A 270,285-nucleotide genomic window follows, 5' to 3' on the forward strand; every position below is an offset into this window, starting at 1 on the left:
TATACAAGCACTGGGTACAGTCAGAAGCGCAGGAGGGTGAGAGAATTCACCAGAACCAGAGCGGGGAACAGAACAGGCAGACTGACGAAGTACACTGCTGAGGGGAGCAGCAGACGCGGCAGGAGAGGTCTGCCATGTGGGACCCTCACCAGCGGGCCGGGGATGGAACCGGCACTACAAAGGCTGCGGGCATCTTCGAAGCCCAGTGCTCAACTGCCTGCACCACCAGGGGAGGCCCTTGAAGCATATTTTTACTGCTATGAATACAGCCAACTCAGGGCAGCGTTTGTGTGATGCATTTTATGCCATCCTTTCATTTCCCCCATATGTCAATTATATCTCAAAAAGTTTATTGACTACTACCCTCCCGACCCTCACTGCTTATGGATTTACTTCCCACATGCACTACCCATTTGTATCTTCTGTTTAAAGTACATCATTTACAATGAACATTTAGTATATTCATTTATTTATCATTTAGTTAAGTTTTTATGTCTTTCAACAATATTTTACTTTTGATTAGAGTATTTAGCTTACATTAATCTTATTGACATGATTGAATTTAAGGCGATAGTCTTGAATTTTTTAATCTTTTTCTTGGGTTTTGTTCCCCTGTTGCTTCTTCTTATGGTATTGGGGGCGGGGGGGAGAGTGCTTTTCTTCATGTGCCATTTTATTTTGCCTATTATTTTCAACCATAAAAACTCTTCTTTTTATATAGATTTATAATAGCTCATTATTTTGTGGCCTTTATATTTTGCTATATGCTCATGAAACTTTCTTGGATCACCCAAAATTTAACTCTGTTTGCTCAATGTGGATGGTCTGCTTGGCTTTGGGGGAATTGCCCTGGAGATGCACCTTTGAGCCTTTCTCTAAGCCTTAAGCCTGAACACTCATATAGCTTGCCTTGTTTCCCTTCTCCAAGGGCCTACCATCCTGTGCTGTTATTGTCCAATATCTGACTACTATTGCTTCCTATCATTTGTCCAGTTTTTCAGTGATTTGAAGTGATGACTACCTCTGATCCCTGTTACTCCATCATGACTATAAGCAGAAGTTTATCAAACCAAGGAACTTATCATTTAAGACAAATGCTAATAAAGACTAAAGTTTTCATCAGTATTAAAGAAAGCATAGAACTGATTATGTGTTAATCTAACTAAAGGGAATTTGATTCATTTTGATGATTCAGAAAGCACTACAGTATTTTTTCTCAATGTTGCCTGATAAACAGTAATTATTATCATATTGTAGCTATGAGGAATATTATATTTATGGTAATATTAGGTAAAATTTAGCTTCAAATATTCTAACTGTTGCTCATCAATGATAACAAATTAGTACATTTGTGTTCTTACCATTACATCCTTAATCTAATTATACACTTGGCACTTAAAAGAATAATATCACAAGGATGTTAAATGGAGAGAAAAATCTGATGATCAGCAAGTTCAATTTCTACAAGCATGTCATCTACATAAAAGAGAAGAGACAGGGAGGAAACTAATTTTTACTGAGTGCATATCCATACCACCATACTCATAATGATTATATCATTCCATCTATTTTTCAAGCATCCATGAAGGGTAAATACATAGAAGTAAACTGAAATATATTATTTGCCCAAGACCACAGGACCAATAAAAGTAGGAATAGCTATTCTACCCTGATGATATTTAAGGAATATACATCTACCACTTTTCCATGCTGTCTGTTAAACTTATCTAGCTCATTTTTAACTTTGGTAGTAAGTATTGACACATTTGTAGAGGTATGACTCTTTACCCCCCTAAGCATGTACAGTGTTGTAAATCAATGCTACCTTGACAAACAGAATTAAATAAATACACATGGACCATTCCCACAGATGTGAGGTGGTATCTCATTGTGGTATTAAGTTAGAATTCCCTGATGGTAATTGATGTTGAACATCTTTTCATGTGGCTTGTTCCCCATCTGTATGTCTTCTTTGGAGAAGTGTCTGTTTGGTCCTTCTACACAATTTATTTTTTATTGGGCTGTTTTCTTTTTGACTTGCATTATTTCTTTGTATATCTTGGATATTAGTCTCTTGTTAGGTATATGACGTGCAATTATTTTCTTCTATTCAGTAGGATATTTCTTTTTAATCATAGTTTCTTTTGCTAAAAAAAAAAAACAAACCCTATGGACTCACTCATAGCAGGGATCTAGAAAACTTAAATAAGGGACCAGGAAAATGAATAACTATAAGAAAGTGAAACTCAAAATCAACAAAAACTATGAACCAGAGACACTTTTTGGGGGGTGGGGGGCGGGAGGGGAGGGATTGGGGTCAGAATGGGGGGATTGCAATTGTATGGGGAATATAAAAATAAAATTTATTAATTAAAAAAAAAAAATCAAAAGCTTCTTAGTGTGAGGTACTGCAGATTTTTTTGTTTCGTTTTGTTTGTTTTCATTTCCCTTGCTATGAGGAACAAAGCTGGGAGGGGACTCAGTGGTCTATGGTAGAAGATTCTGGGCTCCTGGGTGGTGGATGTGTTGTGTAAACATACATATAAAATGATATGAAACCTGTTCTCTTAAATCATATACATTGTTGTAAGCCAATACTACCTCAATAAAGAACATAAAAATAAATCCCCAATCTCTAAATTTCACCACTAAATAGATATTTTTAAAATATATCAGTCTAGTCCTTTGCAGCAGACTATCACCAATTTAAAATACAGAAATGTTCTCAGGAAAGACTATATAATAATCAATAAAATACTTAAATTTTAGTCTGTAATAATTGCTGAGCTCTTTGCAACATATGAAATAAAATAATAAATGATTATTTGGGTAACATAACAAATTCAAGAATATCAATTATTATTTACATTAGACACACATTCCTCATTATTTATATTCTCAGGTAAAGAAAATTCACTTTCTACATTCACCATCCATATCATTACTTTTCCCCACGGTAAGAGCAGTAACTTATGTAGACAGTGAATTTTGACGCTTAATATGCTCAATTTAGTCCTTTATACAGCTACAAAGTACCATTTAACTTTTTACCTTCCGATATAAATTATCTGATGATGTTTTCATACTGCCCTCTGATACACCAATGATTTCTATCTGACCATTCACTTAATAATGTTTATTGAGCACCCACTATAAGGGCCTTTCTAGTTCACAAACTAGATTTGTCTCAAGCATAAATAGAGGTTCAGCTGCCAAAACTAGATGACAATATCTGAACTGGTCCAGCAATCAAAATAAGTTGACTTCAAGTTCCATGATTATTGAATCAATAAAGATAATGATGATGTGAACAGACTGCATTTTGTGTGTTTTCCATGTCTCAGGCATTGTGATAACTACTTTATATATAATCCATCTCACTTAATACCTACTTCCAAAGGCCCTATAAGGTAGCTAGTATCATTTACCTCTATCCTACAGATGTATAACTGAGAGATGGAGAAATACTGAGATTTTAAACTTGGTTTCTTCCTGACAGAGGCAGGTTCTATAACCCATGTACTTGCCTGCCTTTTAAATCCCCATTGATTATATAACATGCTTCATCTCAGAGCTTAGAATAGGTCTAAATCCTCTTGATATTTTCAAGTGTCCTCAGGCTAAAGAATTGAATGTGGTCCAAAGAGAGGCATGCAGGTTTTAACCTCAGTGATCTACTCATAAAATGTTCAAAAAAATGGATTGAAAAGCTTGGTGCCATTATGCTTTCAAAGAATAAGAACCCTTTATTTCATTAGTGATGTTGGTTAAGTTAACATCCTTCCCTGGAATTGGTCCAAGCAATTTATATGAAACTAGAATAAAAATCCAACAAGAAACAGTACAAGTGCTTTCAACCTGTATATTAAATTTCTCAACATCTAAATTATTGGCCATGCTGTGATACTTAATCTACTGTGATTTTTACCATTTGTTCCATTAGGTTACACCAGCGAGTCTAAGTAATCTAGGGGAACTGTGCCCAGAAACCTTCCTCTACTTCAACATTAAGGTTGGCCTTAGAGTTTGTGAGTGGTTATCTATAAATTCTAGCTCGGGTGAATCATGAAACTTTACCACTGTTAGTTTGCCTTTTATTGGAAATAAGGGTAGAAAATCGTCAATAACATCACCTTCAAAACTTGTCCCTGATGATAATGATGACATTGTGGATTTTTTTCTGCCCTAATTCCATGTAGATGTTAGGGCATCCTGGGTCTTCCAGGAACAGGACCAATGGAATGCAAATAGTGATCTGTGGCACAACAATCCAATTCAAGCTCCTAAATATCTGAATTCAAAACCTGCCTACAGTGCTCATTCATATGGGACCAGATGAAATTTCCATAGATCAATTTCCCTCATATGAATATTATGAAAATTAAATGTAGTAACATTTGCAAAAAAAAAAAATGTTATAATCTCTCAAGAATTGTCACTGTTGAAACTTTATCATGTATAGGAATTCTTACTAACCATAAAATCACAGTCAATAAAAATATACTATAAATATTTACAAAACTGAGATAAAACAGAAGAAAGTGTACCCAAGGAATCTTCAAATAAGTCTGAAGGAAGAAGAGGGAGGGTCTTCTATATACTTTTAGAAGACAGTTTCTGAGACTACCTATGTGCAGCAAGAAATGCTGCTTTCCTACAATCTAGCATGCAATTATCATAGGAAGAATAAAAACTATACAAGCAGGACATTAATAAGTTTACACAAGTCATAAGTGTGGAGACATGGGGGTATAGCTCAGTGGTAGAGCATTTGACTACAGAAGTGTGGAGACATGGAGGAGATGATTTTACCCTAAACATCAGTAATTATAAGTATAAATGCCCTGACTAAAATCAGATTGATAAATTGGATAAAAATGTCACAAGACCTACATAAATGCTGTCTTCAACAAACATAGTTCAAACATAAACAAAGATTAAATAAAAATTTGTGGAAAAGACATACCGTACAAATACTAATCAATAGTCTAGATAGCTATATCAATATCAGAAAACTTATGTTTCAAAGCAAAGAGTATTATCAGGTAGAAAGAAGATGAAAAGGGCTCAATTCCACAAGAAGACCTAAAGATCTTAACACTTTAGCCACTTAATGAAATGGGCAATGTACAAAATACAAAATAAATAGAATTGCAAGAAATGGGCAAATCCACAACTGTAGATGAGTATTTCAATACTCTATCCTCAAAAATTGACTGGTGAAGTAGACAGAAAATCAAGCCTATAGAATCCTTTTAAAACACTATCAATCAACTTGACCTAACTGACAATTTAGAAAAGCTCACCCACAAATGCTTTGACTGAAATGTTAGCAGATCCCTTTCATTACTTAAAACTTCAATTTAGGGGGCTTCCCCGGTGGCGCAGCGGGTTGAGTGCAGTGCTGTGAAAATGTCCACAGCCTCTGCAGTGCGGGTTCAATTCCCGGCTAGCCAGGGAACAACCCACATGGCACAGCAGACCTCTCCTGTCTCACCCGCTACTCCCCTCAGCAGCATATTTCGTCAGTCTGCCTGTTCTGTATCCTACTCTGTCTCTGGTGGATCTTCTCACCCCCTGTACCTCTGGCCTGTACCCCAGTTCTTGTATAAACAAATAAATCTTTAAAAAAAAAACTTCAATTTATATACAACTTAAACATATTTAAGGAGCAAAACCTCCTATAATGCTTCCCCATCCGAAGCATTTGTGCCCATTACTGTGTAACTTGCATATACACGATTATCTGTCCTCCTGGAAAATGATTCCCACTTCTGCCTGAAACTAGCATGGAACTAGCACAGAGCATTTGCTCTACAGATACTTCTCTAAGCAAGAATAAGTGAATGAAAATGACCAAAACATTCACAACAGAAAGCAACTGATGAGAGTAAAGCATTGATTCAATTTCAAGTGACTAGACCTTTATTCCATGGCGGGCATTTCATAATCCACATTACTTAGGAAAAATATTATAACCACATATGCAGCTGTTTAAGGTATTTTCTATTATTGATGAGAAAACTCAGATTAAGAGAGCTAAGTTTGCTGAGCTAATAAAAATGATGGCCAGATGTTACTAAAAGGATATTTACCTGGATGAACTTGTCCAAGCACAAAGTAGGTGAACTCAGACAAGTCTTTTTCTTTATTTGAAAGTTAATTTTCCTTGTCTTCAAAATGAAAGGGCAAGAGAGCATGATGTACAACCTCTAGGACCTAGTCTGGAGTCTCAACTTGCAGGTTTTCCATCCCATCTGACTTAGTTTACGGAAGCCATGGTGACTTTGAATAACTTCATCCATTTTCAAAATCACCAACCCTGTGTCCTCCAGCACCCACAGGTTTTATTGCACTTTGTCTCCATAGCTAAAAGTCCCTTACGTCCTCCTGTACACACTTTGAGGCTTTGTGCAAACCCAGCTCCTAACATCTTGAAAAAGATCTTGAGCAAATGCAGGTGCCAAACTATGTACAGAGCAAAAATACTTTTTCCCAACTTTCAGTGTGACTGCAAGAAACACCTTAGGTATAATGCAGTGACAACAGCTGGCCCTGATTATATGTAAAGAAACACATACACACACTCTTCTCTCACTAGGTATATGTCAACAGGACCTTCTGCCTCAGGCCAGAAAGCAGAAACAACAAATAAGGTAGTATGTTGTAGAGCTTATGGGCTTGAATAAAAAGCATCATTGTATTATTTATAAAAGGTTCTTTTATTTTTTGTTACCTCAAGAGAAGAGGAAATGTCCCTAGTTCCTTTTCTTTTTGAAAGGCATTAGTACAATGACGGCTGAGGTGTTGGGGAACAAGGATATAGGAAGTCCGGGGTTCTAACTTGGACTAATGTTGTGGTTCTCAGAGCCTATTAGGATCCTATTTTCAAAAGTGTCTCTTGTAGCATTCGATGTTTGATTAATTGAATGGGAGTTCAATTATATCACATTTTCTTGATCCCTTTATCAGTTAATGGGCACTTAAGTCATTTCCATATTTTGGCTATTGTTTTGAAAAAGCTGCAATAGACACAGGAGTGGCACTATCTCTTTGAAATAATGGCTTTCATTTCCTTTGTATATATAAATACAGAAATGGAATTGCTGGATCATAGGTTAGTTTTAATTTTTTGAGGACCCTCCATACTGTTTTCCATAGTGTTAGGGAGAAATGATGTCCTGAGTTAATCCCATACAGGCTTTGTGGACCCCACCCCCACTCCAGACTAAAGCCATCAAGACTTTGGGAAAGACAAATCCCATCACCACCAAAGGGAGGGTGGCTGGGACCTGAGGGTGGAGTTGGGCAGCCAGGTTGGACATAAAAACCAAACACGTGGGCCTTAGGCTCTCTCTCACTGGCTCGCGATCGCTCGCCTCCTGGCTTCACTGCTCCTGGCTGGCGGCGAACTCTGAGAGCGCCATTTTGGGATTCCTGATCGGCGGATCGGGTAGGACTCATTTAAAACTTTGTCTCCCACTTTTCTCCCTGAGCTGTACATTTCCTCATCTCCCCTTCCCTTGTCAATAAACCTTTTATGAACCTTTCACGTGTGCCTGCAGTAGAGCATGGATAAGTCCTTTTAAGCGCGCAGGTGAGGACCCACAGTCAGGCACCCCGTTTTGTATCGGGGTTGCTCTACAACAATAGTACCCATTTCCATTCCATCAACAATGTGTAAGGGCTGTATACATCCTCACTAACATTTATTACCTCTTATTTTTCTGACAATAGCCATCCTAACAGGTGTGAAATATCTCATTGTGGCTTTGATTCACATTTCCATGATGATCGTTTTGTGCATTTTCTCATGTGTCTGTTGTCTATATAAATGCCTTCTTCAGGACAGTTGGAGGGCTTCTCCTATGCTGCAGCTGGTGGTGCATATATATTTGCTTACATGCACCAAATAGGAAGATATATTGAGCCTTCATGCCACAAAATAGGTGACAGTGTCTTAGTTTTTATGAAATCCAGAGCTGAAGAAACCCTCAAGGCATTGTACAGAAATGTGTGAACTGGAGAAAATGTGACCTTATTGTAGACTTGCTTGCAATGTCCAGAATGACAAATCAGTTAAGAAGTTCCCTGATATTAAAGAATCAGGCTCATTTCTCCCTGGATTTGCCTTACACAACCCTTATATAGGCTAAGGAAAGAAAGTGTCAGATATGAGAACACTTTTAGTTTAGAAAAAAAAGACAAAAAAAATCTTATTTGACTTTGATTTGCTCAAGTCGAAAATAACTAAACAAGCCTGGGGGTGTGGCCTGGTTCATTTCTGATTCAACCATGAATTTATGAACCGATTGATGGCGGATTAGAACAGAAAAACTGGAAAGGAGATACAAGGTCAAGAACCTAACTCACACAAGGAGGTAGGGGTAGAAGGCATTCGCATAATCCATTAACCCAGTTATTGAAACCAAGACCCTTAGGCATCTACGCCCAGATCAGGAGGCGCAACACCCAGAAACTGTCAGACTGCTATGTCAATGGCAGAGTGTCAATGGCAGAAACCATCCACCGGCAAAATGAGCCCCTCCCTCAAAATGATAAACCTAAGGCAGCCCTCACAACGGGGCAGCACTCCCACTGCCCACCTGTGACTATGCAGATGCCTCTTTTCACCAACTCTCTCTCTCTGCTGGGCAGCAGCTTTCTGCCTGCCCATGACCTGTACCTGCTGGGACTTCTCCTCACTGACCTCCCTCAGTGGAGGCCGCTCTCCTCAAGGCCGCCTGCCTGCAACCATGCAGGCCTCTCTCAGCAAAACCTGTCCCTTTCCCTAATAAACCTGCTCTTTAAATATAACTAACATCTCTGTCTCATGGAGACACTCGCCTGGGGAACTCACCGCATGCCGCCAAAACGGGAGCTCTGGGGACACCTTTCCCAGAGTGAACCCAAGGACCCAGCACGCTACAAAACTACATCACTGAACTTGACTAGTTATCAGCTTTTCAAAACAATCTATATATTTATTTGAAAAACTACTACGAAAATAACACCAAATCTCATGAGCTACGGTGACATTTGAATGAGACAGAGGACAAGTTCTTAGACCATCTGCAAAAGGTAATCACCTATTAAATAGTAAGGGTTTTTTCCCTACTTTTTTTTTTTTAATAGAGGCATGTTTATTTATTTATTTGTTTGTTTGTTTGTTTGTTTGTTTATACATGCACTGGGTACAGTCAGAAGCACGGGAGGGTGAGAGAATTCACCAGAGCCAGAGCGGGGAGCAGAGCAGGCAGAAGGACCGAAGGACACTGCTGAGGGGAGCAGCGGGTGGCAGGAGAGGTCTGCGCGCCATGTGGGACCCTCCTCCGGTGGCCGGGGAGCAGCCGGGGATCGAACCGGCGCCGCAGAGGCCAAGGGCAACTTCGCAACCCAGCGCTCAACCGCTGGGACACCAGGGAGGCCCCTTCCCTACTTTTGTATCAAAACAAGGTCCACATTCTTTATCAAGATTCTGAAGAAGCCTCATATGCAAATCACAATCCTTGTTAGAACAATGGTATTCCATAAACAGCAGAGTGTTCTCAGGTAGCTTTCAAAACAGTTGTGAAAATCATGAGGATCAATCACAGCAAAGACATAAGGAAACTTCCTTAAAGCCTCCAGCCTTGCACTTGGTTTTGCATTTCAAAGCATTTTCACACCAATTATCTAAAAGGATTTCCAGTAAATTAAAGTTAAGTTTCCCCCATTTTACTGATAACATGAGTAGAGAGAAAGCACAGATAAAGGGAGAAGGTTCAGAAATCTGAAAACTCAAAACAAATCACCAAATATCAATTATCAGTAAATTGTAGCAGTGGAGGTGAAAGGGAAATAAAGACCACGCTGAGATTTTTGTGTGAACTCACATACAAGTCCGGTTCCTTTTCCAGATGGGTCACTGAAGCTCAGGGAGCTTAGGCACAGTGATCTTGATGGAGGACAAGAATAGAAAGACTGGACAGGAGGTGCCCCAAGACCAGAACCTGACTCACAAGGAGATGGGGGTCGAGGGGAATAACAGGACCCTTAACCCAGCTGTAGAGGTTGTGACCCTCAGGCACCTGTGCCTGATCACAAGGCAGGAGACCCAAGCAGGATCAGATGCTACAGCAAGTGGAGCACAGGCCTGAGGGCAAAGATATGGAGATTGGGCCCACCCTGGAATCTCTGGCCCCTTCCTGGTTTTGCCTATTATCCCAAATCAGCAACACACGGGCCACTCCACGGAGGAGTGACCCCTCCCAAACAGATAAGAACTGTCTCTGGGCAGTCTCTGCACAGGCTCACAACAGTATTTTTCTGCCCACCTGTGACTATGCAGGTGCCTCTTCACCCACTCTCTCCCTCTGCTGGGCAGCAGCCTCTTGCTTGCCCATGACCTGCTGGGGCTTCTCCTCACTGACCTCCCTCAGTGGAGGCTGCTCTCCTCAAGACCGACTGCCTGCAACCATGCAGGCCTCTCTCAGCAAAACCTGTCCCATTCCCTTTCCCTAATAAACCTGTTCTTTAAATATGACTAACGTCGCCTGGGGAACTCACCGTGTGTCGCAGAAACAGGAGCTCTGGTGACACCTTTCCCTGGGTGAACCTGTAACAGGGTGGACCCCAGGAAAGGGGGAGGTTCCCTGCCCCACCCAAGGGAGGGTGGAGCTGAGCAGGAAGAGGAGAAGCTGCAGAAGGGACTGAGGAAGGAAGCAGGATGGAGCCAGGAGACCGGGAGGAGGCGCATGGAGCCTAGAGACACGTGAAGAAACTGCGCTTGTCTTTTGGTCGTGGATTGGGTGATACAGATGAGGGTGAGACCCGTGGGGAGGTGACAATGGCAGCTTTTATCTTGATGTTGATCTTGCTCTTTTCCTTCCGGGTTTGTCTGGTTGTTTCTGACCCTTTTCTGTGGGTCCCCACTGGAAGATGCTTTAGACTTGTGGCAGGCTTTGGGGCCTTGCTCTGGGCCAATCCCATATGGATGGACTTTTACCCACGAGGGGACGGGTAACTTTGGGTGCTTCATTTAGAAACTAGACTCTTTGCCTTACCTGTATTGTTTCCTAGTTTTATTAAAGTTCCTTCCCATTAAAGTCTCCTATGTTTTGTATTGATGCGGCGGATGGCAGAACCCATTTAAAATAGACAGGTTTGCGGGGTTTGGGCTGCCCCTCTCCCTGTCCTATAACAAACCCAAGGACCCCACAACTCCAAAACCCCATCAATCTGGCCTCTGGAGTCAGTTCTGCTTCCATACCCCAGATCATACGCTCACTGTGTGATCTGGGACATGAAATTTAAATTCATCTGCAAATTGGAAACAAAGTTAGCATTCTGCCCACTTACTCTAGAACAGTTCCTCATAAACATCTGCTGTTGCTGATGCTATTTTATCCAGTATCATGGAGGCTCTTCCCTGCAGGGCAGCGGGTCTCAACGAGCCATCTCCGCAGCACCAGTGTAACAGGGCAGGGAGAGGAGCACCCCAGACCCCGCAAACCTGCCTGCTCTAAATAGGTTCTGCCATCTGCCACATCAACACAAAACATATGAGACTTTAATACTATTAGATTAATACAATTAGGAAACAATACAGGAAAGGCAAAGAACATAGTTTCTAAATCAAGCACCCAAAGTGACCCGTCCCCTCATGGGTAAAAGTCCACTCAAGCAGGATTGGCCCAGACCACGGCCCCAAAGCCTGTCCCAAGTCTAAAGCACCTTCCAGTGGGGACCCACAGAGAAGGATCAGAAACAACCAGACAAGTCTGGAAGGAAAAGAGTAAATCAAAATCAAGATAAAAGCTGCCATTGTCACCTCCCCACGGGTCTTTCACCCACATCTGTGTCACCCAGTCCATGACCAAAAGGCAAACGCAGCTTCTTCACCTGTCTCTCACCTCTATATGCCTCCTCCAGGGATCCTTCTGGCTCCATCCTGCTTCCTTCCTCAGTTTCCTCTGCAGCTTCCTCTCTCCCAGCTCAGCTCCACCCTCCTTTTGGGTGGGGCAGGAAACCTGAAACCTCCCCCTTTCCTGGGGATCCCCCTGTTACACCAGCACCAGCACCAGCATCACTTGGAAACTTGCTAGAAAGTTAAAAGGCAAATCCTTAACCCCAAACCAGATCCATAGTATGAGAAATTCTAAAGCAAAAGTTTTCTGAATAGCAAAAGTTTTATTGGTGATAAAGTTTGAGAACTGCTCTGATAGAGGAAGTTGATGGAGGACAAAAATAGAAAAAAAAAAACAAAAACTGGACAGGAGGTGTGCCACAAGACCAGAAACCTGGCTCACACGAGGAGGTGGGGGTAGAAGAGATTAAAATAGCCCCTGACACTGACTGGTATCCTTAGGCGCAGATGCCTAGACTACAAAGCACAACATCCAAGCTGGTATCAGACTGCGGTCTAGAGCACAGGCCTAAGGGTAAAGATATGGAGATTGAGCCCTTTGTGGAATCTCAGGTCTCTTTCAAATTCTACATAGTTATCCAAAATTAGCAACCAACTGACAGCTCACAAGGAGTGAGCCCTCCCAAACAGAAGACTGTATCAGTTCAGTGTCTGCACTGGCTCAGGCAGCCATCCCACTGCCCACCTGTGCCTACGCAGGTGCCTCTTTCACCAACTCTCTCCCTCTGCAGGGCAGCAGCCTTCCTGCTTGCCTGTGACCTGCCAGGCCACCTGCCCGCAACCATGCAGGCCTCTCTTTGCAAACCTGTCCCTTCTGGGGCAGCTCTTCCCGCCTGCTTGTGTCCATGCAAGTGTACTTTACTTTCTGTCCCTTTTCCTAATAAACCTGCCCTTTAAATATAACTACGGTCTCTGTCTCATGGAGAAACTCGCCAGGAAACTCGCCGCATGCCACCGAAAGGAGAGCTCTGGTGACACCTTTCCAAGAGTAAACCCAAGGACCCCACACTCCAAACCCACAGACTCCCAAAACCACAATAGATGTGGCCTTCATTTTCCACCTGAGGCTGCAGGATGAGGCAGGTACACAATCTGCCTCAAGATGAGGATCCATGTGTGGGTTTAGAGTCTTCTATTGCAAGCCCAATTACTTTGAAAGATATTTAAAGAAAACTCCATTTCAGAATTCAAGACAGATTTGGCCAGTTTTGCCAACAAAAATCCAGGTGACTCTGAGCAAGTCAGCTGTCCAGTCCGTTCTCTGGAATCTCTGCCATAAAGACAGGAATTCTTACTTTGGCTCTCAGCTGTGCCCAACTTATAACGAACAGTGAGGTTATAAATGTGACAGCAAAATGGCATCAAGAAGCAGAATTTTATTTATCGATTCAGGAAATGAGATAAGAAGAAATATTTGAATTCAATAGAAACAATGTGGGACTTAAAGCCAAACTTGGGTTCAAATTCAAAATTCATCGTCCCTAAAATTCATATTGTCTTCTGAGCCTTTAACACTTACTTTTCATGGTATCACAACACCTATTTCTTGGAGCTGATATGACATATTATCTTATGACCTAGAACTGTGTGAGACCCAGTGTGGATACTTTCTGGAGATGAGGTATTATAGAAATGTGCTAAATAGAACATGGAAGGCAAGGGAAGCAAATGCTATGATCTAATTTGTAAGAACCTCATCATTCTGCTCCAAAGATTATGTCTTGTGGAGAGGAACATGAGCTGCTCATGTAAAGAAGAACTTTATTTCTTAATACTTAAAAATGCTCTCCTACTGGTGTGAAGCAGGTCTTTTCTCCCAGGAAAAGACCTAGGAAATTTGCAAAAAAAAGTCTAAGACACTGATCTTGGGGACATTTAATTAGATGACATTTGGACATGCTCTGTAGGCTCTTTGAGCCCCAGGTCCCCTCTGTTTCAGGGATTCCCTTTTCCCTGTTTGCCACAAATGTGAGGTCACATATAACCATATTTTTATGAGCTCTGTCTATGGTAGTGCAAATACTGATGTCATCAGGTAGTTATGGTGATGGTGCTTGCTGTTGTTTAAGAATTTTGTAAAGAAAGGCAGGACAAGATTCCAGCTATATTTATAAATTATTCAAAGAACCATAGCTGATCTCTGCAGGTTGTCTCTATAAGGAACCATAAATATTTTAGGTGCATGCAAAGCAGACTACATATTAATAGAAGAAAAATAAATAAAAGTCACAGCATGGCTTTTTAAATGAATAAGATCATTCTATAAGCCTGTTGAAATCCCACACTCTGTGGGATGGGATGGAAAAAAGAGTGTAACCAAGTACAATAACATAGGCAGCAATTTTCTCGTGGTATTTACTCTTTGCAATAAGTTTACAGCTTCTTTCTATTTCACCATGCCTTGAATCTCAATGGCCTTGTGACTTACTTTGCTCAATGAGATGCATTTAAAAATGTCAATTTGGGGGCCTCCCTAGTGGTGCAGGCAGTTGAGCACAGCACTGTGAAGCTGTCCACAGCCTCTGCAACACAGGTTTGATCCCCACTGGCTGCAGAGATACCCACATGGCACAGCAGACATTTCTTGTCTCACCCACTGCTCCCCTCAACAGTGTATTTCATCAGTCTGCCTGTTCTGCTCCCCACTCTGTCGCTGGTGAATCCTTTCACCCTTCCACACATCTGGCTTGTACCCCGGTTCTTGTATAAAAATAAATAAATCTTCTAAAATAATAATAATAATAACAAACCAAAAATATCAATTTTTGGATTAGTGAAATTGTCATCATGTGTTTCTTGTTCTCTTGGATCCATACTACCACATTATGAACAAGTTTTAGCTAGCCTGCACGTGTGAGAGACCGCATGGAAAAGCCATGTCCCAGCCTGTCCCATCCTAGCCAGACTACACCAGTCACTCCCAAGTATGTGGAAATGTCCAGCCAGATAAGCTGAATGCAGACCCGTGAGAAAGCAAGCAAGACGGAAAGAACCATCAGCTGTTCCATAGACAATGTGAGCAATAACATACACACATTGCTTTAAGTTTGTGTTTGAAATGGTTTGTTATACAGCAAGAGCTGACTGACACAGATGATTATAAAATCTAATGCAACTCCCTCAAGATATTGGATTCCCATCTACCATACACCTGTCAGATCCTTTTGGAAGTCAGGAGCAGAAGACCTCAAAGCACTTATTTTCCTCACATGTTGAATCTTGAAATACGCCAAGGGATAACCTAAGTGAATCAAACTTTTCTCTGTGTGCACAACTAACACTTAATATATTGTAACAACAAATAGATGACTATTTCTACTCCACCTGCCCAACGTCTCTGGTTTCACCCATTTTTCTTTAACCCCAATCCCTGCTAAGGAGAAGTCCATTCACTTTCAATTCTGTCATATGTTTTCATTTCAGAATAAACTAATCAGCTCCCCAGCATGACACAATGGGCATCTGAGTGCGTGGTGACAGCAGAGAGCGTGGCATTCAGCTCCACCCACTCCCCCACCCTCCCACTCTCCTAGTGACACCTCAGAATCTCTTCTCTTGCCGTCCCTGTCACTATGACCCTGTCTGACTGGTCTCTCACAATCTTGCCTTCTTCCTTTATAGCCTATTCTCCACTTTTCTAATAATTGGGTTTGCTTTGTGTGTTTTCCCTAAAGCATAATAAAAAGCTCAAGATTCATTCCTGATCTTAACAATCAGGGAAACTCAAAACTAGAATCTTCTTTGATAAAATGAGAAAAAAAAAAATGGACTTCCTTACATTACTCAAAATAGAAACTAGTAAAGAAGATAAAATATGTGAACAGAAACTCACCTTCTATACTATGATGGGACTTGCAGTTAGGATGACATCAACAGTGTAAGACATGAACTCTGACAGCTTATGAAAATAAGATTTATTTTTCACTCATGCACTAACCCAGTGGGTAATCTTTATAATGATCCAGGACCCTGGCTGCTTTCTTTTCAGCATCCCGGAGGGCCTTCTACTTCTTTTCTTTCTGTCAGCAAACAAGAAAGATGAATGACAGAGTCACCCATGGGTGGTCTCAAGGGGCAGGCTTGGATTTTATGGCTAGAACTCAGTCACATGTTCATAGTGACTGGAGGTTGGGAGATTTTGTCCAGCTATTTACATAGGTTGAGAAAGAAATGGACATCAGTGAACCTACAGCAAGCGCTTCCATTTCACGATGGTTCTGGAACTCTACTAGGAAAAAAGCGTACGAATATAAGGGAGTCGGTCATTGGGATGAATCAAACGTGAAAATGACTAGCCACAATTTAAGATAAATTAAATTTAAATATTAAGTTTTAGGTTCGAAGTGTCGGACTTACAATGTACCAGAACTCACTAGAGCTTACTAAGTGCCACAACTATTTCTGTGTACTTATTTATTTATCCAAATATCATTCTTATGCTAAAAGAGGAGAAACACTCAGAACAATTAAATTGTATTAGTCACCAAAGTTCAAATGACTGTATGCAATGGTGTACAGTCTCAACCCCCAAATGAAGGAAGGACTGGTTTTGCCTGAGGACTTGGGAAAAAGATGTTGGACAGAAGAAACATAGGAGAAGGGTCCTGGAAGAGAAGTATAGTGTGGCCTTCACACACTTTACAGTGGTGGAGATTTAAACAGTAATCCCGTACTTGTCACTTCCCTGCTTAAAAACCACAAATGGCTTCCGTCACCGTTAGATCTAAACTCCTTGCCTTGATTTGCAGAGTCTTGCATGTTATAATCAGATGCAATCTGTAGGACCTCACTCCAGCCCCTGACCTATTCCTCAGCTGTGCCAACACTCCCACAGGACCTTTGAAATAGTTACTTTCCTGCTTGGAATGTTCTTGCTTTTGACCTTCACGTGTCTCTGGAGAGGCTTTTCCTGACACTCCATTATTTTCTATCATCTAACCTTATTGCTATTCTTTCTCAACATCTATCATTCTCTCTCTCTCTCTCTCTCTCTCTCTCTCTCTCTCTCTCTCTGTCTCCCCCACACCCCGCTTCTTTCTTTTTTCATCCTTTCCATTGTGATGCAAGTTCCTTGAATACATGAACCTTTTCTGCCTTCTTCTCTGCCATAGTACATGGACTCAAGATTTACTTTTTGAATAAAGTAGTTCTATTTTGGCAGGTGCAGAATTAAGGAAATTAAGGTTGTGAGCCTGAAGGCAGATTCAAGGGACAAAGCAAATTATGTATCGGCACAGGGTTGTGTACTGTCATGCCTAGCATTTTTCTTTTAAATCTGAATAAATCACATCCTCCCATTTTATAACACCCAGGTGTCTGCTGCTGGAAGTCTGTGTGCACTTCTAGAATGTGTTCTTTCAGAAAGTCTTTGTGATGCTTTGGAGGTTCCTAGAAAGGGCAAGGGTGAGCAGGGGCCGCTGTGCAACTCCAGAAGAAGAACATCAGATTGTTTTTTGCCTTGAAATATTAGGATGAGAAGAGGTGGGAACAAAATGTGAAGAGATTTCAGGACAATAAACGCAACTATATTCACCAAATCAAGAACCCCATTTTTTAAAGTGTAAAAGGAGGCAACTTTAGGGTGAATAAAATACTATAACTCTTCATTATATTTACAAAATGCCTCTTTTTCTTTTCTTTTTTTCAAAAATTTCACATAACATCCGTATGGTGAGTATAATTATTCCTATTCTGTAAATTGAGGTTATTAAGACTCTGGGAGGAAATTTGCCTGAATTCCTTATGGGAAAGAATAATATCTGATTCATTATTTTAAAAGCTTTTAAAAATGAGATCAATAAATGTCTATAAAATTGAATTGGATAAAACCAGAATGAATCAGAACAGTCCTCCTAAGAATGCCTTGTGTCCATTTCTTTATGATTAATGGCGAAGAGATCATTCATTTTTATCAGCCCAAAGTCCAAAAGACTCTTAGCCCTGAACGATAATAAGCAGAATGAAAGCAGAAATTTAAATCGTATCCAGAAAGATGTTAACATGCATCGCTAACCGAACCCAGGGGAAAGTAGTCTCAGTAGGGAAAGAGATTGAGAGCTCCTTGTTTCCATTTCTTGACAAGATGATAGAATAACAATAGATTCTTTTCTTGCACATTAAGGCTCCTCTGCAACCTCTGGAACTTATTCTTCTTGAAGCTTGGCAGGGATGTGATCTTAAGGAACATGCTCAAAGTCACCACAACTATTTGAATATTGTGTAATCCCAGGAGAGTGGGGATACCACACAGATAGAAAAAGAAATAGGAGACACACGAGGAAGGTTTTACCATGAGTAGACTTTTTACAAAACATCCCTTTTATTTTTACAAACTGGGGAGCTTTTCCAAACTGAGCCAACTGGGGTTTCTAGTTCAATTGTTGGGGAAACCAACAGTTATGTCTTCTGTTTTGTGTTTCAGCACGTATCTTGTGCCAGTGATTCTCACCCTTCATTGTAAGTAAGAATACCTTGAGAAGTTTATCCTGAAAAACAAACACACACACAGGTTACATCTCCAGGGTTGCTCAGGCAAATAACCTGGAAATGGACTAGATGTCTACATTTTAACACTAGTCTTAGGTTTTCCAGAAATAGGGGGTTAAGTCTTCTCTCTGCAGGCAGAACCAAAGATTGGTCCATACCAATGCCAAGAGGATGGTAATTGGCACTCTAGTAATCCCAAGATGCTTAGAGACCTCCTCTGCAAGCTTGAGGGTTAAGAGGGAGATCTAAAATTCACATTGAGTTTTTCTAGATTTTCTTTATTTTAATCATTGCATTCCTTTCTGCTCAGAAATAAGAGAAGAAAAACAAAATAGATCTCTTTAGTCAATTTTACAATCATTTTTTTTTTTTTTTTGCAAGACCTGGCCTCTCTGTACCACCTCACCAGGAAACATTGCAACCGTAGTCTTGACAAAAGGATTTGAGGACACAGCTTTTTTTTAATTCCAAGCCAAATGTGCTATGCAACACTCTCTTCTTTGATCCCATAAAATGACAGGAAGAAACAATCAAGAACTAAAGAAATACAATGAAAATTACCTCCCTGTTATACTTTGGTGATGAAAAATGTTTCAAAGCACTTGGAGCACTCAGAAATGATAATTACCTTCTGGTTTCCTGGGGTAAGCTTAGGGATGCTGGGATTGTAATAGTCTCATCAGAGTCGTATAAACTGCAAAATAAGCGATAAAATTTCCTGAACATCTGGATTCTGTCTACCCTTTCAAAAGGTTGGTGAGCAGATCTCAGGATGCCTGATTCCAGGATTCATGGTGATGACAGCGGCCTCATGGTGAAATTATATCAAGTCTGAATATCTGGAAGTCGCCTTGCCTGTCATTGCCAAAACATCTCATGCCCAGAAACATATTCAAGTGAACTGTGTTCCTTCAGGAAAAACTAATTTCTGAATACCACGACCTTCCTTACTCTAGTCCTGAGATGCAGAGGATGAGAAAGAATGCCAATAAAAGAACATTTACCTGGGACCAAGGAGCGTGTGAAAACTTAACAAATGTCCATCATTCAATCCACCTGACAAGACCGTGGGGCTGCAATTATTATCTCTGTCTTAAAAAGGAGGAAACTGAAACTCACATTATGTGAGTTAGTATCAAACAGATAGTAAATGGTAACTTAACAATCCAGGTTGATCTAAGTCACACTTACATGGCAAACTTCCACTCAATCATGGGCCTGCAGGAAGTCTTTTGACCCTGCCACCCCAATCTGAGTAGATAGTCCTTCCTCCAGCCCTTTGTAGCCTGACTAACGGGGAACCACAGTTTGTAAGGTAACATAAATTGGGACTCATTTAATGGTTTCCACCAGCAGACTGTAACTTGGAGGGCAGGAACAACATTTGGTTATACGCATCTTGGCTTCAGACAAAGTGCAAATTCTGGCCTCAACATTTACTACCTATGCTTACCATTACCATAAGTTTTTGTTTGTTATTATTTTACATTTTTGAGCCACAGTTGTGTTATTTGTGAAATTGGTATAGTTATCCTGCCTATTAAGCCAGTTGAGTGATTAGAGTGAGAACATGCCAATGCATCTAGAATATACCTGCTACCTAGCACAAGTTCCCCAATTAGTTTCTTACCCATTTTTGCTACTGCCCCAGAGCTGGGTGCTTAGTAGGGATTCAGTAGGTGTTATTCACGGAGATCAAACACCATCCTGATTATTGTTAAGAAGATGACCCAGAAGGCCACCTGGTGTCTCAGGGGTTAAAGTTTCACCCCTATCAAGCTATTGCCAGCCACTGTGTCCTGAGCTTCTGTGTCCTGACTTCTATCCCTGGCCAGGAGGTGACCCTGTCTCGCCTGCTGCTCCCCTCAGCAGTGTATTTCAGGGGATCTACCTGTTCCGCTCCCCACTCTGTCTCTGGTGTATCCTCTCATCCCCCACACCTCTGGCCTACACCTCAGTTCTTCTATTAATAAATAAATAATAAATCTTAAGAAAAAAAGAAGCTGACTGGAGAATTCAGTTTATATGGTTGGAAAAGTGGGCTGCCTAAGACTGAACCCCAGGATTAGGAAGAAATGGAGAACCATGGGGCTGCTGGGGCTGAAGTTATAGCACAAGCCCTAGAAGCAGAAGCAAGGTACTGACTGCTTTGTGCCAAGTTCCTTTCCGAGTCCACCAAGCATCATCTGTCCCCTCTCCCCAGTGAATGTTCAGGAATGTTCAGGAAAATGCTTCCTCATGGGCACCAGGAGTACAGAGGAAGCCTCAGCCCAGCCTGAATGGCAGATGAGCCCCCACAGCTCCCAGGCCATCACCTGGGGCTCTCAGCGCCTTGACAGCATCCCTGGCCCCATCACCAATCCTCGTGCTTGGGAGAACTTCAGGACCTCTGAGGGCACTTGATCTATCCTTGGCCTTACTCTGACCTTGAGCTTCCATCTCTGGGCCTCACCCTTTATATGGGTCATTGCTTCCCCACCCCATGTTTGACTCTGAGTAACTGCGCCCCTGTACCCCATGCCCAAAAGGCTCTCCCACTCCTCTGTATTCCAGTCACCCCAAGATGGGACCGTGATCTCTGGTATGAAGACTTCTGGTGGCCACGTCCCTCCAACTCAGAGCTCTGAACACCAGAAGCTTCCAGGTAAAGAAAGTAAGGTCCAAGGAGTAGTGGGTTTTACCTAACGTGAGAGCTGTGTGGGGCTGGCACTCAGCTTCCTGACATCCCACTCAATGTTCTCTTGAATCAGCAATTGAGAAGTAAGTGGGGAAACCAAAAATTAAGGGAAACATCCCCAAATGTTTTTGTACTTTCTCAGAAGTAGATAGAATTCAAGTTTTTTTTTTTAACAGTTTTTCCTGAAGAAACATCGCATTATTTGAAAGCAAATTAAAAGCTGTTTCCCATTCCCCACCCCCACCCACCCAAGTTCCAACTGTCGCCTAAGGGATCTCAGAAAATTAAAAATAATGTGTGTTCCCATTGGATTATTTTTAATTTCTGGATGCAAATATTTGAAAGGAGAGGCTCAAGGCAAGAGCTAGTAAATTTGAGAAATACAGCAACAACCTGTAAGTCAAAATCTCTCTCCCAGCAGGATCTAGAAGAACAAGTAATGTTGATATCCTCTGATGGCTACTGTAGGACGGGTAGGTAGCTAGGTAGATTGAGAGATAAGTACATGCTACGTAGAGAGAGACAGACAGAGAGAGAGAGAAAGAGAGTTGGAGGGCACTCAAATTTTCCTTGGCCTTAATCTGACCTTCAGACTCTGTCCCCACCCCAAGTTTGTTTTTTTTTTTTTTTTTTTTTTTATAAATTTTATTGTTATATTCCCCATACAATTGCAGCCCCCCATTCTGATCCCAATCCCTCCCCTCCCGCCCCCGCCCCCCTAAAAGTGTCTCTGGTTCATAGTTTTTTGATGATTTTGATTTTCACTTTCTTATAGTTATTCATTTTCCTGGTCCCTTATTTAAGTTTTCTAGATTCCTGCTATGAGTGAGACCATCCGGTATTTTTCTTTTTCTTTTTGGCTTATTTCGCTGAGCATGATCCCTTCCAGCGCCATCCATGTTGCAGCAAATTGCATGTGTTTATCTTTTTTGAATGCTGAGTAATATTCCATGGTATATATGTACCACATCTTCTTGATCCAGTCATCTATTTTTGGGCATTTGGGTTGTTTCCAAAGCTTAGCTATTGTAAACAGTGCTGCTATAAACATAGTCCCACCCCAAGTTTGACTCTAAATAACTGCACCCCTGTTTAATTTCCCGTGCCTAAGGAGTAATGTCCTCATCTTTCTGATCACTCCTCCTATCCCTTTCCTCACCTCATGCAGCCCGAGCAAAGAACATGTGGAGCCAGAGGTTTGGAGAGGTAAAGAGCTGCAGAGCAGTGTTAGATGAAGAACTTTGGGAGGAAAGTGTTCTGGGTGCTTAGTAATTGAATTATTTGAAAGGATAACTTTGAAAACCTACCGTCCAATGATGACACACAGACACACAGAAGGAAGCTGGATTATGGCAAGAGGAAAACTAGAACTTTCCATTAATCAAGATAGAAGTAAAATACAGGGGAAGGTCAAGGTCAGAAGGCTCTTCTGTACCTGTCACTCCAAGGGAGGTACTGTGAGGTTGGCAACTCACAGGGGCTCGAGATCCCCTACGGCTGTTGCAGAGTCGAAAGGGACTTGGGTCTACATGGAGTTGCAGTGTTTAGCCAATGTGCTCTAAAATTTTAGCTCTGACCCATGGAGAAGCAAGAGACAGGGTGAACTTCGCCTTTCCTTGTGGTGTCGGCTGGCCCAGAGTCACTCAGCATGGCTAGAGGGAGCAGAGGACATGAGCCATGATGGAGGGCATGAACCCCAGGCAGCACAGACAGGTCAGACCCCCCCAACACCACCACCAAGATCTTCACTCTTTGTGTGTATATCAAAGGCTCACAGAGCGGGAGGAAGGGAGTTAGAAAAGAAAAGCAAAAACTAAGAACAAAAAGGTGATGTTCTTGGCACTCCCTGCAGCAATGGGTCTATTTTTACATCTGCCACATGGAACCAAGGGCTTCTGCTGTCATTTCAAACACTGCTTCATCTTGACCAAGGCGGCATTCTATGTGACAGCATGGAAATCAGAACATTTCTCCCAGCAGCGGAGCAAGAAGACTCCTAATTGCTCTGGGTATCCAGAGTTACAACAACCATCCCAGCTTGTCCCTGCTGCCTGGAAAGTGAGATCATTAATTCCCTAGACAGAAAACACTGCGATGTCAAAAATGTGAATAAATACCCTACAAAATAATGACCTCATCATGATATGGTTTATTCATGTCATAAAAAGACTCATGTTTGCCACTGCAGAACATAGAACAATCCAGATTTTTTATAGTAAGTATGAGTAGATATTTACTTACACAATTTTCATTTTCTTTAAATCATATTATGTTTTATTAAGATAACATTAGTCTACAATGATTCAGAGGTACAGGTTCAGACCTCTTCAGAGGCATTTTCCCACACCACTCCCATCACCAAAGCACCCACAGTGATCATAATTTTTTTAAAGTGTCAATAGAAACTAGGATCCAAGAGAGATGAAAATCAGTGTGTAAGACCAATATCCAGGGAGCAGAGAAAATGGATTCTGAAAATAACTCTTGCTGCTTTGTGAGCATTTCATTTATTCCAGAATCTCTAGTGTCTGGGTCCATGTCTCAGACATTACTAAGTGAGAGTAGGCCGAATGGGTTAATTAAATACAGCTGTTCAGTGTTAATCCCCTTCCTGAAATGCCCTCCCCAGTGTTCCTTGCACTGGAAAATTCCAACTCATATTTCATGTCAAAGCACAAATGATATCTTAAATATCATTTTTTGGGAGAAGTCTTCCGTCAGCTAAGAATGGGCGTGTCTACCATCTTCACCTTTAACCCAGCCCTGGTTGCACACCGTCTGACAGACCCGGGGCCCACACAGCCCAGACCAGGGCCAGCGAGATAAAGGCAATGAGCAGAGGATGGCGGACACTGAGGATGGAGGCTGAGGGGTCTGTGTGGTGAACAGAAACAGAGTAACTCGGGAGAACATTCTTGGGGCTGTCTGAGGAGAGACATCTTGCCCTTGTCCACCTCTGAACAACATGAAGATCGAAACCATTTCTTGCTCTGTCCCTCTAAGTTGCCTGGTCCATCTGGCACACAGTAGGTTCACAATAAAGATGGGCTGTTAAACTGCTGAAAGAGGCATGAGAGAGAACATGTCAGAGCTGCAAACTGATGGAATACAGGGCCAGAGGGGGCGAGGGTGGGTGATAAATATTCCCCAGACAGTCGTTGCTTCTGTCTTGTTACAGCATCATTTCTTTTCTTGACACCATGAGTGAGCTGCACGTTCCTTCCAGACCTGATAGGGCCTGCCAGCCATGGTTCCCACAGTCAGGCGAATAAAAGATAAAAACATGAGTGATGTTTTCAGCCTGCTAGTGGCCTAATTATTTTTCCCAATTGTTTCTACAATCCAGGTTTGTGTGTGGTCTCTTGGAGGAGACAGCTTCTCTGGAACCATGAGCTGGAAGAAATCTCCAAAACCTTCCCCAAAGGGAATCGTTCCAGGCAGCAGACCATGTCCTCTTCTGAGTTCTCTGTTCCCTCCTAAACTACCGTGTATTTTTTGAGGTTCATGTGCTATTAAATGACCCGTTTCTTTCCATACAGCAAGGAAGAGAACGAAGAGGTGGAATTTCTCAGCATTTTTCCAGAAGAAAAGTCAGTCACACAGGGTCTCTCTTTGTATATTCAAGGGAATGCCCCCCAACTATCAGCCCTCTGGAGCTTCTCATTACCTGTGAAACCCCACATGCCTAAACCCCAACTCCAAATCTGTGGCCCTGCAGAGCCGACTTCCCTGGGGAGCCGATCTCCTCAGAGGCGATGTCACGCTCCCTGGACCCTGGGTCAAAGCCAGAGTCCTCTTGTGGTCAGCACAGGAGCCTCTGAACGGACTTCCTTGCAACTCATCCCTGCCTATCACCTCCAGAATTATGATCCTGAAGCCCAAGTTTTTTACTATAAATTCCCAAGTCCTCAGTCAGGCTCTCAAGGCCTTACACTGATTCCTTGTTACCATCCCTGGCTCTCTCCTGAGACATCCCCAAGATCGTTCTACTGTGTTACTCTATTTCTTTTTTTTTTTTAAGATTTATTTATTTATACAAGAACTGGGGTACAGGCCAGAGGCACGAGAGTGTGAAAGGATTCACCAGAGACAGAGTGGGGAGCAGAACAGGCAGACGGACTGAAAACACCGCTGAGGGAACCGCAGGCGAGACAGGAGAGGTCTGCTGCACCATGTGGTTATCTTCCTGGCCGGCCTGGAATCCAACTGGTGCTGCAGAGGCTGCGGACAGCTTCACAGCGCTGCACTCAACCTGCTGCATCTCCGGGGAGGCCCTGAGTTACTCTATTTCTGCTCACCACACAGACCCCACCCCTCAGCCCCATCCTCTGCGTCCGCCATCCTCTGTTCACCGCCTTTATATCTCTGGCTCTTGTCTGGGCTGCATGGGACCTGGGTCTGTGGGTTCTGCAGGTTTAGTTTGATCCCAATTAGGACCGGGTTGCTGGTTGTCACTGGCACCTGACTGTGCACTCAGAAGCTCACAGGTACCCCATGGTTTCCATGGGCTCATTTCTAGCCTTCGGCCTGGTTCCCACCACCTAAAGCAAGATATTGTATGTGTTCAAGTCACTGTTCATCCAGAAAGCAAGTTCAGAAAATAACTGAGTAAAAAGCATCCAGGCATTAAATCTGAGGGTGAAAATAGGATCATAAAATGAAGGAAGAGAATCGTATCAAATAGGAAAAGATTTGAAAGAGATATTTTCAATGTAGCCTGCCATCTGGGAGAACTGACCAGGGATAAGGACAAAGGGTCTCTGACAGAAACTTAACTCAAACCAGCTTGAGCCATGAAAGGAAAGCCTTTGCTCTTGATGCTGACACTTCCGGGGGAATAGTTGGCATCGTGCTTGGTTGAATACACGTGCCTGGATAGTGCCCTTAGCATTATTCTGGGTTCTGCACATTCCATTCTAACATTCCATCCCACCAGCTTAGCAACCTCAGTAAAGTAAGAGCCCCTTCAGGATAGTTGCACCAAGTTTCAGGATGACAGCTCAGTCAGACAGTTTAGGGGCTATCCCTGTGCCTGAGTCAATCACTGTGGCCAGAGGGAAGAAATATACCAGTGGCAAATCAGGGCACTGTTAGGAGGGGAGTACTCGATGCTAGGTAGGTTTAAAACAGCCAGTATTCACCATGGTGGATAAGACAAGCTAGGTCGTTGAGAACAAGGTAGGTGCTGGAATCTCGAATCTTGAGGACTGTGGGTGCTTCTGATCACTTGTAAGTTCTCCACTTGGCCTCGCTCTTGTCCTGGACACATGGGAGAGCAGTCATGGGTGATGTGGGCCATCTCCCCATCTCGGCAATGTGGAGCAGACACCAACAGACATCTGCTTGTCAGCGGAACTTCCTCTTATTTACATCAATTATTCAGAGGAAAAACCATTGGTGGGGCAGATGTCTGGGGCTACCGATGAATACTCCATTCTTGTTTAGGAGAATGAGAGAGCTAGACACGGGGGTGCAGGAACAGCCCAAGTGAACAGCTAAAAGGCAAAAAGCTCCTCAACCTGGGCTATTGACAAGTGTTCGCTAATTTATCCCATGCCATCTGCTTACCTTTTAAATATGATAAATATTCCCTAGGGAATATTTCTCACGGTAGTGCCTTTCATCTGAATATGATTGCTACCCACCTTCCAAAGCCTTTCCTCATTCTGTCCAGGAATAAAGACACAAGAGTCTCTGTGATACTCTACCCCCCAAGATAGGGTCACCTTGCATGAGTACAGGTCTCAGACCCTGGTTTAGACCCTGGGTTAAACTCATTCAACTTATTTCTTTTTTTTTTTTTCATAGAGGCATGTTATTTGTTTATTTATTTGTTTGTTTGTTTATACAAGCACTGGGTACAGTCAGAAGTGCGGGAGGGTGAGAGAATTCACCAGAGCCAGAGCGGGGAGCAGAGCAGGCAGAAGGACCGAGGTACACTGCTGAGGGGAGCAGCGGGCGGCAGGAGAGGTCTGCACGCCATGTGGGACCCTCCTCTGGTGGCCGGGGAGCAGCCGGGGATTGAACCAGCGCCGCAGAGGCCGCGGGCAGCCTCGCAACCCAGCGCTCAACCGCTGCGCCACCGGGGAGGCCCCAATCAACTTATTTCTTTAAGACCCAGGTCAGATCACTCCTTCTCCTATAAACACTCCCAATACCCTCCTTTTAATTCAGTTTCTCCTTCCCCAAACAATAGTACATTGTTTATTCTCTTACGATAGCACTTATCACAGTCTGCTTTTGAATTAGAGTTATTTATATGTGTCTGTGTTTGCTGATAGACTGCGAGTTCTCGACAGGCCTGGAATAGCTCCTATTCATCTCCATATCCCCCACGGTGTCAAGCGCACCCTCTGTACCGAGCAGATAGTCAACAGATGTTTGCAAGATTCCTGAATTGGAGCATGTCAGTTCCTTGATGCTGTTTCTCAAAGGTCCCACGTTCACTACAGCACTGCTTCTAACTCTTCAAAACTTCATGCTCCTTTTAAGAAATAGAAATTTTGTGTCTTCAGTCGTGACTTTAGGTGTCTAATAACTGATCTTTTCTCTTTCCCACTTAGGTTCTGAACCAGTTAGAATACTAGACAAAGAGTAAGATGGAGAGTTAAAGCAGCTTTGTTACAGATGGGAACTGAAGTGACTAAGGTGGATGGCAAACCCTAAATGTCAGCCAGGGAGGCCCTGGGTATGGGCATGGCTTTTGAAATGTAGGGAACAGGGAGGAGGGACAGAGTCATTCATGTGCTTCATGGGCCAGTGGCTCCCAGGAGGGAGGCTGAGTTACTTATGGAAGCCCAGACTTCTCCTGTGTTCAACAAGCCACTTTTCCTCTGATGGGGAGGCATGAGACAAAGGTGAAGAGATGCTTCTAGTGTCCACATAGTGAAAAATCCCGTCACTTGTAAGAAAACATCTGGAATGGGGATATGCCTCCAACAAACACCTGCCTTCATTAGCATAGTCACTGAGTTACAAAATATATGACAACTCACCACCTACTTTGTCCCCAGGATCATGTTAACTTGGGGTACAGCAGTGAACAGTGCAAGCATCAGTCCAGCCTCCAGAGACCCTCCAGGCTAGAGCAGTGGACAGACATGAGATGCAATTGCAAGGGCAGCTTCCCCAGGGGGCTGGAAGCACTCCCTTGACAGTCATTGGTGTAATGTGGGAGGAAGGGAGGGCACTCAAGCTCCCCAGCTCACTGGCAGAGTCAAGTCATGGAGCAAAGAGCTCTGGTCTGGGGGCAAGAGACAGGGTCCCAGTCTCAAGTCTCCGGAGAATGGCTTCTCCACATCTCTACAACTTCAGTCATGCATTCTAGAAGAAAGGGAGGCGTACTGATTGAGTCCTTTCACATGAACTTCTTGGCTTGTTTGTGTGCTTCTTATGTTATGTTCCCAAACGTGTGTGATCCTGCAGCCAAAATCTGAAAGCAGACTGTGAACTTTTGGAAGTTGGTATTGTATACACATAGGAGGTGAATACAAAGTCTATAAATTCGTGTATGCAAGACATGTATTTTTTTTTATTTTGTGTAATTCAATTTAATCGAAGGAAGAGAGATGTTACTGACAACGGAAATGAAAAGCTGAATTTCTTGCTTGCTAAACAAGAAAGAGCTACACTTCACTTGCAGAGCAGTCTTTCCAAGCAAAGCAGGAAATGAAATTAAATAGGTGTTTGGGGACTGTATGGCTCTGGGATTGGCTGACCTTCAGCCATGACAGTTTGGATACAGGATCGAGGCTGTTGCCAATTGGCTGACTTTCACAAGTGTGGTTACTAGAACAAAATTGTCACAAACCAGTCAGGATCATTTAAAGCTGTTTTTGGTGATCAGTGTTACATAGATTGAAACTGTGGTCAATGCTCACCCTGTTTCTTCTTATCTTGTGTTGAAAGAATGGAAATTTTTATAGCCTTCCAGTTCTTTACTAAGGTCCATTCTGCTAGAAATTTGCTTTTGCGTAAATGAAGATTTCCATTGCTTATTTCCCAAATTCCACCATTAATTCTGGAAGTAGTGAGGCACATCTAGGTGGACATCACCTGGTACCTGATCCTCAGCATTAGCTTTCCAGTGTCTTCCACTGTGGCGCCTGTCATTCACTGGGCCCTGTCACTCATAGGCCCTGTGGCGCTGGCTCAGACATGTCATCCTCACTGACCACAACCCCCTTTCATATTTGTATTTTTTTAGGTACTCATGGGCCACTCATGGACACCTCAGAATACTGTAGCCCCATGGCAACTTCAGTCATGAGATGCTGTAAAGGCGACCATAGCATCAACTAATACTTCTACTGCTGCATCTTATCTGGGCCCTTACCCAGGATTAAAAAATATATATATATATGGCTGCTGGGTGCCTGGAACCCACTTTCTGGAGATACTAGAGTTTCTAATTGAACTGACTTGCTTTGGGGTCACACCATCTCTTTCCTTATTGTTGTTTTATGTTTTACTTTGTTCTAAAGTTTCTCTGGGAGGTCAAGTTTGCAAGCATGGTTGAGAGCCCTCCTCTTGGTCACCTCAAGGTGTTTTCAGAGCAATTCTTTGGTGTGACCACATGATCCATCAGCTCTGCTAAATTATTCTATGGGGTCAGACAAACCTGAGATGCATCCAGGATATGAGAACAATGGCTTATCCCTCTCTGACCTACAGCACCTGTTCATTCTGGGTCAACTGCTGCTCTGTTCTCACCTTCTTCATCCCAGACTCAGGCGGACAGAAGAGCATCTACTGGGACATTGCTGGCCTCCAGGAAGAGAGTATGTTTCCTTATGAAACTATCCATCATGGTTAGAGCAGACTCAACACTGAAGAATGTTCTACATGCTATCTATTGCTAGTGATCCAGTCGGCTTTCAGAAATATTATTATCAGAGGCAGTCTTAACAAATGACCTCTAAAGGTAGATTCCAAAGCCTAGACTTTTCTCCCTGTTGTACTATCTCCTAAGTCCCATTTTTCTCCCTTCTCTTATCACCATGGCTATGAACATGAGGGAGTGCATTCCACAGAAAAACGACACATTAAAAAAAAAATCTCACACTCATGTTTTTTCTCCAACTTCCAATTTTCCCAAATATTTCAAAATTACAGACAGAGGCCCAAGATTTATTTAGCAGTGAACTTTCATCTGCTTCCTTCACTCTGCTTCATACTCAAATAAAAAGCTATTGCCAAGGTACCAGGTGCTATGGAGATTGGAAATATAAATGGGATTAAAGTGAGTGACATGTAGTGACTCCAAGATAGAGAGCATGGCTGACAGTGGAAGCAAAGAGAGAAAGCGTAAAACCATGAGGGCTGGAGGGAAAAGGTCAGTCCTAAACCATTCTTCGGAGAAAAAGATGATTTAAATTTATGGATGTACTTCTTAAAACTAGTTAAATTTAAAAAAATCACATGGAAGTGTTTTAATTCTTTCTCTGGAAAAAAAAAAAGTCTATATTATTGGAAACTTAATTATCAGGAATAGGTAAACATGAGGCGCCAGGGAACCCCAGGGACACTCTTCCATGTTTAAAGTCACCAGCAACAGCTAAGCTAGCCCTACTAGTAGTGATTGATCGGCTCCACATATATCATGGCAGTGTGAGAACCGAATTCCCCAAAACTGTCAATAATACATGGATAACAATAATGAAATTCACAGGCAATTGATCAAGATGAAATTTCATTTGCAAACATGAGTCCCTCCCCCCAGTATTCTCCCATTAACACCACAGTATCTCACAGCTAGAAGAGACCCCGCAGACTCTCTGCTCTCCTGTCATTGCACATCTGAGACAGATGCTCAGACTCAGGGATAGTCTTGATCCTCCAGGTCCTGCAGAAACTCAGCTGCAGGGCTCGATTTAACATCCAGACTCCTCCTTGTTTAATGTTTTTATACTCATTGAATTGCAGTCAATGCCTTGAAACTAGTGTAGAAGCAGATGAGACCTGAAGACAAACATGATAGTTGCATCATGGATTAAAACTATATTTGATGATGAGTAATCAAATGAGCTAAAATGTGCCAGACAGATATTAGTTCAATTAACTCCAAGGCCATCCTGTACCTAAAACTGAAAAATGTATTCTCTATTCTACCAGATTGTCTCCACTCCCATAATCCAGGAGAGCTCATTAGCAGTTCTGCAGTGAGATCAAATGTCAACCTAAATGAATCTCCACTCCACAATTCTGAAAATAAAGAGACTTCCCCACTGTCACACTCTCAGGAAGAAGTCAATGTTCAAAGACCGAAGGCCTCTGCGTGTTAAAATCCAAAGGAATTCATTCCCAAAACAAAGTACTTGGCATTTTAAGATAAAGTTCAAAGTCCAAAGATGTTTAAGTAAAAACCCAAATAAATAGAAATACTTCCTATTTTTTGATTCTTCGTAATATCTCCTAGGATTCTTGGTGCGTGAGAAAGTAGGGACTCCCTGGTCTCTGTAATGAATGTATTTCTGTCTGGGCCTTAAAACCTCTGTGAAATCCAATTCCAAATCACTCAGAAGCTCCCCATTTCAAATAATCCAAATATTTAAAAAAGATAAAAACATTATGTTGGCACCTACAACATAGCCACAAAATTTACAAAGCATGCATTTTCAAGACCTGTATCAATTACCCCAGGTAAAATTTTATTCCAGTTGCCACAGGGGACAGCAGTATCTGAGAAACAGAGTTATCAGGTTCACAAGGACGCAGTCAATTTATATTGTGCAGAGTCTACGACCTTGAAACTTGTTTAGGAGAAATTTTCCATCAAGTGCTAACATCATATTTTCCATGCATAGGGGTGGAATCCCTCTCATCTAAACTATCTACCTTCCCGAACAGTGGCATTTATGAAACTCTGCCTTCCAGAGTTTATCGGAATACCCACTAGTGGGTACCCCTTGACTCAAGTCTCTTAATTCCCTTGATCACGTTGTGCTCAATATTCTTGGCACCCCAAACAAGATTGGTGTCATGGCCACTATGTGATCTTTGTAAGCAGCCGTTTTCATTTCAGAGATGGTGAATGTTGCTTCTCACTACGGGATTCCTTAGGTGTCTAGAAATCTGCCTCCCAGATTTCTCCTCATCCAACCACGCTTTGCATTTAAAGAGTAGTCCTCAGCAGGTTGCAAGCGAGGTTGCTGTTGAGGTTTCAGAAATGTTATTTCAGGGACCCATTTGGTCATGCATCTCTCACGATACCCTCATCTCTCACTTTAAGGGACCCTGGTCTTCAAAGGCATTTTTTCCACCACGTCCTTTTCTATAGTAGCAGCTGATAGCTTGTATGTTTTTTATTTTTATTTTTTTTTTGTTCTGCTACACACAGGATACTCAACTGCATTTCAAACTATTTAATTTACTTCATAGCCCGGACCCTTTTTTTTCCTAACAAATACAGGCATTCTACTACTTCCTGGAATTATTTTTTTTTCCTTCGAATGTTTTTCTTTGCTTTTTAGCCAAGATAGTTATTCATCCAACACCATCCTTTAAAATTATTCCATATAGTCTCCCACAATAAGAGATAAGAAATTCATAATTTCTGAGTCTGCCTAATGCCTCTATCATTCCAATAAATTTTGTCCGTTATTATTTCCCAAGCTGAATCATCTCATCCAGAAGATAGTCTCCCAGCAGGTATCTGTAACCTCAGCTGGACTTAATCTATCATTATTTGGCTTAGATACCAGTTAATATGTGTTGTGGCAAGTAGACTCCAAAAATAGTGCCCAAGACATCCCATCCTGATCCCTGGGACTTCAAACACGATGCACACCAGTGATTATGTCGCATTACATGGTAAAAGGGATTCCGAAGCTATAATTAATGTTACTCATCAGTTGACATTGAGTTAATCATAAGGAAGATTTTCTGCATTATCAAGTGATTAATCACTTAAATGCAGAGAGTTATCACAGGATGGTGGCCTTAGAACCCTAAATCTGAAGCATGTTTCCTAAAGGCTGAGACAGTAGCTACAAGCCCACCTGTAACAGCCATGTCACCATGAAATTGATCCAGAAGTTCTCTTGAGTCTGTTCTATCGATCTCTCATGTCTGTCCAAATTTCTAAATGACCTCCCTGACGCATGCCATTATAGGGGGTGTCTCCTGGTGTAGGTTCTCTCTGCAGTCACTCTTCCCTGCCACCTAGCAACCTGGCACATTCTTCCCAATCTGCCTTCTGAGACATTATCTCTTTGCCTCTGTTATATTTCTTTGTACACCTGTCATATTTTCTGCTCTAATAACAACTAAAATGTCTTCTTTCCTAGTATCCTGTTTTAGAACAATTACACAGAGGGACAGCTACTTTTGCTTTTTATATCTGTTTATCATCGCCCTTAGTATTTCATTTTCCTTTCACATCTGCCTGGTTGTTCCTCTGAGATGCCAACATTGTTCTTAAAAGGATGCCTTTCTGCTGGAATGCTATCTTCCTCTGTTTGACTTTCAGTCTTCTGCTACTCTCGGTAGATAGTAAGACTACCTCATGCAAGTCAAACTATTCTCTTTCTTCTTTAATTTTCTAAATAAAATGATTCCTAAATGCTAAATATTCCAGGCACAGACCATCATGTTCATTGCCTTCTGTTCTTAAGGATTGAATTTTTAATAGTTCCCTGCAAGAAAATAGCTTATTCTTTACCATCAGGTCACTACACGTGATGATGGGCAGAGATGACATATGTAAAGTGGATGTAAATGTTAGGCATTATAATTGTAATTATTATTATGCATTTATTATTAACAGATTATGGAATTAAGGCAGTTTAGCATGGATATTTTAGAATAAAATGAGGCCAAGTTGAGCCCTGGGATATTTGAGACACTGTCTCTTATGACCGAAAAAAGGTGGGGGTGAGGTGGTAGAATAAGACTTGCTAGCCATCTATTTCCTTGGCACTGTTTGAAGTCCCCATTGCAAATTCACAACTAAGTAACACTGTGATTAGTGTGATTCCTGCTATGCAAATAAGACAGGTTGAATCTGTGCAAAGGAGCATGGTGAGCGGAGGAGTGAGGACAGAGGTGAAGTGATAGGCTCTGTTCTCGGCATCACACCACCTGTCAGCATCCACCACACAGCTGAGAGAGCAGGTCCAGGAGACCCATCACGAGCCAGGATGGAACTTGAACCTGCAGGGCTGGTTTCTACCACGGGCAAAGAGCAAAAGGCGGGACCATGGGCGCTGGAATCAAGTTCTTTGAGTCTGCATCTGTGCTGTGCCTCTTTGTAGCCACAGGGATAGAAACAAAGATCATTACTCTGTCTGCATCTGCGTCTCCTTGCCCTCATTTGGAAAATGGGATTACTGGCAGGCCTGCTCTGGCAGGTCATATGTGAGAACACAGGAGATCGTGTGTGTAGGGTGTTTGAAACCACATGGCCTAAATGCAACTATTCCTACAGAACCGTTTGTCAGAGGAAATAAAAGACACAGACTTATTCACAGCTACAAAACTGGAAGAGAGATGGGACCAGGTGACATTCAAGTTCTCTCCCAACCCTCAGCTCCTAAGTATACTCTTCTTTTTCCTACCCTGTGTCTATGACCAGGCAAAGGCCTCCTGCAAGTCTCCTAGAACTCAGTCAAGTGCCTGTTCCACACTGATTTCGATCACAGCAAAGGGAATTTGAAAAATAACATCAAAGCGCTAGGTACAAAAACTGGTTTTTAAAGCCAGCTGCATTAAAGCCAGTTCTGAGAATTTGCTGGCATAGTTCATGTGCTTAGGGATTATTCGATTTCTTTTAAATTGGTCAAACAGTTATCACATTGTCTAAAAGGGGGTGGATTCCAGGAAGCCCATAACATAAAGTATTAGTCAGACAGCAAGCTAAGCCATCTTGATGCTGGAGATGAAAGCTCTCTCGGGTGTGAGGAGGGGGTACGCCCTGATGGGGAGTTCTCACCGAGGGCTGAGAGTAGGGGAGCAGCATCCACATAAGTCCCATGGAGGTCTGCGATGTAAAGGAAAAAGTCAACGTTTCCCTACATCCCTAGTGACTCAATGATAACATGGCTTTCCCTTCATTTGGGGCAACTTCCACTTTAAGATGGCAACGATTTTTTGTCTTGTTTTTAGAACGATAGTCATAGCAACAGAGAGAGCCAGTGTAATCACTCTTACAGAATATTGATGAGAATATAAGGCAGGCTTTGTGGAAAGTAATATGGTAATGTATATATAGCCCCCTAATGTATTTTTACCCCCAAATCCCATTTCTAAAGAAATCATTAAGCACACGAAGAAGTATCAATATGTACAATCAATACACCATTTTAGGTGTCAGCCAAATAAACAATGGGAAAAGAAATGCTCAGAACTGCTAGGCCAGTTAAATAAATCATGGCGTATTAACAAGACGGAATGCAGTAGCTGCTAACCTGGTGGTTTGGGGAGAAGCATTGATAGGGAAACTATCACCTGTTAAGTAGATTAGCAGCACTAAAGAGTGTGATTCTTATCATGGGAACTGTGCGCACTCATTTACAGAGGAAAAAAATACAAGCCCAGAGGGATGGGGGTGGGATTCAGATCATTTTTATGTCCTTTTCATGCCTTTACGTCTATCTAAATTATTTCAAATAAATGTCACAGTATCATTTCACAGTTAAAAAAAAATCAGTAAGCAATTTTTATAAAGGATGATTTATTACTGCTTCTTATAGGCAAAGATAGATAGCAGTCCTGAAGAGCTGACTGGTGTAGGGGCAGGACGACCACAGTGCAGGTTTTCTGATCCCATGCAGACCGGGTAAAGGAGGAGTCAGAGTCCTCAGTGGCTTTTGCAGGTCTTTTATTGGGGTTACCAGGTACATGGCAGGCTGGCAGGCCTCCCAGCACCCAGCAAGTCTTCACTCTATCTGGGCTCTCTGGCATTCCCTCTGCTTCTTTGCTCTTCGGTTCGTTCTGCTGCCTCTCGGCTTCTCTTTCGGCTTCCTCTGCTCTTCTCAGCTTCTGCTGGAGTCCCCGTGACGCCGTCCTTAAAAGCCCAGTCTCAGTCCAGGTGAATCCCATCTACCTATGCCCACACCCTACTCCAGGTGCCGCCATCAGGCCTGCATTCAGGACCGCAAGGATCTATCATCTATCCTGATGGCGGGAGGGCAGAAAAGCCCGACATTTTTCCTTACCCTACAGTCCACCCCCTCAGGGTTTTCTGCCATATAGTCTTCATATATACAATTTTCTTAGCAAACAAACAATGCAGCCATGGCCCACAAAAGCAAATACATCACAATATAACAACAAAATACAACAGAACACAAATAAGTTCAGGAAGGGGACCAACCTAGTGGCAAAACACAATTATTGGTACCAGCAGATGAGCCACCAAATCTGCTGCCGAAGGCACTGCTCATACGAGGGAGGGGAACCACTCACGGCATCTACTGTAACACACCAGGAGCCGTCAGGCTTCCTGGCCTTCCCTGGCTGTAGTCTCAGCTACAAGCCACACACAGCATCCACCCCCAGGATGCACTAGCTCTGGGATTGGCGATTCTATTCTGTTGGGGGTAATCGCCAACCCTCAGGGTTTCTGTCTGCAGTCGCTCCAACACTCGGCCTTCACAGCCACCCATGCGACTCGCAGACCCCTGCACTCAGGCCAACCCACTACACAAGCACATGGGTTGGGGATCCAAACTCTATATTCGGCTTGGGCTCCATCCCAAGCCACATTCCCCACCCGTCCCCCAAGGACGGGTTCCTCAGCTCCTCACCCTCACTCAACAACAAGCAGGGCATCCTCCACAGGTGATTTTATGAGACTCACTGGCCTTCAGCATACTCAGGCTGCTTAACAGCCACTCAGGGCTTCCCAAACTTAGCATCAGCACCAGCTTTTGCCTTCTCAGTTGGCTTTTCTCCTCTGACTAGCTGCTGGGCATACACAGGCTGCTTTTGGCCATCCCAGTGGCCACCACCAGATTCCCAAAAGACATAACCTGCCAAGGTCCTCTGCCTTCTGGCAGGATTGTCAGTCCAAGTCCATCAGCCCAAGTCCATTAGACCTCTCCCTGCCATCAGCACCGGCGAGCTCTGAATCGTGGTCCTCTCTTCCCGACGATTCTTGCTGCCTCAGGGGTCATTGGCTTGTCCTCTCGGGGGTCATTGGCTGGTCCTCTAGGGCGTCTTCTCCATGCAAGATCTCGTCCCATAGCTCCTGGATCTTGTCCATCTCCTGTGCCCCCATGATGCCTCCAGCGTTGTCACAGGCAAACAGTCTGTTACTCCTTAGTCCCTCCAGGTCTTCGGAGGACTCCATACCCATCTGCATGGATCATCCTGCTGACTACACCAATTGTAGGGGCAGGACGCCCACAGAGCAGGCTTTCTGATCCTATGCAGACCGGGTAAAGGAGGAGTCAGAATCCTCAGTGGCTTTTGCAGGTCTTTTTATTGGGATTACCAGGTACATGGCAGGCAGGGGTTCTGGGGGGCCGGGAGGCTGGCAGGCCTCCCAGCCCCCAGCAAGTCTTCACTCTATCTGGGCTCTCTGGCATTCCCTCTGCTTCTCTGCTCTCTGGGTTCATTCTACTGCTTCTCAGCTTCTCTTTTGGATTCCTCTGCTTTTCTCAGCTTCTGCTGGCATCCCCGCAATGCTGCCCTTAAAAGCCCAGTCTTAGCCCAGGTGAATCCCATCTACCTATGTCCACACCCTACTCCAGGTGCCCGCCATCAGGCATGCATTCAGGACCGCAGGGATCCATCATCTATCCTGATGGTGGGAGGGCAGAAAAGCCTGACATTTTTTTCCTTACCCTTCACTGGGTTATCCACATTCCTTAGCTCTATCTTTAGTGCTTCTGAAACAGGAGGAGGCAGAGTTTTGTAACTGGAGGTAATAAAACCAGAAGCCCAAAATCACCTTTGCCACTTATTACACACAACCTTTGTCTCCAGCAGCTTTAATGTCCTCATTTGTAAAATGAAAATGCACAGTTGAAAGCTTTGCTGTGAGGAAGGATCAAGAAGAGAACTTTAAAATATCATATGGAGCCCGCTCAGAGCTGGACCCCGGCAACACTAGGGGTTTGGTTTCATTCATCCATTTAAAAAATGGGTGGGTGGCATAGGGGTTAAAGACACAGTGCTATCAAGCTATCGCCAGCCACTGCGGCATAAGTTTGATCCCTGGCCAGGGAGCTGACACATATGGCACAGGGAAAGTGTTGGGGTAGTGGATTGACACTTCATGGCTCAAACGCACTTTAGCATTTGAGGAAGAAACAAGAAATGACCTGTGGGCCATTCGTTAGAATAGTCTGTTCTTTTTTTCTCATCTTTTTGTCCAGGTAGATACAGGAGAGAGATGGGAGGAGCTAGAAAGAGCACAAGAATTAGGCGTGGCTGACTTATAATGGACTACATCCAATTTCTGTGGCCACTGAAATCCCTATGGAGGTGGCCTGGAAAAGCTCAAAGGGCAAATTTAAAAGAATGATAATGAGACTGAGTTGAACAACCTGACTGAGTGAGAAACAAAGAGAGGAGACATGTGCCCAGGACACAGGCTGCCTGCTCTTTAAGTCTCTTCCCTAAATGGTGCCAATTCTTATTGTCTGAAGATCTCACAGTCTTGCAGGCCAGACCCCAACTGCAACCTTTCACCAGGCCCAAATCAGCCACTGAACTGTCATAAACAGTTCCCCAGGCTCGTCTTTTGCTGAGCGGTCAGTTACAGGGCAAAGCATGCCTTTCAGGCCCCCTCTGAGACAGAACACCTCTTCACACACCTCTCCCTCAGGATGAGCAGACTCAGGGTCCAATGAGTGATCCAGCACACAGACACTTCTCGGAGGCCACTGCTCTTCATGAGAATGGTTTATGTTTCCTAACAATCCATGCTCCTCCAACCTTAGCACCCTAAGCTCCATGGTAAAAAATAATCAAAAGCCCTCAAATATGGTTTAGAAGCCAATAGCATTTACTCAGGATTCTCTAGGTGGCCACTGGCTGTTCTCTTGAAATAGATCAGTGGGATTTTAGAACAGAAAAGAACCTTGGAAATTATTCCAGCCCAGCTTTTCTCAAGGTGTGTTTACTAAACACTTCAACTGCAAGGTGTTATTAAGTGAGAAAGGAGAGAGAAAACTAATGCAGAGAATGCTATCTTTCACAAAGTTTAACAGGTTTCTTTGGCAAAGGACTTCCAGAATCTGCAGGGTGCATTGAGAGTCTTCAAGTAGAGAAAATTATACATTTCCTCTTCTCACCCATTATCCATGGGACCTTTTGGCAAGGAATATCTTACAAGATTAAGTCTATGGCTCCTGATTTGGAAAATGCCAGTCTACTTGTACCTTACACGAGAAAGACATTACGATCAGGGAATAGTTTTATGTGTCTGGTGCACAATATTTTCTAGAGATTCCTTTCTTGAAATGTTATGGAAGACTAAATTAGGAGAGAAATAACTGAAATCAAGATCATTTGGTAGAAAGCACATGGATTAGCATCCTCAGCCATTAGATGTGTGGTTTGGGAGGGATAAGAAGACACAGGTCAACCCTGGGGAGGAAGATGAGCAGCAGCATACAAGACCATCCAGCAAGGCTAGTGTTGTCTACAAACACCTGCCATCACATTTCCAGGTATTCATTCTCCTGGCCAAGCATCCATAAACATATGATGATTTTCTGGAAAACCCCCACATTCTTCTTCATGTCAGATGGACCACAACTGTGGGCATTGATTCACTCAACATTTATTGAGAACCTACTAAGCACAAGCACAGTGATGAAAACCTGCAATGCAAACACAACCAGACTAGATAGGCTTACAGTCACTATTCTGGACTCTGACAATCATAACTTATCCAGAATCTTATCCCTGATTCTACCCGTACCTTCAACCTGCCTTCTTAGGGAAAATGCACCTGTCATGCCCATGATTCCTTCAGAACTTTATTCTAACAATATTCTCTCTAGCCATCACAACACGCACCCGGCAGGTGCACCAACCATGCCAGCAGTTCCAGAAGGCATTGAGAGCACCTGATGAACAAGATAAGGACCCTGCCTTCAAGCAGCTCATCCCTGAGCAAAGAGGCAACCTAACCTTCAGTGGAGAACAGAGGCATGCAAGATAACCTGAAAGTTTGAAAGTTAGACACCCTACCCTGTCATTTACCAGTGGGCACCTATATACCTGCTCCAGAATGTTCTACCTGATCCTTCTCCCCAGGCTTTAATTAAACAAAGAGCATTTACACAACATTTAACAGTATGAAATGCTTTTAAAATACACACTTTCTATTTTCACAGTCACACATTGATATCAGCATTTTTATCAATATTCTGACTATAGTGGTGGCAGTTGTGATGGCATTTGTATTGGCATTGGAATCACAGGTGGCATCTTCATACAGTCACTCAAAGTGTTCCCTTCCCAGTTCAAAAGCATCTAGGTTTGGATGATACACATTATTGGTCCTGATCCAACCAGAGCCGAGATAGGCGAGGAGAGACTCCAGGACCACAGCCCACACGGCGGGAAGTGGACCGGCTCTGGAAGGCAAGCACGCTGTCACCATCACAAGCAGGACCCGTCACACTGAGAAAGATAAAGTCAACAATTAGGAAGGTGCTGGGTCCACTGTCAGATGGTCTGTGTTGTTTGGGGATGTTCCATTATCAATCATCTCTCCCTCGTTGGTCCTTTCCGAGACCCAGCATCAGGAGGAGCCAGTAGAGCCAGCCCAGAGCAGGCAGAGAAGCCACAACCTCTCTGACCAGGAAGGAAGAAAGCTCTTTCACACACCAGCAAAGAAAATCCCTTCAACAAAAAAACCTGTGAAACTTGGCGAGTGAGTGACAGTGTGTGCCACAGAGAAGAAGAAACAAGGAAGAAGATGAGCCTGTTCCTGGGGAGAAGCACAATACCTCTGTTCAAGAAATGCAGTGGGATGTGGTGTCTGGCGTGAGCAAACATGGCTTTGACCCAAAGAGGGAGAAAACCCCAGCCAAGAATAACCACTGGCTCACAGGCACAGAGGTGCCTCTGCAGCATTGGAGGCGACAGGGACAAATGCCAGGCTGAACGGGGACCTGTCCCAGCCAGGACAAGAAGGAGAGCCACCAATGACCGTCCCCACTGGGCCTCCGCAGACATCACCAGGCTCTGGCTATTACTGTCAGTGAAATGGAGAGTCACATAGGGCTTTGACAAGTGCCCTGGTCTGACTTGAAATTTTCAAGGGTCACGTTGGCATCTCTGCTGTGTGGAGATGAACACGAAGAAGTGGGGAGACTTGTGCAGTGGTGATTGCCACAGCTGAGGTCAGGGCCTGGATGGCTTCAGCCATAAGGAAGGCAAGGGGAGGTCGTAAAAATGTCAGGTTCTCGTGTATGGATCGAAGTTGGCTACTAGGCTTTCTCAAGGGGGGTGTGAAAGGAAGAAAGTAGTCAGTGGTGACTCCGCCCTTTGGACCTGAGCAACCAGAGTGGTCACCAGCTGATGAAGGTAGGAGCATGTGCAGAACAGCTGTGTGCCTGTGGGGGTGAGGGGCTTAGTGGGTGGGATCAAAAGTACAGTTTTAGACATATTTAGAGATTAACCTTTAAAAAATGGAATTCTGAACAAGAGAATTAATACATAAAAGGGAGTTGAACATTTTTTTAAATAAATAGGCTAAAGCAAATTTAAAAATCCTAGAAGTTCAAGTAGGATTATCAAATGGTCAGTTATTTATGAGCCTGGAAGTTTCTAGGATGGATATGGCTTTACCATGTGATGGTATCCCTCCTTACAACCTTTCCAGGTAGGTAATATTACCTCTTGTTGTTTCAAAGTGACTGTGACTTACCCATGATCACATAATTAAGAAGGGATAAGGTGGAATTTTAAATTCATGTCTGCCCTCTCAAAACCCATACCTTTTGACAAGAGACAGCAGATCCCTTTCTCTCTCCTTTTGTTCTTTTAGATTGTTCTTTTAGATTTGTTCTGTGACCCAGTTTGTGTAAGTTCAATGTGGACACACAGGGATAAGCTTAGAAAGAGCTGCACAAACCATGCCTTCCTTTTAAGAACTTGGTTCAAACTGGAAGACCATCAAGAGATGCTTGAAGGTAATAAAACCAAAATGGGGAGTTAGAAAGAGAAAGGAAATCAAAGACAACGTGGGAGAGCTGACAGAGCAGAACACAGGGGGCCATGAGAACAGGGCCAGAGATGCACCACTGGAGCAGCGCTGGGCCCTCTGGGATCCACAGTCCAATCTACTGCAAGTGAATTTAAAGACACATGGTCTTGATGAGTGTGTCCCGATGATGCACTAGGGAGTCCATGCACATTTTTATCTCTTGCTGGAATCTAAGCTTCTTAAGATCTAATACCTTCTGTGTCTGATTCACCTCTATAACTCCAGCATCCTGTCTAATACACAACTTGAAGCGGGATGGACACTTGGGTAAATGGATGACTGAAATGCTACATATGCCATAATTTGGTCCTAGAGTTTTCTCAGGGGACATTCTGGAAAGAAGAAAAATCGTCTGAATGAAAATTAAGCGTCTTGTTATTCTACTTCAACATGAAGGGTAGCAGATTTCTGTGGACATATATTTGCATATCTTTTTCTTAAATAGGCAGGCCAATTTACATATATTTGTATGTTCCATTCAAAGACTCTTGTTTCGGTATGTAAATTACTCAGCACATTGAGTTCTCCTTTCTTCTTTCCATTTTTTTCTCATTTTTCTGTTTCCTAGTCACACTTAAGTATGTATATTTTATGCAAATTTCTTCCATATTCCAATGGTGCCTTTTAATGGCACATATTAGTTTAAGTGTATTAAATATAATTAAGCATGCGTTATCTGTTGATGTCCATTATAACATATATCATGAAGTTTTTATTCATCAAAGAAGCCACATTCTTAGGATTTCATATAATTTTTTCTGTATCTACCTCACTCCTAAGTACAAAATTTTATATATTACCTGAGAATCCTCAGTCAAGTTTTCATGGCCCAGTTCTGCCACTAACCAGCTGTTCCAGTGGGAAGAAGGCCTCACACCTCTGTGAATCGCTATTTCTTCTTCAATAAAGTGAAAAGGCTAGGGTGCTGAGGTTATGCCCAGGTTATAGATTTATCTACAACTGCTTCTTGCACATCTTCCAGCTGGTGTCAACCTCTGGGCCACACACATTTGCTCAGGGACACAATGGAATAGGAAGAGGAAAGAGGAAGAGGAAAATAAGAGGAAGTTGGGCTGGTTGGACATATGGGAAGAGAAGTCATTCTCTGAGCAGAATAAAAGAAGTAACTGAAGAAACACCCAGGCCAGATCTCTAAGAATTGGAGAAATCAAGGTCCCCTGGAACAGATATTCCCAGAGAACACTGCGAATGCTTTGCTTGTTCTGTTTTATCCCCCTCAGGGGGATATTGACCCCTCAGGGGTTATTAATGTCAAGCAGCAACGCTTTTCTTAGGGGATTCATACTGAGCAAACAAGAAACTGTTTCATCTCCCCAAAAAGACCACCTGCAAGAAGTCTTCTTGGTGTCGAATTTGCCTAATTTCCAGGGATCAGAATATTGCATAAATTGTCCCCGATCTCAGAAGTCAATGGTTGTAGAGTTTGACATCTAATTAAAGAGATGTCATTCAAACAACACACTTTATACTAATATTGAGGGCAGGTCATATATTTACCCATGCATTGGGTCCCCCAATATTCACTGAGCGCCTGTTGTGTGCCAGTCCTAGTCATAGGAACACTAAAAATCTGAGATGTGTCTACTGGAGTAGCCCTCAGTCTTATGGGATCCACCACTTCCGTTATCACACATTAATGACTCCTTCATTGTCTGAAATGCAGTCCATGAATAACATAGCCTACTCATGAACAGAATTGTTAAATTCAGTATAGTTCTCTGAGCACAGTGCAAAAGACAACTGCGCTAAGATGTAAGCAAGTAGTTAGGTCCTTACCCCTCCTCACCATGAAAATATGAGGATTTAAAAGCAGCAAGACAACTTTGAGCTGATTTTTATGCACATGTTCCCTTTGCTGGACATTTTAAAAGAAGAGCTATTTGAAATCTAGGTCATGACAGGTGATAGCAATATCCTACCTTTGGAATCTGTGACTATTTTATGGAAATTGGAAGGTGGAGGACAGCTACAGATGGCATTAAGGATGCTAATCACCTGTCCTTGAGGCAGGGAGAGCATCTTATTCAGGTGGACCCAAGGTCATCACAAAGGTCCTCTTAAGTAGAAGAGAGTGAAGGTCAGAGCAAAGACTCAGCTGATTTGCTGGTTGTGAGGATGGAAGAGGGCCACCAGCCAAGGAATACAAGCAGTCTCTGTAAGCTGAACTGTTGAGGAAATGCACACTTCCCTCAAGTCCCCAGAAGGAATGCAGTCCTGCCCACATCTGGATGTTTGCCCTCTGTGACACGTCTTTCCGATATCTGACCTCCAGAACTATAAAATAATAAATCTATGTCTTCTAAGTCCACCAAACTCACCAACTGGGAGAGCCATTACCATCCACTGCCTGAGTGGCCAGGGAAGGCAGCTGCCACCAGGACCCAGAGGCAGGAGCTGGGGCTGAAGACAGCTGCAGAAAAAAAAATAAAATGCTGTAATCATTGTTTAGAAAAAAGCGGCATCCCAAGCCCTGGCAGGAAGGACCCAGGAAATAAGTCTAACAGCCAGTCTCCTCTGCGCTTCCTGCCAATGTCATCCATGAATCCAACTGAACCAGAAGCTGGAAGGAAAGAGCAACATGGATACAAGCCACAGAAGTCAGCCTCCTGGGCACAGAGGAGAGTTCTAGAGGAAAATGGGCCATATCCAGAGTCAGATGGAGGGTGGCCTCTGGTTAACTGCCAGCAAGAAGCTGAGGTCCTCAATGCCACGTCCACAGCCAGATGAGCGGGGAAGCAGAGCCCTCCCCTGCTGAACCTCAGATAGAAAATGTAGTCCTGGCTGACACCTTGAGGGTCTGAGACCCGACACATACAAGTGTTATTTTCTCTCTCCCATTGTAGGAGCTCAGCAGTGGTTTTCTTGCAGACAGCAAATTAGAACAAGCCTGTGGGCCTGACCCACAGAAACTGTGAGATAACCATTGTATGTTTAGTCAGTATATTTGGAGAAATTTGGTTCATCATAAAAAAAACAAATACACTCCCCCAGCCCACACACACAGCATCATCATCATCATCATCTGAAGTGGCCCTTCCAATTTGGTCTGTGCCCCATCTCTCAACCCTCCTGAGCTGTGCTTCTTCTGATTTGCTGTCTCCAGGAAAACCGCTGCAGAGCGCCAACAAGAGATGGGGAAAAGAAAATAACACTTGTGTCAGGAACTGCGAGCACAGGGGTTAATAAGATAGGATCCAACACTTAGAGCCCGTAACTGGCCAATCTAAACGACTGTTTCAGACTCCACACTGGGGGTTGGGGGTCACAGCAGCAAACGTGACAGATGTGAGCCCTGCCCGTGTCCAGCCTAGAACATCACGGGAGCAGCCAGGGACGAGGCAGTGATGACACAGGCTGATAAGGGACTCTGCAGACCAGTAGCCAGGCACTGTGTGAGCACAATCACATAGAAAAAAGTGTTGCTGTCCCATTATCCACAGGAAGCCACAGACTTGGAGAAATGGCACATTCCCAAGGGCTAGACCAGCAAGAGCCAAAATTATTTCCTTTTTAAAAAAAGATTTTATTTAGTTATTTTTGCATAGAACTGGGGTGCAGGCCAAAGGCGCGTGAGGTGTGGGGGTGAGAGGATTCACCAGAGACAGAGTGGGGAACAGAACAGGCAGATGAACTGAAATACACTGCTGAGGGGAGCAGCGGGCGGCAGGAGAGGTCTGCCGCGCCATCTAGGTCACCTCCCTGGCTGGGATTGAACTCAGGCATTTGTGGTGGTAGTGCTGAGACTTAACCCCTAGGCCACCAGGGAGGCCCAAGAGCTAAAATTATTTCCAAACCTAACTACTTCAGCACCAAAGACCATGGTTCTTTCCACATTCTGCCGTCTGGCCATCCCAGACAGGCACTCATCAAGTTCTCGGAGCTAAGGAGTGAAGCCGGGGAGCGGGGTGCACAACTTAGATTGAAGGTTTGTTCAATGAACCCAGCAGACTCCGCCAGGTACCAGCCCTGGTCTCTCAGAGAACGCAGCACTTGCTTCTCCCCATCACCTGACCTTCATTCTGAGGGTCTCAGGCAGGACAGAGGTGGAATCCAAGTCATGTTCCAACGCTGTTGTGTGGAGAAAGTTTGGGGGAGAAGCATGAGCGGGTGGGGAGGCCACCCAGGTAGCCACTGTGGGGATCCAGGCTGGAGACAACGGCCAGGGAACCTTCCCCTGGGACTCTGAAGGGTGATCATTATCACTTCTTAAAAAACAATTAAGGGATGGAGGCTTCGAAGTTAAGAATAGATCCAAGAATCCAACTAGGACAAAGACTCCAAAGCAGGTATCTGCCTCCCAGACTCAGGATTTTTCCTTCTCTCCCCCTGGAGCTTTAAAAATTCATTAAAAATTTGCGCAAGATTCAATATGCCCATTTTCTTGAAAAGAAACAAAAGCCCGGAGAAGGAATGAAGCCCAGTGCCCGGAGCAGGTCACAATATAAACAAAAAGCCACCTGGTCAGGGATCCCCTCCGGAGCCAGGTCCTCCCACTGCCCGGGGAAACACAGGGCAGAAAGTCACCGACCGAGGAGACCATCACGGCTATTGAGGGCTTCCTGGAGAGCAGGGGGCGGGGGGCAGTGGCCAGAATTAGCATCATCAGATGTAAAATTACCTGAGTTAGGCTGAGGGTCCATTTGGCTTTTGTTTCCAGGACGCCGCCTTTTGGACACAGAGCAGGGGGCGCGGAGTAAACGTGTTATGGAGCAGCCCAGATATTGAACGGGTTCCTGGCTGTGGGTCCTCACCCGCGTGCTTACAAGGGACTTATGAACACTCCACTGCAGGCACACACAAAAGGTTAATAAAAGGTTTGTTTACAAGGGAAAAGGAAATAAGGAAAATGTACAACTCAGGGGGAAAATAGGGAAATAAAGTCTTTAATGCGTCCTACCCGATCCGCCGACCTGGAAACCCAAAGTCACTCTCAGAGCTGGACGGACGCTGCGAGCTGGCGGGGAGCCAAAATGGGGGACCCCTCCAAAGCCCACGTGTCTGGCTTTATACCAGCCTGGCTGCTGAACCCCACCCTCAGGTCCCAGCCACCTTCCCTTGGGTGGGGATGGGATTTGGAGTTCCCAGTGTCTTTGGCTTTGGCCTGGGGTGGGGGTGGAGTCCACAAAGCCTGTGTGGAATTAGCTTTAGGACAGCCTTTTCCCCCTAACAATTGTAGCACTGGCCTCTCTGGTGCTGGACATCGTCATCACTTAGTTTCTCAGTCAAGAGAAACTTATGCTCCGTGAGCGATCTATGAGTCAGTCTATGTTAAATTCTTTGAATGGTTTTGAAACGTTCTGTGACATTCTAAGTGTCCTTCAGAACCAGAGTGTCAGCTTGGGGTGATGTCGGAGAGGTCACATGTCATCCCCAACCTGCAGTTACCCGATCCGTGTAGGAGGGACGTTTGCTGTCTTACCCTGCAGGCTGCAGTGAGAATCAGTGTGAAAATATACGTACACTAGGGCGGGGCATTTAGAAGGTATTCGCGCACTGTCATTTATATCCCCGAGTTTTTAAAGTCTTGTGCTTTGTTAAACCTGTTCTATGAAAAAATTTGCCTGCATTGAGTACAGAAACACGCTCCGAATCATCTCAATATATTATCTTCTCAGTGGGCTATTACAAATAGTACTACCAGCTGCTGGTTCCAAACTCCCCTGTTTCTTGCTCTCTCCTCTTCTTCTTTTATAGCTTCTGAAACTGAGAACGGCAACTTGATTTTATTGCATTCCAGCCATGCAGAACGTGCGGGGTTCAAGGTGGATGGAGAGACGTTCATCCTTGTCACAGGGAGCGGAGAAATTAGGGGCAAAAAGGTTTGACTCTTTCTAGCCCTTTTCCTTTCAAAGGAGCTTGTCCCAGTGCTGCCATCCATCAGGACTGGCAGTTAAGGGCATGAGATGGGAGCCACTGCCCAGCTGTATGTCTCCCGGTACAGAGGCCCCGATCCTAGGGGCTGCCATATATCTGCAAATTGGGGGTGATGGGAGCTACCCCAGAGTGTGTGATGAGGATTAATGTGGGGATGCTTAGGGTGCTTTGGACAGCAGCACAATGAGCTTGGGACTGTCAGCGGTGATGCTGAGGAGGAGCTCTGCCTGGAGTCTATAACCACCGAGCAAGGGGTTCTTTTACCCTCTGGGCATCTTCACAAGCCCTTTCTGCAGTTCTGCCATTTTAAAAACCTTCATGCTGGGGTGTAAAGTCTGACTCCTACTGAAAAGTGAGAAAATCCCTCATTATGAGCTTCACAAGCTGAAGTTAAAAATAACCTTGCCAGTCAGGCGCAGGAAAGGTTCTACAGAGAATCTTACACCCTCTACCCCCACCCCAAACACAAACTCCATGCAAGGGGCAGGTTCGGTGCCCGGCCAGCTGTCACACAGGCTGCAGAGTGGCTCGATGAGGTTCCTAGCACGGCTAAACCACAAACTGGGAGGCTTAAAAGAACAGATGTTTAATTTCTCATGACTGTACATCAGAAGTCCAAAACTCCGGGGTTTGCAGGATGGCACTTCCTCTAAGGTTCTGGCTGCTGGTGGTTGCCAACCACCCTGGAATTCTCTGCCTTGTCAATGCTTCACCCCAATATCTGCTTCCATGTTTACATGGCTTCTCCCTGTGAATACCCCGTATCTGTTTTTACGATGACATACAAGTGGTGTCAGATTGAGGATCCACCCTAATCCTGTATGATCTCATCTTAGGTAATATCTGTAAATCCCAAATAAGGTCACCTGCTGAGGGTCCATGTCTTTATTAATTTTATTTCGTTGTGATAAGAACATTTAATGTGTCAGATCTACCCCATAAGCAAAGTTTTTAAGTACAAATGTTATTCATTGCTGGTCCAATATGGTCTAGTAGATCTCTAGAGCTTGTTTATTTTGTTCAACTAAAATTTATGTCCATTGCATAAGAGTTGTCCATTTTATTCTCTTCACATCCCTGCAACAATCTTTCCCCTTTTTAATTCTATGAGGCCTGAGGTACTTAACTATTTTAAATACCTCTTATAACAGAATCACGCAGTAATTATCTTTCAGTAACTGACATATTTCACTTAATAGAATGTACTTAGACGTCATCCTATTTATCACATGTTGCTGAATTTTTCTCTTGCTTAAGGCTGAACTGTGTTCTCTTGCATGTGTATGTTATGCTCTCCTTATCCATCCTGGACATTTTGATTGTTTCCAGGGAAGTTCCATGAACTTGGACAAGATACTACTCAACCCAGTGTCAGCTCATCGTCCTACTCCAGAGTCAGACAGAATCCTATCCTCGCTGCACCCCACTCTCCAGCTCAAAAACGTAGCCTCAGTGTCTATGGGGGGTGAGGGAATAACATACCAGTGGTGCCCTCTGAATTGTAGTGAGGATTAAGTGATAGCAACAAAATCAACACCGATGAGTAATCCCATCAAGTTGTCCTGATCGCTTTACGAGTGTTAATTCATTATGCCTGCAGTAGCTCTGGGAGGGAGCCTCATTTCCAGGCTGGGCAAGCGGAGATCTGACAGTTACATGATTTTCACAAAGTCCCACTTTTGAAAATTTAAATTCAGGAGTTTTGCTTTCTGGGGCAGGGGTTGGGGTGGGGGGAACCCTAGCGTCACACCTAGCGTCTAGAAACTGTTCGGTTAGTGCATGTGAGGTCCTGTTATTACTGGAGCAGGAGTGCATTTCTCCATCTTATTTCCCTCCCAGTAAAGACGCTTTTGACATAGGCCCAATTATATCAATAATTACAATCAACAGAAGTTAACCAAACCCACCCATGAGAGGAACAGTGGGGACAGCCTCTGAACAGTGGGTGGCGCTCACAGCCAGAAGGCTGAGCTTTCTGGATGCCACCCCTTGATGTCTTGGGGGTTTGATGGGAAAAAGGGGTCTGGCTGGCATTTTAGATTTGAACAATAGAAATATAATAGAACAATAGAAATATACGCATTTACTATAAACAATAGAAATATACTCATTTACTCCCCACACCCCAAAATGGAATATGCGAAATAAAATGCAGGTGATGTTAAAAGTGATGTAAAGAAAACGTGCATACTCTATTTAGTCCAAATGTTCCTCACCCTTCGCACTGCTGACATTTGAGGCCAGGCAGCCTTTATTGTAAGCGGCTGTCCTAATAGGAAGCTCTGCAAATTCCCTGGGCTCTACCAGCAGATGCAAGAAGCTTCCGCTGTCCCTGTTTTGAAATTGGAAATGTCTCCAGTGTTAAACATCCCTGGAGAGGAGGCAAAGTTATTCCCACTTGAGAACCACTGGTCTAAAATAAGTTATTTAACTACTCATTAAAACGAGTTATTGAATTTCATCATTGGTAAGAGGCCATCAATGAGAAGATCTTTTCTCTAAGTAGATTATGAGGGTTTGATGAATTCACACATTAGAAAAATGTAGAAAAGTTCTTGCCTGAGAATAAGTGTTAAGTACATCTAAGAAACTGAAATTTAGTCAGTTGTAATGGTAGAAGCAATAGTGGTATAAGGTAGTAGGAGTGTCCTCTAACAGGGCCTACACTTTGGGCTTAGATCCACAGCAGTGAATTGCCTTTTCCAAACAGGGGACAATGTATCTTTTCTTCAATAGATACTCAATGCATTCTCAAGCTATGTCAAGGACTGAACTAGACTCTGGGAATAAAATAACAAATATGTGCAATAAGATTATAAAAAGTGAGAAAATAAAGGCAACAGAGAAAAAAATACAAGCATGAGTGTTTGGTGAAACGCTGAAAATAATAGAAGGACAGCTGAATACAAAAAGATAAGGAGAGATAGGTAGACAGACAGACCAACAGACAAAAGGAAGAGAGGAAAACAAACAAGAGTCACAACTAACATCACGCATGGAGCAGGCGTGCGAGCTGTGCGGAGAATATCAAACAGCCTAAAGCACCGCAACTGTTTCAAAATGCCTAAAAATGCTGGAGAAAAGGTACAAAAACATTCCTTTAAATGTATAGTTGAGTTTTCAAGAAAGCCAAGAAGGGGATTTCTAAACTAGTAAAACCTCCACTAAGGTTTGACATTTGTGCTTAGACAGATTCTAGGGCTTTGAGCTGCAAAGGTGAAAAGTTCAGACTGAGGCACCAGCAAAGTCAAGATCTTTGAAAGATTACACCCCAAATAAAGGTGTAAGCTAAAAAAAAAAACTACCCTTTCACTCAGGTAGCCATACACTATCCAGCACCACACGCACACACACACATCACACATGGTCCTGGACCGAGAGGAGTTTTTTAGGGGCTGTTGGCTGGGTGGGCAGCTGGGGTGAAGGTGTGTAATATCCTTAGAGTCTAAGAGCAAGTGTCAGGGTATTGAGCTTAATGTCATATTATCCAGCCTAGATTGTACTGCTGTAAGACAATCCAAAAATCCCTGTGACTTCACGTGATGAACATTTATCTCTCACACCTGCAGAGCCCTTCTGGATTTAGGAAAGTCTCGGGGTTCTGGAATCTCAACGTGACCCTCTGTTGCATCAGGCAACACCACACTGTCAAAGAAACAGGAGCCATGGAGCAAGCTGTTCTGGCAGGATGCTGCCGAGAAGGCAATCATTCATGATTGAATGATTTTACAGAGTCAATTACTTGGGGCAGGAGAACAAAGAGAAAAAAAGTTAGAAGGAAGCGAATGTCTGCTTAGGCTATCTAGGTTCTTGGGGGGAGAAGAGTCTGTGGATCCGGATTAGTTTTATGGCCTGTGTTTGAAGTTCAAAATTAAGCTTCTGACCCCCACTCGAATTTCCGTTCTTATTAAGGACACAATCCACTGATCAGTCTCTGGGACACAAGTTACATATCAGTCAACAGGTCCCCAGGTGTCATGGTCGTGCCTCCTGACATGTATTCATTGTCCCAGGGGATTAAGCATCCTGCTCTTGTTTAACTTGAGAGGAACCTTTGCAGGTAGGTGTTTGCATTCTTTAAGCATTGGTAATTGATTGACTGGGCCAAATGGACTTTGAACTGGCGAAGGCCGAACTGCATAGCTAGAATGGCGGCTTCAGCAGCTGTTTGAGCCTACAAGACCCACAACCCTCTTCCATGAATCCCACTATAGGAGACAGGTAAGACTAACCTGAGAACTGTGCAGAAATTCTCACACTCTCAACCTTGAAGCCACGCAAGACTCTTCCCTTCTCATTTCGTTGGTCAGAACTTGTCATGTGACCTTGTCCAACAGCAAGGAAAGCCTCTGCTCCCCCAAATTCAGGAAGAAAAGAAAACTGAATATTGGCAGACACTGATAATGTGTCCCTCATCAATTGATAGGTGCCCTACTTTTCATGCCAGGCTAAAATAGGCGAAAGTGCTTCATATTATATAAATAAATTTAGAACCCTTTATCCACATCACTGTATTTTTCCCCAGTTCAAAAAATTTAGATGATTACTCCAGATGAGACTAATCCTATATAGTGTATTTGACAGTTTACAAGACACTGTGATATACTATGTTACTCAATACTTGGTATTTGTTCATGTAGCATTGATTTGGTGCAAAATATCATAGATAAGGTAGGAATTACTGCTTCCATTTTGAATCTAAGTTATTGGAGATTCATACATGTTAAGGAATTTACTGAAGATCCCCATTTCCTTTTTACCCAAAAAGGGTAAAATAAATACTTCAATATTAGTTTTCAACTTGAAGCTCAGGACTTCATATACCATATTTTCATTCTCATAGTTCTAATGTGAACTGTCCATGCAGCTAAATACTTATGCAAACAAATGTATCCATTTGTTAAAGGCCATTCTCTAATTTGGACCCCTGGATTTTATTTGTGTGTTCCTTTTTGTTTTGGCTTTCTATACCTGACTATTTCTTCCCAATTTTAATTAAACTTTACAGCCAGACTTAGAATGTTTGCCTCTGACCCTGGAAAACTCCCAGTGTCCTTTGTATGCCTAATTTAATGACCACATTTGATGCAGCGCCCTAGAGTCTAGAAACGAGCAAACTGTCTCCTCTATCCAGCGATCCTCTCCCACTTTTTTGGAGTGGGGAGAATTGATCATCCTCCTCCTGCTCCAACTTAAAACCTGAGGTTCTACTGGGGACTCCTGAGACATCAAATATTGGCTATTATGGTTGCCTATATAACCCAAACTGTTCTGATCAATCATAGGCATTTTCCAGAATTTTTCAAACTACAACAGAAAGAGATAAATGTTGGGGTGGGGGCAGGAGAGAGAGGCTTCTTTGTAGTCACAGAATAGTAAAGAAGAAATCAAAAGAAATGAGAAGTAGACATGCAAGAAGAAACAAGCAAAGTGAGGGAGAGAGGCCTGTTGATAATCTCTGGTTCAAGTTCAGTTTTTCTCTTCTTTAGGGAACTTAACAAATTCCATAAGCCCATTCAAAGTGGGTTTCTACATGGATGTCAAAAGGGGCAAACTTGTAGTTATCAAACAAATAAATCATGGGGATGTCATTAAAGCATGGTGAGTATAGTTAATAATATTTGAAAGTTGCTAAGAGAGTAAATCTTAAAGGTTCTCATCACAAGAAGAAAGATTTTTTAACTGTGTCTGGAGATGGATATTAGCTAGAATTTTTATGGTGATCACTTTGCAAGCTATAAAAACATCAAATCATTATATTATATACACCTGAAATTAATATGTCAGTTATACCTCGATTTAAAATAAAAATTCAAAAGATTATAAACATTTAAGAAAAAAATACTCATTCTCACTACTTACCAAAGAAATTCAAGCTTAAGCTATTGTGAGATATTTTTTTTCTCCTTTTAGTGTTGGCCTGAGTGTGAGGAAACAAACACCCTCATCTACTGTTGGCAGAAATATAAGTTGGAATGCAACTAGAGTGTAATTTGGCATACATTTTAAGAGAATTTCATCCAGAAATTCCAAATTGTAGAGTTTTTATTGTAAGTAATTTATCCTTATAAAAATAATTGTGCTGGTTATGAATGTATAGGTACAAGAATGTTCATGGAGTATAATTTATTATGGAGACAGGAACAACCATCGATTGTATATCAAGGGTGTAGTCAATTGTATGTACATCATTTGGTTTAAATGCTTTCCATTACAAGTGACAGAATTTGAGTACAAACTCACGTAGGCAGAATAAATAATTTATTGTTTATGTAACTCCAAAATTTCAGGAATAGATCTGGCTTCAGGCAACCATGAATATGGACTCAAATAATTAATTCAACAAGGATTCGTTGTATACCTATGACATAGAGGGTACTGAATAGGTTCTTGAAACACTTTCATGAACATGGAATGAAGTGGACTAAGACCCCAAAGAACTTGTATTTTATAGTGGGTGATGGAGGGAAGCCAGTAGACCATGAACAATAAAGATGCTAATAAAGTAAATTATGCAGAATGACAGGGTAAGTGCTATTGGAGAAAAAAAAGATCAAGTAGAACATGTAAATAGGATGATGAGCTCTACATAAGTTTCAGTTTTTAAAAAAATGGGCTGATGAATGGATGCTTCTTAGAGAAGATGAGCTTAAGCAAAGACTTAAAGGAGGTAAAGGAATTAGTCAAGGGACTACTTGGGAAAACACCATTCCTGGTCAAGCCAACAGCTTGGAGTTAAGGTTCCTGGGAAGTGAAGGGACCCACTCTAACTTACATTGTCCCCAGTCTCATGAAGCAAACACTCTGCTTCCAGTCCCTTTGCAAACAGCACCTGTTGGGTTCACCTCTCAAGGTCACACAAGATCCATGGACTTGCTTGAGGCAGATGAAATCATTCTGATTTTGTACTTCATGCCATGTGTATACCTGGGGTGGTCCTTACTTTGGCCTCTGCAAACGGAGTAAAACAGGACACGTGGACAAAGAGGCAAAGTCAATGTTTGAGAAGCAGGATCCTGGATGACTGAGAGGAATGGATATTTGTGGCCATCTCAGGAATTTCTTTTTCCCCCAAAATTGGAGTCAGAGATGCCAAGAGTTATAAGAGGCCATTTTTTTTTAGACTTGTCTCTATCTTTTGCAAATCCATGACTTTGTGTGAATCCTATGACTTTTTAATGATTTTATAACTTATTTATTTATTTGTTGTATCTTTGTATTAAGGAAATATTGATTTGCAACACTATATATCATTGAGAAATATAGATTAACATCTCTCCGGACGTATGTTGCCACACCACACCAAATCACCAACCACCAATATGACCCAGCAATTCCACTCTTCGGTATCTACCCAAAGAATACAATATCACTATTTCAAAGAGATATATGCACTCCAGTGTTCCTTGCAGCACTATAGCCAAGTTATGGAAGCAACCTAATTGCCCAAGGACAGATGAGTGGATAAGGAAGATGTGGCTGTACACGAGGGAATACTACTCAGGGCCAGCCTTGTGAAAAAGGACAGCTAGAACAAAACACCTTCTAAAACTTGTTTCCTGCCCACAGTGTTCTGGGTATTATTTCTGGAGCAGGCCATTCAATTCTTCCACGTTCCTTAGAGCCTCTGGCTGGATGTAGTCCTGGAGGTCAGGGTGCCTGCCTAGAAGGGCCACCTTGTCATATGGCACCCAGAAAGGACAAGACTGAGCCTAGAACCCCAGTCAGACAGCACCTAAAACCTCATGAAATCCTTTCATCCCATCCCTAGGATCATCTTATAGGGTGGTGAGTGCTAGTATGTTCCTCCTTTTAGGCTGTCTGACCCATCCATCAATCTTTTCAATCTCTTCGAAGTTAATCTCTGAGAAACATGGCTGTTGCCTCTGTGTTGCCCTTTCCTCTGCCTCCACGAGCAGTTCTCTGCCATTTGACTTCCTGTCCCCTAGGACTGCACGATTTTTTCCCCACTAGACAGCAATATTCTCACTTGCCAATAACTGGAAGGAACAGAACATTAACAAACGTGAACAAGTAATTCCCCTTTCTGTGCCTCGTGTCCTCACCTGCAAAGTGGATAGTGGATGGCGTGAGATAACTGCCAGGATCCCTGCCAGCATCACACTGTGAGCTTCGAGATCTTTCAGCAGACTCCCCATGTAATCAAGACTTTTGTTTTTCTACCATCTGGTGTCTGAGGTTGGTTCACACATTGCCATTCCTCTCCATACTCCCTTACTAGATTGAAAAATACCAAATAATAATAATAATAATAATAACTACTATTGATTTGGGGCTGCTTATGAATGCACCTTGAACTGTCCAAAGTACAGTAACACACTAACTCTGATCTTTGCAGCACCCTGCATTTTGCATTGTACTAACCCAGTTCCATGGATGATGATGTCAGGAGGGGAGAGGTTCAATGACACTCCCAAAGCCACCAGGCTATGAGTGTTGGCATCATGCTTTAAATCCAGGTCCACTGACTTCTGTACTTACCCCCTGTCAAGAGCTCTTTCTCAAAGATACATTAAGGCTACTTGCATGTTAGTAACTCCTGGTCGTATGATAGCTCCTGGACAAAATAAGGGTAAAATAAATATTTAATTAAAAATCATAGTTTTGTGCCCCCAAAAATTTACCAAGAGAACTGAATCCCTGAGCATGCCCCTCCCCCTTGCTCCATTGCTTCTTAGAGGACAGCTCCCAAGGCTCAGGCCCGGGGCCACCTCCACCAGTGACACAGCCTGGTGGCTGTTGAGATCATACTGTTCATCCAACACACATTTAACATATTCACCACAGGCAGAGTTTATCCCAGTGTCTGGGAAAAAGTGTCCACCAGGGAAGTGTGAAATCTGGCTCAAGCACAGCTTATGTACCCCCAGCCCCCGGCAGCCTGGACTTGAGCAGCCACTAGACTCTCAGACCTGGTTCTCCCTCTGTAGAACAGGAATCACAAATGCGCTCGTCCCTCACGAGAATGTTGGAAGGTCAACATCAAATGGGGATAAACTGCATCTGACAGTTAGCCCAAAGTGCCTGACATGGAACAGGCCCTTGACAGCTTAGTTGGCTTGATGCTGTAGCTGTTTTTTGAAAGCAATGTGCAAATTTAAGTACTGGTACTAATATCGTCATAATGTTTGTGCCCCCACAAAATACACAGCAAGCCCTGAGAATGCAGGGACACTGACCTCTTTCTTTTACCATAATTCTCTTTCAGGCAGTCATCATCTTTCCTCTATATAACTAGAATAGTTGCTTATATTTTTTTTTATTATTGACTTCTTTTCTGCAACCTAGCTTCTGCAATCAATCAAATGAATCTATGAACATTCCTAAAAAATGCCACCCAGTATCTCCATTGCATATGGCATGAAGGACAAAGACTTTGGCACGCCAGTTAAGGTCCTCCATCACACCTCCCAGCCTGATGTCCTGTCACCAACCACAGCTCACAGTGTATTGTCCAACCCTTAACTTGAGAGCTCACCCCATATGATGCCCCATGAATATGGGGCTCTAGTCTAGCTCTCTAGCCTGATCTTGTTTTCTATACCAGAAACCCGAGTTGTCTGCCAACCCCAAGCCTACAGGGAGGTCTGAGTTCTCCTTTCCCCTCAAATTCTCTTTCATGAAAAGGCTGACCTCTCTTCAAGACCCCCCTCTAGTGTCACTTTCTCAGGAGTGTACCTTCTTATTCTCCGTGGAATAATAAATTGAGCACTGGCTGTTCCATCAATATTTGGAGCATTTGTCACATTATGGGGTTGAAGTTTGATGCTCTATTCTATGAGTCCCTAGTTCATCTACACGTTGGCATCTCCTGACTCATTGAAAACATCATAAAGCTCAGAGGTAGAGAGGGCAAAGGGTAGAGTCAGAGGCCTCTCCCTACAAGTACACGTACAGAACCTTCTGTTTGAATGTATTAGTGTTACCATTAAAATTCATCAAGAGACCTTGGACTCCCTCCACCTTTGTTCCTCACCCACTTTCTCCCCTTCTAGTAGCCTCAATTCTGCAGTCATATTCTAGGACTTCTTTTGATTTAATTTGGTCTGTTCTTGTCTTTTGTTCTCTACACCAGTGGACTATGGCACAGACCCTAAGTGCTTTGGTGGTGGCTGCGATGTGGTGGCATACATAGGAGGAGGTGGGAACCAATGCCCGTGAATCATACACAGTATTGCAGACCAGTATTACCTCAATTAAAAAAAAAATCAATAAATAAAAATTTTAAAATATACACATATGTGAAACAATAGCCAATGAATGAAATAAATTATGGTCCATTCTTAAGATGCAGTCAATACAAAAAATGAAGTTAAATTTTAAAAAATTATTAGTAAATAACAGTGAAAAATGAAGCAGGCTGGAATAAGGATGAGAATAATGTGGGAATGGTTAAGAACAGTAGTGACTGTGCATGAAATTGTCAATGAATATGATTGGCTCTATAAATTAGAAACTAATCATAAAGAGATTTGTGAGAGTAATTTGGGAAACAGTCTAAGAGGAACTTAGGATGTGGGAAATAGAATTTGTCACCTTTTGTTTTTCAGAATGAGGCTCTTTGAACATGACAGGGGTGCTAAAAGGCCTCCTGTGGCAAACAGGTTCAACATGGCATTGCCTGAGAGACAGTCATTCCAAGCACTTGACCTACAAATTGGTGTTTACTTTATATTAATGCATGAGAATAAACTCCTTGACCAAGTTAAAATTAGAAATATTCCAAAAATCACTGTGAAAAAAGTAATTCTGAAATACCTAATAAAAGTGAATTATCAGAGGGAAATTGTGGGCATGAAATGAAGGAGCAGAGAATCATACAATGAACATGATCCTTAGACGTTCAAGTCCCAGCTCTGTTCTCCCCTGGATGTGTGATGCTCGAAATTCTACTGCTCCTCTCTAAATCATAGTGTTGTGCCCCTTTCAAATGAACAGAACAACTCCTTTCTCATCAGGTTGTTATTAAAATAGCTAAAATAATAGGTTGGCTCTTTGTTTTTTTCTTTTAAAAGTTGATTATATTGGTTCAAAGTGTAAAAGTTGGTTGTTTGCTTTAATTCCATCAGTGTACTGAGATGTCCTGTAGTTCACCTGGAATATGACCAGAGAATATAGTGGAATTGGGAAAATTCATGGAACACTCACCTTAGTGCCCAAAGTCCTACCAATCAGGGACTCATTTGAGTACAAGCCACACTTGCATTAGTGTGTCTTATGAGTATTAGCTGTCTTATAAGGTAGTTACCTAAAGTTGCAAAACTCTTGGCTTAATCTGTAAAAGGGGCATAATTGAATCTGCCCTATGTCCCTGGTTTTAGAAGGTTCAGAAATGTGACCAAACTGTACTTTGTGTCATGCAAATGTGTAAGCAGAGACTAATTTGACTGATTGAGGATAAATGCTTAGAAGCTTTTGAAAGTTTGGGGCAATAAAGAACAGGAGAGCCAGGCTAAATTTCTCAAAGGGGAGGGGGGATTCACAGACCCAAGGTGGGGGTTGGTGAAGCCACCCACGTTGCCAGGGGGAGGCAGGCTTTTATAGGGTGAGGAGAGATAGGTGGGAGACAGGGTTTGCAGGGCGAGAAAAGATTCTAGGGTGGGGAGGGGTTCATTGTCTGAATTTTCTAGGCAGGCTTCTTCATTCCTGCCCCCAGGTGGGTTTCCTGGTGGGCTTTTGCATTCTGGCCTCTTGCATCGAACTTTCAGCTTTGTTTTTGGTCTAGAAGCTTTGTTTTTGATCAAATGGATAGGTCCACTTTTAAGACTTCAGATATGCTCTCACTCTCAGGCTTGAGAAAAGTATATGAGATATGAAAATGTTCCTCTTTCTCCCAAACCAATGCCAAATTATGTTAAATATTTCAACAATGAGCTTGTTGTATGATTTTGTCAAGTGCAATTGATAAAAAAGACTGTGTCGGTACTGAAGTGTCAGCTCACTTGAATAATGGCCTTATTATCAGGGTTAGATAGTGTAGTCACCATCATAGGATAGATTGATTAGATCTAGCACAGTTTGCCCTTAGCAAGTAAGAGATAAGTCTGTGTTATCCTATGTCCAATGTGCCAACAAATGTCAAGATTTAAACTGCTATAGTCAAAATGCCTTAGACCACCCACCACGCTGATTCAGATTAGTTCATCAGAATCTTATTGAAATGGACTTATAGGGAGTTTGTACTGGAAGGAAGAGCTGTCTAGGCCACTTTGCATCATGAGGCTTTTAAAAATGTCACTTAACTTCTCTGAGACCCCAGAGGGTCAGACAAGGTCATTTCTCAGTCTCTCCAGGCTCTGACAATTTCTGAATCTATAGTTTGAGGTTGAATTACTCTCATAAGAACACTAAATTCTAGGTCATATATTTCTACATTCAAGTAACCCAATTGACTGTTTGAAACGGGTATACCAAAGGTTACTTTTCAGGATCTTTGCCATAGTCACTCTTTTATATATTATTTATTCTCAAATAATTTTCAGTAAATAATAATATATGTTTGCGGTAAAAATAGTTAGGTAAAATCAGGACTTAAAACAAGAGTCGAATAAGGCAATAGAAAGAAAAATGACTAAAGGTAACCACTACAGTACAATGTTCAACTTAACTGTGAGCTTCCTAATAGGCAAGTTAGAAAGGGCAAAGCAATCAGCCTCAATAGATATAAATCTCAAAATCTCACCAATAGAAGCAAAACTGTTCACTGGGAAAAACCACTACTGATTTTGGTTCCCTTGCATTTGACATTTACAAAAATCTTTGTTACATCACTGGATTTTCTCTCTCAATCTCTCTCTCTCTCTCTCTCTCTCACACACACACACACACACACACAAATATCAAATATTTCAAGGTTCAGGACATCCCTTAGACATCTCTGATTTTACTTGACTACCTAAAATCTCTATGTGGCAGCACCACCATTAAAAACCCCTCAGTCAGTGCCCCTGTTGGAGTTAACTATCTCTCCTGTACTGTCTGACACACAGCCATTAGTCATGTGTGCCCTTTAGGAACTTGCAAGTTGACCAACTCAAACTAAAATACGTTCCTGTGTCCAAACACTGGATCTCAAAGACTAAGTAAGAAAAAAGTAAAATATTTAGTTAATAATTTGCATATAAATCAGATGTTGAAATGATAATATTTGACCATTGGATTAAGTTAAATATATTAAATTATTAAAATGAATTTTGACATTTTGTTTTTAATTTTTGAAATGTGGCTAGGAAGCTCTGGGAGGAGTTTAGGATATGTGTGGTTTGACCAGATTCATATTTCTAAAAGACCATACTGACAATAGAGAAGAGAATTAACAAAACAGAGGTATACACAAACAATAACCAACAGCATCTCAATGGAAGAGTTTGCACGGCAAGTCATCTTTTATTTTTAATTAAATGATTTATTTTCTGGGCCTCCCTGGTGGTGCAAGGGGATAAGACACAGCCTATGAAGCTCTCCCCAGCCACTGCAGCATGAGTTCAATCCCCAGCCAGGGAGCTGACCCACATGGCACAGCAGACCTCTCCTGACTCTCCTGCTGCTCCCCTCAGCAGTGTATTTCAGTCAGTCTGCCTGTTCTGTTCCCTGCTCTGTCTTTGGTGAATTCTCTCACCCCTCACACCTCTGGCCTATACCCCAGTTCTTGTATGTATAAATTAAAATTTTTTTAAAAATAAATAAGTTATTTATTTTCTTACATTGTTGTTAATTTTTGGACAGTATTTGATTTCTCCCCTTAGGTGTAGTCCCCGTAGCTCTCCCACCAACACAGCCCGCCGTGATCCATCATCACCATCCTTGTGCTCTTCCCTCCCCTGTTTTGACCCCTCTCCCCCCACACACTGCTGTATGCCTCAGATCTCTAGTCAGTTTGCAAGTTTTGTCTTTTTCCTGACCTTTGTTCTGACCCACCAAGTGAAACCATCCAATTTTTATCTTTTTCCTGCTGACTTATTTCACTTAGCATAATCCCTTCCAGCTCCATCCACAAGTCACAAATGGCATGAGTTTATCTTTTTTGATCACTGAGTAGTATTCCACAGTATAAGTGGACCATGTCTTCCTGATCCAGTCATCTGTTTTGGGACATTTGTGTTGTTTCCATATTTAGCTATTGTAAGTAGTGCTGCAATAAACATAGGGGTACAGGTTTCCTTTCAAATTAGTGTTTCCTAAGGAACTTTGCCTGGGTCTGCAAAACACAGGAGTCAGCTGAGATGGTGTCCAGAGTTTGCGTGAGTGTAGGTAAGACTCAAACTCATTATATCCTTGACCTCGTCCTCACAAAGACAGAAAGCAATTTGCCAACTTCCCCAGGTTGTTATGTAAGCCAGTGAGTTTTCTTTGTAAACAAACTGTAAATCACTTTTAACAAGGATCATTCTTATTATCACAATAGGAAATTGTACAAGAACTAATGAGTGTGGGCACCGCAGTGTAGGATTTTACTGCAACAGGAAACCCAGTACTATTATCTAGAGCAGTAATGATGCTGGTAGAGAAAACCTTGTTAAATTATGTTAAATAATTATAAGAAATGATAAAATAGAAAGTAATGTGGGAAATATTAATATCTTTTTAAATATCTTATTTGGTGGAATATCCAAATAAAATCCCATCAAAATTCTAACAGGCAGCTTGAATTGTTTTCTGATAATAACTTTTATTTTATAGTGAATTGTTTGTTTGAATTTGCCACGCTCAATTTCTGATTGATACTTTTTAATGAGACTTTTTTCAAAGTTTGAATAGTTAGCACCACTAAAGCTGTACCAGTAGGTGATCATAGCATGTAAAACTACTTTCCCAGATCATACCCTTCAAAATTTGCAAAATCTGCAATCATTCAAAATTTGCAATAGTCGAAATTAAATTTACAAAATCTGAAAGATCTTCCTCTTCTTTCATTGACAGAAGTGTCAGCAGTGTGGAGACATTTCTTGTGGCAATATGAATAGATTTCAAGTACAATCAAACATTTTCATATCATTTCAAAGCAATGAAGAAGTTCTCGTTTGAGAACGTTGTTGAATTATCAAGACTGTATCCTCTACACCAAGTTGGGACTGAAAGACATAAACCAACAATCGCGTATGCCACGTGTCAACAGCAACCAGAGCAGAAGCATCAGGAATTTGTGGAAACAGACTCTGAAATGGCCCCTGGGATTGTGGCTTCCAGACCCTGCAGAAGCCCTGCCCCCAGCTGTGGCCGCTCCTACCTGCAGGTCTGCAGAGACACCTAAGACTTAAACTCTTTCAACTCTGTAAGTATCTGGTCCACAAAAGGCAGAAAAGTGCTGGGGATTGAGACATAGTGGCCATATTGCATTTTCAATAGAACAGGAAGAAACAGACTTTGTTGCTTACTCTTAATAGTTGCTTCCTGCCATAGGTAACCAGCTTCCTCTCCAGCTGTTATTTTTTCCCCCAAATACAGTTACATCCCTCTCCCTTCATCCCCTCGGGAAGCAATTAAAACTGTAAAGGTCAACAAAACTCTACTGAAAACAGAAATAAGAGAAGTTACACTCAGAACAAGAACACTGGCTCAGGGCAGTGTGGGACTTGTGGATAAACGAGTGAGCTCTGGGGCCCCTGGAATCCATGACCTCTCCTTTCTCAAATGTGCAGCAATGTTCTTTGGACCAAGCTTTCCGTCATCAAGTGTTGATCTTCAACCCCAGTTCCCCCGAAGGAAATAATTCCCTTCCTGTGTCAGGCCAGAATAGTCTTGCAAAGATTTAACCTGACTTTATCACACAGAGCTACACTTCACCTGCCGACCTCTCCACGCCAGAGTAAGTCGGAATGAGCTTTAACTTGGCCGACAAAGAAATCCTTTGCAAGTCTCTCTTTCCTTATTAAGAGAGAGGGAGGGACAGAGAAAGGAAGACAGAGAAGAGAGAGGGTCAGAGAAAGAAAAAAAAAGAAAAAAGGGAGGGAGAAAGGGAAGATGAAAGGAGGCAATGGACAGAGGGAGGCTTAACCCTCCCCCCAAAATGAAATCATCGGTCAAGAAGCCACGCGCAGTTTCCAGTACAAAAAGGATGCTCACCTGTGCCAGGGCGTCCCATGCTCCAGCGGTGCCTCCCAGGTAGCTTTAGGGAAAAATATCATTGAATTGCTGTTCCCAACTTGCAGATGAGGACACTGAGAGAAGGGAAAGTTAAGTTACATGGCGAAAGCCACAGAACTTCCATTTGAAGCAGGATCGACTTCCGTCTTGTGAGCCTCACACTCACACCTGGACACAGGCCCTGGGCCTGGGGAACCCCCTTGACTTGTCTGCACCTGTGCGGTGAAGGATGTGAGTGTCTATGCTCCCTCCTGCTATCGGTCGATGGCTCACTGTAGGGCAAGTGATTATCAGGCTTTTCTGCCCTCCCGCTATTAGCTTTAATAACGGATCCCTGCGGACCTGCACGCACGCCTGATGGCGGGCACCTGGAGTAGGGTGTGGGCACGTGTAAGTGTGCCTGGGTACAGCTGGGCTGAGACTGGCTTACAAGGGCAGCGTCCCGGGTATGCCAGGAGAGAGGAAGAGTAGCAGAACGAGAGAGCAGAGCGAGAACGAGAAGAACCCAGAAAGAGTGAAGATTCACCCCGCCTGCCTTGTACCTGGTAAAAGCTCAATAAAATCCTGAAAAGCCACCGAGGGCTCTGGGACTCTCCTTTACTCGTCTGCTCAGATCATAGAAAACGTGCCCCATGCCTTCCGGCCGCCACACTTACTGATCACCCCAGCGTACCACACTTTTTAGGATGCTGGACACTTGTAGTGGCCGGAATGGCCACAGTGCAGGTTTTCTAATATCCAGCAGACCGGGTAAAGGAGGAGTCAGAGTCCTCAATAACTTTTGCAGGTTTTTTATTTAGATTTCCAGGTACACGGCAGGCAGGGGCTCTGGGGGGCTGGTAGGCTGGCAGGCCTCCCAGCCCCCAGCAGGTCTTCGCTCTGGGCTCTCTGGCCTTCTCCTGGCTTCTGCTTCTCTTGCTTCTCTCTCGGCTTCTGCTGGTGTCCCTGTGACACCGCCCTTAAAAGCCTAGTCTCAGCCCAGGTGAATCCCATCTACCTATGCCCACACCCTACTCCAGGTGCCCGCCATCAGGCATGCATTCAGGACCTCAGGGTTCCCTCATCTATCCTGATGGCGGGAGGGCAGAAAAGCCTAATACCTTTTGCCTTACCCTACAACACTGTTCACTGTAAGACTGTCCATCCTTGCACTCATCCCTAAGAGAAAATAATGCTAATCGAACCACCGAGAAACATGTTCTAGCAGCTCGGACTTTAACTTTAGACTTAGTGCGGAGCATTTTTATGCAGAGCTCAGTATTGCTTTTAATAGATAATCACACTTGAATATACGTAAAAAGAAAATGTAAGTGACATAAACTGGGGCATCCGTCCTGAAGCACTCAAGGGGGTACTCTTCTGGAAAACTTTTCTTTTTTTTTTTTTAATTTCTTAATTTGTATTTATTTATTTATGTTTACATCGTTGTTAATTTTTGTACAATATTTGATTTCTCATCTCAGGTTGTCCCCATAAAATTACCATCACCAAGAAACCCGTGAACAAACCATCACCATAGACTTTTGTGCTCTTCCTCCTGTTTTGATCCCATTCCACGCACCCCATGAATGTTTCAAATTTATAATATGAATGTTTCCAATTTATAGTGTATATATATATACACACATACATATATATGTGTGTGCATATATATATGTGTATATATATATATACATGTACCATATATATATATATATATATATATATATATATATATATATATATATAAATACACGTACCATATCTTCTTGATCCAGTCATCTGTTGGGGACACTTAGGTTGTTTCCATATTTTAGCTATTGTAAATAATGCCACAATGAACATAGGAGAGCAAGTGTCTTTTTGAAGTAATGTTTTTGTGTTCTCTGGGTAAATTCCTAGGAGTGGAATTACTAGGTTATATGGTAGATCCATTTTTAGTAATTTGAGGGCCCTCCACAAGGCTTTCCATAGTGGTTAGAGCAGTTTGCTTCCCTACCTCCATGTCCACGCCAACATTTGTTGTTAGTTTTTTTTAATGAGGGCCATTCTTACTGGTGTGAGGTGATATCTTATTGTTTATCTTATTGTTATCTTATTGATATCTTATTGCATTTCCCTGATTATAAGCAATAGTGAGCATTTTTTCAAGTGGCTGTTGGCCATCTGTATTTCCTCTTTGGAGAAGTGTCTTCTTAGCAATTCTGCCCACTTTTTGACTGGATTCTTTTTTTTTTTTTTTTATAAATTTTATTGTTATATTCCCCATACAATTGCAGCCCCCCATTCTGACCCCAATCCCTCCCCTCCCGCCCCCGCCCCCCTAAAAGTGTCTCTGGTTCATAGTTTTTTGTTGATTTTGATTTTCACTTTCTTATAGTTATTCATTTTCCTGGTCCCTTATTTAAGTTTTCTAGATTCCTGCTATGAGTGAGACCATCCGGTATTTTTCTTTTTCTTTTTGGCTTATTTCGCTGAGCATGATCCCTTCCAGCGCCATCCATGTTGCAGCAAATTGCATGTGTTTATCTTTTTTGAATGCTGAGTAATATTCCATGGTATATATGTACCACATCTTCTTGATCCAGTCATCTATTTTTGGGCATTTGGGTTGTTTCCAAAGCTTAGCTATTGTAAACAGTGCTGCTATAAACATAGGGGTGCAGGTGTTCTTTGGAATTGATGTTTCTGTGTCCTTTGGGTAAATACCTAGGAGTGGAATTGCTGGATCATATGGAAGCTCTATGTTTAGTAGGTCCAGAAATCTCCACACAGCTTTCCACAGTGGTTGGACCAGTTTGCACTCCCACCAACAGTGCAGAAGAGTTCCTTTTTCTCCACACCCTCGCCAACATTTGTTGTTGCTAGTTTTTTTAATATGTGCCATTCTCACTGGTGTAAGATGGTATCTCATGGTAGTTTTGATTTGCATTTCCCTGATGACAAGTGATGTTGAACATTTTTTCATATGCCTGTTGGCCATTTGCATTTCCTCTTCAGAGAAGTTTCTTTTAAGCTCTTCTGCCCATTTTTTGACTGGATTATTTTCTTTGTTGTTGTTGAGTCTCATCAGCTCTTTGCAGATTTTTGTGATCAGTCCTTTATCATTAGTGTTGGGTGCAAAAATGTTCTCCCAGTTGGTGGGGTTTCTCTTTGTTTTTGTTATTGTCTCTTTTGCTGTGCAAAAGCTCTTTAATTTGATGTAGTCCCAGCTGTTTATCTTTGCCTTCACTATCACTGCTTTGGGTGATGTGTCTGTAAAGATGTCTTTGATGTGCAAATCACGTAGTGTTTCGCCTATGTTTCCTTCTATATATTTTATGGTTTCAGGTCTTATGTCTAGTTCTTTAATCCATTTTGAGTTGATTTTTGTGTATGGTGTGAGGTGGTGGTCAAGCTTCATTCTTTTGCATGTAGCGACCCAGTTTCTTCTGGAAAACTTTTCAATGATGCCTTCAAGAGCATCTGTGAGGCGTGACTTCATTTCTGAGAAGAAATGTTACCTGGTACCTCCCAGCTCACCCTCCTCCAATGTTGAATTCAGACCCTGCCTGGATACCACCAGCGGTGGCAAGAGAAGTTTGCGTAGGCTACCTGGAGGAGAGGTGTAAAGTCAAGACAGGACACAGTGCAGGTTTTCTGATCCCATGCAGACCGGGTAAAGGAGGAGTCAGAGTCCTCAGTAGTTTTGCAGGTTTTTTATTGGGGTTCACCAGGCATATGGCAGGCAGGGGTGCTGGCTTGGGGGCTGGGAGGCCTGCCAGCCTCAGGGGTTGCTGCTGGTAAACAGCCTCCCAGCCCCCAGCAAGTCTTCACTCTATCTGAGCTCTCTGGAGTTCGTTCTGCTGCTTCTCGGCTTCTCTTTCGGCTTTGGCTTCGGCTTCTACTGCTGCTGCTGGCGTCCCCGTGACGCCGCCCTTAAAAGCACAGTCTTAGCTCAGCTGAATCCCATCTACCTAGGCCCACACCCTATTCCAGGTGCCCGCCATCAGGCATGCATTCAGGACAAGGATCCGTCATCTATCCTGATGGCGGAAGGGCAGAAAAGCCTGACATTTTCTTTACCCTACAAGAGGGAATGTCAAATGGGGGTTGTGTCGAATTAGGGCCAGGGATGAATGAACCTCCCATGTCTCTAACCCCACTCAGCTCCACAGCCCCCCTCCAGGTCCTCTCAGATAAACTGAGTGGGGTCTTAGGCTCCAGGCACATGGAGAATCGTGCCCAAATCCTGCCCTGGAGCCAGGCCGCAAATGAAGCCAAAGAAGGAAGCTTTACGGGTGGTGGCTTCCTTCTGGGTCCCCGAGCCACATGTCTAGACTGTTTACCAGCAGCAACCCCTGAGGTTGGAAGTCTAATTAATCCATCTGACTAATAGTGTGCCCGAGCGTTAAAGAGTAACCACGGCTTTAATGAAGACAAAGGGCAGCGATGTCCCCTCTCTTGTAACTCAGGCTGTTCGGTCTCTCCCTCCCTGCTCCTTCCTCACCTGGCCTGTCTCCAACCCGTCCCCACTCGTTCTGAATCATACCTCCAGTGACTTAATATCAAGTAAGTGAAAATTAAAGCCCCTGCTAATGCAGGTCCCATTTTTTTTTATTTTTTATTTATTTTTATACAAGAGCTGGGGTACAGGCCAGAGGTGCAGGAGGGTGAGAGGATTCACCAGAGACAGAGTGGGGAGCAGAACAGGCAGACTGACGAAATACACTGCTGAGGGGAGCAGTGGGCAAGATAGGAGAGGTCTGCCGCGCCATGTGGGTATCTCCCCAGCCCGCCGGGATCAAACCTGTGTTGCAGAGGCTGCGGACAGCTTCATAGCACTGCGCTCAACCCGCTGCGCCACCGGGGAGGCCCACAGGTCCCATTCTTGAGTCAGCTAAACTGTTGTGTGAGCTTGAGGAGCCTCAGTCTCCTTGTCCGCACAATGGGCGCCATGTGTCTGCCTGTGCATAGTCAAGCAAGTCAAGAGCCACTTCTCAATGAGTGAGCTTGGGGCACCCTCTTCGCATTCTCTTGCCGCTCTCAGTCTCTCTTCTATCCGCCCTCTCTTCACTCCTTTTATTTGTTCTTTTCAAAAACTTTCTAGCCCTTTCCTCCTGCCTCATGCACTCCCTCCCTCCTCTCTACCTCCCCCCCTCCTCTTTATTTCCATTCCCAATCTTTGCTCCTTTCTCAAAGCTCTTTTTCTCACCCCCTCCCTCTACCACCTGAAGGCTTCACAACACAGAAGATCTGAGACTTATCTGGATGTCTGGCAAGGCTGGCAAATTTGTAAACGACTAAAACAGGAGAATAGCACTTGAAGTAGCAAAGTGGATAAAGGTGTTAGTTGCTTGTTATTGGATTAAGACTATATATCTCACACCTTCTTGGCTGGTGAGGGGCACACAATGAAACAGGAAATTGAAGCAGCCAGGAGGGGTGGAAAGGAGCAGCTTCGCCCATTGGATCTCTCCTATTTCATCCTTTGTTGTATCACCACAGAGAAATAGATTGGCTGTGATACTTGGAGAGTTTCAAATAGTTGAGCACTCAATCGGTGTCAGGGTCATACATGATCTGGAGTGAACTGTAAGTAATCTGGAGGGCCTCTCAGCGTTTTTGTTTTTTTTTTTTGGTTTGGATTTTTTTTTTTTAAGATTTATTTATCTATTTTTTATTTATTTATACAAGCACTGGGTACAGTCAGAAGCATGGGAGGGTGAGAGGATTCACCAGAGCCAGAGCGGGGAGAAGAACAGGTAGAAGGACCAAAATACACTGCTGAGGGGAGCAGCGGGCTGCAGGAGAGGTCTGTGCGCCATGTGGGACCCTCCTCCGGTGGCCGGGGAGCAGCCAGGGATCGAACCAGCGCTGCAAGAGGCTGTGGGAAGCTTTGCAACCCAGCGCTCAACTGCTGCACCACCGGGGAGGCCCTGGTTTAGATTTTTGATTGCTTATGTTTTAATCTACTTTAACTGTTACCTGGGAATCAGTCACTTCTCTCTGAATGACTCATAACCTCGAGTCGTTTTCTCTTATCACAGCAATGGGGTCTGAAGGGTGAACCAGACATGCCAATCTGTTTTTCATGCCACCACCTCCCGACAATTTTACAGTCATGTTATCCAGTTGTGGCCAATGGCATCCAAGTGAAGTCTACTAAAGAGTGGTGGTTTGGGGGAGGAAGCTTTTGCTTTTCTTATCAGGAAAAAAAAAAAAAAGATACATGAACGAGTCTGGCAGGCATAGCTCTACCCTCATACTTTTCTTCTAATTTTGAATGCAGATGTGATGACTGGACCTACAGCAGCCCACCGATGACTATGAGTGAGAGGAGAATTTCTACCCCAACATCTTTGAGATTCTGACTTAATGCTTACAATTACCCATCTGAGAAAAAGACTTTCCTGGTCCCTAATCCACATCTTTAGAGACTGTTTATATAATATTCTAGTTATGCTGTATAGTTCCATATTGAATTCACTCAGTTGTGCCCCCCCCCCTCCAAATTCATATGTTGAAGCCCTCCCCAGCACTTGGTGCTGAGGCCAGTGGAGGGCAGAGTTAGAGGAGGTCATGAGGGTGGGGTTCTCATGGTGGGGTTAGTGGCTTTATAAGAAGGGAGCGGTTCACACACAGCAGCCTGGGAAGTTGGTCACCACCAGGAGTCGAATCGATCAGTACCTTGATCTTGGACTCCCCAGTTTCCAGAACTGTGAGAAATGAATATAGGTTATTTGTTTTCAAGTCACCCATTCTATGGTATTTTGTTATGGAAACCTAGCATACTAATACAGATATACTTATAGCTAAAAATATTGCTAATCAATACCTCTCTGGCTTTCAGAAATAGTCCTATAGTTTCGATGTGAGTAGGGAAGATATTTTCGATGTATGAAAATGCATTCAGAGCACCTAGCCTGGTACATACTAGGTAATGCAAACATTTAGTCTCTTTTTCCTTGGGAGAGGTAACTCAGTGAAGAAGTGTCCCTATTAGAACCCAACCAAATATTCCACAGGTTCTCTTACCAGTTGTTCTGCTCTAGCACATGAGACGTGTGGGTTATCTCCTAGCTTAGCTAATTTTGATTCTGATTCCTCTATATCAGAGTCACTGGCCAGATGTTACCAAAGCTGGGTCACTATTTACTCTTTTATTCAAAAACTGTTGGCTGAGCTCATACTATAAGCTGGGGAGAAGGTCCTGAATAATTCCTGCCCTCAAAGAACTTACATTCTACTCAGAGAAGGCAGAAAACAGTAAACAAACACCTATGATTATTGTAGATGGTAGATGTCCTGTATAGGAAATTAACAGATGTTTTTGGATGGGAAATTCTGGAGACCAGTACCTTAAGTAGGATGGTCAGGGTCACACCTCTGAGGAGGTAGCATCTGAATGAGATTAGAATGAAGCAGGCAAGCAATGATCTGGAAAAGCACTCTACACAAAGGGAACTCTGAGCTCTAGTGAAGACCAGCTAGTCCTCTTTACCTTTCTTTCTTAGCTAATAATTGAGCTTCAGTGTTAATTTGCCTTTCAAGGGCTGGTGCAGACGCTTTCTCCTGGTACCTCCACAGCATACACCCATTTGTCTATCAATTAACTAAGAAATTAATTTCAGGAAGTGTGAAATATTCCTAAACATAACAAGAAGCTAGAAAAGAACTATAAACAAGGAAGCGATATTATCTCATTTACATCCCAAATCACTCATGGCTGATATTAAAATAAAAATTACCACTGCAACCACATAAGATTTCCCTTTTGCATGTCTTATGATTTAAACATGAAGAAACACTTTTCTGCCTCTCCAACTAGTGTGGTGTTAAAAGTTCTGGTTGTTGTTATTATTGCACTATTTGTGCTTTGTTTTAAGAAATGTAGTTGACTGAGTCAGTCAGGTAATGTATCAGTTCTCTATTGCTGCATAACAAATAGCTCCAAAGCTTATGAGCTTGAAACAATAAATACTTATTATCTTACCATGTATGCAAGTCAAAATTCAAGAGTAACTTAGTTGGTGAACTGAAACTAACTTTGGGGAACTGAAATGAAATTGAAAATTGAATGCCACTGTAAGACTGAGAGCAAGATGGTTAGCAGAAAGAGACGGCATTGAAGAGAGAAGTAACAATCATCTTGGAAAGATCTGTCTTAGATTTTAAGGCAAAGCAGAATTATTGAAATATTTTAAGCCAATGAATTAATGGACTGGCTTCAGAGAAGAGTGATGAGGAGGTTTCTTTGGTAAGTGTGAAGCTTCATTCATGTAAGCTGGGGTTGAGGATATTTTGCACAACAGTGGACATATGGCTGAAAATATTGTACTACAAACTTGGAAATTGCTGGGAGGGTGAATTTTATGTTATGTGTTCTTTTTTTCTTCGGTAAAAAGAGTCACATGATCATATTTTTAATTTGGAGTGATCACAACAGCTGGAGAGTGAGACGGCAGGCCATGACGAGAGAGACAAGTTCAGTCTAGTGAAATCTGCTGGGTGAGAGAGGATGATAGTGAGAAATAAGAGAACAGCAGCAGAGGTGGAGGATAGAAGCTGTGATCTGCTTTGTCGGTAGTTAACAGGTCTTGTTTATTGACTAAGTAAGGTAGATAGGTTCTCATAGGCTGAGAATTAGCAATGTGTGATGCTCTGTACCAGGTGCTGTACATGAATTACCTTTAGTCATCACAAAACCTGGCAAAGTTGCCATTTGCCCCCATATTGTGAAAGTTCTAAGGTGTTAAGTAATTCGATCAAAGTCACAGAGCTAGCATTTTGCAAATTCAGAACTCAAAAATAAGTCTTCCTGAATACAAAATCAACAGATTTCATTAAACCATGGCTTCAAGTAAACATAATATTTAATAATTTAAAGACCTAATTGGGAGGAAAAGGAAACCCACACATTTTGCATATATGGAACATATTTTGAGGTATTAATTTACGGACTTTTTGTGTACTGCATTTTCTTTCCTTCATTTGAGCTTTCTACACATCATTTCCAGAAAGGAGAAACAGAAAACAAAGGCAAGGAGCTAACCTACATGGCTCAGCAGACCTCTCCTGGCTTGGATACTGCTCCCCTTAGAGGTGTGTTTCAGTAAATCTGGCTCTTCTGCTCCCCACTCTGTCTCTGGTGAATCCTCTTGCCCCCCTGTACCTGTGGCCTACACCCCAGTGCTACACAAAAATAAATTAATAAAATCTTAAAAAACAAATTCTCTCAAAGCAGTTGATGCCTTCGATATTTCCTAAGAGCAGCACTTTCAGGCAAATGAACAGGCCCTTTTCCTCCCAGATTACTCGAGAAATAATTGGCCATAAAAACTACCTATATTTAAGGTGTACAGCTTGATGTCTTGCTATACACATTAACTCAGCACCACAATCAAACTAATCGATATAGCTACCGCTCATGTAATTACATCTCTTTCTTCTTTTTTTTTTTTTTTATTTTGTCGTGCAAGCATTTAAGATCTTGCCTCTAAGCCAATTTCCTCTCCTTTTCCTTTAAGGATTTCCAGCCTTGGAAGTTGCTTGTCACCTACACCCTCCTTCCCAGCAGAAACAGGAGCTCTCTAGTTTCAAGTCCCCTTCTGGAGTGAGTCCATCTTTTTTCTTTTACATGTGAATATTTTATATGTTGTTCAGTGTCAGAGTTTCTATGGGCATTTTGCAAAGGACACAGTTCTTATAAAATTGAAGCTCAGATGTTAAGATAGTTAACCTAGGAAGTCAAGGATGCATCAAAGGAAAACAAGATGTCCTTTTCTTAAACATATCTACTCTAAATGTGGCCAAAGGTCTGTAGGAACATTAAACTTGAAACAAATATGCTGTTTTCCAAGAGGGCAGAGGATGTTTCCCCTCTGCCACCACCACCCTAATGAAATAAAGTAGACCAGGGCCTCCCCTGGTGGCGCAGCAGTTGAGCACTGGGCTGCGATGCTGCCTGCAGCCTCTGCAGCTCCAGTTTGATCTCCGGCCACCGGCAAGGGTCCCACAAGGCGCACAGATCTCCCCTGCCATGCCCGCTGCTCCCCTCAGCAGTATATTTCGTCAGTCTGCCTGTTCTGTTCCCCGCTCTGGCTCTGGTGAATTCTCTCACCCTCCCGCGCTTCTGCTTGTACCCAGTGCTTGTATAAATAAATAAATAAATCTTTAAAAAAAAAAAAGGAAATAAAGTAGACCAAATCAATTAATTAAATTCCATATGTGAAAATCTGTTTTTATCAAAAACTGCAGTGTCTATGGCTTAAACTGAGCGAAAACTAACATACCTTCTATCCAACTGAGGATGAAGTCCACTGCCCTCATATGTCACTCAGAGTCATCCTACCAGATTTCTCAGAGGTTAATGATCTCAGAAGTCTCTTACTTAATTTGTATTTTGAAAGCCAAAATGTATCTGACATTTTCATTTCCATCAGTCCTATTTAATATAGGTCAACATTTTGGACAGTTTGTCACATTTTTTAAGCTTTTGGATGCCAGCTTTATACAACTCAAATTTGGTTGCTGGAATTTTGCTTTTAACCCTGAGATCCTGGGTAAGTTGGTAAGCCACATGAAGCCTCAGCATCCTTGCCAGTAAAATGGGATTAATAAAAAAAATAGAGAAGGTTCTAGCTCAGAGAGTTGCTGGGATGGTTAAGTGAGATGTTGGTGATGGTCTTCAGGGAAGCACATTTGATAAATCACTGCAGTGTTTCTTATTCTCTCTGTGTTCATTCTAGAGGCTAGAAACTGGGGTCTGGGCACAAGGAAAATCCATTCTTCCCTTCAAGGAATCAGTGCTTTGTAGAGAGAGGTGAGAGCTAGCTGAGCAAGCAAATGGGCCCTAGCCTGTCCCTGAAGTAAGGGCCATAGTAGAAATACCCAGAAGACTGTTGGACCAAAGAAAACAGAGTCATTAATTCACATGGGGAACATCACGCCATGCACAGGCCACATTGCTCAGGCTTTGAAGGAAGGGGTGAGCTGTGTATTGAGGGAGGATTATGGAGGAAACACCAAGAAGAGGGGACTTGTACAAAAAGACACTGCCTTGGCAAAATACTGCCCCAGGATTGCAGCAGAGACCCAGCCACTAAAGTGTGCTGGGAATTAATGAGAGCTTAAGGAGTGGCTCACCACAGCCTCAAAGCAGCACGCAGACTTCTGTTCTAAGTGAAAACCCTTGATGCTTTGCATATTCCCAAAAGTTTCTCCATATTTGTGCTGGACCAGTGCTGTCACTCTAAAAGCAATGCTGCTTTTGGTGGCATGACACTGTGTCTTCCCCAGGAAAATGCCATTTGAATCTAGTGTCATTCATTCCTTTATGACATTCATTCATTCAACCTGTCCCATCCTCTTCCAGCAAAGAGCAGTTCGCAAGAGTCAGGCCACCAGATGCCATGGTTTCTCCCTGATGCATTAGTTTCGAACTTGAAGTTCATAGAATTCTTTGAGTTTCTTTCTGTAGCAAGCTATGATCATTCATCAGGCTGAGTCATGTTATCTGATTGGGTCCAATCTCCCCCTCCTTGGCACGCCTCCTTTAGCTGCTGAATAACTCATCTTGGTATGTCCAGGAGGAAGATTTTCATAGGAAAGTTCCATCTGCATTCAACCCCCATTTATTCAGGATGAGTTCTCAGGCTCCCAAAGAGCAAGAATTGAGAAAATAAAGAGGTGTCTTCCACTGCCAAGTTTACTAATATGGTCATTAGCACAGATGACTTCGGGCTACGACTGCAGGGAGAGGACACAGCTCCCCAACCTTCCTGGCAGAAGGCTCCCTCCCCCACCTCTGCCCTGTTTGGGGTCCCTCCTGGAGCCAAGATACTTGCTATCCACCCCAGGGATTCTGGAGAGAGGCAGCTGGCTAGGCAGATGAGTCCAAGGAATCTAGGAAAGGAGAAGCAAGAAGCAAATCTTTCTCAGGGTTGTAATTCCTGAAATTATTTCTTTAAAGTCTAGCTAACTGCAAAACTGAGCTTTTATAGTGTGCTTCATCCTTAACTTCTAACCCCATGGGATAAAACAGCTGCTCTGGGAGATCTTTATGGATGCCAAATTAATTCATCTACAAATTGGGTTAAAAATAGAATGGGCCTTTTTTTCTATTTAAAAGTGAGTGTTGAATTTGGTTGCCTTTCTTGAGGGATGGCAGAAAACATCTCCAAAGGACTGGGCTTAAAAGACTCATTTCAAGGGTGGGTATCACAGTCCACAAATCGACTAGTTCGGGGTCCCAGAAGATGTTAGAGGCATCTCCCCTCTTCCAGGAGTCAAAGCATTCGACCGGTTCTGGGCTTAAATCAAAACCCAAGCGCGAAGGAAAGAAAGAATTGAAAAGGAAATAATGAAGTCGCTGTTTCTGGGGCACACAGCGGACCCTGCCTTGGAGAGGGTGTGCGTGGCTGGGCAGCGGACGCCGCAAGCTGTCCTAACGCAGGGCAGGCAAAGGCAGGCAGCCTCTCCTCGGGAGAGCAAGGGACATCGCCTGCTCCGGGGCTGCTGAGGTGCAGCAGCCGAGGGTTCGGGCTTGCACGGGACGCCACCCGGGGCCGCGCGAGCGCCCGGGGCCTGACGTCATTGGCCATCAGCTGACAGCTCGGGCCGGCCCCGCGGGCTGCGGGCGCCCTCGCTGCGGCGGAAGGGGCCGCCCCGCGCTCGGCGGCCGCATCGCCCCGCGGACCCGCGCCCAGAGTCTCCAGCTCCGCCCCGCGGGGGCGCGGACCGCACGCGCAGCCCCGCTGCGCCTCCGCGCGCCCAGGGCGCAGCCAGGGGCTTTGTCCGCGGCCGCTCGGCGCTGCCCGGCGGGCGGGAAATCCGGCTCCAGCAGCGGCGGGAGTGCCCTCCTCGGTCCTCCTGCCGACCCCAACTCTAAACAGGGGAAGCTTGGTGTGCGAGTAGGCGGGGGCGCCCCCCTCCTAACCCACCCGCCTCGGGGTTGGGGTAGTGGAAAGACAGGTGTAGGAATCAGCCCGCTTCTGTAACTGCGGCTTTTTTGCTTTTAGACCTTAAGTTGGCTTTGCCAGAAGACGCCCCGGTGGGGAGGGCTGGAGGAGACCCTCCGGGCGCCGCGCTGGGCTCTCCGAGTCCGCGGGCCAAGCGGCCTACGGGTGCTAGTTTGGCACCTGCCAGGGCTAGGGCCAGAGCGCGGGGGAGGCCCGCGCGGTGGCTGGGGCGCTGGCCACTCGCGCCGGGGAAGGACCCGGTTCCCGCCGCGGCCCGCAGCCGCCCTCTGCACGCCGGCCTCCGCGCTCCGCCGCCTTCGCGATCTGGGGCGCCCTGGCCGGGGCTGCGCGCCGAGTCCCGGCCCCCGGCTCCGCCCCACCCCCTCCCCGGGGCGGGGCTTGGCAGGAAGGCGGGCTCGAGTCGTCGCGGGTGTCTGACCCATCTGACAGGTCCCCAATTCCTCCCGACCGCCTGGCGCCCGCCGCGCGCCTCGGAGCGCCCGGGTGGCGCGCGGCGGTTCCCAGGATCCGAAGGCGTCTCGGTCTCCACCAGCCCGCGGCCTCCCTTTTCACCCAGACCTTACCCCGCCGCACCCCCGAGCTTCGGTCCGTAGCCCGGGGATTCGCTCGGCGGCGTCTCTTCGTTCTCAGAGCTGCGGGCTTTGGCGCCCTCCCCACTTTTCCTGCTCCCGCCCCCCGCGCCTCGCAGCCGCAGGCCGAGAGGACTCCAAAGAGCAAAGTGAAAGGCTGACAATCGCGGGCTGCGCCCCCCGCCGAGCCGCAGCCGGACGCGTGGACCTCGCCTTAGAGCCGCGATGGGACCCTGAGACTCTGCCTTCCCCGGGGGCCGCGTCGGGGGCCCTCGCAGCGCCCGCGCTGCGCCCCGGTCCTCGCCCCGGGAGCGGCGGCTGCCCCGAAGGAGCCGAGGGGCAGCCTGAGCGCACCCCCCTCCAAATTAACTGTTTGGTGACTTGCTGGCGCCGAGACTGCCACCTCTCCACGCCTCCCGCGGGGCGCGCGCCAGCTCACCGGCCCCCACGCCTCCCCCTTCGCTGCCCCCGCCCCCAGCTCCGCCCCGGCTCCCCATCCCGGCGCAATGGAGTTCTCCGGAGGGCTGCGCTCCAGCCGCCGCGGCTAACTTCGCAGCCCTCCCCGCCGCGGGCCAGCCCGGCCGGGCCCTGCAGCCGCCGAGCCGTGGGCGTCCCGAGCCCCGCGCCGCAGCCCGGACCCGCCCGGCGCGCAGCGGGAGCAGCGGGAGCAGCGCGCCCCGGCGCCGGGCGCCTCTTGGAGAGCAGAGGCAGCGCCGAGACGCTGAGCGGAGCCGCTGCCCAGAAGCCGAGCCGGGAAGGGGCTGCGTGGCCCGGAGCGCCGCGGCTGCTGCGGACACCGCCGCGCGGGGCGGCGGGCGGGCGGGGGCGCGCCGGGGCGCCGGGGTCTGCGGCGACCTCGCGGGCGCCCTTTGCCCCGGGGCGCACCATGACCTGACGGGCCGGGGCCTCCTGCCCTGGGCTCCCGCCGGCGGGCGGCGGGGCAGCGCGGGGCTCGCGGCCGCGCGGCGACCAGGCCGCCCGCGGGTCTCCGGAGCCCCCTCCCCGCGCCGCCTCCCTCCCCGGGCCGCGCGCCTCCCCGCCTGCGGCCCGGCGCCATGGAGCTCTCCGAGGTGCGCTGCCTGAGCGGCGGCGAGGAACTCTACACCATCCACCCGACGCCCCCGGCGGGCGCCGGCGGGCGCGGCTCGCGGCCCCAGCGGCTGCTCTGGCAGACCGCCGTGCGCCACATCACCGAGCAGCGCTTCTTGCACGGGCCCCGGGGCGGCGGCGGCGCGGGCGGCGGCGCGGGCAAAGCCTCGGAGCCCGCGGGCGGCGGCCCCAACCACCCCGCGCCGCGCTTGTCGGGCGACCCGGCGCTGCCCCTGTACGCGCTGGGCCCCGCGGAGCGGGCGCACGCCGCCGGCGGCACCAAAGTCTTCCCGGAGCGCAGCGGCAGCGGCAGCGCGGGCGGGGGCGACCTGGGCTTCCTGCACCTCGACTGCGCCCCCAGCAACTCGGATTTCTTCCTCAGCGGGGGCTACAGCTACCGAGGGGTCATCTTCCCCACGCTGCGCAACTCCTTCAAGTCCCGGGACCTGGAGCGCCTCTACCAGCGCTATTTCCTGGGCCAGAGGCGCAAATCCGAGGTGGTGATGAACGTGCTGGATGTGCTGACCAAACTCACCCTCCTGGTTCTGCACCTGAGCCTGGCCTCCGCCCCGATGGACCCGCTCAAGGGCATCCTGCTGGGCTTCTTCACCGGCATCGAGGTGGTGATCTGCGCCCTGGTGGTGGTCAGGAAGGACACCACCTCGCACACGTACCTGCAGTACAGTGGCGTGGTCACCTGGGTGGCCATGACCACCCAGATCTTGGCAGCGGGCCTCGGCTACGGCCTCCTGGGCGACGGCATCGGCATCGGCTACGTGCTCTTCACGCTCTTCGCCACCTACAGCATGCTGCCCCTGCCGCTCACCTGGGCCATCCTGGCTGGCCTGGGCACCTCGCTGCTGCAGGTGGTCCTCCAAGTGCTCATCCCCCGCTTGGCGGTCATTTCCATCAACCAGGTGAGTCTTCCCTGCTTTACTTCGCCCACCCTGACTCCCCTGGGTTATGGAAAAGTAGCTTTTTGAGGGCCAGGGTTGCCCCACTCACTTTGCGTCCCCTCTCCCAGCTGGGGTAGGAGGTCCTGGGTGTAGGGGGTGTTGGTAGCTCTCGCCTCTCAGAGGAACTGGAACTCAGTGACCTCTGAAGTTCCATTAACTCTGATTCTACTTTGATTCCCTGAGTAATTCTCTGGTATCAGCTAAGAAACAGTCTTCTTTCTGCTTCTCCACCTGCCCCCTCCCCGATCTTTAATCCCTGAAACAGGAGACAGAAGGGGAGAAGTTCCCTGGTTTAGAAGGTGACTGGTTACTTGACAGCTCTGCTCATAAAAGTCACAGCAGGGTGCAGTCAGGGACCAGGGACGCTGGGATTCTGAGTTGGGTGTCTGTATTGCTCTGTGCCACACATCCTAATTCTCAAATGCTTTGATATCGGCTTGGCACATACTAATCACCAGTGCTAGGCAGCCCACATGTGTTATCTAAGCCAATCCCATAAATAATCCTATGCCACATGTTGTATTTGGGAATCTTCATTGCCTTGGGCAGCTAAGATGATATATATATATATATATATGATGATTTTTTTTTATTAAGGGATCTAAAGAAACTTAGGGCTTGGATACATCAACAGGAATTGGGGCTGCTGGTGGGATGTCATTGCCAAAGAATGCAAGTTTTGCTTAATTGAAAGGCCGTGTAGATAGTTTGAAATATTTAGGTGGAACCTGACTCTCTAGGTCTCTTTCTCCCCCTTTCTTTCTATCTCTACCCATTAAATATGGATGTGTTATGTGAACAAAGTCGCCATTGTTTGTGAATGAGAAGGTAGACACCGACTCGATTGTTTAGATCCGTTAAAATTAAGAGGTAATGAATGGTCTGGCACTTTCTCTGTCATATGTCTAGTGGGTAACAGTAGGGTGAATTTGGGAGCTTCTCAATAAAATGAGGGAAATGTGACAGCTGAAGTGGTTGCAAAGAGAAGGCTGACGAGAGGGCTGCTTTGTGGGTGCTGTTCTGCTCCAGGCTCTGAACCATTTTTGCTGTAGTGGAAGCTGAAAAACTCTTCTCCCTTGTGGTCAGGTTGGCGAGAAGATTCTTAGAATTAACAGGTACAAAAATTGCTCATGAGTTTTCAAGCGCCAGCACTGTTAGGGCGCTTCCTCATCATTGACCTTCTGGGTTACCAGTTGATTTGGGATTCTCTCTCTTTGATGGTTTTATATCATGCGCTCAGGTTACTTATCTGGTTGGCTGCTTTTACGGTGCTTTTTGAAGTCTCCCTGGGCAGAGCAAAGGGCAAATAAAGCACACGGCTGTGATCATGAGGCATGAAATGAGGAGATGAGAGCCGCCGAGTAAGGAATGACCAGCTGCACTTTTCCTTAATAGAGATAATGATTAATATTTTCTCAAACTCGTAATGAACCTTTAATACCCACCTATGATAAATATGATATCCGGAGTTGTATATAATTATATTTAGTTGTGTTTCTCAATTCTCTTTACGTGTGGCTCTGAACCCCAATGTGGTCTAAATCTCTCCCTTTCTCTCGAGCGATCCCGTTTTTTTTTTTCTTGCATTCTCTTGTGCACCTCAATCTCTTACCTTCTTGTTCCTCTTCCTCTTCCTCTCCCCCGCCTCATCCTCTTCTTATCCCTTCACCTCCAGCTTTCCCTTTCTTGTTTCTCGCAACCAATTGTTTTCCCAGTATCTCCCAGCTATTCGATGATTTGTATATAATTTCATTTATTACAACCTGCTGCTTTTCATGCACCATCTTCATACACATTACTAAAAGATTTCATCAAGTAAGTTTGGGATAGTATTTAGAATAACACATCCTAAGTGGCAAATGATGACTATTTTCAAAATTCTAAGTATAGAGACACTTTTCTTGCCAAATGAAGCCAGAAAGTAAATCTTGGCTCCATATTTGTTTTATACTCTACTCAAATACTACCAGATGGGAGAAGATTAAAAATAACCCCAAAATGTCTTCCCACCCCCACCCCATCATAAACAACCCTTCCCTGTAAAATATCACAGTCCTGGTATATACAAGCCAAGCTCATTCAGCCTTCGGTTCGGGTAGGAGCTGCAGGTGAGGCGTTTTCCTGACTCCACACCTTTTCCTGGCGGAGGGACCAACGGGAGCGCTCTCCCCTCCTGCAGGTGCTGAAAGGGCCTTTGTGGGTTGGCGGCTAAACGTTTTCCTTTGGCGCCCTCTAGAGGTTCGAGTTTCTTTCCTAGGCCTTGCAGAGGGAGGAGATGAATTAATCCCTTTTTTTTTTTTGAATCTGTGATTTTTGAGGTAGATACTGTTCAGTTTTCCCTGTCTGGTAGTAGACAAGGTATGCTTACAACCTGCTAAAGGTCCCTCATCACAACTATGATAAAAGTCTGAGTCCTTCCCACTGGCTACTCCATCCTTTATATGCTGTTTCCCTCATTATATGTCCCCTTTTCTCCTCAGGCTTCAGATACGCTCCCCATTTTTCTATCTCTCATATTTCCCAAGATTTTTCCCACCGTCTAGAATTTACACTCTCTACCTAGACCAATTTCTCCCAGGTCTTCGCATGACTGACATATTCTCATTACTCCAGACCTGGCTCAAATGCCATTTCTGTGCAGGATGCCCCTTACTCCCTCCAGAGCTCATGCACTGCCTGAAACCACCCTATTTGTTTATATTTACTGTGCTTCCCCTGCCCACACACCCTCGAAAGAATGTAAATGCCACATAGGGGCAAAAATGTCCATAGCAGTTATCACTCAGCACCTCGAAAATACCAGGCACACAGTCACTCAACAGAGAGACACTGAATGAATGAACAAGACTATGAATTCCATCAGCAATTTTATAAATGATCCAAGACCCCTGATGTTGTGTTGCTAAAGGCTACACTTACACACACGCACACACACACACACACATCCACATCATGTATGTGTAAGGCAGCCTTTTGCAAGTAAACATCTTTTGGAAAATGAAAGTGTAGTAATAATCCTTGACATCTGTATAATGTTTTACATGTAACTCAGCACCTATGCATAGAATATATACACATGTATTCTCATACCTAACAATGACTGACATGGGGATCATGCTTCATGTTCATTTCAGAGAACTGACAGATTCTTAGGAACTTTAAAGGAATCTTCCAGTAATGATGAGCCTGAGAAGTGGTGAGAGCAGGACCCAAACCCTCTGCTAAGGCCAGTCCTTCTTGGGAAGCTGCTTAGGGGTTATCCTTCTAAACACATAAGCATGTGGAATGGTTCCAGATCAAGGAGCACCTGCTTCACTACTAAAGAGAACAATATCCCCTATAATACAGGAATTAACATTTAATGAAAAAGCGAAAGTGAAATCAAGAGAGAAAAATGACCCAATTACCATAAATCAACTCTTTGTCACTAGCTCATGATCTTGCACAGCAGGTTACAAATTTGTCAACCGAAGGCCATAAGCACTGGAATATCATCTTCTCTACATTAATCCCAGTTCTCGTTAAGAGGATGGCTCCCATTTAATGTAACATTTTCAAGAAGCAGGTGGCTGGAATGAGAGCCTTGCAGCCACACACCTCTGCAGCTGTCTCACTTCATGGAAATGCCATTCTCAAAAGGAACAAATGAGTCCTTGATCGCCTTCCCTTAGTTCACACGACAAGTCTGTTTCTACTCCTCCCCTCCTGAAGGAAATGAGGCCTGTGGCTTGACAGGACAGGACCAGAGCAGCACCTCCCTGCACACACCCTGCCTGAAGAGAAGAAGCCCTTGTTTCAATCATCCTGTGTTTGCTTCTGTGCCAGCAAGATGGAGCCCAAACGCGCCGCCTGTGAGACCCCTGCCGTCAGCAGAGAGACAGTTTGTGTTTGCTGCACACAGAGAATAGTTACACTAAAGTCATGGACTTCCCAGCCCAATGCAGAAGAGGTGGCTGCCCAGGGCAGAGGAGGCTTCTCTCATATTTTATAGGTTTAAAGTGGCATTGGTGATGCCGAGAAACCTCCAGAAGTGTCAAAGACCCCTCCAAGGGGCACCCTGACAAAGCTCAGCTGCAGGTACACTAGGGCTATAGTTACCTGCTGTGGGGGATGCCTCACCCAATTCAAATTAAATCAACTTCACGTATGGGGTTCAAACCAAACACAGTCACACTCTTGGCTGTATCCTCTCTGCAACAGATTTCCCCCACATCTTAACCAAATTGTTTACGCTGCTAGTTAATGTATCTGTCTGAAAATTCATTCCAAAAGACATTATAGGTATAAATAAAATATGAATGATAAGGTGATATTTGCTAGGGCCTCTTACAGGGCAGAGAAATTGTAAGCACTGAAGCACTGTTGCTGTGATTGGCATTTTACTCTATTTTAATTGCAGGTGACAATGATTTGAGCTCCCTTACATTTGAAACTCCTTATTCTTCAGCTCATTAGTGAGAAGTTCATGAAAATCATTTAGTTACTGGAAAACTGAGAGGCAGCAATATTTAACCAGAAAGACTGCTGCATTATGCTTCCCTCTTGGGGATTCTAAAATATTATGGCTAGTGGCTAATTAGTCTTCTCTACCACTTGGGGAGGTAGCTAAGCAAAAGTGTGGAAGTGGAGATGATTTCTCCAATATAACTCTACCAGCAACAGTAGCCAGGAATGCAAATCCAGCTTAGTTAGTGTTCAAGGTTGCACTGTCAGACTTGAATTTCCCATGCAACGTTTCTTCCCCGTTTTATACACCTTCCATCAAATAGTAGAGACCAGAGCCAGACAATAATTATATCACGATCATTCAACTTGACTGATAATGAGGGTCTTTTACTATTTGGCCTTTAAAAAACCCTTTGGTGGCTGGAGGTCGGGGGCAAGAGGAAAGCACTGTTGTGCTTGGTAGAGATGGTGCTGGATAGTATGAGCAGGAGGGGGTCAGGAGAGAGGCTTAGTGTGTGGCTGGAATATGCATTTCTGATCATTTAAACGAAGGATAAAGTTCATAGTAAAGATAAAGTGAATATAATGGAATTGCCAACATCTCTCCCCCGTCTGTCAAATTCAAGCGTAAGTGCAAGACAGTATATGTTCTTTGTCTAAGTCTGCTCACCCCAATGGAAGGGAATTGTATGACGAGTTAATGTACAGCAAATGGCCTGTCATTTAAAGCGCTCCGATTTGGTCGTTGATATCAAGACGCTCACTTCAAAACACACAAATATCCATTACCTGAGTGTGCCTGGCTCCCATCTAATGCACCTCACTGGGATGATGTGTGACTTTTAAACCCCGCCCCCTCCATTTCTGTACATTTTCCTTTAGTAAATTCATACAGCGTTAAAAATATTATTGCAGCGTCCCTGCACGTCTGAGAAAATGACTTTCAGAAACAGGTTTGAGTGATAATGTTCCCAAGAGGGTCTTCTGAATGCCAGGAAATGGAAATATTATTCTCTTATGCCCAAAAGACTTTCCTTTTTGGACATTCCTCCCTTGCTGTCTCCCTGCCTCTCTACTTTGTATGATTTTCTTTTTTGTGTAATGAAATGTAAGCTTTTACAAAGACTATTTTTAATGACTACTGTAATAACCAATCAAATCCATCAGCTCTGGCCTGTAGACACCTTTGTCCTGGAGTTACAAGTGGACTTGGTTTCTGTGTATTTAGAGAGGGTTATAAAACAGTTGTGTGGTGTGTGCTTGGAAAGGTTGAATTCTGAATTTGTTTTCCTCCATATCCGGTCTTGTCACCTGACTGGTGTCCCTGGTCAGAGGAAAATTATATCAGGGCTGGAAAGACTGGGAGGACCTTGCTTTGCAGCTGCTGTCACATCAAGCTAAGTAGGATGCATGCTTTAGGCATACCTACACCTTGATGATAGATGGCATTTAAGAGCGCATCAAACATGAAGTGAAACCAAGCATAAAAAGGAGAGATTAAAAAAAAGTTTACCCCCAATTCAGTGCTGCCAGCCACGTGTAATCAAAGGACACTACTACAGGCATGCTGATGTGACATTTCACTGTTGTATAAATATTTCTTAAGATGCTAATTTATGCATTTCACAAGTGTCTGAGTTGATCCTACATGTGGTTATTTTCAGATCCTAGGAGACACTGGCAACACTCATTTCAAACCTTTCCTCTTGCCAGCAAATGGGCACGATATTGATTCTCTGAGACACGAGCAGGTCCAGAAGATACAATTGGATAGCTTATCAGCTCACTTGACATATTGCCTTTGAAGCGTGCTCTTTGCTTTCTCGGGACTGGAATTCGAGGTAACAGATACTGAAGGTTGCCGAATTCCTGTGATTGACAGATAGATCTGAACGCCAGTGAGCAGGAGCATGGGTTCTGTAAATAGACTCTTCCGAGCAAGCGTTCTCTGGGAGGCTGAGTAGAGGAATGCTGCTTCCCCCAGGCAGCCACAGCAGAGCAATGGAACCTGCCCTGTGCTTCCCCAGGAAATGTAATTGGATTTACACACTCAAATTATATCATGTTTTGTTTATGAAGGACTATTTTAAGAAGTCAGGTCACTTAAGCAGCACTTGGGAAGCCAGCTTTTCTCACTGCAAGATTTTTCACAGTCAGCCCTGCCGGGTGCGGGGAAAATGCAGAGAAGATTAATTAACTGTTGAGGCGCCAGCCATTTCAAGGGGGTCAGGCCACATCTTAGCAGGAATAAAACGTATTCTGCCAATGAATGTGACCACGTCCTCCACTAGTGACAAGGGCTGACAACGCAATGTGTTGTCAGATGAATCTGCAATTCCTTGCTTCTGTGATATCGGCACTGGACTCTGATTGGGCATGTATGTGATTTGATATTGAATTTCATTTAACAAGATCATTTTAGACAGGCTATTTTCATATATGCAATGCTTTGCACATTCATTAGTTACTAGAGCTGATTAGAGTTACTAGAGTGGTTTTTCTAACCCTTTTACCCCACGTCCTGCCCTGGATGCTTAAAGTCAGGTGCTACTAATTGCCAAATATCTTTGAAGCACAAAACTCTCCTGAATCAGGAAGTGGTAAAATTACTCAAATGGAAAGCCTGGGCTAGAAGTGAATTAAATCTAATATATTAATGGTTTGAAATTTTTTTCCATTGACTAAATTTTTTAAATTGCCATATCTCTATAAATTTCACACCAATAGAAAATGTTCACAGGAAGCCAGAGCTCTAACCACTTCATTTTGTAAACAACACATTCCAGGCCTGTGTCAGCCCCCTTACCAGTTGAGTGTAGTTAAACCATTGCAGAACCTTTCCTTCTTTCTTGGTGATAATCTGCTGAATATACATGATTGCTTATAAAATAGAGATGACTAAGGATTAAGGAATGCATAATCAAAAATATGTCATTTCTTTAACTCAGAATAAGAAATGCAGCATAAAAAATTAACATATCAGGACAAAAAAAATAAGAACATGGAGAGGTCTGGGGAGAGAAGGGATGGAGCAGAGATTTGGTGAGTGTCCTCAACATTTGGGGTGCAGCCATAATGAGGTAGGGTGGGGCAAAATAAAGATGGATGAATGTCACTAGTGCAAGAGAGATTGTGGTTCACCTAAAGGCAAAGCTTTGTAACGGACAGACCCATCCAGAGGGCTGCTCTTTGGAGTGAAGAGCCCCCTGCTAGGGTTACTTGAAGGAAAAACTGGAGTGTCATCTACTAGGGATGTCTTAAGGAGATTCCCCTATGGAGAGGCTTTTGTCCTCAAGGTCAGCTGAAAGCCATGGCTGCCTATTCAAGCCATTATCACGTCCACTTTGCAGACAGGAAAAAAGATAAGGGCAAAGGACAAGAAGGCACAAGTGCATTTGCCGAATGAGCTGGCTGCCGTTTCAGGAGCTCTTCTCAGATCCCTGCCCAGTGACATCTGCTTATATTTCAGGGACCAGAATTCTGCTCTGCCACTCCATCAGCAAAAGAGATGACAAACATAGATTAAACTCTACTGTCCCTCAAAAAGTCGGGATTGCATTAGGAAGAAGTGCAGAGTGAGGACTGACTACGTAGGTCAGCAAATATTTGCTGACCCCTGTGGGCTGTGGTTCTAGGCTCTGGGTACAGCTGTCTGCTCAGCAGGCAAGACTGTTGTTATAATGAGGCTGACACTGGTATGGATTTGGGGTGGAGGGGAAGCTGTGACTCCAGCGCAGGGGTCGGGGAGCTTGGTACCTGGCTCTTAGAACTCTTCTCAAACACAGCATTCAGTAAATAGTTGACACAAATGCAAGCTTGACTACAGACGTTGAAAGCATGAAAATCAAAGCTGTGGTGGGTTTCTTTTAGGAGTTGCATGAAAGGAAAGGTCAGACTCTAGAAGAAATTATAGATGAGTATGGATCGTCCTTCCTGGACAAGAGAGTGAAGGGACCCTGGGGATGGGCTAAGAGGTCAATTATTTAGCCGTCACATTATCACAAACTGAGTGCAGCCCGCTCCTGGTGACTGGAAGACAAGGCACGAGGGAGTGTCCGCCTCGTGTTGGAAAAGGTCAAGCTGGTCTACCTGGCGAGGGCCTCCAAATGCCCTGTGTCCGCACGGCCCCAGCTAAACACTGAACAGCTGCCTTGGCCTCCAGGTGTCGCAGCTCCAGACAAAGGTGGGTAGATCCAGCTCAGGCAAGGCTTGATCCCTCCCTTGGTGTCCTGCTGCCTCTCGCAGGCTCCCCTATCAGAGCAAGGTCACACTGTTCCTGTGTGTCCAGCAGAATGGGACCCCTTGTGGTTAAGGGTTGTGTTCCCATGTCTCCTGTCCCCCTGATCACTCATACATGGCTGTTCTGAATACCACACTATCAAATGAATGAATGAATGAATATTGCATGACCATCTTCAACCTCCTGACCACTCCCAACATATACAGGGTCACGCAGGGTTCTCCACAGGAAGGGGAAACCATAAGAGAAGTCAGCTTCTCTGGTCCAGGCAAAAATACACCAAAAGTTAGCCCAGGAAGTCTTGGGGGGAGAAGCCCCAAGCTGAGTATTTGCTCCCATGTGGTAAAGATGGTACAGTTGATAACATGAGGGGGAAAAAAGCAAGCAGATATACAGATCATTTAAGCCCACAAAAAAAGAGATAAAGTAAAAAAATGTTAATGACCTAAATTTCCTTTAGGTGTTTGTTCATTATTCCTGAAGATTTTAAAACAGATAGGGCCCATGTACACAAATCTAGTTGTGGGGTCCCCCTGGTTGGCTTCCCTCTTGGTTCTTCAGCATCCTGGCTCTGGATACTGACCCCACCATAGCTCAGGCCTGCTGTGCCAGGAATCATCTCTTCGGCCGCTCAGTGGTATTCTGCTGGTCACCAGTGGCTGTTCACCCTCTGACTTTACTCAGGTGCAAATGCAGGCAAGAGGTGCTCTCACCTGCGCCCAAACTCCTGCCCTCCCCACCAGCGGGGCTGTCTGCTCACTTCTAAGAGGACATTGGACAATGACATTGCTGAGCACAGTAACTGGGTAGATCCTGAGGCCAGTGTCTCTCACAGTCAAGACCTATCATGTAAAGCTTCCTCTGTTCCGTAACTAGACCAGCTTATCTGTACACTGCCTAAAAAAAACAAAAGAAGCCTGATTTTAGATAGTAAAACCAATGCCGTTAACTCTAAGTCTTCATGAAATCCAAAAAGTTTTACGTCTTCTGTTTCAGTTCTGGGAAGCGCTATCCCGATGGTTCAATTTTACTTATTTATTTATTTATTTATACATACATACATACATACATACATACATACATACATACAAGCACTGGGTACAGTCAGAAACGCGGGAGGGTGAGAGGATTTCACCAGAGCCAGCATGGGGAGCAAAACAGGCAGAGTGATGAAATCCACTGCTGAGGGGAGCAGCGGGCAGCAGGAGAGGTCTGCGCGCCATGCGGGACCCTCCTCCAGTGGCCGGGGAGCAGCCGGGGATCAAGCCGGCGCTGCTGAGGCTGCGGGCAGCTTCACAACCCAGCGCTCAACCGCTGCGCCACCGGGGAGGCCCTGGATGGTTCAATTTTATACTGGCAATTAGTTCAAGAAACAAAATCAGAATCAGTCAGAGCAAGCTCGTTTTCTTCCAAGGTCAGAGTCTGCTCAGCCGTTACTTGGGGGAGCCTTCCTAGCCTTCCTGGATGGGACACAGAATGGGCTCTGAACAGACCTTCTTTATGAGATAGGACTTTTGTCTCCAACAAATAATGACATCATAAACAGCACTTGGGGGCCTGCCCAAGCCTTTCAGCCAGAGAGGAACTGTGGATTATGCCAGTGGACACTTAAAGATATTTTTGAAGCCGTGTAAGTACATTTCCTTAAAAATATAGAAGCCACAAATTCTCATCCTATTTTTGCCATAATTTTTTTTCCAGTAACTTTGGCCAAATGGCTTTGGCTTCTTCAGATGTGAGTATCTTTATGTCTAGGAGGGTTTGTGAGTAGTGAAAACAGCCCAGGGTGGGATTTCCCCGCATCCCAGACTGAGTGGGTGCCTCTCTCACGCACAGCCTGCACTGCCCAGCCTCCCTGCTGCAGGGCCGTGAACCCCCCAAAGGCAGGGTTGCCACTGAGTCACGGTTGTGTTCTGTGACATAGACCCTGGCTGGCAACATTCTCTTCCTTCTCAAATGTCTTCAGGGCCTGCCCTTCAGTTTCACCTTCAATGTTAGGGCTCCTTGGTGTCCACCCCCCACACACTCCCTCTGCACCCCGCCCAGGCTGATGATGACACGTCTGCGTGCCACTCACGCCTGCATCTGTCCCTCCAGCCCAGTTTGTTCTGCTGAGCACAAGACCGGACTATCTAGTGGTCTTCTGGGGACCCCCACTTGGGCACCCTAAGGGCAGCTCAATCTCACAAGTCAGAGTTTACCTCCCTCGCCCCAGTGTCTGTAAGGAAGCCCGGTGGTTGTGGCCCTCATTCCTGGGCTCTGCCCAGAGTTCACCTTCTGTTCCTGGGCGGGCCCCTGGATTTCTTAGCTTCCCTTCCTTGTGCTCCTCCAGCACCTCCCCACACATCCCTGCCACACAGAGCCAAGGTATTCCCACCGCCTCTTCCACAGGGGATGAATCACCGAACCCCATCCCCAGTTTCCTGGACGCTTGTGCGTTTTCTGAGACTCTTCCTCCTTTCACTGGCCAGTGCTGTCCACCGAGATGGCCCCGGCTCCTGGAAACTGCTCTGTGCCCCTTCTTCAAGACCCGTGCCAGCTTAGCAACAAATGGCATGCACGTAATTGAGGACTCTTATTTGTTTGATTAAAGAATTTGAGCTTGGATTAGGTGTTTAAGGTGCACGGAGGAGGCAGATTTTACAAAATTTGACAAAAAGACAAGTGGTCTTTCAAGGCGGACTCTTTGCATGGGGAGCACGTGCACTGAGTACATGTCACCCAGGAAAGCCCTGCCACAGCTATCAGGGTGCAGAATGGGGAGCCCCTGGACTGCTCCTTGTGGGGAGTAGCCCCCCGATGTCGACTCTTGGGTGGAGCTGCCATTGGTTGATTTCATGGCACCAGTAAGGGTCTTCATCTGTCTGTACCCCACAGTCACCGCCAGCAGAGAAGAGAAGCAACAATACATGCGGACTGTTGAGCTCTGGGCCTGGCACCCAGGACACACATTCTAGTTTTATTGTACCCTAATTTTCGTTGCTGTTGCCTTTCTCCCTGGAATCCTCTGGCCTGAGCGGTCCTTTCCCCGGCTTCACCTGGTAGAGCCTCATGTCGTGTGGACCACCGCCCACAAACATCAACGTGTGTCAGAATCACCTGACGGTCCCAAGAAAACCTTTGAATTTGGGGACCCAAGAAGCTGCATTTCTAGCAAGTGCTCAGGCACCAGCCTTTGCCTGTCTGTGAAGGACTTTGCCAAAGCCTTCAGGGAGAAGGCTTGGATTTTTATTTACTTGTTTATTTTCTTACATTGTTGTTAATTTTGGGAGAAAGCCTGGAAGTTCAGCACGGACCCCCCTCCCCCCCGTGGAGGCTCCCTGACATTCTACCGGGTGGACGGAGCTTCCTGTGCCCTCCTAACTCCTCTTACATCCCTTCACCATTCATTGATACATCCTTTCATTTAGTCCTTCATAGAACAAATATTTTTGGATTCCCACTGTGTGCTGGTGCAAGCAGTAGGGAGACTATGGTGAGGAAGAAAATCCAGGATCCTCTCATTAAAGGGATGATCATCTAGAGGAAGAAACAGGCATCAATGAGTTAATGCCCTAAAGGTGTAAATAATTTCCAATGGAGAAAAGTACCTTTAAGCCAGGTGACATGGCTTGGTGCTGGTAAGACATGCAGGGTGCAGAGTTTAAAGAGGCACAAGCTCTCAGGTGCTGACCCTGCCCTCGAGGTCCCGGAAGGAATTGCTTTCTGAAACTGGCTTCCCCACCCTCATTCTCCTGGTTTCTATTTATTTATTTATTTATTTATTTTTATTTTATAGAGGCATGTTTATTTATTTGTTTGTTTGTTTTGTTTACACATGCACTGGGTACAGCCAGAAGCACGGGAGGGTGAGAGAATTCACCAGAGCCAGAGCAGGGAGCAGAGCAGGCAGAAGGACCGAAGTACACTGCTGAGGGGAGCAGCGGGCGGCAGGAGAGGTCTGGTGGCCGGGGAGCAGCCGGGGATCGAACCAGCGCTGCAGAGGCTGCGGGCAGCTTCGCAACCCAGCGCTTAACCGCTGTGCCACTGGGGAGGCCCTCCTGGTTTCTATTTAAAAGGAAAAGCCTGACTTGAGCTGAGATGAGAACATTCTTCCTCATTAACTGAGACTTGAAGGAGGCACAGAGGTTGGCAGGTATTATTGGAATTATGACTTTTTTTTTTGTTTCCACTACTAACCCCGGTGCCCCTTGAGAACAGGCTGTACATCCTGGAGTAGACATTGGCACATCACAAGAGACACTCCTAGCTGAGGCTTGTTGAGTCAATGCTTGAACAACCTCTTGGCATCATTATTGCTGCCTCCCTTGGCATAGCTGAGGACACCACGCTCAGAGCAGTCACTTCATCTTCTTTTGGTTAATAAGGTCATCTAAACCACATCTCATTTCCAAACTGCATCTTGATTTGATGCAACAACAATTTCTGTTGTTTTCAGAGGCAATGAGCTAAAAGTTAAAAAAGGGTGGGAAAAATTGAAATCTGCCTTTCCAATGGTAGCAAAGCCTATAGGGACGTCACTGCTCTGTGGAACCAGGAGCCCAAGGCACTGGCTCCCAACATGGCGCCTGAAGAGCCACTGACGTGCTCCCCTTAGGATTTACCTCCAAGATGGTGCCACTGTGATGGCACTCTCACTTAGCTGGAATTCCTCACAACTCAAAAAAAAATCCTACCACTGTGGAACAGTTTTTTTGCGGTTCCACGAAGCTCTAAAATGTGTCTTCTGTGAGTTATAATGAAGGTGAATGTGCCTGTTGTATCTGCCGTGCTGTGCTTGGCTCCAAGATCAGATAGTGACAATTCTGACAGAAAACGTAGCTTGCTGGGGTCTGAGGCCTCCGAGAAATGAGAGAAATGGGACTAATGATTCGGCAAACACTGACAGAATTATTCATTAGATGGTGTCTAATATTTAATTTCTGCAAGTGGTTTAATTACGATGCCACCATTTTACTCTTCGATTTGTTTCAAAGGGAGCAGTGACTGAGATCCCTAATTGATGACAGTTGCTTATTTTGAATATTTAATCAGTGACTTTGTGGCCCTCCTCAGAACTGCCTTTCTGGCTTTTTCAAAATGTGGGCTTCAGCTGTGATCAACAAGCCATTGCTGTGTCCATGTGACCCAGGAGTGGTTGAGCTGAGCATTTACACAGGCTGAGCCTCCACAACTGAGAGTCTGTTTTCTGTGGATGCTGCTTCTTTGTCTGCGGACCCCAGGAAACAGACCCAGGGTCCTGAGGAACTCACTTAGTCCTGCTTCAGTGACTCCATCCCAAACAAGATGCTACAGCGTGCTTGCTGTCAAACTTCACCATTTACACATATGAAAGCAGTTGATGAATATGGAATAGTTTTTGAATCAATAAATAATACAGCAAACCAGAGCTAGGTGGTATTATTTCTGTAAGCAAAGGAGTCTGCTGTGATCATTCAGTAAGTGTCCTTGCTCTGCCAGACAAGACAACACCTCACAGGTGGTTCATCTGAATGGTGGGTGAAGTGGAGGGTCTGCCATTTCCAGCGATAACAATCATTAATAATTAAATATAATCATAAGAATGCACACTAGAAGCAAGAGCCTCCGAATGAGAGGCTGTCCACTGTATTTCAAGTTACACATGACATTAGTGTTCCTTTCATGTGCAAAAATACCAGTCATTAGTAATTCCCCCTTTACCATGTTTGTAGAATATTCTTACAAGGAAGAAAAACCATGACATGCTGCTAGGTCAGCATGTACATATCATCACGTAAACTCTTTCCTTATAGAGCATCCTTAATTTTGTGAAGGTGGAAACAAATTTTACCTTGACATCTTGCAAAAAGGACCTTGGATCAAGGTGATTTGGATGCAGAAAAATCATCTTTAGAGATCATCTTAAAATCTAGTTATAAAATTTACTTTCTTAGATGAATCTCATGCATATAGACACAATCCAAACCCATCTCAAAATTAAACATTTAAATGGTTGCAAAACTATTCTGCTGTGAATAAAATTAGTAGGAAAACTCAAAGTATGGTAAATATCAAGTTCCTTCCAATAACTGGATAAATAAATGGAAATCTGAGACTAGCAGATACTCCTTTTCCAAACTCAAGCAGGCACTAAAGCATAAAACTCGTGAGCATGGTACTGCCATTTGAAAAAAACAGAGGGGGGCCCGCCCTGCCTCTCACGCTGCCATTCTTTTGTCCAGTCAGCCAAGGCCCTGCCAGGCTACCACTGACCCCTGTTTGTGAACCACACCTCAGAAGATCCCTTTCAGACCTTTGCCCTTTGTAAAAACTATATTTAGATGTCCCTAAAGGGAAAGCCAGGTATCATCTGGCACTCTTGCACTTGGCATTACCTTGTTGGCCTCTGTGTTGCATGGCTTACACACTTCCTATCCACTCCATACATCATTTCTGCCCCGTGGTTGTGCAATCTCCATTTTGGAAATGAAGAAATTGAGGAGCGGCCATCAATTAGGCTGAAGACACTCAGATTGTGTGTGGCTCACTGAAGACTGGAACTCAAGTCTGTTTGGCTCCAAAAATACTTGGGTTTTTGCTGGGTTCCACCACTAGTTCCATTAAAGTAAATTTACATGCTCATTTAAGACTGTGTTCCTTTCATCTGTTAGTTGTCTACCATGTGCTGAAATTGAGGATACAAATTCCAATAAGACATGTGTCCTATCTGCAAGTCATATGTATCACCAGATCAAGAAGACAGGAAAGACAAGTGTATCTGTTGATCTCTGGACCGCCCTATGATGGCTCTGTGAAGAGTGGCTTTCATAAATTGATGCCGTAGAGATCTGAGAAACTCTGTGCTCCTTTACCTTCTATGCAGGCTGCCGCGCCTAGAGTTGAACTAATATTTGGGAACAAACTGCAACTTAGAAAAATTTAACATCCTAATGACTTCACAACTCATCATCTTTCTCCAAAACGAGCTTAGTGAGCCTACCAGAAGGAAAAGAATCGTGTAATTTATTGAAATATATGCAGACCAAGCCCTATTTATACCCAAATCCCAAGTTGCAAAAATGAAATCCTTTCTTTCCTACTTGTGTTCCTGAAAATAATCCAAACCATATTGCCCATATGAGTCTCAGTTACCCTAAATTGCTTCAGATGCTTTAAAATAATATGTCATCTATGGACATGCTTGTCTAGCTAGGTCAGCTTTCTGCACACAGGCTGTGTTTCAACTGGTTGGCTGCCAATATGCACTCCTGTTTCTCTTTATATACAGAGGCCCCCCAAGAGCCAAAATTTTATCTTGGGAGGTAATGTTTCCAGCTAGAGAGATAGCTAGATCATACATACATACATACATACATACATACATACATACATGTATACATGCATGAATAGTTACATTGGGTGTGCATATGTATGTACATACCTCCAGTGTAATTAGGGGTGCCCAGTAAGATTTAAACTGTACTCACCACTGGAGGGTTTTGGATGCTTTGAAAAGCTGCTGACTCAGCAGGGAGGTCTGCCTTTTTGCACACAGCACCCCCTTTAGTCATCTTTTAGCCTTTGGGTGGTGTCATGGCACTTCCATCAGTCACATGGAGCCATCTGGACATGGGAACCATAAGGAGACCTTGAGGATGGATGTCACACAGCAGCATAGAGGACCACAAAGAAAATAATCTTAGGACTCTGATGACACTGTGAGGTCACAAACTGGTCCTAGACTGTCCATCCCTAGAGGATATTTTTTTTCATGATGTAAAATAGACTCCAAGTTCGCTTCATCCTCTGTTATTTTAGTTTTCCACTATCAACATCCAAATGCAACTTCTAATCAATACTGGCCATAAAATCTATTCATGGTGTATCACCCAATAAGTTAATATTGACTTCCGCCTCAGATGACCTCGCAACTCTGCTTAGGCTTGATGCTCTGAACATCTAAGACAAACAGACCTGTTTTCATTTTGTAATTTTTTTTTTTTGCTCCAAGCTTAAGATTTGTGGAACAAAAAGACCCAGATCAGATGTTGTGTCATCTGATATATAATTTATAACACTAAATGCCAGGCAATAATTATGGCTGGAGAAGACTTGTGGGACTATTTCCCAAGGGACAAAACTGATGCCTTCCTATTTATAACTCTTTGAAATTGCACCAGGCTTTGTGAGATTAAAAAGTCCTCCCTGGAGGTGTTCCCCAGAAGCCAGATGTCCATTACCAGGGATTTGGGGCAAAGGGAAAGGGGTTGAACTTAATGGTTTCTAAGTCTCCTAATTTGAAGCTATGACTCCGTGACTTTTGAAGTATAAATAGTTAGTTAGATGTGAATAATTGGTTTCTAAAAAGTCCAGGAAATCTCCTGAATTCCAGAAAGGATATTGACATCAAGCAGTTCCCTTAACCTTGTTCCCTCTCTGAGTCTAAATCTCAGTGAGTCCAGGGATCTCTGGTTCATCCTTGCAGGTGCCCAAGCCACAAAGCCCAGCATCCCTGTCATTTGCTTTCTTCGTCCCCATGGTCCACCTGTTGCAGCTTCCAGACAACTCTGCCTCCAATGCCCTCCATTCCACCCACTTTCTATGTATTCCTTCCACTTCAGTTCAGGGGTCGCTGCTCCTTTCCCGCATCACAGTAGATTTTCTGCTTCTCCTTTTGACTCTCTCATCTACTGTCCACGGTGTCACCAGAGCTTTTCTTATGATGAGGACTAGAGTTCTGGAGTAAATGTTAAGGGCTTCCCATCACTCTCAAGACAAAGACAGAGCTCCCTCTTGGGACCCACCTTTGAGAAGTGGCCCTTCTCTCCCCGCCCTTACTCTTCCTCTTGCTCTCTCTTCAATCGCAGTTGCCTTCATTCAGGTCCTCAAAATCCATGCCTTCTGCCTCTGAGCTGTCTGAGATTCTTTTCCCACTTTGCCTGAAAGGCAGGTAAAGTCTCCAAATAGCCCCAGCTACGTGGTGTTTTCCAAAGGCGGCTCATAGCAGAAGCTTCCCTATTTTATGGCCCGATCTCCAGCCCCCAGAACAGCCCCTCACAATGAATGGGTGCTCCCTAAATAATTAATGCATCAACTGAACCACTGGGGAGACCAGCATGACCAGAATGAAAAAGTGGGTATTAAGTCCTGGCCAAAGCACTAGTCGATAGCCTGACGAATGAAAACGCAGCCTTTGATATTTTTAACAGAACTTTCCAAATCATTTGACTGAAAGCTGAACAAATACACGTAATACCAACATTGCTTCTCCAAGATGGTGTATTGTCCTAATGGAAAAAAAAAGTGAAGGAACTACCTCCTTTCTATGAGTATTCTCTTTGACTTTTAAAAAATAATACTAGCAAGAGGAGGTAGTATTAGAGCTACGTTGACTCACTATTTTGATTAATGTTGAAGGAGAACATGTATTTTGAAGCTCACTCTTTTCCTGAACCAACATTTACTCCTAATGATCTGCTCAGCACCCTTGATCCAAAAAATATACCATTACTTGGATTTTGCAGTTTTCTGATACTGAGCGTACTGGATGACGTCGTCACAGAGGCCACACCCCAGCCCTGCTGCTTATCAGCAGAGGACGAGCTGGTCCAAGAGGACGCTTCCACCCAGTGTTGCAAAGACCACAAGTCTGGACTATTCATGTCTGAGTTTATCTCCCAGTAGGTACTCTCCTCTTGCAGGGGCAGCTTCCCTGCCCCATTCCTAACAAAGTGAGGGGCAAAGAAATTAACTGCAATCGCTGTGGTTGGGAATTGCCTACAGGGATTGCCCCTCAAAGGCAGTTCGATGAGATCCACTGAGAGAGTCACAGAGAGAGCAGTGATCTCCAGTGACCTGTCAGGCACCCAGAGAGGGGCCGTTCTTCCAGCACCCAGTACCTGCAGCTCCCTGGCTTCTAGGCCTTTCGCATCCCATTCCATAAGAAGCAGAGGTGCAGACAAATTCCTTGTTTAGAATGTCCAAAGCCAAGGCAACTGTTCGTGATGGACTTGGGGGCAAGGAGTCGCAATCTGAGTGCTCCCAGTTGCCTAGCTGGGGCTCCTGCCTGCTTTGCCTATAGCCTCAGGGGCCACCCACTGGGAGGAGATGCTCCATCCTTCAGGTTCCTCCTAATCAAAGCAGAAGTCCAGTCCGCTCTCCACTGGGGGGCAGGATTGTGACTCTCCTTTAGCCGCGTTCAGGAGGCCCCCTGCTTGCCATTTTGTCAGTTCCCACAGAAGAGCCAGTGACGTTTCAGGGCAGAACTCCCAAGCTGAGTAGATGGGCAAGCCAGGTTCCTCTTCTGCCCTAAACCTAGCACAGCTCCCCACTCTGTGCGGAGGTCAGCCCAAGTCCCTCATTGGCCCCCCGCACCCACCTCTGGTTCTCCAGCTCCAGTGCTGTCTCCTCTTCTCTCATCCTGCTCGGTCTGCTCCAGCTTCACTCTTAGAAATCCTCTGAGCAGACCCTCCTTGCCTTTCCACTGGCTATTGCTCCATCCCAAATGTCCTTCACCCTGAGATCCCCATGAGTCACTTGTTCCCCTTCCCCAAGTCTTGGCTCCAAATCAACCTTCTCATACAATATTCAACTTACTCTGATTTATTTCACTTCACAGTATACCCTCCAGGCCCATCCATGTTGTTGAAAATGGCAAAATTCCATCTTTTTTATAGCTGACTAATATTCTAGGGGAACTTGGGGGGTGGGCAAAGTGGTGGTGGATTGAAACTAGACTTTTTTAAAAAAAAAAGATTTATTTAGTTATTTATACAAGCACTGTGTACAGTCAGAGGTGCAGGACAGTGAGAGAATTCACCAGAGCCAGAGCGGAGAGTAGAACAGGCAGAGTGACGAAGTACACTGCTGAGGGGAGCAGCGGGCGGCAGGAGAGGTCTGCGCGCCATGTGGGACCCTCACCCGGCAGCTGGGGATCGAACCGGCACTGCAGAGACTGCGGGCAACTTCGCAACCCAGCGCTCAGCCGCTGTGCCGCTGGGGAGGCCCGAAACTAGACTTTTGATGATGGTCATGATATGGTCTAATACTGATGTCAAAATATAGTGCATACACTTGAAACATATGACACATAGGACTTTAAAACCAAACAAAATTGTTTATGTAAAGCAATTTTTAAAGCCACCCTTTCAGTGACAGCATCTACCCTGACGTATGTATTTGAATGTGAAACCGCTCTACCTACTATATATTTTTTTTAAATCATTTTACCTTTCTACCACTCCACATGATGTGCTTAGTTACATTATTTGCCTCTGCCGGGAAGGTAGATGCAAAGATAGAAATGGTGCCTGACACATTGGGAGGATGTTTGTTGAACAGGTGACTGTACCCCTAATAACTACATAGGCCTTGATGTCTGCTGTGCATCTCAGATGGACACGGGCTTCTTACTAGGCGTTAGGACCAAGAGCTGGAGGGTCTGGCGTTTGCACTCAGCAGACCTGGACCCCACTTCATGTCCAGCCTCCCCACCCCCTGACCTCGCCAACAGCCTCACATGTTTATTCACCTCTGAGCCTCAGGTTTCTCACCTGAAAAGTCGGTGTGATCACCCCCATACTGACCTGCTACTATACGGAATAAGATATTTTCATAAAGTACCAGGCATTAGGAGAAACTTAGTAGATCAAGCCATTCTGTTTATGATTGTAATTTTTATAATGGCTAAATCTCTTACGAATTGTTTAAAAATCAAATAACAAAAATTATAGGGAAGCCAATAAGCATATCTAACATGAGTTTTTAGAGCCTCTGGAAAATCAAAAGGTTTATGGCTTACCTCTTTTACCTTTTTGGCTTATCAGGATAATTACGATGAATAGTTGTTGATAGTGGACTATGGACCTCGCGTCACTCCTTCGGATACCTGCTTGGTTTGACACCTTGTTTAGGTCTCAGCTCAAATATAATCTAGTCAAAGGTACTTTTCCTGACCAGATATAAAATAGGAATTCCCTTCTTCTGTCATTCCTTTCTCCACGCAATCAGCTTTATTTCACTCTCCCCATCACTTTTCACCAATGTACAGGAAACGTGCATCTCTTTGCTTATTGTCTGTGTCCCTGAAGGACAGGAGAGGGATGTAATCTATTCTGTTGGCCACATCCACAGAACCTAGAGCCGTGCCCAGGATTACTGAGTCAAGTGGCTGTTCTTGAAGCAATTGCTCAGGAATAGAGATTGAAGACAGTTGGCATCCGCCTCGCCAGCGGGACGTGCCAAGGGGAAGATGTCCCGACATCCTGGTGTGTCCAGAACACTCCAGATCCTGTCTATTTCCTTTCACTCTCAAAAGTGTCCCAGTTTGCAAAACAAATGACATTGCCACAATAGTTATGCGATCCAAGATAATTAAGTGGGACACATAATCCCTCATTAAAGGGACAGGCAGTTTAGATGAGAAAGGGCAAGAGTTACTGTTGAGATAAGAGTTAACAGGCATTGCACGCTCAGCCTCTACCTATAGGTCATTACCTTCCTCCATCACGGCCCCCCATGAAATGGGCACAGTGGTTATACCCACTTTACCTATGGGGAGCAGGGGACTTAGAGAGGTCGGAGAGTAAATGTTTCATCTTCCCACATCTAGTAAAAGGCAGGATTCAAAGCCCAGAATCAGACCTCAGTACTCCCAGGTGACCCTGCTGGGGCCTTTCCATGTGACCTCCTTTTATTCTTTGGCAATCCTGGAAGTTTAATTATGCCTCTTTCTTAAATTGGTCAAATAGGCTGAGCTGTAAGAGGCAGAATGAGGATTCAAATGTAGAAGAGAATATATTTGGGGGAAAAAAATTGCAAACAGGATGGTGTTAGGTATGAGTCACCCAGGCTGAAGATATTTTATCTTCCTGGCTTCCTTTATATTTTTACTACCTAATGTGTGTCAAGGTATATAGCTCAGCATTATAGGCCCAAACACGTTGTACTTACACATAACTGCCTCATAGTTAAGTTTTGGAAGAACATTTTATTTGATTCAAACATTAAATGAGTAAGTTTTAAAAAGCAAAGATTGCTAAACCCTTGTTCATGGATTTGCTAATGGTTGTCCCCTATGGCAGATGGTGACCTATGTCTGGCCTTTGATGGTCATTTTAAACCACTGTATTCATCACAGAAAAGGCATACCAGGGGACCACTTTGTCCCCCCACCCTATAAAATGGTACAGCTGAGACACTGTGCAAAGCTATTCCATGAAAAGTCACCTCTGTAAATTGAACTGCTCACTTCGAACCAAACAGATTATTTTTTCATTGTAGATCAACGTGATATTTCTCTGTAAAATAAAGACCCTTTTTTTTCCTCGTAAAGTAAAGCAGAAGATAACATGGGCTCCTTTGACGAAGTCAAATCAAGACGTAGGTGACTTAGGAAAATGCCCCAGTTTCTGGTGCAAACTGTACCTTTTCAACCCTGAACAACAGATGCGATTTAAGGGAAAACAAGGCACTGGGAAGGCACTATTTTAAGCTCTGTAGCTAATGATGAATCAAAATGTTTCTTCAAACCCAATTACCCAATAAAAATTGCCATAGTAACCATCACATTACGAGACACATTCCTTCATGCTCACACCAAGAACTTCCCTTGGAACTACTGCCACCACCTCCTTGACACCACCATCTGCTGTGTCGCCAGAAGGAGGAGGTGGTGGGGAAGCTGGCGAGGAAAAGGTAATTCTGGTTTGTGCAAATCCCTGAAAGGAAGGAGCCTGGGGCCAGAGATATATTGGTAAAAAAAAAAAAAAAAAAGAAAAAGTGTTTAATTTGGAACTCTGTAGTGGTTTTTGCTAAGAACCTCAGGCTGCAAGAAGGTTAGGACTTAAACAAGGGCTCTCTTTCCGTTTCCCTTCCCTCCTCCCTATCACTGTGGGGTCACCGCCTCCGCTTTTCTTCTTCCTTCAATAATTATTGCCCTGCTCCCTTTTATTTTTTAATTTTTTTACTGACTCTTCATTATTCAGGCTTAGTTTAAATATTTTGACCCCAGAGAGGTCTGAACTTCTTCATCTAAATTAAGATTCCCCACCTAGGGAAGATACCTTAACTGTCTCATTTGCCAGTAGAATATGAAAGCACCTGGGTCATACTAGGTCATACTTAGGCTCAGTAGATAATTACAAGTAGACTAGAAAAAGGGGGCCTCCCTGGTGGTGCAAGGGGTTAAACGCCACACTATGAAGCAATCTGCAGCCTCTGCAGCATGAGTTCCATCCCGGCCGGCCAGGGAGCAACCCACATGGCACAGCAGACCTCTCCTCTCTTGCCCGCTGCTCCCCTCAGCAGTGTATTTCAGTCAGTCTGACTGTTATGCTCCCCACTCTGTCTCTGGTGGATCCTCTCACCCCCCACATCTCTGGCCTGTACCCCAACTTTTGAATGCATAAATAAATAAAAAATCTTAAAAAAAATATAGACTAGAAAAAGGACACCACCTGTGTAATAGTCATCATCATCATCTCTCTCTCTCTCTCTCTCTCTCTATATATATATATATATATATATATAAATGACCTGCATGAATTAATGAATCAAATTGTTAATTCAGCAAATTTATTCATTCAACAAATATTGGAGGCTGACTACATTAGTAAGGGTAATAAACAATGTCTGCTTGATAGAGGCTCAGTCTTCTAAGAATCAGACTCTCAGAGGCAGATCAGTGTGTAAGGAGTTTATTGGGGAAGGTGATTTTGAAATCAGCTCCCATGGAATGGAAGAGACAAAAGCAGACATAGCAAGGAACAAGTTGAGTAATGATACAGTTTCAATGAGACTTAAGTCCCCTGGGGAGCTCTGAAGCTGGGATGGTCTTTCTGAAGTTGAAGTTACCAGCATTTACACGTCTGTGATTATCAGTTTGGGGCCATGAGCTTGGGTGAGCAGGCCGTCTTTAGCAAGGATATCCTCAAAGAAGGCCAAAAGCTGAGGCCTGTGGTCTGACAGCCACCCGAAGATTGTTCTCTATATGTCATCCCAAAGTGAGATCTAGTGGCTCATCACTTTCTCCACTACAGTCCACCCCTTGAGCCCACTAGAACTTATTTCACATGAGTTTTGAGTAGTTCTTCTATGATCCCAGTGGTCTACTCTTCTTTGTGGAAGCTTAGAATGAGACAGTTAATAACAAATTATAGCTCCCATTGCTGCAGCTGGTCTTGGTCCCCCACTGATACACATGTTCTCCTCCTACAGCTCTAAAGAATTCTAAATTCCCCTCACCCTCAGCCTGCACTTGTCTTAGTCTTAGTGTCTGACCAGATGGTATGACAGGATTCTTCAGAGGCCCTAGCTTCTGGTGGCCATGCATTTCTCAGGCCAGGGGCATAAGCCTGGCCAGATGGTGACTCTTCTTTTCTACTGGTCTCTTGGCATGAAGAGACACTCATGTGAAAACCCTATTTTACAGTTTCAGCAGGGCACTTGCTGTGTCACCTGGTGAAAGTATTCAGCCCTTGAATAGCTAGAACTCTACCACTGCAGAGCCCAGGGCTTCTGGTTCTCCTGGGCTACCAGGAGTGATGATAAGTAGGGTCACTCCTACATCCACCCCTGGTTTGCCACTCTCATGCATTCTACAACTGGGCACTGTACCCCACAGAGGCCTGGATTAAAATTGTCCACTATAGCCCCAAGGGTGGCATGCCATCCTTGGAGAGTATTGATTATAGGATGCCTCCAGGATGCCTTCTCATTCTCTGGTAGTATCAGCTTCCAGGAATAAGGAAATGCCCACTGCCACTGGATGCTGCAGTCTCATGCCCAGCCTACTCTTCCTCTGTTGTAAAGGATGTCCTTGGTCCACCAGGAAGCTGCTGGAGATAGCTGCAGCTTCTCCCCAGCCAACCTTTCCTGCACACCCCAATCCCAAAACTAGGGTAGGACTACCCCCAACTCCTTTGGTCATGTCTATTTTTTTAAAGATTTATTTATTTATGCAATACAAGAGCTGGGGTACAGGCCAGGATGCAGGGGGGTGAGAGGATTCACCAGAGACAAAGCAGGGAACAGAACAGGCAGACTGAAATACACTGTTGAGGGGAGCAGCAGGTGAGACAGGAGAGGTCTGCTGCGCCATGTGGGTTTCTCTCTGGCCAGCCGGGGATCGAACTCATGCTTCAGAGGCTGTGGATTTCTTCATAGTGTGGTTCTTAACCCCTTGAGCCACCAGGGAGACCCTGGTCACCTCTATTTTTATATTAGTAAAGCTAACCCTGGAAGAAGAAGGTAGCTAAGGCTGACTCCCTGCTCTTGCAGGCCCTGTGTGTCAGGAACTGAGACTTTGGCAAAAAAACGACTGTTTCATCAGTGACCTGCCAGTGACCTGGCCAGGAGGGTTTGTCCAGCAGGGGAAAGACTGACTTCAGTCTCACAGGCCCCATCAGACCCTTTGCCTCCCTCTAGCCTCCTCCATAAACTACTTTAGATGCAATGGCTGACAGGCTCTAGATAAAGAGGGAAGAGAATTGAATTAGTGTCCACTTTGGTTTTCCAAACATATCTCATTTGCCCGCCTGTGAATATTTATAGGTTTTATTTCCAATGCAGTGTTGCAGAATGCCCCATGCCCACACGAAGAGCCTTTTTTCATTCATTCATTTCTTTATCTAGTAAACATTTATTATGCATCTACTATTACGAATTCCGTTGGCTGGGATGGTGAGCATCGAATGGGTTTTCCAGTGCCTGTTTCCTGGGCGCACGTCTCCATTTTCTGTTACACAGCTCGGAATAGCACGTGTGGCTACTTACACTGCGGTTAGGTTCTAAAGCTCCAACTGAATCAAAAATCATGTTATAAAAACAAATCCCTTAAATATCAAAAGAAGTCAGCTCGTGAATATATCATATTTCAAGAATACAGCACAGCTGGGGTTTCCTCCAGTATGGTGGCAGAGGGATGAATTGGCTTGTGTGGCAGGACCAGGTTGTAGGAAAAAGACTTATCTTTAATCCTAGTGGCACACTCAGTACTGCTGGAGGCCATGGGCCTGGGACAGGCAGCAGATTCCAATCTTCATTCCGGCTCCTGAACATCCTGAGTGAACAGCATTGTTCAGATAATTGGGTGCTTATCTCTTCTTCCTTCATGCCTTTTCTTCTTCCCCTCCTTTGTCACGTGGTCCTCTCTCTCTCCCCATCTTTCTCGCCCCCAACTGTAATTAAAATATATACAAACAAAATGCATACATAGGAAGATGTCACTGTGTTATAATTTGCACCTTGTAGAACTCGGCATCAGAGAACCTTCCCGCAATTTGGAAGGTTTACACGTTTGACATGCTTCCCTGACCCACCTCTTGGATTTCCTTGCAAAGTCACAGTTGAGTTGACATGTGTGGCCAAATACCTGGAAGAAACATCTCCTCCTAAAATGAAACTCACTAACCTGGATGCTAATAAGAATTCCTTGAGAAGCTCTCCTGAAAAAAAAAGAAGGGAATGGAGGCATCAGACGCCCAGACTTCAAACTATACTACAAAGCCATAATCATCAAAACTGCATGGTATTAGAACAAGAACAGACATACAGACCAATGGAATCGAATAGAAAATCCAGAAATAAACCCACAGATTTATGGTCAACTAATCTTTGACAAAGGAGCAAAGAATATGCATTGGAGCAAAGAAAGTTTGTTCAATAAATGGTGCTGGGAAAACTGGGTCGCTACATGCAAAAGAATGAAGCTTGACCACCACCTCACACCATTCACAAAAATCAACTCAAAATGGATTAAAGAACTAGACATAAGACCTGAAACCATAAAATATATAGAAGGAAATATAGGCGAAACACTACGTGATTTGCACATCAAAGACATCTTTACAGACACATCACCCAAAGCAGTGATAGTGAAGGCAAAGATAAACAGCTGGGACTACATCAAATTAAAGAGCTTTTGCACAGCAAAAGAGACAATAACAAAAACAAAGAGAAACCCCACCAACTGGGAGAACATTTTTGCACCCAACACTAATGATAAAGGACTGATCACAAAAATCTGCAAAGAGCTGATGAGACTCAACAACAACAAAGAAAATAATCCAGTCAAAAAATGGGCAGAAGAGCTTAAAAGAAACTTCTCTGAAGAGGAAATGCAAATGGCCAACAGGCATATGAAAAAATGTTCAACATCACTTGTCATCAGGGAAATGCAAATCAAAACTACCATGAGATACCATCTTACACCAGTGAGAATGGCACATATTAAAAAAACTAGCAACAACAAATGTTGGCGAGGGTGTGGAGAAAAAGGAACTCTGCTGCACTGTTGGTGGGAGTGCAAACTGGTCCAACCACTGTGGAAAGCTGTGTGGAGATTTCTGGACCTACTAAACATAGAGCTTCCATATGATCCAGCAATTCCACTCCTAGGTATTTACCCAAAGGACACAGAAACATCAATTCCAAAGAACACCTGCACCCCTATGTTTATAGCAGCACTGTTTACAATAGCTAAGCTTTGGAAACAACCCAAATGCCCAAAAATAGATGACTGGATCAAGAAGATGTGGTACATATATACCATGGAATATTACTCAGCATTCAAAAAAGATAAACACATGCCATTTGCAGCAACATGGATGGCGCTGGAAGGGATCATGCTCAGCGAAATAAGCCAAAAAGAAAAAGAAAAATACCGGATGGTCTCACTCATAGCAGGAATCTAGAAAACTTAAATAAGGGACCAGGAAAATGAATAACTATAAGATAGTGAAAATCAAAATCAACAAAAAACTATGAACCAGAGACACTTTTAGGGGGGCGGGAGGGGAGGGATTGGGGTCAGAATGGGGGGGCTGCAATTGTATGGGGAATATAACAATAAAATTTATTTAAAAAAAAAATAAAATAAAATAAAATAATACTGGAACTAAAAAAAAAAAAAAAATATGAAAGAACTCTGAGTCCAAATGTTTTAAAAATTACCTAGGAAACTTTCAAAGATGAATTTATGTAAAACAGAAGGATTAAATCAGACAAATAAACTGTTAATTGTTTGGGTTAGGGATTGGGATGTTGGTAGGGAAAGGCATAGAAATTATCATGTGTTGTTTCTATAAATCAAACTGTAACTATAAAAGGAAGAAAAGAGGCATAAAAGTATTTAAAAAAAAAAAAAAAAAGAATTCCTTGAGAATGCCACCTGTATGTGGAGTGTTGAAGGGGGTGTTTGTGAGTCTTAAAATAAGGAGATCCAAATATTCTGCAGTTAAGGATCAAATGCAGTGATGTGGAATGGATTTTGATATCAAACATATTCTCAGATTTAAGGACAAATTAGGGGAGTGAAGACTGTTTAATTGTTCATATAAAATGGCCAAAATCTTACTTTGCATGACTGACATGAGGGTTTAGTGAGATAATGGCACCTTTTTAATTTTAAAGATTTATTTATTTATTTATACAAGCACTGGGTACAGTCAGAAGCGCGGGAGGGTGAGAGAATTCACCAGAGTCAGAGCGGAGAGCAGAGCAGGCAGACTAATGAAGTACACTGCTGAGGAGAGCAGCGGGCGGCAGGAGAGGTCTGCGCGCCTTGTGGGACCCTCGCTGGGTGGCCAGGAATCAAACAGGCGCTGCAGAGGCTGTGGGCAGCTTCACAACCCAGCGCTCAACCGCTGCGCCACCGGGGAGGCCCAATAATGGCACTTTTATGTGACACACTTTGCATGTAGCAAACGTCTTCCTCTCCACACCCATATCTGGCCACTCCAGCCTTTACCATCCCACTTTCCAGCAATGCTGGGCATTTTACAGTTTACCAAATGTTCCTGCTTTCTCTTGCCTCCGGTCCCCTGCATGTACTGTGCCTCTAACCCCTTTCCTCATTTCTTTTCTTGTCTGCTGCTATTACTCAATCTTTGGTTTAATGTCACCTCCTCGAAGAAGCCATCCCAAACCCCCTCCTTTTAATTAGACCCTACTGCAATGGACTGTCTTTATACCATGGAGTTGTTAATTCTTCCAGAGGTGGCCTTCCAGCATGGCTAGCTGGATTCCATGCCTGGCCCTGCATCATACCAAGGGTTGACCTGAATAGACAAAGTATTTGACCTTCCTTGCCTCAGTTTCCTGTCTTGTACAGTGAGGATCAGAGCAACCACAGATCTTTGCTTTCCTGGAGCAATTGGGGCTCATGCTTCTGGTCTTAGAAGAATTATTGAGAGATCTATGTCACCATCAAAACGTTGTTTGAATAATAAAATAAATAGTCACCTTAATAATAATAACAGTAGGACCTCCCCGGTGGCGCAGCGGTTGAGCGCTGGGTTGTGAAGCTGCCCGCAGCCTCTGCAGCGCCAGTTCGATCCCCGGCTGCTCCCCGGCCACCGGAGGAGGGTCCCGCATGGCGCGCAGACCTCTCCTGCCGCCCGCTGCTCCCCTCAGCAGTGTACTTCGGTCCTTCTGCCTGCTCTGCTCCCCGCTCTGGGTCTGGTGAATTCTCTCACCCTCCCACGCTTCTGACTGTACCCAGTGCTTGTATAAATAAATAAATAAATCTTTAAAAAATAATAATAATAATAATAACAGTAGCACCCAGTTCATTGGCTTATTGTGAAAATTAATGGGTTGATGTAGATATAACATATAAAGCAATACCTATGACACAGCAGGTGCTCAATGCTGTTAATTAATTAGCAAGGTTAGCTGTTTGCAAGACAGGCATCAATTGTGTCATATCCTAACTCAAGTCACCTGAAGATCGCATGTCTAATTGTGTCTCTGAGCCCCACGCCTGAGCTCCATGATAGTCTTTGTACCCCCAGCGAGCTGCTCAGTGGATAGCTGTCAAGTCATATTTCACTCAAGGAAACATGTCTATATATCAAGGTTAGAAATATCTGAAAAAGAATTGCTAGAGTTTGCAACCTTTGTAAGTTTTTAAAAGTGAAGCTACCCTCTTTCATTTACCTAGCAGCAACTCACAGCATCTTCTAGGTGCTGGAGACTGTTCAACGCCAGGAGAGGGTTTCTCAGCCTCAGTAGTTCTCTATGGGGGGAGGGAGGCTGCCCCAGGCGCGGTGGAATGATAGGCGACATCACTGGTCTCTTGCAAAATGCCAGAAGCGTCCCCTCCATATGTGACAACAGTGTCTCCAGACATTGCCAAATGTCTCTTAAGGAGCAAAAGCTCCCCCAAAGAGAACCACGTCTTTTAGGAATAGTGTTGAGGGGCTGGAACATCTAGAACTTGTGGGTTTTTATGCTCAAACCATGGATGTGACCCTGACTCAGTGTAGACAAGCCTCTGACTCCCTCTCTGAATCATTAATATTCATGACAAGTTAATTCAGTAATATGCATTCTTTGTAGAAAAAGAATTAAGTCAAACAATTGATTCAATGATGATATTTATGCATGAAATAGCTCGTGTTTTTCTCCTCTAGTCATTCTCTATTGTGTGCCTACTGTTTGCAGAAGTCTCTTTATGTTTGTTCTTATCTGTATTGGATGTGATACCTTTTTCCTAATCACCTAGGAATCTTATATACCTGCTCTAAGAAGTCATGAATGATTTTAAAACCACAGTATCGGGCCTCCCTGGTGGCGCAGGCGGTTGAGTACAGCGCTGTGAAGCTGTCCGCAGCCTTTGCAGTGCTGGTTCGATCCCCGCTAGCCTCGGAGTAACCCACATGGTGAGCAGACCTCTCCTGTCTCGCCCGCTGCTCCCCTCAGAAGTGTATTTCATCAGTCTGCCTGTTCTGTTCCCCACGCTGTCTCTGGTGAATCCTCTCACCCTCCCATGCATCTGGCCTGTACCCCGGTTCTTATATAAATAAAATAAATCTTTAAAAAAAAAAACCCACAGTATCATCAGAAAGATAAAAATCTTCTATTTGAACATAACACCTGTGAGATGGTTGCCACCTGCCCTTGTTATCACCCAGCTCTCTGGGGACGTTATCACAGATCCTCTGGAAGAGAGTTCTGACATTTCTCATGGAGCTCTGAACAGGATTGGTGAGAGAACAGTAGTCTCTGTGTTTTCTGAAGCTCCTTCCCTTTTTTGCAGTTTTGGCCACCATTTCCAACCCACCCCTCCCCCAAATGGTCTGTTCACTAAGCCACCAGTAATTATAAACATATGAAAACTGGAACTTCCCAAGACTTTGGGTTCCATGCACAGATGGGAAAAGCTGCACTCTGAAATCCTGCCATGGTTTGGTTTTTTCCTTATGGAGATAACATTGGGGTTTACACTGTTGTTTGCTCTTGAGAGGTGTAGGGTCCCCTCCTTTGGGTGTTGTTACTACACCACACCCACCACCAAAGCACCCGTAATCCTCCATCAGAGTCCACTATGCTCCCTCCCAGCGTTATTCTTCTCCCTCCCTCTCCTCCTGTCCCTCTCTCCTCTTCCCCTCTACTAATGTCAGTTCTACTGTCAGATTTCTAGGGTTTGTTGTTAGTTTGGCTTTCTCTGATCCTCTGTTTTGTCCCTCTATGTTCCACATGGAAGTTACACTGCTCAGTATTTGTCTTTCTCCTACTGACATTCCGCTTAGCATCATCTAGTCCAGGTCCATCCATGTTGTACAAATAGCAAAAATTACTCTTTTGACAACCAAGTAGTATTCCATTTTGCTCATCTATATCTCCATCTTCCTAATCCACTCCTCTCTTTGGGGCACTTAGGTGGTTTCTATAGGTTGGCTGTTGTCAATAGTACTGCGATGTCCATAGGAGTGCAAATTTTCTTTAGATTTAGGGTTTTGTATTCTTTGGGAGATAACTTAATGGAATTTCTAAGCGATAAGGTAGATCCATTTTTAACTTTTTGAGAAAATTCTATAATGTTTTCATGAGGGGCTGGGCCAGGCTGTGTTCCCACCGACCGTGTAAGAGATCCTTGCCCTCCACATCCTCACCAGCACTTGTTGTATCTGGATTTTTTTTTTTTGTTATGAGCCATTGTCCCAGTCATGAATTGCTATCTTCTTATGGTTTTGATTTGGATTTCCCTAATAAGTGGTGGTGAGCATTTTTTTTTACGTACCTGTTGGAAATTTATATATATCTTCTTTGGAGAAGTGCCTATTTCACTCATCTGCCATTTTTTGAGTAATTTGTTTTCTTTTTGTTGAGTTGTAGTTCTTTGTAGATCTTGGATATCAACCCCTGGCCTGAAATAGCAGGGGTGTGTGTGCAAAGGCCAAAGCACAGCATCCAGCACACAAAGAAGTGTGAGCAGACATTCTCCTTAGAGAGGCTGAAGGAGATTCTAAGCAGTAGAGTTATCTCAGGCTGGAAAATACTCTTGGAACAACTGTGGCTGCTTATTTTCTCTGTCTCTCTGAATACAGAGGACTAGCCATTATAAATATGCTAATGCCAACCTGCTTTGAATGAGCACACTATGTCTTTAAAACTTTGTCTTTTATATTTCTCATATTTAAAAAATTTTTTAACTTTGTTTTTTTTTACCTAGTCTATTTTTAAAGGTTTAATCACGTCTTTTCTTTTTCTTCACCTCCAGTCCTTCCTATTTTTAGCCTTTAACATTTTCACTTCCTCCTTAATGTCAGCATTTTTTAAATCCATTTTTAAAAATATTATGTCCCTGTTCTCTTACTCTTTAAATACTATTTCTCAGAATTCTCATTTTGCCCCTTGTTATGTTGATATGCAGAATATCAGTCCCTGAACTCAGGTTTCTTCTGCAAGTTTTTCATCATTCAGTTTTCCTTTTGATTGGATGCCAGCTGAGTTCAGGACGCCTGGCTGTTTACCTTGTCCTTAGATGTACACTTAGGTTTACTCCTTTATTGTTGTGACTTTATAAGCTTCACTGTGTACTATTTATATTTTCTTTTTCCAATTTGCTCTGTGCTATTTATAAAGGGCAGGCAGGAAGCGTGGTCAGAGCCAGCAGCTGTGAGGAGCCGTGACCCGGCCAGAGAATGTGGGTGGGATCATTTTGTTGCTCCATTTGGCTTCACCACGCCTATGGACCCTCTTCATCACTTTCATCCATCCTCATCTTCACTGAATCCTTCATCCTAGGGGGTGACATTCCTCAATCCATACCACACACGATCTTTTAAAACATGAGCCTGTCCACGTGGCTCACTTGTTTACTCTTGTGACATGAGAGATAAAAGCAATAATGATGACCATAACCATGACCACCATCTGTATACACTGAGTGATGGTGTGTGACACGCCTTCCACTAATTGCTTCATCAGGTACCCAACAGCGTGCTGAGGAAGCTGTTCCCATTTTTCAGACAAGGAAAGTTGAGGGCCAGAAAAATTAGCAACCTGGAATAAGTTCCTATAACAACCTAGTGGCATTACTGGGCACCTAGGTCCTTACCCGCTGGGCTGCACTGCTGAGCTCTACCTGGAACAGCTTACCAAGCTGAGGTGTCTGAGGTGTCTGCACCTCAGTGTCTGCCCAGTCACCCGTGGGGAAATGGTGGAGCCGGGATGTAAGGTCCACTCAGTCCGATTCCAGAGTTATCTCCCTAATCCCTACTTCACTACCATTCTTGCATAGTAAACAGTGCACATAAACATTCTTCGTAAGGTGGCATAAATGAAGGACTTTAATACTTCATGGACCTCTGGGATATTATTAACCTGGAAGAAGAACGTGCCTAATGCGCCATTTATTCAGAAATTTAAAAATATTATCATACCAGAGATTAGATATGGCGGCGGGGGGTGGGGGGTAGGAAGATAGTCTCCTATTTAAATCTATATCCAAAATTAATTGGACTTCTTTAACCGGTCGGCACATTCTTATATGTACATTTAAATTTATAATTGTGTGTGTGTGTGTGTGTATTCCAATTTATATCACATGAGGCAAGTTTGTTGTCAGTTTCCAGACGAGAAAGTTGAGGTTCAAAGAGGCAGAAGCAACCTGCCTTAGCTTGTGGTCCCAGTGAGTGATGAACTGAGGGACGCAGACCCAGCTCCAGTTACAGCATCAAGCAGCTGCAAGGGCCCCTGGTGGGCGGCTGCCCCCCTCACTTGTCAGGACCGGAAACTGAGCAACCCCAGGGAGTTGCTGAAATTATCGTATTCTCCTATCATGTCCTCCTCCCTTAAGTCCGTGCCCCTGCCTCTGAGCCCCTGCCCTGCCCAGTGTCCAGGCACCAGCGCCAGGAGGACAGGAGTAAGTTCCAAAGCAGAGAGGCCTAAATGCAGGCACATTCCTCCACTGCAAGAAAGACTGATGAAAACCCACCCCAGCTTGCAAAGCACACAGGCTTGGGTGGAAGAGTATTAATCATGGTTCCAGATTCTTCTAAATTATTTATTTGGGGGCACCTTTTTCCTTGGGCCTTGGTTTTACCACATATAGGCAGAGACACTCACATTCCCCCCAAGGGTCTTGCCCCTCAGCCAGCCCGAGTCCCAGAGGCTGTCATGCTTGTGTCCTGTCTGCGTTTATTGACCGAGTGCACACTCATTGTGTTAGTAACAGAGGGCGTAGGGCAGAAGTCGGAGGCCATAATAGTTCTGAGTTCAGGTTCTGGCTCCAATAACCAGGGTTTAAATCCTTGCTCGACCATTGATTCCATTTTTTTAATTGTATTATTTTTATTGAGGTAACATTGGTTTACAACATTGTACATGTTTTAGGGTAGCAGACTTAGATCCCTTTAGATGTATGTTACTACGCCGCAGATACCACAAAACACCCTAATCCTCCACCATAGGTCTGTTGGGGTCCTTCTCCCCTTTTCTCTTACCTTCTACCCTCCCCCTCTGGAAGCGGCAATTCTAACTCCTTTATTTATTTATTTATTTATTTATTTGAATTTATTTATTTATTTATTATTTATACAAGCATTGGGTACAGTCAGAAGCGCGGGAGGGTGAGAGAATTCACCAGAGCGGGGAGCAGAACAGGCAGAAGGACCAAAGTACACTGCTGAGGGGAGCAGCGGGCGGCAGGAGAGGTCTGCGCGCCATGTGGGACCCTCCTCTGGTGGCCGGGGAGCAGCCGGGGATCGAACTGGCGCTGCAGAGGCTGTGGGCAGCTTCGCAACCCAGCGCTCAACCGCTGCACCACCGGGGAGGCCCCTCTAACTCCTTTTTTTAATCTCAAACTAATGACTGAACTCTGAGCTCAACCCCCTCATCTATACAATGTCCATCTTAATAGTACCTACTTATTGGGCTATTGTGAATTAATACATTACCGTATAATAATTTGTATTAGTACAACGTATAATATTGTGAATTAATATAATAAGTGAATTCCTGGTACATACTAAGTGCTCAATAAATGCTAGCCATCTATTAGAGTATGACACAAGGCCTACTCAGGCTGTGCTCATTCCCCTGAAAATACAAGGTCTTTACCCACATCTTTCATATACACCCAACCTGCCTCATACCTTGTCTAGTACTTATTTACTAAATTGTGTCTTTGTCTCCTCATTGGGTTCCACTTCTTCTGAATATGAAAGATCTCTGGGCCTCCCTGGTGGCGCAGGTGGTTGAGCACCGCACTGTGAAGCTGTCCACAGCCTCTGCAGTGCGGGTTCCATCCCGGCCAGCCAGCCGGCAAGAATCCCACATGGCGCAGCAGACTTCTCCTGCAGTGCCCGCTGCTCCCCTCAGCAGTGTATTTCGTCAGTGTACCTGTTCTGTCTCTGGTGAATCCTCTCACCCTCCTGCGCATCTGGCCTGTACCCCAGTTCTTGTATCAGTAAATCTTTTTTTTTTTTTTTTAAAGATCTCTGCCAGGTCCTGGCCAGCTCTTGCTTGGATTCTCCCAAGTCAAACTTCCTGTGTATAAATCCCTGCCCTATAACTGGGAGGGCTGGTTAACCTTCAGCAAGTTACTTAACCTCTCTGAACATCAGCTTCCTCATATGAATAATAATTCCTCCTCCACTGAGATTATGTTAGAACATTTAGGAAAATCACCTAGGAAGATACCCCGCACTTAATATGAATTTAAAAAAGTAAGTTACACACTCTGATTTAGTGTCCCACTTTAAGTCTGTGCTTCGTCCATACTTCATGATGAAACACTGGTTCTGAAGACAAATCAGAGCTGTGGCTTTTATCTCCACCAGATAGGAAGGTTCTGGAGAGTTGTGGGCATTCAGGAGACAAGACTCACCTTCATGGTTTAGGGTCATGTTTGCTGCTTGTGTTTTAATTGTCCCTACAAAGAAAGAAGCCCCCAATGCTAGACTCAGCTATTTGGGGTACTTCCTCTAGATCTTGACTTTTTATCATGATTTTTTACTGTCTTCACAAATGGGTTTGTCTAAAGAATTTACTTCTTTTGTCTCAATGTACACATATATACACTTATACATATGCATGCACATATACATACAAATAAATGTGTTTGTTTCCTTTTATATGTATACACACGTGCTCCTTTTTATTTTAAACATTAAGATGACATTGAATTTATAGGTTTGTGTTATAATACAGTTTTAAGTATTACATCTTAATATAACATATAAATTTGCTCATTATCAACTGTTTTAATCCAATTTCATGTTCCCTTGTACATGCCCACCACAGTTTAATGATTTCTCCTACTGTTAAAAACACTCAGCTACCATTTATTTATTTTCATAAGTAAAGCTTCAGTGAATATTCCTTAATTGAAATTCCAGATACTGTTTCTGATAATTTCCCTAAGATCAACAGAAGAAATGAGTGAAATTCTGCAACATGTTGGCCAATTTACTGTCCAGAAATATAGTTAAGGATCTCTATAACACCAACATTTCACATAAAAACCCAGTTATCTTTGAGGCTTTGTTTACACTTCTGCTTATTTTTGTTTACACTTCTGCAATATTCACTTTCATTTTCTTTTCCCTTTTTGTACTTTTGCTTTCCACATTCAATTCTTTAATCCAGTGGCATTTATCTCAGCTTTAAGTATCAGGTGATCACCCACCATTTCTTTTCCCATAGTTGACCAGTTATTCTCTTACTGACAATTATTTTCCCACTGAATTATTGAGCTGTTTATATCACCTATAAACTCGTGATGTTTTCCATTGTCTGTTGCTAGAAGGTATACTCAGAGTTATTCCATGCATTTGTGAGTTTTCTCTACCCTTGCAGAATTTTAGTTATTGTACCATGCTGGTACCTATTAACTTCTGCCTGGGAAAAGTGCCCCTCTTAGTGCTTTAGTAAAAATTTCTTTGACATACTAACTCATAAATCCTTTCAGATACACCTTTAAATCATCTTTCTAAATTCCCCTTGAGATCTTGACTGTAATAATATTAAAGCTGTAAAGCAATCTGGGTCATATTTACATAGTTAACAGAAGGCAGCACACCTTTACAGGAAATGTTTCCTTCTTTTATCCTTTGTAAAGTCATGTGCTTTAGTTTTCCCCCAGCTTTCACACATTTGTTATCATTATTTTCCACCATCTTCACTGGTGTTTTATGCTGTCATTGCTATTGTGAGTAAGCTCAGAGCATCACTAGGTCTTGTAAATGGTGATCTGAGCTGCATAGAAAAGTTATTGGTCCATTCATTTATCTTTGCATCAAATACCTAGCGCTCAGGCCTCTTAACAACCAAGTAAGCAAATAAATGTGTAAGTGTAACTTGTGATAAATGGATGCATGCAGGGAAAAGGAATGCAGGGAAGCCTGCCCAGCCCTTCAAAGGCCAGAACTCCAGCCAGCAAAGAGAAGAGATGTGAGTAGAAATGAGGAGTGAGGTAGAATGAGAAGCCCCCACCTTACTTCAGGCTTCCAGTTCAGGTTCAAAACCAAATGTGGGATGGAAGAAGTTTTCAGTTGGTTGAGTTAAAGGGATGACATTTGATCTAAGTTATAAATGAAGGCCAGGTTCTGTTCACTGCAACCCAGCATTTGGATTGCTGCTGTAAGATTTGCCTTGGGAATATTTATTTATTCTTTCCTCTTTGCCTCCAACCTGAACAGGCTGTTTGCTCTTGTTTTAGGTTGTGGCCCAGGCCGTGTTGTTCATGTGTATGAACACAGCTGGGATCTTCATCAGCTACCTGTCCGACCGGGCCCAGCGCCAAGCCTTCCTGGAGACGCGGAGGTGCGTGGAGGCCAGGCTGAGACTAGAGACGGAAAACCAAAGACAGGTACTGCTGGGAGGGGCTGTGTGTCCTGCTGATCGCCTGCAGTCTCCAAGTGAGATGGGCTTTTGTTTTCTCCCCAAACACATCCTCACTTGCAAGTATTCTCTCAAAGTTTGTGTCCTTGGAGTTGAGAGTCTAAAGTAGTCATGTCAGGCTTGCAGGTCAAAGCAGGTCGGTCTTATTCTTCATACTTCATGACTTGTTCCCCACAGAAATAAAATTATTCTAGCCGCAAAGGGATTTTCAGTCACCTCTGATTGACAGCTCTTTGTAATCAAGGCCTTGAACCTGAAAACCATGAGCATTCTCATCTTTGACCTCCCTGTTTTGAAGCTATACATTTGTATTTCAAATAATTGGTCATTACATTGCAATTCAAATTGCAGTAAATGCTTAGAAAACTCTCATACATGTGTAGTTCCTAATTCTGCATCCTGCTTTCAGAAGAGATGATTGAACACAATATGTTTTCTGGAATATGACACTTTTTTTTTTTTTTACTCAAAGATCCTTTTTTTTTTTTGAAATTACATAATCATGAAATTTATTTCTTAATTCAGTCTTTTTTAAAAAATATTTTATATAATTCTTACATCATTTTTCATTTTTGCACAATGTATGCATTTTCATTTTGGTTATATTCCCCATACAATTGCATTCCCCCATTATTTTGACTCTAGTCCTTCCTTTCCCTGCTCCCTCCCACCCCTCCAATATGATACTAAACCCAGGATAGGAGACACAGGAGGAAAAGCAGGTTGGATCAGCCTGGGGGCTGGGGGAGCCTGATTCTTATTTGAAGAGTTTAAAATAAGTGAGTTTCTGTACATTCTGGTTGGGTGGATGTTATAAGGATATAAAAAAAGCTTTGGTCTCAAATGATGTGTTTCCCCAAAATGAAATTAGCTTTCAAAGAATAATTTCCCCAATTAAAAATTATTCATATATTCAAAATTCATGCATACCTTTGCCTCTGAAAGCAATTTTCAAAAAGAAATAATAGTAATGTTTGAAACTTGCTTATAGAAACAAAATACAATCTCCTAAACTAATGTAAGAATTCTTGCTCTTGGGAGTTCTATGCTCAGTAGATATACGAGTCTACCATACTAGGTTCTTTTTTGTAAGTTATGTCTGTGTGCACACTTTTTGTGTTGAACTTCATGCAGTAACAGTCTGGGAAATTACAAAGTAGCTGCGAAAAACATTTTTCTTCATCTTAACTTGATCAAATCATCAGGAAAACATGAAGCTTTGAAGAGAGCGAAGGTGGGTCTGTGAGATCATGGATGAGGTGGACAGGTAGTCTACAAGTTGCCAAAACTCCATTCCTACTGTGGTAGGTCATTGGCAGGGGCATAGAAGAAACTATTGAATTTTCCAAATGAGGATGTCAAGAGATTCTGAATTAGGGCATTTCTAACTTGATGTGTAGAACAACTATGGAACCTAATAATAGATTCATAGTAATTGCCTTGAATATCCCTATAAAGTAATTTATAAAAATAACATTTAGAATGAAATCACCTTATACAATAAACATGAGTGTCTCCCAGTACCATGTATTGTGTTCCTTTGCAAAATACAGCATTTGCCTTACTGCCATGTCACTGTTTCCATGGATCTGCGCCAATTCAGAGAAAGCATCTCTATTAATAATTTATTCAACTGTGCGTGATGCCCTCTCACAACCAGAACTGCAATTGTTGATTAGTTGTTTGGGAAGCTCAGTCATTTTATCTAATGTTTACAATAAACTGGAAACACTGAAAATGATTGCCTATCAAACCGCTAAGTCTCCTATCTCCATTCTTTGAGTGTGTTGGAGCCACTGAGGATAACAATCTAAAATGGTGGAGGGATCTTCCAGGATCTCCTCTAATCTTTATTTTTTAAGGTAGTGGGAGGGGGAAGAAAATAATAATCTACAGAGGGGGAAACAAATGACCATTATGTTCTTCCTCTTTCCAACCACTTAAAAATAAAAAGATTAGAGAGGATGGAGGAAGATCCTTCCACCAGGTTGGGTTACTACATCACAGTGACTCCACAACATATGCAATGCCAAGTTCTCTAGGATTCTTTCTATATCACTCTTACCTTCTATGGGCCTCTAAGCCTTCTAAGCCACCAAACTCTCAGCGCTAGGTTCCTCATCTATACATGGGTTGATATCTTTCTTTCAGCATCATGCTTGTTTTTAATGAAAAAATGTGATACAAATATAAAGCAATATAAAATATGTCAGTCACTCTCATTCTGCTCATGGATGAAGTACAAAAAAAGACTGTCTTTTGGTGGAGGAGTCTTTGTTCTGAGATTTAAGTAGGTCTATTGTAACCTATATTGCTCTGTGTTCACAATTATGATAGCGTGTTTTTGATATATCGACCATCCCCTTGGCCAGAACTACCTAACTCCCTTTCAATGCTAAAGTGATTTCCATTGACATTAGATCTGTGCTTCAGATTTCCATCATCTCAGAGAACTTCCTCAGTGATAGATGGACAAAGAAAGTCTAGGCTTTCAATTAAGACCATCTAGGATTAAAATTTTGGCTTAGTTACTTACTATTTCAGTGCACTAGAGCAAGTGCAAAGTCTTAGTTTCTCCATAGGTAGCATGGGAATACTAACACCCTTTCTGCAGAGTTCCCTTAATGATTAGAAATATTACACATGGTGCTTTTACTGAAGAATACCTTTAGCATGATTGTACATAACAATCTATAAGAGTCAGTCAACATGGCTCAGTCCCAAGCGGACTCATTTGAGAACAATTTATGGATTGGTTTGTTGCAGTTGAAATTCCATTGAAACTTAACCCTGGTTATGGGAACTTAGGCAATTGATTCTCTTCTAGACACTTTGATTTTGGGGGTAAAGAAGATGAGCATAATATGTAAGATGAACATAATGATTATACCTTCCACCAAGGTTTGTGGTAAGGATTAAAGACCAGCAGTTCCTAGCCGAAGGCAAAGGGTTTGCTGTAGATGCCATGATGATAATGACATTGATGTCCCTCTACTCTGTAGGAAAACCTTTCATGGCCACATTCCCTTCAAGATAAAATCCAAACTCTCAAATGTGACCCCACAGGCCTCCAAGTTCCAGCCCCTGACCTCTCTCCCCAGATTCTTCTTCACCCCCAAACCACTCACATGTTAGCAAGTGACTGTCTGCTACTGGAATTGCTATCTTACTACCCTGTGCCTTGTAATATTTTCAACCTGGAAAGACCACCTTCCTCTTAACTATGTTCAGAGTAGTGTCTCTTCCCTAAAATCTCTACTCCAGTATCCCTTTCTCCATGAGGTTTGCTATACCTTCCCAAGTTGAACTAAAATGCTTTTGTAATCCCAGCATGCTTTCAAGTTAACTCTATTATAGAATCCATCATGCTTGATGAGATTTCCTAGTCTGCATTTTTCTCTTTTCATGACCAATAAGAACTATTTAATGGCAGTTACTCTATTTTTCCAGCAAAGCACTGAAATATAAGATCTTCTGATTAATACTTATTTAACTGAGTTATATTGAATTCAAACTCTGGTTCCTGTTTCACATCTATCCATAGGAGGGTCATGTTGTAATGATTATCCTGTGTAAAAGTAAAGAGAGTTGTGCCCACTGAAGACTCTGATTCAATTCAGGAGAGACTGGGGCAGGCTAAGCACCTGTCTTAGACAGACCTGCTAGAGGAAGTTTCCATCTGCAAGCCACATCTTAGAAGATCTCTCTTTGGGGAGTGATTCTAATGATTGTAGCTTTTATAATCCCACTTCCCTCCCAAATGATCCAAGTGGCCCATATTTATTTTAATAATTAAAATGAACTAAGAGTTTTTCTTTCAGCTTTGAGAATTGCTGAAACCTACTTATGGTAATTGTGGCATTTCGAGGTGTTTCAGATGCTCTGGGGGCACTGGAATAAATTTTCTGATGATACCATATGTTGCAGCAGCAGGAAGATTATTATAAAATGCAGCAGATGTTTTAGCGTATTAAAGCAATTCTGTTTAACTTAAACATCTTTGTTAGACAATATTGGTATAAGCTTGTGGTTCGGACAAGACTGGGTGAGGAAGTTGGGGCTTCTATTGACATCTGAGTTGGTTGATTTGACATATGTTGCTGTCCTGTAGCCTTGAGTGTATGGTTTTTAATGGTACAGACCACTGTTAATCAGTAAGGCAGAAACTTGTCATTCATTGGTTCATTCATTCATGGAAGAATCAAAGTTGACCTAAAAGTAGAAGAATCTCAGGATATTTGTTTTTCCTGCTTGAACTAGATGAGTCTTTTCTTTATACTTCAAAAAATCCTTTTGAGGGCCTCCCTGGTGGCGCAAGGGGTTAAGCACAGCACTATGAAGCAATCCGCAGCCTCTATAGCACGAGTTCGATCCCCAGCCAGCCAGGGAGCAACCCACATGGCGCAGCCGACCTCTCCAGTCTTGCCCGCTGCTCCGCTCAGCAATGTATTTCAGTCAGCCTGCCTGTTCTGTTCCCTGCTCTGTCTCTGGTGAATCCTCTCACCCCCCGCACATCTGGCCCCAGTTCTTGTATAAATAAATCTTAAAAAAAAATCCTCTTGAGCCTTGCACCATCAAGCCATTGTTCTACCCTTCTGCATTTCTTACATTTGATATCACTCATGTGCTATCTGTCATGTTTATCCTTATCTGTTATTAATTCATATTAATCTTTATCTAATTTATAGGAGAATTAATCCCACTTGGTCATGGTTTATAAATGTGCTTCTAGTACTTTGCTCAATAGTTTTTGCCTCAATATTCATCAAGGATATTGATTACAGTTTTATTGTGCTGTCGTGATCTGGGTTTGCTTATCAGGGTAACATTAGCCTGACAGAGTGAATTTAGAAGTGTTTGTTCCCCTTCAAATTTTTGGGAAAAGTTTAAGGAGGCTTTGTATGAATTTTGTTTTAAATATTGGTAGAATTCACCAGTGAAGTCATCTGGTTCTGGGCTTTTCTTTCTTAGATTTTTGATTACTGATTTGACCTTCTTAATAGTTATAGTTCTGTTCATATATTTGATTTCTTCATCACTCAGTCTTGGTAGGTTGTGTTCTAAGACATTATTCATTTCCTCTAGATGATCAAACCTGTTGGCATACAATTGCTCTTGCAATCATTTTATTTCTGTAAGATCGATTGCAATGGCCCCTCTTTCATTTCCAATTTAGTTATTTGAGTCGTCTTTCTTTTTTTCTTAGTTATTTTATTCAGAGGATTGTCGATCTCTTCAAAAAAGAATAGCTCTGGGTTGTATTGATTTTTCTCTTGCTTTTCGATTCTGTTTATCTCTGTTCTAATCTTTATAATTCCCTTTCTGCAACTAGCTTTGTGTTTGGTTTGTTCTTCTTTTTCTAGTTCCTTAAGTTGTAAAGGCAGGTTGCTGATTTAAAATCTTTCTTTTGTAACATAAATATTAACACTTTCACATTTTCCTCTGAACACTGCTTTCACTACTTCCCACAGTTTAATATACTGTGTTTATCTCTTCATTTGTCTCAAGATTTTTTCTAACTGCCCTTGTGATTCTTTCTTAGACTTGTTAAAGAGCATCTTGCTTGGCTCACTGTTATCTCGCTTGTTTGTGAACTCCCCAGTTTTCCTCTGCTATTGATTTCAGGCTTCTTCCTCTATGATCAGAAAAGATACTTTGCATGATTTCAATCTTATTAAATTTATTAAGACTTGATTTGTGGTATTCTTGCCGGGAAATACCAGATTCTTTGCTGCCTGTGACAAATGCCAATACCAGAATACAAAGGACAGGGATTGAATCTTTAATATCTGCTTTTATTATGAGATTAGCCAGCAAATCTCAGACCGGCTGCGCATCAACCTCCAAAAAAACCGTTTTAACACCTCATGTCTAACTGGCTGTTTTATAGTGAGATAAACAAAGACAGTTAATTATCAGTGAGCTGGTTTTTACTCCAGGTGGTTAACAACTTCTGGGAGTTTTATGGTGCTCTGTCTCTCCAGCAGCTCCTCCTCCTCTGGCATCTGGATTTATTTTATTTTTTTTAAATAAATTTTATTTTTATATTCCCCATACAATTGCAACCCCCTTATTTTGACCCCAATCCCTCCCCTCCCGCCCCCTACCCCCATAGAGTGTCTCTGGTTCATAGTTGTTTGTTGATTTTGATTTTCACTTTCTTATAGTTATTCATTCTCCTGGTCCCTTATTTAAGTTTTCTAGATTCCTGCTATGAGTGAGACCATCCGGTATTTTTCTTTTTCTTTCTGGCTTATTTTGCTGAGCATGATCCCTTCCAGCGCCATCCATGTTGCTGCAAATGGCATGTGTTTATCTTTTTTGAATGCTGAGTAATATTCCATGGTATATATGTACCACATCTTCTTGATCCAGTCATCTATTTTTGGGCATTTGGGTTGTTTCCAAAGCTTAGCTATTGTCAACAGTGCTGCTATAAACATAGGGGTGCAGGTGCTCTTTGGAATTGATGTTTCTGTGTCCTTTGGGTAAATACCTAGGAGTGGAATTGCTGGATCCTATGGAAGCTCTATGTTTAGTAGGTCCAGAAATCTCCACACAGCTCTCCATAGTGGTTGGACCAGTTTGCACTCCCACCAACAGTGCAGGAGAGTTCCTTTTTCTCTACATCCTCATCTGGCATGTGGATTTAGATGCCTTCTCTTCCTTCACTCCTTCTGGGATAGCTCAGTCTCTGACAAAAATGGGGTGAATTACTGTTCAGGTGCCTCCTGGACTGGGAAGTTAACTCAGAGCAAATAGGTCATAGGTCAGACAGTTGTGGGTACCTGCAGATTCCTAAACCATGCATGGCCCCCTTCTTGTGCCCCTCCGAGTCCCTATCACTACAGTTCATACTAGAGAATGTGGTATTCATGTTGAGAAGAATGTGCGTGTTGTCATTAGAATGTTCTGTACATGTCTGTTACATTTAACCGGTGTAGGATATCTTGTTCAAGTCCTCTGATTTCTTACTGGTTTGCTTTCAGGTGCTTTGTTATTGTTTAATTGTGAAGTTTACTTCTGTACAGTTTGTGTCACCTTCTTCCATAATTCTCTCATCACTTCTAATTAAATTCACTTTTTTTCTGGGGGATGAAAGGAAAGGGATTATCTTTGCACAGCATGTTAGAGACATAGAAAATGACTGGACTGTAGAGTGGCAAGACCAGGGTCTTCTTCCAAAGCATTTTCAGTGGCTGACTTGGGCATTCACCATCTGGCTGAAGTTAGAGGGCAGGCGCCTGAAATTCCAATCACTTTTTACATATTGATGACCTGCTGATGATACACTGAAGTGAAAATACTTGGGGTACAGTTGATTAAGCAAAATATACTACTGGCATGACCTCCAACTGTTTCATTTTACCTTTTTGATATGGCAGTAGGAATTTTTTAATTCCCGATAAGGCTCCCTTTCTATTTCCACTGGACAGCGCTGACCTGGATACTTGTTCCATTTCACTTTCCAACTTACCGGTGTTACTCTGAGGACCTTATCAAACCACTTTGTGTATGAATTCCTTCACCTCTCAATTGGAAATGATGATTCCTGCCCTAACCCATGGGGGTGTTTGAGAGACGATTAACAGAATGCTTGATAAAGTGTTATTTCAACTGTAGAGAGTTGAATTGCCCTACAAATATCCCTACAATTGTTAGGGCAATTTCTATAAAAATCTCACCACCACAAACCAAAGCTCATGCATTGAGGAAGCCTCCCCTACAGTTTCCAGGATGAGCTAATTCTTTTTTCTTGGCACTTAGAAATTTTTAGTTAATTTTGCCTTTCTACATTCTGCCCAGTTAGGTGGTTGGCATCACAATCCCCTCTAAGTTGCTACTGAGGTTCTGAACAGTGAGTGGAAACTGGATTTGGGAACCTCTGACTCCCCTGTGACAGTTACCTTCACACAAAAGATTATGTTTACCCCATGAGAAGGGTGGAGCAGCAACTCTCTGCTTACCATCTGGCTGCCTGCTTCTTTGCATTTGTTCTAGCACATTATTTGCATTTCCTGGCATAGTGGAAGGAGTGAAAATTTTGAAGCTCAACCCTGGATTTGCTTGCTAGCTCTAACTCTGCCTCTGGGTGACCATGGGCACATCACTTAAATTCTCTGAACTTTGGATCCTTCATGAGTCAAAAATGAGAACTCCTGTATCTCAAGGTTGCTGTGAAGAAATCAAGCAATAGATCAAAAAGTTAAGTTCCTGCCCCACTGACTGGTAAAGTAGGGTCTTGGGAGATGAGATTTGATCTTTGAACTATTGGGTCCCTTGGGTCATGCCTGAGTTTTACCACTGATTCTAGTAACTGCAGTTTTTCTTCTAGCTATTTGTTCTTACTGATTTGGTATCCCTGGGAAGTACTAATTGTAAATACTCTCTCTGATTCACAGAGAGGTCAGCACCCTGCACTCATTTGCACACAATTAACATTTCCAGAGGCAGTTCAGATAGAAGACATCAATCACCACTACCCCCCTCAACACCTTTGATCCAGTCCAGAGAAATGGCGAGCAGCAGAAGAGCCACCAGCGGCTTTTTATCTCATAAATCTGCCCAGGGAACTTTGACTAAAAGAACTGGAAACCTAACACAGCCCAAGTATAAAATGCTGAAAGAAGGTCATGCTGTGTTGCCTTGAGACAGTTGAAGCCGTATGTTAAAAGTAATAGAAAAATAGAGCAGAGGAAAAATAAAATACATATTTTTTAAATGATCCATGCCTAACATAGCTTATTTCAGCTGGATTTAAGTATGGTCCACTGATGCAAGTTCTACATCCTCTATTTTGCATAAATCACATTCAAAATGGATTGACCTTAAAGAGGACAAATAATTTAAAGGTGTTTTTAGAGCATCTGGAGTACGGAGCCATTCTAGAATTTCTGTTTGTTTCTGATCTTTTATAAATGTGTTGCCCATACCTAATTGGAAAGCAATTTTTGGACACTGTGAACATTTTCAAAGAACTTAATTTATTTCTCATAGAAACAAGAGCTTTCCTTTTACCTTCTTTTGTTAACCCTGTATTCAATTAAATCTAGTTATAGCAACAAGAAATACAACTAACAAAAATGAATTTGGAAACAAGAACTACTATCTCTTGGTAAAGTTATGACACAACCAATGGAGCAGAAATGCAGGGGTGGACTGTATGGGGGCCAAACAGCTCTGAATATTTAGCCTGTGTCGAACCTTATCAGTTGGATAAGCTGGCTCAGTTAGGTAGAGGGCTCCTGTGATGCCATGTCTATTGTAAGTAGAGGATAACTGCAAATTATCTGTGAGAATATTTAAAAATCCAAATTAATCTTTTAAAAATGTTGAAACTACTAAGTTGAAACAGAATTCTGCTCTCAAGAAGAAATTTGATATGGGGTGAAATCATCATTTCAACCCCTATTCACTCAACAAATTGATCCTTCTTCAAGACTTTTGTCTCCCCAATACTTGCTTTCTCAGAAAATGGCACTGCTGGTTCAGCAGTTCTCCAAGCCCACACCAGCCCCTCCTCCCACCTTCCCTATTACCTGCCATCATCATGAGCAGCTGGGTCTTCTTCCTGGTCATACCCACTCTGCAGTGCTCTGGAAGGTCCCTACAACAGTGATTTAACCCTCTGTAGCGTAAGTGAAAAATCATCAGGCTTTCCCGCCCTCCCACCATTAGCGTTAATGATGGATCACCGCGATCCTACTTGCATGCCTGATGGTGGACACCTGGAGTAGGGTGTGGGCATGCATAGGTGGGCACACCTGGGCTGAGACTGGGCTTATAAGTGCAGGAATGCCAGAAGAACAAGCAGAAGGAACGAGAGAACAAGAGAGAATGAGAGAAGGACAAGAAGGCCAGAGAGCCCAGAAAGAGTGAAGACTTGCTGGGGGCTGGAAGGCCTGCCAGCCTCCTGGACCCCTAGCACCCCTGCCTGCCGTGTACCTGGTAAAAGCTAAATAAAAGCCTGAAAAACCACCGAGGGATCCAGGACTCTCCTATACTCGTCTGCTCAGATCATAGAAAACCTGCTCTGTGCCTCCCTGCCACTACAAAAGTTAAGATAAATTCATTCTGGATTAAGATGGGCTTTACAAGGTGACCTTGTAAGGAAAGGAGGGAACATTCAGCAACACAAGACAGGGAGAAGCGCACAGAACCCACGCCACGTGAAGATGGAGGCAGAGGTGGGAGCAAAGTACCTGCCAGCCCAGGATCATGGAGCGGCTGGCAGAGCCTAGGGGAGGGGTGTAAGGGCAGGACTAGACACGGTGCAGGTTTTCTAGGATCCAGCAGACCGGGTAAAGGAGGAGTCAGAGTACTCAGTGGTTTTTTGCAGGTCTTTTATTGGGATTACCAGGTACACGGCAGGCAGGGGTGCTAGGGGGGCGGGAGGCTGGCAGGCCTCCCAGCCTCCAGCAGGTCTTCACTCTATCTGGGCTCTCTGGCCTTCTCTGCTTCTCTCTCGGCTTCTGTTCATTCTCGGCTTCTGCTGGCATCCCTGTGACACCGACCTTAAAAGCCCAGTCTCAGCCCAGGTGAATCCCATCTACCTATGCCCACACCCTACTCCAGGTACCCGCCATCAGGCATGCATTCTGGTCCCAAGGATCCATCATCTATCCTGATGGCGGGAGGGCAGAAAAGCCTGACATTTTTCCTTACCCTACAAGGGTCATGGAGCAATCCCTCCCTAAGAGCACCCCAAAATATCAACATGCCTAGACCTTGATTCAGGTTTCTGACCTCCAAAACGGAGAGAATAATTTTCTGCAAAGTAACCCAGTTTTGTGGTAACTGTTACAGTGTTCCTAGGAAACTAACCCAAATTCCCATTGTCTTTAGGATAAAAGCCCATCCAATTCTTCTCTCCACCTTAAACATTACCCGGATAAAATTAACAATCTTTAGCCCTCATGCAGCACTTTTCACATGCTAATAATGTATGCATTTTAAATACATTATTAAAACCTTGAGAAACTCTATGAGGTACATGGTATTTTTACCTCCTTTTTATAGATGAGGAAACTAATAAAAGGAGGTTAAGTCACAGTAAGTTGCAGAGCTGGTGGAGCTTTGCAGGGACTAGACTCTCTTGCTCCAGAATCCATCTACCAGCTACCGTAACGTGGATTCAGGAAGCCTCCTCAACATACCAGGCCAGTCACCGTCCCTGTGTCCTCACACTCTCCTCCCACTCTGATCCTCTCTTCTGCACTGGACACTTTTTTGTCTCCAATGACAGGGAAAGCAATTCACATTGGTTTTGACAATAAGAACACATCGCCTCATGTTACTGAATATCTAGGGGTATGTACATAATTGTCATTACAGCACGGTGAGCTGATTGATGGTTCTATGTAGAGACATGGGAAATCAGACATGTTTTCTCAAGCAGGGAAAAGATACAGTGAAGCTACCCAGAGAAGGAGGCCCTGCAGCAATGGAGGTGCCAACTTCCACTGCCTCCACAGAGGCTCCTACTATCAGTGATACAGTACGTGGCTGAGCCAAGGAGAGTGAAGTTTCTCCGGAATCTTTCTTTGCATTTCTTACATGGGGTCTTATATATTTTCATCTCCTCTCCATTATTCTAAGGGCTGACCTTTGCATCTTTCTGCCCACTAAATGCAGTTAACAACTCCCAAACGTAATTTTCCAAGGTATATACTCCTCAGCATCACACCATTTTAGACCCATCTGAGTTCTATTCCTAACAGCTTCAGGCACAGTCTGATCCAGGAGATACCCATTATATTGATTGCACTTATCTAAGACTCAGATAAGTCATCACATTCAAAGAGAATTCCTCATTAGTTGGCTTTTGCTTGAGCCCTCGGTCAGAGCTTTCATAATAGTTACAGATGCATTACCACTACCCAATCACATTAGTGCATTGTAGGCCAATAAAATGAGTTTTTAGATGAAATTCTTTGTAGTCAAGTGGTGTGGCACCGGGTAAGCTTGGCACTTTCCAGGTTATGATTATATGTGGCACATCTTAACTCTTTTCTCTAGCTTGCAAGTTTCTTGATGGACATATGGATGTATTCTCTTCATAATACCTAACCTAGTGTTAGCCATAGTATGAAATGAATAAAACAATTATTGAATGAAGGAGCATTCCCCAGGGTTCCTGTAGGGTAAAGTAAAAGGTATCAGGCTTTTCTGCCCTCCTGCCATCAGGATAGATGAGGGAACCCTGTGATCCTGAATGCATGCCTGATGGTGGGCACCTGAAGTGGGTACACCTGCGCTAAGACTGTGCTTTTTAAGGGTGGTGTCATGGGGACACCAGTAGTAGAAGCCAAGAACGAACAGAAGTCGAGAGCAGAGAAGCCGAGAGAAGGCCGGAGAGCCCACAGAGTGAAGGCCTGCTGGGGGCTGGGAGGCCTGCCAGCCTCCCGGCCCCCCAGCACCCCTGCCTGCCATATGCCTGGTGAACCCCAATAAAAGACCTGCAAAAAACCCACTGAAGACTCTGACTCCTCCTTTACCCGGTCTGCATGGGATCAGAAAATCTGCACTGTGGTCATTTCCTGCCCTTACAGTTCCCTTCTCCAAATATGAGTGTTATTGACAAATATTGAAGAACATTTTCCCATCCCTCCATGGCCAGTAGGAGGTTAGATTTTACAGAGGCTGTCATGTCTACCAGGGGGTGTTCTGTTGCATTCTGTACTCCATTGCTGCTCTGTCTCCATTCCCATTATGCAGAGTGTTTGTGGATTAGCTCTATGGGAACCCCTCTTTTGTATATTAATCACCAGGATGTAAATATTTCATCCTGCCTCTCCAACAGCTCAAAGCATTTCATTTTCCACATCTGTTATGTTGGTATCTCTTTGGAACATGCTGGAGACAGGTGTTGCCTTGTGCTGACTCCTGTAATATCGCCATTAATATTTTATTCACAGCCATTTTTATTCTCTAAACCAACTGCAAGCCTGGTGAAGGCAGAGGGAAGCTTCTCCACCAGCCTGCTGAGTGCAGAGCCCAGCACCTCACTAACTCATTCCTTAGCATGAATCTGTTAAACAGCAGCTTAGTAGTTTGCTAAACAACAAGGATGGCAGCAGATGCTATTCTGCAATAGATCATGCAAACGTGAAAACCACTGTGACATCAGAGTCAGCCCCAAGCAATCCACTGCCCCCTAGAAAAGGATGGACCCTTGTAGGGGCAGGACAGGACGAGGAACAGGTTTTCTGTGATCCCATGCAGACCGGGGTAAAGGAGGAGAGAGTCCTGGAGCCCTCAGTGGCTTTTGCAGGTTTTTTATTTAGATTTACCAGGCACACAGCAGGCAGGGGTGCTGGGGGGCCAGGAGGTTGGCAGGCCTCCCAGCCCCCAGCAAGTCCCACTGTATCTGGGCTCTCTGACCTTCTCTTGTGTTCTCTCTGCTTCTCTGCTCTCCTGCTTCCGTTCGTTCTTGGCTTTTGCTGGCATCCCGGTGATGCCGCCCTTACAAACTCAGTCTCTCAGCCCAGGTGTACCCACTGCAGGTGCCGCCATCAGGCATGCATTCAGGACCGCAGGGTTCCATCATCTATCCTAATGGCGGGAGGGCAGAAAAGCCTGATACTTTTACCTTACCCTACAACCCTTAATCAGGCTCCCTAGCACAGAGCCTGGCACAGAGAACTCACTCAGTAATGGATCCAGATGCTGGGTTCACTCTCAAGCGCTGCCCCTTACTCATTCACGCCCTTGGAACAACTGCTTCTAACTACTCCATGGCTCAGCAATCACATTCATGAACCATCAGTAATAAGTGCAACTACCTTCGTTGTGGTGAGGATGAAATGAGATGGTTCACCTGCAGGGCTTGATACCTATAAGTGCCCAGTAAGGGCTGTTGTTGGGAGTGAGCCTGTCAATCTAATTGTTGCTCTTTCTTAAGCTTTTGCCTAATCGTGAGCTAATACGTCCACAGAAAACAGATGCCTTAGGCTCCCAGAGGCTACATTGATTTTCAATAAGTACAGGGAGAAACACACGGAGATTTCTGGAGTACGTAAAGGTGGGGAAATCAAAGGCAATTGAATGAGACACTGTGTTGTAAGTGTAGCTCGAGTGGGTCAATTGAAATAATAAAAGAGCGCGCTAAGGGGTCGAATGGGCGTTGCAGGTGTTCATCAGGGAGCCCCACAATGCGGATGTTTTCTGCTTTTCAAATATAAATGAAAAGCGTGGGATCATTATTCCTCTCAGGAGCAGAAGAGGAAACACCAGGGTGAAGAGTGCTGATTCAGCTCATTAGCAGGTTGGCTTTTTAGGCTCCGGTGGGGGCGGCGAGACCACCCGCGGTTTCTCCCTTTGTGGCAGGGGAGCTGCTGAGGCCTTTACTGTGGCTGCCAACCTCTGGCTTTGCTTCTGTTCTAGAGCGCTGGCTATGGCAGCCTTGCTTCTCTGAGCTGCAGCAGAAGCAGGAAGTGTGGTTTGGCATCCGGCATTTATAGGCTGACCGGAACGAATTACTTCTTGGACCCTTGGCTTCTTCACCTGTAAAATCATTCCACTAATTCCTTCTTGACAGGATCCTCCTGACCAGTAGATGGGCCTACACACATCTGTGAGCAGAGTAGAGCTGTAATTTTTTTTTGAATTTTTATTATTTTTTAAAGTATTGCATATGGGGAGGACATGCAATCTCCTAGTGTAACAGGGTGGTCCGATATGGTGGCATAAAAATTAAAAGGGGGGATTGTAACAGGGTGGTCCCCAGGAAAGGGGGAGGTTCCCTGCCCCACCCAAGGGAGGGTGGAGCTGAGCAGGAAGAGGAGAAGCTGCAGAAGAGACTGAGGAAGGAAGCAGGATGGAGCCAGGAGACCTGGAGGAGGCGCATGGAGCCTAGAGACACGTGAAGAAACTGCGCTTGTCTTTTGGTCGTAGACTGGGTGACACAGATGTGGGTGAGACCCGTGGGGAGGTGACCATGGCAGTTTTCATCTTGATGTTGATTTTGCTCTTTTCCTTCCGGGCTTGTCTGGTTGTTTCTGACCCTTTGCTGTGGGTCCCCACTGGAAGATGCTTTAGACTTGTGGCAGGCTTTGGGGCCTTGCTCTGGGCCATTCCCATATGGATGGACTTTTACCCACGAGGGGACGGGTAACTTTGGGTGCTTCACTTAGAAACTAGACTCTTTGCCTTACCTGTATTGTTTCCTAGTTTTATTAAAGTTCCTTCCCATTAAAGTCTCCTATGTTTTGTGTTGATGCGGCGGATGGCAGAACCCATTTAGAATAGGCAGGTTTGCGGGGTTTGGGCTGCCCCTCTCCCTGTCCTATAACAGATTTGGCGCCCAACGGAACCCATTAAGAATAGGCAGGTTTGCGGGGTTTGGGCTGCCCCTCTCCCTGTCCTATAACAGATTTGGCGCCCAACGGAACCCATTAAGAATAGGCAGGTTTGCGGGGTTTGGGCTGCCCCTCTCCCTGTCCTATAACACTAGTAAGGCTGCCAGCCAGGGGACCCTTCTTGGAGTGTAGTCTTTCACGTCCAAATTACAGCTCCTAGAATTGCCTTTGAAGTATGATCTTAAATAAATGTGAAAACGCTGCTCCATCTCAGGACAAAACACGAATTCAATATTTTTAAATTTCGGTGAGTGCAGAGCACACCACCTCACAAGTTTGTTTGGCAAACTCGTGCTAAGGAATGAGTTCGTGTGAGGTGCCGTGCTCTGCACTCAGCAGGTGTAAAAGGGATTTGCAAATTAATTCTTTTAAGTTGCCAGAGTGGTAGCAATTGAATTAGAAACTGCACATTCGCTGTGATGGTACACTGGTGGCCTCCCGGCCCTGGCACGGTGGCAGGATTGTAATCGGGTAGCTATGGAAACAGCTGCATATTCGTACTCAAGGTAGGTAAGCTTATCTGTCCACCTGCAGCCATAGGTTAGGTGGTTGTAGGGACACAGTGCAGGTTTTCTGATCCAGCAGACCGGGTAAAGGAGGAGTCAGAGCCCTCAGTGGCTCTTTGCAGGCTTTTATTGGAGTTTACCAGGTACACAGCAGGCAGGAGTACTGGGGGGACCCGGAGGCTGGCAGGTCTCCCAGCCTTCAGCAGGTCTTCACTCTGGGCTCTCCGGCCTTCTCTCAGCTTCTGCTTCTCTTGTTTCTCTCTTGGCTTCTCTTTTAGCTTCATGCTGCTGCTGGCGTCCCCGTGACGCCGCCCTTGAAAGTCCAGTCTCTCAGCCCAGGTGTACCCACTTCAGGTGCCCGCCATCAGGCATGCATTCAGGACCGCAGGGTTCCCTCATCTATCCTAATGGCGGGAGGGCAGAAAACCCTGATGCCTTTTACTTAGCCTACAGTGGTGCTCCAGTATGTTGGCATTTCCAGTGTTTCTTAACAGTGAGACAGTTTTCCTGCTGGGAAGTGGACTTGTGGTGAAGCCAGGGTGGTGTAAGCTTCGGGGTGCCTTGCTTGCAAGGCTGGTCTGCTGCCCTCTGAAGGGGCCTGAGCAAGTTGTAGTTATGATTCATCATGTTATTCTTGAAAAGGGGTCCATGCAAATATATTTAAGTCTCAGGACCCACAAGCCACATTCTCCCAATCTCTGTTCAACTGACACTTAATCCTGGTGTTAGGGGGTCCTATTTGGCAGCACTTTTGTAACTGGGTTCCACATTTCCACTTCTAAACAACGTCAACAAGAGCAGCGCCAAGTACAGAGGGCATAGCTACTCTTCAGTGGGTACCAGCACCACGCAATAATTAACTTGACAATGGTCACCTGTTAGCACAGCAAGAAGCAAGAGATATTCAGTCAGCCTCTTGGGCTCCTTCTGTATGCCAGACTTGAGCTCTACCTCAAGATGTCTTAGATTCATTAGATTTATCTTCTAGGAGTATACTGTAATGATATCAGCAGTTAATTGTTATTAAATCCCTTCTCTATGCCTTCTCTATACCTCTTTATATGAATCATCTAGAACACCTCTCTTCACCTCACCTCTCACACCCAACCTGCCACACCAAATCCAACACAGATCTAAAATGCTATCCACCCCTCTCCAAGCAACAGCCACCTCTCGTGGACAGTCATTATCCTGGCTTGCTTCCTATTTCTGTCCTGGCTTTCCTATGTGTCATCTCAGGCCAGAAGTGAGAGTAACCTAACAAACAAGAAACATCTTAATGGTTAAAGCCCTCCTGCATCAGCTCCCCATGGGTTATCCATTCTCACTGGCAGCACCAAGCCACGACATCAGGACAAGACACCTGGGTAGGTCCTGGAAGGCTTGGGAGGGTTGGCTTGAAGGAGTGTGCCTCTCTGAGTCCGAGTCTATGTAGAACTTCACAAAGATGTCACTGCCCCTCCAGTGAAGGTCCTATCGTTATAATTTAGCAACGAATATAAGTAAAGTCAATGAGAAAATACTAGAATACAAAAACTAGGAAGAAAAGATACCATATCATGAGGTGAGGGTCAGAAGAGCATTAGCCATGCCCCCCAACAGCTTGATTGGTGGGTCTGGCTGAAACAGAGCCTCACAAGAGAATGACCCTGTTAAAACCAGGGCCCCGTCACCCCCTTGTTGTGTGACCTTGATCCAGTTTCTAAACCTCTCTGAGCCTCCACCTCCTCATCTGCTCCCTGTTAGGAGACTTGGGGATGATGCATGGAGGCGATGATTTCTAGTTGCACACATCATTAGGAAACATTGTTATTTGCCTGAGAGCAACCAGAAGATGTCAGCCATGGGCAGAGGTGTCTGTCCTGGGGACCCTGGCAGCCCCGAGTCTCATCACAACTGTCACCCGTTTGTAACGTGTCTCTGTGGACAGTTCTGGTCAACCCCAGACAGCTGTGCACCATCAGAACTGCTGTCGCAGCTCATGATGAAGCTTACAATAAATACAGCAACACTGAATACCAGACTAGGTCCAAATTTATAAACTTATTTTAATTAAAGACTTAAAAATTTGACTGCATCCCTCCAGTGCAAAAGAACAAGTTCCTTCTAGTTCAGAAAGTCTGTAGCTGTCAGTAAGGAGAAAGCAATACAGAATCTGAGTTAAATAAGCAGTAGAGACTTGCCCAAGAAGAGAGAGGAGAGCGAGTGTTTGGGTGAAAGCTTCCTGAGGGCGAGGAGCCTGGCAGGCTACTTAGCTTGAGCGGGAAGAAAGGGACTTGCTCATTCTCCAGAAGCAACAGCCTATAAGATGAATCGGGAATGAGGAAGGTTCAAGTATATGCGGTGGAAACGAGGCTTTGTAGAGGAGCGGTGCTTGGGGAGGCCATGGGCTGTGATGGGAAGGAAGTGTGGCTCAAGTGCAGGTGGGATTCCAACTTATGTGCAGAGTCTGGGAGAAAAAGCTGCGATCAGGGAAGTGGTATTTATGGAGCCCCTCTATTTTTAGGTATTGTGTAGCTCATTTGAATTATTCAACACTCCCCAAGATAGGTGTTCTCAGCCCAATGTTACAAATTAAGAGAGATGGCTGTGCAACCACAGGTCTCGTAAAAGAGGTGTGAGCAATACGAGGCCTTTCCACCCCCATGCCCCCGGTCCCCCCACCCCTTAGATGCCAGTACTTTTTTGTTTTTAAAGATTTGTTTATGCATATAAGAACCGGGGTACAGGCCAGAGGTGTTGTGGGGTGACAGGATTCACCAGAGACAGAGTGGGGAACAGAACAGGCAGATGGACTGAAATACACTGCTGAGGGGAGCAGCAGAGAATCAGGAAAGTCTGCCGTGCCATGTGGGTAGCTCCCTGACCCAGGATTGAGCTTGTGCTGCAGAGGATGCAGCTAGCTTCATAGGTTGTTCCTTAACCCCTTGCGCCACCAGGGAGACCCTCGATGCTGGTTCTTAAACACAGCTGTGGGGCCTGTCTGTGCATTGAGTATTGGCTGAGTGGAAGCTGAAGGGAAAGGCAGAGAACTCAGAGCTGGTCTTGCCCAGGTCAGAAAAAGCTGCCTCTGTCAACAGCTGCTTTCCTTACCCCCATCCTTGCCACGGCCCATGTGGGACATTTGAAGACCAGAAGTAGCTGTGAGCCGAGCGCTTTCCCTTTGGTCGTGTTACTTAAGAGACAGCTGGTGCTTTGCATGCTCTGGGGTAGTTGAAATTCTGAGTGATTTTCCTCTGCGGAACTTGTCTGTATTATCCTTTGAGCCCTGGCAGCAGGTGAGTAGCCGCTCCTAGCGCTGGACTTTATTCCCAGTGTGGTTGGCAGAGATTTTATATCTCAGGCCCTGCTGTATTGTCACGGGGCGTCCATCCACATTTCTGGGCCCCAGTACAATGACACAGTAAAAGAGGGAAGACAGGGCACTGGCAGTTTCCTAGGCCTATGTGTGTGTGGGCGGAGAGAGAGAGAGAGAGAGAGAGAGAGAGAGAGAGATCTGTAGGTAGCGAGATCGGCAGACAGATTGGTAGCGAGAATCTAGATGGATGGATGGATGATAGATTGGTGGATAGATTACAGATAGATTGATACATGCATACATGAATAGATACATAAATAGATGATAGACAGAGACACCATTTTTCATGTTTTATGCTTGTACACTCCTTGCAATGCTCAAAATTTTTTGGTAACATTTCCAGCCCATCTGCAGTAACAGTGTGTGCCCTTCCCCTGCATTGGCCACGTTCAGATCTGCTTGTTTGTTTGAGTCATAGCAACGACCTCCTAACCAGTCGCCCTGTTTTCTATCCATCCCTTCTCCTCGTAACCCATTCTGCGCAGTTGTACTCAAGTAATGGCATCTCTCTCCTCTATCCTCTGCTTCAAAAATCACTTAATAGCTCCTTACTTCCTGTAGGGCAAAGGGCCTAATTCCTAGTCATCAGTCAAGGGCCTTTCACGCCATTTCCAGTGGAATTCTTGAGTCTTAAATCTGACCAATATTCCTTCCCAAAGCAGCATCAGTCACCCTGGAAGCATCCACAGATTTGCCATCTGCTGGCCCTTTGAGGCGTCTTTGTTGCCTAAGTTTCTGCCCTGACTGTCTGACAAACTCCTATTTTGCTAAACACACCCTACTATCTAGCTGGACTGTCCCTTCTGCAAAGTGACAGGCAGGTTGAATGGCCCAGACTCAGATGCGTTGGTAACTTGCCCGAGATCAAACAGTTAAGTGCATGCCAAAAAATTCTCAAATTTAGCTCTCCCTGTTGTTTTCCAACCTATATATCAGTGTCTTTTTATTGAAAATGACACAATGCTCGGTCATGTTTACCGGGTCTGAGAACAGTCAAAAACCTGTGTGAAAGAGCCTTTTAACACTCTCTACAAAGACTTTGAGAACCTCAAGCCATAAGAAGCACTTAAAAGAAAGAATTTCTCGAGAGGGGCTGCAGCAGCAGATGCGATGCCTGGTGTCATCAGGGCTGAGCCGATGTGCCCTTTATTCCTCACATTTGAATTCCTTTCAGGAGGACTCAGCGTCTTGCATGAGTGGCTGATTGCCTTTTGTTTATCGTTTTATTACCAAAGAATAAATGCCTTCCTTTTAACTTCATCATGTGAGTTAAGCCCTCCAGTCAAGGTTACCAAAGGTGTGTGCTCCCACCCTGAGGCTCACCCCACCCAGGCAGCTGGCATTTGGCAACAGGGCAATGCTAGAAGCACAGTCTCCCCTAAGCACGTGACTAGGAGTGGAGTATTTTATCACTGACACTGTTTAAAGCTGCCAATGAATTAAAAGCAGAAAAACTTTTAGTTCTTTTGGTATTATTTTAATCTCTCTGCAGACAAGGCCTCCATCCCCCATTCCCTGGTGCAGAATATCCCCACGCCCAGGGTGGTCATCGCTGTTCAATGTGTTGAAAAATCATAGGGCTCTGAGTCCTGACCATAGTCCCCAAAAGGAGCGTTTCTTGTCATTTTCCAGATGAGGAAAGTGAGGTTTGGATGAAGGCAAGTAATTTGCCTGGTCACACAGCCAAGTTCCAGGATCTGAGGCGAGTTCTGGGATGACATGACCCTGGTTGACCTTGTGCCCTGGGGGCCTCCTGGCACACAACAGGCATTCAGCAATGATTGAGCAAAGGAAAGAATCAGGAAAGAGCTTTGTCTCGAGGTTGCCAATTTACTGTCTCTGGGATCTACTCAATGAAGCAATCGGAGAACATCTTAGCTCCTTGAAAAGAAGAAAAATGTCCCTGAATTTTGTGACTCATTCTTTTAATGGCCTCCAAATCACAGGTGCTTAAAGGCACCTAAAGAGCTGGGGCCCACGGTTTGGCCAACAGGGTGGCTAGCCTATCCCAGTACTTCCTGCCCCTGTGTCAGAAGCATCTCCTTTAGCTTTCTAGAGGACAGGTTCCTTCTGTCCTTCCGATCCCAGCTTAAGTCTTAAATCTGACCAATATTCCTTCCCAAAGCAGCATCAGTCACCCTGGAAGCATCCTTCATGGACCATCCAGCAGAAACAGCCACCAGCCCACTTAGATTCCACCGTGGTCCATTGACTACCTCTAGAACATTAGCTCTACGGAGGCATGTAGCTGTCCGTTTCTGTTGTCTGCTGATTCTCTGTGCCCAGCGCTGCAGCTGTCACATAGTCCTGACTTGCTGGCATGATAAATACATGAATACGTGAAGATATTAGGATCCAAGTTTCAGAGAAAAAAGAACATGGGTCTTCACTGTGTGCTTACCAAGTGCATGGTGTTAGACTGACTGACTTAACCTAAACCTTTTGGATCTCAGTATCCTCATATCTGTGAAGGAGATGAAAATTGTAACTTACTATACAAAGTACTTGCCAGGCTACATCACAGTGATCAATAAAAATCAGATACTATATAGATCCCCCAAAATAAGTCACCAGCGCCTGCAGTGAATGCTGCTTTGCCTGCAGTAGACAGAGAATAATGAGCCAGCTCTCAGTTTGCAAGAGCCTGAGAGTAGGAGTTCTTCCTCACTCCATTCAGAGGCAATGATGTGTGTAAGCCCAGGAGCACTGCCTGCATCCCAGGACGGCCCTGCTCCCTTCTCCCCCTTACTACAAACATTTGCATAAAATAAAGATCCTGAATCCCTAGCTATTTTCACCTTGACTTCCCAGCAGGGGTACTGTAGCCGTGAATGCCATGAAACCATTCTGATGACATGAATAGAGAGTGTTATGTGAGATGAGAGGGAAGTGCATGCAGGAGCCACTGATGCACTTTGAATCAACCCAAGGTCCCTTTTCATGCAAATGGGGAAAACAGAGAAAAAAGGATGTGCAGAATGGAAGCACAAAGGCCACCCTGGACTAGTCTGGCTCCCAGAGCAGTCCTTGTCCTTGTGATCCCCAAAGCCGATCATCATATATTGCGCCTCAGCAGGAGCTGGGAATTGCATTAAGGGGCAAACTTTCCCGTTCTCTTTCAGATTGTTTTCAGGGAATTTGAATGATGTTTCTCAAGCAGTGAACAAATCTGAGGGAAACAAAAGTGTTGAAAATGGGCTTTTATAAGCAGACTCCAGGCAAACTCTCACCGTCCTGCAGAAAATGTGTCTTGGAGAGAGGAGCTGGGTAATTGCCAGCAGTGGGACTGGCTGGAGGTTGGCAAGTTAGGGTGCCAGAGAACTCTGCCATTACGTTTTTATTGTAAAAGTCTCCCAGAGAAGCATTGATGCTGTTAATGTGCAACTGCGGGGCACCACGGGACCCCAGATTGTTAAGGGGTGTACATTCGGAAAGATATCCTGCCATCTGCTGTACAAAGACAAAGGAAGCAGATTGTTAGTGTGATAGATCTTTAACAGAGTTGGTATGGAGAGAGAGAGAGAGAGAGAGAGAGAGAGAGAGAGAGAAGAAAGGAATTTCCTAACAGTCATTTTCCAACATAACTCTCAAAATTACCCATTCCCTACAGGGCAAATGCCCAGCCAAACAGGGTTGGCCTGAAGTGGGGCCATAAAAGACTGAACGCTTGCCACAAGGCTGGGTACCCTCTGGTGGGGAATAATAAGAAAGGGATAAGGCAGGTCTGGGACTAAAGGAGCAAAAGGAAACGCAAAATCAAGAGAACAGCTGCCATCGTTTCTGCCAACGGCAAACTTCCCAAATGTCTCTCACCCACATATCTCTCTTGCACATGTCTCCTTCCAAGACCCCCCAAGTCTCTGGGTGCAAGTCAAAGCCAGAGAAACAAGAGCCCCTAGATCCCAGTGGCTCCCCCACTCTGGAAGTCCAGTTCATGGCATCCTGGGACCTAAAGTCCCAGTGGATGCATGTGGAACCGGGGAGAGTGACACCTCCCCCTTGTGGAGGTGCAATAATGTCTTACGTGAGGACTGATAACACGTTGCCACTGAAAGACTCTATTTAACAAATAATTGCTGAACATCCTGTATCGGGGCCTTGTCAGCCACTGTAGGGGACGGATGCAGCCATTCCCTCACCTAGTTTCTGTGGTCACACGCTGGTTTAGGAACTGTATGTTTAGCACAGACTATTTTCAGGCACTGAATTCCATGCAAAGTTGTGATGACAGCATAATCCCAGCAGCCATTTCCCCTCTCGCCTGGACCACCGCAGGAGCTTCCCTGACCATCTCCCTGCCTCCACCCTGCCCCCCTCCCCACAATTCATTCTTCATACTACAACCAGGAGGATCTGTTAAAATGTAAACCAGTTTATGTCTCCTCAGCTTAGCATCACTTAGTGGCTTCCAGCTGTAGTTGGTATTAAGTGCTAACATCTCGTGCAGACCCACAAGAGCTACCTGCACTTCCAACCACACCCCTCTGTCACCAGCCTGCTGCTACACCATTGCTCTTTATTTTTCCCTCAGGACCTTGGCACTTGCTCTTTCCAATTCCTGGAGCTCTCTTCTCCTTGCATGACACAGGTTGGCTCATTTCAAATTTTCAGGCATTAGTTTAAATATCAGCTCCTTGGAATGATTCAAATTATTCTTCAGCTCCAATTTGAATCATGCCATCCACCATCATACTCCCTGATCACGGCCTGTTCTTGCATGGCACTTGTCACACTTCGTAAATGTGGATGGTATATTTAGATCTGTGAGAGTTAATGTCTACATGCCCTACTAGAATGTAAGGTCCACAGTGGTAGGATCCCTTCTATTTGGTTCACCACTGAACACCCAGTGCCCAGCACAGTGCCTGACAAATAACAAGTACTCAGTAGAAACTAGTCATGTTCAGAGAATGGAATGAGATTAACAGTTTCTCAAGAAGTTTAACCAAGGGGTCTCCCTGGTGGCACAGGGGTTGAAGACACAGCGCTATCAAGCTAGCACCAGCCACTGCAGCACGAGTTCAATCCCCAGCCAGAGAGCTGACCCACACAGCTCAGCAGACCTCTCCTGCCTCACCCTCTGTTCCCGTCAGCAGTCTATTTCAGTAGATCTACCTGTTCTGCTCCCCACTCTGTCTCTGGTGGATCCGCTCAACCCCTGCACCTCTGGCCTACACCCCACATCTTGTATCAATAAATAAATAAACCTTTAAAAAAAGTTCAATCAATAGCCCATGATTTCCACCCTTCCACCCCACATCTCAACGATTAGACTAACAACACTTCCCTCTTCATTGCTTGGTTCCAGGAGCGCCTTGTGCTGTCTGTGCTCCCCCGTTTCGTCGTCCTGGAAATGATCAATGACATGACCAATGTGGAAGATGAGCACCTGCAGCACCAGTTCCATCGGATCTACATCCACCGCTATGAGAATGTCAGGTGAGAATGCCACCCCGCTACTCTGGGATCTGTGTGTGCCAGGTGCTTCTCATCCCACGGCCATGGCTTCTGGCTGCCCAAATGTCAGTGCCTTTCCTCATTCGGTTGATTAATTCATTAGGTAGTGATTATTCCACAGAGAGTTCGACATTTCCAAATTGAGACTCAAGAAGGATGTCAGAAAAATGCAATCAGAAGGAGCATGTTGAATTATTGCCTGGCTCCTCTGCACTGGCTTGTCTGCCTCTATATTTCAAGTAGGAAAAGCAAAAGCCTGTTACACTATCATTGGCAAAATCATTACAGATTGCAACCTGGCAGACTTGGGTAATCACATAGCTTTTCTTATGCTCCTCATAAATTTTCTTTAAAACATTACTGCAAAAATCTCCAGCTCCTTTTTCCTTTGAAACCATATTTTTGGTCACTAACCCATCTATCCCTCCACAGCCCCATCTATCCACTCATCTACCCATCTATCCACCCTTTCATTCAGTGACTGACATACCCACCCACACATCCATCAACCCATCATCCATCCATCCTCCATCCATCCATCCATCCATCCATCCTCCATCCATCCATCCTCCATCCATCCATCCATCCATCCATCCTCCATCATCCATCCTCCATCATCCATCCTCCATCCATCCTCCATCCATCCATCCTCCATCATCCATCCATCCTCCATCCATCCATCCATCCATCCATCCATCATCCATCCATCCTCCATCATCCATTCTCCATCCATCCTCCATCCATCCATCCATCCATCCATCCATCCATCCATCCATCCTTCATCCATCATCCATCCCTCCATCCATCATCCATCATCCATCATCCATCATCCATCATCCATCCATCCATCCATCCATCCATCCATCCATCATCCTCCATCCATCCATCATCTATCCATCCATCCTCCATCCATCATCCATGCATCCATCCATCCATCCATCCATATGTGTATCTGCCATTCACTCTTCCACCCATTAGCACCCTCTCTGAGCTCAGCACTGCACTAGACAAGGTGTGTAATGGAAATCAGAGGATGGCTTCTTAGTGAGGCAGATCAGCTTTATAATTCCAGTTTTACCTTTTTCTTGCGTGTGACCTTAGGTAATTTGCTTACCTGAATCTTATAGTTCTTCTAAAATGGGCATTTTAATAACCACCTTGCAGGGTTTTGTGTAGATTATGTGTTTTATAGAGAGAACACGGGACAGAAATGACCATATAGTAGAGTTGTTTCAAACATGTTCCTAGTGGCTAGGCAAAAAAGAACCCAGTCCTTAATGATTTAAAGGAGATGGATTTAAAAGGTTACATGGTAGTTCACAGAGTAAGTAGGAAAGGAAAGACCAGCAGGCTCAGGAAATGGGCCAGAACAAAGCCAAAGTCACAGCAGAGCCAAAGCCAGAGGGGACACTGCTTCCACTGTGTCTGTAGAATCCATTGCTGTGCTGCCAGCTGCCACCTGGGCAGCTCCTGCTACAGCCCCAGGACCTGAAAGTGTCTGCTTTGCCTTGCCCTGCCCCCCCTTAGCTTCCCCCCTGCTGCTTTGCATCTCCAGTTAAAGCCCAGACAGATGTGTCTAATTGGCAAAGCCTAGTCATCCACCAGAAGTGATTAGAAAGCAAATATCTAACATTTTCAGCTTGTACAATAGAATCTTATCTCCCTCCCACCAAATATCATAGAATGGAAAATTCCCAAAGTATGGAGCAAATCTGTACACTGAGCAGCTCTAAAAGTGACCAACTTGCTCTCTTAGTTCTTCTTGTCTTCACTTTGGTAGGAGGGAAGAACAACTTTTCCCTCTGGCCGACATCTCTGGGTGTCTGTTTGGCTTGCCACTAGGAACGTGTTTGAAAGCGTGTCTAGCAGAGACCGCGATTCTCACACAAGGGTTGTTTCAACCGCTGTTTCAGTTTCAGTGTATTCGTGTTCAGGGTCTCCTCCAAGACTTGAACTACACTGGTTAGGATGCTTGGGTTCGCAAAGTAGCCCTTTGTCAAACAGCAATTCCCATAAAAGATGCCCTCCAGACCTAGGATGATAGGCGGTCCTCCCTGCCAACTTGAGAACAACAGGTGCTTCATGCTGATACGGAGAGAGAGAGAGATGCAGATCATCATGAAATTGCCTGTCACTATAGGAAAGAGAGGGGGTGGGAATCAATCTTAATAAAGAAAATACCACACCTGCCAACTTAGCCCCATATTTAGTAGGAGCCTTACATTTGATAAACAACATGTTTGGCTTCCTTTCTGCGCTAACTGATCTTCAGTGCCCCCCTTAGTCTAGAACAACTAGCATTCCTTCTGCCTCTTCCATCACGCCCATCTATTTTTTTTTTAAACATTTATTTATGAATACAAGAGCGGGGATACAGGCCAGAGGTGTGGGGGTGAGAGGATTCACCAGAGACAGAATGGGGAGCAGAACAGGGGGATCTTCTGAAATACACTGCTGAGAGGAGCAACGGGCGAGTCGGGAGAGGTCTGCTGCGCCATGTGGTAGCTCCCTGGCTAGGGATTGAACTTGTGCTGCAGTGGCTGTGGATAGCCTCATAGGTTGTGTCTTAACCCCTTGCGCCACTAGGGAGGCCCACGCCTATCTATTTTTTTTTTTTTTAAAAGATTTATTTATTTATACAAGCACTGGGTACAGCCAGAAGCGCGGGAGGGTGAGAGAATTCACCAGAGCCAGAGCGGGGAGCAGAGCAGGCAGAAGGACCGAAGGACACTGCTGAGGGGAGCAGCGGGCGGCAGAGGAGGTCTGCGCGCCATGTGGGACCCTCCTCCGGTGGCCGGGGAGCAGCCGGGGATTGAACCGGCGCTGCAGAGGCTGCGGGCAGCTTTGCAACCCAGCACTTAACCGCTGCGCTACCGGGGAGGCCCCCACGCCTATCTATTTTAAAGCATCCAGCTGAGTTCTGCTTGAGACCCTTTTTCAGAGGCTCACACCACACTAAATTAAAATTGAGTTTGCTGCCCTACATTTCTCAGTGTCCTCAGCTGGCGGCAATGCCAGCCGTTTCTAATGGGAGAAGAATCTACAGAGAAACCGCTGTGCACAGGCCTCCCCCTATTCACTGAGGCAGCCATGGCGAGATGCCCACTGCTCCCGCTGGCACTGGTAAGATGAGCTCTACCAGGGGCAGGAGGGGGCCTCTCCAGCCCACTGCGAGGCTGCGGCTGCTAAAATAAGACCTGAGATGCCAAGCGCAGCGGAGGATGATCCTGAGCCATGTCTGAGAACAAAGCCAGACCGGCTGCTGTGCCCACAGCCCTGGCCCCCAGAGCACACCACTGCTATGGAGGGGGCATTTCTGAAATCATTTCCAATCCTGTCTCTCTTTAAGGCAGTCCACACTGTTTATCCTTTCTTCTCTGCTGCATGTTGCTGTTGGTCTTGCTTTGTGAGCCTTCCCCCAAAACAACCTGCTACAGACTTCTAATTATAACTCCCACAGTTTACTGGCTCCAGTCAATACAGGGTGGGGTAAGGGCACCCAGCTTGGGGGTATTAGTGTCTCAGCCCATCAGTGTTCTCATCCCAGACCACTTTTCCCCCCAAATTATGTTTATTGAAATAAAATGGCTTCACATTTTTGTATCTGTTCTGGGGTTATAGGTTCTAACCTCTACAAAAGTCTGCTTTCACACTCTGTCTACCACCAGTGCCCCAACAATCTTCTTGCCACCTTCCCCTTCTGGTTACTCCCGTTTTGCAGTCAGGTGTTAGAAGTTTATTGTTGGATTGGTTTTGATTGACCCTTTGTTGTTTTTCTCCATATTCCACATGTGAGACCATCCTGCATTTATCTTTCTCCTTCTGACTTATTTTACTCAGCATTATCCTTCACAGTTCTATCCATGTTGTTGCAAATGGCAGGACTTCATCCTTTTTTATAGCTGCGTAATATTCCATCACACACACACACACACACACACACACACTCCACATGTTTCCGATCTACTTCTCTGTCCTTGGGCAATTAAGCTCTTTCTATAACTTAGTGTAAGTGTATATCCCTTTGAACTAATATTCGTGTATTCTTCGGGTAGCTTCCTAGGAGTCGAATTGCTGGATCATAAGGTAGACTTATTTTTCATATTTTGAGAAAACGCCATTCCAAACCACTTTCTAAGAGCCACTACCCTTCTGATACTTTGAATCTGTTCATCTTTCTGGGTCTCTGTTTCCACTTCTGAGCTGTTTGGAATGGACAAAAACCTTTGGACTTGCATTGCTTTGGCTGTGCACATCTGAGCTGGCTCCACATTTATTCTGGAGATCATAATAGTCCCTATCTGATAGACCATTGTGAGGAATGACTACTTGAATACATGGCCAACTCTTAGGACAGTGTCAAATCCACAGTAGATACCAAATGTTATTGCTTCTAGTGTATCAGGCTTGTGCCAGTAGTTAGGAATGTTTTTAGGAACAATTAACATGTAAATCAATTGATGGTGATACTTCTTTCCACTGCCCCTAATGAGTTCATGAATGGGTTTGGGGGAAGGTCCAAACTCCCTGAAGTGAGCTGCAAAGTTTTGAATACTTGTACATTTTTTCAGAATGGGAAAAACATTACCTACATCAGATTCTTAAAGGGTGTGTAGTGGAGACAATGTTAAGGACCAGAGAATGCCAGGGATGCCTAACATCAGCCAACATGCATTCCAGTAGCTACTAGCCAGTTAACCAATTCAGTTCAAAAATGGATTCCATTTCATCACAACTAAGTTACACAGAAAGTAAGATTCACTAAGAAAAATAACCAAAACCTTTGCTAGCCATTTTAGAGATGATAAGACCTGAAAATCAAGGGAATACGGTACGGTTCTTTGGGACCCATCCTTCCTTGCAGAGGCGCCCCTCTCTTGCCTCTGCCCCCGAGATGGTGTTAAGATGGGCTGGAGCAGTGCCCTGCCTAATGCAGTGCTCACAGGACAATCCCAACTCTGCCAACTGTTCTGGACAATTCACATACCTGCTGTGGAACACTGGCCAAGGCCCCGAGCCTCTCTGAGTCTCTGTTTGCTCCTCCCCACAGTGGAGAGCTAAGTACCTCCCCATCGGGTGGTACTGGTGAGAAAGCACTTGTGGACACCTGACTTTACAAGGCCTTTGAGCATTGGCGCTGCCTTTATTTTCTTCTCTCCTTATGCCAAGCCATTTGCGCAGAATAAGGCTCATCTAACTGAAAACCTTAGTAATGTGAGCTATTAGGCGATCAATTATTCTGAGCTCTCCCAGCTCTGCTACTAGTCCCTTGAATTTTGAAAACTGCCTAAATCTATTTGCCGGCCCTTCCGGGTGGAGCACGTGTCTCTGGGCCTCGAGAGGTGCTGTGTTCTCCCCTCCGCCCCCAACTCTGTGGTGCTCTGTGTTCATGGCATGTGCATTGCTGTTCATGGTGCAAATACAGCGATAATTCATAAAACTTCATTTTGCATCCCACTGCAAACTGCCGTGCGCCTACCGACCAATTCCCATTTAGGGTTGGCATGCCCACACGCCGCAGCCTGGCACAGGAAGAAGGGCTTTCTGTCGCCCCCCCCTTGTCCTTCCTGAACCTCCTGGGTGGATTCACTCTGCTGAGATGTTTGTTAGATATTGAGACATCCCGCGGGGCTCCAGGGCAAGGCGAGCTGCCATCTCAGACCACGGCTGATCTATTTGGATGGTGTTGCTGTGTCTCCCGGATTAAAATATTAATACAATATAATTATAATACAATTATAAAATATTAATATTTTAATATTAATTAAAATATTAATTAAAATGTTAATTTCTCCCTACCCCCCCTTTCCTTGTTGTCTAGTATTCTTTTTGCAGATGTGAAAGGCTTTACCAACCTCTCCACGACCTTGTCTGCTCAGGAGCTGGTCAGGATGCTCAACGAGCTCTTTGCCAGATTTGATCGACTGGCCCATGTGAGTTGAATTTAATTCGCTCCTCGTCTTCTGCAGAGTGAGGGACCGCATATGGAATGAGGGGAGAGAAGGACTCGGTCGCCATCACTGATGCTGTTATCTTTCTGAAGCCTGTTCCCGAGTGTGCACCCCTGGCCCCAACACATTCTGGGGACCAGTGTTAGTGATTTCCAGGTCTCTGGTGGATGGTTTTTCAGCTCCATCTCCCCACTTGAGAGCCAGCTGGTGGAGAGACAATTAACCCAAAGGCCTTTTACTTGCGCCCCTCCCCCATCACCACTCACCCGGCCTGTGGCCACGTGCCATCCCACAGCAGCCTCGCTGTGGGTTCCTGCAGCCTTGGCTCCCTGCAGTTTCCCAGCCAACCCCGAGCAGCCAGAATGAATCAGACTGTTTCAAGAACAAGGAAACTTCCAGCCTGTCCCACCACCCCTTAGTATGACCTAACTTAAGAACTTTGCTTTTAGCCAACAAGACACTACCTTTATTTTTCAGCTGACTTGGTCAGAGCTGAAACAGCACAGGATAAGGGAGATGGACATTCACTCTCAAAAGATAGATTCCCAGTCCTGAAGTCCCTCCTGTTGTGGAGAATGTCACTGCCAGCCCAGGCCACTGTGTGTCCCGCTACAGGGACTTCATGGGCATGTATGAGAAACGCAGGTGAAGGAAGCCTATTCATCCCTGGAACAAGGAAAGCCACTTTTCAAAGTTTTCACCCCAGTCTTAGGTGTGTCACTTAAGCAATTGGGTCACAGACTCTGCCTCTGTATTAAAGGGGGTTGCCTTTTTGGAAAATTTTGGCCTTAAAATTCAGGATTTTATAGTGATCTCTGCCTGCCCTGCCATGATTCTTTGCTTTAGATTTTCATTGTGTTGCCCACAGGAGGGAGCCGCCTCTCCTGTCAATAGCACATGCCATGTCTGTCTCCACACCGCTTTATTCAGATGCAGGAAAAAACTTCAAAGCCTCCTGTTAATGTTCCTCTTAGAGACTGAACCCCCAGCACCGTTGTGTTCAGGCTACTCAGAGTAGAGTATCTGGGGCCCTGGCAAACCTCAGTAACTTTCTGGTCCTGGGCCTTTCAAGTGGCCTCTGCCTCGCCTCCCGACCCAGATAGGAGTGCTGTGCATTCCCTGTCGTGGAGACTCTAAAACTGCAAGATGAAGAACATATTCATTGTTATACACGCCACCACATAACTTAAACCTTGTTTTCTGTTGCTGGAACTTTGGAAGTAACCTAAATTATGGTTATGAGGAGTACATCCAACTCCATGTAAAGCTAATCAACAAATTAAAGAGAATGCAGTTATTTCTGTGCTGGCATAGAATGTCATGACACCTTGTTACACAAGGAAAGCATGTCTCAGATCAATAACTTTTATGATAAACGTGTGGCTCACAGGCATGAGAAGGTACTAAATAATGTACTAAACACTAAAATAGACATGCACCTGTGACTTCACAGCAATCTCTGGGGGCCCCGGGGTGTCCTCTCCAAGGAGCAGGGCCACCTACAGTGCCCTGACCTCATCAGCAGCTCCGTGTATACGATCTGTATGCTATCCTATTGTTATAATTAGGTAAAAATACTCTAAAAATTGGCATGATTTCTAATATCACTTTTCTGAAGTAGATTAAGGGCCCTGAAGATTTTTGTTCTGAAGGTCTTCATTTTTATTGATTTTTTTCTGATGACAAAGCAGCATGTATTCATTATATGAAATTCAAACATGAAAGACAGAGAATTCGGAAACTATTCATCTCTAATCTTACACTCTCCAGTTGTAAAACTATCTGTGAAAATTTAGTGCTTCTATCTCCTAATTTTTATCTATGATCTACATATAGTTTTATAAATTCTCTGGATTTTCCCAAACTTTTTATACCAAACCCACCAGAATGGGAGAAAGAGTGATTTTCAGACTGACAATAAAATTTGCAAGAAAATTCTCACCCTACTTTATTTTTCTTTGTCAATATCTTTTTTTTAAGGAAACCCTGTTTCTTTAAGTAGAACTTTAAAAAAATCTTCTATGAGTTGCCATTGCTTGACACCCTTATCAATATTTTGACAAGAAAGGACTTATCCCCTCAGGTGTGGTCACCATACTTCTCCCACCATCAAGGCACCCCCACAGTTCTCCACCATAAGTTGAGCTTTGCAAAGCAGTTTCTGGCAAAAACAAAAAGTAGTTTGCATATTACTGTCAAGTGATCTGACATCTCATAGGAATTGACCAGAAAAATGTGTCTGCAAATTGACAGAATTTGACAGATAAGAAGACAGTTCTTCCATATATACAGATATAGATATACATTCATATTTCAGATGGATGATAGATAGATAGATAGATAGATAGATAGATAGATAGATAGATAGATAGACAGATAGACAGACAGATAGATACCACTTACTTAGAGCCCACCATTTTTCAAGTTTGGTGCGGTTTCTTGGCTCGTGATCTCAGCCCTTTTGCTGAAACAGCCTTGAGTTCTCTTTCTTCTAAGACCTGCGGTGTCTGCCTCAGGCCACACAAAAGTGTGCACTGTGTCCTTGGGGCTTGTTCCTCTATGAAACATGGTAAAGACCATGTCCACAGATTGTGGACAACCGACTGCAACCTGTTTCTCACCTGTGAAGTGAGGAGGAAAACTGTCCCGACCACCTAAGTTTGTTGTGAAGGTGAGTCTGGAAACACGTGGATGTACAGGGGTCATTGGGACATGTGGGGAGTCAGGGACAGTGTCAGCCTTATCAGAGGTGCACAACTGAGTTTGTTTTCAAAGAACAAGTATATGAATGAATCAATGAATAGGAGGATCTATAAGACCTACTCAGTCTGCCTGCTTGGGAAGGGACTTAAGATGGGTTTGAAATAGTACGAAGACCTAAATGATTTATATTCTGAAGTGTTTGTTGTTGAACTAAGGACTGATAAAAATGGTTAATTCAGAGGCATGTCCTAGGAGAGAGACATCTATGGGGAAGGACCTGCATGTCCAATGTGGGCCTGGCTGGAAGGTCTATCCACGTGGTAGATATTCAGATCAGAGAGTTAGCTGTGGCCGAGCCAGGACCTCCTTTGTCTGTCCAGCTCAAAATCCCCAGTTTGTGCAGGACCCCGCACCACCCTGGAGCCCTTCAAGCTGCCCTCCTAGTGTTCTAGGAAGACAATAGAAGCACCTTATCAGAACTAATTGCTCCTGACCCCACAGTGCTGAGCACCTAGCCCCGGTCCCCTCTTTTCCAAGGCTTTCAGAAGCACTTTGCCAGGTGACTTGGTTCTTACCTTCCCATTGCCCCCCACTTCCTTTCCAGGAGCATCACTGCCTTCGCATTAAAATCCTGGGGGACTGCTACTACTGCGTGTCTGGGCTTCCCGAGCCCCGCCAGGACCATGCCCACTGCTGCGTAGAAATGGGCCTCAGCATGATCAAAACCATCAGGTAACTGGGGAGATGGACAGGGATGCAAGACAAAAATATTGATCAAATAGGATGGCTGCAGCACCCACTAATCAGAATAATACAGGGCAGCCAATTAGAATGGCTTCCGGCCTTAGATAACCCATACAGCTCTGTGGTGCATCCTGGCTAATTGAATCTCTGGAAGTAGGTTCCTACTTTACCAATGAGGAACTGTAGCTTCCAGTGTTTGTGTAATTACACCAAATCATGTAACTAGTCAATGTCAGAAAGAGCGTGCCCATTTGGAATCATCTGGCTCCAAAGATATTAGCCTTAACCATTGTGGTATCCTGCCTTCCACTCCAGATTTCTACAGTTGCTTTGATGCCCGAAATCAGCCATTAATACTCAAAAGAGCAACATATAGCTTGGGAAATCTTCTATACACGCCTAATAAATTCATAGATCTGATGTTGGAGGTGGGGATGAGTCAGTAAATATCCAATAACACGGTAACAAGCCTTAATCAAGACAACCTCATCATAGATTCATTCCATCAAAACTATCTGATTTTAGAAACATGAGATTAGCTAAATGAATGGCAAAATAAAAATGATTGAATGTAACTTATTTCTAATGAAGTATTTAATACCACCTCATGCAAGTCTGTTCATAAAATTAAATTAATTAAACTAGGCCTAGATAATAGTTTCATTAACTAGATTGAAAAGGGCTCCAGGTGGCCCCTCTTTACATGCTCTGGGTCTATTTTGGGGAGTCTTGATAGCTGAGAAGATGCCAGAGTAATGGTGGACTCCGTTCTATGCGGTATCTTTTAATTATCTACTAAAGGTTTCCTTGATGAATCTTAATGAAAATTGCAGAGCCTGGTCTTTCAGTGTACTTACTAAAAAGTCACAGGATGGCACCAGAATGCCAAGTAGGAACTGGCCTGTCCCCAGCTGTTAAGTGGAGCAAAGGTCTTAATCCTTGTGACCCTGTGGCCTAGCCAAGATATGGCAGGACAAGGAGTAAGAAACTCGAGTCACTTAACTTCTCTCCTGGGCCCAAGACCCCTGCAGCCCTCCTGGACACCTTTCCTTGTTCATTCTCTTCCTCCTTCCCCAACTTCTTTGCTTCCTTTCTTATTTCTTCCTCCTCCTCTTCTCCTACTTCTCTCTGTTCTCTCTTTCTGTCTCTCTTTCTCTTTCGCCCAACCAACCTCCCTTATCTTTCTCCCATTGATCATAATTGCCACTAACTGCCTATCAGGCCTCAGCTATAAGCTTGCCTGGTTCTTGATGGTGGCAAACCAGAATACACGTCCCAAAGCTCATATGTGGGGCTGGAAACAACACTTTGTAATAGCATCAGGAGATGCACAGGAGATACACAGGTAGCAGCAGTGGCAGCAACCAGCAGCGCAGGCCCCCTGAACCCCGGCCACAGCAGTGGCCCTGTGTCCCGAAAGTGACTAGCAAGTCCCCCTGCCTGGAAACCTCTTTTAGCTTTTATATGATTTATAGACGAAGTCAGCACAGACCCAAGTTTAAGTCTAGTTTATAGAAATATGTGTTCATGCGTGCAAACTATACATCAAGGTTACATATTATTTGCTGCTTTCCGCACGTAAGGACCACATCTCTGGGCTATGTGCTATCTATTAGGCCACCTGTGCTAGAAGGTCACAGCAAAAAACAGTGTTGAAACTCTGAGAAAATTCTGTTTTCCTATGGGCCCTACACTCTACCATCCCTAAGGCCACAGCACTCTCACAGATGAGTCTTCGGTACATGAACTAGGATTTTTTTTATTGATTACATGGTCACCATGTGCTGGGCACGATATTAAATAATCTTGCTGACTTATCTCACCTAATGCAACCCCATAAGGAATGTATTCTTCTTTCCCCACTTTAAGGGGAGGGAACTGCATCTCTGATAGGATAACTTGTGCCAAAGCCATGAACTTGGCACTGGCAGAGCAAAGCCCCTGAGGCAGACTCAGCTGACTCTGAATGCCCAGGGGTGGGGAAATACACAAGTGTTGGCACTCAGCAAAGTAGGAAGATGGGTCGCCATTGAACTTCATGGTTTTCACTCATATTCAATAATATAGGAAAATTCTAATGAGCTTAAAGAAGTGTGCATCACAGAGCACACACATACACACACATCATTTAGGGCAACCTCCTGTAAAAATCTTTATAGGAAGAGAGCAGGGCATGACACTTTGTGATGCAAAATGGGTGCTTTTTTTTTTTTAAAGATTTATTTATTTTAACATACAAGAGCTGGGGTACAGGCCAGAGGTGTTGGGGGTGAGAGGATTCACCAGAGACAGAGTGGGGAGCAGAACAGGCAGACCTACTGAAATACGCTGCTGAGGGGAGCAACGGGCAAGTCAGGAGGGGTCTGCTGCACCATGTGGGTAGCTCCCTGGCTGGGGATCGAACTCATGCTGCAGTGGCTGCAGATAGCTATATAGGTTGCGTCTTAACCCCTTGTGCCACCAGGGAGGCCCCAGCAAAATGGGTGCTTTTAATTCTCATATTTGTTTCTGTGTTTTCACAATTTCATAAATAATTGGGTATCCCTGATATAACTAGAAAAAGGAAATGTTATTTCAAAGGAGAAAAGAAGCTTTTGTAGGAGGAGAGAGGCAGGGAGGTATTGTCTTAAGAGTCCTCCAGAAAAACAGACCCAGCAGGGTATCTATAGTCACACACAGAGATAAATCAGTTTTTAAGGAATTGGTTCCACAAAGGTAGAGGCTAAGGAGTCTGAGATCTTCATGGGGGCTAGAGACACCAGTGTTGGGGCTCAGCCTCTGCGACAGTTGGCTCTACCTCCAGGGAAGTTTTCTTCTAACCCCTTCAAGTGACTGATTGACAAACACCATATTGTGGGGAGAAATCTGCCTCACTCAAAGTCTACTGATTTAAATGCTCATTTCCTCTGAAGATATCTTCAAACAGCGTGTCGGCTGGGGCTTGACCACATGTGTGGAAGCCAGGCCTAACCAGGTCAACACATCAAATCAGACACCACAGAGTTCTACCTCCCCTCGGGCAAAAACACCTGCAAAAGAGGACTTAGAACTCGTGGAGATGGGCTGGGGCAGCAGTCAGGAAGGAGTGAAGGCACTTTCACTGCATGGGCTCAGGGTCTGGGGTTTTCGAGAGCTGTGGAGAGAAATCTAGCGAGACTAGAACCATCCTCCCCTCTCCGATGCAGGGCCCCACAGCCCATGGAGCCATATTACCTGAGCGTCCTTGAATTAGTACTTTCACCCCAAAGGTAAGCTGTTCCTGCTTGGGAGAGACAGCCATTAAACTGGCAGGAGATTCACAAGTCAGTTGACATCAGCCTTTCACGAGTACATTACCACAGACATTGGCAACGATCACAAATCAGGATCTTTTTCAGTAGAAATAGTAGTTAAATGCTGGGCAGCACAGGACAGGGGCAGCCCTCAAGCTGGGCACCCAGCCCTCCAGAGTGGAAGAGATTCCACATCCACACTCGGAGGGAACCCTCCATCAAGAAATTCTGTTGGCAGTTACCATCACGTTCTCGCTTTCTCTGTCTCTGAGGCCACAGCGAGCCTCGACGCCATCATGATGGCAGGGGTGTGTGTGTGTGTGCACCTGTGTGCGGGAGATGAGTCAAATAACTTTGGCACACATCTTTGGCCAGATCTTCCCCTACTCCTCCTGAGAACCAGGGGCTTTTGCGTTTATGCATCGTTTTAGAAACCAAGGGCAAGGGAAGTGTTAGGATGAGGTCATCCTTCCAGTTTGCACTTAAGGTACTCCCTGGTCCCACGATTTTGTTTGTCCAGGGAAATCTCTTCCTGGATCATCTCATGGGACTTGCGTTTGGTGGAATATGCTTGATGACATGCACTTTTTGTAACATCAGACTGGAAATGGTCTGATGGGAGAGTTTGATTCTGGTTCATTACAATAGTGACCTACAGACTTTTTCTCCACACGCCCTATGATAATTTTGAAAGGTAAGCCCTTTACACAGTTCTAAGTTCACATCTAAATCTCATAAAAGTATGCTTATTTTTCTTTATAGGAAACAAAATTTATTAAATAATTTATAAATAAATTAAGTTGGGAATGCTCTGTGACTATAAAAATATATTGGATAATACGATTTTTTATAATAGGCTTGACTACTTTATTTAATAAAGCACACTGCTATGGACTGAATCACTTCCCTCCAAAATTCATGCTAAAGCCCTAACCCCCAATATAATGATATTTGTAGATGGGCTCTTTGGGAGGTATTAGATCTAGATGAGGCCATGAGAGTGGGGCTCTCCTGTGCACCCATGAGAAGAGATACAGAGGACACGGAGACAATTTGAAGGCAAATTCAGGCTCCGTGGCCACACAGTTGGTAGTCCCCTGCCTGCCGTGCTCTCTCTCTCAAACACACTGTCAGTGACCCCTGAGACACCCTTAGTGACCTTTGCAATCTACAAGAAGGAGCTTAGGGGCTACATGTTTTGGAAATTAATAGGCAGAGACTGTGTCATCCACCTCTTGGGCTGAGCCAGATCAGTCCTCAATGGTGCATGCATCCTGGCATGGATTCATGACCATGTTGGGCAATTGAAATGGATCATTGGATTTAGGCTAACACACCTGGGGTGACATTCCAGCTCTTCCACCTAGAGCTGTGTGACCTAATGAAAGAAACTTCCTGGGTTTCAGTTTTGTCATCTGTAAAATGGTGATGGCAATGAATGACACACAGAGTTGGTATAGAGATTTGTGACACACCAAACACCCCACGCAGGGGCTACAGCTGACCTCGTTGTCTTCCCTTTTCTCCAGCATGTTCAAAGAGCTTCTTTCTGGCAGGTGAGGATCACTTAATTGTTACTGCATTGTAAACTAGCCCGTCCTTCTTGAACCAATCTATGCCTAAAAACTTCCCAGTGGCGGAAGGGATCCTGCTCAGCGAAATAAGCCAGAAAGAAAAAGAAAAATACCGGATGGTCTCACTCATAGCAGGAATCTAGAAAACTCAAATAAGGGACCAGGAAAATGAATAACTATAAGAAAGTGAAAATCAAAATCAACAAAAAGCTATGAACCAGAGACACTCTATGGGGGGTGGGGAGCGGGAAGGGAAGGGATTGGGGTCAAAATAAGGGGGTAGCAATTGTATGGGGAATATAAAAATAAAATTTATTATTAAAAAAAAAAACTTCCCAGTGGCTATATTAAATGGAATGGCTGAAGGTAGAGGTAAACAGGGTGAATACAGGTAGTAGCAGGTCAGGGAAGAGTGATCAATTCATAATTTTTTGGTCTGACTCCACCTGTGTAATTATTATATAATTATAAATTGTTGTTACTAACAAAAAATCAGTAGTAGCTACTATTTTTTGTGTTCGAATTGTACCAGGTTAAGTGCTTTATACCCATGATTTTATGAAGCCATCCTAACAACTGCAAAGGACTGTAAGTTCTTTTTCTCACTGCACCTGAGAAAACTAAAATCCGATGACTATGCAATTAGCCTGAGGCTCACAGTGGAGAAACCTGACTTCATCTCAGGTCTTCTTTAATGCAAACTCCATACCCCTTGGAGGTGTTGAGAGAAGTTTGCATTGAGAAGCAGATATTACAGCAGGGGGATAGGGGGAATGGGCAATGCATAGATCATTTGTTCCACAGCCTGTAAGTGGTAGATGCAGCACTGGGACTCCAGTCTGTGACCCCAAAACTGAGGGAGTGGATGTTATTCACCCCACAGTATCAAACTGCTATTCATTGATTTGTTTGGCGGTGAAGAAAGGCCAGTCTACAGATCAACGACAGCTACTATATTATGCTCTGACATTCCTCCAGCCACATCTGTAGATGATTCATTGGGTTTTTTTTTTTTATAAAAAAAAGAATGACTTGAAGCTTTAAAACTGAAAGAAAAATGCTAACATCTTTTAGCCATCTAACTGTAGCATTCCTCTTTAGTAGTTCAATTAAAAGAAATAACATCTTTACTCTTTTGCTGGTTAATTATTAGATTACTGGCTCCCAGCTTGATATAGAGCTACAAAAAAATAATGATAATTAAGAGGACTCTTTATTAAGAAAGAAATCTTAAATGGAAGCCACCATGAGAAACAAATGAGAGAAGAGCTATTCTATTTTCAGGGGAAAGACGTCATGGATCATCCTACCTCCCCAGCTGGTAGGTCCAAAGGCCCCTATGGTTCCCCTGAGAGTTTTGGGTGCATCTTAGGATGGCACAGGATTATAAAGAACAGAGTTTCTCAGCTTTCTCCATTAATTTCTAAGTATTTTGAGCACCGAGCTCAGCACTGTGCTGTGTGCTGGGCATGTGGGATGAGCGGTAATCCCCTGCCCTCCAGGAGGTTGGAGATTAAGGAGAAGAAAGAGAAAGTGCACCTGCTTATAGTGGGTGTGCTCTGTAGTCACTTCTCTTTATTTGCAACTGAGGAGGCTCAAGAAAGCATCCCTAGTCCTTGCTTTGCCAGAATTGGGCAGGTCTTGTAGCTCTGAGCAGAATTCCCTCCATTTTAGCTTCAAGTATGATCAAAGGTCTTTCATTTAAGAGCCCATCTTGAAACACCCTGTGTGTGTGTGTGGGTCTGTGCAACCACTGAGTAGCCTTTCTAAAGAGGATCAATGCCTGTCAATGAATCATTATTTTACATTGCTTTATTACCATCTTCTATTTAAGTCAAATCTTGGACATAACAAAAAGAAAAAATGCAGTATATATTTTTGTCTTCTTACTATGATTTTTGTTCTGTGGGGAAAAAAATTGAAAATCTAAATGTCTTTTCATTAAGATGTTCCAGTGCATTCCCTGTGTAATGTTAACAACCTAATGGCATTAGCATGTTGTGCTGTTTAATCGTCCCTCACAATTAATTGGCAAAGCACTTGAACATCCATTATCTCCTTTGGGGCTCAGGATGGCTCTGTAAGTGTAGCAATCAGCTCAAGCTTTATTGTAAAACCATCAACACTCAGGGTCAGATTAAGCAATTTGCCCAGGATCACAAACCAGGCTCCAAAGTTATGTTGCAAAAGGAGTGTGAGGTTTAGTCTAAGAATCCTGCCTACTAGTTGTGGCCACCAGAAAATCCTCTTATGTTCCTGGACTTCAGTTCCTTCATGTATCATCAACAACCGCGTATTATTTAGTATTTGCTGAACACTAATCTCAACTCTCTACATTTGTTGATTGATTTAATTCTGACATTATTATTATTCCCACTTCATCAGTGAAGAAATTGAGGCATAGCGAAGTTAAGTAACTTGTTCATGAAATGAATTTAGAACAACTTCCTCTTGTCCTATTGAATTTGTTCAAATGACCTCAGTTGTTTTCCTGACCAGTGGGTAAAGGGTACTATATAGTCTTTAAATTAAAAGTGAAAATTAAAACAAGTGCTTGGAAACTAGAATCTTCATTAGAAACAAAAATTGTCCCATACTTTCCTACAAGCAATCGTTCCAATATCCATAACAGTTTTCCTAATATTTTATTTCAATGTTTTTATATTCTCAACCCACTACAACTTGATTTTGTTTTAATGACTTGTACATGGAATCACTCATTCATTTATTTATTCAGAAAGAGGAGGGTCATATTTTTAAGTCTTACTGCAGGTGAGGCATGGATGCTGCAGTCTGTGAAAGATATGAATTACTTATTATTACTCTTTAAAATTCTTCATTAAAGAGCTTAGCTTTGTAGAAACATGAACGGTGAGAATGGACACCCATTCATCCAATGATCATCAATTCAATAAACATTTGTTGATCATTGACAAAGTTTCAGACTCAATATAGTGTTAAGATGGGCATCTGACAGTGAGCTATGCAAAATCCCTCACCTCCATGAGTTTAGAATCCATTAGGGGAGACTGATGATGAGAATACAGCGCCCAGTTTTTTCTCCATATGCTAAAGGAACACCAAGAAAGAAAGACATGTAACCTAGACTGGGAGAGCTTCCCAGCATGCATTATACCCAAACTTCACCCTTAAAAATGAGTAGGCGATCTTAACAGGGAAGGAATAGACATTCCACACAGAGGAGGAACACAGGGTTCAGACAATCCTTGTGGTTTTGTTGGCTGGAGTCAAATGTGTGCATGAGAAATGATAGTCATAATTGTGGGTTTTGAATATTTCTATGCTTCATTTTTATCAAAGATTCACTATGCATTTAATTTGTCTATTTTATTAATTATATTCACATATTTGTAAGCTGTACTATACAGTATATATATATATATATATATGGCATGTGGACTTTAAAGATTAGCAGTGAATGAAATAATGTTTAAAAATTTTAATTTAATTACAGTAAAAAAAATCTTTCTGTTATCATCTTATCTTAGCAAGAGCAGTGGGTTTGAATATAATGGAGTCTTTCTTTCAAATCTTTGTAGTTTAGTACAGCAATGTGAACTTCAGGTTTCAGGTTCATTTCTTTTGCTACTTGGTTGTACTAACTATCAAAACTAAATCTCTACTTATAAAGAGAGGCAGATCCTGGGAGCACATTTGCTTGCTACCGTGTCTTCTAAATTTTGCGTAAGTTCTGTACAGTCCGGTCAGAGATTTTCTTCTCTGATTATTCTTACAAGCCCTCATTGGAGGGCAACCACTTTTTTATATTTTTAACAAATTGTTTCAAACCCCACCCAAGTTCTTCCCTTGAAAGATTTTAAAACAGATTCACAAATGTGTGGCTCTGAGAATTTTGATAGATGATACAACTTGTTTGACAACCATTTCCCTGAAGAAATGGAAACATTTCCAAAGCCTCATTTTCAGATTCCTCACTTCAGGGCATGAATTTCTCATGAAAAGCAGTTATTTTCTCACTCCTTACACCATCCATTTCAGCTTGGATAAACCAATTAAGCAAGTTTGTTTTTGCCAGAGGGAATATTAACAGCGACCTGTTACCACAGAAAATCAGAGAATTTGGAACACTTACCTTTTTTGTCAAAGAAAAATAGATTAATCATCTTTAGATTTGTTAACTCCTTTAGACATTTTAAAGTAAGGTAACCACTGAACATCTATGTGGCAGCAAAGATTTTTCTAATTATGCATTTTCAAAGTATTCCACCCTTTGAATTTCTTTCTATATGAATGGCATCATTTAGTTCATAAATTAAAATTGTTTGAAATACTCTAGAAGTAAAGAAGGGATGTGTGGGCCCTGGGGAAATCCTCCAATGGGAGAGTCCTCCTCATCTCTCAAGAGGCTTCCTCCCTGCTCACATTCAGAGGGTGCACCCACTGGACCCTGTAAGGTCACTAAGGTCAACTCACATATCAAATTTTGGTAAAAATTTTTCAAGGTAACAAATAAAAGCTATGGATGGAAGTTAAAACAAAACTCAGCTCAGCCTGGGATGGTAACTCCTTACTTCAGAGACCACTGCTCTTAGGAGGAAAGAGTCTAAAAGGGGAATAAGAGGGTGACAAGGTCACATTTGTGCTAGTGGTAGCGATGCAGGAGGTCAGGCTGAGGTGGTGACCACAGGCTGAAGCGTGATGGTGGCCTATGTTGGTGGGAAGAATGGAAAGAAGAAAACAGAATAAAAATGCAAATATAAGGCTGGAAGTGGAGCATGCAATGAGATTCAAGATGTATTGTCTACCCCAGGTCTATGTACTAATGTGAAGAGAAAGATGCTCTTGCCATTCTCTGAGACAAGGGTCACAGGAAGAGCAAGTTTGGGAAGAAGCATGATGAAGGCCCTTAAAAGTTTGGCTAGAAGGCTATGGGAGTTGGAAGGAAGAAAAGAACATTCCAGTTATCAGAGAATCCATGCAGGCTTCTTGGAAGAAGTGGCATTTGCGTGGGCAAGAGCTGAATTTATGGAATGGGCAAGACTGGGCAGCTGCCAGGGCCCAAGGATATCAATTTTGGCCTTGTGGTCTGTTGTCGCCTCACAGGGCAGCAGTGTTGGGAGTTGTGAGGGACGGAGGAAAGACAACTCAAACTCCAAGTAGTGAGAGAGAGAGACCTAGTGGGGCTCACACGTATGGAGATGCAGCACCTTCCCCCTGGCCAGTCTCACATTTATTGGGGGTCAGATTCAGGGAAGGTGGGCAACTCTGTGGAGGAATGTATGGAGGGAATGTGTACTCAGGGTGCATAATAGTCTGGCACAAGCTGGGGGTAGTGAGTAGGGGCTGTTGCCTGTGGGACTCCATTGTTGCTGCTGATCAAAACATCCTCTCCCTAGTCCCTGTTTACACTTGCCTTCCTATCAAGGTGGTTTAGCTGGTTATGCTAATCTGGCCATAAAGTCTGCCTGCTGTTTTCAGCAGATATCCTCATACCAAGACTTTTGTCCTGGTGAGAGGCCCCCTGACTGACGACATTTTAGCTTGACCAGCAGCAACTTTGGGCACCAAGCAAAATCCCGAGAACAAGGCGGGGCAGGGGAATCCCCAGTCTGTGACTGGATGGTGGATCAATAATATGGAACACCTGTGTCTCCCTTTCATCTGTATCAATAGGTATGTGCGGTCAAGGACAAAGCATGATGTTGACATGCGGATCGGCATCCACTCGGGCTCAGTGCTGTGTGGCGTGTTGGGCTTGCGGAAGTGGCAGTTTGATGTCTGGTCTTGGGACGTGGACATTGCAAACAAACTGGAATCTGGAGGAATCCCTGGGTAAGTAAAAGCAAAGTCTTCTTCTTGCTTAGCCCCGTCATTTGTTCGCCTTGTGGGGCTAGATGTCCCCTGTGCAGAGGTCAGAGGTACAGGTCCATGAGCAAGTTAGTAGAAGATAGAATATTAAACTATCCTGCAAATATTGGTCCCAAAAGTGTAGTGAAATTTATCATAAACACCAAAGCTGGTGGGACAACACTCAGGTGTTCAGGTCCCAACCCTGCAAAGCACTGGTTCTTATACTTGACGTCTTACTGGAATCAGCGGAGGAGATTTAAGAGATGCTAGTGTCCAAACTCCATGCTGATTCACATAAAGCAGAATCTATCTTATAGTTCTTAAAGCAATTCTCATGAGCAACCACGGTTAAGCTTACTGACCTTCTGTATGCCCTTAGTCTTCCTTAAATTCTTATCTTTTTTTTTTTTTAAAAGATTTATTTATTTATTTATACAAGCACTGGGTACAGTCAGAAGCGCGGGAGGGTGAGAGAATTCACCAGAGCCAGAGCGGGGAGCAGAGCAGGCAGAAGGACCGAAGTACACTGCTGAGGGGAGCAGCAGGCGGCAGGAGAGGTCTGCGCGCCATGTGGGACCCTCGCCTGGCGGCTGGGGATCGAACCGGCGCTGCAGAGGCTGCAGACAGCTTCGCAACCCAGTGCTCAACCGCTGCGCCATCCAGGGAGGCCCTAAATTCTTATCTTAACTCTCTAAATTTGACTGGCAAGGCCAGTGGGTATAAAATATCCAAATTTACTAGTGGCCTGGAAAGCTTTGTTGAACCTTGAAATGAAGGTTCGGCTTATACAAACTGGGCTGAAGAAGATTTTGGATATATGTGAATCATTGACCTGTACCAACTTTCTGTAGTAGGTAGGTAGGTAGGTAGATAGATAGATAGATAGATAGATAGATAGATAGATAGATATGATCGATAGATAAAAGAATAGATGATGGATGGATGGATGGATGGATGGATGGATGGATGGATGGATGGATGGATGGATGGAAAAGTAAGATTAAAGCACTTGAATATATTCCTTTCCCCATCCCCCAACCCTGCTTTTAGTGTCACATTTCCATGGTTTCTGCCATACTTCCTTGCTAATTATATTTAATATAAGGTAACATAATATTATGGGAAATAGACTACAGAAGATGGAATCAGAGAAATGAGGATTTCCACTCTGCCCTGTAGTAAGCTCTGTCATCTTCAGCAAGTTAGATAGAGCATGTACAGCCCTTGGCATGTGATTTCAGTGCCAACATAACTGTCATCTCTGTATCTGCATCTCACCCAGTATTGCACTCCTCCAAGCCCTGAGTTTCTCACTACAACAGGAAAGATGGTAATATGCATGACATGACACACTGGGAATTTATGTTCCTCCTGCATGAGTTTGTCTTCTCGTCTGCTCAGTGGGCACTGTCCACCACAGATAATCTTCCAAGGACACTCCAGAGCCAGGAGTATAAGCACTTTTTGCCGTGATATCCACATGTCAGTCACACATCTGTCGTCACGAGTTTGCCATGCAGGCTGAAAACTACGGCAAACCTGACATGCCACTGCTGGGTCTCTTAAATCCCTACATTCTTGGAATTTTCCTTCAAGTAACTATCTGGTGACTTGAAACAATCCAATTGGCTAATCCATCTAAGTGTCCAGGCCTCTGTCTTGAAAGCATAGCCAAATGAGAAATGGCCATCTACTCAGTAGACTCCCTTTGCAAACTTAGGACATAACGTGGGTGGTGTGGAAGATATTGCTCCAATGTCTGGAAGCAAGTTTAGCCAATGTTCTCGATCACACTAAGGAACACAAGTTTGAAACATGGTTTTTCCATTTACCAGTTATGAAAGTTGGAGCAAATACCTGAATCTCACTCCCTATTTCTGCACTATGAAGTTGGTTTGAAAACACTGAACCTCAAAAAAGCCGGTTTCAAGGAGAAGGGGCACATAAAGCACTCGGTCTTCTAGACAGCATGCCGCACCACGTAGGCAGACGGTGGTCCCACCTGCAGCAACGACACAATACAGACCCTGTCTCAGAACCCTCGATGGTCTGAGATTGTTTGAGTTTATATTTTTCAGCTTTTTAAAATCTGGTATTTCCCTTTCCCACCAATCAACAATTCACATAGGTATAAACTGGGCTTTCCCTTTCAATGAGAGAGGAAGCTGTAAATTTCAATGTGTATGGAGTACGTAACATGCACTAAAGTTGGATAAATACCTTGAATACAAAACATTGTTTGATCTTAGAGCTTCTCATATAGTCAATTTTGGTTTCCTTTTCTAATGAAGTCACTGAGGCTCAAATAAATTAAACCTGGCAATAATAAACACAGCTATTAAGCGCTCACTGCACATTATCACCTCCATTGTCAAACTGTCAGTTCAGTTTGCTTGGGATTGTCCTTTCATTGTAAATCTCCAGGCCCTTGCTCTGTCCCCAGAACGTAGCAGGATGCATAGAACACCTGGCGGAGGGAAGGAAGGAAGGGCATCGTGGTTGGGGGTCCACACTCCAGAGACATACAAAATTGGATTAAAATCCTTTCCTTGCTAAGGACAGCAGCTGTGGGGGCTAAGTCAGTTTCTTGAATCTCTCTGAACCTTGAATTCCTAGAGAGTGATTCTCAAATTTCAGCCTATATCTGAGTCACCTCGAGGGCTTGTTCAACCATAGATGGCTGGGCCTACACTCAGGTTTGTGATGGTTATGTCTGGGGTAAAACCCAAGACTGCCCCTCAAGAAGTTCCCAAGTGATACTAATGTGACTGGCCTTGGTACCACACTTTGAGGACCACTGTTCGGGGGCTTTTGTTGACTAAGATTAAGCATGTGAAGCCCTTTGCCCGTGCTCAGTGGATATTCATTGTGGTGATTGCACCAAGTGATTCAGCTGCAGGGTCTTGGAAAGACCCTGGAAGTAAAGTCCTGTCTTAATCCACACTGCCACCTACCGCCAATATGACTTTAAACTACCTACTTGCTCATTGGCCCCAGGCCAGTTTCACCATCTGCAATATGAGGAGGAAAATTATCTCTCACCCAGAGTTGTTGGAAAAATGGAAAGTATAAGAGAAAATCCATGAAGCCAATCATTTCCTGATGCCTTTGGCTACAATATAACAGTTATGCAAAGTAGGTGTTACAGCTGCAGGGTCTAACCCAATTGTTAGATCTTATTTATTAACATGACTGTTACTATCAATAGTATAGCATGGCATTTAAAATTACAGAAAATGTCAGATTTACCTGACATTCAATATGTAACAATATTGACTGAGAACTGACTCATTTCCTTGGAGGGAAATGTAATCACAAGAAGCCCATCCACAAATGCCTTCCTCCAAAGCTCGAAGTAGTAGCCAGGTTGAAAAGGGATATTGAAAACCTAGTTTCTGTCAAAACATTCATTAGAACCTCAGCAGAAGAATCAGTAATAAGTGAAAGTAAAGATGTCTTTCACTGCAGAAAACATAGTATTGATTTAGTATGTGCAAATATTAGTCCCCTGAGCACTAACAGCAGAATAATAAAATGCAGAATCCAGAGAAAATACTTAATGGGTTGGTATTTAACTTAATTATTTTAGAAGAAATTCAGTTACCAAACCTTTCCAGGAGTTTTTGTTTTGACTGAGAGAAGGCAGATTTCTGACACCTAACTCTGGGTTCTATGTAAAAAGAAGACAGGGCACCCACGTCATGAGAGGCCAAAGAATGTTTCTGTTCTAGATCAACACTACTGAGTCCCCGTGTATCAATGGAATTCATCATGATGATATTTTGAACTTATTCATCACATTTCTTGAGAGACATCTTTGATATGCTTTTCTTGTTAATGGCTTACCCTTGAAATCAATGACTACATATAGGGATACTTATTTGGAAAGCACGTACAATGTGCCTTAATCAGAAAAGCACTGTTTTTAGTTTCTGTTTCTTTACATGTCTTTTGCAGCCAATTATTCTCTCTGTAAGCAGGAATTTAACAAGATGGGTTAGAAGGATGGCAGGGAGAAGTAGAGATAGTAGTAAAAGTAGCATGCATTTGGAAATGCCACTCTAAAACATTGTTTCCTTGCATGTATTGTTTCTGGAATCACTACATGTTAAGTATTAAATCATTTACCTTGTTCATTCACCCAAGGGAACACTAGGGCCTAGTGACATGACTTCTGAGCTGAATTGGGGGATAGGAAATTGTCATGTAGACATGGGCTTGGCATTCTAGGCAGAGAGGATGGCTTGTTCAGAGTTTAGTAGGCATGAATAGCCCCTCTCATTTGAAGAAATCCCAATTTCTTGACCAGCTGGAGATTGCTTAGGGTTCTACAGCAGAGAAGTGTCAAAAATGAGCTTGGACATGACACAGTCCAGAGCAGAGAGACCTTAGTGGTCTTGTTCATAACTTAGGTTGTGCCTGCATGCCTTAAGTAAACATGTAATAAGCAAGTGATGTGAACACAAGGGTATTTTTGAGACTATTCCTAATAATGTACTTTTAATGTGCTTTTGTAGTGTGTAAATGTATCATGCACTCTAACTGCTTTATACAAATCAACCCTAAGATAGTCACAATGACCGTAAGAGATGGGTTCTATAAATTTTCTTATTTTTATGGGTGAGAAAACAGACTCATAGAAAAGTAAAGCAACTTGCAAATTGTCAAGCTATGGTTTCAATCCAAAAAGTCTGGCCAAAGAGCCCATGTTGATAAGCACCAGGATAGTGTACTCAAATCTCAGTATAGCATAATAAGGAATCTGATTGAGTAGGACAGTTTTGAGGACAGAAAGATTCTTTCTTGGAAAAACTTAATTGTGAATTTCAACTCTGATCATTAAGGCCCTGGATATCATCTGTTATTTTGCTAACAAAAGAACCTGGAATCATGAGCTATAGTGGCAGTGTTGGTGCAGGAATGAGTGGCTTGCATTGTGAGTGAGTCTAGCCAGCTGCCAGCCTTTGTGTGTGTTCATAGTTTTGTTCTCTGTTCTCTTGACATATGCAGATTAGAGGGAAATTGCATATGACAGTGGCTTTCCAAAATGACCTTCCATGTAGCCCTGGGGACTTTATATAACTGCCTTTCTCTTAAAAAATATATAGAGACAAAGATTGAAGACACAGGCACAAATATGTCAATTGAAATGATAGGATAAGTTCTGTGACACTAAGAGAACTGTTATTTCATGGTGATTTGAACAAGAATTGTCATTGGGTTAGAAACATTGGTGGAACTTGTTTTTCCAATATAATCAACATTATTGAAAAACTGATTCCTAAAGGTTGCTGGGATTAAGAAAAATCAAAATAATTTCTAAAGTGTGGCTCCATAAGGCTGTATTTATCAGAGACTGCAGTGTCTATTGGGATGAAGTCAGTGCTACACTGCTTATTGGCTGATGCTTCTGTTTTCTTCTATTCTTCCCACTTTTTTATGGGAACAATATTGTTCTTGAGAACATGCCATGACAGTATCATGTGCAGTCCTGATGTTGGCTTTGCACAGGACAAAACACAGGACTGGCCAGGACAGGAATATATAATGACCTATGCTTTGTGCACACAGGAGAATTCACATTTCTAAAGCTACACTGGACTGCCTCAATGGTGACTATAATGTGGAAGAAGGTCATGGTAAAGAGAGGAACGAATTCTTGAGGAAGCATAATATAGAGACCTACTTAATTAAGCAGCCTGAGGAGAGTCTGCTGTCCTTGCCTGAAGACATTGTCAAGGAGTCTGTGAGCTCTTCTGACAGGAGAAACAGTGGGGCCACATTCACAGAAGGATCCTGGAGTCCTGAACTGCCATTCGATAACATCGTGGGGAAACAGAATGTAAGTGCTAGCTTCCTTCTTCTGGGTAGCCACAAATGCGTGCTCCCATACATCTCCAACCCAGGCGCCTCAGAGAAAATCAATCCATTTTTAACTTTTTCTCCACTGAGCACCATCATTTTGAATAATTAAACATATCACCTCAGGACATGATTAACCTATGTATGCAATTTTCTAGGAACTGCCAGAAATACCAGCAGGTTCTCAACACCCTCTCCTTTTCTTTAACTTAGCTAAAAATAAATGTCATGCAAAGCTGAATTACAATTTTGCTAAAAAAGAAATTACTCATGTTGTGAAAGATAAACCTGGTGTTTTTAAACTAGCAAAAAAGGTGAAGGTCAGGTCCTTGAGAATGCTGATTTTCAGATAGTTGGCTGGACAGGAGTTCTGTGTTGTCTTATGAAATTTAGAATCAGGAGGATACTGTGATTTTGGAATATAAATTCAACACCAGCAATGTTGAATTTATGTCCAAGGTAAAGGTTAGAGCATTTAGGAATAGCTTGTAGTTTCAAAGCTGCCCACATACTTCTATTCTTTCATAGTGTGGTTTTGCATCTTATTGGAGGGATAGTTGTACAAAGGGAGTACATAAATCACCAGTAACAAAATTACTGTTTTAATACTGGAGTCAGACTAATCCCAGTGAGATCTAAGACTCCAACGGGCACTAGAAAACTGAGGTTGGTCCTTACAGAGGACCAGGGTGGATTCAGAGATGTGCTCCTCACAGGACAGGCAAAATCACCAGCCCTGATAAAGGTTTTCCCTTTAGCCATGTAGGCACATAGGATTGAACTCATGTAAGTCAAATGGCATCTTCTTCATACTTTTTTTTAAAGAAACACACACGCACACAAAATACACATAAAACTTACAGTTTCTGACACTAAGCAAAAATTGAGAGCACAATGAATTAACCAAACTAATGATATCTGGGGTTTTGTGGAAATATATCTGGCTTAATCATTTTAATCCATGGAACTGAGTATTTCTCATTAACTTGTAGATAAGAAAATCTGTTTAAATACATTTAAAAATGGAAAAGGTTAACATACCCCCAAAGTCTTCCCTCTTTCTTCCACTTTTGAAAGATTAATGGGTCACTCTGAGGCCAGGTTCACTTCAACTTCCTCCCAGTTCTCTGTGAAGGAGCTGTGGAGCAATGCCTGGGTGGGACAATACAAGATCTTAGCAGGGAAAGCTGCAGGTTGAACCTCACCTGCATGCCTTCAAGAGTCTGTCCTTCACTATTCTTTAGTGAGTGTTTAATTTCACCCAAATTTTTGTGCCTGAATAACTTGTCGAATTTCAATGCCTGTTTTTTTCCATTCCTCAATTGGTGCATATGGTAGAATTTGCTATTATTAAAAAATAATGATCTATTATACTTCCAGGAGTAGATGCATGACCAGCTGATAGTACCCTGTCTGTTTGCTCTGCCTATTATTAACGTAAGCCTGAATGTTGGTTATTTAGAGAGCCAAAGGTGCATGCCTCACCCTGAATATCTCAGTAACTGCCTACATTTCTTGCGCCTGGGTTTTTTGTTCTCCTTTTGTGTTTGGTCTTTCCACTGATGGTGATTGTGGAAATAGGAGTAATTCTTAATTGTTCTAATCTCAATTGTACCTAACCTTGCTACTCATAATTGAGAACCAAGAAGGGGCGGGGGAGATGCTTCGTTTTATCCCATGATTGATTGAGCTGGTAAAATTGTATAAGAATTAGCTTTGCTGATTTCCTAAAGTATCTGCTAATGTCATCAAATAGTTATTATAACAGATGTTGGTATTAGTCAAAGTTTACCATTCTTGGTGTTTAAACACCATGTATTTCCTACAATGCCTGAGATTCAACTGGGTACAACCCATTTCATCATGCGTCATCTTTAACATGAGCAATCTCAATTTATTTTGGTGTCTTCATACTTAAAAGCCAGCAAATATATGCTGATATTCATAAAGCACAAAGAAACACTAATAACATTTCAGAAATGACTGAGTTGATTAAAATGGTCATAAGCACTTGGAGTTTGCACTTTCACTTAACTCTAGAGTCAGCCCGCCCAATGTGTAATTCAGATACATAATGTGTGCTTGGAATAGATCAAAATTGGTCAAGCTGGGCCTGTGCTCTGCCAGACACCATATCAGTCCTGTGGGAAGTACAGACCATCTGACTATTTGCATAACACAAATAAAATGCACTAATGCTAAATTAGACAGATGTTGTGGCTTCTAGTGACTCATAATGTATGCTGAGAAATATTTTATTTTTTTTGTTATTGTTGATTTTTAATGGCATCAGTATGCTGTGCCATAATCTGTGCCATAAAGACAGTAGATGTTCAGATAGCTACATTCTCATGTATTCATTCAGCCAATAAAGATTAATTGAGCATCTATCATATGCCAACTATTGCTAGTATTAAAAAAAGAAGGGGTGGAGGAAAGAAACACTGTAGGGATGAGGTCAGCTAGAAGTTCATATGCTTCATGAAGACAGGAATTATACTTTCTTCATTTACCATTGGCTGATCCGCAAGTAGAGCAATACTTGGTAAGTAACAAGATTCAATGCAGTTTCTTGAATGAAGAATGAATGAATGAATGAATGAATGAATGAATGAATGAATGAAATGATAGATATGGGTTGAAAGGGAGAAGAACTAGTCAAGTTTGGCTTTTAGGATCTTTGACTGGGTGGCTGGATGTGTGGTAGAACTACTCCCTAAAATAAGGAATGCTGGAGTGGAAGGAGATTGGATAGGGAAGGCTAGGAATTCAGTTGGGACAATGTTTTGAGGTGCCTGGGAGAAATCTAGGAAGAGATATCCAAAAGGCTGTTAAATACACACTTCTGAAACTCAGGCATAAAAGACCCTTACAAGGGATTTGAATCTGGGTGCTAGTTGAAGCTATGAGAGTAGAGGAGATCACCATCAGGGATATATATATATTAAAAAATAAGGAGGCACATGACACAACCAGAAGAGCACCACATGGGAGCTGAAAGAGAGTGAGGATCCCATGAGAAACAGTGTAAGTAGTCAACATGGTCAGAAGAGAATTATGAAATGTGGTGTCATGGAAACCTACAGAGAATTTTGAGAAGGAGCGGATGATCATAAACATCAGGTGTAACCAAGACATCCAATATGAAGACTGAGAACTGCCAATGGGAATTGGATTGGAAAACTACATTAGGAAGAATCAAAACTGAATGATGTGGTGAAGCTGAAAGCCAGATTGTCAGTTGATAAGAGAGAGCTCTGGGTCCAAAAAGCCCCAAACTCCTCTGTTCCCTGTCCCTACCCATTTCAGGAGTCTGCCAATGGTTTCCAAGAGTAAGAGAAGGCAGGATTCTGCTCCCTATGTGAGTTTTCCAGTTCCTGTCTAAGCCTGAAGACAATCTCTTGGTTTTGATGTTATGCATCTTCCCTGCCCCTTACATTTATGTCCATTGAGTGAAAAATGCTGGTTCAACTCACTCTGGGTTCTGATGTCCAGGTTGCTCTCAGATACCCTCAGCACCCAGAGTTTGCATCCCTGGCTTCTAACATGTGTAGTTCTTCTGCCCATGGATTTGACATCTTGGCTCCCTGAGTCTGAAACCCGTTACCAGTGAGGTTCCCTGTGCTCTGAGACTCTGTGTGGAATAAAAGTTAGAAAAACATAAGGCAAGCAATTTATAATCAAAATTAAGTTTACCAAAGTAGAAGTAGATAGGTGAAGTAGACCAGAAGTGAAAATGGAACTTTCCAGAAAGCTTAGGTATCAGTTGTGGATGAGTCATCACTATGGTCCTTGAATTTCATAAAGACAAAATTTGGGATGAAAACAAAGACTTAAGAAAAATGCCCTGATAGTAATCATATTTTCTCCTCTGGCTTTATGCTATAAGCTGAAATCTATTTGCGGACTTCAGCTCTTGCTCATACAATTATTTCACAGACACTCATTCTAGATGCTGGGGATCTAGTAATGAGAAGACAGACTTGGTCCCTGCCTCCAGGTTATCTTTTAAGGGGAATTCAGACAATTAACCAAAACCTGTAAGTGCTGTGAAAGAGAGGCATGACCAGGAAGCAGACAGAATTGCTGCAGATGGGATCTTCGGACTCTGAAAACTGGATTTGAAGGCTGACAGGACCCTACATGCAAATAACCAGGAGAAGAGCATTGAGGACAGGAGATGGGTGAAGAGGAGAGCATTGTAGACGGAGGAACCAGCGAATACGAAGGTCCTGAGCTGGAAAAAAAGGTTGGTGTGTTACAAGGATAAACAGAACCAAGTGGCCAGCGCATTCTGAGCTTGGGAGAAGCGGGTAGGAGATGAAGGAATGGTGATGGGAGCTTTGAGCCTCTAGGTCTGGCTGATTTGGGATGTTGGGGGAGTGATAGAAAGGTTTAAAACAGGGCAGTGACATGATCTGATTTAGATGTTTAAAGGCTCACTTTGGCTGCCTTTTGGAGAATGGATAATAGGGGCCAGAAATGGACTTGTCAGACAAACTGCATCTTAGACTTATGATTTATAAGAGGCTCCTCAAGGGTGAAGGCTTTATGTTGCTCTAAAATGTGTTGTATGAGGAATCAATCATTTTAACTTAATTTTTGTGACAAGAGAGATGCCAAGAGCTACCCTTTCAGAAGCAAAGCCCCTTCAAGGGCCTGGGATCCACCCCTCGTGCATTGTGAAGTCTTCCCTGTCCCGGCCACCGTTCACATTGATGATGGCATCAGAATCCAGGCATCGTCTATTACTCCTTCCATCCTCTAACAAGAGTTACCTGGAGAGATGCACACATGTGTTATGTCCATTGTGTCTCTCTCACCTCTACCCAAGATCCTGACTCTGGCCTTTATTACGAGAGCGAAGTTAATCTATGCACCATGAAGACTGGACTCATACATAGAATACCTAGATGCCAAGCAAGAAAACTAAAAGTGAATGTGCTGTCACCTGGAATACACTGTCCACGGCTTCCCCAAGGCTGACAGAGTAGAGAGTTTGGGGCCAGGGACCATGTCGGGAGCACCAATCACTTCCTTTCTATTTTATTCTCACACTGATCTTACATGGTAAGTGTTAAGTGCCTGTTTTGTAAATGAGAAAATTTTGATGGAGAGAGACTGATTCATTCCCTGAAGGACAGGCAGCAGCAGGAAACAGGGCTGACCTTGGAACCCAGTGGTGACTTTCTCCAAAGACCCTTAGGCTGTGCCGCCTCCCCTTTGTAGCCTGAAGATATATGCTGGGTTTTCACCTTCTACCTTGTTTCCAGGTTAGTTGGTCTTAATAGATTGTGTGTGTGTGCGTGTGTGTGCACACACGCACGCGCATTCACCCTATGAAGATGTATGACTTGCTTACCAGGGATATTTAGAAATTTCTTGTAAAAGCTCCAAGAAGTGATCAGATTCTCCTCCAGCCAATTCTTTGCTACCAGGTAGAATCTCATCCCTGAATATCCTGATGTGACCATGGTTTGCATGAGTTGGCCCATCTCCTATGTCTACCTGGTGAAAAAACAAGCTCTCGGCCATTTGACTGAGTCCCACTTGGCTGGAGAATGTTGAGACAAGAAGAGGACGGTGGATGGGAGTGCAGCTGGCCAGGCTGCAAAGCGGGATTTAAGAATATATTTAGGTTCCTCTACTTTCACCATCCCGCTGGGTTCTTAGATCCTGTTTTCATGGAAAGAAAAGAGAATTCTCATGGGATCCACTTGCTGATTAAAACCCTCAAGTTGATCCAAAGCTGAGGACCCCAGTAAATCAGTTAGTCCTATAAGCTGTGAGTCTTGTGATCTTGAGGCAAATCTCTGCAGGACCAAAATTTGTCCGTAGGGTAGTGGGGAGAGCTCAGGAGAACCGAAGGATAGCCCTGATGTCTGCATAACCAGTACCAGGCCATGGGCGGCCCCCTCACCCCTCTGGGCCTCAGTGTTCTCATCTGGACAAAAGCAGCACTGACCTGGACGGATGGTCCCGCCACTTCCTTTCAGCTCAGCATTGCCCCCATTCCGCTCCTCGGCCTTGGTGCATGCTGGGAGTCTGGGGCTGCACTGATGTGGCCCCTGCACCAGGTGACTGACCATCCAAAGTCAGGAGCAAATAATTCCCCAGGAATAAAGCTTCCTGAGAGCCTGGAGTGTTCAACATAACCGTTACGCTAGTGAACTGTCTTAACATGTTATTATCAACTTCAGAATAAGATTTAAAACAAAAAAAACAAACAACAACAACAACAAAAGGATGGATGGAATGGGGCCGCCTTCCCCTCGGCAGTCTAGACAACTGAGTTTTGATTATGTGGAGATAAACACCCAAGCCTGGTTAGAAACATCAGCACCCTCTGCTTCTCGCAGGTCTGTTTTCAACACGATCATGTGGTTCTCTTGAGTAACATCGATTCCTGATGTTTCTGCTTCTGCTCCCCAGAACGAGACTCAAGCTAAGGGGCACAGCCGTTTTTTGCACATACAAATGCCCGGGTGTTTTGTTTTTTAAAAGAATCCTCTAAGTTCAAATTCATTTTCCCGCATCCAATTTGGACACCGTCCACCGAAGATGTTCATTTGGTCCCTCATTCATTCAGCTGCTCATTTGCCAACTCCTCACTGAGTTACTTCAATTTGCCAGGCTCTGTGCTAGCTGCTAGGGATGGAGCTAGAGAAGAGAGTTGATGGAGCCAAGGAGCTCCCACTGTCGGTATGACAAGCAGGTCAACAGCCCAGCTTGCACCTTGCTGTCTTGCTTGCTGGACAGTGCTGTGGGGGATGGACACGTGATGGAAGTGATCTGCCGAAGGATGTGACTGTCCAGGTCCACAGACAAACAGATTAGCCTAAGGATGAGGGAACAGAGCCCCGGGTCGAGGGGAATGGCAAGTCCACCATCCCAACCTGGGTTTGCACCGCTCACAGCAGAGGCTTCTCTTTCCCCACTGAGAACTCTGGCCTGAAATTCTCAGCCCTAAAAATGTCTGAAATTCCGGGTATTCACCAGGAAGAGAGAGGCGTATTCTCAGAGTTTACTGCTGCTCCATAAACTGCCGTTATCTAATTGTCCATGATCAGTCTTATTAGGCAGAAATCACAGGCCAATTTTTCTGCATAGTTCATTTATTTTAACTATTTAACATCTGATTAAGGTTTGAAGTTCATTGATGGGATATTTGCAGGCTTTGGGGTGGAAAACATAGAGAGTTTTGGTTACTCCCCTGTAATAAATCTTTGCTCTTACGGTGACATAGTTTTTCCTAACAAGACCCCCCCCCCCCCCCCGGGCTGTCCTTAGCCCTGATGCTGAAGATAGCAGCTGAGTTCAACCAGGGAGTGTCATTGGAGGATCTGGTTTTTCACTCTCTTCAGAAAGACAAGTGGATTTGAAGCCTTCCAGGGAGCGTTGAGTGGATTAAGTAGACAATCTGATGCATTAACGTTGACTAATCATCCTTCCTCTCTCTGAAGTTCTTGGGTAGACGGAGGTGGGGGAGCTCAATCAGAGATGAGTGTGTGACTCTGACTCGTGTGGAACCGCAGATCTGGAATGAGCATTTCCTTTGGCAAGTGCACAGTGTGCAGCTGTGAGTCTGTGACTGATAACTGGCTGAAACTTTGCAAAACAAACTAGGTGGGCTCTGCTTTCCTGAGGGACTGAGCAGTTGTTCAGGGACTCACAGAACGATGGCCTGAGGAACTGGAACTAACAAATGCCTGGTATTTGAAATGTGTGAGGATTGGAAGCAAAAGAGCCAAAATAATGTGGATTTTTTTCCTGACTTTATTTTCTCCTTTTGAAAACAAAGTACTAAGATTTAATTTTTTTGCAAATTTGATGCCAATTTTGCCAATGATTTGGCTCACAACCTTTTTTTTGTCAATTTCTGCTTTGGTTACAAGATTCCCCGCTCTATTCTCCACCAAGGATTGCCTTTACTGCTTTGACATGGTGCAATTCACAGGTATGAAGGTTTTTCATTGAAAACAATATTGCATTTGGTGTGAATGAATGTGGACCCCCATTTTTTTAAAGTGATTGTGTACATGCGCCACACCCACCACCACTGCACAAGGCCATGAGGACTGTGGCTTTCAGGACTCATTCCAGCCCAGAGCACAGGCACAACACTTCTGTGGCCTGCACAGCCTCATCTTGGCTATTTGCGTGCGTGCTTGTTTTTACTTCACCTCAGATCAAAGAGTATTTCCACTGGTCATATCTTGGGTATAGATGCAACTTTTTGAAAGTTCTCTTACATCTCTCGGATCCTTAAACTGCTATTGTGAATTCCAGGTCATGAACCACTAAATTCAGCTGTGTCTTTTCCTCTCGATGACTTTTCTGTCCCCTTCAGTTTCCTAAAGGATCTTTTCACACCATAAGAAGATCGTGTATGGTGGCAGCCCCAGGGTTCTATGACTTGGGAAGACTGAAACACAGGAGAGCTCATACGGGGATAAACTCAGAGACAGGAACTTGGAATAATAACAGCCCAGAAAAGTTAAGTTAATTAGACACTTCCAATAGAAAAGTGTGTGGTTGAGAAGTTAGATTAAGAGAAAGCAGAAGCCACAAATTCCCAGAGACATCACATTTTTGACTCTAATCTCAGCACTTTCTTCTTTTCCCCACCTGGTAAAAAGGAGGAAAGGTTAGATCTTGACAGGCAGTCACGTGGTGCTCCATTGCAACCAAATTAAGGAAAGCATCTATAACTGAATTTAATTAGTAAGTAGTTTAGTAGGTATCCGAGAAAACTCGGCCAACAGGCTTAAAACACGAAACACAAGCAATGTATCAGCAACTCACAATACCTCGTTCATATTCCTAAATGAAAAATTGTTTCAGAACCTGAAAGAGCTAAAAGTTTAGATAGTGCTTATATTCAGTATTCCCCAAATTTTGGCTAAGGAAACAGAGAAAGAGAAACACACTTACATATAAACACACACACACTTTCATTTTCTCAGTAATATTGACATTTATGAAAAATCTACCTCTTTGATGTTCACCAAAAAACTGAGTAACGGATGTCCTGATAAATGTTTGTTTACTCATTTCCTGAACTGAAATTCCCCAGACAACCTACCCAAGGCCATTTGGTCCATGGACTGTGGTCTCCTCTCTTCTGACATTTCAGCACAAAGCACTTTGACTCACTACACTATCCTGCAGCCCCCAAACCTTTAACGTGCCTGCGTCTCTCTGCCCAACTCCTGGATGAGGTCTTGAGTAGCCTCCACCCTGGCTTGCCCCTCCCTCCTACTCACCCCCCCCCTTAGCCTGAGATGAGGTCAGTGCTGGATTTATATCTGTCCTACATATTACTGTGGATGTGATATTTTGAAAGCTGAACATTCAGTTGGCTGCTTGCCTCAAATCCAGTGGCTTCACAGCGACCACATCTAAGTGGATATGCCAAGTCGTATTCCAGCTAATTTTGCAGAAGTCTAACAATTCTTTTTGATGAAAAATGACTCAAGTGTGTAATGACTGGGCACAATTATATTCCCAACTGAGACGGGCATCTTTGTGAGGAACTCAAGGGATAATATCAGGGTAAGGAATCCCATATGAGCTCCTAGAGGCTAGGTTAGACAGAGTCAGACAAGAATTAGAGTCAGACACCACTTGTCCTGAGTTAACCTGAAAGTTAACCTGGAAAAAAGGTTCGGGTTCATTCTATCTGGGCTCCAAGGCCCCCTACTAAGAGCTCTCTTCTGTCACCTAGACTTATGGTTGGCCATTCATTCATACCTCATCCAAACAAAACAAAACAAGAGTGTGTGATCCTGGAGTGACAGTGGGGTGACCCAGGAGGGCTTGAGGAAGCCACAGGCCCCAACCACTTCTGAGTGCAGACTCCAGCCTGAGGTTGGAAACCAGAAGCATCTTGGAAAGTTGAGCCATCTCAGCAGAGGAGGCTGAGGCCACAGCCAGACCCTGAGCCCACTCTGTGAGGTCTCTCTAGATCTTTTCCAAATAATCAACAAGCTTGCCCACACAGTGAACCTCAATGACAGCCAGATCTCAAGATTGCCATGTGTGCCACCCGGAGGACCTAAAAGATCAGGCCTTGCATCAAAGACTTCATCAACCTTTGGCCTCAAGGTGGCCAGAGGGAAGCTCTCAAGCAGACAATAACCAAGATGTTGGTCCCACCAGAGATGCTAGTTCTGGCTCTCTGGTCTGGGACGTCTGGTGCCCTGGAGGCAGCACTGGGAGACTGTACTGGGGGCAGCATTGGCTATGTCTCAAGCCCCTGAAGACCTCTTACTGACAAGCATCATACTCTTGCCCTTGGCTGGGATTACAGTCAACTATCGTGGTCTTGCCTTTTATCTCCTGCTCATCAAAAACCAAGTATTTGATTGAATGGTATAAATATAAGCTACTTTTATATAAGAAATGCAATTTGGTAAACAGAATCTTCCCAAATTTGTAATCCATTTGGGGAGGAATAGGAAAAAAATAAAGGAAGTTTTGTTAGCAAGAGATTGTAAATAATGCCCTCGGCATAAACTCCTTATGAAGTCATTAAACCTTTCATTCATGCATGCATGCATTCCACATATAATTATTAAGAACCTACAAAATATGCCAGGTGCTGGAGGTTTAGGTTTGGATAAAATATAATGTATGACCCTCAAGGGGATCAGAGCCTATAAGGATAGGCAAACACACAATTAGTCAATTATAAAAATATACCCTGTACCAGCTGTGCTGAGGATAAGTGTGAACTCAGAGTGGACTTCCTGAAAGAAGCTGTGGCTGAATTGGCTTTTAATGGGCAGTGAGACATGCAGACTTGAGGCTATTGTTCCAAAACAGGACAGGAGGGAGGCATTATTCATGTTGTGCCATGTGTCTGGGCTCTAGCTCAAGGTCAGATGTCATTTGCATTGGGTCTTATTCTGTGCAGTAGTCCACTGCAGGTGTAGACAGTGTAGACAGCATCGTATCAAATGTAGAAATTATGTCACCTGTGGAGTTATGTATGGGACGTCAAAGCCATTAACAGTGGGAGAAAGCCCAGAACAGTAGAAGGTGGCTATGATGAGAGAGAATTAGATCTTGTTCAGAGACCAGAATCAGGGGTACTTGGTAGAAGTGGCCGACCAAAGCAGTGATTAGAGAATTGTTTTCCAAGTGGTATGTTACAAAACATGAATGAGGTAATTTGAGCAAAGACAGTGAATTGTACCACTCTGATAGGAGGAGACAGGATTTTTTTTTCCATTCAAAAAATGGGTACTAAATGGCTACTCAGTCGCAGGCATTGTTGTAAGCACTTGACAAATTAATGAAAGAGACAAAGTTCCTTGTCTCAACAAGAGACAATCCTGAACTGATTGGTCTGCAGTACCATTTTATCAAGACTCATCCCTTCATTCTCTGTTCTTCAGAACATATTTCATGGGGAAGGACTAAATAGGATCATTTGTGATGAGGAATGGTATATTCCCCTGAACTCCAAGGCTGAAACTATGTAAGCTGATTCACAGTGTCTATAGGAATGCTTCAGAGAGAGTGAGATTAGAATATTTGTTCCACACAAGATAAAGTGTTTTTGACTCAGCAAAACTGGATTTTTCTAGAGAGTATAACCCTTCAGCCTGAAATCTCCTTGGGAAGAATTTATTTGCTGAAACAAGCTGACTAAGGAATACCAAATTCAGGGTATCCAGGAAGTGATAGGACCTGTAAGAAAAGCAGGTTTTCAGTTTGGACAAAGAGAAAAGATGATTCCCAAAGAAAAAACTTCTGGTCAAAAACCAAATGATGAACTGAAGAGGATTTATGACTTCCCCCACCCCCACTCAAATGCAATTTACAGGAGGATGCCAGGAACCCCATGTGATATTTCACCAGAACCCCTAGAGTCTTTGACAAGATCCTATGATCAGAAACTTGGCTTCAGAAGGGACTCTTGTTCTCGTTTGAGCTTCAATCTGTCTGAAGCACCTGTGGAGAAGGAAGTGATTTCTCAGATGCCTGAGGGAGGCATGGATCCTAATTAGGAAACATATCTGGGTTGCAATGTCTTTCTGTGAAGAGACTCAGACAAGAAGGACCAGCAATAGCTCCTGACACTGTTGCTGCAGTTGGACTTCCTGAAAATCAAATAGCTGAAAATACCAGTTAGAGTAAATGTAAAACTGCACATAATATATTAGTATATAGAAATATAATATACATTTATATAAACCTATTCAAGAATATGTATTCAATTATATATGTATATCATATATATACTATATGCAATTACTCTCATGACATTTCCATTTCCTCCATTTCATCCTTTGTTTTCCTGTTCTCTAGCCAAGTAAGTTGTCTATGGAAAGGAACAAGCTCAACATTCTGGAGATCAATTTAAGGCTGGAGTCTTATTTGAAAGTTTATGCTGTTTTTAACATGATCCCAATCTCACTCACATTGGTGCTATAAGTTAAAAAAGGGAAGCTGTTATTCTATGTAAAGTAACTTGTTTGAGTATAACTAGAAATCAGCACGCAAGACTTGTTACACATTTCCCTTATACTGCTTACACATGAACCACCAAAGCTGTTGGCATGGATTTGGGGTTTGGTAGCGTTGCTTTGTTTACAGTAAACATGTGGTCAAATCTCTGCAGCTGTTACTAATGAAGGGAAGGGCTATCAGAGACTATTGCAAAGTGGTTTTGTTGCACCAAAGTCATTCAAGCTTCACAGCAGTGCATTGTGGGGTAAGTGAAAGCAGGGCTCTGCCTTCCTAATTCCAACTTGCTGAAGTTCTCGATTTGATGTTGGTCTTTCCTTGAGCACCTATGTCCTGAAGGTATTAGGCACTAGCGTGATTGCTGGCCAAACAACAGGTATAATTGTCTTCTGTAATGACAAGGCAAATGATGAGAAAAGGCCTCACTGAACATGGGCTACCTGCACAAAATATTAGGAGTATATTACAAGGAATAAAAAGAATTACTTAGACAAGAAAAGAATTCTACACCTCAGCATCATCGATATTTTGAAGCAAAAGTCTTCCAAGCTCTAAATCAAAACCTGATGGCACCAATGAAAGAGAGGGCTTCCAAATTTCTCTCTCATTTGAAACAGGCACACCAAAGAACAATAGAATTTTGTGAGGGGTAAGGAAGCTCTGAGAGGAGATTTATTAGTCTTTTCCTTACAACAATGGTCAATGGCATAGGCATACAGGAAGCAACATCAATTTCTAATTTTCCCTGATGACATTTTCACCAATTACCATCAAGATGAGTAAAATGAGAACAAAGCAGAGAGGTATTCCTTGAATTAAATGTATTCAATGTAAAATAGCTTTTGTTCTGAAATTATATCATTCTTGTTGGGAAGAAAAATGTCTTTTATGAACTAGAGAGCTATAGTTGAGGTTATTTGCTGCTACCATTGCTGCTGTGACTTATATAAATCAGGACCCCAAATATTTTTGAAGCTTCCCTTCCCCTGAAATCCAAAGGTTTAAGAGCTTCTGACAGCAGGAGGGGGCTGATTGAGCAGGTAGGGTTAATTTAGTTCAAGGAAAGAAAAACTCCGATTACAGAGTGCTAGAAATGTTAACTATGAATGTACCTAGATACTCGTAGAGATACTCATGAGGTCCAGCCCCACTCCCTAGTCAGGGAGCATGTTGGGCTCTCTAAGGCAGAATATATGGCCAGACAAGGACAGCTTGAGCCTCCCTTGCCACCTCCTTTTCCAGAACAGCGAACTCCACCTTGTCACTTTCCAAATTCATTTTCCAAGAGAATTTCCACCCAAGAAGTCAACAGGAGTGACACTGTGCAACCTCCTCTGCCTTCTGGGATGCTGCTGTCAAAGCATACCATCCCCAAGGCTCCAGCCCTGTGCCCTGCATGGGTTCTGTCCTTCAATTTTCTGGAACATTGGTCCCTGCTTCCTTTTCTCTTTTCCAACCCATCTTTCCACCACTCATCCTGCCAAACCTCCCCCTAACATCTGTCTCTTTCTCTGTGGCAGCATCCTTGGTCCTCAGAGCTGAAATGAACCACTTTGGCACCGTGAGAGCACCTACTTGGCTTTCTCCTGTGGCACATGCAACTCCCTCCCTTATCCTGGGACTGGAGAAGAGGGTTTCAGTCATTTCTACCCATGCTAAAGCCCTGCTATAGAATTCTTTAGAAGAATTTAGGTTGCATTGATTATCTCCATGAAGGGTCCAACTGGACCAGAGAAAGAGCCCTTCTAGAGTGGGCTAGAAGGCTCCACAAGGTCAAAGCCCGCGACCCTACCTCTGAAGTCAGAGGACTTGCCCCAGCTGTAGAGAAGCTGGTGGCTCCTGAGCACATCTCTCTGAGGCTCATGGAGAGAAGGGTTCTGGTGGAGGCTCCAAGACCCTGTCCACACCCACAGGCTGCCACTGGACGGCTCCTCCCTCTCATCTCCTGGGCTCTTAGCATGGCCACACTGGGAGACTGACGGAGAGATGTGGACACAGTATATATGCACAGGGCAAGGGGCTTCGATTCCCCACTCCACAGGTGCACTGCAGCCTGTGTCTCTCCCCATGGAAATCTCTTGTGGTATGAGATGAGCATTCCTGTCCTGACAGCCCTTCTGCTCCAATTTGCCCTTTTTGGCCAGAGAAATTGTCTGAAATTGGAGCAAGCATTGCATTTGGCCAGATCCAGCCAGTTGACCTTGTCAGTTGCAGCTGAATTGCCAAGAGGTGACTCCCGGCCTATCCGGTGTGTCTCCATAAGCAATGCCATTTCCAGCTGTTCCCAGTGACCACTGAGGCCGACTGCTCCTTCCCCACCTTGTGCTGTTTAACTGTGTGAAATGGTGAGAGACTGCAGCTGCTTGCATTTTTGGCCTAAAGGAAATGAAACACATATATCTATATGGTCATATAGATATATAGTGGTCTATGGGGAAAAACATATTGGTGGAGTGTAAAAATCTAGCAATCTTTACGAAGCCTACGTTGCAATCTGTCCATGATAATGCAAAAACGAATAAATAAATAAAAGCAAGCCATGGACCCCAAGTCTCTCCACCACCACTAAGGAAGACCCCACTAAAATGTGGGATCTGGAGGTGGAAGTATCTGTGGACTTTCAGGCATATTTTACTTTTTGTCATCTGTCTGAGTTCTCTTCCTCTGCTACCAGGGTTGTGCCTGGTGAGAGAAAGATCCTAGATGACCATTTCCAAGCTGACAGCTCTCCAAATACCTGCACCAAAGGAATTCAGTGCACCTACATAGAGGAAAAGAAAGCGTCCCTTTCGATGTGGTCTTTTGCCAGGTTGTGTTTCTCTAAACCAAATGTTACCTGATCAACTGCTGTAGGTTTCACTGAATACAACTGCATGGAACGCTGTGACCGTTTGCAATGCAACCTGATCTAAAAACATTGCATTTTTCTTTTTAATCCAAAGGGGACTAGCAGGTTTATTGTGTTTGCATGTGCTTTCCCCCTAGACTCTGGCTGCCCTAACAAGAAATTCAATAAATCTACTTCCAAACCATCTTGCACAAGCTTTGCATGTCCAGTCTGGGCCTGAGGAAATTAACAAGAGAATAGAACATACCATCGACTTGCGGAGTGGCGATAAATTGAGAAGAGAGCATATCAAGCCTTTCTCACTGATGTTTAAAGACTCCAGCCTGGAGCACAAGGTAGAGCTGGGTCACTGCAGCGGCTCTTTTTCTGAAGTAAACGGTGGTAAATGTTGGTGGGACGAGAGCGAGCAGGGGCTGTGTTACCTGTTGGTTGGTTGGTTTTGCTGTTTGTTTGTGTATTTGTTTGGTTTGGTTTGGTCCTGTCTTGTCTTTTTGAAAATCATGAGCAGACTGAAGGCCATGAAAGGAAATGCTGGTTAGATAAAGAGCCTCAGCTCTGCGCTTTCAGGAAAAGACACAAAAAACAAAGAGCCCTTCACTGGCAGCATCCAAGGAGTCCCTTCCAGTTGGAGATTATTCACCCAGGATACATTAGCACCCACCTACCTTTGCTCTTAGGAATTCACAACAGTTGCAACCCTTGTACATAATGCATGGGGACACCCAATAGCTTGATGGAAGCATTAGCGATAACCTCGTCTTTCTCAGATTGCAGACACCTGTCCTCCCATTTTGCCAATTGTCCGCTGCCCCAGAGTCCCCCCCAATCTAGGCCTAATAGCTGGAAGATGGGATGTGGAATGAGAGTTGGGTTGAAATTCCACCTCTGCCTCTTCCTTGCTGTGTGACCTTCAGAAAGGGAAGCAGCCTCTCTGAGCAATGTACTGAGTTCCTCTCTATACATTGAGGAGAATGGGCATGCCTCCCTCGGAGGTGATGATGAAAGGCTCCAGGTGATGCTTTGATTAGGTTAAGTGTTTGAGAATGGCTGCCATGGCCATAGTGAGGATAATGTTTTTCCCGTGCCCCTCTCTATCACAGCTCCAAATTGTAAAGGGTTGTGGGAAGCTCCAAACTGTAAAGGCAGGTGCCATCCATGCTTAACAGGGCTGCTCCTTTGCCCTGATGGAAACTAACAGACTTTCCCTGACTGAACACAGGAGGCGCTTGGCTGCAGGAGCCTCAGGCATGAACAGCAGGGAATTTGCAAACACACTTCAGGAGTTTGATCTGATACTCTGCAAAGCTTCAGTGAGCAATTTTTTGTGAGTTTGCTCAGCTGCCTGGCAGAGTCTGCTGTCCTTGGTTTAGGGAGTTCACACTTCTATGCACATGCACATTCCCTGTGAGTATCTTTGCTAGCGACCTAAAGGTTACAAATCCAAAATTAAAACCTTCACCTGCAGTTCACAATTTGACATGCTTTGTGTCCTTGTACTAACAAGATGAAGAAAATCTTTGCCTCACTCTACTGCCACTCCCCACCAATAACAGGTGGACTTTTCATATACATAATATAATTAAGGACTAAAGTCCAAATTAAATGCATTTTCTTTCCTGGTTACACTGAAGGAGCTAGGAAGAACAGGGTGGTCTTGCAAAGAACCTTCTCAATTAGCCTGTGTAAATAGCTGTGTCCAAACCTACACAAAACCCTTCCATTCATTGTTAGAGATACACTTGCTTTGCTAATGACCTGATTCCTGCAGATTTAGATATTTTCTAATTTTTATAAAATCATGTTTTATTTAATCATGTCTGCATCTCATCTGCAGACATCTGGTGCTGGAGCAGGAATGGTAGGGGAGACAGTGTTTGAGGTTTATTTCTGTGGCCAAGGGAGGTGCTTTTAGGAGGAGCAAAGAGCAGCATCCTGAAGACATGGGGCATCGCCCCTGGGCAGCCCAGCCTTGCCCCTTCTGGCGTGTGCTCTACCTGCGTGGCCCCGGGAGTGGAGGCAGGGGCACACCATTTCCCTGGCGTCAGGAAGACGTTCCTCCTTGGCGTCTCCTCTGCGATCCTCTCTGGAGGCTGGGATATTGCTGAGCAGAGGCTATGCCCTGAGGAACTGTCACTGGCTGGTTATCAAAAACCAGGCCCTCTTCTAAGCTGTTCCCATAAAAATGACAAGTATAGAATAGATGTGATTTATTATGAGTGTCATTTTACATTGATGAAATAGAAACAATGAGAAATGATTATGTAGCTTGGTCAAACTCTGTCATTTGAGGGGGTGGGATCCATGCCTGCAACACTGCTTCTCCCTGGAGCCCCTCAGACTAGCGCTGATAGATCCTTGGGTGAAGAAGACAATCTCTACTATCTTCATCACCTCTTTGAACCTTGGATGTGGTCGGGGCACAAGGGAAGTGTTATGGAAAGAGATTATATAGGAAAATATCTCAGAGCCTGAGGATCTTCAAACCCGTAAAAGAGCACCTAGTATCAGTGTGCGTCTACTTTGTGCCTGTGTCTATAGGTTTATTGTATCCCAGTGAAACATTACTGCGCTGCAGACAAAAGAGAAACAGCCCCTGTAGAGGTCAAACAGAGGTCATTCATCTCTAGTCCAGGGGCCATGTTGGCTTAACGTTAAGGTACCATCGACTGAGAGATTCTCCATTTTTTTATGCAGCTCTAACGAAAAAAAAAAAAAAAACAATATTGGGAAACACATACCCCACCCCCCTAAAGTGGACTTACACCCTCAGAGTAAGGACGTAGAAAAATAAAAACCCATCCAGCCATCCAGGAGAGTGAAGAATCCTACAAGCCTACACCCTAGTATTGGGTTAGATGGGAAAAAAAAGAAAAGGGAATAAAAACTAAATCTGCATAACTTTGCTGCCTGAATTCACTTTCTGAATGTGGTCTTTAAAAAAACTTCAGAGAATGCAATCTGAAGGGGCCCCAGCTGATATTGCCCCCTGGTTGCCAGAAGAAGCAATCGCTAGGAGTGCCAACACAAGGCTTTAGGACTCGCTGGGGAGTCAAATGCATTCTGATTTCAGGGACATTAAAATGTGAGGGGGTAAAAGCCAGGCAGCTTCGAATTGTTGAAATATATATAGTATGTGAAACTAAGACCTTTTCTCTTACCACTGCCCTCCCGTACTTCTCAGGAGCAAGTTTGGCCCATTCAAGCGTGCTTTCTGAAAGAGAAAGTAGAAAAGGAAGTGATTTTTCCCTTGGAGATGTAGGGAAGAAAGGGCTTTGTGGTGCTTAAGCAATACAAAGAGGTATGACTACGTAAATCTGTTCTCTTGTCCACCTTTAAGAGTGAATTAGAGAACACAAAATTCATTCAGACATTGCCTGGTTACATTTGCTTATAAAAATTAGCATAGCTGCCTGAGCAGTGTATGGTGAAGCCTACTTTTCTATGCCTCATGGAGTTGAAAAAATATTTACTGAATGAAGACCCCAGTTAAGGAGAATGTTGGAGACTGGCTCTCCCCTGTAGCTGACCTCGTGATACTGTTCAGAATTCTAAGAATCAAAAAAAGTGGATCTGTTCAGACAGCAGTGGTTTCAGGGGAGAACACCATAAATTCCACCCCTTTCTCTGCCAAGTCCTGTCAAGGGAGCTCGCGTGCGCACACACACATCTCTTCAGTTGAGCTTCAGAAAAGTGTGTTTATGAGTTGTGAGGGTTAACCATGTTGGGGCAGCAGATGCCCGGTTTCTGGTCCTTGGCTTTGTGACATGGAGAGATGGACATCAGCTCCCGGTCATGTAGCAGTAGGAATGAGGATCTGAACTCCCCAGGGCCATCATGATTCTATCTCCTGATTGGCCTAAAACAAGCTTTACACCTGTTTTCTCAATAGAATTATTAATAGCCCCACCTTTTACTCTCAAAAACCAACAGTGTAGGTGGAAAGTCATGGAATCCAAGGTTTGCATCTCCATCGGCGGGAATGATCGTGCTCAACCCCTTCACTTCCCATCACCCCCACGGGGGTAGGGGAGGCACTCCGGCTAGTCACCAAAGGCCTCCTCCAGGTCCTCCCCAATTTCTATCCTTTATTTTGGCCCTCTGGGGCTAAAATTTCTAAGGGAGTTTACGGATCTCAGAGGCAAACAGAAATCAGAATTACAGTGAAGAGTCATGGTGCTTATGACATATGTCAGATATTGGTGATCATATGGGACTTTTTTCCTTTTATGTGACTGTTTTTCTTACTTAAAAAAAAAAGAATGAGTTTTCACTAAAGAAAGCTCTTGCCAAGCATATAAGACAGGAGAAAGAAAGAGAGAGAGAGAGAGAGAGAGAGACATTCTGGGATCTTACAACCCAGGTAAACCTCTCTGAATATTTGGCTTCCATCATGCTGGTCTTTCATGAATGTGAGTCTGTGTACTTATTACACAGTTTTTCATCAAAAGGGCCTTTTTGTGCATACTGCTTTGTAGTGTGAAGCTTTCTTTGCTGGGGCCTTTTCCCATACCAGGAGATATTCAGTTACAAAATAATTTTTTTTAACTGCATCCAATTCCATTGCATATTCTGTTGCATTTTTGGTTCTTTTCTCAGTTTTTCACTGCCATGAACTATAAAACTACATTGCAGCGACCATTGGCAGTGTTAAGTCATGCATCTGTGCTTAATTACTTCTCTAAGATAAGAATTCCAAACATGAGCATCAAGTACTTGATAAGCATTTGGAAATTGCCCTGAAGAATTGTGGACAACTATACTTTAAGCATTTGATAAATTGATTAGGGCTTGATAGCATCTCCTTGCCGTTTTTATCTCTGTAGTTATTGTTGAGGTTGAATGTTTCTATGTTTTTATGTTTGCATCCTTGTATTTCTCCTTTTGTAATTTGCACAATTGTCTTGCTTGTGTCATCTGTGTATTTATCTTGTTTGTGCTATTTGCACATTTGTCTTAGTTGCCTACTTTGACAATCGAACTCACCTCTGTCTTACTGATTTGTGAGTATTCTTTACATAGTGAAGGACTTAACTCAAAACCACTTACAAGATGACATTTTTCAGCACATGGTCCTCATTTCTCTCTGAGGATAAGCCTCTCAATGAAGCTTAGGATGGGAAGGCAATTAGTTACAATTGCGTAGGGATGTTTCCAGGCCAAAGAAACCCATCCAAAACCATTAGTAGTTTAAGAGGATTTAATCACATGGAAACACTTATTTGGAGTGACTATTAAACTTGCAGTTCCCAAATAATGTCACCACTCAGACTGAAGCAGTTCTGCATCCTGAGTAAGATGAGAATATGTTTAATATAGGCTTCAAAACTGATTGGCAACATATGCTTTTATATGGACATTTCAGTAGTTAAAATGAAGCCTTATCAATAACGATGAGATTTCTTTCCTTTTATCAATTTTGCTAGTCTTTCTGCTTCATTCTGACATTGTTTTCTTTGAGAAAAGGCCTCCTCCTTTTGTCATTGTGATGAATCTGACTCACCTTTTCCCCAAAATTCAGCCTACTTCTGCTCCACTTTGCAAAGTCCTCTTGTTTTATAGTCCTCTTTCCATACAGTTTGTGTTGAGGATGGGCCTGGTGGGTGCTTAAAAGGAAGTATACAGCTGTGCAGAAAGCAAATAACTTGGAGGCAAAAAAGAAAAAGAAGGAAGAGAAAAATTAAAACCATGAAAGTTTCTTTTATCCTCTATTTGCCTCACGTAAACATACATGCACAGGTGCACACACCTGCAGCTAGGTAGGCACCACATATACACAGCCCATCACGGGCTCCTGGCAATACCCAGAACCCTGATGCAGGTAAACTGAAACGAGGGCAACATCATCACCCTAGATGTCCATATACATGTAAAAATCAAGTGCATAAGCAAACACATAAAATACCTCCTCTTAGGGAAGTGGAGAGAGGTATGGTAAGTCCTTGAATTATCCTTGGCCCATATGTCCAAAAAGGAGACTGGTTGGTATAAGCAGTCAAGGAATTATTTGTGTTATCACAAGGCTGGAGAGAGCAGGCAAAATTGGAAATCATGTCCTAAGAAATCCAATAATAAATTAAACGACACTGCGAGAGCTTCAATTTTTACACACACACATCAGTGATCAGATTTTGCCCACCTTTTCTGTGATAATAATAATTCTGATAGTTTGTCCTAATCATAATAGCCATCTTATCTGGTCCTTGCTCTGAATCAGTTGAGTGCTGAGTATTTTCAAAACATTCGTTTAATGTTACTTTTTTCTGTCGCAGCTGTATAAAAACCAGAATTTGTCTCACAAGCGAACCTTTAGGTAATCCTTTGGCTGAGTACAGTTGGTTTTTATTTATGTCTAGAATTTCTCAGATTTCTCTATTCTTTCTAAAGAAAATTGAAGTTATATGGAAACTGAAAAGATTTCAGTGAAAACGCAGCCCAACCTTTGAAATCTTTCTTCTTATGAGCTGTTGGAGTTAAAATGAGTGGGATAAGATAATTAAGGAGGAATTTGGCAAAGCAAATTGTTAGGCAAGTGAATAAATTTTCTGATTGCTTAAATGTTGGACTGTGGTGTTAGATAGCGAGAAAAAGTATATTTCTTTCTTAGAGACATTCCAAATTTGTTGAATGTCTCCATGTGTCATTCAGATGCAGGGAATGACATGGTCTCAGATGTTCTCACTCATTTTCTGAATCAGACACATCTTGATGATCAGGCAGACTGACAAAACACACTGCTGAGGGGAGCAGCGGGCATGGCAGGAGAGGTCTGCGCGCCATGTGGGACCCTCGTCTGTGGCGGGGATCAAACTGGCGCTGCAGAGGCTGCGGGCAGCTTCACAGCCCAGCGCTCAACCACTGCACCACCAGGGGAGGCCCACCTGTTCATTCTTGATATCACTTGTAAAATACTGCTATTTCTACCTCTAGGTAGTCAAATGATATCAAGTACCATATCACTTGTATTTTTGTACCGGACCAATTAGCTACCTCCAGTCCCATAAAGCCTGCATTTTCAGAGTCAAAAGTACAAATTTCACCTATTCTGTGTAGAATGACAGAATTCTGACAATGTCAAGTCAATAGTTATTTTCCCACGCCTTGAAAGTCCTGTGCTTCATGAGTGAACATCACCGTCACCTACTGCCAATGACTTCCAGGCAAGGAACACAGAAATAGCTATCAAAATATGGCCTCACCATGGCTTGGGGTGCTGGGCCAGTCAAGAAAGGAAGGGTCTCTTCTCCCAAAGATGGGTAGATTTGGGGGAAGGTGAAGAAGAATATGGGTTGGAAGTTTTATGAAACTCTGCTTGGAATTCTCATGTCAGCCAAGCCCTGCCAGCAAGGAAGAGCATAATGTAAGAAAATGTAGTACCGTTGAGGGGGTATCTTACCAGCCTCACTCATCTGAAGCTGTCCACCTTAGGCATGTGTTTGCAAGGTTCCTGATGAGGCACCTAAACATAAAGCAATCCACCTTTTGTTCAAAAGTTACATTATTTGGAGGGAAGTAGGCCAGTGAGAAATCCCTGTCACTCATTAAAATCACTCCTGATAATGATTTGATCAGATAGTAGACACCAAGATAGGGAAATGGTATATTTCAAAATAAGAAATTATTGGAAATTAACCCTTTGCTCTTTTTTTTTTTTTTTTGCAATTATGCCTTTTACCCATATGATCCATTGAAGGATGCACTAGCCATTGCCATGCTACACAGTATATGAACTTAGCAGTAGGACAGAGGTTAAATTCCTCCTGCAAAATGAGCAGATTACCCCTGTTGAGAGTCTTCTTTAATTTAACTAACATTAATATTAATGAGGATCTGCTAGGAAATTATCTTTCTTCAACTAGATTCATCCAAAGATGAAATGAGCTCTCAAATGAGGGTTTGATTTCCCACATCACTGAAAATATCCAGGGTAGGAGTTAATGGCTCTTTTCTCAACGATTTTACTGAATGAAATCAGCGTTTATAAGGATTGGGCCAAGGAGACAAATCTATCCAATTCACCTATAAAATTGTATAATAAAAGTATAGAGTAGGATTTTAGTTTGAACAATGAACTGCGTAATTGCCTTGATTAGAAGCATCCCCTCCATCTTTGCAGAGGTGTCAGCACCTTTTAGTGAAGAATGTAGGAGAGAACAGTGATTTTTCTTCCACACACCTAGGAAGACTTCTCAGGGCTGTCTCGAGCACAGAGGTGTAGAGAAGTAGAAACTCTATCACCTCTGCAAAATAACATACCCAGTCACCTTCTGTGGATGAAGCATCAAGAATGAACTTTTCCTTCATGAACTCAGACTTGGGTTCCAGGATTTCTTTTAACAGATTTAAGAACCATAGGTCTTTGTGGTTTTGATTTCATTTCTGAAGATGCCTTTCAAGAGAATGCAGAGCTAACTCCCCAGTCATGGACAATGGAGCATCACTTCTACCTGCCCCAATTCTTTAGAAGGGACTTAATCTAACCAAGTAGGGAATTTTTCCTTTCAAAAATTTTTTTTAATGGTGCAAAGATTGTGGTCTCTTTTCTTCTGATGCACTTAAAGAGAATCCACTGGTTTTTTTGGTTGACCTTTCCAAGCCTAAGAAAAGGGCTCTTTGCATTGTTTTGTGCTGGATCCATATCCACCGATCATGAAAAGGCAGCTGTGTCCATTTATTAAATTAATTCACAGAGAGTTTTAAGGGCCAACATTTGCCCAGCTCATACTTCACTTTCATTCTAACCAAGATTTACATAGACTTGAATTTTTCACACACCCCTTTTCTGGTCGTATAAGTCACATTGCTGACACACTGTGAAGAAGAAGAAGAAGACCTGAGTGAAAATAGCAAAGTAGCATCAGGTAATAGAGCCGTAGATTCTCTGAGTTGGCCACTCATGGGCAACGGTGACTTATTTGCTCTCTGCAAGCTACAGCAGAGCATTCCTCGACTGCCTATGGAGTATAGCTCATATCACAAGGCAGACCCAGGGACGCCCAGGCCACTTTTGACCTGATTACGTGACTGTCTCTGTGGTGGTCTCGGGATAACTCTGCCTGTGATAACATCAAATACTTTGCTGACTCAAATGTTTCTTGACACATGGTCACGATGTCCCTGTAGAGGCAGGAACGGGCACAGTGCAGGTTTTCTGATCCCATGCAGACCTGGTAAAGGAGGAGTCAGAGTCCTCAATGGTTTTTTGCAGGTCTTTTATTGGGGTTCACCAGGCATATGGCAGGCAGGAGTGCTGGGGGGCCGGGAGACTGGCAGGCCTCCCAGCCCCCAGCAAGTCCTCACTCTCTCTGGGCTCCCTGGCGTTCTCTGCTTCTGCTTCTTTGCTTCTCTCATCGGCTTCTTTCTCAGCTTCTCTTGTTGTCCCCGTGACGCCATCCTTAAAAGCCCAGTCTCAGCCCAGGTGAATCCCATCTACCTAGGCCCACACCCTACTCCAGGTGCCCACCATCAGGCATGCATTCAGGACCCCAAGGATCCATCATCTATCCTGATGGCAGGAGGGCAGAAAAGCCTGACATTTTTCCTTACCCTACAGTCCCCTTCCCTGTCCCTCATAAAACCTTGTCCCCCATTCTTCTTCTACCCTCCGGACCCTATTCCTCATACCATTGTCACATGATCAGCCTTTACTAGCCCATGTGCTTTCAATAAATGGCACAAGAATTTGTACTCAAGTAGCAGAGTCTTGCCTTGCAAACCTGCTCCACGACTGTTGTGTCCCTCATCGTGTTCCCGTAGCAGAGCAGCAACAAAGTTCCTGTCCCAACATAGAGCCAATAATAGTTTGAACTTAGGGATCAAACTTCTTGAGTTTTCTAGTCATTGACATTCTGGTTGAATTTCTCAATTATTGATGAGTAGGATTTTCCTCAAAGTGTTGTGAATGAAATGAGATTATCCACATAAAGCACCATATAGCATGGCGCCTACTTGCCCTAAGCATTAACCTTTATTATTCAAATCATCAAATCGATGTTGACCATTTCCTGAATCAACCAAAATCCTACATACGAAAAATTAATAATCATCCCGATTCTCATCTAAGCTTTCAAATGAAGCATTTTAAATTATTTCCAAGGAGCAGGTCATTTGAATTGGCATTAATCCCCTTCACAGGTGACTTAAGTACTGCCTTCAGTCATTTTCTGCCCACGAATGATCTCATGAAATAAACACTCCACTGGGAGTCAAACGTTGTGACTTATTGTCCATTGCTAGAAGATTGGAACAAGAAGATGTGGTGCATACACACCATGGAACACTATACAGCTGTAAGGAAAGACAAATGCTGCCTTCTATAGCAAAATGGAAGGAGTTGAGGGAGTTATAGTAGTAAAGCAAATCAGAATGCAAAGACAAACATCCGACATTCCCAGAGTAGATGACTCAGTAAAGTAAATGCTTAGGAAAATGAATGAACATCAATGAAAGAAGTGTGGCTTCTAAAGTTAAGTGGGGGAGGGGGAGAAAGAAAGGGCTAAGGGGATAAAAGAGATGGTAGTGGGAAAAATAATTTAGAAGTTAAATAAATAATATAAAAATTCCCCCAAATCAAGAGAAATAAAACTCCAATAGAAAGTAGAACCAAAAATTAAACAAAAAGAAATGTGATCCAGCCTGAAACTTACTAACGACTTCCTAATTGACCTTCACAAATGCTTTCCCATATCTGATCCACAAGTTCCTTATCTAAAAAATACATTTATATAATTGCCAAGTTCTCTTGCAGATCAAGGAGTCAGTGAATTAGCATAGTCCAGAAATCATCTCCAACAACACCTTTCCTAAAGTACTTGGAAAAGTGAAGGATTCTACTTCTCTACTTTTTTAGGAGGCAAGGAAGGGGGGAGGATCTTTTCCTAAGACCAGAAACCATTTATAATATTGTGATTCCCTTTCAAAGAATCTTTTTTAACATCATGGGCCAAATAGTCCACAACAAGTAAGAGGCCCCTACTGAGTACAAGCACAGGGGTTGAAGAGAGAATAGAAACGTTCTGAATGGTGATGCTGTGGTTGAAAGGCAGGCTTCTAAAAGGTATAGCAATGAAATAAGTCTAATTATTTGATTAATAGAAACATGTAGATAAGGTTATCAAGTGCTCGAAACACTTTGTATATAATAATTCAATTTATCCTCCTAGCAACCCTTATGACAAAACTCCTACAATTATGTCCATTTTCTAGATGAGGAAACTGTGGCAGAAAAACTTAATAAATTTGTCCAAGGTTGCATACTTAGTAAGTAGTAGAACTGGGCTTCAATTTAAGTAGTATAACTCTAGATTAGTCTATGTTCTTTACTAAGATTTAAAAAAAAAAAAAAGATAAGCAGGGCCAGGTAAGGACAGAACAGAAGTGGGATATGGGATCTCTAACTGTGGCAGGAGGGGCATCTGTGTAACTTAATATAGCGGTGAACCAGTGTTCAGACTTTCACAAATCAAGAGGAAGTGAAATGAATCACCGCTCAACCTCAGTATCCTAACATCCTGAGCCAATTAGGAATTTTCTTTCTGTAGTTCTGCTCTGCATCGCGCTTCCACAGTTAGTGCATTCCATCTGAAACTCACTATTTTGTATTTAATATCAACTCTCACAAATATTATGAGATTCTTTTTCATGTAACAGGGGTATGCACTGGAGTTTGAAGATGAAAATAATGGCGTGTTTTAGTGTTACAAAACTGATGGGTTGTGTTAATTTATTGGACAGACAGGTAGCATGAGGCTTTGCTCACAGAGTGGATGGAGTCAGTCTCTCTACTTTGTCTCTACCAAGCTTTTTTGCTATATGAAAAAATGAAGTGTGAAGCCTTACACAACTTGGAACAAATGATAATTATGTGACATTTTTTAAGCTATCAGTCAAAATCATTCAGGACAGGAATCAGTACATAGTCTTGTGGTCTGTAATAAAGGACCTTGTCATAATGAGAATTGGCCCCAAAATGAAAAGTGATTCTTTGCAAAGAACTGAGCTCTCAGGCACTGGAAGTGGTTAAGATGAGACGTTCCAAACCCCAGGATGCCCTAGCCCAGCTCAGAGAAGAGGAATTCACTTCCTCCAACAAATCAGAGAAGGTCACCTGATGATAATCACTGGGTGTTTGAGTTGCTATAAGATACATTATGGAAGGAGTCCCTGAAGGCTCCATTATAACTCCTAGATAGTGTGGTGATGATGATGGTGGTGGTGGTGATGGTGATGATGATGGTGGTGGTGGTGATGATGGAGAAGACAAAGGGAGGGAAGACAAAAAAAGAGAAGCATCATGTACACTAAACATCACCAAAGTTTTAAAGATTGCATTATAAAATCTATATAAGTAAGCAGTCAGCCAACAAAGAATAATTAGATCTTGTGCATGGATTGTTAAATAAAGTTCAGACATTTATATTTCTTTGAATGAACTTCTTTGTAACAACACATTATTTTCAAGCTGGTGCGTGTGGTCTTTATGACTGCGCTCTGCTCTGAGGCAGCACTGTTGGCCACTACTGGGAAGAGATTTTCTGAGGTTTTATCAGGAGTGAGGATGACTTGTAGTGATTCTTCAGGCCCATGTCCCAAAATCCTCTCCAGATACCACGCTGACACCAGTCTCAAGAAGAAAATCAGGGCCCCATAGAGCAATGAATGGATGTGCAGACTCTAGTCAGCTATGGCTACCCCAAACCTTAGCCAGGACGCTATGCAGAGCATCCAGCCTGCAACCCAACCCACACCAGGATGTCAGCAAGAAAATAAAAATCCCAAAACTGTTGATCATGAAACCACAGCACGATAAATTTGGACTCATTGTGTTATTTCATTGACCTATGGCAAACATTCTGTTGGTACCATCGACCTAGAACCCGAGGTGTCCCGAGAGCTTTTGACTGGCTTCCCTTGTACAGTAATTCCATGGAATTCAAATCAGCATCTATGAGTCCCAAAGCCTGGCTCAGCTTTCTGTTCCCCACTGCTCTGTGACCTCCAGCAAGTCTCTAGGCCGCTCTGGAATTAAGGTTAAATGACAGACTTAGTTTAGGCTCATTTTAAGGTGTTTTTCACTTTTAAAAAACCCCTTCTTCCTTCTCAAGGAAATGGATTCTATTTCAGGGTAGTGACTCCAAGATGACTCAGGAAACTAGGCAGGGCCAAGGCAAGCGCACATTCCGTGCAGACCTTGCAGAGGCTTTTAAGGCCGAACAATGAAATTACTGAGTACTCTGGATGATCAAAACAAAGTTACCTCGTTTCCCCAGGCCACCTTGAGCAGATGGCAGAAGGGTGTCGAGCGCCGTGGTCAATCAGTCTTGGCGTCTGCTGTGAAATGAAGGGCCGCACTGGCTGCAGGGCCCGTGGCTGCTTTCTACACTGTCTCATAAACGTAACTTCCAATAGTTTTTATAAGAGCAGAAAGACTCTCCGGGAAAGCATGTCCTTGTGTCCCCACACCTAGCTGGAAATAGAGCAAGATCCTTGAATGACTTCCATTTACTCATGAAGAAAATCAATGTGAATTTGATAGGCTGCATTTATGGGTGTGTTTTCTTCTGTTTTTGTTAAAATTATGTTAGTTCCTAGGGAGAGGAAAAACTGGGTAGTGCATCTTGCAAAGTGAGTGCTCCTGGGCACTCATGGGAAGCTTGGCGGGAGGGATGTGGATAATGTCCTGTGAAGCCTGTTCTGACATCGATTCCGATTCCGGTTAGTTTTAATATTTAATTGCATTGTCTCTTCTTGCTTCTTCACCTCACTCCAAACATCGGTAAAATTCAACACTTTCTATAAGCTCAATTCTGCTGCAAAGTAATTTATTCTCCTTTTTTTTTTTAATTACAGTATTCTCAAATGAGGGATGAAGTATTCAAGTCCAACTTGGTCTGTGCGTTTATCGTTCTTCTGTTTATCACGGCAATACAAAGTTTGCTTCCTTCTTCAAGGTAAATAAAAAGGGCTAAGTTATTGGGTGAAATGTCTTTGTGAGCTGATGGCCCCTCACCTGGAGCCAGTTAACGGACCATTACATGGGATAAGAATTGAAAATAACTGACTGGATCCAGGATCCATAGCAAAATGTTTGACAATATCAGAATCTGTTCCAGTTATCTTACTCTGAATATTAATGTCATTACTCTGTCAAGGCAAGTCTTTTACCAAATCTTAATAATAAAATAGGCTTCCTCTTATTTGACATTGCACTTGTGAGTGCAGAAAGTAAGTGTAGAGCCTGCTTCACCATTTCCTTGCTCACTTGTTAATTACCTCTTTGGTGTTTGTAGTAGATACAGCACCGTAGCTTCCTGGATTAGCAATAACAGTGCTTTACTGGTACTGCAACCACCTACCATTGTTCCACTACTTTACCTATAATAACTCATTGAAACCCACATGACAACCCTGTGAGGTAAGTACTATTAACATCCCAGCCTTAAAAAGGTGAGAAATGGGCCTCCACTGGTGGCCAGCGGTTGAGCGCTGGGCTACAAAGCTGCCCACAGCCTCTGCAGCGCTGGTTCGATCCCCAGCCACCAGCGAGGGTCCCACATGGCTCGCAGACCTCTCCTGCTGTACCCGCTGTTCCCCTCAGCAGTGTATTTCGTCGGTCTGCCTGTTCTGTTCCCCGCTGTGGCTCTGGTGAATTCTCTCACCCTCCCGCGCTTCTAACTGTACCCAGTGCTTGTATAAATAAAAAAAAAAAAAAAAAAAAAAAAGGTGAGAATTGAGGATCAGAGTAATTAGATAAGTTGATTGAGGACTCACAGTTGAAAAATTTTCCGGGCTGATGGCAAACCCCGGGAAGTGTCTTCCAGAGTCCAGGTTACTGACACTCTCTAGACACACACGTCTATCTTACAGGTTGTAGATGAAAGAGCCAGCATTTGAACCTAGCTCTAGATAAGTCCAATGGCCATGCTTTTTGCTCTCTCCTGCACCATAAGGTACTTGCTACCTTAAACTTAAAAGAGTCCCTTCTCCTTAAACTTGTCATGAGTTTTCCCCATTCATGCTTTAAAAATAGCACCAATGAATATTTGTTAGGGGTATAATGAAGGCAGAGCCGTGTGTCAGACTCTGAAGATAGTATAATTTTGCAAGAGGAGGTCTGCAATACTGTAAAATGTAATTTAGTGGAAGAGAGACATTAAAAATGGCTCCCAGTTACTGAGCACTTAGTGCATACTAAGAAAGTGTTAAATCCTTTGCATGTTTTGTCTTAATAAAGCAAATAACTAATAAGCAAGGTAACATTCCAAATCCCATTTTATAAAGTCACGTGTCTTTATAATGGCTGAATTGAGATTTGAACCTAAAGACAGTGTCTATACTTTTAGCTACTTAAATGTTTGTATCAAAGTGATTCTTTTGGTGATTCATTCTGATTAGGTGGATTAAAGAAATTTTGGCATAAAATGTGATATTTTGAATTGAGTAGAATGAGGGAGAAAGAGTCAAAAAATATTGCCAGTGGAGAAAACAGTGCTGGCAAAGACACAGAGGAATGGAAGAGTGTTTGTGAAATAGTGAGAAAATGAAGAATCTAGAGTGAAAGATGTGGTGGGCACTTGGAAAAGAGAGTGAGCTCGCAGGCAGTCATTGTCTAAATGCACCTTAAGGAAGTTAGAGTTAATCCTGGGGGCGGAAAAAAGATGCTGCAAATATTTGCAGAAGGTCATGGAATGATTTGTAAAGGAAAGACATTCACATTAACTAATACACAGCAGCAGTGTTTCACCTTTTCTGAACTAGCAAGGGCATTAGAAGTATAAAGGGGCGTGCTGGAAGATGATGAGAGAGGTGACATTTTTTGAGTCCCTCAAAATTACCAAATATCTGATCAACTAATAGCAAAGCTAAAAACCTCATGGCCTAGACTAACAACAGGAATAGATGGATGTGGTAGCCCCAGAAATTCAAAATCAGAAGTAGGTAGTGATAATCTCTCAATAGTCCCACCATTGATGTGTTTTTTTGTTGTTGTTGTTGTTGTTGTTGTTTTGTGGGACCCTCGCCTGCAGCCGGGGAACGAACAGGCGCTGCAGAGGCTGCGGGCAGCCTCGCAGCCCAGTGCTCAACCACTGTGCCACCAGGGGAGGCCCTGATGTTGTTTTTATTCTGCCATAACAAGAAATGAGTTGTCATGTCACAGAAAGACATGGCTTAATCTTAAGTGGATATTCCAAAGTGAAAGAAGTCTGAACAGCCTAGATTCTGTAATTCCATTTTTATGACATTCTAGAAAGAACAAAGCTGTAAAGACAATAAACAGTTCAGTAACTGCTAGTGAGGAGATAAGGCTCAGGAGATTTTTTTTTTTTTTAGGGTGGTGAAGTTATTCGCTATGATACTGTAATGGTAAAGACACAATAGTATGCATTCATGAAAACTGATAGAACTTTACAGCACAAACAGTAAATCCTAATGTGTACCATATTTTTAAATTATTTCTAAGTTCATGGGGTTCTATGATGGAATCAGACTGTGATAAAAGAATCTAACTGAATTAAAAGTGTAAAACAGTCTCACTAAAAAGAGTGGGGAGAAAATGTGGTTTCCCAGGTGACTTTGGAAATGAGTGGCGTCTGGAGGGCTAAAGGCAAAAAGAACCACAAAAGAGCACAGTACTCTGCTTGATAAAGGTGTTTCTACTAGAGGGACACATTAACAACTTGAATCCACTGTATGTGTGCACTGTAATTCAACAATTAAGTAACTGAATGGCAGATGGCAGAAGACAAGTTTTCTGTTGTTAGAGTGGAAGTTTACAGATAAACAAGGAGTAAAGGCTAGAATGATTCATATGGCAATGATTTGGGGCTAGAGATATCAGCATGAATTCATTTAGCTTAATATAGATATTGGTGGTTAAATACAGAAATGTTTATGAATGTGTTTATATACACAGATTAGAATACACACATATATTTCCTTGCTCTGCCAGTGGGGAAGACTCACAAATGACAACTTAGTAGTAATGAGCAAATCTAGCAATGGACACAAAGCTGATCTAGCTTTTAGTACAATATCCAATATAGAACCAGAAATGACTGATTCTAAGACAGAGGGAGGAAATATACAAGATGAACTTGAAATGGACTATAGAGCCAAAAAATTTTAAAAATGTTAAAAAAAACACTCACAGCCATAATGGTGGAGATATGTCAAGGGGACATAGGAGTCAACTAAATGAACTCCCAAAAGCCAAAACTGGAACTTCAACAAAAATATAAATAATACAGTATTGGATTATAACCCAAAACATAAGATCAACGTCCATGGTCTGTACTGATACAAATAAATGGTTGAATGATATAAAGAATCAAATCACCCATACAGAAAAATTCCACATGATTTATGTAGATACTCTGCCCTCAATGACATGGTGCTAACTTCCTTAACAATGGCTATTCTGAAAGAGACTTTCCTTCAGAGAGCACAGTCTAAATGAGGGGAAAATATAGAGGAAACTGAACAACACTGCTTCAGTCAACTGATAAAGGTTCACGTCAACTCTCAGTTACGTTCACAGGATGTGATGAGAACAGTCCAGAATCTCTGTGATCTTCCTCCTCCAAACCTAGCATTAATCATGAAAAACACATCAGACATCCCAAATGAAGGCCATTCTACAAAATACCTGACCAGGGCCTCCCCGGTGGCGCAGCGGTTGAGCGCTGGGTTGCGAAGCTGCCCTCAGCCTCTGAGGCGCCGGTTCGATCCCCGGCTGCTCCCCGGCCACCGGAGGAGGGTCCCGCATGGCACGCAGACCTCTCCTGCCGCCCGCTGCTCCCCTCAGCAGTGTCCTTCGGTCCTTCTGCCTGCTCTGCTCCCCGCTCTGGCTCTGGTGAATTCTCTCACCCTCCCGCGCTTCTGACTGTACCCAGTGCATGTATAAACAAAAAAAAAACAAACAAATAAAAATAAAAACATGAAAAAAAAAAAATACCTGACCAGTGCTCCCCAAACTGTCAAGGTCATTTACAACTAGAAAAGTCTTAGGAAATGTCACAGCCAGTCTAAGGAGATACGACAACTAGAAGGAAGATGGCATCTTGGGTTGGGGATATAAATATGGAAAGTTGTAGAAAGAGTATCCAGCCCATGAGCATAACGAAGGGTCAGACTATGGTCTTAAAATAACATGTCCCAGTTTTTATTTAAAAATAACTTTTTGGGAAGGTATGTGTGATTGTAGGATTGGGGCAGGAAATATATAAAAAAGCCTTAGAATCTTGTCCCTCTAGAAAGCAAGGAAACAATCAAGCTAATCAGCCACATCCAAAGTTGCCATACTGAAGACATCCCCAACTGCCCAAAGATGCAATAATTTAATCTTCACTTTAGACAAATGCTAAAATGTTTAACCAAAATGCCCCAAATCTTTTTAACTTCTTGATTTAAAATGATACTTTTAAAGGCTGGTAACCTCTAGTGGATGATAAAGAACTTGTTGATTATTGCAGAAACTGCTAAAAAAGGAAAAGAAACATTTTTTTCTGTCTTTGTGAATGAGCTGTTACCTCAAGATCATCAAATAGTCATTGAGTGGAAATATCATAAAATTATTCAGGCTAATACATTTTAAGGAAAGTATAGAATTAAAATATCTCCATTTCCAACCCCCAATGAATTAACAAATGTAGGAAATGAACATCAAAGGATGCTCTCAGCACAAAAGGAGTTGTGCTGACAGGTGCTCCTGGCAGGCACTCTAAGGGCCAAGCACAGGGGCCACAGCTAGGTCTGAGCAGGCCTTGGATCCTGGCGTCCAGTCTGCAGGAATCGTGAGGAGCAGAGGATGCCCAGTGAGCATGAAGGCTTAAAATCCAGACAGTGAGAAAGGTTGCAGGCCCGAGGGTGCTTATCCTCCAGTAAATAAACTGTAAAGAAAATAAAGGGAAAAGAGAGGATCTATAGTTTTTTTTTAAGACTTAAAAAGTTGAATTTAATAAAAAGAAAAGCACAAGTCAAATTATAATGTCTGAAAATGGATGACGAAGTGTGATGAAAGAAAGTGATAGGCTGGGCGTGGGACACAGGTCTGTGATTGGGACAGGGGAGAGCATGGGCCTGCAGGATGCCCTGCCAAGTTCTGGTTTATGTCCTAAGTGATGGTTACAAAGGCAGGTACTTGACAATAAATAACTAATTAAGCTATAATTTTATGTTGCTTTCCAATTTATGCTTTGTTTTGTAAATTTTTAAGTTTTTAATTAGCGCAAGAGAAGGAAGACCAGGGTCTGGTCTGGGCACTGGGACAGAGAGGTGACACGCCCCGAGGTGGCAAGCATCACACTCCCCCCAACCCAGGCAGGCTCCCCTCCCACGGGGTTTGGCCGACAAGGTGTCTGATTCCTGGGATCAGGAAAGAGGCCTGGAACCCCACTCAGCAGCTGGCCAGATGGAGTCTCTAACTCTGGGGTGGTAACCGAAATACCAGCCAGCACCCAACCCCACTTGCTCGCTCCGTGTAGAGAGGAAACATGGCAACGAAGAAACTCCCGTGTAGGGCTCTCACCACGCAGTCCACATGTTGTGGGAATTGAGTGGCCTCTTGGGCCCCGACAAAGCCTGAGTTCTCTTTGATGCCTTCTGGTTTCCCCTCCAACTCATTTTGCTTCTGCTTGATTCTTTGCAACTAACCAGATGGAAGGTGCCTGTCACCCGCACTTCTTCTGTCATGGATTTTTGAGCAGATGAGGCCGTTTCTGCTCATATGGCCACAGCTAATTCCCAGCTCCCAAAGCAAAAATTAATGGCCCCTACAAAGAAGGAGTGCTTGCCTGACTCTTCCATGCTTGTGTGCGTACACATGCTCCTTTCCAGAAGGGTAAACTGAGCAAAACCCAGAAAATACCTTTTGTGTTTATACAACAATGCGTCTAGGTCTGCATTCGCGGCCTGGTAGAGAGGATGGGCGGTGGGAGAGAAGAAAGAACCGGGAGCAGGAGGCCTTGGGTTTTCTTCTTGCTGTGCTTCTCACTAGTTGTATATATCTATTTCACCCCTCTGAAGCCTCGATTTTCTCCTCTGCATAATGGGAACAACAATGCCAGCTTCCCAGGACTGCTGCAAAAATTAAAATGCACCGTGCCGTTTGGATAAATTCTGGTTCCCTTTCCTGAGTCACACTATTTTCATGCTTTGCAGCAACTAAGAATACCTACCTCTCGAGGCTGCTAGGAGGATCAAATGTACTTTTGGGCTTCGGGGCTCCTCGCAGATTCTACAGGGAGTTACAAATGTCACCTTTCAGGGTGATCTGAGTCTCTGCTTCCTGATGGAGCACCAGCTGCTCGCTCATCCCTACTCCTCCCTGCTCCCTGGGCAAACATCAACTCGTGCTATCTGCCCTAAGACCCCGTTTGAAAGACAGACTGCCAGGAGAAATTAGAACTTTGTGTCTAGAAAGGATTTGAATAGAGCTGTTTGTAAATCCCTTGTCATGCTGTTTGAGACTCGGTTTCAGAACTGAAAGATGTACTTGCCTCTCGTGCACACAAGCAATGAAAAAGCAAATTCAGAACCCGGGTGCAAGAGTAGCTCTATAATTAAATGAACGTTACAATCTGATGTTGGAATGTCTGTGTCTACAGAGATAAATGAATGTTGAGGAGATAGCACAGAGATTTCCAGAGGACTTTCAGCAGCTTGTTTTAGAAAACCTGTCTTGGGAGGAACACTCTTCCCAGGGATCTTTAAAATGTTTTTTGATTTCCTGGATTTTACTGTGTATAGAGAAGAGTGATGTTCCTTCGAGTTCTTATTATGTGCTAAGCACTGTACAGCTTTATTACTGGAACCTCACAGCTTCTTTTAAGAGGTGGGCTTAAAAATCTCAGTTTTGCAGGTGAAAACATGAGGTTCAAAGACTTCATTACTTTGGCCATGCTGTGTTACTGCTCACGTTTCAGAGCTATGGGCTCAACATGCTGGGTATGCTCTTGCCACTGGATCACACGCCTGCCTTCCTCCTTAGTCCAGGCAGTTATTAAAATAAGAGTAATAACAGAGACTGGTTGCCTAATAAACAATGAAATGTATTTCTCACAATTCTAGAGGCTGGAAATCCAAGATCAAGGCAGATTCAGGATCCAGTGAGGTCTCTTCCAGGATCACAGGGAGTCTCCTTGTTACAGGGCAACCCCGATATAAAATGGGTTGCCTGACTGTGGGTCCTCACCCGCACGCTTAAAAGGAACTTATTAATACTCAACTGCATCCTCACACCAAAGGTTAATAAAAGGTTTATTTACAAAAGAAAGGGAAAATGAAGAAATGAATAACTCAGGGAGAAAAAGAGGGAGATGAACTCATGAATGTGTCCTACCCCTTCCGCTGACCTGGAATCCCAATGGCACGCTGAGAGCTGGCGAAGAGCCAAGAGCTGGGAGGCCAAGAGAGCCCCAAGGCCCACGTGTCTGGTTTTATACCAAACCTGGCAGCTTAACCCCACCCTCAGGTCCCACAACCCTCCCTTTGGTGATGATGGGATTTGTCATTTCCAGCGTCTTGATGGCTTTGTCTGGACTGGGGGTGGAATCCACAAAGCCTGTGTGGAGTTTGCTCAGGACATCCTTTCCCCCAACATCCTCCCCTTGTCTCTACATGGTGGAAGGGGCGAGAGAGCTCTCTGGACCCTCCTTGACAAGGGCACTAATCCCACTCCTGATGACTCCCCCTTCATGACCTCATCACCTCCCAAAGATCCCACCACTCTGGTGTTGGAATTTGACATCTGAATTCCAGGGACACAAACATTCAGCCCCTAGTACCTCCTCCCTATTGTTTCAACAACTCAGAAGGAAGTGTTGACAGTTTAAAGTTACATGAGGTTCTCGGATGGATTCTGCAAGAAAATCGTTTCTTACAGGATTCCAGCCCTCCCAGACACCCCATCGAAAGTTTATCAAAAGTGCAATAGCTAAATGGGCAACAAAGCATCCATTTTATAAATTTCCAAGCAAATGCTTGATTTATCCATGCAAAACTCTGATAAAAAGCTGAACTAGAAACTGTGACTAAGTCAGGAGACCACACGGTGTCTATCCTGAATGTCTGCTGCCTCCCACCTCACCCCCACCTTCTCACTCCAGTGTGGATCTTACTGTCATGATGCTTGGAACAAGGACCAACACAGGTGCCCCCCCGCCCCAGGTGTCAAAGGAAGAAGTGAGGTAGACCTGAGAAGGTGCCCATAAGGATTTCCAGGGGGGCTGGGGAGGGCTGGGTGGAGGACAGGGGTGTCCTGAGCTTTCTTACTTAAAGGAAGAGAGAGCCTGGCCAAAAAGAAAAGTTGGCCATAGGGAAAGTCAGCATTCTGGCTTCCCAGCCCCATCCCCATGGATCCAGGAGGAAAGAGGAGCATCTTAAATTTGTAGAAATGTTGACTTAACAGTGACCTTGCTCGTCAAGAACAAGGTCTACTGAACATCCCAGATAGACTCTGGCTAGTTGGCGTGGCCCTTCTCTTTGGGGAGGACTCAACACGAGGATAGAGAGAAGAGCTGGGAGTTTGGGTGGAAATTCTCTTCCCTCTGAGGACTGGAGAGGGATGTCATAGTCTTCTCTCCCCACAAGTAGATTAAGCCAGTGAGCAGTTATTAAGCATTTTCTGGATACTCAACCCTATGCCAGGTGTCGTGGAAGAATCCAAAGAAATGCTGAGTTTCCCAGGGTGAGCAGGATGTCCTTCTAGGGGCGTGGGGAGCACCAGGCTTCTGGAAGAACACACAGAGGTAGAAGCAGCACAAGTTTAGGGGATGTGCTTCAGTGTTGCTGTGAAGTGTGGAGACATGAGAAAGAGGCAGAGAGAACCAGGGCTGGCCTGGGTTCACAGCCCCGCACTGGGTCCCTAGATGCTACCTGGATGACCTTGATGACTTTGGAAGAGTTTGGAGCTCCTGCTGAGCAGCTTCCAAACTCACCTGTGCCTGGTCTTCCCTGCCTCACACCTGAAATAGGTATTCATCATCTCCATGGCTGTCTCACCTTGTGGAGACACATCAGCCTCTGGGTGGGCCCCTTCTCTCCCGGGACTGCCTGACAAAGCGACCCACCTGCCTGCTCCTTCATTTGCCTCCTCTGGTGCCCAGGAATAATATGTAAGCTGGCAGGGAGTGTTTTCCAGCCTGTTTGGGGGCAGTTTCCCATCTGCCTAGAATCCTCCGGGAGCCCACTACTGCACAGACCTTCTGTTCTTACCTAGAACTCCTGCAGACATGTCTTGTCAAGGTGAGCCAGAGAATCAAAACTGTAGAAGTATACTTTAAAAATAAAAAAAAAAAGGCTCCAACGATGACAGCTGGGACGTGGGGCTGAGGGCTGTCCACCTCCCGTGATCCTGGGCCATGCAGGAGGCGGCTCCATACTTGGTGACTCCCTCCTTGTAAATGCCTTATCCCCTGGTCTCATGAAGCCAGGCACGCCCCCTCCTGCCTCTTGGACACCTCCGGAGTTCCTTGTATTCCTTGTCTTCTTTCAGTCCATTAGTTTCTCCCAAAGGTTTGAAAATCCCTCTACTCTCAGATCTCGAGCCACCAACCTTTTCACTTCAGGCCCCAATATACTCCCCAGCTGTGGCTCTGACAGCTTGACAGGAAGCTGCGACCCACTGCTGATCCAAAGCCCTAAAATTCACCTTGTCCAGATCACAGTCATCATCCGCAACCCTGCTAGACGAGCGGCTCTCCCCGCGCTGCCCCCATTAGAATGGTGAAAACATGAGCTTCATCCTCATGTCTCCCCTCCCCCAACCCTGCCCCCCACATGTGCACAACACTTGTAAAGATCACCTCCACATCTTTTCCTGAGCCCCCCATTATCAGGCTTGTCACCATATATTCCTCCCACGATGACTCAGCTACTTAAATCCTCTCCTAAATACTTTCTCACCTCTTCATCCCATCCCCCACCTCCCGCTACAATTCTTTTAGATGCACAGATCCCACCAAGGCCTTCCCCGATTAAACATCTTAGATGTCAGCTCACAGCTGCAGGCAGGGTACTTCTCTCACCACTGGAAAACCAAACACACGGGTCACCATCTTTCTTCTGCTGTTTTACCCTCTTCCCTCCTTAGGCAACTCCTCTTTAATCTCCAAAGCCTGACCCTCAGGTCACCTCTTTTGTGAAGCCTCCCTTGATTCCCTTTCCTAGTTGCTAAGTGATCGCTACTCCCGGTCCTCTCTAGCGGATGGCACATTGTATAACCATTCACCATTTGTGGGTCCACACTCCCCTCTGGATTTTGATCTCCCAGGACATGGGAAGGGTGTGTCTTGAGTCCAGGTAGCCCCAGTGCCTACCACTGTGCCTGGGAAGAAAACACATTGGATGAACAAATGTCATGATGAAGCCACAGGAGCAGAAAAGATTACTGCAAACATGGACGAATCTATCACTCACCGAATCAGAATAGCAGAGTGGCGTAGCAGAGTAGATTTTAAATTATGACTCTTACCTTTACGACTCACTGCGCCTGGGAAGTTGCTTCTCACTGAACCGTAAATCTTCTTCTGGAAAAAGAAATGAAAACACCTCTTAAGTTTGTTGTGAGAAGTGCAAATACGATATTACATATAAAGGGCTTAGAATTGTGCTTAATGCAGTCAGCGCTCAGTACACGGCTGGCCCGGGTGTTATCAAGAAGAAATAAGAAGAGACGGGCAAGAGGGTGGCGAGGCGCGGTGTCAGGGGGGTCCAGTCTCACTCACTCAGCACAGGCGCGTTGAGCACCGGCCCGTGGAAGGTGTGACAGCCCAGTGATGAACGGCACCTTTACACACAGCAGTTTGCGGACTGAAATAGGGGTCAAGAAATTCGGGATGTCAGCATGGACACCCATGGCTGGATGGGGGAAGGAGAACAAGGGGTGAATCCCCAAGGAGAAGCAATGCACCCAGTGGTGGGTGGGTTGGTAAGGAGAGGAAGCAATCACAGGGGCCTCCAGACATAGGGATTAGGTCAAGTTGCTAGAAGAAACTTGATGCCCAGAAGAGGTGTCTAGTAGGCAGGACGTTCCGGGGACAGAGTTTAAGTTGGAGCTTGGGCTCTAGAGTTGTAGTTGGGGGTGAAGGAGTTGGGAATGATGTTGAGACCTTGGGTAAAGGGGAGTCTCACAGGGATGGCAGGTCATTGCAATCACTCCGTGCAAGCCACTGTGATCACTCACTAAACAGCAACTGGGAACAGGTGCCAAGTTCATTCTTGGCATGAGATGGAAATCCATCTTGAAGAGGAGAGGGTTGGGATGACAGTCCAGTGTTCTGTGCCTTGGCAGCAGTTTCTGGTGAGAAAGATGAGTGACAAAAGGAGCAAAAGCAAAATAAAAGGCAGGAGCAACACATTGAGCCAATCATTTGATGTCCATTACAGAGTTTCCCCATCGAGAGTGTTCTGTGGATGGAAGAAATTTTTAAAAATTTTCTTCTCTTGAACAGACAGACCTTTAGAGGAATTACAGGGTGCAAAGTGTGGGGAAGGGTGACAGTGGAGGGACTTGCTTGCCGGCCTCACGCATGCTGACGGCACGTGACCCAGCCTTCTCTGTTTCCCCGCAGGCTGATGCCAGTGGCCATCCAGTTTTCCATCCTGATTATGTTGCACTCGGCGCTGGTCCTCATCACCACAGCAGAGGATTACAAGTGTTTGCCCCTCATCCTCCGGAAAACTTGCTGTTGGATTAACGAGACCTATTTGGCGCGGAACGTCATCATCTTTGCATCCATCTTGATTAATTTCCTGGGCGCCATCCTAAATATCGTAAGCATCCCAAGCCCATCAGCCCTCCAGTGTCTACTGGACAGTCGTGAACTAAGAGTTTATGGAGCCTGCAGCTTCTTGCTTTGCCTGTCTAGGTACCAGTTACCTTCCTGTGCCCACTCCAGCCCCAAGCTTAGGGACAGAGCACTAACATGGCTCCTGTCACAACTGGGCATTTTGCTGGTGGCAGATTGTCTTTTTCCCAGTGGGGGAGGTCATCTACTGCAAAGGAACTCCAGACACCCCTAATGTTCTATGCTGTCAATGGCCAATCTATTCTCATCGTAAGTGACTTTAGTTAGCACATACTAAGTCCCTACCTGCTGTGTGCCATGCATTGAAGGAGAAGCTGCCTGTGTTTTTCTTATTTAATCCTCACACAAACCCGGTGAGGTAAGTCTCATTGTCCCCACTTTATGGCTGAGGAAACCGAGGCTCAGAGACATGACGTGACTTGCTAAGAAGGTCTGTCTGACTCCATGACTCATGCTCATTCAAAAACGCTGACCTGTACCTCCGGGAGCCAGGGGCTGGGGATGGAGACCCAATAGCTGTCATTATTGAGCGCCTGCTGTGTGCTGCAGGTAGGTATCACGGTTGTCATGTGAAGGATGAGGAAGCTGCATTTCAGGAGGCTGAGCTGCCAGTGAGTTCACAGTGGGTGTGACACCTGAGACTCAGATGAAGCTCCAACTGCCATATTCATCCTTGTTTTTAATTTGGTGATTCATGTTTTGATTTCTCTCTCTCTCTCTCTAGAAAGATAACCTGGTAGCAATAGGCATTTTCTGTGTACCTACAGTCTGTGTTGCCCATAGTTGAGGGATCTAGATAGGGGAACGATTTATCTGATTGCAGGTTTAGAACATGCCCATCGAGAGAGGCCAGTTGAGGCATCTTCTGCTGGCTGACCCCATCCTGTGCCCTTTGGGCCTGAGGGCGGGTCTCCAAAGGCTCAGGGACCGTGCCCCACTCAGTGATCAGCCATGGTTGGAGGCTTATCCTGCCTAAAATCCTTTGCCAAATGGTCCAGTAATTATGTAACGTCTACTCTGTAACGTCACCCCACTCTGTGGTTGGCCTTATGGTAAAGGACTCTGGGGGATAAAGAAAAGGGAAAATCATACGTAGGTACATTCATTAGCTAATGAACATTTCATAGATTTTGACCATGGAAGACCATGGGGTTTCTGGTCACAGCCTGTGAGGTTGTAGCCAGGATCGCAAGTCTTGACGGATCGGATGTCTCTGGGCTACAGATTTGGAAGTCAGCTCCACGATCTAGGTCAGGGTTGCCTCTGGGGAATCCATGCCACAGTAGTGTGGGAGTAAGTTCCAAGGCTGTGGAGTCAGATAAGCTTGTGTTCAAGTCTCAGCTCCATCGCTTACCAGCTGGGTGATCCTAGACAAGTTTCTCTACATCTCAGAGTTTCCTGTCTTTAGCTTGTAAAATGGGGATGCCATTGGTAGCTACATCACCAGGGGGTTGTGAGGCCTGTTCATATAAAGTGTCTGGCACAGAGGAGGCAGAGAGTCTATGGTGCAAAATCTTTCTGAGTGCCACAAAGCCCAGCAGCAGTTTCTGGTCTAGGAAACGCCCGCTTCCCCCTCCCCTCCATGAGCTGAGTCTTTCTGGAAAATGTGCCCCCACAGACCCCTGGAACGGTCCCAGCTGTTGATGTGGAGACATGTTAGCAAACCCCAGAACCCCAGACCTTTCCTTTTGGGCCCCAGTTCTCTCTCTGAGCCCCCCAGAGCCAAGCACCAGCCCAGTGACCTTGCGTGACAGTGCCAGTGACCAGTCCAGTCTGCTGCTGTGGCTTGCAAAGGCCCTTCTGAGCATGCGCTTTCTTTAAAAGCAGATCAGGCCGGCCCCCCAACCCCACCCTGGTCCCCCCTGAGCGTCAGCAGCAGCCCCGCGGGGATAGCGCCCCCTAGTTTCCAACACTCACACTGACGTTGTTGTTCCTGTGTTCTTTTTGTGTTTTTTTGTTTTTATTTTTTGTTTTTGTTGCTGTTGTTCTTTTTTTTTTTTTTTAATCCGCAGCTGTGGTGTGATTTTGACAAGTCGATACCCTTGAAGAACCTGACTTTCAATTCCTCAGCTGTGTTTACAGATATCTGCTCCTACCCAGAGGTATTTATTCATGAGCTCCCCTGGGCGAGACCTGGGTATAGATAGATTCCACCCCCCAAATCAGCCAGACTGGCTGCAGGGCCTTAGAGAGTCCTCCAGAGTCCCAGCCTCCCTCTTCTGCCTCTTCCTCCTTCTCATCTTCTCTTTCTGCCTTTCCCACTCTCCTTCCACCTCCCTGTCTCTCTCGGCTCCCTCCCCTGCTTCTCCCACTCCACCCTTTCCCTGTTTCTCGCTCCCTTCTTTCACCTCCTTTGCGGCTCCTTCCCTGTTCCTTTCTCCCCATTGTCCTCTTACCCTTTGTCTCTGCCTCCCCTACTTGCCTCCCCCAACTCATCTTCAAACCCTGCAGCAGAATGTCCTGTTGTCTCCATCACAGGGCAGCACAGAGTTACTACTCTGAGTTTACCACACTGAAAAAGGAGAGGGAGTTGAAGGAAGCGGGCAGGGAGGACGAGAAAGACACACAATTGCAGGATACCATGACTAAACTTCCATCAAAGTGGTATAGAAAGAGCCCAGGGCACCATAGTGGGGGGGAGGTGTCCCAATAGGACACCCACCATCATAAGTGTGGCCCTCTCTTGGCCACAGAGCCGCTGGCCTGGCCTGGGCTGTGGAGTCAACCCAAGAGGTAGGCAGAGAATAATCTTAGACTCTGTTCTCCACTGCCCAGATCTTTATTTTTTTTTGTTAGAGATTTATTTATTTATTTTAAAGATTTATTTATTTATACAAGACCTAGGGTACAGTCAGAGGCACGGGAGGGTGAGAGAATTCACCAGAGCCAGAGCGGGGAGCAGAACAGCCAGATTGAGGCAGTACAGTGCTGAAGGGAGCAGCAGGCGGCAGGAGAGGTCTGCCGTGCCATGTTGGTATCTCCCTGGCCGGCCGAGAATCGAACCCACTATGCAGAGGCTGCGGACACCTTCACAGCACTGCACTCAACCTGCTGCACCACTGGGGAGGCCCTAAAGATTTATTTATTTATGCATACAAGAGCTGGGGTACAAGCCAGAGGTGAGAGGAGTGAGAAGATTCACCAGAGACAGAGTGGGGAGCAGAACAGGCAGATCCACTGAAATACACTGCTGAGGGGAGCAGCGGGCGAGTCAGGAGAGGTCTGCTGCACCATGTGGGTAGCTCCCTGGCCAGCCGGGGGATTGAACTCGTGCTGCAGAGGCTACAGACAGCTTCACAGGTTGTGTCTTAACCCCTTGCACCACTAGGGAGGCCCATGCCCAGACCTTTACATGGGGCAGAACTGTAGGCAGGGAGAAGGGCCACCGGCATGTCCCTCAGACCCCAGCCAACCCCACACCCTGTAGACCCCGAGCAGACTCGTGTTCTCTGAGAGCCCCTCCAGCATATGGCTGGAGAAAGGCTCTCAGTTCTCCCACCATCACCCCAGAATTGGTCTTAGAAGCACTCTGAAAAGGAGACCCAGCCACACCTGCTTGATACGCATGACAACATGAAGGTGTGTGTGTGGGGGGGGGGGGGGAGGCTGTGCCATCTCCACTTTATAGACCATGAAACAAAGTGATTTCTCAGCTTCACCCCGTCCTGCCTTCCACCCATCCTCACCTCTTTCCATCCTTCCTTCTTTCTCCTCTTTTTAATTTAATTATCAAGACCTGGCGCTGCAATTCAAACTGCATCTGCCCGCGTGAGCCCTGGCTTGCTCCCCAGCCCGGGGCCGAGGGAGCGTGGCTGTCTTGAGGTCATCCAGTGCAGGTCGGAACAGGGTCTCCCTTCTGGGCTGCCCCCGTGTGCTCTAGGATTTTGAGGCCCTGGTTTCATGGACTCTGTGGGACACCAGCTCCCCCAGAATGTCTCGGTTTGGAGGGCATGAGGAAAGTCCCCAGAGGCAGTGAGTTAGCCGAGTATGAGAAACCGAGAGTGAGGCAGAAGGTGGATGTCACTGCTAACAGAGCCCCTGCCCTGGAGCTCTGGAGTTCTGAGTCAGTTCTCACTCTCTCTGAACCTCAGCTTCCTCATCCGTACAGTGGGAAGTACAGCCCCTTCTTCACATGACCATGGTGGCGCGAAGGACTAAGTCAGCAAACGCTGAGTTTCTGACATGATGTCTGACATGAATCAGGTGTTTATTAATTAACCATCTGATTATTAATTAAGTGGGTTAAACATTAATTAATTAAATCACCTATTAACTTATTAACTAACTACTAATATGGGCCCCCACATGACTCTATATCCCAGACCCCAAACCAGAACTTTCAAACTCAGACCTGGACTTGCCAAACTTCAGAGAGCAGCAGGTAAGCTTTCTGATCACAAAGCTTCCTTCCTCTCTGCGCCTCAGTTTCCTGTCTGCACAATGAGGATGAATGTAATGCTTTCCTCATGGGTAGTTGTGAGGATGAAGTCAATAAATCTGTATAAAGTGTTTCTAGCACAAAGTATCTGCTCGTTAGATGTCAGCCAGGATTTACCTGTGATTTTCAGTGAAAAGGTTTTGAGCCTGCCTCCCCCACACACGTTCACCTGTAAGTTACATACCTGAACCACCGGGCTATTATAACGTGTCCATATGAAACAAACACCAAAGGTGAGATAAAATAAATACAGATTGGAGTCCTAGTATTTTCCTCCCACAACCAAGGTTCATTACACCTAAGGGTCAGAAAATTATGGCTCCAGGCCCAGTTTTGCCTGCCTGTATCAGGAAACAGCCAAGCCCATTGTGCACAGACTGCCTTGGACACATACTACATGGCAGGGCTGAGGCGCCTCCACAGAAGTGGTGTGGCTGCTAAGGCCAAAACATTGCCTGTTTGGCACATTAGAGACAAAGTTTGCCAACTCCTGACACCCTGGATCCCCACAGTCCTAAAAGAGGGGGATCCAGACTGTCTGTCAACAGCTGCTACGACACCAGAGTGGACCCAGCCCTTCCCACCTGGTGTATGTGGTTGTTTCCTGCCTAAGACTTGTCTCCCAGACATCAGCCCTCCCAGCAGGCAGCGTGCCCAGCCCCCCAGCACCCGTGAGTGTGTCCCCAGACACCGCCCCTTCTCTCTGAGCCTTGGTTTCCTCGTATGTCTATCTGACCTCTTCATCTCACCCTATGAGAAGTGAAAGTCAGTCCAAAAACATGTTATTAAACAGGATGATGGGACATAAATAGAAGAGGCTGACATAGATGACTTCGAGCGTAATGTGAATAGAGCAGAGATCAGCAGAGGATCCAGCCAGTGTGTGCATGGGAGGAAACTAGCCCGTGCTTGGAAAAGAGCCATTTGTTTCTGGTCTTCATGTTGGTCTCTTAATCAATTTGTCTTTCAATGTCACTATCACACTCTTCTGATTCCTGTAGTGTAAGATGTCTCAAAAGCAAATAATGAGGTCATATTAACCCTCCAACTTGGTTCTACATTTTCAAGTTGTTTTACTATTCTAGATCCTTTATATTTCCACAAAGATTTTATAATCAACCTCATAAATTCCTTAAAAAAATATCTGGAAGAAAGAAGAGAGAGAGAGAGATCAATTTCAGTGTTCCAGATATATGCAGTTTATTGTTTGTGGATTGCAACTCAATACAGATGTTTTTAAAATTAAGTACAAAATTGGAATGAGGAAGAAGAGAGGCCAGCACTACAGAGGCTCTGTCCATGTCATCTCCATAGTCAGAAAACTCAGGTTTTGAATTCAAGTTCTGCTGTTTATAACCCTGGAGTCTTATACAAGTCACTTCACCAATTTGAACCTCTTTTCCTAATTAGGAATAAAAATTGTGCCGACTTCTTAAGGTTCTTGTGAGGCTAGATCAAGGGCATGATCTATATAGCACTTAGTACAATTTTTGGTGCATAATGTTTACTAAATATTAGCCATTGTTATGATGGAGATGAAAGGAGAAAGAGCAAAAAAGCAAAAAAGAGGAAGAGAAACAAAGATAATCAATGATAATAAAACAAATAACTTAATTATTTAATTCCAAAAGGGATATAAAAATTAGTGTTCCCCTAAACTCTTGCTTCATTTCTCTGGTTAAGTTCTCAGGCAGGAATCAGAACCCCAGGTGATCCTGCTGGTGGAGGTCTAATTCCCCAGCTGATATTCAGGATAAAATTAGATTTTCCCAAGTTTATTAAATAAACTGGTGGCAGGTTTATTAAATAATTAAAAAAAAAAATGGCATGCCAGATAATTCTACTCCAATTTCAGAACTCTCTGCTGGTTGAACAGAGGGACATTACATAAGCTCATTTCACTTCAGCACAAGGCCAATTGTTGTCATGACTAAATACACGCAGGGGATCACTTTGGTTTTCCCCTAATGGTAATCAATATAACCATTTTTGGAATTGCCTTTCCCCACCAAGATGAAACCAATCAAATAGAGAGCCATTATATCACCATGAGATTCGAAAACAATTTCTACCTCATTGAGGCTTAGATGCCAAGTCTTTGAGGGTATTGATCAGCCTAGGAAACACAACAGGTTTGCATGACAAAGAATTCTTCTCCCAGTAATTAGCTGTGTGGCCTTGGGTAAATCACCTAACCTCTCTGAGCTGCATTTTCCCCCATCCATCTAAAGGAATTATTCATAATGCCTATTTCATAAAACTGTTTCCATGATAAATAGTGATAATATACATAGAATTCATTAAATGTTAGTTTCTCTCTCCTCTCAGGCCTTTGGTAAGAAGGAGAAAATGGGTTGTGCTTAATGGTAGATTTGAATTTAAGGAAACAGATAAGGCTGTAACAAATTTTTTAAATGCATGAGTCTTTTGGTTTCAAACAGGAGATTTTCTGCATAACCGTGTGAACAGTGTATGAATAGAAATTTGAACAGACCACAATTTCATAGCAATATCAATCTCTTGGCTTCACCAATTGTTTATACGTTGGTGACCACCAAGAATTGCATTGTTCTCTGAAAGTTTCCATTCTTTCTTTGGACAACAGTGACTTCTAAAATTGACTGCTCTCTTTCCTTCTTGTCCTGTGAGTTCATAATGGGCTTTTGGTAGCAACCAAATGGGCACAGTGAGGATGGCTCATGTTGGTAGATGCTCACGCCTTCTTCACGCCCTGTCATGTGAAGAACCTTCTTCCTCCTCCTCTTCTAGTGGAAGATGCATGCATGTTGCTGAGGTGAAAGCACCTTCCAGAATACGTGCCTAGAAACATTTGTCTGTTGTATAAGCTCTGATTCCTCGTCTGTTGGGTAGTACCCAAATTGTGTTTTTAAGGCTGCAGTTCTCCATTCATTGCAGTCCATCCTGGATGACTTACCATTGTTTATTTCCGAAGCAGTGATCTAATGAACCCATTACGAACATGAACCCTTTTTATAGCTCCCTGGGGGCTATAGAATAAAGTGCAGACTCCTCAGCAGGACACACAAAAGTTTCTGCAATGTGGCTTTGCCTCCTCTCAGCCTTCCTGCATCTGTGTGCCTCGCACTGCAGTAGAATGTGTGAGCATATTAGCTACAATACCTCCCGAAGTCTTATGTAGAAAAAGGAAGGCAGCGCATTTCCAACTTACTAGTTCTCCTTACTAATTAAATGGGTCTCTAATGTACCCTAAGAAATCATTCTCCTATAAATCTGTTCCATTATACCTTTGAGTTAATGTCATTCTCTCTTCCCAGAATGTTTTTCCCTTTCCATTTTCTCTATGTGAAATCCTACCCATCCGTTACGTCAAATTCAAACTCACCTGTCCTATAAGCCTCCCCCCTTCCCTGTGCTTGTGTTCTCCATAGAGGCAGAGTACTTTCCACGGGTTATTGCAGAGGTGTTCCTGCATCTGCTTCATATTTTAGACCAAGGACCATCTTTTACTTTCAAGTCCACAATGCCCATACCATACCTTGATTGCAGTAGACGCTCAATCAATGCTGATGACATTTTTAAAATTAAAAAAAAAAACTTGAATTATTTGTTATGCACTCATAAGGTTTTGCTCAAGACCACAATAATTTCAATTACTTTTGGTCCAACAGATGATTAATAATCTGCACTGATAAAACACTGCACAGCCCTTTGTTATAATTCAGGTCACAGTGAAACAGGACCCTCAGATCTACTCCTTTTTCCTTTGTTAAAATGGGGGGTGGTCTTGAGAGTTTCTCTGGATGCAGAAAGTGAACTCTGGAGGATGAACTTGCCATTGCCTGTTCACTTCTCTTCACTCACAGTCTGCACAAAGACCTAAAAACTCTTACTAAGGCGAGATATTAAAGGACAGTTGAAAGCTTATCATCCATTTGAGACAAGGATATAATTGGATTTATTAGGAAAAGGGAGACAAAAGTGAGGGATGACTCAGACACCGGGACCCCTAAGGGCAGAGTCAGCTCCTTGCTCATTACTGAGTCCATCCCACGCTCAGGGGTGTTCAGGCTGCTCTCTCCACATTGGTTGGTGTCTGTTGAAGGGTCTATGAATGGGCCAATGTAACTTAAAAAGACAATAAACATGTCTTCAGTTGTTGCTCAGGAATTTTTACAAATTCTTATCCATTCCTCTGCCCATACAGAAAGTGTCTGTTCTTGTGATAGGAGAGAGAAGGCAGCCAGTTGTTACAAAAATAATGATGATGATGATGATGATGATGATGATGATGATGATGATGATGATGATGATGATGTATAACAAGTTTGGAGTAGATTTTAGAAATGATCAAGTCCAGTATAAGAGTCACAGTCACATGGACTGGTTCAACCCCAGGGTCCTACATGCCATTTTCTTATCGTGAGAGCTGGAATAATTTACCTAAATTCTACACACTTCAGTTTCTTTACCTATAAAATGGGAATTCTGATTCCCATCTGGGCCAGCTACTTGGAAAATTACAAGAGAAAACATACATAAAGATCAAAGTACCGATAATGCAAGTTTTATTCTCTTCTCCCAACAGATAATCTGAACCTACCATCCAGAATGATGGATTGGGACACTGATCTAAGGGAAATATACTGAAGAGTTTCCTATAGAAGCTGGAATGTGGCTGAGCAGATAAACACGCAGGGGCCATTCAGATATCCCAGCCCTTGAGTGGCTCCACACTTGCCCTTTGAACAGCTGCTCCTAGTACAGGGTATTAGATGTCCGGCTGGGCTATGAAGGGTGCCATGCAGCAACGAGTCCATTTCCAGAAGCTCAGAGATGTGCATGAAGGCTTTTCAGGGGAGGGGACACCTGAGCTGACATTTGTCAGAGGAGTAAGGTTTACCTGCATGGAAGAGATCTTAGCAATGAGACAGTGGGGGTGCAAAACCCTGAGGTACCAGAGAGCAAAGAAACTGGGGCAGCCAGTAGTGAGGCTGGGACACATCTGGGATTGGCAAATGAGTGGAAATCTCTTACATGAAACCCTGTGAACTTTCTATTCGGAAAAAAACAAACAAACAAACAAACAAACATAATTTGAGGGAATGGAGAGCAATGAAAGGACTTGGAGTTAAAAAGCAGCGTAATCATGTTCGTGCTTTAGAAATACTGGGTAGAGGGACCTCCCTGGTGGCCTAGGGGTTAAGTCTCAGCGCTCTCACTGCTGCAACCTGAGTTCGATCCCCGGCCAGGGAGCTGACCCACATGGCGTGGCAGACCTCTCCTGTCTCCCTACTGCTCCCCTCAGCAGTGGATTTCAGTGGATTTGCCTGTTCTGCTCCCCATTCTGTCTCTGGTGAATCCTCTCACCTCTTCACCTCTGGCCTGCACCCCAGCTCTTCGATGTATAAATAAATAAATCCTAAAAAAAAAAAAAATGCTGGGTAGAGAGTGATAATAGGGTGAGAGCAGAACTTTCAGAAAACTATTCCAAAACTGTAGGAGAGATCTAACACAGAACCAGGGTGGTAGAAGCTGGCGTGAGGAGAGCTCCTTGAAGGAAGCAGAAGGACAGACTTGGGACGACTAACTGTGTGATATGGGGACAAGGAAGGCAACAAAGATGGGACGGGATGTTTCTGGCTTAGGGAATGGTGTGACTGGTTCCCCCCAACAAATAAAGGATAAGGGCTTGGAGAAGTGTAAGAAAATGAAGAGCTCCCTATGAGACCTACTAAATTTGAGGCCTGCCTCACCCTCCACCGGGATATACTCGGCCAGCGCCCCTGTAAGGAGACCTCCTGGCACCCATGACCGCGAGAGCCGCTGGCATCCCTGTCGAACCTGACGCCACGTTCTCTGTTTCCAGTACTTCGTCTTCACGGGGGTGCTGGCCATGGTGACCTGCGCCGTTTTCCTGCGCTTGAACTCTGTCCTCAAGCTGGCCGTGCTGCTGATTATGATCGCCATCTACGCGCTGCTGACCGAGACCCTCTATGCTGGCCTCTTCCTGCGCTACGACAACCTGAACCACAGTGGAGAGTGAGTAATGGCCGCTGAGTGTCCGAAAGAGCAGGGCGTTGCTGCTGGGGGGAGGGGAGGGGAGGGAGGGGGGCGGAGAGGGGAGGGGGAGGGGACAGAATCAGGATGGTCCAGGACACGGAATTATGGTGCTTGGATGGTGGGTCTGGAGAGGTAACATGCATCTGAGGAGGTGAGAATTTATTCCCCTAAATCATACATGGTGTTGTAAACCAATATTACCTCAATGGGGGGGGGGGGAGAAATGCTAAGAGTTTATTTATTTTTTAATGATTTATTTATTTATGTACACAAGAACTGGGGTCCAGGCCAGAGGTGTAGGGGGGTGAGAGGATTCACCACAGACAGAGTGGGGAGCAGAACAGGCAGACTGATGAAATACACTGCTGAGGGGAGCAGCGGGCGAGTCAGGAGAGGTCTGCTGCGCCATGTGGGTTGCTCCCTGGCTGGCCTGGAATCGAACTCCTGCTGCAGTGGCTGCCGATAGCTTCATAGGTTGCGTCTTAACCCCTTGCACCACCAGGGAGGCCCAAGAGTTTATTTTTTAAATACTTGTTCAACTTCCAGTGGGAAGAGGCACCGCTGGATGGACTGAATATCCACATATTCCTCAGCTTAGACACCAGCTAGTTCACAGGCAGAGTAAAATCTCCGTTTTACAAATTGATCATTTATATTAATTATAGATAAATTAATGATTGTAGTTTGAACTAAATCATAGCTCAGATCTCCTCTACACCTGATAACATATGATCCCTTCAACTCTAGCATCTCCCAGACTTACCGGTCTGATAACTCGACAATCTCAGCCTCACGCATTGCAGACGCTGCTCTGCACACTTTCTAGGCTCCTTGCATTTTGAAATAGTGGAAATATCAAAAACAATCATATCTTAGCCGACATTCCTTAAAGAGCAGAGCCTGGGGCTGGGACAGGCTGATGGGCTAACTCAACACCAGGAAACAAGAGTGTGTGAAAGAGAAAGTGAGGAAGGAGAGGACCAGAAGCCACTTTATGACGCCGGTCGGTCCTGTGTCTGGGCAGGTGGGAAGGAGGGGACATTGTCGCAATCTGAGGAGGGGAAAGGAATTTGCTTACTCCTCTCCTCTCCTTTCTCCCATGAATCCCAGTTAATTCTCTGGATGAACTTCCCTGACATCGCGTGACGTTTCCCCTAGTCCTAGGAAAACAAACCCCACACCTGCCACGTGGAGCTTCATCTGAGCTGGAAGAGATGGGAGAAGCCAGGCACTGAGTGGGAGACTGAGGAGGCTGAGGCCTAGGAAGCCCACAGCTCTGGCTGAGACTAGAGCTAGTGGCCAGCGCTCAGGGAAAGATGAGTAGTGATAATGCAAGAAGCTTCAGGAAGCATGCCCGACACTGATGTTATGAAAGTCTTATCAACCACCCCGCAGAAATCAACACTGCTGACAATTAGAAATACTTATTTCTATACTTTTAAAGCATAAAATATTTCAGAAAACGCTGACATTCCTTTTCCCAGTGTTGTCTTTCTCCCAGAGTCAACCGCTAATGGGCTGAATGTATATCCTTTGGGTCCATGTTATAATTATTTAGCTATGTCTGTATCTATAATTTTTTTTTGCTATATTCTCTTGCTGTCATGCAATATGGTCTTTTTTAGGTTTACCTAGGTGGTTAGGTATGTATAACATGAGCATGCCAGGTACATATATGAAGTCCAACTCAAGGACACCCTCCTTGGTGAAGACCTTCCTGATCATTGTTCATGTTCCAATCTGTGCCCTTAATATTTTTATCATAGCATTTATCTCTGTGTTGCAGTCATTAATCCCCATGTCTTCTTCCATTAGAAAAGGGGAATTATGAAGGCAAAGATCAATTTTTGGCCATCTGGCGATGGGTTGCCAATTAAATATTTGTTGAATAAAATGGTAAATGAGTCAATGATTGAAAGAAACATTAGCTCACTTGGAATCATATTACACCATTGAATCACAGTAAACCAAATGTCCTCTATCTCAACTTGTCTGATTTTTGCTAAAGGTGACCCTTAAACTGTGTGTTCCCTACCCCATACTCACAGTTTGTTTTTAGACTTCAGTGTCATAACTTTACCATGGGCTTTCCTAGGTCCTGAGATTCACAGATGAATAATACATTATTTTTATCTTCAAGATGCTTAAGGGAAAGCCAGTTACAAATAAGGACATGCAGGAAGACATGGTAGTACTGAAAAGTCATCCCTGATCTGAAAGTTTCTCCATTGACTACATCTGTGAACTGGAGAGAATCATTTAACGTCTGAATTTCAGTGGGATAATAATCCCACTAGAGTGGGATAATAATTGTTGAAATGACTGGTAAAGCGGGCAAAATCTGTGAAGTGTTGAAACAGGGAGGGTATGAAATCAGTATTTAACAATTGTGGTCATAAGTAGAGCAACAGAATTAAAAATTCAAACTGGCTGTCTTATTTTGGGTTTTAAGTGGGGAAATGGAAACTGATAGCTGAAGTAAAAGTTTGATGTCACATGCCCTGTGGCTGAAGCTCAGAATGCGGTGCTGAAATGTGAATTCTCATCCTGGCTCTGACAGAGGTCAGCTGTGTGACCTTGGGCAGGTGACTTCTCTCTGGGCTTTAGTCTCTATCTGTAAAATAAAAGGCTACCCGGGAGAAAACAAGGGATTTAAATTATGTATGATGCACGAAGTACAAATTGATCTACAACTCACATTGTAAAGTGCTTAATTATGTGGAATTATTTTCATAATATATACTAAATGAAGTAGTAGGTTATAAAACAGTATGAACCATATAATCCTAAATTTTGTAAATGGATTTTTGCATGGAGATGACATTTACTTGACTCCAAAAATAGTAACCATTGTTTTTTTCTGAGTGGTAGGCTTACAGACAATTTTCACTTGTGAATTTTTATTAGGTTCCACATTCACCACAATTAGCATAAAAACTTCTGCAGTGATGATATTCAAATTAAATATTCACTTGTATCATACATCAAATAAGATGATCTCTAACAACTGTTACAGTCCTGAGATCTATATTTATTTTACATGTGTTTTCACTTAATTGTGTCCTTTTCTGTTAGTGTAAGAAGATACTAGTATTATGCACCAGGCTCTGGTTTAGATGCTAAGAAATATGAATGACTCAAACTGAGATTGCCAATCCCTTATGGAGTTTATAGTCTAGGACGAAATCATCTTATAAAATTTATTCTTCAATTCCCTTCCTAGACCTCAAACTCTAGTACCCTGATCACTCTGATTGTAATAAAATAATCTGTGCCTAAAAAAAAAAAAATACTTGTATTAATTCAGGGATTTTATTAGTAAGAACAAATTATTTTAAAATATCATTGTTTTTTTAAGTGTTTGCCAGCCAATATAAAGCAAGTGTTATGATTTCTATAGATTTCAACCATTGATTTTCTTTGGAAGTTCTTCAAAGAAGAGTGGAAGCAACAACAACAAAAAGCCCTCCTTAATTGAAATAACAATCCTTTTTGGACATTCTTTGCCTTGCTTTACTCACTATGGGTCTTCTGCCATTTCTACACACGCCATATTTTTTTTCCCAACTGAAATACATCCTAAAGACTCAAAGGCCATTGATAATTTCATAATTTTCTTTCACTTTTCTTCTAAAGTGGATACATCTCTTCTAATCATCTCTCTCAAATTTTTGGTCAACTGATTACAAAATCATTCAAGAGATATATGCTTTCTCTTGAAAATATGTTTAAGTGATGACTTGCTGGACTTTGAAAGTCTTCTGCATCAGAGAGAGAGAGAGAGAGAATATCAAAAGTGCCTGCAGGCTCAGGAGTTCAGGCTGTATTCACATGGAGTAACCATACAACAGCTCCTATTCAAACACAGCCATGTGAATGAATAATTCAGCGTTAACTTACTTGTGAGCGTTCTGAGTATAGGTGTGCTTGTGATTGGGAGGCAATAATGCAAGCAAATGATATGATTTGGTTTTAGTAATTAAAAAATACACATTCTGGGAGCCACATAGAAAATAGGTGGTGGAGGGCAACACGTTGGACACGGTGTTGTAGTACTCAGTGGGGGAGGTAGGCATGGAATGAAGTGGATGTACTGGGGATCAATTTTGGTGCAAGAGCAGACAGAACCTAGATACTGGGGTAATGAAGGTAATTTGGTTTGAGTCTTTGACTCAAGCACCCGAATGGATGATGAACATTGCCCAAGATGGGCGTACATGGGGAAATGGAGCAGGAGGTAAGGGAAATGAGTGTCAGCCTCCATAGAGGTGACTTGTCTTGGGGGAGGTTTTCTGCTTCAACCAGTGGACACTTTGCCAAACCAACTAGGTCCATATTCAATGCCCAATACTGTTTTTTCCAAGCCCTTAGTCCTGCTGGGTTAGCTCATCTTGAGAAAGGCTTCCTGCTGAGCCAGAATGCAAGAGTGAAGCATTTGGAATCAAGCAAAGGATTCATGACAGAAGGTCATGTTGGTGTTTACACACTTGTTGCTGGCCATCTGGAACTGCTCTCCAGCCCAGTCCTTGCAAGTCCAGGGCCATTCCTGGCAATAGTCAGGCCAGTGACACCGCAGAGTATGCCGACACGGACTGTGGATGGGCTGTTGGATGGTACCTCCAAGAGGAGATGACACGGAGGGAACAAAGGCTTTATTAAAAGATGGCAGAATTGAAATGAGCGTAACAGCAGTACCCAGCTCATAGAGTTGAAGAATCAAAGCAGTGTCCAACTCACAGAAGCAATGTAAGAATCTAAGTGTAAAAGCACTGGAACAGGTGTGCTACCTTGCAGGTGCTATATACCTCCCTCTTCAATAGGATGACAGGAAGAGAGGGAGGAAGGACACTTGTATTCCCATGGATTGAGTTGAAAATGATAAGAGCTCCTTGAACTCCAGAATGTGGCGTGCAAACAGAAGACATTATTATTAATGAGTGTGCATGGTAGAGATGCTACATTCTAGACTCTTCCACCAGGTCTGACCTAAGTGACCTCATACCCTTGAGGGCCAACTGATTTCTGAGCCAGCCTGTGTGAAGACCCTGTCACAGAGTGAGTGGTTGCTGAAAAAACATCCTCTTCTTTCTTTTCTCTCCACACCTCTCTGAGCCTCTGTCTCCTCAGGGGTCACCTTGAAGCCCTCCCTGGTATCAGTAACCAGACTGCCATTTCCTTTCTTCTTCCAACAGAGATTTCCTGGGGACCAAGGAGGCGTCGCTGCTGCTGATGGCCATGTTTCTCCTTGCTGTGTTCTACCATGGACAGCAGGTATGCTAGCACTGTGCTCTGCCTCCCCTCCATCACTGGCATCCCGCACACCGGTAAAACTGGCCTGTGAGGCCTCCACTGCGCTTGCTAGTAAATGACCACAGCTGCTTGCAGCAAATTTGTGATTGGTCACTAATCACCTCCTAATAAAGACCACCTGATAAAAACCTGCGCTGGCGCTGATTTGGTGAGCTTTTTAATAGGGCTAAGGTCCTTTAGGGGTAACTCTTCCAAAGCGCACTGCTGGGTTAAAAAATAAGAGCTTTGGATGTATGCCTCAGGCAAGCTGAGATCCCTCCTAAATCTGCTGCCAGCATAAAATTACTGCTGTTGCAGTTGCCTGCTGTGCTAGGTCAATGGGAAGGTTTGGGATCAGCTGCCAGGCAGGTTCTAATCCCGCCTCTGCCCCAGGCACATTGGAGCCTTGGATACATTACTTCTCCGGGCAGTGGTTTCCTCCTCTCTGAAGATAAGATGGCCACACCTAAATGGGGCTCTTGGGAAGAACCATTTGTCGACACTTTGTTTTGCATCCTGCCTCTCCTCCATAGAGGGAGCACTGCATCAATGCCTTGTGCTCATTAGATAAAGGGTCCCCCCTATTGATTCCACCTCCCTGTGAGGTGCTGCTCCCCAGGAGTGGTAGGTAAGGCTGTGCAAAACCCTCTCGGCCCAGGGCGCCATCCTCTGGAGGAGAGAGGCCTAGAGTCCTCCACCAGGCACGTGTTCTGTGGGATTCGTGCTGTCCGTGGGTCTCAAGATCTGGGGGAGGAGGACATTATTCTGCAAGGAAGGCTGCCCCCCAGAGGGGTCACCCCGCTCTCCAGAACCCCTTGGACGTCTCTGTTTACTGATGTGACTGTGGGGAAGTTCACCACCTGGGGGGCCTTTCACTTCCCAGAAAGCCAGACCCTGCCGCATCCCTGCCCTGCTCTGCTCTGGATCCCAGCCCGCCTTTCTGTAGTCTGGTGTGCTTCAGAAAAAAAGTAACCAGGAAAGAAAAACAAAACAGGAAGACTGTCCATCAGAGCAGAAATAGAAATACATCGCTGAGAAATCACCATGGCAACAAGGGAGGTAACCACCCCGAGAAATCAGGGATGAAACAGCCAAACCCCCAAGAACCTTCGAGATGCATTCATAAAGGCACTTGTACGGGGAAAGGGGAAGTGTAGTTAGGGGAAAAGAGTAAAATAGAAGCTTAGCCAGGGAAGAGGGGAAGGAAAAAGTTAATGTGGACCCAATTCCCACTACACACCTCTCCCTTTACTCCTCTTGACAACCGGAAAGGTGATTTTCACCCATCCCGTATTACAGATGAAGAAAGCAGTGCTGCTCAGCTAGTAAGTAAGACAGCCAGAACTCAAACCCAGAGCTGTCTCCAAAACCCACCCTTTCTACTTCTTTAGATAGGACAGACAGAAAGGAACCAGGACACTCAATCCTACAGAAAGGCTTTGACTGGTTTTTAATTTTTAGCTGAATTAATGGTGAAGTAAGAAGTCAAATGAAAGGCCAGCTATTTCCGGATTTCCTATGTTTAGATCTTTCTGGCAACTTGAGCGCTATGGTCGTGTCTTCCACGCCTTCCTGGCTTCTGCTTACAAGGGAGAAGTCCTTAGCCTGACATGCAAATGACCACCCATTTGAGGGTTGAGTCAGACAGGGTCTCCCACAGGAAAACTCCACTCCATCACACAGGCTGTGAGCGGCAGGCGAGAATCCTCAGATAAGTTAAGAGGAAGCAGTGTGGAGAGGCTCCTGATTCCATAACAAGGCTGATCCGGCTCCCCAGGCCCCTGCCAATGCCCCTTCCTTAATATCTTTTAATGTTCGGGTTCAATTCCTTGCATTCTTCCTTTGTCCCATGAAACAGAAAATCAAAATAAGAATATGTGTAAAGCAAGGGTATGTAAGCGCCTTGTGAGGGTCTGAGAGCTTAAGTGACAGCTGACATTTCGGCTTCCAAAGGACTTTGTAATCACAGCATCACACCCCACAGCTGTAGCCGTGACAGGTACAGACTGGAGCGGTGGTGACAGCACGTACGTTCCACTCTGCCACTGGAAATATGTGATCTTTGGCAACTTATCATGAGAATATAATTATATTTATTCCAGTGCTTTGCACATAGAATGAGTGGCCCAAATTGTGAACTCTCGCTATTCTATTTTAAAATTAAACCTCTGAGAACAACAAGAAGGATTATTATCCTAGAGCAGAGACTCAAGTCACTTGAGGTCACAGAGCTAATAAGGAAAGCCAGACCAACAGGAATCCAAATGCTCTCATTCTAGGAGGTTCTTTGCATCGTGCGTGGCTGCCCCTGAGTGTCAGGGGGTTCCTGCAGGATTGCGTCACTCCGGTGTCTTCTCCCTAGCACCCCCCGGGTCCCGTCATCCCCAGTCAAGCCTGTCCACTCGGGCTCTGCTGCCTGCTTCCCCCGGTCACCCCGTATGATTCGGGCCCCTCTATTTTTAATAAAAGTTGAATAATGCTCCTTGACGCCTGGGACGCAGCAGCAGCCCGGCGGGAGCGCGTGTAATTACACCTCCTCAGAGTGGCGGAGGCGGTTATGTAACTGAAAAATTGGGAAGTTTCATCTGTGAATATGTGGAAACGATAGGCCAAACACTTCCTCCTCCTCCGGGGCAGGTGCGTGCCCTGACACTGGGCAGGGGAGCCGCCCCGGCAGGCTGGCCCCTTGCAGCTGGGCTTGGGGCTTCCCTGGCATCTGCATCTGGGGCAGAGGAAGCCTCGCTGGTGCCCGGGGACGGCGCTGGGTGAGGTCGCAACTCTGGCCTCAGGCTCGTGGGTCTGATGAAAACAGGCGCCTGGATTGGGCGGCTTAGAAGGAAAGACTCAGATCTTACAACCAAATATTTCGTATTTACTTATTTCTTTTTATTGAAATGACATTGCACATAACGTTATGTGTCAGTTGTTCACTGTTGAGAATCAACTTCTGCGTCTGTTACGTTAAGATCATTGCTAAGAGCCCCAACCTACCCTTCACATGGCATTCTCCCCTGTTTACCCCTCCCTGCATGTATTTTTGTTTTGTTCAGTTCATCTGCTTTTTCTCTCTGTAAGCTTGAGTCCCAGCAATGCCACTGGGAGAGTGGGTGACCTGGGGAGACACAAGTCCCCAAAGTTCCCTTTCCTACCCACAAAATGAAGAGGATAATAGTTATCTAGGGAGAGGTGGGGGTGGCTGCATCAGGCACAAGCAGTGTGGGGCTGAGCTAGAGCTCAGAGCAAACCCCCCACTGCTTCCCACACCCCCCAGGGCAAAGCCAGTCTTTGGAACTGCATCCGGAGACCTTGGGCCAACCCACTGCACTTCATGCTGTCTCCGTGTCCTCACCTGGGAAATGCGGGGGATATAGTCTCTACCTGGCGGAGTTGTTGTGTAAGTCAAGGAGCTTTCGTGCATGGGAAGTGCTTGGAACAGTGTCTTGGCCAAGGCAAGAGCTCACGAGCGTGACTGTCACCATGGGGTGAGAGCCTGGCACAGAGCTTGCCGAGCCATGCCCCTGGAGTCCCCGTGGCGCTCTTCTCATAGAGCCATCCCCTAATCGTTTGCTAAAAATCGGGCAAGAGAGTGCACTTCCAACTCAAGTGACATTTCCTGAGCAAATGCTGAAGTTTTGCCTTGGAAAGCACAGAGCCCTGCCTGCCTTCCCTAAGCTCTGCCATGCTCTCCACGTCTGCTCTAAGCACATCGTGTTGAAATGATCTCTCTCCTTCCTTGTGCACTGCCATTGCGCTTTAGCTAGAAGGAAAGCAGAGACAGACACTGAGCTTCCCTCATTTTATAGGGCCAATGCCTAGCGCATAGTAGGTGCACGGGAGCTTTGGTAAAAGGAAGGGGAATACTTCCTGCCATGGAGGTCTAGCCAGATGTGACGCTGGTGTCCATGAGGCTTCTCTATCAAGGGGCAAGTCACAGCTGCTCCCACATCTCATTATGGGTATGTCTCAGATAGTGACCGGCCACTGCCTGTGCAGAACATAAAAAAATGTGTCCTCTTATTACTGAAAATCTTTGCTTCCATCAGCTCCAACAATCCGAATCTCCCTGCTCGTGTTTTCTGAGTTAGGTTCAATTAGCTGAGAATATTTCCAAAGCAAAGAAATAAAAAACAATCTCTTATTCAACCAGGCATACATGATTTTATTGAACTGTAACCATCATGTAACATTATATTATTTTCAGTTGTACAATATAATGATTCAATGTTTGTATATATTGCAAAGTGGTCTCTACAATAAGTCTAGTTAACAACCATCACCATAAATATTTACAAAATTTTTTTCTTCAGTGAGAACTTTTAAAATAGCCTCTATTAGCAACTTTCAAATAAGCAATACCGTATTGTTAAATGTAGTCAGTATACAGTACATCCCCAGGACATTTATTTTGTAACTGGAAATTTGTATCTTTTGATGCCCTTCACCCATGTCACCCAACCCACAACTCCCAACTCTGGCAACCAGTGTTTTCTGTGTCTATGGGCTTGATTTTTGTTTGTTTAGTTTTGGTTTTGCTTTGTTTTGTTTTTAGCTTCTGTGTATAAGTAGATCATAGGATATTTGTCTTTTTCTGTCTGACTTCTTTCACTTAGCATAATGCCCTCGATGTCCATCCATGTTGTTGCAAATGGCAAGATTTTCTTCTTTTTATACCTAAATAATATTCATTGGGGTGTGTGTACTCCATATTATTTTTCCATTCATCCACTGATGGACATCTAAGTAGTTTCCATATCTTGGGTATTAAAATTAATGCTGGACAATTAATAATTAATTAACCTGGAGGCGTGGAGAAGTTTTCTTGTTAGTGTTTTCATTTTCTTTGGCTAAATACCCAAAGGTAGAGGAGCTGGATCACATGGCAGTTCTGTTTTTAATTGTGGAGGAAGCTCTGTTTTGCATAGTATACTTTTCACCAACACTAGCCCAGAGTGCCTTTTTCTCCACATCCTTGTCAACACTTGCTATTTCCTGTCTCTTTAATAGTTTCCATTCTAACAGATGTGAGGTGATATTTCATTGTGATTTTGACTTGCACTGCCTGATGACTAGTGATACTAAGCATCTTCTCCTGTACCTGTTGGCTACCCATATGCCTTCCAAGGGGAAGAGTTCATTTGGGAATAATTGCAACTTGACAAATCAAACCTTGATGCTCATAGATCTGGAGGGAAAAATTTAAAGCACTGACTTAGTCCACTGATGCCTTAAAGTAGCGTTATCTCTTATGGATCTATATCTTAGACATTTCAGAATTGGTTTCCAGCATCACGTCATTTTGTCCATACAGTATGTAGACTCATATCTTATCCTCTCCCTCATCTTGTCAGTAACCATTTTTATGGTTTGTACTTACATCTTTTAAATATATATATACACATAGATATGTAATATGGAAAGAGAGAGAAGTAGATCTCTCTTAAATAAATGGTGACATACTCCACACACTGGTGTCCACAAGCCCATCAAAGTAAAAAGAAATATTCATCTCTTTCATGGCTATATACAATACCTTATTCAACCCACAAAATGAACATTTGGGTCGTTTCCAGCTTGGGCTGTTATAAATTCTGCTGGATGAATAACCTATGCCTCTCTCTTTTGATAATTTTGCCATTCAATGGGGCTTTAAAATAAGACAAAGAAAGAAAGTAGCAGAATGTTTTAAGCCCTGGAATTCGGGGACTTTAATCGTGTGTTTAAAAAGACAGCAATTGTTCATTTCAATAGCCAACGACATTAATGACATTCCCAAAGCTGTGGTAAATTTGGTTTATCACATTCTTTAGAAAGGAAGCTGTCCCCGTTCCAAAGCTAAGGGAAACTGTATGGAGAAGTGAATGCGTGTTGGGTGCCAACTATGACCAGGAGCTTTATCTCTCACTTCCTGTTCCAGTACTGTGTGGTTACTGATGTTTTCCCCAATTTAGAGATGAGAAACTAACCAGTCCCGGCTAGTCTTTACATGAAGAACCAGACTCTAAGCCATATTTGTCTAACAACAAAATCCACATTCCTTCCATTATTGTCCATTCATTTCTTCCTACTGCCTAGTGGTTGAGACCTCAGACTCTGGAATTGGGTTCAGAGTTAAGTTCAAATCCTGGCTTCCCCACTAAATAGTGTGTGTCTCTGGTCAAGTTACATAACCCTGCTTGCCTTAAGTTTCTTACCTGTAAAATAAGGCTTGATAATAACATCTTCCTGTAGGCTGTGTGGATGAAGGAGTTACTATAGGTACATTGCTTAGACGATGCCCAGCACGTCATGAGCACCTGAAAGTGACAACTGGCTTTATCATTGGAACTTATTTATTGAGTCAACAACTATTGATTGACCATCCGCCTGGTGCTGACGTGTTGCTGTGTGGTGAGGATGCAATGTTGAGCAAGTCAAGGGACCCTTGACCTCACAGCACCTGCAATCTAGTGGAGGAAGAACAGAGGCATTGCCGGGGTGACCACACAAACAACTATAATATAAGATCACGAGGGGGGAGGTACACAGCCCTGTGAAATCTGATCTCTTGAATCAGGAAAACCTCCAGAAGGTTCACATCAGACTATCGCCTGAAAAGCCTTCCCCACCTCCTACATGTATGCTTCAGCCCACGCCACAAGCATTTAACCTGTCTCTTCTCTCCTTGACATGAACTGCAGCTGGAGTACACAGCCCGCCTGGACTTCCTTTGGCGCGTACAGGCCAAGGAGGAGATCAATGAGATGAAGGAGCTGCGGGAACACAACGAGAACATGCTGCGGAACATCCTTCCCAGCCACGTGGCGCGCCACTTCCTGGAGAAAGACCGGGACAATGAGGTGAGCCCAGGCTTGTCTCGGGGCAAGAAGGGGTGTCAGTGGACAGGATACAGTGGGACATATTGATCCTAAGCTCTGGAAGAATTCCACTGTCCTTTGTGAGCAGGAGATCGGAGACCACTCCTACCCACCCCCGGCGGCCGGCAGCCCAGACTGCAGAGCTCTGTGACACTTGCACACTACCTCCCCCTCAGACTCCTCCTCTATAAAATGGATGAGAATAAGATCTCCTCTGAAAGGCTGAATGGGAATTTTGATGTTTTATGTGTGTGTATGCATATTAAACATATATGTGTGTATGTGTATATATATATTTATAAATGTGTGTATAGTTACATATACCAAGAAGTGGATTTCATATATTATATATAAAGTATATGTATACACACACAGTAAACCCACTCTTGGTATATACCCCAAAGAATTTATTTATTTGAAAAATCAATTTATATTTTATATCATGTACATTTTTTTACAATGTATGCTTTCTCCTCTCAGGGTTAGTTCCCATAAAATTCCCACCACCAGTTCACCCGCGCACCATCATAATGGTCCCTTGTGCTCATCCTGCCCCCTGTTCTGATCCCTTTCCCTCTTCCTCCCCTGCAGAATATCTCTGATTTATAGTTGCCTGCTAATTTTGTATTTTATTTATTTTTTTTCCTGATCCCTTATTTGGTTCCCCTCTATTCCTCCTATTAGTAAAACCATCCGATATTTTTCTTTTTCCTTCTGACTTATTACATTGAGCATAATCCCTTCCAGCTTCATTCATGTTGCTGAAAATGGCATGAGTTTATCTCTTTTGATTGCTGAGTAGTATTCCATTGTGTCTGTGTACCACAACCGCATCTTCTTGATCCAGTCATCTATTATATCCCAAAGAATTTAAAGCAGATGCTCAATGAGTTATTGCTTACTCATATTCGCAGTAGCCAAAAGATGGAAGCAACCCAGATGAATGGACAGACTAATATAAAGTTATAGTATAAACAGCCCATGGAATATTACACAGTCTTTAAAAGGAAGAAACTTTGATGCATTCTAAACATGGGATGAATCTTTTTTTTATGAAATTTATTTTTTTAAAAAGATTTATTTATTTATACAAGAGCTGGGGTACAGGTCAGAGGCACTGGAGGGTAAGAGAATTCAGCAGAGAGAGCGGGGAGCAGAACAGCAGACAGACCAAAGACACTGCTGAGGGGAGCAGCGGGCGGGACAGGAGAGGTCTGCCACACCATGTGAATTTCTCCCTGGCTGGCCAGGAATCGAACGCTTGCTACAGAGGCTGCAGACAGCTTCACAGCACAGCGCTCAACCTGTTGCGCCACCAGGGAGGCCCCTATGGATGAATCCTGGGGGCATTATTTATGTTATACTGGAAGTCATCGTGGTCAGTCTGTCTTTGAGGAGGTGACATTGGAATGGAGACCTGAATGATGTGACAGGATCCTAGAAAGGTCCTTTGTTGTTCCCCTGCAGACAGTGTAAGAAATCAGACAGTCCTGGCAGGTGAATGCTGGACTTTGGCTTCCAGTGCAAACTGGAGACCAAAATCCTCCTCAGCATCTAGGGGCAGAAGCCTGTATAGGCTCTGAATCCTCCACAAGCCCAAACCTGTACAAACAGCCAGAGGATTGTGACAATAAGACAATAATAGCTTTTCTATATTCATGGATCCCTCCCCATTTTACAAAGTGTTGCTCTTCCTTGAGTCCAAAATAGCAAGAAACAGATGACATACTCTAAGCATTTGACTGAGGAGAGTTGAATGGAGGAAGATCTCCAAAGCTGTGGTCAGGGGGCTGGAGCTCTTATGTGTGCCTTTTCCCTGCTCTGCTGACCTGCCTGGGCTACCTCAGCGACTGCTGGCACACACATTCTGGCACCCAGTTGAGGGTTGCCCGGGGGGATTGCTGGGAAGGAGAACAGATGGAGAGGGAAATAAAGTAAGGTCAGGATATTTATTCCTTGGTTCCCTTCTCTGGGAGCCCCTGAGCCTGGCTGTGTCCACAGAAATCAACAGCTTCTATCACGGCCATGGCTGTGCACCCCCGATGTCAAACCAATTCACTCCTTTTGGGATTTTCATGTTCCCTTAAGCTCATGGGGATGGCAGCTCTACTACCACTGGCCCTGGGTTCTTGAGGGATTTCTTAAGGGTCCCTACAATCTGTCCTCATGATCCTAATTAAGCCCTTTGTAAATTACCTTCCTTGAATCATCTTAATGTGCCCAAGTTTTGCTGTTGGGGCAATAATTGGGGAGAAAAAAGGGATGATAAACTTCATGGGGTCAGCAGAGCAGATCTCTGCTCAGATCCAGCCACACTTAAAGTTCAAGACTGACCATGAATCTGTGATACCATCTTTCTCAAAGCAAGGACATGAAGGCAGAGGAAGCAACTTCAAGAGTGTGTGGTGAAGACTGCTGAGGTCCCCTAGCCTTGTCTCTTCTGCCCTAACTGTGTGATCGAAGACAATGACTTGCCTCCTCTCTGTCTTGAATCAGAGCCTTGAACCAGACCTTTCATGGGGTGGCTGTAATATTGCCGGCGTCCCAGAACTACTAACTGAATGACTCGAGGAACTAGGCACATGCGTGGGGTCTCCGCCCTCACGAAGTCCACAAGTAAAGTCCACTCTCCTCATCTGCAAAGTGGGGATAATAACCTTCCCTACTCCACAGGATTATTGCAAGGATTAAATAACAGAATCCATATCAAATCACTTATGAGCTTTAATATTTTCTACAAAAGCTGGGGATTCATAAACTCAACACTTTGGAGCATTTTCCTTGAACCAGACCTTGTATGGGGTGGCATTAATATTGCTAGCGTCCCAGAACTACTAACTGAATGACTTGAGGAACTGGGAGGCCACAAGCAAAGCAAGAGATGGACTTGAGTACCCATGGGGCAGGCAGCAAAGGCGAATGTGGAGCTGCTCAGGCGCTGCCACAGCACCCAGCTCAGCCTCTGACCCCAATCTCTGGGACTAAGAAGGTTTATGAAGACAGAAAACAGAACTAGCCTGGTTAGGGAGGCGACCTCGGCAAGACATGTCCCACCGAAGGGCAGGCAGCAGAAATAAAAGCACTGAAGTACGAAACAACAGCAGCGTGTCCAGAAGCAGACCTTGAGATAAGGGCTCCAGTACAAGTAATTTACTTAAAAAGCAGCGCAGATAAGCAGGGGCGTGGGCGGCAGGCAGGGGAGCAGGGACAGGCCTTCCATGATCAGACAGGCTCCCTCTATGAGAGGCTTCAGCTTAATCGCGCTGGGAAATTTGGGGAAATGGTGTAGAAAACATACTGCAAACTTCTCTGACCCAAGTGGGGCGGGGGGCGCTAGGGAATGGACACCAATCCCCATCAGTGACTGTTGAGAACCACTTGTGGGGGGTTTGGGGGGGGATGCATTAATGTCATCCCACAGCTCACAGCTCACGTGGCCGGAGTGCCCTCTAGTGGCCGGAAAAACTCCATGCAAAGAACAAGGAGGGCTGGTGGCTGGACCTTGGGTGAGAGAAAGCAAGCCAGACACTCCCCACTACAGCGTGTGCACAAATGCTTCGGTGTTTCTGGAACACATGATACAGCCCAGGTCGCTGCAGGCAGGGAGAGTGCAGTTAGGTGGAGGTGAGGACGGGAATGTACGAGTGCACATCATCACTGACTTTGAGCTTCATCACGATGGCGAAGGTGGGGGATTCTAAGCATGGGAGAGTTTGAATCAATACTGCATCTTTAAACATCCCTCTGGCTTCCACGTGGAGCAAGCTTAGAGTCAGGGAACCCAGTAAGAGGCCAAGGAGAAAATAAGGAAGGATCTGATTTTAAAAAAGCAATGGTGGGAGAGGCAAAAAAAAATTTCAAGATACAAAACAAAATAGTGGGATTTGGCAATTCATTGGCTGTGGATTTTATGGCGAAGACAGAGTTAAAGATGACTCGGAGGGCGTCGAACTTTGATGACTTGGCAGCACCAGTGCCACCAACTGAGTTAGAGAATGAGAGGCAGGAATGGGTTTAGTGGAGGGAAGACACGTCCAGGTGCTGTTTGGTGAGCGAAATCCAGCATGAGACACAGACATGTGGAGACAAGGTGGCGACTGGGCTGGAGAGAGGGATTTAGAGGCCATCACGTATATGCTGGTGAAGACTGGGAGCAAACGACAGGATGCGTGGAAACTTGGAGCCACGCGGCGGGTTGAGGACAGAACCACTGTGATCACCCATATTTAAGATGGATGATAAGCAGGGGGGAGGGGGCACCCACCAGGAAAACCATGTGGCGCCACTAAAGCGTAGAAGGCCAAGAGACCAGGGTCTCTGGAGTGATTGCTGCACCCCTGTGCTGCCGGCCTGAGACAGGAACTGGCAGGAATCCGATTTTTCCAGGAGATGCACCTGCTCCAGATTCATTTCATCTCAGCCTGAGATAAAGAGCTAGAGATAAATCCCTCTCTCCAACCCCCTGTGGCAATAGGCAGCAAAACAACTAGTTTGAGAGTTTGGATGAGGATAAAGAGAAAATGCCCAGTGATCAGTGTTTCAGGACCCTGGGTACTTTGGGCTTCTCCTTATAGAAGACACTTTGTTGAGGAGGAGAGAAGAATGAAATACGAAATAAAAGAATCACGGTAGGAAGAAGTTGTTGAAGTTAGAAGAGAGTCGAGATCGGGAAGAGCATTGACCTTCAGCAAGAGAAAGAAAACATCGATCAGGATACTTGTCTGGAAGTGACACCAGCATCGTCTGGCATTCAAGCTAAGGGAACAGAAATAAACATGAGCGTGGGTTTGTGTGTGACTGTTGAGCGTGGCAGCCCGCTGCCGAGAGCCTCCATTTTCTCAGTGAAGTTAGAAGAAGATCATCTGCTAAGAGGAATTTAGTCCAGAGAGAGGCAGGGGCTTGGACTAGCCATCGAGAGCAAGCACGAGAAGCTGACCAAGACCCAGAAGATGGACAGTCAGGATGCTGGCTCCCGGTGAGCTGAGGACCATGAGTCTTCAATGATGACGATGCTGTGGTCTGAGCCCCCATTCTGTCTTCTCTGGGGGTACCTGTGTGCATTGTAAACTCCCAGTGTTGACATTTCTCTTTTTTTGGTAATGCAAGTGCCTGAGCCAAGTGCAAGTGCCCCCTTCACAGAGGCTGACCCCCTACAGCAGCCGCAGCCTCGGGGTTCCATCAAGGCCAGGCTGCCTCCCCGCTGAGGCTGCATTGTGCAGACCCTGGATGATTTAGAAGCTGGTCTTTTGGGTCATTTGCATCTTTCCTTCTTCTCTCTTTGTCTCTGGTCCCATCCCTTAAATTCCTTGCTCTTATGATTTGAATTCACCAACGTAGAGTAAACCCACAAAACACTAAAATGCCTACCCTTAGTCTTGACAAAAGCCAAACCCAAAACACTGTCCCTCTGTCTCTCCCATGACCTCTCTCTCTCCCATGACCTCACTGTGGCCCAGGTGTGCTGTGACTTCCAGGTCTTATAAGTAAAAAAATTCCTATTTTTTTTCCAAGACTTCCTAATGGTGTCCCCAAAGGGCACTTTGCGGCCATTATAAGAACCCAAGGGCTGGCTCACAGCATCGATGGGCTGAGACCAACAGACAGCGCTGTGCGTGGCACAGGTGCATGTACACACAGGTAGCAGCTTGCACGGCCTCACCTGTCTGCTGTCTGTTTCTGTCTCCCCGGTGTGTCTCTGCCCAGGAGCTGTACTCTCAGTCCTACGATGCTGTTGGGGTGATGTTCGCCTCCATCCCAGGCTTTGCAGACTTTTACTCTCAGACTGAAATGAACAACCAAGGAGTGGAGTGCCTGCGCCTGCTGAATGAGATCATTGCTGACTTCGACGAGGTAACTCAGAAATTGACAGTCACAAGTGAGCTTCGTGGTTGTCATAGAATTATGGTCAGTGCAGCAATAACTGCTTTTTGTACTTACAAAATTCCCAGCTGCCTTATAAACCTGAGCATGCGTTATCTAGTGGGAGGATTGCAGTTTTCACCTGGAATAAATGCTGTTGTTTCTCCATGTGGGGGATCAGGACTGTAAGCCCCGGGCGAGCTCAGTCACTTACGCAGTGCACCCAGCCAGCAAGGGACCAAACCAGAGGTCAGTGCCATGCAGGCCCAGGCATCACAGAAATTGGCACCGATGGGCCATCTCTCCACCTGCTCCTGAGGTTAAGGTAATGAATTAGCCTTTGGTCGGAGATCTAAACCTGACCCCCCAGGGAGCTCAGGAGCGAAAGGAGTACCTGGACTTGCTTCACTACGGCAAGGCAATGTAGTGTCATCATCAGCTCTCAGCCTCTCTGGGGAATGGTGGTGCCTAAACTTCCAAGGCATTTCCCACAAGAGGGCTCCCGCTGACCCAGGCCATTCTCCAGAAAGGGTCCGGCAAGGCACGGTGAGCAGCCAGCCCATGGAGGACTTCCAAGCGGATCTGAGCAGGGTATCACCAGCGCCTACTGCCATCACCACTGCCATCACCCCAACAGCATCCTCTCCCTCGGTCCCCATGTCCATCTAGCTGTCCAGTGCCGTGAACGGCTGCTTCTTCCTTCTTCGGGTCCTTCAGACCCGACCCTTCTCACCGCAGTGCTGCCTGGGTCTTGCTTTATAATTTCTCACCTTCAAGGCTACAGTCATATCCCAACGACCCTCCTGCCTGCCTCTCATCATCAACCACTGAAAGCAGTAGTTTGGCACATCCCTTTGAAACCCAAAACCCATCGCTTTACCACCTCTTCAGAAGGTCACCTTTGCCCTTCTCACCCTGCACCCTCTCCAGCCTTCCCTGCCACTTTATGCCACCTGCCTGCCAGCCAGGACCATGCAGGTACCCACAGTCCTTCAAACCCACGTGGCCGTTTCACACGCTGCTCCTTGCCTCGAGAAGGTATGCCATTCTCACCTGCCCCGTCCTCTTGCCCGCGACTGCAGGACCAGTGGAAAACCTAGTACTCATTTAACAGTCAATTCAAACCTTACTGCTACTTGTGGCAGCTTCTAATCCTTCCTCTCCCCGGGCAAATGTGGTCACTCTGGTTTCAGTGAAAGTCATATATTCTGAAAAATCTTCCATCAGGCTCTTTCAGATATTTAAACCCTTCAGCTTAAATATTTGCCTCCCCTAGGACCACTGGTTCTGGGACGGGAGCCCAGCATTTATCTTACTAATCTCTATGATGTTTGCCAAGCATTGCCACAAAAGCAAAGCATTGTCAATATATCACATTTTTGAAATGCCAGATCCACAGGACCTGAATTGGTCTCATTTTGTAAATAAGCAAAGAAAGCTGGGACTCGGAGACACCGGGACACCCAGGGTCACACACTGGGTGACGAGGCAAGACTTGGGCTTGAGGACTCGGGGCTGTCTCATCTCTTTGACTCCGAATCATTTGGCCATACTCGTGCTCACTGCACTGGCATCTCAAGGAGGGTTTTGCGCACAGGGCAGGGCCATGGTCCAATAACATCCGAACAGGATCCCTCTGGCGGCCCTGCGGGGGGTGTGAGGTCACGGCAGGAGCAGGCAGGCACATAGCTAGGGGCACATTACCAGTGGCCCAGACCAGGGTGTGGCAGGCAAGAACTAAGATTCCAAAAGCAAGTCGAGAGCAAAGCCAAAAAGATCTGTTGGTGGATTGGGGCACATTTGTGATTTCTTCTTTAAACTAATAAAAGAGCTTTGTTTAGTTCAAAGGTCCACAGAAACAGACCTGTTCCTTAAAGAGTATCTGGCCGCACCCATCCCAGTGCCTGGCACCCAGTAGACGCTCACTACATGTATGTTGATGGCTCGGATGCATGATTCTCAGAGAGAAACACAGTAACCGTGGATACAAGTCCCTGGGAGCCTGTTTGAGGGCGCCCCAGGCTGCTGGAAGAATCATCCCAGGACTAACACCACTGTCTGGGTCTGTTCCAGCTGCTCGGTGAGGACCGATTTCAAGATATTGAAAAGATCAAGACCATCGGCAGCACCTACATGGCCGTGTCCGGCCTGTCCCCTGAAAAGCAGGTAATGAGCTTCCGGACCCACCAAAGCCTCTGGCAAGGACCTCACTGTGGTCATGTCGCTGGAGGCCATGGGGCTTGGGGCGGGTGGATGAACTGGGTCTCCTGGTCGTGTGATGTGCGCTGCTCCCGGGTCGATCGAGTCTCCTGGATGACGTGATCCTTCTTTCTAACCGAGAACTCTAGGCTTCGTGCTGAGCCGCACTCGTCACTTGATGAACAAAACCCAGGCCAGCAAATCCCCTGAGTGTGATGCAGTGGGTGGGGGTCACTCGATGGTACGGGGGCTCACACGCCCGGTAACCCCCGCTCAGGGGTGTGCGGGTAGGGGGGGACACAGCAGCGCTGCTGCGGACGAGGACATCTGACCCAGTGAGTGGCGACCTCTCTCCCCTCCGCTCCAGCAATGCGAGGACAAGTGGGAACACCTGTGTGCCTTGGCCGACTTCTCCCTCGCCCTGACCGAGAGCATCCAGGAGATCAACAAGCACTCCTTCAACAACTTCGAACTCCGCATTGGTGAGTAGCAACCAGAGGGGTGGCCAGGGGGGGCCCCTCTGCTCCATCAGCCCACCTCCTGTCCTGGCGTCGAGCCAGGGAAGCTTCTCGTGCAAGGTGCAGCAGACGTGGGGTGAGCTTGCACGGACAGGGACGGTCAGCTCAGGGTCTCTCCTGCACTTTCTCTCACCCAGACACTGGCAGCCACGAAGGGCGCTGGTCTGTGAGCAGAAAGACAAGCAAACACTCCACCCTAATAACCTCTCTTCCAACTCGTCTGTCCCGTAACCCAGCCATGCAAGGCCCTGCTCAGCGAGGTACCTGACTGAGCCATCATTGCATTCCGTTGTCTGTCACCCAAGAATGGCAGGGAACGTGTGGCAAGGTCTGGGTTCTTCTAGATAATACTTGGGACAAAGCCAGTTGCTCCGTAGGACGTAGATACTGTGTTGAACCAGGGACAGGGAGTGAGCTCAGAGCTGCCCGCGGAAGCACCCAGCCGGCCTGCCCCGGAGCCAGGAGGCCCCTGGCAGAAAGGGGCCCCACGGGAGTCCTGGCTCTGTGAGCATCAGCCCTTCGTAACTTGAAGAATATGACAATTTCCTTGGCAACTCTGCTGAGCCTCGAGGCCTCTGGGAGCCCAGTCCACATCCTCATTAGTACAGGGTCCCCCCAGGCCCAGAGCAGGGGAGAGACTATGCTGATGGCACAGCCCGCGTCCCTCACTTCCTGACCGAAACCAGTGACATCCTGACTGCGGATCGGAACTTCCGCTGCGGCCCTCACATTTCAGAACCACTGGCTGAGAGGCCTTTCACCTTCTGTGGTTGTGCCTGAGCAGCTCTCAAGGAAAAAACATCAAAAAACACCCATATTTGACTTGTCAGGTGTAAGGAACACGACACGCCTTTGCTCAGCGAGTAAGAGATGCCCAAGGTTATGTTTTTGATCTTGGGTGGGTGGGGTGGTCCATCGAATGTACATGCCCTTCCCGAAATCACAGGCTGCACAGTGGAGCCAGGAATAAGAAGCAGGATTTGAAGCCTGCTGAGAGGGGAATTCCACATACGTTCAGGGGCTGTTGCAGAGGTCCAGGCCAACCCTTGGGGTGCTGTGCTGCACTGCAGCCCTGCTCAGAGGTCAGAAAATTGTCTCCCCCTGGGCTGGGCATCTCAATTTGTGCTTCGGGTCTGCTGCCAGCAGCTCTACGACTCGTGCCAACCCTCTGAGTGTCCGTTTCCTCGTGTATAAACTGGGCCTGGGCTCACCCCGCCTCCCCCCACCCCACCTGCCTCCTGACGGCGACATGAGAATCACCTGTGGTGATGTCTCTGCACATGCCCTGCAGATTGGAAAGCTCTGTCCATCGCTGTGGTCCCAGGCATTCTGCGGGATCCGGTTCTCAAATTTCAGTCAATTATAGTGCGTGTCTGCGTGTGTGTTTGCGTATGTGTGTGTCTTGCTCTTCCCTCCACCTAGAATGATCTAACCAAATTTTATACAACTTCTTTTATACAACTTCTACCATCACTTTCTTCCAGGCTCTGCTTGGAGAAGCCTTTCCTCGCTACCCTGTCCGGCACACCTCCTGCCATCCTTCACCTTCCTTCCACCCTGACTGGCTTTTCCTTACAGTCTTTACCACCCACTGAGGCTATAGTCTATTCTTCTATTTTCCTCTGTCTCTCCCCAGTAGGAGGCAAGCAGGGTTATGTCTCTTTTCTTCCCTATCGCATCCCTGGTACATAGCAGTCAATGTTTGTAAGATGAAGGAGCGATTGTAAGTGTAGTAGGAGGAGACACACGCCTGCTAGCTTGGTTAGTGAAACACCGTCATTCCAGAAGAGAGCCCTGTTGCACAAAGGAGGAGGCGTTGACACTCTTAAAAGGCACCTGGTAAATGAACTACGGGATTAGGAGGAAATAATAGTCCGAGCAGAGAGAAGGGTGGGGACCAAGGCAAAGAGGTGGGGAAGGGCAGGCAGGCGTGGGCCCTAGCAGGTCAGTCCGCACGCAGTGCAGAGGTGAAGAGTTTGGTGAATGATGCTGGCACATCAGGCCACTGCCAGACCTGAAACGCCCTTGAGAGTGATTCTGTGGAACATGGGCTTTAGCCTCAAGGCAAAGGAGCTGCAGCAGGTGTGTACCTGGGTTGTAAGTGGATCACAGGTGCGTCAGAAGACCCTTCCCACCTGGCCGCAGTGGGGACTGTGGTCTGCAGGAGGCTGGAGAGACAAGGAGCCCCACAGGAGGGCATCGCCATGGACCAAGGGAATGATGCTAAGGGCTAGACTGAAAGAGAGAAGGCAAAAGTCTGCGCACACTCTCTGAGCACTGGAACCAGGAGGATAACCCAGGGTCCAGCTCCGTTCTGGGCCTGTCCACCACCCTCCACCCCTTCACCCCCGAGATAAACAGCATCCCTGCAAGAATAATGCTCGTCTCTCCCGCACCCCCGGCGACCAGGCCAGTGACTTTACTTGCATCCTCCATTTCATCCTCTTATTTCCACGCCCAGGTGGGACAGGTGAGGTCCAGATAGGTTAAGAAACTGACACAGGACACACCTCTGATGAGAGGGGTTCCCTCCCCCGTGAGCTCCCTCCTCTCACCTCTTGCTCCCCTGATTCTCTCACAGGCATCAGCCACGGCTCGGTGGTAGCTGGCGTTATCGGGGCTAAAAAGCCACAGTACGACATCTGGGGCAAGACCGTGAACCTGGCGAGCCGGATGGACAGCACGGGGGTGAGCGGCAGGATCCAAGTGCCGGAGGAGACCTATCTCATCCTGAAGGACCAGGGCTTTGCCTTTGACTTCCGAGGGGAGATCTACGTGAAGGGCATCAGCGAACAAGAAGGGAAAATCAAAACGTACTTTCTCCTGGGAAGAGTCCAGCCCAACCCGTTCATCCTGCCGCCCAGAAGACTCCCCGGGCAGTACTCGCTGGCCGCGGTGGTCCTGGGCCTGGTCCAGTCCCTCAACAGGCAGCGGCAGAAGCAGCTGCTTAACGAGAACAACAACACTGGCATCATCAAAGGCCATTACAACAGGCGGACTTTGTTGGCGCCCAGCGGGTCAGGGCCCGCAGCCCACTCCGAAGGCCCCGACAAGTCCGACTTGCCATGAAAGCATTTTCTTTGTGTTCCTTTTTTTTGTATTTCTTTTATATATAAAATAAATATACTAATAAAAGGTTTAATTTTTTTTAGAACAAGCATGGTATCGTTGGTCTTTGGATGCACAAGATCAAGGACAGGATTTTTATTTTTAATTTTATTTATTTATGTAGACAAGACCTGGGGTACAGGCCAGAGGTGGGGGGGGTGAGAGGATTCACCAGAGACAGAGTGGGGAGCAGAACAGGCGGATTGGCTGGCCAGGAAGCTCAGGGGCAGCAAGAACTCTTCATTTCCTAAGCAGGGTCCAGGACTCTGGGTGTCCGGGAGACCCCAAAACTCCCCACCCTGTCCTGGGGACCTGTTTTCCTTTGCTGCCATCTTGTGGTCCAACTGGGGAACAGCGGGCTGGAGAGCCGGGTGCTGCTCCCGCGTGGATTCCTCCAAAGGACCAGGCACCCTCTAGCAGGGAGGATGCAGGACATGGGACAAAACACACACAAGGCCCTGCGCGCAGGAGCTTACATCCTAGCTGTGCTTCTCCAGTGTTATTCCCATTTCAGAGGAGAGGACAGCTTCAAAGAGTAAAATGCTTGCCTGGACCCTGCAGCTGGCAAGTAGGAAAGTCGCGTGCCTGAGTCGGGGTGGGGAGGCAGTGGGCCACGCCTAGGGGAACAGCAGAGTGCCTCAAGGTAAGAGACCTGGCCAAGGCCGGACACCTGAGCTTGAGTCTCGGTTCTGCCACTTCCTGGCTGTGTGGCCTGAAGCAAAACACTAAGTGTCTCCGCTTCTCTGTAAGATGGGCCCGACCTGCATCACCTAACCCATCCTGGGCTTTCCTCACTCCACGGCCACCGTTGACTAACACTGAGCACTCGGGGGGTTGGGGTAAGTTCTGCGGCGAAGCTGGTGGATTCTCTGCCCTCACAGATTGCCTCCCTCAGCGTCCCCCCTCGCCCCCCCACAGAGACACGGCCTCAAGCTTCCAGGCTCTGAAGGGCTCCCCGCTGCCCTGCTCAATGGCTGGACTGTTCAGTTTCTCCAGTCTGGCTGCCTCCCCCTGTCCTCACTGTCCTGTCCTTAGCGTGGTCTCCACGGTCAGCGGAGGTAGCACCCCCAAGCCCAGGAGGCTCCTGCAGAGACCACCAGCCGCAGATGCCTGAGGATCGGGACCTCCATTCCTCCAAACCGCTCAGACCCTGCTAAGTGTCCCTGAAAGGCGCCCTCCTTCCTCCATCCCAACTGCTGCTGTCCCTTTAAGCCCCCCACCCCTTTGGTCCCCTTTCCAGCTATGCAACTGGCCCGTGGCTCCGCAGCCCACTTCCCCCTTACACCTTCCTGGGGTGCGGCGGGCGCCCAGGTGGCCCCGGCATCTCGGGGCTGCGCTCTGGACTCGGCCCATCACACGCACCTGCTATGAACATTTTGCCCCGGTCCACCATCAGTGTGAGGGGTCCTGTTCCCCGGGCCCTGCTGAGGAATGCATTCCCGTCGCTGGGGTCTGAGCGTCCCCTGTCCAACCGCCTGCCACGCCGTGGCCCTGCACCCCGAGACCTGCTGGACACAGCGTTGGCCGGGCACTGCTGCCCTGTGGGTGCCGGTCAAGCAAACATCCGAATGATCTCATCGAGGCCGCCCAACAATCCTCTCAGGTGGGTGATATTTACCCCCTAAGGCCGAGGAGCTTAGCCAAGGGTGCAGGGTTCATGGGGGTGGGGGTTGGTCTCAGGGGAGGTGGAGTCTATGCCCAAAGCTTCCCGCCTTCCCCTGATGGGCATCCTCTGAAATTCGCAGCCAGAGGCACAGAGAACTCTGCTTTCCCAGCAGGTCCTTCCTGAGGGGCCAGCATGTCAGGCCCCTGGCCTGGAGGCTCTGGGTGGAGTAGAGGATTAATTGGGGTTTTCCATGGGCTCAGAAACAGCTGCTTCACGGTGTCCATCGTGGCGAGTAATAAGAACCTGTTTTAATGGTTTTCCATCTGGAGCGGCCTGGCTCTCCATGCAGCACCGTGACAGGACGGGGCTAGGCGGGAGACAGGGAGAGAGAGGGCTGGGGAGAGAGGAGACTCTGAGGCCTGGATCGCGAAGCTAATGTGACCCCGGGCGGTCTGGCCGCAGAGCCCGCCCTGGCCGCTGGGGTGCGGCACCCCCACTCGCTGTCTGTGAGCCCGAAGAACATGGTGGGAAATGAGTGACAGGAAAGGACACAAGAGGAGCCGGCCACCCCCCGGTCGCTGCCCGCGTTGTCTCGCCTTCTCTTTCTCTGAGAATACCTTTCTTCTTCTCGTTCCAAATCATGTTCATTGAGGTAAAGCAGGTTCACACCTTCGCAGCTGCTCTGGGGTCATGTGCGCTCACCTCCACGAATGTCTACTCCACACCTGCCCACCACCAGCCCCAGCAACCTCCCCTCCCTGACTCCCACGTGCCACCCTCCCCCGCTGGAGGCCTCAGTTTTGTAGTCAGGGCTTAAAAGTCTGCTGGTGCTTTGGTTTTGACACCCCTTTGTTTTGTTTCTCTGTATCCCACATGTAAGCGACACCATCCGGCATTTGCCTTTTTCCCTCAGACTTACCCCTCTTAGCAACCTCCCCAATGCCATCCTTGCTATCACAGGGGGAGGGAGTCCGTCCTTTTTTATCACTGAGTAGTATTCCAGTGTGTGTGTGTGTGTGTGCGCGCGTGTGCGTGCGTGCGTGCGTGTGTACCACGTTTTTCTGATCCACTCGTCTGGCCTTGGCTGTTTCTATGCCTTGGCTATTGTAAATAGGGCTGCAATGAACATAAGGGTACATATATCCCTTCAATTTAGGATTTTTTTTTTAATAGATTCTTTTTTTTTTTAGATTTATTTATTTATTTATACAAGCACTGGGTGCAATCAGAAGCACACGAGGGCGAGAGAATTCACCAGAGCCAGAGCGGGGAGCAGAGCAGGCAGAAGGACCGAAGGACACTGCTGAGGGGAGCAGCGGGCGGCAGGAGAGGTCTGCGCGCCATGTGGGACCCTCCTCCGGTGGCCAGGGAGCAGCAGGGGATCGAACAGGCGCTGCAGAGGCCACGGGCAGCTTCGCAACCCAGCGCTCAACCACTGCGCCACCGGGGAGGCCCCAATTTAGGATTTTTATTAGTGTCCCTGGGCTCCTTCCTCTCCTTCTGGCCTCCCTCTATGCCAGGAGTTTTCAGACGGAATAGGATGGGTGGGGGCAACTCCCCCTGGGACATCAGGCAGCCTCTATAGACATTTTTCTCATCACAATGAGCAGGGAGTAAAGGGGCTTAGGGGCTAGGGTGCTGCTAAATGTCCTACTATGCACAGGACAGCCCCCAGCCCAGAACGACTGATGAGGCCCCGGTTGAGAGGCCCTTCTGTCCACACCCTCCTGGGCCATCCCATCCTTTCCTGCAATTCCAGATCCCACTTGTGGGCTGACACCGCCAAATCTGTGTTTACACGCCAGGTTCTCTCCTGAGCTTCCAACCCCTTACCTGATGACACCCCCATCATCGGCCGCATCAAGTCAAGGTCAGCCTGGTCCGCGCCTTCCATCGCCCTGCCCACGCTCCTCCCATATCTCACCCATTCTAAGACTCACATTTTGACATCTCTGAAACGGGGGTGTGTTGCACCATCAGCTGCAGGTTTCACTCAGAGTAATGCTTTTCTTTCATTGTAGTTCATAAAATGGAAGTGTTGTTTACCCAGCCATTTACCAAATCTGCAGCTTTTGGCTGGCACAGCTCAGGTGTTCCGCCCCTGTCTCCCTCTCTAGGCAAAGCAGTGAGGTTCAAGGCCAGCCCCAAACTGGGCCAGTAAAGAGGGCAGCTCCAGGGAGAGAGCACAGACTCCCGCCCTCTCCCCGAGGACACAGGTTTTCCAAAAGAAACACTTCTCTTGCATAACTTCATTAACATACGAAAAAATACCTTTGAATGCTACACTTAAAACAGGTTAACTTTATGGAATGTTAAAGGCATCTCAAGGCAACTGTTAAAAAAGAAATGCTTCTCCATTTCTCAGCTGAGCTCCATTTGGAGAGCCCTGAAATGACCTTCTGGTTGATGTTGTCCAATTTCATATCTCCTTTTGGTCAAGAGGATCTGCCCCCCTCTTCAGGCTGGAGGCCACAAAGTCCTTTGAAGTAGACAAACAGTTGTAGGCATTTGTAGTTTCTTGTATTAACTCTGTGTGTTCCTGCTTAAAGCATTAACAGCTAATATACAGTTTATTTCACAACACTAAGCAATTCTTTTTATTTTACTAGTGTATTTAAGATAATTTTCCCCACCACCATCCCTGTGTCCCCTTGTTGCTTTTCCACCACCTCCCTCTTAACCTCAGAGCCCTCAGAGTGTTTATTAACACCCACCGGTTTGTGAAAGTGTTTTACATTATCAAATTGTCTAGCATATAAATAACCAGTATTGGTTTTTATCATTGTGACTTACTTTGCTGCACATAATTCTATCACATTCCCTCCATCTTGTGGAAAATTGTCCCAGTTCATCCTTTCTTATGGCTATATAATACTCCATGGTGTGGATATACCACTTCTTCTTGATCCAATTATCTGTCGATAGACATTTAGGCTGCTTCCATGTTTGATTTATTGTCGATACTGCTACTCTGAATATTGCAGAACATACGGGGGGTTTTATTTGTTGATGGTTCATATTCTGTGGATAGATCTCCAAGAGTAGGATCTCTGGGTTACAGGGTGTTTCCATTTTTAGTTTTTTAATGTAAATCCAGATTGTTTTCCACAATGGCTGCACCAGTTTACATTCCCAGAAAGAGTGTCATGGGTTCCTTTTTTCTCCACATCCTCTCCAGCACTTGTTCTTGGGGGCATTTTTATATGTGCTGTTCTCACGGGTGTGTGACGGTCTCTCATTGCAGTTTTAATCTGCATCTCTCTCATTAGATGTGACAGTGAGCATTTTGTCATGGGTGTTTTAGCCTCCTTGAAGTCCTCGTTGGTGAACTGGTTCTTCATATCTGCTTCCCATCATTACTTGGTTTTTGTTTTGTTTTCTTTTGTTTTTTGATTGAACAGCTCTTATTGGGTCTATGTAAAGTCCAGAGTTAGTTAGGAGAACCAGGATTGTGACCAGGAAGCCATTTACTTGTGAAAGTTTATTATCCAACAAAATGTTACTGTGAAGCAAATGTGAAAGAAGCCCCACAAGGGGAGTGAGAAAGAATGTTCCTGATCACTCTGCCTGAGGCTGCAGTCCAGGGGTTTTCAGCTCCTACTTCTGTCCCCTTTGTTCTAAAAGATGTGTTTTAATAGCTCCCTAATGGTCTATGTTTCTGTGTATTATTGTTATTATTATTGAAGTAACACTGGTTTGCAATAGCATAGAGGTTTCAGGTGCAAAGTATTAGAGCGCAGCCTCCGTAGACACGTTGCATGGTGAGCACCACCTAAAGTCTAGTTTCATCCCCCCCATACACATGACTCTTTTAGCTGATTGACTCTCTCTTTCCCCTTCCCACTTGACACGTGGATGGACCTTGAAGGGGTGATGTTCAATGAAGTGCCAGACAGCAAAAGATCAACACCATTCAATATTACTGCTTTGTGGAAAAATAAAGAAACAAAACAAATGAACACACCCAGCCTCTGGCCTGTGCTCCTGTATCACTGGAGCTGTGTCACTGCGCCCAGGATACATTCATTCATTCATTCCCTTAACAAATAACTATTAACTCTGTGCTAAGTTTTAAGAATACAGAAGGGGAAAAATTTCTCACAGCCCTCGCCTTTCCCAAACCTACACATTAACAGAAAAGGCAAGTAATTATAATGAAATGGGATGGCTGCCACGGTGAAAGAAATGCAAGATGCTAAGCTGTTTTCTTAAAAAAAAAAAAAAAAAAAAAAGGGAGGAAAGAAAGAAGCCTCCTCCTCTCCTCCATCTTGGACTGTTAGATATTTAGAGCTGGGATTAGTCATCCTCCCCAACTGGCCGTACAGCATTTATGTAATCTTGGTCTTCCACCACATCTTCTGATGCTAGATATTTCAAGGACATTGTATGGCTCTGAGCAGGTTAGGGTACTAAGAAATCGCAATCACCCTAGTCCAGTTTTCACATCTGATGGTCCACGTTCTCTGGAAATCTCCACATTGGATCCCTGGGGGAAAATACCCAATCTTTTTATAAGGGCACTAATCCCATCCCACCACTCTGCCTAATCACAGCCAAAAGCCACCTCCTAATGCCATCACAATGGAAATTAGATTTAAATCTAAGAATTTTGGGAAGACAAGAATACTCCCTCTCTGGCAAGAGAAAACAAGGGCCTTCAGACATTATATAAAAGGCAGCGCAGGAGTATGATCTCTAATAGCTAAGTGAAGGGAAGGAAGTGATAAACTGATGGGCTTTCTGCCTGGAGGCAAATCGTGGACTGGGGCACGTGTAGAGGTGTGTAGGAGTCAACTCAAGCAGGGTTCAGTGGCCTTAATAAATTCAGGAGATAGAAATTAGAAAATTTGAGCTCAAAACAGCTCAGGTAGTTGGACATTGCAGTGTAGAATTTCAGAAAAATATGATCTGAGCAGAAAAAGAACTTCAGAAAATGGAATAGGGTCTTCATGCATCTTTTCAGTAGTGATGAAGTAGCATTTTGAGAGGACAAAGGAAGCACCAATTTGGGGATATACCTGGTGCCAATGAGTTCACCTTCGAGGTTGCACCTAAATCAGTTCTCATAACTGCCCCAGTAGGAGGGACACTTAGTAGAAAGGTAAAAGTAGGATTAGCCATGCTTACCATCACTCCAATGATCCACTTAGGGAACTTTCCTTTTCATGCCTGAAGCTCTGAGTTCTATGCAATTAGAGATCTTGAATTCCAGAGGAGGAATGTTTTCCCTAAGGGGTAGAGTAAGTGTCCCTTTGACCTTTGACTTACGACTTCCTTCACTATAAATTATAGTCTCGACAGCTTTCTCATGCCAACAGGCCAGTAGGCAAGGAAGGGATTCACCATAACAATGGGGGAAATTAGAGAATATAGGACAACTGTTAAGCTATGGAGGCAGGAAAAAAACTCTGGCATCGAGCAGATCCTTGGAGCCTCCCTTGGTAGGTCCCTATCCAGTTTTGATGATAATCAGACAGATATAGTAGCCACAGCCTAAAAAGGGCATGGTGACTGTCATCCAGACCCCCTTGTTAGTAAAGATATATCACTTTTCTAATATAATCAACTTCCACCACGTGGCTAGTGGCATCTTCAGGGGCTGGTTTCTTCTACTGGCTGTTTGGACATTTAGCAACAGGAGTAACTAACTCATCTTTGGTGAGAGAAGTGGTTACTATCTGGACTGTGCCTGGTCCCCATACTTGCTAAAGTAGCTACGTCATTAATAAGCTCATGTTATCAGCAATGAGGTGAACAATAACAGAAACAACTTGCTGTCAATTGGTACAGTCATCTTGTCTACTTGGTTGTTTAATGCTTCTTTCATGGTGAAGGATCCTTGTTGGGCACAAGTACACAAGGCTAAAGCTCCACTCTTTGTGCTGCTCTCCTGTGTCCATCTACTCTTAGCCCCACAAATTCCTTATATCTAATCTTCCAATATTTCTACCTCCAGTCTCCTGATGCCCCAGTCAAACTATTTTCCACTTCTCAAAGTTCCATATATATTCTTACCTTGGACCATGTCTTTTTCCACAATAAGTCAATGAAGTGGACTGAATAGGCACCTTTCTGAACTTCTGTCCATGGGAAGGCCATCTCTCACCATTGTTTTTGGGGAACAACTCTGAGTGTGGCTGTGATCAAGCAGCATTCCAGTTTGGCATGTACCTACATACTGAGCTAACCCATCTGTGACCCAAACTCTACAATTTTCCTCCTCTATCATAAGAGGTCCCAGAGATATAGGTGTGAGCAATGGGAAAAGCCAAAGCTTGCAGCGATGGATGACGTGAGGTCTGAGCCACATGCTTACATGACTCATGCCTGCCCTAAGGCCTGCTCAAGTCTGATCCCGCTGTCATTTCATGATGGACTTTTCTTGGACCAGCCTGGCCTAATGACTTGGCAGTTCTGACAGAACCCATTTCCTGATAGGAAGCTCTGGGCACAGGATAACTTGATACCCCATGGCCAGATGATGCTTTCCAAAGAGTGCATGGTTCTCTGCAGTAGATGGCATAACCTTGCTCCAAGGCCTTACATTGCAAGTGTCCTACTATAACTTACTCTACACAATCTTCTCCTGGCAGAGATTTTATATATCTTAAGGGCTGTGATATTAATGCCCCCAAATTGCTGAACTGTTTATACTTCAGACTAGAGTTTGGATGGTCTTTCAAGGTCCCAAATTGAGGAAGAAGTCCAGTTTTTGTAATATCCTTATCACTGCTGGCTGCCCTGGGGTAAGGGTGGAATTAGGATGAAGTTACAGACAGTTCCCAGAGAAGGACCTGATAGGAGTTTTCAGCAGCCCACACTCCTGGGAGCTAGAGGAATCTAGATATAGAAATCTAAGCAACACAACATCATCCAGTCACAGAGTTCCTAGAAATCAGGTCCACTGGTAATTCTTATAGTGAGTGGGGTCAGTCCCTCCATCCTGAGTGCTCAAGCCCTTTCAGACGCCTGTTTCAGCACTCATCCTAACATCAGTCTCTCTCTTCAGATCAGTGGTCAGCTCCCTCAGGACAAGGACTATATTTATTTATTGATCATTCACTGTCTAGCACATCAAAGGCGATCAGAAATATTTATTTTCTGAGTGGATGAATAAACAATGAAGCCATTCCCATGATTGCCACATGAGCTTTGAATATGCTTGAAAACATATGTCAGCCAGTGATGTGACTCAGCGCTCTCTTCATAGAGTCTTCCAGGGGTATGTCTAGGGACTTGGAATAGTTTTATAACATAAAGGATCTTCTTATTGAAAACCTGTTCATAATTGACCTCTGTTTAAACTACTTTATATTAAATACTTTTTTCTTTCTTGATTATTTTTTTCAACAAATGCTAATAGAGCCCTTACCACAGGATGGCCCAGATTTCCCTAGTACCCACTTTGGAGAAGAGGAAATTAAGCCACGAGGTGATGTAAATGCCCCCAGATTGGGTGGACACCTAGTAGCAGACTGTCCTAGGACTTGAAATCAGGTGGTTTGGCCCTGGAGGCCCCATTCTCAGGTAATAACAAGACAAATATGATCCTCTTCCAACGTGGATCTTACAGTCTAGGGGGATAGAGAGGCACCTTATAAATCAACAAATAAAATAATTATCCATTGACAGCATTACTATTTATTTAGGAAGAATAAAACACTGGTTGGTAAAATTTAAAATAACAAGGACATCCTACTTTTAAAGTGACCATAAGGGAAAACTTCTGTAGGGAGACGATTTATATTGAGACCTAAAGATAAGGAGAAACCAATGATGAGAGGGAGCATTGCAGGTGCAGAAAAGCCTGAAAGGAGACTAATATGGCTGGGGCTTAGTAAACAAGGGGAGATAAAAGATGCTTTTGAAGCTACGAGTATGAGTGGACCATGCTTCGAAGTCCTAGGTAAGGAGTAGAAATTGGCTTTTGATAAGAGAAATGTCAACCTCTGATTTCAAGAGAGCTACTCTAACTGCCATAGGGAGAATGGATTGAAAGGGAGTAAAATGGAAGCTGAAGAGCAGTACAAAGGCTACTGCAAGAATCCGTGAAGTATGAAACAGCATCACTTGTGCTCATCCCTCTTACATGACCCCACCTCATAGCAGAGCTCACCAACTACCCATGAAACTAAGAGGGCACAATTGTTTCTACATGTCAGGCAAGGGAAATCAAGATTTCTCATATCTCCTCTAAGTTAGTTATTTCCTTTAACACCAAAACTTTTGCTCTTTTCAAGCCTTAAATAGTGACTAATAAAATGCACAAACTCCCCCCCACCCAACACACACACTGAAGCGCTCTAAATTAAGAATTTAGCATTCCATTTATAGTGTCCTTTACCTGGAATAATTAACACCAGATGCAGAATAATGGCAATGATTAGTAATTTTCTCCCAAGAGAGCCATTTTTAGCAAGGATGCAGATTGGTCTTACTCTACCACCTCCATTCCACCCCCTCCCAGCTGTTGCTTCAAGCTGTGTCCCACTCACCTGACTGACAGCCGATCTCATGGGGATGGAGCATGATGGTAAGGCGAGGGATGAAAACCAAAAAATCCAACATGCAGAACTGTAGCTAAACTAAAGAAGTAGTAATAACATAGTGTCTATCATTTATGGATGCTTTCTATGGGTCAAGCACTAGGTTAACGTGATATGCCTTTTTCAAAGAATGAAAATATCCCACCAAATCACTGCCAAGGTGCCATCCAGGATCACATGGAAATTTAGCAACTGTCCCTAACATTGTCAGATGGTACAAGTCACATATAGGAAAAACAAGATGGTGGTTGCTTGGGATTTACAAAAGTCCAGCCTTCAGCTTATTCATTTGTCATCTTCCCTAAACATCCGTTTTCCAACCCTGAGTTTGTAAGCCACTCGGTTTATGAGATTTTGTGAGAGCAGCCCAGACTAATACAGACCTCAGGCTCCAGAAAGGAATGCAGTCCAGCTGACATTGACGCAACCTTGAGAGATTCTGATTGGAGGGCCTGGCAAAGCTGTGCCCAGGACCCTGATCCACAAAAGCTGTGAGATCATAAATGTATGTATTTTAAGCTACGATGCATGTGATGATTTGTTGCACAGCAGTAGAGAACTGATGAAATCCTATCTACTTACTACCCTAAATCTCCCAGCCATTCCTGCAGGGCCAATTCCTGGCAAAGGCAGTAGATTCTGCCTTGACTCACATCCTTGCCAATTCTTTTCTCCTCAACCCCTTCCGATCTGGCTTCTGTCCCCAACACCCCATTGCTGTGGTTTTGCCAATGTCTCCAATGACCTTCTGTCTCAAAAGATCTTACTTTAGTGTCTTTTTTCTTACTGGATCTCTGCAACCTTTGTTCTTGATATTTGTTCTTGCTTTGATGTTAAGAAAATACTTCCTAGTGATCCCAAGTGATTATCTCAGGTTCCCTGCATTGGGGAAAGTGAAATTAAGACACCAGCTTACAAACCGAGTGATCTGTAATAGTCCCCTTGTCAGACCAGTACTGCTGTATTTTTCTGGGAGTTACTTTTGGAGATCCAGTCTAGAGCCAGCTCCTCCAGCATCACTAGCCTTTCTTTCTTTCTTTTTTAAGCTACGTTGCATTACAACATTATATAAGTTTCAGGTATTTTTATTAATCAACATGTATATATGCTACATCAATTTCACCTCCAGAGTCCAACTCTATCCTTCACCCTACAGTTGTCCGTCTCCCCCTTCTGATAACCATTAATTGGTCTTATAATCCAAAAGATTGTTTTTCTTGTATTTATTTCATATTTTTATTCGTTTTCTCGATATCTCACATATGAGAGAAGTCATGCTGTGCTTGGTCTTTTTCTGCACTGACCATTCCAGAAGCAGTCATTTCCTGCAGCAAATCCATTTCTAAATGAAATCAGGAAAGGGGTCTGTTGATGGCGCCTGAACTCTGGTGGCTACAGTTTGTGTTCATGCCCTGAAAGTCACCCCTTTGCCTGGCCCTTGAGAGGCAGGGCTGGGCTTTCTGGTCTGGCTTTGACTTCAGTGCCAGCAGAGCTGTGTCTTTCCCACTGATCAAGAAAACTAAGCTGTGGCTTCGCTCTTCGTCAGGTCTAATGTATCCCTGTCTCATGCGGGATCTTCTTTGTTAAGAGTGAAGTTTTTTTTTTTTTAAATATTTTATTTATTTATTTGTTTGTTTGTTTATACAAGAACCGGGGTATAGGCCAGATGTGCGGGAGGGTGAGAGGATTCCCCAGAGACAGAGTGGGGAGCAGAACAGGCAGACTGACTGAAATACACTGCTGAGGGGAGCAGCGGGCGAAACAGGAGAGGTCTGCCGCGCCATGTGGGACCCTCACTGGCCGGCTGGGATCGAACCTGTGCTGCGGAGGCTGCGGACAGCTTCACAGTGCGGCTCTCAAACACCTGCGCCACCAGGGAGGCCCCAGCGGGGATCTTCTTTTGCCCACACCTTATGCATTTACTTTTCAAAACATCTCTTAGTTCTCTGCTCTTGTCTTCTTTGACCAGGAAAGACCTTTAGACAACAGAAAAGTTTAAGATGATGCTGGTTTATTGTTTCATGAACACACCCAGTTCATGTTTTTGCCTAAGACAGCTGATGAATTCAGTGTTAAGACCAAATAATACTAGTGGTGAGTCATATGGTAGATGGGGGTGAGGCGAAGATTCTTTTTGCAAGTTGAAAATACATAAAAATGAAACAAATATTATGATAAACAGCCAGAATTAACAAGTGACATCATACTTCTTTCCAGCTTCAGTTACTTTTAGGAAAAAAATATTAAAATATACAGTTAAAGCTGAAACCCCTGGTGTCAACCTCCTTTTTCTGGTTCTCCATTTGCCTTCCTAAACGTACCCGTTGTCCTGAATTTCATGTGGAAACTTCCAACCTCTATATACATAATTTTGCTATAAGATGAATCCATAAATGTAGATGAACAGTTTGTTTTTCTCCATTATATCAATCCCTCTGTAACTTTCTCATTTTACCCAACATCAAAGTCTTAACATCCACCCATATTGGTACATATAGAGGTATTTTAGTCATTCTAAGTTATAAATAATTATATTCATCTCTCCATTGATGGACATGTAGATTGTTTCTAGATTTATGCTATTGAAAACCTGATTTATATGACTCTCCTTAAAAAACATGTGTGAAAGCCTCATTAAGGGATATACTTAGAAATGGAAGTGCAAAGTCTATTCTCTAGGGCGTGCATATATTCAATTTGTTTGGATGATGCCAACTGTTTTTGAAGGTGATTGTGGCAATTTATAACCCTATCAGCAATGGATGAAGGTTTTTGTTTCCTCACACCTTTGGCAACACTTGGTAATTTCAGAATTTTTAAATTTTGCCAAGAGTATGGGTGTGAAATGATCTTATTTTGCTGTTTAATTTGCATCTCTGTGAGTTACTGGTGAGCTTGAACACCCTGTCTTATATTTATGTGTGAATATAAATTCATGAATGCCTTTGCATAAATTGTGTGATCTTTCTATGGCATTGCCTGTTTTATTGACTCAGCAAGTGTGTGTATGTGTGCATCTTGCACAGTTAGTATATCACGTATGTTGTAAAATCTTCCAGTCTTAGCTTACATTTTAATTTTGTTTATGTAATCTTTCTTATTAGGAAGTTGAACGTGGGGGAATAGTCAAATCTCTTTGATTTAGAATTCCAGGCATTTGTATCTTGCTTGAGAAATTATTCTGGGATGATTTCTTCAACCTGCTCTATAACAGTCTTCAATAATGGTTAAGCAAAATGTTCCCTCTTCCTTGACTTGCCTCTAGACTTCTAGACCACAGTTTTCCCAATACCCGACCTCTGCAGCTGATGACTAGGAACATAGTGGAAGTGATGTGTGGCACCCCCAGACCTGACCTCCAAAAACTCTTGCTCGGCTCCCCATGCTCTAGCCTCATCAACATGGCTGAGGCAGAAAAATCAGAGAGGCCTCCAAGGCCTTAGAGTCTGGTGGAGGCACTAAACGAAAGTACCCTGGTCCCTTGACTCACCCCGTGGAAAGCTGCCCCATGAAGTTCAGCTGTGGCTTGAATGACAAATGCTTATTTTCTCGCATTAAGCCAATCACCTGACACTTCACTTGTAATCCCAATAGGGTCTACCGAACCCTTACTAACCAACACATCGACTGATTCCCAAACTTACTTTCCTGTATTTGCTCTTAGTGTGATAAAATGTTGGATTTTAACATTCAGAGTTCCAAGCATTCTTGAATTTGTTTTCTCAAAATAATGTGAAGAAGGAATCCAGTTTCCTCCTTACAAGCTAATTGCATCAAGTCTGCATTTTAAACATTTTGCAACAGTCTTCTACCCACTGTCATCTCCATCAGCAACCAAGTTCTTAATTTTATGTGTAAGTCTGTTTATCCAGTTATCAACCTGAGAATAAGCCATAAATGTACTGTTTTCCTTATTTTTCCATGTTTTGGGGTGTTCCTTACTGGTCACTTGCAATGGGAAGGGCAAAGTATTGAACACAATTTTTATATTAATCTGTCACATGTGATGCCACTGCTTACTGCTAATAATGTTTACATTTTAACACACATATTACTATTTACCTACTTATTTAATGTTACTTTATCTGCAAATAATGTTTACATTTTAACACACATATTACTATTTACCTACTTATTTAATATTACTTTATCTTTTCCCTATAAAATCCAAATTTATTGATTCTATCCAACTTCCAAATGGGGCAAGAACCTGACAGGTTTTAAATTATTATAGCTACTTCCTTTCCCTCTTTCATGCTATTATTATCCAAAATTTTCCCCCCATCATCTTCTTTAAATAGAAGCCGTGTGTGTGTACAACGGTCACTTTTACGTTTTACCAGTTCCTTTGCTCAGTGCCTGTGTACCCGCTCGTCTTCCCTCCATGTTCATTTTTCTTCTTGAAGATGTTAACTTTCTGGGCCTCCCCGGTGGCGCAGCGGTTGAGCGCTGGGTTGCGAAGCTGCCCGCGGCCTCTGCGGCACCGGTTCGATCCCCGGCTGCTCCCCGGCCACCAGAGGAGGGTCCCACATGGCGCGCAGACCTCTCCTGCCGCCCGCTGCTCCCCTCAGCAGTGTCCTTCGGTCCTTCTGCCTGCTCTGCTCCCCGCTCTGGCTCTGGTGAATTCTCTCACCCTCCCGCACTTCTGACTGTACCCAGTGCATGTGTAAACAGAACAAACAAAACAAATAAATAAAGAAATAAACATGCCTCTATTAAAAAAAAAAAAAAAAAGATGTTAACTTTCTGTAGCTCTACCAGCAAATATGTGTGAATTGTAACTTTGTATTCCTGAAACTATTTTTTCTTTGCTTTTGCTATTAAACAATTGTTCGGTTTTCTTTGTAAGGCTGGGGTGGTAATTATTTTACCTCTGCACTGTGGGGAGTGTAGAGAAAATTCAAAGCCAGAATTTCAAAATTCTTAATACACTATTGTCATGCAAACAATAGGCTTAATAGTGGTTGGGTTCAAAGAAATTGATCAAAGTAAATCATCAGTAAGGTAAAGAGTGTGTTTATGTTACTAGAAAAACCCAGCTATGAGAAACACCTGAGTTCCCTCCTCCTCACCCACACCAGCCAGCTGCCCCCACCAGCCTCTGTGGATAAACTAGCTGAACTCTAAATCACAAATTTGAAAAAAGCAAACGTTTCAGCCTCTCTTTTCCATATTAACCTGACACTTCCCAAGTGTTACCTTTAGTACTTTCATTTGAGGGAAGCAGTAAAAGCAGGATCCATTTTGAAGGGAAGAAACTGGAAATATTTGGTGGTTGAGACCTGAAGAAACAGCTGAGAGATCTTGACAGCCTTGAGAGAACCTCCATTTGCGGGGACAATTTAACCTTTGCCCCATCGATTTTGATTTTTTGAATTCCATGCTCCTCCTTCCCATCTGCTCTCCCAAAGAGCCACAGTTCAGACGCTACTCCCACATCCCCTCTTAATGCTATTAAGCGAAGCAGTCAGTGCACATTTAACACCCCATCTCCCCTGACAGATAGTGTGGCCAGAGCCCATGTGCTTCCATTACTGCCTGCACTTGTTCCAAGCCGGTCTCTCAGGCTGGGAAGGCCGCTGCGTAGAAGCCTGTGGGAGAGCCTGCAGGCCCAAGCTCCTTGGGCAGCTTTCCATCTGTAAATTCAGAGGGGAGGGGAGTTTGTCTTCAGTTCCCGGGCCACAGGGCTCCAGCAGAAGGGTGACTTTCCCTTAAGCCTCAGCAACAAAGAACAGGAGACTGGAAAACACTAGACACTAGCACATCCATTCTCTGGTAAAGAAAAATGGGCACATTCATTCGTTGCAGAAGGGAGTGCAAGTTCTCTTTCTAGAAAACAATCTGTCGGGAGCTATTTAAAAATATGCATGCTTTCTCTCCCAGCATGTGCATTATTTTGAGAGAATCCAGTTACCAGCACAAAGTACATAAGGATATTCGCTGTAGTTATTTATAATGGCACACACTGCAATCGCCTTGGCCATTCATCCATCGGAAGCTGGTGGAAGAACTATGGTACCTGTGCTATGAGATGTTTTCATGTTTATGTAGCTCCTATAAACAAGGAGATGTGCAGGTGCTGAACTGGAGGAACACCCATGCAATGCTCTTAAGTGGAAAAAGAGTGTTAAGTAGAAAAAAGCAAGTTAGAGTAATGTGCAAAATTTCCCATTTTTCATTAAAAAAGAAAAACTGCATATATAAATATATAAACATACACAAAACACCTATATGAAGAGAAAAACATACGTGTATATGCAAAAATCTGGGAGAATTCCCCCCAGAAAGAATGATTACCATCATTTTATATAAAAGAGAGGGGTGATGAGGAGTCTAGGAGAAATTACTTTCTTCTTGCAGTGACTATGTGTTGTTTTTTTTTTTTTAAAGATTTATTTTTTTTTATACAAGCACTGGGTACAGTCAGAAGCACAGGAGGGTGAGAGAATTCACCAGAGCCGGAGCAGGGAGCAGAGCAGGCAGAAGGGCCGAAGCACACTGCTGAGGGGAGCAGCGGGCGGCAGGAGAGGTCTGCGCGCCATGCGGGACCCTCACCCCGTGGCCAGGGAGCAGCCGGGGATTGAACCAGCACTGCAGAGGCTGCAGGCAGCTTTGCAACCCACCGCTCAACCGCTGCACCCCCAGGGAGGCCCCAACCTTGTGTTGTTTTTATAGTCTAAAGAATGTATTTTTTTTTTTAAATCAAGCACAAACCCTTCTGATCCTATACTTTCAATTTCTTAAATAATACTATCAGCACCGTCATTGCTAAAATGAGATAAATCATCAACTGAGTCACTGGCTGACTCACCTGATAGGTCCTGTGTCCCATCCACATTTGGTCAGGACTTGGACCAGGCCCATGTCACGGTCTAGGTTCCAGCCAGGAGCAAAACAGAGACAGGTGTTGCCTCCATGGGCCCTGTCTACCTGTCCAAAGGTAGAGCCGTTGCCAGACAAGTAAACAGATGAAGATATAAAAAGTTGGGACAAACTATGAAATGAAATTTTGGGCTCTTGTGAGTGTCAACCATGAGCCCAGGCTGCTTGGATTATGTGACAAGGAAAGTCACTCTGAGGAAAACACCCAAAGGTGATACCCAATTGCTGGGATAGCATCCTGCTAGCTCCCTAGGGGAGAGGCTGGGTTATGTAAGAAGCATCTGCAGAGGGATGTGATTGACATATACAAGGAACTAGAAGAAAGTCAGAGTGTCTGGAGCCCCCTGAGTAAATGAAAAGGAAACAAGATGAGGTCGTGGAGAAGGGCTGGGTGCTGCAGAGCTGTATTCGCCATGGCGGGGAGGGGGCTGGACTTTGCTAGGAAGTGCCCGAAAGAGCTCCCTGCAGAGGACCACTGTGGTGAGATTCATGTTGTGAGGCAGACACTCTACAGATCCAGGGACAAAACCCCAACCCTGAAAGTCCCTTTCAAGTGGTAGAGACATCGAAGAGGGTAACTGTGGTGTGGAGCCATGCCAGGGACCCACGCGAGCACAGGGAAGGGAAAGCTACCCCTCCTGGGGTATCCAGGCTCCACCCAAGATGGGATGTTTGATAAGAATCTTAAAGGATAATTAGGAGTTCACCAGAATGGAGCCAAGATGGCGTCAGGGAGGAGGGGGTTGGGAGTCAGGCAAAGATTGTGGGCAGATGGAGCAGTGTGCAAAGATCTAGATGCTTAAGTAAGATAGTTGGAGGACAACGTTCTGCATTTCCATATAGTTCAAGAGCCAAGAGGATAAAGAAAATAGGAATCAGGGGGAGTACGAACTACACTAATTTTGAGGATCTTTGTGTATAATCCTACTTTGGGGAACTTAGCTGATAGGACACATGATTTTTAAAACATGAATGTGTAAGAATCATTTCAGTAACCACAAACTACATTTCAATCCATCATCCCATAAACCTTTGTGCCATAAAAGAGGAAGACATAATCATCCCTTTTGAACTGGATTTGCATTCCTATGATAAGTCTATATTTAACTCTGTGAAAAACTGCCAATTTTCAGAGTATTCGTAACATCTTTCGCACCCACAAGCAAAGTATGAGAGATCCATTGATTTCACTTTCTTGCTCATTACATTCCACTCTCTGTTGGGGTGAGGGGGGATTCCCCCACCCCATCTGGGTTTTTGTGAAGCAGGAGGCATGGATAAACCAACATCAAATAGATTAGGAGAAAAGCCCAAAATTTAATAACATACATATGGAGGATTTACATGAATCTAAATTCTAAAGAACAGTTGGGAGGGTCAGGAATATTTATCTTGTGTTTAAGGACCTGGGGACTCAAGGACAGAGAAGGGGACATTTCAGATGACAGACAAGAGTAAGTGATTTCATTCTTACTCTGAGAGTAAAGATGATATCCTCACCTCACCAACGTGATAGCCTCCACTCAAATTTCAGTCTTCTAGGTTATAGGGGGAGCAGTGATTGTCTCTTTGATTAGGAAAAATGCAAAGGACAGAGACAAAGACAAAATTTCTCTTAACCTCTGGGAACTTCACGGCTCTTAAATTAAAATAATCTACATTCTTCAAGTGATGGTGACAGACCTCCAGGATTCATAGCATCTCAGATAGCCTTTAGTTCCCATATCAAAATGGTGGTTTTTGGAGGAGACCTACTCTGGGAATATTGAGAAAAGTCGTATCTGACCCTTTTGGGGAGCCCAACCCCACATCATTTGACACTCACTCTCTGTCATTTGAGTGCCTCTTATGGAGCACAGAGTATCTCATTATTATTGGCTTGAATATCATGGGGCGGGCATTGATATATCTTCTTTATTTTAGAAAGTGCCTGTTCAAGACTTTTACCCATTTTTAATGGAAATGTTTGATGTGTAGTGTGTAGGAGTCCTTAATATATTCTGGATTCTTTTGTTTCACATCCAGCCTTATTCTAAGCAGACGAATGAGAGGGGAAGAAACTGGAGAGGCAATGAAGACAAAGAGAATGAATATATGTAGACTTTCTATTCATGTCAGTCTCTCCAGACATGTCAGTCAATTTGCCGAGTAGACTTCACTTGTTATTTAACTTTGTCCTTTTAGCAGCCCTTGTAAAATAAGTGTCATTGATCTCATTGAATAAATGGGGAAACTGAATCTCAGTGGGGTTGAGAGATTGGGCCAACATGGCAGCATCCAAGCTTACCAGAATCCATATCTGACCCCTTGGGTGTTAAGAAGCTTCCTCTCCAGATGGACCTCAGCTCACTCAAGATCCTGGGGTCAATGGGGTTAACATAACCTCTTTAGGTCCCTCCCTTAAGAAAGCCATTTATTCTCCAGTCCCTGCTTTAACTAGAGGATATTAATCTGCTAATGGTTCTTCCAACTAAGACACGTGATAAGCATCTTTTACCAGTGGGACCACATCTCTGTCAGTACGGACTTTCAAAGAGCTGCAGATCAATGCTCTTATTCTATCTGCAAATTGTCTGCCCTGTGGAATTGGCCTCCGGAAGATAAGACAGGCCCTTATTCTGCCATTAGCAGTAATAGGTGTCTGTCACATCCGTGGAGGGCGTCAGCCTGTTGTGTCCAGCACATGAGCCTGGAGGATGCTACAGGGAGCTGGAAGGCAAAGCCTCCAATCAGATACAGCCAGCATTGGGATTTCATAGACACTGAGATTCTAAGAGGCGAAATGTGCCTCCAAGAATTTCAGCAGATCCTTTCATGTCACAGACAGGGAACTGATGATAAAATCTTTTTCTTACAATCTGACCATGTCATCTCTATGCTGTATGATTCCCCATCAGCTACAAAATCATCATCATCATCATCATCATCATCATCATCATCATCATCATCATCACCACCACATCCACATTGTATTTCATCTACTACAACCTTCCATCAGCAGTTGTACCATTGCTTGCTTACCATTAAAAAAGAAATCTACCAAGTAAACTATGGCACATAGTCTTGTGGGATGTTCAAATGGGTCACACTCGCATCTTGTTGCCTTGGAATTTTTTCCACCTATTTTGAGAAATTTGGCAATTTCTGTTGACATCAGTTGCAATGCTTTCTGTCTGACAGTAATCCTGCTTCTGTGGTGGTAACAAGATATAATGCAGGATCATCTCTTGTGGGTGTCTCCCTTCTTAGAGCCTGGAGAGGCACTTGGTTCTTGCTTCTCAAGTAAATATAGGATCCTTTTCCTGCCAGTGAATATTTGCTCCACTAATTATATCCACTTCCTGCTGCTGCGTTTCCAAGCCTTTCTGAAGATAGAACTTTTTAATCTAATATCAAATCATACTATATTCTTTTAAATATATTTTAAAAGGCAATAAAATTGAATACTTATCATATCAACAAAGCTGATTGTGCATTAAAACCAGAACTACCTGGGGAGGTATGCTTAAGTTCACACGTGCACAAAGAAAACCCTGTCACATCTGCTCCGTGGTTGGTAGCTATTGAAAAGTGCCATGCTCTGTAAGTCACATCCAGAGTTTAGAGATGTACTACCCAAAAAGAAAAGGATGGGATTAAAATTACTATATGCCAGACATTTCTTTCTAAGTCATTTTCAAGTCCAATAAATTTAATTTTCACAATTCTAGAAAGAAGGTACCATTTACCCATTTTATAGATGAGGAATTAAAGACCAGGGAGACAAACTTTTCCAAGGTTACATGACTAGTGATTAGAACAAGTCATCAAACCCTGGAAGTGTTGTCCTTGAGATTACCAAGCCTTGGGCTTTATTGACCTTGTAAATTTTATATCTTTTTTTTTAAGAAGTGGGGTACAGGCCAGAGTCGCGGGGCTTGGGAAGATTCCGCAGAGACAGCAGGGAACAGAACAGGCAGATTGACTAAAATGCACTGCTGAGGGGAACAGCGGGTGAGACAGGAGAGGCCTGCTGCACCATGTGGGTAGCTCCCCAGCTGGCCTGGGATCGAACTCATGCCCCAAAGGCAGTGGACAGTCTCACAGCACTGCGCTCAACCCCCTGCACCACCAGCGAGGCCCATTTTATATCATTTTAATGCAAGGACCTCTGCATGTGGGTAGTGTCTGCTCTGCAGGCTCATTGTCTCATGAAGTCCATTGTTAAACTCTGTGACCCTGAAGAGCCTTCACCCAGCACTTTCTCATCTGTCTGTGCCTCTGTTCATGATCCTTCCTCTGTTCTCTCCCTTCTGGTCAACCCTCCCTCTGATTTCAAGACTCAACTCACAAGTTACTCCCCTGCAGAAGCTTGCCAAGATCACTCCTCCTAAAACTTCAATAAGGCACTTGCTCTGAGCTCCTATGATTCTTCAGCTTCCCTCTGGAAGAGCGTTTATCACGTTGTGTTTTCATTATGACTCCACAGGCTGGGAGTGAATTAACAATTCAGAGTCCTGGCGACACTGATCTGATTGGATTGTGGACCTGTGTGCTGGAGTCAGGGCCTGGTCACTATGAGTCATGAAATAGTATTAACAGCATCCCCCTAACTCTTCACAGCCTCATCCCTGAGCCCAGCAGCTGGGGCATATTAGGCACTCAGGAAGTGTTTACAAAAGTGAACTCAATTGAAACTTGCCTAAGGTTACACAGCAAGCCACGGCAGAAGGAGTCTGTTCACCGGCCTTAGGTGTTGAAGGCACAATCTTTGGAGGATCCCTCTTCTGGCACAAGAGGGGTTCACATGAAAACAGGTGCACAGGCAGAAGGAACAATGTCTGTGGGAAACATTAGGGTTCTCCAGGAGGGGCTCAGCAGCCCGCTGGGGCACTGGATGTCAGCGTCAGGAGGCCCCCAGAGACGTATCTACCAATTTCAGAAGGAGATTGAGGCCAGGAGGAGCAGTTCCTGGACTTCTCAGGCAGATGAGCAGCTGCAAGAACCACCTTGGGCTCCCACTACCCCACACCATGGCATAAGAGAGCTTTTCGCTCAGCACTGGCAAATTCAGAGGTAAGATGTATGCTTTCTGGGGGAAGGGAGGTGGTAAATGGTAAAATAGATAAAGGGGGTCAGTCTTATGGTGGTGAACGGAAGCTAGACTTTTGGTGGGGATTGTGGTGAAATAGATACTGATATAGAACGGGTGAGGCAATGTTTCTAGAATGCTGTAACCAGAGTTACTTCAATAAATTTTTTTTTGAATGTTCATGGGCTAATCCATTACACCCAAGAATAGCTGGGGAACATAAAGGATATGGAGACAAACAAATAATTATAAGAATGAATATTAATATTAAAGTGTATCAGTAACGCCATGTTCTCTTAGTAAATGATTACATTAAGATGATGATTTTTTTTTAAAGATCTATTTATTTATGCATACAAGAGCTGGGGTATAGGCCAGAGATGCAGGGGGGTGGGGTGAGAGAATTCACCAGAGACAGAGCGGGGAACAGAACAGGCAGACTAATGAAATACACTGCTGAGGGGAGGAGTGGGGAGACAGGAGAGGTCTGCTGCGCCGTGTGGGTTGCTCCCTGGCAGGCAGGGGATCAAACTCGTGTTGCAGAGGCCGCAGATTGCTTCGTAGTGCAGTGCTTATCCTCTTGTGCCACCAGGGAGGCCCAAGATGTTGAATTTTTTTAACCCCCCAAAAGGGCAGAATCATAGCAGGTGAGCTCCTGTAAGTAAACTAGAAATTATAAAACCACCACATTCCTCTTGGAAGATTTTTCCTTTTGCAAGGAGTTTACTTGTTTACTTGCTACATTTGGGAACGAGATGAATGAATCAGACAGAGTTAAAAATGACTTTGAGAGATGGATATAAATGCAGTAGACTCGCTCAGGACAACTCAACCAGCCAGAATCACCAAAAATCTGGCAGAAATCAATCATCTTTGTCATGAAAGAAAAGGCAATGAAGCTGGGCCAAAAAAGTAGAACATTGGGACTAGAGCCAGTACCAGTTCCAATAAAAACTGGCAAGCAGGAGCTTACCCCAAAGTACCTAAATTTTTTTTTTATCAAATAAGAAAAAATAGAAGAATCTTGGGTGTAAAAAAGAACAATCAAAAGGCAGGAGGATTAGAGGAAACTGTAAAAACAAAATACTGACATTAGCAAGCCGAACTGCCTGGTGGATGCCGTACATGCATTCTTTGTTACTCTTTCCTCATCCTCACAGATGAGGGATCTGAGGCTCAAAGACATGCAGTTTTGCCCAAGGTTTCATAATGGCCGGTAGTGTTGTCAATCAGGAATTGGTGAGGCAGACTGAACGATCTAGGTGTTTTAAGCTGAAAAAAATCAGATGTTCTCATCTTGGTTAGAGATTGCAACTTGCAAAATTATTAGAAGAGCCCAGAAAATAAAAGTCTGGGTAATAGAGGATGGATCTGCCATCACCAGCTTTCAGGTTGGCCCCTGCATGGGGGTCTAAGTAAGGATGGCCACACAAAGATGAAGGTGAGACAAGGTGCTGTAAGGTCATGTCTCCCTCAAAGTCCTAAATAGGTGACAAATGTTAGGTAAATACAGAAGCCACTGCAAGGAATTTCACATCTGACAAAAAATGTTGGCAAACACAAGATGGCTTCTATTTCCCTTCGTCCTTCTGTCTCATATTGTGCCTTTCATTGGAAAAGCCGAAGCTACACCTGTAACCACGTAGGCCAGTACATAAAGGAAGCATAGTTCTGTGGCTTCCAACCCTCTCCAATATAGGAAAGAACACAGAAAAGGTTGGGGATGGTGCTAGGGGCTTGCAGATCATATCCAGAGAGACAGTAGAAGTAGGAACCACTCAGGTCTGTCTGATTCCAAAACTTAAACTTTAACCACAGACTATCATTCTAACTTGAGGAGGATATATAAGAAAACAAGTTAAAAAAAAAAAAGGTAAAGGTAATTATAGGATCATAAAAAAGAGTCAACAGTTAAGTACTTTCCTTCAATGCATAAGTTTACTAATAATAAAACTACTCATTGCCAGGAAAATTGACCTTATATAAGGAGTAAAAATCTGCCACCCCAAAATATGTTGTTTTGACAACCTCATGGGAAGGGCTATGAAGGCTGGATGGAGGTTTCTTCTGGAAAAAAAAAAAAAAAGATACTTACATGTGAACTTCCGTAAGCCCATGCACCAGGAAAATCTAATCTTATCTCTTTATGATGGAGAAGACAGAACTTAAATCTACACATCTTTGTCTATTCTTCCTTCCCTGGTAAACTCCCTAGCTGACTTTCCTTTCTTCCCCTCACCAAAGTCCTTAGCTAAGTTACTGAATATGGCAACTTATTCAGTCATGTGGGTCTCTCCCATGTGTACAGGAGGTATACATGTTATTATTAGACTTCCTTTGGGCTTTTTTGTCTTAACAATCTGTCTGATGTGTGTTTGATTATTTGCCAGCCTGGGATAACCTGGAGGGGTATAGATGATTTCCGTAATGTACTGATAAATACTCAAGTTAGCTCAAAAAATTTGAATCTCAATGATTTACCAATCCATGTAGAGTCATCTGGGCAGAAATCATTGACCCCTGAACTCACAGACATGGGGTATTGTCCCCCAAATGTTCAGATGGTGCCTGGCAGTAGTATGACCTGTGCTAACATCACACCTAGCATATTTCACCCTAGCTCTTCTACTGTGTGACCTTGGTCCAATGTGTCACCTTGCTGGGACATTATCTATCTGACAGAATTTTTGTGAGGCTCATCCATGTCAACACAGTAATTCTTCTTCTTTTCCTTGCTGTATACTGAATTAAATTAATAATTCTATGAGAAATAACTTGCATAAAGTTAAAAGAGTTATACATGTGCACATAATTAGCATATCCACTTATTTTCTTGGTATTTGCCTCTTTCTAATAAAAGCCAAGTGTGGGGCAGGGAGAGGGATTTGTCTAAGTGTTCCACTGAGAAAGACTTTGAATATATTTAATTTGTGTTAAACTAAAACAATAGAAAAAGAGTGAGGTCTCAGTCCTGAAAAAAACATAAAATATGATGGAGAAGACAAAACAGGAGTAGACAGGTCTTATCTGACCTTCTTATCCTCTCAATTACTCCAGAGACACAGAGCCAATAGGAGATAGATGATGATATATAGATAGATAGAGATAGATAGATAGATAGATAGATAGATAGATAGGTAGAGCAAGCGATTTACTGTAAAGAATTGGCTCATGCAATTATGAAAGCTGAGAAGTCTTGCAAACTAGAAATTCAAGAAAATCAAAGTCCAGGTCCCAAGTTATCAGAACCAGGGGATCTCATGACACAGATCAAAGGCCTGACGACCAGTAACATTGAGGCAGATTAAAGTCCCAATTCAAACAATCAGACAGGAAAGGCCAATTCTTCCTTCCTCCATCTTTTTGTTCTATTCAGGCCCTGAATAGATTGGATGAGGCCCATGCATTAGGGAGAGCAATCGGCTTCACTGGGTGCACTGATTCAAATGCTAATTTCATCCAGAAACACCCTCACAGGGACAGCCAGAAAGAACATGTAATCAAATATCTGGGTACTCCATGATCTAGTCAAGTTGATACATAAAATTAAGCATCATAGTGGGTTTTATGCCACATAGAATTTAATGAAATACTGCGTGTGTGCATATATATGTATATTGCTCTTCTTTCATAATAGCTAGGCTGGTTTCTACAATTGCAGTGCAGACATCTTGAGGGCAAAGGCCTAAGGAAGGCAATTAGCTTTATCTGGAGCAGCAACACATTGAATGGAGGCCCAGCTACTCAAAGTCTGGTCCTTAGAGTGGCAGTATTGATATCACTTGAGACTAGGACCCAATCCCATATCTTCATACTGCAAATCTGCATTAAAATTATTGTAATACCCAGGTAACCAGTGTACCCATTCAAACATTATAAGTACTGACATTGTTAAGACATTGTCAGTGTGTTAGGCAGGAGACAAATCCGGTGAGTCACAGGAAACCACATGAAACTGGGCATTAACTCAGACTAAGGCTGACAAAGTGACTATAAAATAGAAAGTAGCTTTGTCTCCACTGGAGATGCAAGGCCACTGTGACAGTGACTGTCCCTCTCTCTAAGAGGAACCCGACCCCAAAACTTATTTTAGATAAAATAAAGTTTTCACCACTAAGATATCCATTAGGCTAACAACCATGGAGGCTAATGATATGGAATCCATCGTGAAGAGTCATAGCACAAACAGACAATGAATTTGTTGAGAGATGGGATGACCTCATGGAAGGAAGAGCAGAGAAATGACTCCAGTCCATTAATGATGATGGGTTTAAAGTGCCAAGAAAGCCTCTACCTCTTTCTCAGGAAGTAGCCTACAGACCCTGTCCCAGAGGCTGACTCCCTCATGCTGAACTGCAAAGGCTTTAATAAACTCTTGCTTGGTACTTGCAGGATGAGTCTCCATTATATTCTATTTCTGGGAGAGCTCAAGAACCTAGAATCCAGTCACATTAATATTTCAAGACTCTCAGCTATAAAAAGCACTTCAATCTTTTGGGATACCTTTCATGGCAAAAGGGTACAAGAAGCAACAAGCATCCCAACTTTGGCAAA

At 44.4% G+C, this 270,285-nt stretch overlaps 1 protein-coding gene across 3 annotated transcripts; it reads left to right on the top strand.

Annotated features, from left to right (window-relative positions):
• Positions 1-78,807: 78,807 nt before the first annotated feature.
• ADCY8 (adenylate cyclase 8) lies at positions 78,808-243,587 on the top strand (the record flags this gene model as incomplete). 3 transcript variants are annotated; one of them, XM_084230786.1, is made up of 18 exons in its annotated part: positions 78,808-79,758; positions 117,393-117,542; positions 142,106-142,236; positions 148,076-148,187; positions 151,513-151,640; positions 162,154-162,312; positions 167,902-168,172; positions 183,655-183,852; positions 197,363-197,463; positions 209,083-209,284; positions 211,332-211,421; positions 219,606-219,778; positions 224,992-225,070; positions 231,766-231,924; positions 237,646-237,792; positions 239,875-239,967; positions 240,368-240,482; positions 243,100-243,587. In XM_084230786.1, the coding sequence occupies 18 exons, from the start codon at positions 78,808-78,810 to the stop codon at positions 243,585-243,587; spliced, it is 3,747 nt and encodes a 1,248-aa protein (XP_084086912.1). The 3 variants fall into 3 exon arrangements, with proteins under 3 accessions (XP_084086912.1, XP_084086913.1, XP_084086914.1); XM_084230787.1 differs by lacking the exon at positions 211,332-211,421; XM_084230788.1 differs by lacking the exon at positions 183,655-183,852.
• Between the last annotated feature and the right edge of the window lie 26,698 nt (positions 243,588-270,285).

The sequence above is a fragment of the Talpa europaea genome (assembly GCF_964194135.1).
Source record: "Talpa europaea genome assembly, chromosome: 3".
Taxonomy (NCBI): domain Eukaryota; kingdom Metazoa; phylum Chordata; class Mammalia; order Eulipotyphla; family Talpidae; genus Talpa; species Talpa europaea.